The sequence below is a fragment of the Desmodus rotundus genome, chromosome 10, assembly GCF_022682495.2.
Source record: "Desmodus rotundus isolate HL8 chromosome 10, HLdesRot8A.1, whole genome shotgun sequence".
Lineage (NCBI taxonomy): Eukaryota > Metazoa > Chordata > Mammalia > Chiroptera > Phyllostomidae > Desmodus > Desmodus rotundus.
Window position 1 is genome coordinate 108,226,647 of NC_071396.1, and position 288,358 is coordinate 108,515,004.

At 40.3% G+C, this 288,358-nt stretch overlaps 2 protein-coding genes and 1 pseudogene across 4 annotated transcripts; 1 reads left to right on the forward strand and 2 right to left on the reverse strand.

Annotated features, from left to right (window-relative positions):
- Positions 1–22,729: 22,729 nt before the first annotated feature.
- On the reverse strand, positions 22,730–55,908 carry TMX3 (thioredoxin related transmembrane protein 3). 3 transcript variants are annotated; one of them, XM_024580380.4, is made up of 16 exons: positions 55,703–55,908; positions 54,818–54,872; positions 51,943–51,982; positions 50,608–50,731; positions 43,239–43,284; positions 41,905–41,985; positions 39,813–39,912; positions 39,097–39,174; positions 35,282–35,348; positions 34,233–34,331; positions 31,483–31,540; positions 31,242–31,295; positions 30,392–30,448; positions 26,318–26,447; positions 24,986–25,054; positions 22,730–23,579 (listed from the first exon to the last, which is right to left on the reverse strand). In XM_024580380.4, exons 1-16 carry the CDS (start codon positions 55,746–55,748, stop codon positions 23,319–23,321), a joined length of 1,365 nt encoding a protein of 454 aa, XP_024436148.2. In that variant the 5' UTR covers positions 55,749–55,908; the 3' UTR covers positions 22,730–23,318. The 3 variants fall into 3 exon arrangements, with proteins under 3 accessions (XP_024436148.2, XP_024436150.2, XP_071075657.1); XM_024580382.4 differs by lacking the exons at positions 50,608–50,731; positions 55,703–55,908; XM_071219556.1 differs by lacking the exons at positions 43,239–43,284; positions 55,703–55,908 and having other exon boundaries at positions 54,818–54,869.
- Positions 55,909–57,822: 1,914 nt separating this feature from the next.
- On the reverse strand, positions 57,823–58,479 carry LOC112322852 (nuclear pore glycoprotein p62-like; annotated as a pseudogene).
- A 36,538-nt stretch (positions 58,480–95,017) lies between these two features.
- Positions 95,018–238,469, forward strand: CCDC102B (coiled-coil domain containing 102B). Its single transcript, XM_045187626.3, has 8 exons — positions 95,018–95,152; positions 122,201–122,816; positions 125,688–125,908; positions 131,145–131,253; positions 146,489–146,605; positions 194,364–194,534; positions 213,493–213,596; positions 236,720–238,469. Exons 2-8 carry the CDS (start codon positions 122,217–122,219, stop codon positions 236,721–236,723), a joined length of 1,326 nt encoding a protein of 441 aa, XP_045043561.2. The 5' UTR covers positions 95,018–95,152; positions 122,201–122,216; the 3' UTR covers positions 236,724–238,469.
- Positions 238,470–288,358: the final 49,889 nt, after the last annotated feature.

Here is a 288,358-nt window from a genome sequence, read left to right on the forward strand (position 1 = left end):
AAAGGCACTTGATTACAAAAGACCCCGAGAGCTTTTAACTTTATTTCAATGTCACTTTAAAATATTAAAGATGGAGCATTAAATGTATCAAACAGAGAGAGGGGAAGAGTTAAATATTAAATATGCAGACAACCAGGAGCAGCACAGGAAGGAGAGTGAGGGTCGACAGTCGACAACTCGGGGTTGCCCGGGGGCATGTCATTCACACACTACGGTCTATTTCAAGACAGTATTCCCCCCAAATAGTGAGTTATTGCTGCAGTTCTGAAAAAACATCCTGCAAGAAGCAAAATATTTTCAATGAAAATGTGTTACAATTATAACACTAATATATTATAATATTAAACCTAGGGTGGAACAAATGCCATGGTGAGCCTTTAGTATCCAAGAATATCCCCCTGAATGGGACTAGGTGCATTGTATTGTGATTATAAACCGAGGAATTAAAACACACACCCACACACACACACACTTTGGAGAAACTTTGTTCCAATTTGTTATTGTATATTCTGCTACTTAATGAGAACAAAGTCTTCCTTTATTTGTGTTTTTGTGCCTTCAAATCTAAAAAACAGAGCGGGACTACTAGTTGGTTATGCCAGTTTAAGATTTCTTTTAAAAGCCTTCCTTAAGCATTGGTCAGTGGGAGGTAATGGTGCTCTATTCACTAGCTGCGCTCGACTCTAACTGAGGATAACCGCACATCCACTCCCTGCTGCAACATAAGTACGTCAGAACCCTATTTATAATCACAGAATATCCAGACATTACGAAACTAAAATGTGACTCATCTGCTCTCTCATGAGACAAAAGAAAACATATTGGCCAAAGTATTCAGAAGACACTACATCTCACAGTATTCTAACAAATTTAGAGGGAAGTATCACCCTTTTCTATTGAAATGAAATGCACTCTTTCTAAAAAATGTAGTTTGTAAAGTGTAAGCTTCCAAATTATATATGAACTGTTAGCATTACCCACCTCAGAATAAAACCATTGTCTGCTCCTGAAAGTAATCACCCATCGGCAACAATAACATATCCATAGTGTCAATGAATTAGACGTGAGATTATAAAGCAGTTTTACTCACAATTTAATGTAACAGATATGAGGAATCTTTAGTTTCTCTAATCTGCATCTAGCAATGACTAGTGTTTGAGGACTTGTGCTCAGCCCAAAGAATAAGAAATAGAAACACTGTCCCTTCCCCAGAGAAATGTACTGTCTAAGGTAGGAAACAAACAAAATGATCAAATCGTATCAGGATAGGCTGAGCAGAATCATGTTTTCAGCACTCATCTGTTAGAACTAAGAAGCAATTTCAACAAAGTTGCAGGATGCAAAGTCAGCATATAAAAATAGTTTCCACTTCTAGACACTAACAACACACTATGCAAAAAAAGAAATTAAGAAAGCAGTCTCATTTATAACACTGTAAAAAAATACTTCGGAATAAATTTAACCAAGGACATAAAAGATCTGTGTGCTGAAAACTAGTAAACACTGAGGCAAGAAAGTGAAAACAATGAAAATTAATGGAAAAAGATTGTGTTTTCATGGATTGGAAGAATTAATATTGTTAAAATGTCCATACCACCCAAAGCAATCTACAGATTCAATGCAATTCCATAAAAATCCAATGGCATTTTTCATAAAAATAGAAAAAACTGTCCTAAAATTCAGGCAGAACCACAGGAGACCATAAAAAGCCAAAGCAATCTTTTTCAAGAAGAACAAAGCTGGAAGCACCATAGGTTATGATTTCAAAACATATTATAAAGCTATAGCAAATCAAACAATATGGTAGTAGCATAAAAACAGAGCCATGGACCAATGAAACAGAATAGAGACCCCAGAAACAAATCTACACATTTATAGTCAACTCATACCATATTAGGATATGCTTATAACATAAGGTGATTTGGGGCAAATTGTTCAAGTCCTGTGAGTCAATTTTAGTGTTTGAAAAATGAGAATAATGATATCAGTGATCTTAATGATATCAAAATGAGATCATAATGATATCAACCTTTATGATCATCTGTGGCTTAAAGATAGTGTGTATAGTATCTAACCCCCTAGCCTGGTGTTTAAGTGTTTGTTTATAAAATGATACGTTCTGTGTATATTATTAGTAGTTAGGACACAGCTTTTCCTACTGTAAAAGATACCCTACAGGCATGTTACCCGAAACTGCACAAATCACATCATCTCACGTGACAACTTAGTAGCATGGCCACAAGGAAGTGCAAAAGAGCCTGGGAAAAGTAGTCTGCACTCTGAGCTCTCAGTAACCCGACCACACATTGGAGGTCATAGTAACAGAAAAAGTGGAGACCAGAATTTGGGAACAAAAGATGTCTCTGCTTTAAGGTGCTCCTTCCCACTTACTGTGGAAAACAAAGGAAGACAACAGGCTGGTACAGAGGTTGAGAGCTGAGCAGATGAATGGCTTCTAAAATTAAGTTTTCATGAAGATTCAATTCCTTCCTTCATTTGTTAATCAAATCTTAATGAATCTCAAATGTTCTATTAGGGACTTGGAAGGTCGGAGAAGAGTATAACAGAGTACAATGTAATGTTCCTTGGGGAGGAGTTTATAGTCCAGGAGGAAGACACAAGAAACAACAAACACATACTTTTTAGCAACAGGGGAACGAGCATCGATATATCACCCGGTGTGCGATCAGAGTTTGGCCTGTTTCAACACCAGGTCCCACGGTGCTCTGACAGGTGGATTTCAAATGAATGGAGGATGACGCCTGCCCCAGCCACCTGGAAGAGCCCAGTCCTGCAAACAGCTGCTGTTGCTGTATCAGGGCCGCCTCCTGAGACCTGCTACCGTTCCAAGGGTGACACGCACCATAGGTTCCCCCTGGTTCATCAGTAGAGGGGCAGGAGTTTCTATAACACAATTACTCCTTCCTATTACTAGAGATTTAAGACCAAAGAATAAAAAAATTAATGACTAAATTTCCAAATATTCTTTACCTCAGGCAAATTAAATTGAATTGTACAGTGTGTGTATGTGTGTGTATAATAGGATATATATATATATCCTATTAATTTAGCTTCTCAGACACTTTGTCAAATAGGGACGTGGGAAAAGATTATGATTTATCCAGGGATGAAATTAAGATCTGTATATTATTTATACTCCAATGACTCATTTAACTTGGAATGAACCCAAAATATTTATGATCACCCAAAATGAACAATAGCCTTTTAAAGTGAAACATAATTATACAGAGAGAAAAAGCTGTAAGTTAACAAATGTCTTACAGGGTAGTGCTCTACACACTGAATATATGTAGTAAATTAACTGGTGTCATGATTTGATATGGAATGTATCCAAATCTAAACTAATGTCCCCTAAACAGGGCCCCTCTCCTGAAGGCAGCCAACCGCCAGCCGCTGAAACAACTTTCTGCATTTCGGAGCTCGGTGTTTCTATTGCCAAAACGTTCAAGTACTGCTGCTGCAGGGCAGAACATCTGATTTACTGAGAAAAAGAAACATCCGGTCGGGGAAGCTTGAATGGTCAACACTTTGAAAACCACCTTCGCCATGCAGTTCCCTGCCCGGTTTCCAGGGAGCGGGCTCAGGACTCGGCGGCCACAAACCGCACAGGGGAAAGCAGCTCGTGTGCTGGGAAGAAGGAAAATACCAGACACCCTATGACATGAACGTGTACTGGCAGTTTACTGTAGACCTAAGAGGTTCCCCTGTAATGTGGGAGCCTTTCTAACGTGCGTTGGTTTCCAGAGCCCCCCCCTAAATGTATACTTTCATTGCCTGCTCTACTTTGTACCTACTGAAAATATTTGTGTATTGTGCTGTATCACAAATATAAATGCCCTGGTTTTAAAATGTACATATTAAACATTTATGAAAAAAAAAAAAACACCAGAAAAAATATGGAAGTCTTACGCACAAAAGAAATACTTAATATTCTAAATGCTAATTTACATTCCCAAGATTAAAAAATAATCTTAGTATCCTTCTTCTTTATATTATTGCCCTATTTACATGAATAAAGTGCTATTTCTGTGCATAAATCTTTATATCCTTTTATGAAATATCCAGTTGTCATGCATTCTTTTGTTATTTTAGACAAAATCTTAAAAGTGTACAGTGATTTACATAAAGAAAATTCTGCAACCCTCTTTGTTTCTCAACCCTGACATAGAACCATTCCACTTAGTGGTCATAGCTAATAACTGAGCAGTAAGTAGTCTCTTTAGAGAGATGAAAAGCCCCCAGCAGGGCGGGAGGCTAGTGCGGAAACATCTAGAGATGGGTGCGTAGAGTTGCCTTCTGATGACAAACCTACACAAGTGATTCTCGCATCATATAACCCTAGTCTACAAAACTCTCTTCTATTGCAACACTCGCGTAATTGTAAGATGCACTCGAAGGTTTTGTGGTGTGCCTCCTTAGTGATGATAAGTTGGCACAGGTTTAGTGGGAAGGGAAGGGAAGGGAAGGGAAAAAGGAACTCATGAACACGGACAACAGTGCAGTGATTGTAGAGAGAGGGTGTGGGTGAAGATGGAAGATGGTATAGGGAAGATAAATGCTAATGAAAAAAACTCAGTAAAATAAATTTAAAGGAAAAGAATTTATCTAAATGAATTCCCCTCATATGTTAGGGAATATATTGTAAAGGCAAAATTGGCCATCCAAGCATTTTAATCACCTATAATGTTTCACATATCTAATCACTTTCAAAGCTTCCTTTAACAGTCCTTCATGAAGAGTTGGGGACCATAAATAGTTTCTTCCTACACTCCAGGTGTTTGTTCAACCGCTATTATTGAGGAGTTATGGGGACCGTACAGTGCACATAAAAGTCCTTGCTCTCCTGCCACTACTGTCCCAGTGGGACACATAAAGGAACAATTGCATGGCATCATCCAAATCCATACCGTTTGCCCCCGATTACACAGACGGCTGGAAGGCAGCGTGTGGTCCTGAGCAAGATGCAGCCAACTCAAATCTCAGTTCTGTGTGAGGTCTGAGGCTCCGACCCCGATTCTCCACGTGTGAAATGGAGCCATTCCTACTTACTTCTGAGGTTTCTGGAGACGATTAAATAATGTGACAGGCATAAAGTTTTCCTACCCAAAGCGCCTCCTCGTTAAATGTGTGCTGAATAAAGGAATGGATCTTTAGGTCTCTGTGATTTATATAGGAAAATAAGTATATTGTTGCTCCCCCAAAAACTAAAGAAAACAAACACAAAAATATGAGCAGATAAAAAATGTTCTGACAAACACATCTTTAAAAATATCGTACTGTTATTTATTGAGCGCTTACTACGTACCTGGCATTGGGGTGAGGAATTTAATTTTATCACCTTGCATACCTCTCAAAACCAATCAACAAATAACCTAATTTTATAAATATCAAATTAAGGCTTAGAAAGGCAACGGGGCAATAAGTATGAGATCTGGTTGTGTATGCCTTTCTGTCCAGAATGCTGACTATGAAGTAGCAAGAGGTTTTTCAACATACATGCAAGAATCTTCACAAATACACCAGAATAAACTGCACCAAGGTTGCAACTCTGAATTATTAAATTTCTGCATTCCATATGCTCAGCTGACTTGTTGGTACTCAGAGAGAGCTCAGTAAGTATTTAATAACTAAAAGAGTAAAGTTCTGTATATAAATAAATGCCCAATTCAAAGTAGTCTTCCATAGTGTTAGGAAAGTCACTTGTGTATTTCAAGTATTAGAATACTGTTTATTTTTCAAACTTTCTCTCTATAGTTTGTGTAATATATATATATACACACATATATGCATACATAACATATATACATATGCATACACATACATATATATAGGAATATATACATTTATTTGCATTTGTAAAATCAGGGCATTCTCATCTTCTAACAGTGGATGTGATTTCTGAAGATGATCAAAACTCATTCTAGACCAAAGCTGGAAACCAAAGTGCATGATGGGGCTGACTACCACCGTCCTGTCCCTATGACGTCACACCACAGATGCTCACTCTAAGGGAAATCCAGGTAAAGGATTTAGAGCAAACACTCCTTCGCTGTTGTGAACATGGTCTCTTCCTGCACTCACCTGGATGGTGGATTTGATTGATGCAAAAACACGCCACAGAAAGGGTGCAGTTTCCCTCCATTTTTTTTTTCACTCCATTTGCAGGAAACGCATAATCAGCACATGTAGACCCACTAGCGGAATCCATCTCAACACACCACCTTCATCTGTCATTGTGAGTTAGAACACTTTGCATCTGCAGAGTGATTTATAGTCTTAACATATTCTGCCGTTAGCCAACTTCACAGGAAGGTATAGCGGTTATTTTCAGTTCCTTTTTTTCTCCTAAGCATTTCAAGGACAGTTCACTCACACACCGTCTCTGCCATAGTAGTCTAATCTTAGAAAGCAAGTAATTTTCTTTGTGGGTTTTTGTGGGGTTTTTGCAAATTGTACTCAATATATGTCGTATTTATATTGTTTTCAGCTTCATTTTAAGTTTTAAATACGTCATCCATGTTCAGAAAAGCCCCTCTGCGTGGAAGTCAACACACATCGCACCACCCCCATACCAGAAGCAAGGGAAAAAAAGATAGGCTAATATAGTCACATAATTCAAAAATAGACATTCTTCATGTCTCAGTGAATATCACAGGCAAAGCCCAAAGAAAGATGACAATTAGGAAAACTGTTTGGAAAATTTCTGAGACACTGTGGGATACAAGAGCCACACCGGTACAGTGATTTACGGCTTTAACCCAACACGGTTACACAATTATAAGTCAAATCCATACCTTTTGTCCCCCAACTAAACAGAGGACTCTGGAAGGCAAGAGGTTGGGCCAAGTAGACCGTGGCCTTTGGAGTTGGGCACGCCTCGCTCAAGTCTCAACACATGCGCAACAGGACGAGCCAATGAACTCCCAGGTTCAATTCCTTCCCTTGTAAAATGAAGTCGTTCCTATCTATTTGGTAGATTTTAATGCAATCTAAGTGATGCCACTAATATGTGTAATCTCAAAAAAACATTAAAAGAGTCAAACTCATAGAAGTGGAGAGTAGAAAAGTGGCTACCAGAAACTGGGGAGGGGGAGCATTGGGAAAATAGGGGGAGTTTGGTAAAAAGTAACACTTTTGCTTATAAAATGAAAACTAAGGTCTGAGGATATAACATGGTACCAATACTTAATAATGCCACTTTGTATAATTACAACTGGCTACGAGAGTAGAAGTATCATCATCAGGAAATGTGTGGGGTGATGGATGCGTTAATGAACTTGACAGAGGGTCCTGGCACAATGTTTACGTAGATCAAATCATCGGGTTGTACATGTGAAATACCTTACACTTCTGTTAATGAAACCGTAATAAAACTAGAACAACACAAGCAAACAAATAAACAGATTCAAGTATCAGAAGGAATAATGATGGCAGGGATTAAAAACTGCCCGAGAAATTACAGGGAGGGAGTTATTATTACTAGGAACAACAGCGAATAAACTCGGTAGCCAGGACCCCATATCATGGCTGATGATTGATAAGGGCATCCCGTTTCCTTTGGCTATATTTATGCGGCCAATTGACAGAGTTTATTCGTATTATATTCCTTCCTATGAGACAAAACTGGGGGCCCATGGTAAAATCCCCTTAGTGCTTTTTCTTGTGTCACTGGAAATAGAAAGCACGAAGCATCTCTCATTAGAGACGTACAAACCCAACACAGAATCAAGTTGATTCCTAAACCAAGGGGTTTTTAAACAGCAGTGGGCAGACTGTGTTCAGTCTCAGAGCCTACATGTGACTGTGTTTTCTGCACGTGCGTAAAGAAGATACCAACCATGTCTAAGAGCAATGGATGATCTAGCGGTGTTGTGCTTCACCAGGAAGGAAAAACGATTCCGGAGTGGTGTCAGAAGTCATGTCCTATTCAGAGATTACACCCAAGTTCCCTGCAATGACAGCCTAGCTGGAAATTCGTGGGTTGACACCCTAACCCCCAGCACCTCGGAATGTGACAGTGTTTGGATGCAGGGTCCTTGCTGAGGTAATTCCGTGAAGATGAGGCCACCAGGGTGGGCTCTGATCCAATGCGACTGCTGTCCTCGTAAGCAGAGGGAGATTTGGAGAAAGCTATGAACAGGAAGATGAGGTAGAGACACAGGAAAACCCGGCTGTCTCCAAGACAGGGAGAGAGGCCTGCACAGATCCCGCCCTCGTGGAGGAAGGAAGGAACCAACCCTGCCGACCTCCTGATTTCAGACTTCCAGCCTCCAGAACTGGAAGAAAGTAAATTCCTGTCGGTGGAGGAAGGAAGGAACCAACCCTGCTGACCTCCTGATTTCAGACTTCCACCCTGCAGAACTGGGAGAAAGTAAATTCCTGTCGGTGAAACCCCTCAGGCCGCGCTGCTTTCTCATGACAGCCTTTGCAGACTAACACAAGGCCTGAGCCATCTCTTAGTCCAAATGGCAATTTCTTACCAGCCGCGATGAATGTCTGGAGCCTTAGCTGGGAACCTATCCACATGAAAGACAGAGAGAGGTCTTCCCTAGAGGTTAAAGGGTATGGGGAGATCACGCAATTATAAAAGGTAGATGTAGATGCGGAAACACACAGAGAAACCATTTAATGACAAAACTGTGTTACGAACCTTCCTCTCTTCCTGTAGCTGTGTTTTTCCTGGAAACCTCAGGAGACTTTTGCTATCTCCCTATTAAAAAACAAAAAGTTAGTTGACTACATGCATCAAAAAAAAGACTGGAGCTCAAGTTCCTTCTCAACAGAAAGCTCAACATGTGGTTACTGAAATTAAATGGCATGAATATACACGAGTATTTACATCTGTAATTGCCCTCACAGACATTATTCATTCCAGAAGTTCTGAGATTGGAGTGAGTCGTCTGAAATATTTAATGGAATGGACCAGAACTGTGTGCCTTTGCCTTTCCCCAGTAGAACATGTATTAGGAAAAAGCGATTGTTCAATGATGTGTGCGACAGAAGCAGATCTATCTGTATTCTGCCCTTTGAAAGTAGTCCTTGTATATACATATTTTTATGTCGTATCGCTCAAGGGCTGATGATTACCTCTTTAAAGGAACTGCTAACCGTTTCAGGAAATTGTTGAATATCTGAAAATGATTTCAGAGTGTGGAAATATTTTATACCCTTTGCAAATAAAATGCATTCAGCTGGAAGGGGCTGACTTATATTACTGGCTCTATTTTGCATGCTTTTAATACTGTAAGATTTAGATGGTTTAATCTTTGGCTGCTTTGGTAAGGTACAGGTACCATTACATTGACACAGCTCAGTAAGTGTCCTTCCTTAATCTAGTGTGAGCTTTCAAGTCTGCCTCACCACATGGCATTTTCTGCCGATGGAAAAACAGTGAGAAAATTAACGGGTCTTTTCCAATAGGGTTTTTCCTGCTTCCGGCCACACCAAGAGTTAATGAGTATAAAAAGTCCATGCGGAATCGATCCAGAAAGAAAAAAGAAAAAGGAAACAGTAAAATCGCAAGCAATAATTTCTAGTAAACATGGGCTTGAAGCCAGTTTTAGAGTAATACCCTAATTAGTTCATTTTGCTGACAAGGGAAAACGAGAATAAGGGAAAACGGACAGACACGCACAGACATTAGTGTGGGCTCACGCTTCTGTCGGCTAGCACTGGTACCTCGGTGGGCCACGCCATGTTCCTGTGAGATACAGCCTGGGGTCTAGACCACACTCGTACACTCGCCTATCACTCACATTATTTAAAAGCACACAGTCCCGGGGGCTGTTTAGGAGATCCCTTTGTTGTAAAACATTGTCCCAATAAACAACAACAACACAGTTCTACTTCACAAAAGACACTGTTAGGAGATAAAAAGACAAACCGTAGACTGGGAGGAAATACTTGCAAAACACATATGTAATAAAGGACTGGTAGCCAAAATATACAAAGAATTTTTAAAACTCAACAATAAGAAAACAAGCAACCCAATTTAAAACTGGACAAGATCTGAACAGGCACCTTACCGAAGCAGACAGACAGATGGCAAATAAGCCTATGAAAAGATGCTCAATATCATATGTCATTAGGAAATGGTCCAAGGAGGCAACAGTGAGGTGTCACCGCACAGCTATCAGGATGGCTAAACTCCGAAGCACCGACACCAGCAAATGCAGGGGAGGCTGTGGAGCAGCAGAAAGTCTTGCTCACTGCGAGTGGGAGAGCAACATGGTGCAGCCGCTTTGGAAGACCCTTTGGCCATTCATTTTATTTTTGGTTCAGTTTGGGGGTTGGGGCTATGCCAGCAGCATGTATCAGACTGAGAAAACGTCTACCTTTTCCTATCATCTGGGAGACTTAATGACATGGAAATTAACTTTCATGGAAAGTTAAGTAGAAATTTCCCTTCAAGTTAACTAAGTCAATTTCCAAAATTTTATGTCAAACTAGAACATTTTTTAAATACCTCCTATGATTTTGGCTCTGTAAGCTTGACCTATTTTATTCTATTTTTGGTACTTTATATTTTCTCAGAAATTATCCATTTGATCTAAAAATATGAATTAGAAATATATTGGTATATCAAGATAAGATTCTCTAATCTTTTAAAAAAATAACCATATATTTGAATTAATATCTTTGCATTTCCAAGATCCTTAGAGGGGTCAAAAAGAACAGGGAAAGTTCTAACAATTGAACAAAAGGCTGAAATGAAAGGAAAAATATTAAACAAGAAAATGTTTATTCTCTAAACGTGCTTTTCCAAGGTGGGCCACCAGGAGGCGGGGTGGAGGCCAACCTGGTACTGTTTTGTCATCCGTGTGCTGTGCGTTAAATCCCCAGGACTTATTTATCTACTAGTTGAAGATAAACCCTTCAACACCATCTCCCCAATTCTCCCACCTCCCAGTCCCTAGTACCCACCATCTACTCTGTTTTTATAAGGTCAGATTATTCCTATTCCACGTGTAAGTGAGATCCAGAGTTGTCTTTCTTAACTGTTTTTTATGTTTCCTTTAGGTTCTCACAATGCCCTGAGCTGGCTGGGGAGCCGGGGCCAAATGAATAGTTGGACAGCCACCTCGGGTTTGCTCATGCTTAATGACTTCGAAGTCTTCAACAGAAGCTTCTCACCCGCAGGTCAGCACACTCTGGGTTAATCTCATTCCACGGACCCTGCCTACTCTTTCAAGGGGATCTGTGCAGAGCTCCCATTTTAGTTAAGAAATATTGCTCAGCGTGGCTTAGAGATAATAAACTTCACTGAAGAGACAAGGGGGTTGATTTGTCCCTGGAAACCTGCTCTTTCAGAGTTTTGCTATGTTTTATTGGAGTCACCGAGTTGGTACATTTTCCCTCCAGATAAAATCTTTCTCTAAATAACCACCCAATAATGTGCGGTTAGAGATGAGTGACAGTATGTAATGAGAACGTTTGTGTGCTCAACCATGGGATTTTTTTTTCCTAAGGAAGAAATAAAAAACTAAATAATTCATGTAACATCACTGACTCCCACACTATTGATTAGAATTGCCGTCGTCAATTCGCTCCCCCTCTGGCCACCTCAACAGGTTGTTCACTTACAGATTGTGGTGTTGCTGCCAGAATTCCGTTTTTAAAAATAAGTGTAAACAACGGGAGGAAATTTCTAGCACCCCAGAGAGTTCCTTTCCTCTTGAAAATAACCTAAGTTGCATGTCTGGTTTTAATTAATCACATGCCAAGAGCTGATCCTAAAATTTCAAGTAGGATCCAAGTGACTGGCAAATAATAAGGCTGAAATAATTGTACAGCTTAAGAAAAAAAGTTATTAGAATGAATTTCTTCATGATTTAAGACCAATGCCAGAGTAATCAAATATTGATCATTTTCATTAATAGACTAAAATTAAATATTTATTAATTGGACTATAAGAGTATGATCTATTTCATTATAACATCAGACCCTGAGATACATAGAAAAAATTTGAAATATGGGAAGCTATAAAAATTATTTACCATTTATTAACAACTAGGAGATGTTTAGTTAAATATTAAGGAATTACCTTGAACGGTTTTCTTTTCCTCTTCAGCCGGTTGAGAAAACCTATTTCAATGGCCAAGTTAATAATCAGCCACGCAGCCCATCAGTCCAACTCTGCGAAGGTCTCACGAGGAAAAAACCACTGTTACGTCCTGCAGCACAGAAGGTCCCTGTACCAAATACCTACAGTAGTGGGGGCCCCTTCTACTTTGCACAAAATGCTTAGTTTTGAGAAGCTGCTTCAGTCACACAAGGAACCAGGATATTAACAATTTATAATTCCAGATTTTTTGGAGCTGGGTCAATGGTTGGTCAGTGTAACCTTCTCACGATGTATTCTAAGACTGGTGACAAGTACTTTCTTACCTTCAACATCACCCCCTAAAGGCACGATTTCAGCAATCTGAACTGCAGGTGGGTAAGAGAGAAGGCTCCAGGACCCACCCAAACCAACCACCCCAAAGGCATTATTTGACTCCAGGTCATGCTCCCCAAGGTGGGCATGGGGGTAGGTGGGCTAGTTGTCCTGGTTTCTCACAGTCTTAACTACATTCCGCTGGAATCACCCATACAGAGCTCCCTGCTCAAGACTGAGAGGGACCCCAGTGTCTAAATCTTTTCTGTGTGTTCTCATTACCAGACACAACATTTGGTATAGAACGGATGATGAATGCCAAGTAGTTAATTCAACTACCCACTTTATTCATAATACGGTTTTCAAGTCATTGGAACTGTTTCTTTCTTTTCTGTGTACCGTCATAGGCACAGCCAGAAACAGACGCACACACACAGCCCACACATCTGCTCCCGGTCGCACACTGACTCACTCTGAATTTAACTACTGATGCTATTTTGTTCTCTCTTCGAGAACGGAGCACTTTCTGAACTGCTCGCAAATACCAGCCACCCACCTGGCTGGCTGGGCCCCACCACTCGGCATGCCTGCAGCACTCCGGATTTGCCAAGTGCTTTATACGTCTTATTCTCTTGGCCATCACACTTCTGATGAGTAACCGCACTGCAGCGGTACTTGATTACCTCCTGGTTGCGTCGATACGTCACTCAGGGGGAGAAATAAAGGACCAGGTGGGATGTCCTGGCACAGTATTAGTTTGACAGTTTTATTCAGAGTATTCGTATTTCAACCAAGTGGAAAGCTTTGGAGTAAATAGTACAATGTGAGTCAAATCACTGTTATTTTCTTCACAATTTACACGTATTATTATTCATGTGAAACTGCCAAGCCTGGTCCGGGGTGCTCAACTTTCTGAAGCCAACTTTCTGCTGGATCAGAACTGTCAGTAAATCACTGCTCTGCTGAGGGTTGTTCAGATTCTGTGACATCTTCTTTCTTCTTTTATATCACATCATGGACTCTGGGTCCCTTGAGAGAGTCATGTTTCATCTTCAGCGACAGAAAGAATAAAAACCTGGGTGTACAGAGCGCACCATGTTTTGGGGAGTTTTCGGTAAGTACACTTTCAGAAATGTAACAGTTATGACTCACGCTGCCTTTCGCATCTTTGAGCATCTTTTGCGTATCTGTACACCTAGATTATAAATCAACTGATCGCAGGTGTTCAGAAGCAGTAAATGACACAATATCACGCATGGTATTGACTGCTGTTTGTGTAATACAGTATAGTTCACCCTTCCTCTCCTCATAAACGCCTCCCTGTGAACACTCACTCACTTAGTACCAGCAGCACCGATTCATCACCTGCCTTAATTCTGCTCTACGATCCTGGATGTCTTTCCCTGCCTCCAATGCTCCTTTAAATCTGCACAGTCGTTTCAGAGCCAGTCCTCACTCCCAGAGCCCACCGGGCCACTGTCATGCCCAGGTGTCTGCAGTGGTGTGCGCTGGAACAGCAGTGAGAAGGCCTGGGCGTGGGCCTGCTGGGATTGTTCACTACTCCCGTGACACAGGACACATGCTTTATTCCACACGGCTAGACTCATTCGTAAAATGGGTTACATTTATTTCTCAAGCCTACGATTATCCTAAAACAATTCAAAAATGCAATCATTCAAAGTGTGACGTATTGTTTTTAAATTTCCACAAGCTACTATTACACTTGGGAGTCTCTTCGTATCTGTAGCAGTTAAGTATCACATTGTTTCTTGTTTGTCTCGCCTTCCAGCACAGACTACAAGCTTTGTGAGGCTTAATAATGTGTGCGGTGATTTTACCGCATTCTATACGGCCGGTGGAACAGCGCTGGTCATACACCTGATTCAGGACAATTAGTTTCTATACAGGTGGATTGGCTCTAGATAGATAACTAAATAGACTGACAAGTGAATGTAATTGATGGATCTCCTTTGACATTTCATTACCTCTTCCAAAGCGATGAAGTCGCGTGTGTTCCGGCTTTCTTTCTGGAACAAATCACTGGAGAAGCAGATAAACGGACAAAACAGGCATAGTTAGCGACGGGAATGCAACGTAGTTTCAGGATGAAGCCGTGGGAAAACTGTTGAAGAGAACACTGCATATCCCCAGTCAGCCAAGACAGAAAGCAGAGGAACCGGAGGATGGCCTGCCTAGGACGCCGCCGAGTGCCTGCCACACTGACCGCCACGGGGAGCCATGGGAAAGCTGTGAGTTTCGGTGACTGTCACATCTTAGCTTCGAGGTGACATCTTACGCAACCAAGTTAAACAAAGGTCCTTGTGTATAACGGCTGGCTTGTAAGAGTAGGGAACAGTGATGAGCGACTTCTGATTTTATCAAAAAGTGAGCTCCTCTAAAACATTCGTCTTAGTAGGAATGAACAGGAAAGATCTGACCTGAGTAGGTGATTAACTAGCACAATTAAGTAGATACCTAAGGTCTTGAATTTTCCTCATGTATCTGAAAAAGGTGCTATCAATTAATTAGGCTAATTGTTTTGTTGTTCAAAATTAGTGATACTCTGAGATATATATATGTGTGTATATAAAACGTACAGTGGCAGGAGTATACATTGACTTTTAGATGTATTGTATTCCAAATAACTTAGATGCAGAATATACATATGTATCAATATATATACAGATGACTATATATATACAACAGTAGTCAGACAATATTTAAATACTTTCCTGAAAAAATTACAATGAATGTCTGCGTATATATTTGTTATTTACCAAGTTAAATGAAAGGGATGAAACTTTCAATCTATACTCATGGCTTTTGAACATGATTTTTTAATTTATTATCAATAGCAGAAGGCTTTTTAAAATTTCCATGAAACGATTTTGTTCAAACTTTTCATGTGCCTCTTTAGTATTAAGCTTTACATTTCACACAAAGCCATCCTGCATCTAAGTTATTTGGAATACAATACATCTAAAAATCCATGTATACTCCTGCCACTGTACATTTTATCCGAAGGTACAATGTATATTTCTAGCATGTTTGATACTTTAAAAAATTTCATGGTGTCTATTCAAGATTGTCATAATGAAACAAGAATTTACTATGATTTTTTCTCCCCCAACATTTATTTTGTAACTTGTCAAACTGACATAAGAGTTGCAAGAATAGTACCATTAGTGGTCCCAAGTGAAGGGCACATGATTACTTGGAAGCACCAGTTGGAAACACTTATTCGTGTCTGCTTTACCTGTTTGACTCTCTAAGTACACAATGAGGTCTTTATGACGTGCTTTATAAAGCCAGAACATAGAAGTCTAACGGCAGAGCGGTCGATCAGGGATCAGGGCCCAAGCCATATCCCTTCTCCCTTCCTCACGGGCGTCACTGCCCTGAAGCCTGGGGACTTGGGTTCCTCTCGTTTCCTTATTTTTATTCTATAATCTGAAGTTACACAGTCCGGATTCTTAGGGAAGAAAGTACTTTGGATCACAGAGTCCAATGATCTAGAAATGAACTGTACCTGATTAGAAGACGGTGGAGCAGAAACGCCCTCCTACACAGCTGTGCTTTGGTTATTTCTGGGCTTTTTATCTTCCATTCCCTTGGTACACATTTTCTATTTGGGACCCATTACTGGTCACATGAAATCTTATCTTACCTCAGGTAGTGTAGAAAAAAGAAGCAAAGCAGGGGACACACTTTTGTATTTTAAATTTCGTTTTCTACACAAATGACTCATGAAGACAAAGCCAGAAGAGTGAACTTTGGCTGTTCACGCCTCCCTGCTGCCCAGTCCTCACCACCACCCCACACCGCAGGCATGTCCCCGACGGCAAAAGCTGACCTCGGTCCCCGGGCCACTGCTGGAATCGCTGGAGGAACGCTGGTCGAATGAAAACAGGTAAATCATCCCAGCTGGACACAACCTACTTTCTTGCTTTCAAAAATAAAAACCACTTTCTGAAGCTGGCCAGGGCCGAGGGGCCATGATGGGGCTACTGAAGCGTATCATGCCCTTGAATCGTATTCGATCTCTGAATGCTCACCAGGAAATCTCAGAAAATACAACTTCTCTCAAAGGCATTGAAACTTTTACTCCTAATAATCATTTAAACCACTGCTTCACAACTAGGAGCACACATCAGAACCAACCGGGGAGGGTTGTTTTTCTCCTTGTTCTGGCTTCAGGCAGCTCATCTGACACCAACCAGACTTTCTGTGGTCTGTGTGTGTTTTTGTGTGTTTTTAGAAATCGTGTGAAGCGATTGACGCTCGTGTAATTCCGACAAGCACCGCCGGTTACGAATCCGTGACTGTAAGTGCAGTAATTACTAACACAAAGGCTCACGAGTTTGGACTGACATTTGCAGAAGAGCTAATAATTTATCTTTCCACAGTATTTAAAGGATGGAGAATATCTGGTAACCTAAAATTTCCACAGTTTTTCATCTCTAACCGATCCTTATTTTAATGATTGTACAGATTGTATGATTTTAGATTCTACGTTAAAATCGGAAACTCTCCCATATTAAAACAAGATATTTCCAAAGCTCAGGGCTCTTTCATGTTACTATCTTTCTTGTTGCTTAGTCATTAAGCACTTAGATACTTTTAGAATGTGCATCTAAAATCTTCAAATAAAATAAAATATATGCTTTTGATTTTTTTAAAACTCAGAAACTTTCAAATCTTAACACACTAGTGATAAACACACCAGCATATAAATATATTCAACGATTCATTCATTTGTTCTACAAATATTTATCAAATGCATACTTCATGTGCAGGAGTTTTTAAGAACTGGGAATATGGCCTTGGAAGGGTGGGGAGTAGGATATGAAGAGGTAGGCAGGCAGTAAGCAATTAACATATAAAGGTATTAAAAAGTGCTTATAAAAAATCACCAAGAGGGTGAGGGAGGGCTGGAGGCTGGAGGTCTCATTGAGACAGGAGGGTCGATAAAGGTATGAACGGTAAGGTGACAATGGTGAGGTGACTTATGAGTGAGAGTCACGAGGACCCACAGCGTGACCCTGGCCCGAGGGGAGACGCCTCCTACACTCACTGCTGCTCCTAGCTGGTGTCACAACGGGACCTACCTGGAAGTTCCCACCCACTTCCCAGATGCCCTCCGGGGGTGACCACCACACGTGTTGAAGAGGAGGTTGTAACAGACAGGCCTTGGAGCACACAAGGCCTGCCGGGGGCACACAGCAAGGTCCTGAGGGGGCACCCAGGGCCTGGCCTGGGGCTCTGCATTCACTGAGGTCGAGGGTGGGGGGCTAGGGTTTCATGGGCTCCCTCTTTACTGGCAGATTTAGAACAAGACGGTGGGAATTCAATGCATGGAAGAGAAAAATCACAAGCGGACCACGTGATCCGTTACTGAATCAACCAAGATCCCTCAAACAGGTGAAGAAAGCAATGGAGACAGTGGTATTAGATTCGTGGGACAGAAAGTGAAAGAGTGAAAAACATCCTGTTTCTTCTGTACAAGTTCAGTGTCACTGAACTGCTTCATCCACCCGACTGGACTAAAGCTGGACAATAATGTGTTTTGGAACTTTTACTGTTGGAAAGAGAAGGGACTGTCGTTAACATGCGCACGGAGGATGCCCTAGACCTTACACTTGTGGCCTCACAGGATCCTGGTCTCCGAAGGAACCTCAGTACCAAAGGGCTGTCCTGCTTGTGTCCCCGAGTTTCCGGTGTGGGGCCTCTGAGCCTCGCGGGGCGGCCCACCTGGTCTGGAACCTCCTTTTGCTGCGTTTTCCTTACCTTGAAGCGCGCCCCATCATCCACCGACAGCACGGTCCTGGCGGCAGACGCACTGAGCAAATCGGGCCCCTCCACATATCTGAAGAAAGCTGACCTGTTCTGTGTCGTCCTGGGCTCTTACCCTCTGAGCCCCGAAGATCCCAAAGGTCTAACAGCAACAGCTTGATGTTGAAGAACATTCTAGGAGAAGGGAAACTAAGAAGAACAGAGAAGCAGAAGGCCTGCAACTGAGCATTTTCAGAAAAAACGGAGTGTCAGTGACGGGAGCCGAGGACCTGCCCGAGGACGGAGACCAGGACTGCCTCTCGCTGCTGTGCCCTCCGCAGCACACAGAAGACTTCCCGGACACAAGCCGGAAAATAAGTGGCGAGGAAATAATCGCCACTTTTCCATTCGTTGTTCAGAACGCCTCTCAGGAGACGGGCGAAGAGAACGGTTGAGGGCTTCTCACTGTTGTCAGAAAGACAGGCAAGAAAACCAAATGGTCTTCCTGTCTTCATTCAAAGTCCACTAATATTCCAAATCTGTGTCTAAATCACACTAACTAACTGTTTACACACACCAATAACCCCACTGGATACTTGTATCTGCTGGAGTGTATTCATTTTCGTTAAAAGCCCCAAATTCAAAAGGATTTTCAGAAATGTTTGTGAACCTAAATATTTGCAATTAAGTGTAATTTCAATGTTAAAGAAATAACTTCTTCATTTCCATCCAAAATGTAAGAACTTTAAATTATAGACAGGCTGAGCACATTATAACATATTAGGATTTTACCTTCTTCATGCTCTTGCTTTGGTATAATCAAATGGAGAAGAGAAATACATTAAATTGGGTAAACAAACACCACAGTGAATTCTGGAGCCGTTACTATGTACCAGTCATGTTCTAAACATGCCTTATGCGCAACTCGCTCTTCATCACCTGATGAAACGGGGTGTCCCCCCCCACCGATTACAAACACAGGAGCAGAGAGGATGAGTCACCCACCTCACGCAGGTGAGCCAGGAAACAAGGCCTGGGATCCAGGCGCAGGGACACAGCCGCTCACAGGGACGGGAACGGTCACACTCCCGTGGAACTCATACGCAGCTGAACACGCTCTGAACTCTTACCACAAGCGGCCCGTCCCAACCAGCTGCTCTGTACACGTCCGAAAGTTCTGTGGGATCGACTGTGGCCTTTATTCCCGCGCCAGAGCAATTCTCCTTAAGAGACATGCCCATGGTATAACATGTGAAATATAAATTTAAAAATTAACATTCGGGCAAAGTTTTTTTTTTTTTTTATAACAGACTCACCCCATTTGAAGCTAATTTTTAAAAAATCTTGAGGTGTTAGCATTGCATTCCACGATGGCACGGTGAAAGGGAGGGATGGCCGAGTTGAGTCCAAAATCACTACTCAGCAGTGATCAAGGAGTCAAAGCTCATTATTCTAACTTTAAATGCTGTAATCAGTATTTTTAAATAGTCAGGTTTTAAAAACAAAGAAGGTACCAAACCTATGAATCCCAGGTTCTTCACAGGGAAGGGGATTAGGTTAGAATGCTATGTTTCTCCCGTCTGTTCATACTCCAGAACCGTCTCTATAGTTACAACCAACTTATGACGTAATAAAAGAAAAAACATACACTTTGTGGAAGATAATCTTAGCTGTTCTCTTTGCAGAGAGAATTATTCCTGTGGCAAAAGAACCAAAGATAAACAGCAAAGATAAACGATCCCGTTTTCAATTAATTTATTTTAGAAAAACGAAGGTTCACAACTGGTGCCCTAAGGCAGGGTATCGAGAGTCAGCTAGTAATACAGCTTTCAGAAAACCTTAATACATTAGTCCAAAGTAGAAAATTGTTTGCCCGCTCTTGGACTCAGACTCATTCAGAAAAAAAAAAAATAGGTATTTATAAAAATAAAATGGCAACCTTAACCCCACCAATTAATTGACAGTCTTTAACATTTCGCACTGGTTCACTTGAACAATTTTGCGTAAGAACAGTTGAGTGATTTTTCCCTGTCCTACCTCCGTATCATAGTGAAGCAATGATGAAAATATTTAAATCACATTTGCACAATCAAAACAAACCCCCAAAACCCTGAAACAAAACACGACCCCCCAAAATCCGCTAAACAGAAACGATAGAGCTAATTGTTTGCTCATACGGACTCTTCCTTCAACCTGCAGGCATTTGGCTCCTCGTGTGGCCACTAAATCCGATGCCAGGAAGCAGATTTGTGAGGACAAAGAAAACTCCAGACCTAATCCACCTGGGGAGTTTCAGAAGGCAGCAATATTGGTGAAATATTAAAGTGCACAATAAAACAAACAAAAAAGGTGGCAAACTGCAACGGGTGCATAGGATGATTAAAAACATGCACTTTCTCCCTCTGAAATATCTGTGAATATTGTCTGAGCACCAGACTCAGCAACGGCAAGTGTGGAGGATTCTGAATTTGAGAGATTGGCAGGGGAACTTTATTGTGACTACAAGAAAAGGCAAAGGAGTCTGGCAGACTGAAGGGTACTCCCTCTCATAGTGTGATCATGATAAGATTCATCTCTGAATGAGGATGAAATCTGTTCTTCTACAAGATTCCTTCACACATCTACCTGTATTTTGAAGTGTTTTTCCAGAAATGAAAAAGCATTCCTACTAAGTTCTGATGGCACACTGAAGGGACAACATACCAGTGAGCAGAGATTTACGTGTGTTTGTGAAGAGTCTGACAGACGTGTAAAAAGCAAACTATAGACGCTAAAAAGAAGAAATGAAATTATTCACTTGCACACCATCCACACATTCTGCTTTTCCTGCAGACACACTATGAAAACACAGGAACATGGGGCAGCATCCAGGTGAGAAAAAGGTAGCAGAGACTAAGGCATTACAACCCTACACAGACAAGGAAATCTCAGAAGACAAAGGTCGCCAGACTTGTGTCTGCAGACACACACTGAGCTTTAGCCTCCTTACATTTCTTCCCACTGAGCTCTTTCCTTTGATGCTGTAGAAAAGACAGAACCTGCAGACGATGGACATCTGACAGTGACAGGCACAGAGCAAAAGCAAGGACCTGTTCTCTCACTTCCTGGGGTCACGGGCGGCAGCTGGGCTTTAACTTCCCTACCGGACTGCGACAACAGGAAGGCGTCTGTGCTCACCAAGGCATCTCACTGCTGCCCAACAGGCCTGACCCCTGGGAGCGTTCGCATGGACCCCCCAAAAGCATCCCTCCTTGCTCAGCGGAGGGGAATCTACTGCGGCGGAATTCACAGCATTTATCTCCAATTTCCATTCAAGAGCATTTCATTCTAGAACTTCCTGAAACGCCCTGTGACTGCAGCTGTGACTCCTTGTTAAAAACATAAGGGGTGCCAAACCGTAAGAATGAGTCATCGCTCCATACTCATTAAGTACACGGATCCAGTGAGGGGATGGCCAGCAACCCCTCAGGACCTAAGATGCAGTTTCAGTTCAGCTGTGCCCAGCATGGCGTCAGGAATGACCAGCAGCTGCCCGTGGGGAGCAAAGCCTGAGACAACTTCAGTGTCAGGACCACGAATTACTTATTTTTAAAGTGAATGAACATTTTTGTTTTTAGTTTTAAAGATTTTATTTGTTTGCTTTTACAGATGGGAAGGGAGGGAGAAAGAGAGGGAGAGAAACATCAGTGTGTGGTTGCCTCTTATGTGCCCCCTACTGGGGACCTGGCCCGCAACCCAGGAATGTGCCCTGACTGGGAATCGAACCAGCAACCCCTTGGTTCATAGGCCAGCACTCAGTCCACTGGGCCACACCAGCCAGGGCTGAATGAACATTTTTAAATGTTCACTAAAATTCCTCATATTGGATAACCCAACTACTCAATAATGACTAGTCACCTATATAAAAGCCACCCAATAAACATCCTGAACTTAGCTAAAACAAAGGCCCTGAAGATAAGCTCACTTACAATAGACATATCAAACTATTCCGTACAAAGTACCAATTTTTTGCCTGACTTGGGATCGAACCCCTATGCTATTCCTTGGACAGAGAAGATGACCGGCTGAAAGGGCTGACGGAGCTGGGAGGGTGGAGGGGCCTGGCTGACCCCTTCGGTCAGGGACCACAACTCTGCTGCAGGCTGCCTGTGTCACTCATCCCGCGTAAGAACACAGCCACGCCCACAGCCTCAGGGAACAGGCGCGTGCCAATACACTGCCCATGTGTCCGAGTGCGTGTGCACGCACACATGCACGCTAGACAAGTCACCACGAAGCTGCCATGCCAGAAACACAGGACACGGTGACATATATTACTTTTCACAAAGCAGCAGGGGCTATTATCAAAGGACATTTTTAGAAGAGACCGCATTATAGAAAACGGGAAATCAAGTAGGCTGCCCCAGCCAAAGCGGGGCAGGGGTACAAGGCCCCTCCCCTTCCTGAAGTGGCTGCGGAGACTCTGGCAAACAGAGTCCCAGGGCACGGTCTGAAATCCTGCTCCAAGTGGGTCTAGTTATGTTGCGAAGATTAAACATAAGACTATTTTTTGCCACTATATAGCCCAATATGAAACTTTTATAATGTAACTAAGTATAAAGTTAAAAAGTAACGTTTCCTCTCCTTTAAAAAATAAGAAAATAAAATGGCTATGCTCTATAAAACCAAATTTTAAAATTTCATCATCTTAATTTGAGCTGTGGAAAAAGGTATTAGTTCTCCTTAAAGTGCCTACATTGTAAAGACTTGATTTTGTCCATATAAATTTTATCTAAAATATAGAGGAGGATGGTGGTAGGAGGTGGAAGTCTTGCTTTTCTCTATCAAACACGTTTCTTCTACCCGACTGACTGACCTACACGTTCCGCCCAGGACCCTTCCTTCCGTCACCGAGAATTCAGACAGAGAAACGTGCACGCAGGCCTGATCTGGGATAACACCTACCAGGTGAACTTCGGTGGAGCGCTTTGCCTTCCAGACAGGCAATTCCTCTCTGCACCAAACACCTCCACATTTATGAAGAACTACTCTACTCCATGCAGCTGCGATTAGCAAAATGCAAACACCTCGTCATCCTCTGTAAAGACCATGATTAAATGTCTGAATTCAATAAATAGACTCTTTAATAATTTGAAATCCTAATGCAGTCTCAATCTGTCTTCTTTTCTAGCACATCCTTGGGCTCCTGCCCAGCAGGCCCCGGCGGGTGTCCGCTCCTTGGCCCCAGCTGCTCCCTGCTCTCCTCCGCCGCTTCCTGGCCTTCAACTTCGCTCCTGGACACTTCGTATCGTTCTTCTATATAGCCTCCGTCTGTGTCAGCTGTGTAGATGCCATAGCACATGATACTGATGACACCCAGAGGCAGGCCAAAGAGAAAGCAGCCCATGATCGGAGAGCTCTTGAATATAGACTGTGGAGAGAGGGGGACAATCAGTTCCCACAAACGCGTTCCCACGGGAACGGCATGAAGGGACTGCAAACCACTCCAGCTCTTGTCCCCCTGCTGCCGCCCCACCTGCCCAGTGTCCATGCTTCCGCAGTAACTGCCACGTCAAAGATACGGTGAGAGACAGGACTTTCGTATTGCGTGTGCCTACATGTGTGCACGTGTAGCCACCCACCAGCAGTAGACAAGGGCACCAAGTGCTTTACAGCCCTCACGAACGACCTTTCTTTTCCTCAGAGGAACCACACGGGTCTCTGCGTGATGACTCCCATGCGCGCCTGCAGCTAGAGTCGTGCCCTGGGCTGCAGGGGCCTGCTCACCTCACGGAGGAGGCTGTCATTTACCACAATGAAGGCACACACATGCTCTCTTCACATGCATGTTAGTACTTTTTCACGCATCAACTTAGTAATGTCCCTCAATGTACATACTATCTCCTCAACTCCCAGAAAAGGAAAAGCACTTCCCCTGTTTAGGTTTTCCAACTATGACACGTTCTATAGGCTGTGGCTCTAACTCTTGAGAACCACGGACACAAACGCAGAGGAGCGCACTCCCTGTGGAGTGAGAAGACAGGAGAAAGCCTCATAAAGCTCAGGTGTTTGAGGCAGAAACTTAAGCAAGAGAGAGAATGAGGCAGGCCGCCCTGTATGGCGTGAGCGCAGTGAGAAGCCCTGGGAAGCTCAGGCAGCAACTGAAGACCTGGGGGACCCGTTGTGGAGGGGTGTGCACAGTGGGCTGGAGACAGGGAAGAGGAGGGGGGCAGCCAGTGGAAGGCAGGGCAACAGCTGGTAAGGTGCTGAGGGCCCACCCGTGCTGGTGCCCACAGGAACGGAAAGGGGGTCACTTTTAAACCGAAGGGGGAAAGGAACAGTATCACGAGAACCAATTCCCATCAACAGGTTAGCTATGATTCTGATGATTGCTTTTGGGCAGAATGAATGAAATACCCACGGGGTAGTGCCTGAGAGGCAACAAGAAGTAAGTTTAGGGCTCAAACCCATTCAGGCAGGCCTCTGCTCTCACAGTAAGAAAGACGGCTGAGCATTCTCAGCAAGAAGGGTTCCGATCCAAGGCCTGAAAGGGGTAGATTCGTAAAGAGACTGAAAGACACTTGAAGTACGGCTGTGACGTTAACTGACCGTGAATTCCAGTTACTCACCAATCATAAGGAAATGAAGTATCAGGAAAATATTTCCACCTGATGAACATGATTTCTTACCGTAAATACAGACTTCTTGTTACCTTGCAAATTAAGATATTTTACCCAATCCTTTCAAATTGCAGATTTATCCTAGTTAGACATAAAGAACCTATATACCACTATATTGTCAGTTAGCAACAAAATCAGACAAACTGTCACAACTCACCACGATAGTAGATTTGGCATCAAACACCATTCTTTTCAATCTCTGCAAAATGCTATCACCTCCTTGGGCCTTCAATTTAACAGGAAAAGACAATTTCATTGTTAATTTAAGTACTATTATTTCATTTTTCTGTTACATAATCTAAACACTGCTGGCCCAGGGTGGAGGACAGATTGCTTAAGCACCTGAAGAGCCAGCCGGTGTTTTCCCCGGCCCACCTTCCTCCTGCTTCCCGTGTGAACGCACCCCCGCCACCCCCCCCCTCCTCCACCAGAGGAGCACGCCCTCCCTAGTCGCCACCCGCACCAGTCCGGGCCTGCCCGGTTTCTGAGCTGAATGACACACTGCTCGGCTCTGGATGGTGCAGACCTATTTGCTACTGTGCGTGGAATGTCTCCCTAAGGATGAAGCTGAAATAAAAACGCTGAAGGGCGGGCAGAGACAGAGAAACTCCTGATGACAATCAGTCAGACCCCTGGCACCCAGCCCCCGGAAGCCTGCCCCGTCTTTGAACCACTCGGCGCTGCGAGCCAGTGAGAGCTCTTTGCTGCTCGACAGCTCACGCTGGGTCGCGCTCCCTACAAAGAGAAGGGCCCTCAGTCACACGTACGCTATTTCCACACTTACAAACCCCCTACTGTGTGATCTCCAGAGCAGAAGTCCTTGTTGCTCGGGGAGCCAACTTTCATAGAAAGTCCGCGTACAGCGGAAGGAAGTGTCACAAAATAACTGAATTCCACGGAGGCACAGAGTCTCGTGTTTTCTTTCCTACTTCAGCCTGCTGGTGTGATGCTTCATGAGCCTCCCACATGTGTGGCAACAATATGAAAACGCCGCAGTGAGACTTACAGAACAAAAGAGGAAGGTAAAACTATCGTTCATTATTTCTGAGAAATGCTCTACAGGATTCAGAAGTCTCCACTGCGGCTCTGACTCTAGGTATGAAACCAGGTTTCTTCGGAAAACTGATCCGAATCCCATCATCCGACCGTACCCTGGCCCCCAGGATGCTCTGAGAGCCGGGAGAGGCCACTCCGGGACAGCTCTGCGGACCTGAGCACCCTGCACCCAACTCTGATGCCAGCAGCACCTCCCAATCCCTGCAACAGCCAGACACGCCCCCGATAACCCCTGAGCAGCCTCTGCCCCAGAAGAGCCATCCAGGTGTCAGAGAGTGTGACGCTGTCTGCGAGGTGAGCAAAGCGAGGTACAGAGAGGATGCCTGCGCCCCTCCCCAGGGGGTGGCGGACTCTCCCTTCCAGAACCACAAGCAAGAACTGCCTTCTCCTCGCCCGCCTCCTGTCATCCTCTGAAATGCAGTGAACAACTTACTTCCACTGTGCCATCCAAAATGCTGTGGATGAACTGGACCATGTCTTCAGTATTCTTAATCTGCCTATCTAGTAAAAAGTACTGTTGGTTTGAAGTATTCAGTACAACCACAGTTGGGACTTTCACTTCACTGAAAACAGAAAAACAAAGAAATCAAAATACACATTAAACACACAGATAATAAGCATTCTCATATTCACCGTATTTTTCGGACTACAAGACACACAGGACCGTTAGACACACCTAGGTTTTAGAGGAAAATAGGAAAAAAAAACCCCGCTCCGCTGCCTGCCCCACCCCCCGCGAGCCAGGTAAGCTACATTCGGACTATATGACACACCCCCATTTTCCTCCCAAATTTGGGGGGGAAGTACATCTTACAGTCCGAAAAAAATATGGTACATTTTATATAAGTAATTATAATTACAAAAAGAGGGAGCTATATTAATTAATAGCTTTGCTTCCTTTTGCCTGCATGAAATTCCAAATTTTGCATCAATTTTAAAAAATAGCTAAATGAAGATTACGTGAAGAACCTTCTAACACACACTATGAGACTGCTGAGTCTTCACATTACACGAAGGGATAAAAATTATGATGTGCACAGTGTCAGCCTCTGGGTCACATCCCTCCTGGCCACGGGTGTGCTTTCACCCCTGTGGCTTTTGGGCCTCCACAACCCGCCGCACAGCCCACCAGAGAAACGGCACTCAGGGGCTGGGACCTGGGTGGGGGAGCGAGGTCTCTGCATTCACATTGCTTGTGCTCACATCGGGGGCTTTCCTGTAATTTGGTGTTTAAGCTTAATGCTTTTCGTTCACACACAAATAAAAGGTGCGGGGACACCTATCTTGCTACAGAAGGAAATGAAAAAGGTCACGTTTCAGCATGCAGCACAGTGCCTTGCTCGCAACGCGTGTGTGTGCCATAAGCACGGCTCCACATTCCCCAAACTCCCAGGGCCCCGCAGGGCAGGGCAGGGCAGGAGCAGGTGCACAGCCGATCATATGGAAAGTGATACAGTAATTAGTAAGTAATAGTAGAATAAACTCTTGCGTACTCACTACTGTAAACCTACGTTCGCCCCCCGCCTTCAGCCACCATGAAAACTATAATATAACCAATACGTCATTTCACTGGAATAGTTTACTTTTTCCTTTCAAAGGCAGGTTCTGCACAATCATGAAAGGTGTAGGATTCCGTATGACACCTACGCGCGGTTCACAGTTATGCGTCTGTGTGAGTGTTACACAAAGGAGGAAACTCCACAGTGCAAACAGCTGACAGCCCCCATGACTACCCATAAGTGACCGAGTCCCCACGCCTCACCCTTTTCCCAGGGAGGGAAAGGCGCCCACCTGACCCCTGACGCTGGAACACAGCCCCGGGGCTTGCTCGAGGGGAAGGCAGCAGAAGGCACCAAGCGGATGTGCCTGCAGAGCCAGGATCACCTTCCTGTGCTGTGACTGTGCACGGACAATATCGCCAAGAAACTACCCTCCCAAGGTCAAGGGCATTAAGGCCGCAGTCCAGAACCTGAATGGCAGTTTGGAGCCACATCTAGCTGTGCCCAGCCAGTCAGCCAAGCCCAGACCAGGGAGAGAGAATGAGGGAACCCTACTGTACGCCGCTGGGTGTCCAGGGGCTCCATCGCCCAGCGTTACTAGGCAACGGTAACCGATTGGGTCAGTTACTTCCATTCAAATGGTAATGAAAGATGACTCTTCATTCTGTTTCCTCTTAATTATAAGCACAGGAACCATTTGCAAAATAATTTAATAGACCCAAAATTTGATAGTATACTAGTTTTGAGAAAAAAATTATGGTCAATGTTGCAATGTAATGATTTTCTATAATATGTGTTTGCCATAAGTTAAAAATATTTTAGGCATCAATACCTATAAAATTCCACTTATCTGTCATTATTAATGTTGCCGAGTTAATAGCTTTGGGAGCAGGAAAGAGCTGAAATTGAGAACTGAACCTCTAACTTACTTGTCGGCATACTTTGGCATATCATTTAACTCCTTTGAGTCTTCCTCTAAGAAATTTGAACTTCCGACCTACATAAAATGCAGATAGCAATCGCACTTACACCTTGCTGAGTTACTATGAAAGTCAGACAATACACACTGACTACTCAGTCCAGTGTGGGCCGCAGTTAAGTGCTCAGTAAGGACTTTCAATTAGTGTTGTGTAACCATCACTCTACACCTTCTCTCTCCTTGGAAAAAAAATCAAACCCAAAAATATGATTAAGAAAAAACCCAACCACCACAAACTAAATGGGTTTGGTGGTAGAAATTGTTGTTCTTTGACCGTAACTGTAGCTCAAAACTACTATCTCACAACTCGCGTTAGACACAATGTGAAGGACTGTCCTTCCACCGCTACATACTCGGAGTATTATTCTGGGTCAAGCAGTTGTTCCTGGACCCAAACTGCTTTGGGCTTTTGCAAACACTGTTTAACTGAATCCATATACTGGCTGCCGAGAAGGCCGTTATAACAAATGGTTGTACCAAAGTCCCACTGCGTGTGTGTGTGTGTGTGTGTGTGTGTGTAAAATACCCTATTCCAAATACATTTCTATCACAGGCATCACCCTTTATGAGATTATACAGCATGGCAATTTCTCTTAGGTTCTACAGGGTCAGCCATACTCCTATAGGCAAGTATTTTATAGGCAGAAACATGCAAATAATGTTTTTCTCCTCTGTATTGAGTATTAACAATTCATGGCCCATCTTTTCAAGTACCTTTAATAACTGTATAGTCTTTATTTTATTTTCCTTTGTCTTGATTTCTTCATTATATATTATCCTGTACTTTGCATCTCTGGTAAACCCTCTCAAACTGGAGTAAGAGGGATAATAAGTTGAATATAAATGAAAACAAAAGGTAACACTACTTTATGATTTTAGGCTTTTAACTGAAAACTACGAATGTCCCTTTGAGTTTGTAAGTTTGGTTTTTTATTTCCCCGCTGTGTTACCAGGAAATCAGGAAATCGAAAGACTCTAATTTAGCCCAAGGCACTGCATCGATGAACAAAGGCATTCACTACACCTGCAAAGCTGGAGACAGACACACTGCACCGAGCCCCTGACTTGACCCTGACTCTGTGCCTGTCTGCAGGCAGCTTGCCCCACCTTCCAGTCTGGGGCGACTGTGACCTTTCACCACGCTCCTAAGCAACCACTTTGCTACCACCTCTTGGGTTTGCTTTTGTGCTCTGCCAGAAATAACCCCTCAGCATCCAGCCCTCAGCTAACTTCTCCTTCTTTAGAACTTCTCTTAATTAGTGCCTCCCCCGGGGAGCACTTCCTGAGGCCTTCCACCTTAGTGCACAGTAGGGCGGGGGTGGGATTCGCTCTGGTTCCAGACCCCTCTAACACACAGACCTCTTTAGTAATAACCCTGCAGTCTCACCCAGTGTACTCTAAGCATCTGAAGACAGAGACTCTCCCTTACTAATTTTTTGTATCAGTAGAGCCAAACACAGTATATGACATGTGGTAAATACTCACTAAATGTCCACTGAATTGAGTAGGTTCTTATTTGGAATGTATTAATTCAGTATAGATATGGCAAATGATTCCTAATATAACCTTTATGAAGTGACAAATCAGAACTTTACATCCTGAATATAATTGATGAAATTTCCATATTTCCCCTGTAAAGTTATTTTAGTCTGTTAAATTCTTCTAGGATGGCAATTAATTCTTGAATATTAAAAATTTTCTACATAAACTTCTTCATTAAAACTGAACTTAAGGTAAGATGTGTATGAAACAAAAACTATGAAATTTATAAGTTTCTGAATATCCTCTTTTCAAAATAATGTAAATTATTAACTGACTTTGGACACACTTTTTTAGTATAGAACAATGGGAAAGTTGTACATACAGATTTAAACACTAAAGTGAAATATTTAATGGGAGAATGCCTACATCAGCATTCACCAAATGTCTGCTCTTTGCAGCTACCAGTCCTTCTGTCCATCTGTCAGAAACAGAAATTTAGAAAATCGATAGAATTGATAGTGAACTTATGTAATCAGTTGGTACTTACTCCATCAGCAAGGAGTTTATATAGTCATTCCCATCCATATGTCCAAACTGAAAATCTCTAACCGACGACAACCATAGGGAAAAAAAGAGAGAAAGAAAGCGATATTTAATACAAGAAATAACTGCACTTGGTAAGCATGTGAACACTAAACATTTAACATACAAATCACTTATAATAATGTAGGGAAGAGTATATATTCCTATAGGTTTTTGAGATACAAATACACGTAAGTAAAGTTAAACAAATTCTAAGATATGTATTTTAAAAGGCAGTGTGAGCTTCTCTAACTGAAACGCTTTTAAGGACAGTTACACTCTCTTAAAACAGGACTACTCAGAAGATGCTCGTTCTGCGTTACAGGAGAAACACAAGTATATATCTCTGATACCTCAGGAGAAGATTCAGTAAAAAGGGAATAGTAATTAAATAATGTAACGTTTGTCTTGACCGTCTCTTACGTCAGCAACAAACAATGTTTAAGCACACGGCAAAAATATCACTTATTCCTATGTCCCGTCATTCTCTGAGCTCCTGTCATGAGCCTCCCGGCTCCCTGACTTGTGACTGCTCACACCACCCGACCTCAAACGCAGGAGCGGCGCTCGTGCGTGTCTTCTGACGCAGGCCTCACCCCAAACCCCAGCAAGAAGCAGGCGTGATGCGCGTTTGTTGCTGGGACGTGTGAGCACACTTCAAGTCCAGACAATTCGTGCAGAAGTGCAGCATGCCGCGGCTCACTTCGGCTCCGGATTCATCTTGGAAAGCAGGAGGCACTACGACTGTTGGTTTACTGCATCACCAAACACAGTTAAACAAAAATAAAGGAACTGTCCAGAGCGCCAGCACCCACCTGTGAAACTGACCTCTGTAATCTCTAGCAACTTCTTGAATAATTGACTTCAATCTGTAGAAGAAACAACACAGGAATATTTCATTTTTTCACTGGAATCACATGTCATAATTACTCAATTCTAATATCTGTTGCCCTATCTAACGCTGCAGGAAAAGGCACCACACTAAGTTCATCTGAAGCCATGCAAAGTCTGAATTAGGTGACATTGGAAGCTTAAAACTTTTTCAAGGCACTGTACCTGGTATGTTCAACTGATGTATTTTTCTCATCAATAACTGCAATAGCCACAAGTTTTCCTGAAATTAAGAATGACGTATGTAAGTTCAATAACCCTCATTATACAAACTTGTCAATTATTACTATAGCTGTGAACGGAGAATTAGTAAACATTGCTTCTAGAAGTTAATTTCAACAATCTTACACGTCATGCTCAGGAAAGTAAATCAGTGAGTCAACTGTAAGTAGTAAGTTCCCTCCCAACTCCCATCCTCAAGATGTAAACAGTGAATATTTATGCATATATAAAACTGCATTTTTTCACACAACCCACAAAATAATTAAGTGCTTTGTCAGAAGCAAAAACCGTAAGAAATAAGCTGATAAAAGGCATTTACTATTAATTACTGCAGCTCCATGGTATGTAATGAGAGTGATTTTTACACTGCTATTCCCTTTGCTACCATGAGTCACTATTTGCCTGCAATCGCACACAAACTACAACTGACCGGAAGTTACTTAGCCCTGCACAGAACATAAGCCACATTCATCGCTGATGTCCTCTGGGAGGCCAGTGCGGCCCTCAGTGCGTGTTACGTTCTTGGCCTGGGAGAACAACGGTGAAGCTCTGTCGCCTGTTAGCTGTGTGACTTAACCTCAGTAAACCTCGGCTTCCATTGCAAACCAGCACCCAAAGCAAAGTTACTGGGAGAGCTGAGGAGAGTACGTGCCCAGAAACATGGGGACAGTTTCTGGCTCAGAGCAGGCACAGAAATGCAGGATTCGATCAAGCATCTCGCAAAGCCGTCCCCACACCTTAACGCTCCCTCCCCAGTCCCGTGCTGCTCAACGTGTGTTTCGATTCTACACAATCTGGACTCACTCTTTTACCCCTCAGCTGAACATGTCAGTTCACGACTATTTCCTCTCTTGAAGTATTATTTCAGTTACTATTCAGTGCTTGGTTTTTGTTGTGCTTCTTTAATTCTAGGTGCTTCAAGAGTTGCGCCTTGTTTCGTTTTTCTGTTTTTCCATCCCTGTCTACAACACGCAGAGCATCTTCCCCCAGGCCCACACAAGCAGTTCTCACAGGTGACTCTCACAACGCTGGGCACCAAGCCACGTCCCAGCACTGGGCTGGTTCCCCAGGACACAGTGACGAGCACGCAGACCCGGCTCTGCACTTGCGGCAAGCACCGCCTAGCAGGAAAGGTAAACCCACAATACGTGTGCGGTCATATCGGAACAGTTCTGAAGGAACGCAACACGTGTTACAAAGAGTATTACAAGGTAAATGAATGTAGTTTGAGGGGTCAGTAGAAAATTTTCCTAAGGAAGCAATATTTGGTCTCAGCTGGATGCAAGAACATAAATTAGCTATGCATTTCCATGCAGAGAAAACAGGAAGCAGGGAGGGGGGCTTTGGGGCAAGAGGCACAGGTCTTCGGGACACTGCAAAGTCAGTGTGGCCAGGGGCGGGAAAGGGTGGGGAATGACTGAGTGGGACTGAGATGCAGGCAGGGGTCAGGAGAGGCAGGCACCAGGACCTCTGGGAAAGACAGGAAGTGTCAGAGACACTGAGATTCGGGAGTCAGTGTGGTGCTTCCATGGGAAGGGGCCAGGCCGTGTGATAGCAGGGGCACAGCCGGACCAGACATCCGATCAGGGCGGTCACAGTGGACACACAAAGGGAACACTGGCCGCCACAGCACCTTCCTCCCAAATGGATCCACGAGAACAACCTGTCTGAGCAGAGCCACAGCTGCCTGGTCCATGACCTTGAGGCCACGCTGTCTCCTATGATGATTATACTGAAAGCAAATGACTGCATTCCTACACTTCCTCCCTTTTCCTGTACAGTATCCACACGGAGTTCCAGTTCTGAGCCAGTACACACCTCCCTCTGAAAGCATAAGCAGAGACAGAAATGCTGCCAGACACAGCACATCAACAGGCAGGCTCTAGAACCAGAGCCAATTTCCATCCTAAGGAAGAGTTACAAAACCAGGGCAGAACCCAACAGAGCATTTCTACCTGTGTTCTTAACCAGATCCAAGGGCAGGAAATCAGGAAGAGGAAACTCTATGCCCATTATTTCTCCTAAAAGACACTAAGCGTTTAGTTTTCCCATTCTCTTAATTGAAACTGTACTTCCATTCTATTCAGTATAAAGTTATGAACAGGAACAAATGTGACAATAATAAGCAGGACATATTTCTCATTTGTAATTTGTTATAAATTTACAAAAGACTTCTTAAAACTTAAATGGTTAGCTCCCCATAATCTTTGTAGTTTGCATCTATGAGAGCACACAGTTAGCTTCTCACAGCTTTCATTTTTCTATCCGCGCATATTGCTGTGCCTGTCACTTCCGATCACGCAGCTGTAAGAAACCTGGCCAGTCTGGACCCATGTTCCCTCACAAGGTAAAACAGGCTTTAAAGGTGGGCTAAGTTCCCTTCAGCTCCTGCTACAAAAACCGGCTTCCTGAGGAAACCTTCCTGGTTGGTGGGTTTTCCTTGTGACCCAGGCTCTCCTCTGTGGCTCTCGGCCCCGTCGGAAGCCCTCTCTAGCTCAGCTCTGACCCGCAGACAGAGGTGTGTGCTCTGGTGATACTAATGGGAATTCTCGTAAGTGAGCACTGGCATTCAGGCCCACAGAAGACATGAAAGTGTTACATAGAGCTTAAAATTCTTTTGCTACAGAATCAGGTTTAAGCGATCCATCACGGGGAAATGCTGTCGAGTGACGGAGAGTTGTGTGTGTCTGTACCAGTGTCTCCAAGTTCATACAGGAGGAAGCCATCCACAGTCAGATAATTCTGAAACCTCTCCCTGCTGATCCAAGACGACAGGTCACCATCTTCGTACTCTTAAAAACAAAAGAAAGTTGATAATTATAGTGTAAATATGTCTTCAAAATGTTTGTGCGTTCCACTCTAGTACTATGTATAAAATGCCAGGATCGTAACCTCAACTTCATCAGTTCCATTTACAGGGGTGTGTTTTAAACACACACAGAACATACAACAGGTCTAAGGCACAGAACGATGCTTCTGAGTTCGCTGCACTGCCCTGCCGAGTACCACTTCGGAATTGAGGGAGCAGGTACTGGATAACAAGGAATTATTGTTAATTTTGTTAGGTGCTATAACAGCATGCAGTTACTTAAACCAAGGAAGTCCACCATGATGAAGCACACAATAATGAAATGCAATCAGGTTTTGCTTTCAATACTTCAACAAAGAACAGAGCTCGTTGAAGCAAATGTGGTCAGAGCTTGGCCACGGTCTGACCTGGGTGTTGGGCAGGTATGCAGGGATTTACTACTCTAGGGTTCTGTTTACTATTAGGTATGTTTAATATAGTAGAAATATTTTCAAAACAGACTGAACACTGGCTTCAAGGAAGAAGAGCTGAAGAGCAGCTACTCCTGTCGAGGAGGGAGAGAGGAAGTCAGGGAAGAAAATGCCGGGTGTCGCCACTACAACCATGTTTTATGTCTTCACATTTTTGTGTGTCTGAAATGTCCTTCTTTAAAAATTAATTTTGGAATATTTTCAAGTAACACCTAGAAATTGCATAGGATTCCCCTCTCAAAAAGGCAAATGACCTGACCAAGAAACCCCCCCCCCAAAAACCCAAAACAAAAAACACTAACAGGAAAAACTAAAGCTGTAGGGTAAGAAAAATGGGCCATTCAACTAATGGGACCATAAGCAGCAGATACATTTACTAAACAGTTCGCCAACACCGGAGTCCTGGAACAGATCCAGCATTTTCATTGAAAAAGTTCCACCCAAGCTAAGCTTCGGAACTCACCGTCGTACACAAAGTGAGTCCCGTCTTTGAAAACAAGCACGGCGGGCATCTCCTTCAGCGTCACATACTGCAAAGATCAGACGTGTAAGCAGTCTTATCATTGAAGATTGCTCAACTGGTAGCTATGGTTTCAAAATTATTAAAGGATACCAGAAAAACAAAAGAACCTAACAATGACAAGATTGTTACGAACAGTTACAAAGAGAACACTGAATCCCCCCAAGTTCATCCAAGCACTGGGCGTGGTCTCTCTTCACACACCCTCACACCTCACACCCTCACACCGTGCCTGCTCAGCAAGTAAGGACTATGGAATAGGCTCAGAGTTGACATCAGACCGGGCTGTAGTGGGAAGTAAAGGATGAGAGCACTGTGAAGAGGCTGAAAGTCGGGGCTCAAGGTGTCCATCAGCACCGGTAGGTTCAAGTCCTCCCCTATCACTCCCAGACTGTGCAGGGAGGCCACTGCTTGGCCCAGGGAGCCAGCTTCCTCCTCGGAAGACCGAGGACATTGAGCCCCCACCTCTCCAGGGAGTCAGGAGGTGGATCAGCTAACATGCCTGAGAGCAGGCTGAAACTGTCAAGTGCTTTACAAACGGGAACTTAGAATGGTAATTAACAATAAGGGATTCATTCAGAAGGTAGCTGCTTCCTATACCTGTGTTGTAATTATTTCAAAACAGTAAAATTATAGAAGGGAAATCAATATTAGAGCAAGAGAGATATAATTCAAGTATTACGTGAGTGTGGTAATACTGAAAGTACCAACAACCACATAAAGGAATCGGTAGATAACTAAGAAAATAACAATAAAAATAAAAACCGCTGTCCTGCAAAGATTGAACAGGGGAGAGGGCCTTATCTCAGGTAACACTGAAGGATCTGGCCACATTACTACTGAAGGGCAGGTGGCACAGCATGACGAAAACAGCCGTTTTAGGGGCAGGGGTCAGGTACGACCCCAAGTTCAAGCACACCGATGTCCACCGGCTCTGAGTAATGCCCCCACCAGACCCTGAACCTCCCCTCCTCTTTCCCCGTGTTCCTGTAAACTCCAGTCTTCTGTGACGGCTAACTGCCTGCATGACCATCTTTAAATACCCCGAAGTCAGAAACTGTCCTAATTCGTCTTTGTAGCTCTTTATTACACCTGTTGAGGTTTCATAAATACTAGTCACAAAACCAAGGAAGCTTTGCGTGACCACACGTTAAAATTCAAAATATGGCAAGAACATAAAATCATGGGTTTGTCCTCAGTTGAGACTTCCTTATGGAAATAAAAATCCTCCTATTATTCTGACATGACTATTACTCTCTAGCAGTCTTTAGCAACCACACACTCAGAAAAGGAGATGCCGAATATTGGTATTTGCTGGAATAATTAATGAAAGCTAAAAAATAACTGGCTGAGAAGGCTAGTAATAAAAATAACACCTAAAAACCAAGAAGTCTGCCCTGAGCAAGCGCTGTCTGTGCCCAGCACCACCCCCCCAACTCGGGGTCCTGGGGCGTCGATCTGACATGAGTGTCGCTTCAGCACTACAGGGAGCGTGTCGGGGGTGCTGGGCCTGGGAGGCAGCCAGCCCTCTGGTTCACCCCAAGGGAAGCTGTGTGGAAAGCTTCAGAGATGTGGGGCCCATGTTAAGTTCCCCTTTCTAATACTAAAAGGTGGTTGTCCACTGCATTTAGCCGGCAAAAGTCTATTACAAGTTCTAGTTCTAGTCCGTTCTAGGACTTCATATCACATTAAGACATCCTAAGACATTCCAAAATAGTGGTTCACAACCTTTTGAGGCACCTGTTTTAGAATCTGATGGCAAGTATGGCTGACCCCCCACCGCATCTTCCTTCCCCATCAAAAGCAAGCGCACACGCACAGGGCGCCGCCTCTGAGACCAGACTGAGTAGACCTAGACCGAGTGCGTCTGAGCTAACCAGAAGTGGTCGGAGCTCCCCAAGGAGTTCAAAATCATTTCAGAGCACACAGTTAGAAGACAAGCCTCTATGTACATGTTAGAGGAAGCATCAAACCCATACTCTAGGCAACTCTGTAACCGTCCTAAAACAAAATATTTAAACATTAAAATTTGTTAAACAAAAGGTAATCAAATGTGTAGTGTGACACACCTTTGTGAAAAAACTGTTTAGATTTTCATAACTTACACTGATCACAACAAAAAGCCTCCTTGATTTACGTCACGCTTCCGTGCAGCTATGGCCAAACTGCTCAGGTCCCCTTCTCAGTAAAACCTGACTGAGGAGAAGTCGGTAAGTGAGGCTTCAAGTCCTCACCTGCACCCTCTCACATGACACCAGTGAGGCACCTTCCCACTCCTCTGAATGTGTCTCCTGAAACCACTGACCTCCTCATGGACAAACACGGTTACTCTCTGCTCATCCAGATCGCTAGGCGAGATTCTCGCCTACCGGCCCCTCCCACCCACTGGCGACTCCTTGTCCCTTTCCTCTGCTGCCTTTCGACCCTGCGCCCTCCTACTTCCTCACAACCTGGCATCAATGCGTAAGGACTTTCTTCACGGAGCCTTAACTCTAGACCCCTACACCCAACTGTGTATTTGGTGGTTGTACTTGGATGTTGAATATGCTGAATCAAATTAGAATAAACAATTCAAAACTGTTGATCACACCCCTCATTCCCCAACTTGTTCCTTCTGCAATTGCCTCAAGCTCATAAAAATACCACCATTTTTCAGGTTTTTGGTCTGAAACCCAGGTGTTCAAACCAAAACCTACGAGTCACCCTTGAGTTTTCCCTTTTCCTCCAGATCGTCGAGCTCAAATGCTCCTATTTCCAAAGCACAACCATTCTTCCACTTCCCCAATTCTCTTACACCCTCCAAGCCCAAACTCCCTCTATTACTTCAAGAGTTCAGCTGATCCCTGGATCTACTGTCACCCGTGTCCAATTCACTCTGCACACAGCACAGTCGTGTTCTTAAAATGAGCCTGAGGCCAAGTCCTGCAGCAGCTCCAGCCGATCCGTGCTTACCCATGACCTGGGGGCCTCCCCGGGCCTCCGGGCCTCCACCTGCCTGCTGTTTCCTCCCCCTTGCGTTAAAACCACAGCTGCCGACTGCTCTCTTCCTCCAACACGCCGTGTGAGCTCTCGTCCTGGGTACCCGCGCCCTCTGCTCCCTGCTTCTGGTTTACTCTGGCCACAGACCTGTGCACGGCTTCTCCATGTCACCAAAGTCCCAGTTCACGTTTTCTTCCCAGAGACAGTTCTCGGCCAATGAATCTGCATGTCCCAACAATGACACTGCCCCTCTATTTTTCACAGCACTTTTGATTTCCTGTTTACAGGTTTGTTTCCTAAGGACCGCCCCCCCACTCAGTCTGAGGACCTGATGGAGGACCTCTCGGCAACATTAAAGTGAAGCCCAGGCCTCCTGCCCAGAGAGTGGGGGCTCCGTCCAGAAGGGTCTGAAGACCGCACCCCCAGGCCGGGACTCGCACGGTGCAGGGCGCACGATTAGAGGATAGGAAGTACTTGGTTCTCTGTAGAGACACATAAGGAAACCCTTTCCTTAAAAACCTATTAAGGGTGTGATATCACCTCTCACTACTGCTATGATTTTAAAGAGAAAAAAGGCACTAATGTAATAATAATAATAATCATCCCAAAATGCTATCAATCTAGTGATATTAGCTTATTAACAAGAAGCAATCTGGTATCAGTAGAACAGAGTAAATATGTTCACTGTTTCTATACATATCACAGTTAATAAATCATATAGATAAAATCAAGTAATAATTTAAAAGTTAAAGTTATTAAAATCTAATTTTAAATATTACCTCAGGAACCACATCCTCTGAAGCAGAAAAGAAGTATGTATAGACAATTAATTCTGAAGCAGCATCTATGTATTTCTCCTGTGAAAATACAAACAAAAAGTGGTGGCTTTAAAATCGAAATTAACTCCTCATGGAACAGTGAGGGCAAGGTCACGGCATTCACTGTGCAGGATCGCTACAATCGGCTACCTGAAGTCCCCGTATGTGAAGACATGAAATGTAAGCCAATGAGATAAACTGTCTGTACAGCGCATGACACTGTAACCAAGTGCTTTCATACCCCTCCAAACACCGCGCACTAGTTCAGCTGGTATTTATCAATGTACTTGATGAGCACAGGAAGAGAGGCATGTGCACGCACACAGATACACACACACAGAACAATTTAAGACGATGGTTTTCTTGCCTTTAAAAAATTTATACTCAAAATACAGTTTGCAATCTCAAAGGTTCCAAGTGCTAAAACATTTAACCAGATCAGTAACAGAAGAAAGGCAGGCAACCGCTGCCCACTTTTCATTCACTTTTGTTTCATTCAGGAAGGCAAACACGACGGAGGACATATAAGAAAGTATTTGTTATTATACACATACTTAGATTGAACTAAAGTATTTCCATAATAGTACATAAGTTTGAGGTCTTGGTGAAGTTTTGCCTGTACAGAACATTATATTGTAATACATCTGTCTTTTTGGATTAAAAAAATCATTTGATACCTTCAAGGGTGACTCTCCACCTATATAAACAAAAAACACACGATGTCTCTTCTGTACATGTTCAAACATTTGCTGACTTGGAAGTGGCCGAATTAGAGCTCTGTTTGAAAAAACACAAACAAAAAATGAACTTGGATTTGAACTAAAGACAGACCACATCAATCTTATTAATGTGATAGCCTATTATGTCTCCAGTCACAAAGTTTAAACACTGTATTAACTGCATCTAAGTGTATCACCCAATCCACATAAATAAAACTACACCACATGGCCACTCCTACTCCCACACACAGTGCCCATGTGTAATCCACCAGCTTAATAATTAGGTTGAAGATACATCCCTTTAGAGAGTGCCAACTTGGCCAATATTTTGAGAGGCAAGAACATTTATTTAGCGCCCTCAGCAAAAACAAAACAATCCACATGAGAATTGTCTTTTTTCCCCAAAAGATCATTCACACAAACACACTATGAAATACTATCCCAGGGGTTTATTATACTATATTAAGAATATTTATACCTTATGCTATATAGCTTTAAAATACCTTATTGAGGTTAAAACCTAAAATTTTTTATAAGAATGTTATTCTTTTCAGGAAATATAAAATGGAAAATGGCAGTCAGAATAGTACATAAGAAACTCATAAAGAGAAAACAAAATGGTACAAAGACTTTATTATATAAGCATATTTCAAACCCAGAAAGACTGAGAAATAAATTACATCAAAGGTTATTACAAAACATACCACTTACAAAATATTATTAAAAAATTAAACAAAGAGGCAGTCTTCTTTTAAATGTGACCTATATCACCAGATTTTTGACTCGACTGAATTTGCAAAACGAAGGAAACCCATTTTGCACAGGCAACCGTATTTCGGAACATGCAATGCTCCAGCTAGGTTGCACCCCTCTGCTCCAGCTCCTGCTTTACGTCGGTGAGTAACTGGTAAGTGATGCAACTCCAGAACTGACTCTTGCAATTTCATTTGCGGTAGAGTCACCTCTGGTTGCATCAGGAGAAGCCCTTCGTAAGCTTAAACTAAAGCTCATTAAAAATGGCCAAAACATAGAGACTAATCCAAATCACGGGGGAACAGAGTATAACCTGCTAGCAATCCCCTCATAGAATATAAAGTTATCTCAAAATGTTTTATTTGCAAAGCAAACAGACACAACGGAATATGCCGTCAATGTAAAAATACAGAGGCTTTGTAAACTTTAATACACAAAGATCATTCCTAATTCTGTGCCCTACCCTCAAATAACTTAAGCCAGATAGTATCGTGCCACCCAACAAATCCACCCCAATGTTTCAATCTACCTTAAAGCCATTTCCATCCATCACTACAGCCTGTCAAGCTCATAAGGAAGTGCCTGCACTTGCAAAGTCAATATAGGTTAAGCTATCTTGATTTTTGTTCTCGGCAAAAAGTTGCACAAAATCTCTTTAATAATGATGAACACCAACTTTTTTATACCCCAGCAAGATGTAGATTAAATAGCAAAATCCCTGCATTCGAACCAACAGGAAATGCTTCTGGAAACACACGGGTTCCAACGGGCAGAATGTGCAACAGCAGCTCACAGCTGGCGAAGGGCAGTGGGCGAGAGACCGGGTCAGTGTTCAGCTCTGTCTAAAAAGCACTTTCCCGCAGCACAGGCCGGGGGTCCAAAGCCCAGCTCTATTCAGAACAATATCATTGAGGGGCTTCTCTTAAAACCCTAAAATTAGGCAACTATAAAAGTAAACTGATGTAAACCAGGTAGTACAAAAGTAAAATTATAACAACATAAAAATGGAGATTCACAAAGTTGTTAGAAGTAATCAAGTTTTGAAACGGTCCTGGAAATCGGGGACACAGTCTCCCCCGTAGCACAGCGACTTGGCTGTGAGGATGACTGCCTAAAATACACGGCACGCACCCCGCCCTCTCCAGGACCTCTTTACACAGGCCGCACAGCGCTGTATCTTCTCTCGTAAATACAGAAACGGGTTTTATCCAGGCTAAATCCTTTAATAATGACCTATAAAAATTTAATTTTCAAATATTAGTTTCATACAGTAAGGCCTCTCCCAGTAAAAACTTACCCAGATACTCTGTGAGCAAACTCAATAATATCATCTTTAGTTCGTGGTCCTCTATAATTATATGCCAAGTCCCCCTTTAATCTTAAAAAGAAAGAACAAAGAAAAAGCTTGGATTATTTCAACTGTTTCACTATTTAATGCTAATCACTACTGTTAGATGAAATTACAGATTCAGAGGAAGTAGTATAACCACACAATATAGAGCAGACAACTGGTATCAGGGGATCGGCAACTCAAAATATAAAGAAAAAGACTGTATTTTATTAAAATTGCATGACGTAATTTGCTCAGTATTTGGTAGTTGCACTGAATCTATGCCTTGTAAATAATGAGTAATCTACACATCCGTGGTTAAGAACCAGTCAAAGCATGATAATTCTCACTCTTCTCTTTTAAAAGGCAAGAAAAAGGTGAGAGAATTAAACTACTTGGTAATGGCAAAACAAATTTTAAGCACTACAACATCATAGTAACTTGATAGATGTGCCAGTGTTACAGAGTAAAATGCATTAAAACACCTCTTCTGGAAAATTAGAGAATTTTCTAAAAGCCTACCAATGAATATGTGTCCAACTGAGATTTTTTTTTTAAACTGTGAAAGCAAAACAGAACATCTATAATTACATAAAGAATGGAAAGGACGGTTTACTCAACATAAGAAAGTAAAGGAGGGTCAGGAAACATCTAAAAAGTGGGGGAAGGTAGGAGGTCAGCACAAAACCCAAGAAATAAAAAAATTACTTTATTATAAAAATACGTTTCAAAGAATTTACCTCCCCACATTGTCAAATAAGAATATGGATCAAACTCCTGAGAAAATTCAGTAGAATGATGATGATAAATAATAAGCCCTTTAGAATTATCACACCGTTTCTTCCAACTTACACACTTGATGTAGACTTAACACCTACAGATTAGAATCAACACCCATATATGGATTCTCTGTTTCTTTCCCCTCTGAAGAAACGCCTGTTACAATGATAGAAACGTTCACGTGCTGGGAGACAGGATGCCCACGAGCAGGAGAACACACAGACTCTGGAGCTCCTCCGGGTAAAGGGGGCCCGGGACTGAGGACTGACTGTGTGTAGACCTCGCCCTGCACACAGCCTGCCGCAGCCACAAACGTGCCGCCTTTGCTGTCGAGGGCACATTCACGCCAACACAGAAAAGCAGGAAGATGCAGTCCCTCTCCTTGGGTTGCACTGCCCCCGAAAGAGCTGCTGAGCCCACATCTTCAGTCCTCCAGGGAAGCTACTGGAACTTAATGCAATACAAAGTGAGTAGAGTGAACTAATGAAAATACACATATAAACATACAACACTCAACTTACAGCTTAATTGTTGGATAACCTCGAACTCCAAACTCTGAAGCAATGCCTTGATAAGAAAAAGAATAAATAATTCTAAATTTTTTTAATGAGGAACTAGGTAATGAACCTTTTTACTTAAAAATATATAGATTATTTATGCAAATTTATACAGATACACTGTTTTAAGTCTAAAAAGAATATAAACACACAAGAAGAAAAAAATGACATTCTCATACAAAATAATTACTTAACAAATCTAATTTATAGCCTGAACAAAATATTATAACAAAATAAGAAACAAGTGTCAAAAGAACTATTAAAATTTTGTCTCTAAGGTACTTATTTTAAAAAGTAATTTTGTTTTAAAAAATATATATGTGTAAACACAGGTATAAAGCCTCACTTCTCATTCGACTTCATTTCTCTCACAAATATTTCTTCACAAAAATAAAAAGGTGGGGGGCCCATCCTTCCTTTAATGTTTTCTGAGTCTTAAAAGAACTGCATTTTAATTTTGAAAACGTAAGTCACATCTGTAAAATTATTTAATTTCTATAATCAACATATGAACTAAAAGCAACTTCATTCACAGGTTTTAGAAGTTCTGCTTTTGTAATGACCTAGAATCAGTCCAATTGACAAAAAGATTATTCTGAAATCTTCATGTTAAAATGAGATAGTTGCTACAGTGGCATCTTTTTAAGGAAAAGAAGAAATAGTAACAAAAACAAGCAAACAAGAATCAGGACTTCAGGAATTACAGAAATCACAACAGCACATTAATGCTATCTTACTTTGCAGATCCACGGCAACTGCGACAGTCAGGAAAAAAATAAAATATTCTCACTTTCTAGACTGTATACAATGTATTTATACAATTATCCTAGCATACATAAAGTACACTGTATTTATTGACATGATCTCTCCATTTGTTATTTTTTTTTTTTAGTTCCACGATATTTTCTTAGCACAGCTGGGCGTAAGGAAACTGCTTCTCCACGTGGGTTCTGGTTTACCAGTCCCTTTAGTGATTTTAAGCTTTGATTTCAAATCAACCGCACCAATACACAACAATACCAACAAAGCAAATCTGTGGCAAAATAACATCCCAAATCTCTTTGCCTTCCTTTGTCAGCCCCAGAGCTTCTCTCTCCAACATGGAGAGGGGTCGGAAAGTGGGTTCTGTGAGAGGCAACGCAGACAGCAGGGGGACAAAGTGGGGAGCTCAGGTCCTGACGATCCAGGTCCTGCCTCTGAGCTGTCACATAAACCGAGACCCACTGTGGCCTGACGTGTTTGTACCCACCCCTCATTCAGGACGTTCTTCTGCCAAGTATGTTCTAACTGAAGGCTGCTGTTCCGGAGACTGCCTTCTCCCAAGTAACAACACAGAATGATTTGGGTGAAATTATGTGGGTCAAGTATGTTCTTAATGCTTCCCGTCCCAAACTCAGGAGGCAGGTAAATGCAAGCCCTCATTCCCTTCGACCAGAACACATGAAAAGCTGCCACGGTGAAGACTAATATAACTGACTGCACAGGAGGGCACGTCTCACTAGCAACTCCTTATATAATTTGGCATGAAATTCATTTATACACAAATCAGATTAAAAAATGAAATATGTAATCCATGAGAAAATCCAGTGGTGATATTTTGTAGCTTCATGTTGTGTCTCAGAATAGGCTTCAGAGAGGCACTTAACCCCATCACTTCATTTCCGTGACCTCAGGTGCACTTAACCCCATCACTTCATTTCTGTGACCTCAGGTGCACTTAACCCCATCACTTCATTCCCGTGACCTCAGGTGCCGATACCCAGAGGATGTTGATGGGTGACACCACCCACTCTGCAGTCCCCTGGCTCCTTGGGCATGATCCTTCATTCCTGATAGAATTTCAAGCGCACCGACTCCTAAAACTGCACACTTAGGTTTTACGGAGGAAAATGGGTGCATAATAAAAACAAGCGCACAAGCAAAGCACAAATTACAGGCATGTAAGGACCCAGGTTTGGGTTCTGGCTTCTCCATTTATCATCCATGCAGTTCTGCAGAATTTCTTACCTTCTCTGACCACTTCCCCTCTGAAGACAGCCCTCCCCTGGTAGGGCTGTGGGTGGGACTCAAAGGTGAGCCCCTGGAAAAAGAACCCCACAGACAAGCTGGCACACAGAGATCCTCGGACGCCAGTGCGTTTCCTGTCTCTTCTCGACCCTGATCGCACTGCTGGATAGTTATCTCCTGAAAATTCTATGTACCGATGGCATTCATAAGAATAAGCACGTGTAAAGTACCTTATAACTGGCTTTAACAGACATTCAACTACACATTAAAAAACAATTTTGTGGGGGAAGAAAAAATGTTAATGTTTTTCAAATAATAATACTAATAGGTAGATTTGGTAACCTTTTTAAGAGCGAGTATTGATTAGGCAGAAGGGCTGAGACTGTGACTCAAGTCTGAATTTACATTTTTTTGTTCTTTCTGTTTTCATTAGAGAATAGTTTGTGAAGAAACCTAAGATCAATTCCCTCATGACTTGAAGAACCCACTTGTAACATGCATAACTTCCCCTGAAGTTTTGTCATTTAAAATGGTCATAAACTGAGGTGACACATGAAGCCCCTATTCTGCTGTTTTCTCTCTGAAATGACAACAGCTTGAAGAGACAGAGCCTTGGAGGTGGGTCATGGAGATCTCGGATTCAGGCCCAATTCTGCCTGGAACTTTGCTGTTTGCAATTACTCACAGTCATTTCACTGCTGCTGACCCTCTGTTGCTTCACCGATACAATGGGAGGGAGGAGGAGGAGGAGCTGAACTCAATGTGAAGTCCTCTTCAGCTCAAATACGCTCCTTTTCTCAGTACTTGTGTCAGTCACTATGAGTCTGACACAAAAGGGAATACCTTAGCCGCGGTTCTCTGCTGGGGGTGGGGGCTTGTCCTCCAGGAGCGGCTCTGCGAGGTCTGGCAGACACACTGGGTTGCCACCACTTGGGGGAAGGAGCGGTGCTACAGGGGTCCAGTGGGTAGAGGCCAGGGATGCTGCTAAATGTCCTACAACGCACAGGAACTCCTTCTGCCCTCAAAGAAAAAATCATCCAGCCCAAAATATCCACAATGCCGAGTGTGAGCAACCCTGAGGTACAGTCACTGACCAAAGGGGCTTATAATCTGTGAACAAGGAATCGGCAAAAATGTTACTGGCCCGATGCCATTGCAAGTTTATACGTGGAAGGGAGGTAAAATATGACCTTTACCTATGTCACACTCAAGTTGAGGAATACACGGAACTTCAGTGGATTCGTAGTAAAAATCAATGTATCATTATAGCTAACATCATAGCTACTTTACATTCCGAACAAGGCACAATTTTAGCACTCCTTTTTGAAGGGATATGTACAAAGAGAGAAGCTAAAATACGTATGTGAATTTACACTGGGCTCTATACAACTTTTAAATGTTATCTGCTTATGGTATTATTAGTTAAAACCAGGCATCAAGAAATCTGGGGCACAACTGCAAAGGCACAGGGCAGAACGAATTGCAGCAGCTCCACCTTCTCTGGTTCAAGGTCTAGCAGAGACTTGCTGCACCGCGCCCGACTGCAGAAGCTCCCACGCTCTGCAGCGTCCCCCAACCCCGACACTGAGGGACTTATGCACTTGGTCATGGAATAATCATCCCACCCCAAGCCGAGGTCCTCTAAGGAACTATTCATCAAGATGACGCTTTGCTTTACTCTGTGATTCTCCAACTTCAGTGTGCAGCCGAGTCAGTCACCTGAAGTCCATGTACAGACAGAGTCTCAGCACCCAGCCTCAGAGATTTTCATCGGGTGGGGCTGGTGTGGGCCTTTGGAACCTGAATCTATGGGAGCACCCCAAGTAATCCAAATGCAGGCAGCATGCAGACTGCACCCTGAGAAACACTGATTCTGAGACCGCCCGAGAAGCAGCCCACAGGGATGGAGGGGATATCATTAAACAGCCACTCCTTTATACTTCACACTTAGACACAGAAGCATGCTGGCAGCTGGCCTGAAAAGAAAAATTCAATTTCTTTACCTCTTTGATTCCAAGTTTTACTAAACTGCCTGCACTGGAGCTGCCTTGAAGTATTTCAGGAGACTTAAAAAATTAGATGCCAAAAATCTATCTGTAATCTCTAAACAATCATTCTTGAATGCTTCAACTTTTTTTTAGGTACTAACAAGATAAATTTCTTTTTCTCCATAGCACATAAAACATCTCCTTGATGCTGTAATAAAATGAGAAATGCATCCATCACTGACATCAAACATTAAAAAATACCAGACAATTTACTTAGGTCTATTGGTTATTATCTGCCTGTCCCCACTAGAATGTAAGTTCTGTGAGCAGAGACTTTGTCTGTTTGGCTCACTAATGTCTCTCCAATGTCTAGACCATGACTGGGGTATGTCCCGGAATATGGTGAGCACTCATTACACAGAACACTTGCTCTACAACGTTCAACACAAGACCAACTTTTCAATACGCTCTGTTTGTGTGCCTCAAGTAGCCCCAGGATTTGTAAGCAAGCCTCGCCATGCAGGCTGGGGTGCCGGCTGGAAGGGGGTGGAGGTTTAGCAGACCACATCCGAGGAGTACAGGTCAGTAAGTGAACAATTCCAGGCACAGGGCAGTCCTCAGCACATACCAGTCCCCCGCCCTTCTCCTAAAGCTGGAGGTGTGCTTCAGGTAATGTGTTAAATTTGTTTCGTACAATGCAACCGCTATAGCAGTTACTGTCTCCCATCAATTCAGCATAATGTGTAACACAATGCTAAGTGTACAAAAAAATAAAATCTGTAACAATTATAACATCAGAGGCAAAATGTAAACCTCTTAATGGTTCATGAATATGAAATGAATAAATGTCCCACCAGAAAGTAAAGCTAAAAAACTGTATGTGAATTCTTAAGACCTATAAGAATATTGTTTTTTAGTCACAGCATTTAAAATACTTTTCTTCCCTAAGCTACTCAGAAAAAAGTCTTCGCTATTTTTCTCCATAGTGCCACTTAATAAATACTGAAAAAACTAATGAATTAGATAGTATACATTTTTTGACAGATGTACACTGTTAATTATCACTGTAGCATCACATGAGTAGTTCACCATTATGATTTTTACTGATTTGTAGGAAACATGTTTCTTACTGTCTTTATATTCCCATATGCCCCTGCACATTACTTTATTACTCCACTGAGTGATTCAGGAGATCACAAGACTGTGGCACGTTGAAGGGTTTACTGCACTTGTCGATTTGTTCCTCTTTCTCCCTCTGTTAGACCATAAGGGTTTGCTTTGGCCCTTGTTTGGTTCCTGTGGACGAGAGCAAGCCTTGACGAGCAGCAGCGACTAAACGCTGACTGAATGAGTGAATGACTACGTGAATAAATGTACGAATACGCAGGTGCAATCAACATAAGAGCAAAGACACGGTTAATTTACTTTCAGGAACAGCAGGTGAAAGGAGTAATTTCTTAAACTTTGCTTCAAGCTTATTTCAAGAAACACCAACTCAAGCATATTATTCCGTCTCTCTACCGTAATTCCTGCCACGGATCTCTTCTCCTCCCCAAGTTTCAACAACTCACTTGTGGAACTCAGTAATTCCAGCTCTAACACCTTGTCTGCACTCTGGTTCCTATTCCCAGACATCAATAAAGCAAAATATGTACCACAAATTCAAATGAGCTGCTAACGAGAAAAGCAGATGAAATTAAATTTAGTACTCTTCTCTCCATAACCAGTGGTGGTGTAGCTCAGTAGATATGCTAAGAATCTGACACCACTACTTCCAACTGTCCTACTTTCTGTCACAGAGCTATCTATCACATCTGTGACTTCACCCTTAGCTATGCCTCTGAGAGCTCCTGCTTCCTCCTCTCTCCACCGCCAGCCATCCAAGTCTGGGCTCCCGGCACCCTCCTCCCAGCTGCATCCAAAGTCAGCGCGATTCTTCTGTCTCTCGTCTCTCCTCTTTCCGTCTGGAACGCAGCAAGTCGTTGGCCCTCTAAAAAACGTGTAATGCCTCTTAACTGACAACCAATAAAATCCAAAACACTTTGTCCCACCTGAGGGGTCCTGAAAATCTGTCATTACCCCTTAGCACCTTATAATGCATTGGCCATTGTGGTAAGGGTTTTAAATGTGAAATATTAATACAATCCTCCAAATCGAGAGGACTGTCACTCTTCTATTTTTAGGCAAGAAAACTAAAATTAAAGAGACTGAGCACTTTCCTGAAGCCACAAAAACAGGACGTGGCAGAGTTGGGATTAAAACATAAGTCTGTCTTGTTCCAAAACTACATCCAGAGTAGAACGCCCATTTTCTAAAATGACTTCCACTTTCTTCATTAATTAAAGGAAAAGGAAACATACATTTACTGAATACTGCAAGGGCTTTACAAATGCTACATCACTGAAATCTCAAAGTAGTCCATGAAAGAGGCGCTGCAGTAAAAATCCACCGGTGTGGGCATGGAAGTCGGGTGTGCTGAGGAACGTCCCTGGGGCTGCGCAGCGAAAGCAGCAGGCTGGGCCAGGGCTGAACTCAGACTCCCTGAAGTCACGCTCTTTCCAAATTCCTATGATAACTTATCTTTCTCTCCACTTGATTTTACCTTTTTCGAAATCTTTAAGACAGGCATGGGTAACCTTTTTCTGTAAAGGGTCATAAACGTTTTCGGCTCTGTGGGGGGTGCAGTCTCTGTTACAACTACTCACTCTGCCACTGGGACCTGAAACCACCCAGACAGGCCAGCGGGGCTCGGCTCCAATGAAGCTCCACTTACAAGGCCAGGCAGTGGCCAGATTTGGTCCATGGGCTGCAGTCGGCCAACCTCTTCTTTAAGTCTATTCTCTGGCACCTTCTTACTAAGCTCACTTCCAACTCTCTGGTTTTGCTCTCATATTCCCTCTCATGTCAATTCCTTCCCGATCCTCGTCTGCACTTATCCTAACTGAACTCGCCCTTCACCTTCCCATATACTCCCCAACCACGCCACCTCAGACAACTCAAACGACAAACTCTCGTGCTTAATTCCCACACCACCACCAATGGCTCAGTGCTCACATTCCTACCTACAGTTGCCCCAGGTCCCTCATTATCTGCAGGGGGCTCAAAATAGAAACAACGGCTTATACATCTCTAGCAGGCTGGGGTTACCATGGTCTGCACATTACACACGCAATGGTTAATTCATTTAACTCATAAAGCAGTCTTAAATGAAGATACCTTTAATTTTATGTGACCAAAAATATGTATGTGTTTCTTCCTCCTACCTTGAATGCTGTTTTGCATAACTTAAACATTTTCATTAGGACAACAGTTAAGAAATGAACTGAGCAAATGCTTACTAGAGTAGGAAGTAGCATCCATCTTCCCAACTTTAACTGGCGAACCAATGCTTTTCATCTCAACACCAACTTCATTCCAAATCGGTTCCAGCTTTTTACAATGACCACACCATGGGGCATAAAACTTGTTAAAACAAAAACAAAAACAACCACTAAAATGCTGTGCTACCGTGAATACCAATCTTAATTTTTAAAGAATCTATTTGACAAAGTGATCTGATAATAATCTGTTTTAGAAAAAAAAATCTAAATATAACTTTCAAATTGGTTAACATAGTAACAAACACACACAAAAACCTAGATAGGTTAACTCCTAGCATACACCTCAATGTTGACACTACTTTATGGTATTTCAAGTGACTACTGATACATATTTAAAATAGATATACAACTTACAGTAAGAGCACCTTAGTTTCCAAGTGATGTGTCCATGTTATACATAAAATGAGACCACCGAATACAGTACACACACCATACACACACTCTATTTCTACCTATCTAGTTCTACTGCAAACATTCCAACGCAGCAGGCGCCTTTGCTACTTCGGCGTAACCACTGGGGACGGGAGCAGGCGAAAGGACAGGAGACCAGTAAGATGACTGGTTCGGCAGAGGGGCGAGACAGGCTGGTTAAACTAAAACCACTGGTCTTCCTTCTCTGCAATCACAGCTGCCGGGGGCGGCAAGTGGTGTGAGGTTAAACGGTAGGGCAAACAGCTTGCTGCACTTTCATGAAATAGGATTCATCTACTTGTTAACACTACACTGTAGACGTGTCCAAGCTCACACGAGACAGTTTCACAGTGGACCTCGTGCCCACAGCCTGGCCTCACCGAGTGTCAGCTCCGTGCCGCCGTTACTCCTTCTCTCAGGGGGCCACTCTACTTTGTGACTGAGGCATGGGAAAACACACCTGAACACCGTAAGGGTTAATATATTCCAAACTGGAAAGTGAGGAAAGGAAAGGGAAAACGTGACTTTGTTCCCTTTTAGATGAAATATGACGTTGAGTGCCAGATGACTGATTACGGACACCATCTCTTGGACAACATGAGGAAACTGAGAGTGAATTCTGTAGTAAAATCATACCACACCCCCCTGGGACAGAACCCGCAAGTTCACCTCATTGGAACTTCATCAAAATCAGGTTCCTTCCCAGGAACATTAAGGCCCTGGGGTTCATTTTAATATAAAACACAGACAATACTACCCAAGAAAACAGAACTGAGTAGTATACCTAAGTACTGAATGTAAGTACGTGGGTGGAGGAGGACAGAAAAATAACACTTAAGATGGTAAGGGAGGTTCGTTAGAACAAAAGAACGACATACTCACATCCACAAGCCAAATGTCATCTTTTCGGCTGTCTTTAAACCTAGAAAACAAAAAACAAGAAAACAAATCTTCGTATGTTTCCACTTTACCACTGAATAGTACAGATGGGGATAAGTAAGTATAGGAGCAGGGAGCAAATTCTCTCAATAAATGTTTAGGCACAAGTTTTACTCAGTGGCCTCTCTGTCTTTCCCATGAAACACCCTAGTAAGAGGAGAGCACTGATGAAGCAGCGAAGCGGCTCTTGATGGAAACAAAGACACACGCTTCAGCGCCTACCCCTCGGCTCCATTCACGCCTGGCGTTACCGTCGGCACAGAGGCTGCTATCCTCCGAAAGCTCCGCTTGTCTTTGGTTGCCCTTGGTTGGCATTTGGGAACTTGAATTTCAGCTGGTAAATGGTGACTCATTGGTCTCACAATGAGCAAACAATGTGGTTTGCTAAGAACAGCTGCCTTCCTTCTGGCCTTTTCTGACCCCCACCCAAAAACTAAAGAGAGGCAGGGATTACAGGCCTATTCAGCTACTGATGCTGTCCTATGACCACGTGGGGACCTTGACAGCACTCGACTACCAGGTTACAGGAAAGGCCACAGCTGTTGAGAGGGGCCCCGACCAACAGGATACCCCGGAGGCCCGCCAGCAGGCCTCCAGGACTCTGCTCCTGGATCCCACTGATCTAGGTTCTGCATTCGCACCGCACATCTCAGCGACCTCTCAGCTACTACTGGGCCCGTCGCAGAAGGACAATTCCACAGGCCAGCACAGATCCATAAGCACCCCAAGTTGCTGGAAGATACACACCCTTCAAGAGGCACTCGCTGGCCTGTTGCTGGGCCCTGGTGGCCCACGGCAGCAGCAGGCTCACAAGCAGAATTCCCATCATGCTGCCGAGCAGGACAGCTCTGGCACCCACAGTGCGGCAGGAATGGCAAGGTGCCCAGTGGGGGTCTCCCAGCTCTATGAAAGGCCTGGTGAGTGCCCATTTACCTCTGGGGAATAACACCAAGGAGCCGCCTCTGGCCCAATGGGGTCCCAGACATAGAGACCTCTGTACCCCGCCTAGGCTGGCTCAGGGATGGCTCCTCCTGCTTCACTTGAGTGCAATGGAATTGGGTGTAGCCTCCACCAACCTGAAAGAGACTGTCCTTCGCCAAGCACGGTGGAGGACCTTTGCACATGGCAGCTTGACGCCCTGCAGAAGGTGGTATGATTACCTGCCCCGCTGTCCTCCCACCTCCTCCTCGCTCCAGCCCCAGCAAATAAGCACCACTCTGTTTTCACTGACTTGTGGGACTGTGGCTAATGGCTTGGCCATTTGCCAGTGTGGCATGTAAACAGGACTCCCTGTAAAGATGAGACACCTACATGAAGACGGTTTCTGCCCCTGATAAGAGTTTTCGTACTGACATGGATTCTCACCACAAAGGACCCTATGCTAACCAAGGAGCACACAAGGCCTGTCAGCTCAACATGGAAACCAACTGTCCTTCACCCCAGAGCAAGCAGGGGCACAAGCGACAGCCTGCTGGGTGCACGCGAGGACGGAGAGGCAGGCACCATCCTGCACCGGGCTGACATGCATGGATCAGCCTGAAAATGCTGTCCTGCCTGTCAGAGCCTGAGGCTGGCAGGCCAGGGCCTTCGGAGCCGTGAGGACAGACGGCACCCCTCGTGATGTGGGGCCAGCCCTGTCAGAGTCAGGGTCCACAGAGCATCCGTCTGAGGAAGGCAAGAGTTTGGGGTGTCTATGCCTGCTCATCCCCTTCCTCCTGCCCAGGCAAAGCCATGGCTGTCAGACCGCTCTAAAGGAGGTCTACAGTGACGCTGAATGCAATGACCGCCCTGTTAACAACGGCTCCCCCCAGAATCAGTCTCTGTGAACAATCCACGAGTGCTTACCAACACCCACTGGCCTGGCTGCTGAAGTGCGCCACGGGGCCCTGAGGCCTTCTGCTGCTCCAGAAAAGCACTGTGCCCAACTGACCGGCTGCTATACCAGTGTCTTTGCGAGGGGGTCAAACACATTGAACGGAACATAACTGAGGCTTGACTCACCTACTGCTACAATGCCAACCAAGAGACAAAACCAAACAAACAAAAACAAAACGAAACCAAAAAAGGGCACCAGCTTCCTGAGTTCCATTCCCCCAGGTAGAGCAGCGCCAGGCAGGGGTCGGGGAGGGGGGGTGGGCAGCACAGACCGAGGGGTCCCTCTCACTGCTGAGGAACACTGACCCAAGGCTTCTGCCTCTGCCTCCCATGGCCCTGTGGGCAGAGGGAGGGGCAGGAGTGGAAAGGCATGGAGCCCACGCTGCTGCGGAAAGTGCCTCAGCCACGCCCTCCGGGAGGAGGCCTCTGCAGAGGTGCTGAGGAAATGCCTGAGGTGAGGCCCCCCAGATCCAGAAAGGCAAGCGGGCTGGGCGTGCAGTATCCAATTATGGCTGGTGAGGGGAGGGAGGCCTTGGACTTGCCTGAAAGATCACACATGGGTTTCGGTCTGGAGCAGGGCTCCTCACCTACCACAAGCAAAGCCTTGTGATTAACGCTGTGGTACAGCAAAGAACAAAACAACGAAACACACACGCGGTACGGTCCCAAACTCCAGCACTGCTTATGGGAGATTAAAGAAGAAAAAATGTAACAAATACAGGTCAAATGATAAAATAGAATATAAATTGAGTTTGCCACAGGTTTTTTTTTTTTTTAATCTTGTAACAGTGTAAGTCTTTTTGTACATACATAGCACTCGCAACTAGCCCTAGAACCAAATTAGTCCTGTATAAGCACTGGTCATTACTGTCTCTACTATGAAAAGGTTAAATTCATACAAACACTCAAAAGAAGATACCATTTAAAAAATATGTATACTCACGATTCATCTAAATCTTCTACAAATCCTTTACAGAAAGCCATACCAAGCAAAAAGACTGAAAGAAAAAGACAAAACATACAATAAATACTGATTTATCATGACTTGTACTATTGCTCAGTCACCTAGTGTTTTTGACTTTTTACAGCCTACCAAAAACTTCATCACTGAGCCCTCCCAGGGCACAAGTGATGCAAAGCATAAACAGTTCATTTGGTTAGTAAATATCTACTCTGCACGCAACCATACTATTACAGGCAAGACAGCGCTAGTGAATCAGAGGCTCGTTTTAAATACGCTTTCACTTTCATGCTCTTTTCCCTTTTGAGCATTTCATCTTTGGGGAATAGAGACAGGAATCGCGCTATGTTTCTCCAACACCAAGGATCTCCTGGGAAAAAACTCCAAATGCCATTCCAAATACTGTTAGTTTTCATCCCAAATTGATGCATAGAAAGAACGCCGGGCCCCATCGCTAATCCATATTCGGGAACAGTGTCTGGCATGTCTTGGGAACTGAGTAAAGGCAGCCCAGAAAGAACCAGGGGCACGGGGGCTGAGAACAGGCCCACGCGGTCCGGGGACCTGAGCCTGTCCTGCCCTGTCCCCGGCCACCGCTCTCTTCAACCTCTTCTTGGGAAAGGACAGGACTTGGAATCTAAAGACAAAGCACGGGGTGGCTTTGAGCTGGGAAGGTCTCATTCTTCACGCCTATCAGTGCAGCCAGTGCCCTGGAAAACTTCCTGCTACCGAGAATCAGAACCAAACGGAAGGCAGCCGCGCCTTTCGCGCGTGTGGCACTGGTCTCAGGCAGTCCGCCTCGGGGCAGCAGCCACGGTCAGGGGTATTTCCGCGGCCCCGCTCGCATCACCCCCGCCAGGCCTGTACCTAGGGCACACAGCCGCAGGGCCACCCCTCGCGTCCCAGCTGCCATGGTCCCAGCGGAGCGCTGCAGGCCGAGAGACACACTAGCCGCTGCCGCCTGCGCTCCCGGAAAAAGAACACGGTGCGGAAGGAGAGCTCGGCTCCGAGAACAGGGGCGGGGCAGGCCCGGCGGCCTCCGTGTGCTCCCAGGACCCCACCGGCCTCCGCCTCGGAGCATGCGCGGAAGTAGAGCGCGTGTGCAGAACGGGGCGCAAGCGCAGTGGCGCCCTCAAAGCGTTTGCGTTCCCGGGGCCCCGGGGAGCGTGGGAATGGAGTGTGAGGTCACTGTTAGGTGTGGACCGAGCAGAGTGTGTGGCTTGGAGGCGTTTCCGGGAAGTTCAGTTCCCGCTAAATTTGAAAAAAGGTGTAGATTCCCTCGACTCAGCTTGAGGCAGGACTCGGCCAGGGCACTCCCTTCGCTGCTTAATTGCAGTGGGCGATCAAATTCCTAAAGAGGTGGGTGTTTGCAGTGGTTAGAAAGGCTGGGAAAGGTTAAGTGTCTGCGTGACGCTCCATATACTGTTTCAACGGTGGTTTTGGAATCGTCTTTGAGCCATTTTGCAAAATGGGAGAGCTGTCTTATAGTAGAAAGCTGCATTAATGCTTTTTTTTTTTTTTTGCCAATTAAAGGAGTCCCCGTTTTTGTTTTTGTTTTTGTTTTTTTTGTCTTGAAAACTGAAAAAACGAAGTGGATCATTGGATATATTTTTTGATGACTTGTTCCTCTATGTTTTCTTGTAGAAATAAGTAACATACTTCTACAAAATATTAAAGTGGCTATTTTTATACACAACAAAAACGACTTATAAAAGCAATAAGATTTTATTTGATGGTTACAGCCGCAAACACTATGTCTAATTCAGATGAGATCAGTTATTGAATGTGTGTTGAGAACAGAAATGGATTGTTAGGTCAGCTGATTCACCTTAGGTTCAAAGTTCCAACAGGCAGAAATCTCATAAACATTGCTGTTCCCAGTGACTAGAAGGTTAAATTATAATCTGATTGAAAGTGAGCCCTAGGTTTCCTCCCTTTTATGCACATAGCGTGATATCCAAAGCAGACCTTCAGATTCAAATATATTTTAAGTGAGTATCTGGTTTATTCTACAAACAATATGCATAAATATTTAATGCTCTTCGAAGTTCTCAAATTAGGAAATACAGATGAGGATCCAGGGGCTCACGAGGTAATTTACTGAATAGCTATAAAGGATGAAATTACTATCGAAACAAAGCCTCAGACTCCAGAGCTGGTTTGTCTGTCGACCTTCCTTCTTTCCATTCTTTATTTTTTGAACATCACTTTTATTTCTGATTTAGGTGAAAGACGAAACACAACAGGTCAGATTGTTATTAAACTAAGAACATGGCTTTCTCTTGAAAAATTAACAAAATACAAAAAACAAATAACTATAAAATCACATGCTAAAAACAAGTAAAACACCAGGATAAACTCTACGTCAAAAATGAACGAATTGCCTGAACCTTGCCCTTTCAATAATAATGTAATTCAAGTCCCAAACCATCCTAACTCTTCTTCCCATCTCTGAATTTCTGTTGCACACTTTGTGTGATTCATGGCACACCTCGTTGTACTGTTTATATTGCTTTATACCGATAGGCGCTGATTATAGATCAAGCTAGACAGTGAATCCCCTGAGGAGAGAGACTTCACAGTATCTGCTACTATGTAACAGGCGCCTGCCACAGGCTAGTTGGCAATTACATTTTGGCCAGCATTTCTCTGATATGGTTGGAGTGAAAAGGATGATGTATACCGGTGGCAGGATTCGGAATTGAGGAGAGCAAGATACAAATTACAAAACAGAGTCAACATGTAATAGGCTGCTGCCCAGATAAAAGGGCTAATATAGCTCTGATTTGCTAATACTAAAAGCCAGACTGTAGTATTATTCTCAACAGCACAATATTTAAATGAAAGAAAAAACCCTAAGGACACACATACACACACACGCTTTTTGCAAGCAAAGTTTATATACCAATTGTTAACTATTCTATTTCATGTCATCAAAATTTGTAGAGGATAGATAACCCAAACAAGCATGCTGAAGGTGTGGTCATTCAATCAAAAGCAATCCCGACATTGCATTCTTGCTCCTTGTGAGGACAACCCTGGAAAACCTGTGCTACCCCTTCCACCTTCTTGTGCAGCATGCCCGTATTCTGGCTAATCCACTGTAGAGAGTCCATATGAGCCTTCCGAATTCTGCAGGTGAGCTTGAGCAGGTCAGCTGCGTCAGCAAGTCTTTCAGATATATTCAGGTGCTCAATAATGTCGTTGAGGTCCTGGGCCATTCGTTTCAGCTGAGCATCTGTGTTTTCTGCTATTTTTTAAGTCCTCTCACACTCCTCGTCTACATACTTCGGATGAACAGACCCACTCTGGTTCTCCACAGACTCCTCGAAAGGGGTCAAGAGATCTTCTAGTTCCTTCTGCTGCAACAGGACAAAATCCAATTCTTCTTCCAGCCTTCTCTGACCCAGTTTCATTTTCTCCACTTCTCCATGTGAAACAGTAATCTTCTCACCCTTATGGATCAGTGGATGGTCCCAGGCATTGGCCTGGATGTCCTGGTGAAGAAAGTACATCTTTTGATCTTCTAACTTGAGGTTCTACTTGTTATAAGACTGTCCAGCTGATGAGAGGTCATCATGGGAGTTACGATTGAATTGACAGTCAAAGTAAAAGGTGTAGAAGCAAACGGCCTTGAACAGCATTATAAATCCCAGGTGTTACCAGTGGTTTTCAACTGAAGATAAAGGCACTAGGGGTTATATTGGTGGTGGTGGTAGTGGTGGTGGTAGGTGCTGACGGTGTGGTAATTCACCTGCTCCAGGGAATTGTAATCTAAATCTCAAAGTTATACCTGCAAGACGTGCAGCTGAAGTTACTGGGTTGCAAAATGAGCACCTGGTAGCAGCAGTGGAGGTGGAAATATCTGATATCGATGTTCACAACATGGTGTTTGAACTAGCAGTCGTGGCAACAGTGGATAATGGCATCAAACGGTGGTGGCTACTGCCGCTTGCTGGTGATCTTTCTATAACACCACACTGCCTCTCATGATTTCTTTCTGCCCTAGAATTACTCCCTCTTCCCTGTCTTTTTCAGTCATCTTATTTTGGCTTACGGTACAAATGTTTGACCAGTCACTTTCCCTGGGAGCTATGCAAGGACTTTCCAGCTTAGTATTTTCCATATCCAACCGGACACCCCATCTTGCTGCTTTCGTCACCTAAATGTCTCTTGTGTCCCCATTATTTTTTCCATCTCCATTTCGCCGGGTCAGATTCTCATCTTTTTTTGTTTGGATCATTGAAATAATCTCCTAATTGGGCTCCAAGCCTCTAATGTCACCCTCCTCCAAGTCACCCTGTGCATCAATTGCTAGACTGATGTTTCAGAAATACCAATCAAAACAGATTACTTTAGGCATGAATACGGCTCCCTGGAATACGGAATAAAATCACAGATCTATATGATGGGCAGGTACTTTCTTCACCCAGTCTGTCCAACTTCTCCCCTGCAAGTCTGCACGTGAGGGGACAGTCCCCTGCTGAACCTGCCATGCAGTTTTCATCGCCTGTGCCTTTCCTAAAATAATCTCCATCCTAAATTAGATTGAGTGTAATTAGCGAAAATTCCATGTTGCCTTTTCTTTAAAAGGCTTTACTTTATTTACAGTGCTGCTTTAGGTTCACAGCAAAATTGAGAGGAAAGTACGAAGATATATCCCCCGCCCCCCGCAAAGAAGAAAACTAAGCATTTTTCATTCTCATTTCAGAATTCTCTGTCTTCGACAGCATGTAAAAGAAAATATTTGTTGTAGCATTTACATCACAGCTTCCATTAGCATGGGGAGGACAACAAAAACCACCCTTGATCTAGATATGTGCCTCCCAGTAGCAGAATCACTCAGCCACTCATGGGTATTAAGCTCTCGAGATGTGGCACTGTGATGGAGTAACTCAGTATCTACTTTTAGTGCCTGGTTTTAATAATCCTCAATTTAAATCTGATGCTTGATTCAGTTATTGGAAAACTTTTATGTATGGCTGGAAAATCTGGTTATGTTTTAATTTCAAAGATGAACACCCACCTTTGAGGAAAAATCTCTGGCATTCTCAACATATGTTTAAGAATGTGCAGAGTTCCTGAGACCAATAGTTTGTAAACAAATCGGACATGTATAGACCTCAACATTCAACGAGCAGGGAATGCATAGTCCAACTCACACAGGAAAGGTAAAAGCAAATCATATGCCTAGTATATCATAACATTAATCTCAATAGATTGAAAAAAGTGTGGTATTATCAATACATTATCTGACCACAACACAGTTAGGTTATCTGTAACAAAACATAAAACTATGCCCAGATTGGGAACTTCAAAAATGCACGTATTAGTAATATCTTTGTAAATAATAACCATTGAAACTAAAATATTCAGAGAACTAACTAAGGAAGAAAATGTCTCCTTGTTAACAAAAATATGACTTAGGCATTATTTAGAGAGAAAAAGGATGACTCTGATAAAGGTGATGAACATGAACTGTTGATGCAGAGGTGCTGGCAGGGCGCTACTTGATTTGAAGTAGTACCAGCTTTGAAACCAATTACCGTTAAGACTTCACACTGCGACGTAGAAATGATAGAACCTGAATGCAGGAGCTAGTAAAACTGCAAGACAAATGCAAACTGATGGCAGGTGGGTTGTGGGGGGGCTCCGCCCACAGAGCCCCACGTCCGCCATGGCTGCGATAAGTCTACCAAGACATGATCTGCTTGGGGAGGAGAGGTGGCTGATCTCTCAAAGGAGAAGGGCCAAGAGCCTTTTCCTCCATGGGCCTTTATTAGGTTCATTTTGCACAGGAACACAGGTAAAGCTCATCAGTCATTGTCAGGCAGTAAGGGTCAAACAATAGATAACATATAGAGAACTCAGAGGGCTTATTCTGAGTCAGGGTCAGTTAGTTAAAGGGCTATAAAACCTTGGGAAACAAACTCATTTCCGGCCTGGACCCTTATCACTTAAGCTGAGGGTATAAACAAAGCAGGTTTCACAGGATTTTATGCATTCTTTCTTAGGCCTGATTCCCCAGGGAATCTGCCCTTTCCAGCACAGGACTGTACCGCCCTCTATCATTTTTTCAGGCTTAAATCAGGCAGGGGAAGTAAGGCAGTCAAGAGATTAGGAGACTTCTTGCAGACAGAATGAGGACTCAGGCTATGCCAAAGCCGAGGGGCGAGGGTCCATCACCTACTTTTTCTATAGCCCCCCGAGTCCTTCCCTGTGGGCCTTTTTCATGACCATGCCTGTCTTAGATCGTCCCTCCCTTGAGGAATCTTGCCCGTCATCGGCTAACTGGTCAAGCTCAGGGCCAAGCAGGGTAAAGTGGGCAGAGATGGCACACCTGCCAGGGAGATAAGCCTTGTCTCCTTAATGGCTTATGGTCCCAAGGTCTCTGACTCAGCCTTAAACATGGTGGTTTACAGCTTCTGAAACCAGGCAGGGCGGTTCCCAACAGTAGATAAGCCAGTTTCCCCTTGCTACTTTCAACAATAGCAAAAGTGAACATTCAGAATCTCGTTCAGTTAAACTTCGTCCTCTCTGGCTGGCAAATGGGGCCCAAGCAAAGGAAACTGCATTACAACCCTAGATTGGTCAGCCAAACCTGCAAACCTGCAGCTGACGATTCAAGTGGGGCACAGCGAGGACAGAGGACAGGGGTCAGTGAGACATCGTTCAGTGACGACCCAGAGGCACTTGGCAGATTGTCTCCAGCATTTCCCGAGGACCCTTGTGAAAAGGGCTCCTGAGGATGTTAGACCCAGCGTCAGTGTCTCTGGTTTTGATTGTAAAAGGTGGTTGGTGTGTGCGTTCATCCCCGAAGCTCCTCAGGCTGCTCTCTGGGGGGATAGTTCAAGGACACGTCCTTGCTGATGGGATTGGGGTAAACCGGGCAGCATTCTTACCAGGGTGGGATAATGGCTCTGCCCCTCCCTTGTGATTTATTTTAACTGTCAGTATCTACGGGGGCTGCGTGAGTGCTGCGCTGCTGCCGAGGGTCCTAGACGGGCTGGGTGACAATGAACTAGCTCCCTGTGGAATGCCCCCACCCCTGCCCACCGTGGACACCACCTGTGATTCTGCTCTCAGGCCCTCAAAAGATGTAAAAGAGGCTGTTTCGGATCTTTTATCCCAGCTTCCTCCTATGAGACTTCAAGATGATACAGAGGTTAGGGTTTTAGAGAAGAAAGGAAATCGAAACCAGAAAAGGGTGAGAATTTGGGACCCAGTGGTGTGGAAGGCCCTAGATGGTTAATTTCAAATCGCACGTAAAGGGAGGAAATTGGCAGAGTGCCCACCGAAACCTTGGCAGGTTGTTACAGACAGCCAAGGAGACACGCTGTCTCTTCTGAAACTTCCCAACACACAAAAGTACCAAAGCAGGTGTGCTCGTCCTGTCCGAGATCAGAGGAGTCCCAGATAGAAAAAAGCGCTTTTGAGCCTACAGCATTGAGTTCCAAAATCCCTACTTTTAATACTAACGCAAGATATCAAATTTCTACTATTGGAGCTCAAAACAACAGAAATCTGTTATCTTCTGTCTTTAGAACTTCGCCGACCACAGGCATCACGCGGGAGAGCGAGGGTGTAGAAGACAGGGTCGGTCTCCTGAACAGGCCCCTGTGGGAGAACCAAGGCCCCCTGCTAGTGCAGGGGAGAGAAGACCTGCAGATTTCAGGTCCGCTCCCTGCGGCAGCACTGGAGTGGGACTGCCAAGTAGCACTTTGGGGGTGACAGCGTTAATTTGGGGGAGCCAGGAGATGCTACTGTAAAAGGAATAAAATTTGAAGTCTTCTTGAAAGTTGAAATAACATGATTTTAAAAAGTATCCTTTGGGGATGTCTTCTTTACCTGAATGCATAATTTGTATGGCTATAATGATTGGCTAAACACTGCTTCCTCCACTGAATAAAATGAGAAAAATACCTTGTAGATCTGCCCTAAATCCAGTACTAATTGGATAGGAATAATGGGAGCTGCTGCCGTTAGCAAAGCCTGTGGAAATAGTTACTATAAAATACTGTCGTAGGCCGATGGCAGCAAAAATTACGGCCCTAATTAAAGACATGCCAGATGCAGGCGCGGAGCGCTCCCATGCTCTCCAATCACCTGACGCTGCCAGGCAGGGGGGCTGACGGCCCGCGGAGGCTGACCTTGGGCTACAGGGGACTCCGTGAGCAGTAACCCTAATTCTTGCCCAGACCATTTGACCACAGGATCTCGACAAGCTGAAGGGGACTGGATTTCTGTAGCTGCCCTCGCTTTTGCCTTCTTTTCAATATTAGTTGCGCGGGAGAGTCCACAGCAATGTGAGTTCATGTGGAATGGTTTGCAAGATACATTGGCCTCAGGGGTATTTGAACTCCCCCCGCGTATTGTCACAATTCACTCAGGCAGTCTTGTGTAATACAGACATGCAGTATTCAGATGTGCCACAGCCAGGACATCAGGCTTGCTCCTGAGACCAGGAATCAGCCTAGAAGCCACTTTACTACGATCACGAATCATGTGACTGACTGAGGATGGGTAATGGTTGCTGAAAAAAATCCAGGACCTGGCACAGACTATAAAATTGGGGAGCATTACGTGGGCTGGAGTGTCTCAGCATGTGCTGCAGACCCCGAGGAATAAAATGTTCTTGCTCCCCGCCCCACAGACTGAATAAGAGCCCTATTGCCTAATAGGCTAATTTGGATTTTGGAGAACTCATGCCCTCGTGTGAGAATGTTATTCAGCCGACCCATCCAAATAACCTGTGAAAGGCTATATTTGAGTGGCTGCCTGAACATCAAGCCCACGTGGTACTGCAGAGGCTGAACCCAGGTCAGGGACTCAGTCGTGTCCTCTCAAATTCACACACTGAAGACCCATGTCCTCATGTGACAATATTGGGAGGTGGGGCCTCCAAGCAGCCTCATTCATTGACATCAGTGCACATGAAAAAATGATCATCTTCTATGGGTAGTATCATGCTCACAAGGTTGGGTAACACAAGGATACAGAAAAAGGATGAGTAAAATATAAACATTGTTGATAAGGGAAAACAACATAGAAGAATTTTCTTTACTATCAGAAACTACATAAGAAGTTTGTGATTACCACACCTACTAAATATTGCATTGAAAGTTCTGGCTTCTATAGTAAAAAAAAAATAAGAAAAGGAGAGTGTAAAGATGGGAAGAAAAGGGAAATATCATTAATTACAGATAAAACTATCTATATTGAAATTTTTTAAAAAAAAATTCATGCAAAACATTAGCACTAAAAAGTTTTACCAAAGTGGATAAGCATAGTAGGTATAAGATCATTATGGAAAAATTAATAGATCATTAAGGAAACATGTTTTAAAAGTTATATTATTAACAAAAATGTTGCCTTGTAATAAACTAAGAGTGTGTGACACCATATGGATTATCAACATTGTTTAAATAAACTAAAAAAGACATTACATAAACGGGGAGGTTAAACATGTTAGTGGATAGAAAAGTCAACACCACACAGGTATCTGTTACCCCCTAGCTTAGCTGTGAACTTAGTGACCTGTCACTGAAAACCTTCAGTTCTATTGAGGACTTTGACATGGTGACTTAAAAACTTGCATAGAAGACCCAACATCCAAGTTCATCCAAGACATCCATGCAGATGAAAATAAGGCACGAGAACTCATTCTGCCAGATATGAACTCCTGAAGCCACAGAAATGAGGGCGACAGAGTATCGGGAGAGGGATAGGCAAATGAGCATGGAACGGAGCAGACAGCTGAGATTCATGAATAAACCTGACATGTGACAGAGACGACATTGGAGTAAAGAATGTATCACAATGAGACAATATCCACAAAGACAACTGATCTGAATCCAAATCTGACTCCACTGACAAACATCAATTCTGGTGAGAAAAAAGACAAAGGAACAAGCAAGTGTTAAAATCTTTAGAAGACCATATAACAATATCTTTGATACTTTGGTGAAGAATTTCTTAAACATAAAAATTGCTGGTCAAAAGGAAAAATACTGATACATTTGTGGAAACACCACAAAGTGAAGTCAAAAGACAAGCACCAGAGCTGGAACTGTTATATGCAACATATATAGATTAAAAAAAGGATTAGTTAGTAAACAAATCAATAAGAAAGAGTAAGTAGAAAGCACATAACATAGCACTGAGCAAAGTATATGTTATGAATGGGCATTTTGCAGAAGAGGAAGTTTCTAACAAAAAGCAAAGATGCTGCACGACATTTAAATGTGTTAAATGCAAAATAAGACCTCATTGACACACCATTTCACTTTTATTTTGTATGAGATTGTGGAACACTGGGAATTCTCACACTGTTGATGTAAGACTTATATTTATAAATACAGTCCACCTAAATTTCTCTCAGATGTTTTAATACTAAATATGAAATATAAGATTTGATCTAAATAAATTCCTTGACTTTGTATTTTAGATGAGATTCAAGGCCTTCATTACAACAGGCCAAACCCTCTTACCCATGATAAGGATAAATATACAAAAATGTTAATGCTCTATTTTCTTTTGCATAAAAGTATCTATATTTACTTCTAAGTTTCCCTAGGGTTGACAGGGGCCTAACCCAATGGTAGGAATCAAATAATATTCCTGTTAATTAGGTTATTCACTTCTAGGGAGTTAGACCAGAAGAACAGAATGTAAAGAATCTTAGACTCTTGTCTGTGACCCTGATGAAACACTTTGAACCTTATTTTTAGTTATTATGCCAATTTTTTCATAATTTCAACAGAGGAGTGACTCATGTGATAATTCCGTCAGCTTATTGCAATCAGTAGCTTCACAAGGACAAGAAGCTGATTAGAACAGTTAGAGCTGTAAATACCTTTTCCCCTGAACTTTAAAGACTTTTGATCATCTTGTACTCATTTATATTCTTGACAGCGGGCAAATCTTTCCGATTTTAATGATAGCAGACTGATTATGGATATCACATATCTGATGGGATGTCACACGCATGAGGCCACTCCCGAGTCAGAAAGTCTTTTAAGTGATGTATTTAATATTTACTAGATTCTGTGTCAGTCATCGATGTGATAAATGGGTCAGCAATGCCAAAAGGATGAGTAATAAGATCTAGTAGGAATATAGTTTGATCTTTTGACCTTCTTTGGTGTATTTAGATTAATATTTATTTTTTTGTGTATCATGGACTCTGGCGTTCAGTAGATTTCATATAGTTTAATGCAGCACAATCATTATTCCATTTTTGATGCTCATATCGTCACAGTCAAATCATTATAATTAGGTACCTGTGTCCTTTAGATTTGATATCACTACACCTTGAATGAAACCTCGGCTTCTGATAAGGAATCTCTGTATTCTCTTATCCCTTCCTTTCAAGTCATCCTTCCAAAAAATCCTGGTTCCTTTTCAGAAAATTGATTTTAGAAGCTATTATTTGGACTTTCCATTTACATTATTAGTCAGCTCCTGTCTGAGATACCTCCAGGCCATCTCAGTGGGCAAAAAGGAAAACAATTAATTTTATTAAGGATTCTATATCTATGTGCATATATACTTGTTAGATATCTGCACATTAATGTTAATTCAGGCATATAGCATTTGTCAAATTCATTTGGAAAGAAGCTCTTCGAACAGGCATTTGTACCTAAGACTGAAATGCTGAAATCTCTGAACACCACTTCCCCTTTAATGAAAGTTAAGAAAATTACATGAGTCAGTGTAGTCCAAGCTGATCTTGAAATAAACAATTTTTTTCAGATAAAACTGTGATTATATCTCATATCAAAGTAGAATAGTTTGTAATTTTCCAGATTTAAGGTTTAGAACCTACTAAATATTTCCTATTGGTCTTTCAGATACATATAATTTTTCAGCCCTGACTTTCGTATTCTAAGATTGCTCTGAGGAACCTTCTGCATTTTGATATATATTCAGGTGTTCAGACGGTAGAGCTCAGAGAGTAGACGAGTCGTCTTGGAAGTATTTCTGCTTCAGGGAAGGAGTCTTAAACCCCTTTCATGTGGGCCAGAGTTTATTGGAGTGCAGGCTTTCATGTGAGTACCCTGTGTGTTTTAAGTATTTCTCGCACTTCTGGGGTAGACCCCATTGAAGGCTCATGAAACAGTAATCACATCTTGAGGTCTTATTCCCCTAAGTGGGTGTTTGGCCTTTCTAGAGGGCTTTTCACAGCGATGTCTCCTGGTTCTCTTTCTTTTGTGACTCTCACCTGACCTCGGGTACCATGATTTCATCCACTCAGGGCTGAAGTTTTCCAGTTGTCTCTTAAATGTTTTAGGATGTCATCACTCACCCAACTGTGGATAGTTTTATGGAGGAAGAAATTTTCCTCTTCCCTTCTAGGTTCCTCTGGCTGGTTAATAATTAAATCAACATGAGACACATTAGCAAGAGAAAATACCTGAATTTAATTGATAAATACCTATGAGAATCCCACATACATGAGACAGACAGAGGCAGGAATTTAAAATGGGGCGTCGGTGGCATTCTGAGCTCAGGGTGCAGTCAGGCACCTTGGGGCCTTGGAGGAAGGAAGGCCATTTGCAGGGCAGTAAGAAGAACAGATGTTCGTTAATTAGATGATTGTTCTGCCATATAGATAAGCCATAAAAAGTTATTTCTGGTAATAACTCTTGTTATAAGTAAAGCCCCCAGTTCAGATTCTTTCAGGGAGAGGCAAAAGTTTCTTGTGTGCCCACAGGGTTTCGATTGCCCTCAGCTCAAATAATCCACAAAGCAGCTGATCTTAGGAAGGCCTGTTCTGACCCCCTCGATAGAGGACTGTGATTTTGAGTCATTCCTGCCGTTCCAGTGATAAGTTACAGACCAGGGACTCTGGCAATTTGCCATGATTGCAACAAGGGCAGGACCTCCTTCCGGATCCTTGGACGAAGACAAAAGGAAGATCTAACCTTGGGAAGAAAGGAAGATGTCCAATTCATGAGAACTAAGTGGAGGTATGAGAGCTGGGGAAGAGGTTGCGTGGAGGCTAAATGAATTTAGTGTGTGATCCTTACGTGAATTCCAAGTCTTTCTGAACTAAAACAGCTCAGAAATGGGGTCAACCCTGCCGGGTCTGCTCGAGACAGCGAAGGGGAGAAAATGGGATGAGTCTGAAAGTAGGACACCAGGGACCAACCTCCCATGTGGTCCATCTGTGTCCTGGAAGACAAGCCCATAGTCTCAGAATTTAAAATGTGCTGTTTATTAAGAAACACGTGAAAAAATAAACAAAGGAGAGGGAGGAATACGCGTCGCACATCGGTTCCTTAATTCATCGCAATTACACACCTGGTTACATCCCGTGGAGAATGCTCTTTCCTATGCAGTTAACAGCAGACAAGGAAGAGAAGATCTCTGAAAGAGACACTGAAAATATAGACTACATTGGGGTGGTAAAGCTTTTCTAATCAAATAGTAAGGATTTGTCATTTTGTTGACTCTTGTTCAAACTACTGACTACCTGGGACTGAGTTTTTCTTTTTTCTTCTCTTAAAAATTTTTCATTATATTTCCCCATTACCATTTAGTCCCCTTAAACCCCTCTCCGTCACACCACACTGTTGATGTCCATGAGTCCCTTTTTCTTCAACCCCTCCACTCACCACCTTCCCTCAACCCCTTAGCTGTCACCCTGTTCTCTATCTATGTGTCTCTTTTTTGCTTATTAGTTCAAATTGTTCATTAGATTCCACATATGAGTGGAGCCATATGGTATTTGTCTTTCTCTGACTGGCTTATTTTATAAAGAACTTATACAACTCAACACCAAAAACACAACAAAACAACCCTATTAAAAATGGGCAAAGGACCTGAATAGACTCTTCTCCAAAGAGGACATACAGATGGCCCATAGACATAAGAAAAGATGCTCAGTGTCACTAATCATCAGAGAAATGCAGATTGAAACAATAACGAGATATCATCTCACATCTGTCAGAATGGCTATCACCAATAAATCAACAAACAACAAGTGCTGGTGGGGATGTGGAGAAAGGGGAGCCCTTTTGCACTGTTGGTGGGAATTCGGATTGGTGCAGCCACTGTGGAAAGCAGTATGGAGATACCTTAAAACATTAAAAATGGATCTTCCTTTTGACCTTGTGATGCCACTTCTGGGAATATATCTGAAGGAACCCAAAACTAATTCCAAAGAACATAAGCACTCTATATTCCTTGCAGCATTATTTACAATTGCCAAGAAACGGAAGCAGCCTAAGTGTCCATCAGTAGATGAGTGGACAAAACAACGATGGGACATTTACACAATGGAATACTACTCTGCTGTAAAAAAGAAGGAAAGTTTGCCCTTTGCAACAGTATGGATGGACCTGGAGAACACTACGCCAAGCGCAATAAGCCAGTCTGAGGTCGAGTTTTTCAAACTGGGCTTTGTCAAATATATTTTCTCACTCTTGAAGTAAAGTAAATTTGCATGTATTGAGCATACCACACCCAAGGCATTTCACATATGTTTCTATAAGACTCATTTACAACATCAACTGTTGTGAATTGATAACCTGTGTCGATGAGAAAACTGCGGTCTTCTACCTAACCTCCTCTGTAAGTTCAGTTTTTGAAAAGAGACTTGTCCCTTGAATGCTTGTGTTCACTCCTCCCATTTGGTGATGATAGTTTCCTAGGAGCTGAGATGGTTTCTGCCTGCCTGGAAGGACTTCCTGGTTGAATTCTGCTGGTTCTAAGAATAGTGACATCTGCTGGAATCATGTGTTTTAGCATCAAAAAGCTAGGTCCGAGCAGCTGAGGAATTTGACCCAAGTCCTTCCTGCCTTTCCCAGGAGAGCTTACCAATACACAGGCGAATGGAGAAATAACAAAGCCCATGCTTTATTTATAATAGAGGTTTATTATGGAGAGAGCCCAGCTCTTTGAGGCAAGATTTTGAAAGAGCCAAAAATATTCTAGGATATCTTTGCAAAGAATCTGGTACTACAAAGAAGCTTCAAAAGTCAGAGAGAACGCGTTTCACCGAGGTTGCTGTAGCGGTGAATGGAAACCTGTCCTCTGAGAACAGGAGAGAATGGTTAGCTGCCCCAGGTCCCAGGGCTCATTAAGAGGCCCGTCTGAAAAGACTAACCCTGGAGAAGTGCCTGTTAGTGCATTTGTTGCACAAAGCTGCCGCCTCAAAGGAGAGATTATCGAACACACCTGACTGACACGGATGCATGATTCTTTAAAGTCCAAGCTGCATTTTAAGTCAGCATGATGTGGGATGGCCCGCGGGTGACAGTCACAAGAGATTACCCTCATTGCCTGGCTTAGGGAGAAATATTGTGCATCACACGTGTTTAGGCCACCAGTGGAAGTCTGTGAATGTCACGGGTTTTAAGGATCACAGTTTTAAGTCTATGGTTTAAAGCAATGCCTCCTAATTCAGTGTCCTGGAAAGGCATCGCCCCCAGTCATTTCCTCCCAGACTTTTACAAAGGTCAACCTTTTCAGACATGTTTTTCAAGCTAGAGATCACAACTGATTAAGTGTGTGTCCTGAAAGAAACACATGATCGTTTTATTGCCGTTATTTAGACATTTTCTGTCTTGTTTTCACAGTGTGGTAGGCGCAGGAGCCACTCCTTCCTCCTCAACCTGCGGATGTTTTCTGGAACTGAGTTTGTATGGGTTTCACTTCCTTGGACGGTCTCTGGGGTTTGGTGTTCCAGGCCACACAGCCCTTTCCTGGCGGCACTCGGCCGTCGTCCCCCTGCCTCTCCCAGCCTCGCGTGCCAGTGTCCCTTCACGGGTGTGCGTGAGGGCTCCTTTGTGTAGGAACAGTTCGGAAGCCTGGTATTCTTGGCATGTATTTTTATGTTTATTTCTACAATAACAATATATTTTGATTATAACCACATATGTAAAAGGACATTTGCTTGGGTATATTACTTTATATCTCATATTCTTTTCTAAAATACTTAAAAACATACTGCTTTTCATTATCGTGTGTCCATTTTTGTTGTGATGTCTGACGTCCTTCTGATCCTGGTTTCCTTGCAGGTGATCCGATGTAACTCTAAGCTTTATGAGTGTATACTCTATATTATGGATTAATAATACAATATAATCTCTCTATATCTTACACAGAGATTGCAATAAGTCAACATTATAATACAGCTCTATGTTATATGGAGACATTATAACAGATGAACAATATAATATTATAATTTACCCATGTATTATGTATTCTATAGTGACATTATACTATTATAACCTATGCGTTTTATGATCTATACCTTTGATGTTCTAAAATTTCTCTGTATCATTTCCAGGTATACATGCTTTAATGGAGCCTGTTTGGCATGAAGGCAGATGCGCTGAGTAAATTCAAGAGCACACAGACCCCTGGTTCCGAAACCCACTCACACTTCTTACCAGGGGTCCTCCTGGTCAGGGTGCAAGCCGCCACCCCCGCTCCAGGCCCAACACGGAATGCGAGACGCAGTACAAACGCACCCTTTAGAAACACCTAATATTGTGAGATATGCATTGCTCACAAAGCTGTATCCAAACATTTTCATCTGCAAAATATTTCTTTTACCTATCTTTCTACTTATTTATGTATTTATTTAAGTATAGTTGGCATACAACATTATATTAGGTTCAGGCGTACAATATAGTGATTCAACATTTATATACCTTATGATGCGATACCACACTAAATCTAGTAAACATCTGTCACCGTGCAAAATTGTCACAATATTATTGACTATAGTTCATTTGACAATTTCTCCTAAAGATTTTACTCCATCCTTAGAACCTTATATTAGAGCGCCATCGTGTGGTACTCTGAGGTTATGCAGGCTGGTTTAGGAGCAACGTAAAACTTATTTAATCACTTTTTGCATGAGATCAATTTTTCAGTGACCAGGTACACTTTTCCTAACAGTTTTTTTTTATGCCAGATACTATGCCCTTTAATACAAAAACAGTATTTTATCACTGTCCAATAGAGTTAAATTGGAGAAGAATTTTTAAAACATGTGCCTTTGAAATAAGTATTTGGATTAATAGTTCTAAAGGATGTCTTAGGACAAACACTGATTAGAAGTGCAGAACTCCCAGTGAATGTCATTTGTGAGAAAGTTGGCAGTTTATGGTCATTTAAAGTTTGAATCCTAACCACATCCTATGAGTTCCCACATTTTGAATGAAGTGTGGACTTCTACTTGCTCATCAAAAGCAATGAACATTATCTTAGCTATCGGATCTAGGAATAGCATCTATAAAACGCAAAGATCGTTCCCCTCTTTGAGAGTGAAGAAACATGAGCGAGTGTAATACCTGTATGATTTAGATTGTGTTTTTCCAGAATTCTGATTGAAATCATCATTTCACGGCACCAGGCCTGTCACTTGTCATTGTGACCCAATGGAATGCATTAAGCCCGTCGTTCTTATGCAGTCTTTTCTTGATGCCATAATTACATGACATCAATGTAACATAGTTACATTATATCAATGTTACATAATTACATTACATTACATGCTATCATTACATACACACTCTATTTTCTTCATATATTTTAATGTGATGATTTACATCATATCTAGTTATTTACAGAGCACCAGAGACCTACTATGCTGTGGTCATTCTGATCCTCAGGATTAGTTTTCTTATGAAATAATAGGTTAGGTGGTCTGGCCTGACCTGTCTCGGAACCTCTGCCCTGAGCTCTGGGGGAGCCTAGATCCACCGCACTCATCGTGGTGGCCTGATGCAGACAGCACATCCGTGTGTGCGCGGCCAGTCCCCTGGGGTCAGTACCTGGAATTTCCCAAAGCCCAGGGCTCGCCTTTCCTCCATCCTCTTTCTCTAAGGCCTTGCATCCTTTGCCCCTAGTAAGGCCCTTGCATGTGTGGGCTCCGAGGAGCCGTGTCCTTCCAGCTCTCTGGACTCCTAGGATCTTTGCAGAGGCGGTCAGAAGGCTGAAATGGAAAACAAGGCCACTTTTGAGGCCTGTGGGAGCTTTACTCTTTTCAGGAAGCAATTCCCTATTGTTCTGCTGCTGCTGAAAGTGACTGAAACCTGTCCAGTTCTTAAGAATCTTTCTTTTAGCAGGCCAAAGAAATTGGGGAGGAATTAATTTCTTTGAACTCTTGACTTACAAGCACAAGAAATTTTCACTTTGAAATTTTATTCCTTGGGAACTTGAAGTCTTGGAACGTGAAAACTTTTAGTATTGGCATTACTCTTTTACTGGGAGTTTTATTCATGAGAAACTATACTCAACATAAGGAACCTTTCTATGTTGTTGGGGTTTAATTAATGGAGTATCTTTGGGTACTCAAGAGAGTACCTTCTTGTCGTCATTGAATCTGTTTGATGGGCTTCTGTCATGCTCTAATGAATTATTTAACTCGACATACTTTGGGTGGAAAATAGAGCACAGGTCACTTTCGGCCTTGGTGGCAGACTTGTCTTGGAGTTAATATTTTCTTCTTACTAATTTAAGATCTTTATGAGACAAACCCAGCACTTACAAAAACTGGAGTGTGGAGGTTTGACAACATTTCTAAAAGTATTTTAATATTGTTCTCATCAGAATTGGGGGTTTAGGCCCCCTCCTCTGGCATCTGGACCTTTCTGGTGACTTGCTTGTGAAGAATAGGATGCAGCGGAGTGAAGGGCCTGCTCTCCAGGAGGAGGTCAAGAGAATCATAGCGCTGGCCCTGGTTCTGTCGGGACCCCTGTCTGGGAGCCTTGAGCTTCTGTGTGGGAAGCCCCACCCCATCCAGGTCTCCAGGCTGGGGAGAAGCTCAGGCCCCCATGGAATGACGGTGTGTAGTGCCCCGGCTGGTGGCACCAGCTGAGGTGCCGTCCAATAGTGTTAGCCACTTAGCATCACTCACCAGGCGTGTGTAAAGATGCCTCCAGATGATTCTCCACCTATCCAGTTACCCTCTTCCCCCCATGTCAAGTTGCCTCTGTCAAGGTGGAGAGAAGGTGGAGCAGAGAGAAGACGTTTGCACTGTGCCATTCTGTGAGCATTAGAGATTGTTTTGAGAGACTAATTACACAGCAACTGTAACGAGAGCCTGGTTTCAGAAGTCTCTCCAAGGGAGCAGGAGGTGGCCCTGGGGATGATGCCTCCAGGTATGGCTGAAGCAGACATCCAGACTGACATTCATTTTCATTCCTCTAGAAGACTAGCCACGCCACAACCCCACGGGCCATGGAGTTGGCCCTGTAAGCCAGAGAGTGAAGAGCTGAGCCACACTGGGGAAGAGCCCTGCTTCCCCACTCTTGGTGTCGGGAGGAGAGACTTTCCTTCAGCGCTCCTGGCTTCTCTGCCTTCTCAGTCACTCCCCAGGGCGTGGCCATGGAGGTTCGTCCTTGTGGGAGATTTGAGAAGAAACGGGGTTTGCTTGGTTCAGCTCAGACCCTTTGCTCCCTCCTGGGGACCGAGCCTGACCACAGGGAACACGCGTCCAGGGCTCGGCTGACCACGTCATACCCTGCGGGGACCCAGCTCATGGTAGGAAAACATGGTGTTCTGGCTGCTTCTGTGACTAGGACTGCAGCTAATTGCACCTTCTACTGTGTGCTACCTCCTACAGCTTCCCTGGATGAAAAATGAAGATGATGTTTTGTGCTCTGCAGGCCGTATGCCTAACCTAATTTCTATTATGTTCAAAAATTGGGTAGGGGTGAAGGGGACCATTTGTTGGGCTTCCTTAAGATGTCAAAACAATTCCTCTGTATTTCTCTCCTGCACTCAGTCATGGTATTTAAAGCCATGTGTTACCTAACATGGGAGAGAGGTCTTTAATGCTTTTACTTATAGCAAATTAAAAATACATATAATGTATGGCATCGTGTCCTAATGCTCAAAACAGACTCCAGATGTCTGCATGCAACCCAGGCACGCAGCCTGTTCCTGCCCTATTCAGAGCTTCTTTCCAAAGGATCGAACTTTGCATAATTTCTGGATCCTTAGAGTTAACGTCGCTTTAACTATTTCTGAATACGATTCATCACCTAAGGTGGAGATAAAACATTTGGATATTGGGGGAAAAAAAAAAAAAACACTCTAAGTGTTTTCAGCTGCGAATCCTCTTCTCCTAAAAAGAAAGTTCAAAGGGCTGTTGGAAGATGTATTAACTTTTTCTCAAAGAGGAATCTTGAACAGTTTGGTACCCAGGGTGGTTTGCTGCTTTTCCAATCCAAAGCCCACTGAGGCCGTGCGCAGGAACGGCGAAGAGCCCAGGTACAGCGTTCCTGGGGGACGGGGGCAGCCCACCATCTTCTCCGATGTGAACAAAACTACTGTCTTGAAACTCTTATCTCCATAGGCAAGAATTTACTTCTGAAACTCTCTGGCTGAGTTTTTGGTTTTATACTGCAGCTCTCCAGACATGAGCTCTTAAATTAACTGCTTATTTTTTTTTCTTTTTGGTTGTACAGAATGGATATCATTAGTTGGTTACTATTATAAGTCAAAGGAAATTTTGCTTTAAGAAAAGAATGTGCCTTCTATTTGGGAAATTAAGTCATTTAGTGTGCTTAGAGCAAAAGGAATTGGAAGAATGTGGGGGAGGCTGTCATTATAATCAACCTTACATGAAACGCCAATGACCTTGCACTGTATTTGATAACTAATGGGGAAGCATTTGAGGTTTTTAAACAAGAAGACAACCTGTTAAGGCTACATTATAACTAGATTACTGAGGAGTAGTAGGTAAATGAGTTTGGGGGGGGCTAATATTTATATGGGAAAAAATAAAACTGGACTCCTATCACACATCTTAAAAAAAAATCTGGGTAGGTTACAGGCAGGCACAGAAAAAGCCAAAGTGAAAAATTGTTAGTAGGTAGATAACATCTCAGCGTGGCAGGGTAGGATTTCTCAAACAAGACATAGAAATATCCAGCCAAGAAAAACTACTGATAAATATATTACCATTAAAAACCTATCAGATTTTCAGTAATTAAAATTTTGTCAGCACCCGTATTGCCCGTTCAAGCTCCCATAAAAAACTGCTGTGGACTGGGTGGCTTAACCAAGAATTTCTTTCCATCGTTTTCGATGCTGGCAAGTCCAAGAGAAAGGCGCTGGCTGATTCGCTGTCCCAGTGAGCCCCTCTTCCTGGTGGCAGATGGCTGGTTTCTCATTGTGTCTGCTCGTGGTGGAAGGAAGAAAGGAAGCCAGTTCCCTGCTGTCTCTACTCTCAGGGGTCCTAGTGGCGTCAGAAGGGTCCCGCCTGGATAACACCTCCCGCAGACTCCATGTCCAAAGGTTATCCTGTAGGGTGCTGGAGATACAATTTAGTCCACAGCTCACCTTTTTTCTGTTTCACGCCTCTCTCTCGCCTCCTCTTCTGGGACTCTCCCCCAGGTAACCCAACCGCACCCACACCTTCGTCTCAGGCTTTGTTTCCAACAACCCCCACTGCGTGCAGAGCTGACCCTGGGGGGCTGACTCTCAGGCTGGGGCTGCAGGACGCACAGGCCGATAGGAAAGGGGACCAGGCCTACTCGTAAGTGAGGCTGGGAGACAAACAGGCACGTTCTGCTCCGGGGACTGACGGGAATTGCCCTGGCTGGTCCGTGCGAGCTTGGTGAAGTCCAAGAACAGAGGCTGCAGAGGTGGAAAGGGCCTGGGTTATGCTGGTCCTTGCAGGACGTGTGAAGCAGTTTTGTCTTTCTCTAAAGCAAATGGGGAAACACTGAAGGATTTTAGGCTGGGGAGCATTGTGGTCAAATTTGCATTGAGCATATTATTAGCCTGAGGAACAGACTAGAAAGGGCAGGTCGTAAGTAACAGGAGCGGATACTGGCAGATGGGTAGGTTTAGAGGCTCCACCTTGGTCCAGGTGAGAAGGGGTGGGGGCTCAGGCTAGGAGATTGAGAGCAGGGGTCATAGGACCCTTGCCTGGACTTTTAAAAAAGATAATTTTTGTATTTAATGGAAGGTTTGACCAGTTGACTATAGCGACACCACTGAATGCCTGTCGAGAAACTGATTATTTCACTAAAAGGCAAGAAATTGCTTATTACAAATCATGATCTCAATTTTCTTTTGCTTTTCAATCTCTACTAGTTGATATGGAAGGAGGAAAATGATACCCATATTTCTCTATTCCAAGTACTATCAGTCCACTCCTACTGCCTAAGAAACAGTGTCTCAGTAGCATACCTGTTTGTATCAGCTGGAGATCAGCTGATCTTGGCTGGGCTCTGCTTTGGTTTCTTTAAGAATATAATGCAGCTCCCCTCTGGGTTTGGGCTCAGTTATAACCCATGGTCATCGTTCTGGGGCCCAAGCTATGGGTACGGCAGCTAGCAAGGGAAAGCCCTTTCTACCCTAATGACAGAAACACAAGAAGAAATATGAGGTCTGTCCAGAAGGTATTCAGCCATGTAATATGGAAAATAGAGACATTTACTGAAGAAGATACAAGATACAAGGAACATTGTATGTAGGACAATGACGCCTTAGTCCCCTTCAAAGTAGGCACCTTGGGACCTCACACAGTTCTCCCAATCACCATTAGCTGCCCCATTATATTTTCCTGAATCTCCTTGATGGTCTGAAATCTCTTCCCCTTCAAAAGTGATTTTAGTTTTGGGAAAAACCAGAAGTCACAGGGCACCAAATCTGGGCTGTAGCAGGGCTGAGTCACCTGGGTGATTTGATGTTTCACCAAAAACTCTGCATGAGATGTGATGCATGAGTGGGTGTGTTGTCATGATGAAGCTGCCCATCACCAGTTGCCCATAGCTGCAGCCTTCTGAGTCATTCAAATAGTTCCCGTGGAGGAATGTTCCAGCTTAACGCAAAGTTTGATGCAGCTTCATTGCTCTACTCATTTTGAATGTGACGGCCACACAGTACACATGCCCACTCAATGGTGTCTACCACCCCCACTGACTGGTATGGTGAAGTCATCACTGTTCACCCATGCTCATTCCAGTCCACTCTCCTTGGCTGCCAGGTTACATCAATGTTGTGCAAACCATTCTCGTTATATTGACAATGGCTGTACTTTTTCCGGATAGACCTCGTACTTCATGCTTCTAAAGGCTAAAGCTTAGACATGACAAACTGACTTCTTTCCAAATCTCAAGGCGAGGTTGTGATGCATCCTACTACTACAGCAGAAGAGAGGATTGTGGCCGACAACTCATCTTGCCACAAAAACTAAGCTAGGTCGTACCTTGCCCAACAAAATCTGGAAGGTTTATAGCAATTTCTTTTACTCCAGTTCTCCCCTCTCTATTCAGTCAAAAGTGGTTCCTTTCTGTGTATGTTGTTCTTAAGGGGTGGTTGATAAAATTTTTACAAAGAATTTTGTAAGGTTTTTCTCAAATGCAAAGTTGTAATGACACTAGAAAGCCAAATATATTTCCATTTATAACATCCAGACTTTGTAGAAAGCAGAAAGGATTATCTGTGATTTTCAAAAGCTATTTGAAAAATTGAGAGCCAATCTCACAGTACTGAGTGTAGATGAAATAATACCAAATAAATAATATTTGATATTGTAAAATTAATATTGCTTTACCACAAAAGAAGGAACAGTTTTAGTCTGTAGATTAGAAGAGGTGGTTCTGTGGGGACCTAGGTTGGTATCAACGCTGTAGATTAAGAAAGTGTCTGAGTAGATAGGTGATAAATTGGGGCAATTAACAGAAAATCTGTTCAAATAATTAATGGCTGAGAACTGGTGTTTAGGCAACTAGGCCTGAAGATAGCCTTTTAGAATCCGATATTCTCCAGGGTGGTGTAGTCATAGCAATCCAGAGTTCCCAAGCCTGTGGCAGGGAGAGGAAGTCCTTCTAAGGGACCTGCGTCAGCATGAGAAACTGTAGAATGTGTGACAAAGTCAAGATAAGCAGCCATGAGGGACGAGTGATGCCCATGGCGGATACTATTCCTGAACACCTGACATCATCAGCATGTAATATGTCACAAGACAGCAATGACTAAAGATAGCTCAGAAGTTAAGTGCTCACATCTGCAGCACAGGATGAATGACAATCACACACCTCCCTGACTTTTGCTCCCCGGGACTTCAGTAATTCCTGTGAAAAAGGAAAGGACAACAAGGTTTAGAGAGATCTTGAATACATTTTTTTAATGCCTGTGTCACATGGGCAAGCTTAGGAAGCAGGATGATGGGACCGCTTGCCCTACAGAATGAGGAGAGGTGGGCCCAGGGCAGCAAGAGTTTTGGAATGATGCAGGCATGGGGCCAGGTGTTCATTTGGACATCTACCAACATAATCTCGATTTTCAACCTGGCAGTGACTGAGTTACCTTGATTTGGGGAAAAATAGAACTTTCTGCCATCCGTGGAAGTAGGGGTCAAAATTGAGGTCGAGTTTAAAAAAAGGGAAATTTACATTTCTGCACATATGAATTGTTACTATGAAATATAAATACAAAACATATTTGGAAATAGGAATTCTCAAGATGCTTAGTTCTTAAATGTCTGGTCAGAGTCTCTTAAGGTAAATAGGTCTCTCCTGTTCTGAAACACTTCAGAGTTATTGTTTTACCATGTGGTTGTTTGGATTTTTATTGTTTCAGTTCTGCACATTTCTAAGGTTAGAAATTAATGTAACAAGGTACACAATCAAATGTAATGAGGAGCAGAATCAAATTCTTCCCCCATGATCTCAGCCAAAGATCCAAGAGTTCTCAACCCCAAATCTGAAGGCCTTGGCCCAGCCATCAAAGTCCCCGCCCGCCAGAGCCTTCTCCGCAATCGAGTACCATTCAAAAGAATGAAGATTTATTCCCTCAAGTGGATTTATTTACTGAAGTCGTTTGTGTTTCTAGCACAAGGTGAAATGGAAAGTTGGAAATAAGCCTAAAAAGCGGGTCAGCGGCGGCAGCCAAACCAGATAATTAGGACAAAGCTATACTCAGCACCATATTCTTAGAACGTGTAGAGTACAAATTATCTGCAGCTGGGAATAACTTCTAATATTTAAGCACCGGGTAAAAATTTTACTTTTTGCCCCAAACTGTCTGGTTTGGCTCTCTCCACGGTCATTGTGGCCAACTTTCCATTTGCTTTGTATTTTACAGGCTTGGGCAAAATTTGGACAGCTAAGTAACTGGATGATTTGTTCTCAATTTTGTAAAATGAAGCTGAACTATTTAATAAGTTGTTTATTATTCATTAAGATACACTATCTCTTGATAAATGATTTAAATAACCAAAACACTGATTTTATGTTTATTTGGAAATTGAGATTTAGACGTAACTTGTCTAGTCCAAGGAAAGAAGGAACATTAATGCTGGAGCATAGCCATTTTTGCCTTGATCGTTCTAAACAAACTAATTGAAAGAATAGGTTGAACATTTACTTCACGAGAGCTCGTTAGTACACATTCCCAAAGACCTCTGTAGTTCAACAGAAATCTTTCTGGAAGTGTGACTATAAAGGAGATAAAAAGTATAGTAAGAGAGAGAGAGGAGGAGAATACCGGGACGACTCTGGAGACAGGAGTTAAAGCTGTCTGGTAAGGGGGAAATGGGCAAACAAAGGTTACCGAGTTTTCATTTCTGGGACGTGGACTATGAACGGTGGACTCTAAAAAGATTTACAAAGTGAAGAAAAGGATCGAATCAATATCAACATGGACTCAAAAATGTATCATCATCAGCTGTAAGAACTTCTTCCAAAGTAATATAATAGATTTTCATTCTTGGACATAACCTTTTTATAACTAAAAAAAAAAAAAAGCCAAGATAAAGGAACCGGATTGAGTTTCTCCCTGAAATTCTGAACCTGGTCATTGTTTTCAGTGTTAGCGGATGCCTTCAGCTGTGAATAATTTGCGCTCCAAAGTTATGAGAAGGAGGCAGAGTGCAGTGCGGGAAACGCTGGACTGGAGCCAGGGAGAAAGCGAAGGTTAATTTGATACGTCCTGCTGTATCCAAGAAGTTAGTTTACTTCACATGTGGGAAAGAGCAGATAAGGTTTACCCCAAATAAATGTTTTTAAAGTTGTCTATATCATAATTTTCCCATAGAGTTTTAATATAAAGGTATCACCCAGAATTTATAAAAATTTAAATGACTGAAAAACACTTACTGTCTAGCATCTTAGTAGAAACTTATCTTAATAGTCAGTTGATACTCAAGTATGACTGTTCTTCAGCATGTTGGCTTAAAATAATTTTATGTCGTAAAATTGAATGCAATTTTCACTAATAAAACTCTATTTTTCATGTATATAAAAATAAAGTATGTTTACTGGCTATTATTAAGGGTGGAGATTTCGAGAGCTGTAAAGATATTATTTTATTTTAAACATGGTTGTCTAAAAAGTAAGCATGTTGGATGTTGACTGGTATTAAATTATCTGAGGAAAAACACTAAGATGGCATGGCTGATTTTCATATTATCATGATCTTCATTTTCACTAAATATTCTGTCCTTCAAACACCCATTCCCTTTTTTGAACAATAATAATAGACCATAGTATTCTAGCCAAATACTGTATTTATCAATTCAGTCATGATTTTACTCATGAGTGAAATTTTGCTTGTGCTTAAGAGAAAAAATGTTTGCAGAAATATACACATTTTTAGTTTTAAAAAGGAAACATTAAAACACAACAAAATTCATTTATTTTTTTAAAAAAGATTTTATTTATTTATCTTTAAACAGAGGGGAAGGCGGGAGAAAGAGAGGGACAAAAACATCAGTAAGTGATTGCCTTTCACACACCCAACTGGGGACCTGGCCCACAACCCAGGCATGTGCCTTGATTGGGAATTAAACTGGTGACCCTTTGGTTCACAGGCTGGCACTCAACCCACTGAGCCACACCAGCCAGGGCAAAACACAACAAAATTTAAAATTATGCAGGTGGTTCACTAGCATCTGCCCATTGAAGGTATTATTTTTATTCATGCTTAACTTGTTCCTTTTTAAATTCTGGTTTGTTTGAAAAGGAAATTATATTTTAAGACCACTGTTTTGTTTGTTAGGGGTCCTCTTTGCTAACAGGGTTCCCATTATTCTTAGGCCCCTTTATTTAACAAAGCCAGGATATGAATCTTTTATGAACTATGTAGTTTTATACATACTTTCATATAATAATCAAATATTTATATAAAATATGGAATAAATTGTCCCTGATGCTTCTATTAACCATCAGGACTTCCATTTCTTCTAGCATCTTCCATCTGTGAGTCTCGTTGCCTGTACTACAGACCCTGGTTCTTGAAGACGCTGGCAATGGCGGCATTTGCACTTCACGTGGCTCATTCGCTTTAGCCGCAGCATACACTCCGCAGGCCCAGAATAACACGCCAGCAGGAGCACCGGGAACGCAACCACTGACGACAGTTTCACACTTCTTTAGTGTTTTTGTCAGATTAGGATTCAAGTAACTTAGAATCATTACTCACTGTGTAGCTATACCACTACCTGGATATGCATGCAAGTTCAATTGTTTTATTTTATTTTGGAGTTGTAGAGACTGATTGCTATTTTTTAAATTTAATTTTACATGGTCCCAAGGTTGAATCAACTAGGCTAGTTACACTCAAAGTAGTTTAACTTCTATTCTCTTCTCCCCAGCCCATCATTCTAAGGTTTGTCACTTAAAAAAGTCTTATACGTTATTCTAAACATTTTAATATGTATTGATTATATAATCAATACCACTCATAGTCATCACTTAAATGTTATAGTTTATCCATTTATTTTAATATATCATATATAAAATATTTTATATTTTATGTGTATTATATTTATTGAAATGTATGTCTATCTTCGTGGATTGCATGGGAGTATTAATTAAGCTACTGACCAGTAAGTTCAACAACTGAGGGAGCACTTTCTGGCGAGGCAGTGAGAGACATAGCTGAAGACATCTGCACCTGCGACCTGGAAGGAGATAGGCAACTCTATGATAGTTTGATGGCCTCTGGGATCTTGAAATAATCAATATTTGCCCTCCCCTTAAGCCTGTCCTAGCACATGCCTTTTAATTCCTGACCACAGGTAGTGGATACTGGGTCCAAATTCTTTGTTTTCCAGCAAACAAATGTTCTTGATTAATATATTGATATATGCCCTATACAAAAATGATACATAGACAGTATATACCATTTTTATATGAATCCATATAAAAATGAATTTGATTGCCAAGAGGACCCTTTTCTGCCTCTGACAATCCTGTATTTATAACTGAGAGGCTGCAGCCATCTGGTGTGAGAGGTACCCGACTTCAGTTTGGTAACTCACAGTGCGTGGCCAAATTAGAGACAAACAGGATATGGATGTCACGAGCCAGACTGGGGTTTTTTTCAGATAAATAAAAAATGAAAAAAGATCAAGTTATTGTGATTTGAGAAACTTTCACCTAAGTCACTTCATTAACTGCAATATGTCTGAGTACTTGTTTTTCTTTGCTTTTTATAGGTCTGTGAGATTTTCCATCGCTTCCCGAGTCAGTTTTGATAGCTTGTGCATTTCTAGGAATCCGTCCATTTCATCTAGGTTATCTAATTTTAGATGTACAGTTGTTCATAGTTTTCTTCTGTAATCTTTTAAAAATTCTGTAAGGTTTTCAGAATGTCCTGCCTTTCATTTGTATTCTATCAATACTATTCCTGCTTCTTACCCTCCCCCCTCCAATCTAACTCATTGCGTTTATCTTTTAAAGAAGAACTTTCAGTTTTGTTGTTGATGCTGGTATTGCTTTTATATTCTGTCTACTGTTTATCTCTCCTCCAACTTTTCTTGTTTCCTTTCTGCTAGCTTTAAGTTTAGCTTTCTTTTCTTTACATAGTCCGTTGAGGAATAGAGTTAGTTTATTGATTTGAGCTACAAAGATCTACTCTGTTTCAGTGGATGTTCCTCTGGTTAAGTATTTGTTTGATTGCTGCAAACCTCTGCCTATTTTCCAGGTTTCCAACAGGTGGGTTCTGAGAGTTTTAACACATTTTCACTGTTTCTGGGCTCCAGAGTTGCCCACTCCATTGTTTTTGCTGCTGCTGTTTAGATCAGAAACATTTCACATTCGCTTGGAATGGACGGTCCTGCTGATTTGCACTAACCCTTCCATCCCCTGTGATGTCATGACACGGCCTGAAGAGACCTGGACCAATGGCAGAACAGTGACAGGTGCTAACCACACCAGGGGAGGCCGAAGTGGCTAGTACGCTGATGGCCTTGCTAAGACACAGGCCTTACCAAGGATGAAGGAAAAACTCTGCCACATCAGTAAAAGTTGTCGGTGTGCAGGATAACACATTCAGAGTAGTGTCTCTTTCTTCCCCCACCGTGGTAAAGGAAGCACACTTTACCTGCGCATCACCCACAGTAATTACCTACCAACGTTATGAACAGCACAGGACAAGCTGTCTTCATTACGGATTGTTCGTGGGGATTGTGCTTACTTGTGTTTTTAGTCACTCTAAAATAGACAGCTACTACTTACATAAGAAACATTTTGAAACCAAAACGTATTTAAATAGCCAGGAAATTAATAAAGAAGAATGAGTGGGTAGACAGAAAAAATCTGGACATACAGTATGTTTTGCTGAAGTAAAGATTCTTATCTGTAAAATAATAGTTTTATTGTATTAGTTGTTTTCCAAAGTGCTCCTTGGAGTCTGGGAGTCAATGGATGACCTCCAAGGGCCGTTTGGAGGAAATGAGACGTGAGGAGGGTTTCCAAGTGGGCAGGTATCCAGTCCCCCACCCAAGCATTAGTGGGAGAAGTTCCACCATTGATATACGTGACTTCTGTTAATATTCTTAAAAGAAAGGACTCTATTACTTTAAAAACGTTTTGAAAGCCAGTGCAACAAATATTTTCCTAGGATAATTTTGACAATATGCTGTCAAAATATTAAAGTATAATTATTATTTTGTTATTTTTCAAATTGCCAAGAATGTTATCTGATCTTGGCCTGTGTAATGATTTAAAAATAAAGTCCAAAATACTTGGTTATGGCTACTTTAAAAGTTTTAATAATAACTTGTATTGCTGAGCCCTTGTAGATTACTTTAATTAAAGTAATAATATACATTAATTTCAATTTTTAAGATCTCAGAGATATTATAAATAGAGTAATAGTTATTGGGGTATTTTTGAGTGTTTATAGAAGTCAACAGATATAGAAGATTGTAGCTACAGAAGCTACCTTTATGAAAACTATTTTGTGTTAATTTCTATCATTTAACCAGAAAGGCAAATTTTCACTAGTTTTAATCAATAAGTATGCAACTTCTATTTGAAGAAAAAATTGTAGTTCTGTTCTTTACTAATCTACCAAACTATTATCATTGAGTTCTTTTGGAAAGATGTTTACTAATATTTATGGGCCTAATTTTAGCATGTTTTTAGTTTTGCCTTTCTAGCATTTAGATGAAATTGTGTGTGTGTGTGTGTGTGTGTGTGTATGTATATATATGCTCCTCAGCGAAGTTTCTATTTTTATTGATTTGAGACATTTAAAAATTAATTATAAAGATCAATATATTCATCTCTATGACATCTTTATGTAGAAATAACCAAATTAAAATCACCTTTCAGAAATAGACATTTAAAAATATGAACCTTGATTTCTTTTTTTGTCTCTTATCCCATATTTTTTCAAAGTCAATGGAAATTATGCCTAAGTAATGGATAGTACACAGAGGTGGGCAAAAGTAGGCTTACAGTTATAATACAAATAAATAATACAATAATTAATAAACAACAATACAAGAATAGACTCTTTTGCATACTCAACAACTATAAGTCCACTTTTGTCAACCCCTGTATAATAAAAATGTCAGTGTCTTCATTTACTTAGCAATGGTACTACTCATTTTATTTGTATTTAAGTTAAATGGATTTTAAATGCCTTTTGCTTTTACATCAGCATCTGATATTCTCAGTCACGCCCAGTCTGGACGAGACAGTATCCCTTTCCCACAATGCAGAGATGCCACTTGAACTCTCTAACTTCCGGCAGCTTAAAATAAAAGAGAATTAACTTCATCACTATCATGATTATTTCCTACTGTCTCCAGGAATTTTTTTATTATGGAACTGCATTGGTTTACCTCAAATTTACTCTGACTTTTAAATATTTATTAAGGGATTTGAAGTCTGGTTAATGCTGTGATAATAATACATGTTACTAAGCAATTTAAAAGCTAATAGAATATAGTACTTTAAGAATTTAGTTTTGATAATTATGACAGATTTCATATTTTTTATTAAAGACTGTTTCATCATTTATAGAGATCTGATCCTTATCACATGAGAAAAGTAGTAATTTTCTGTATGTGTATATTTTTATTTCCAAAATTTCTTGTCAGTGAAGTTAAGTACATGGTCTAACATGGGTGACTGGTTGGGGTTAAGAACAAACCCAGAACTCCTAGGACTTGATTCAGGTTTTCTTTAAAAGCATAGATTATGCTACAAAGCATTGCTGTTTGGGTAATTTTTATTTCATTTGGTTCATAGCTGGGGTTTGTTACCAAAATACCTCAACCCCTTACAATATAAGGAAGTAGCATCTTTTTCATTCACGGTGGTGTAGGCAGTTCTTTTTACAAGAATTCCAAAGGATAGATTAGCAAAAATAACAATTTTGTAAGTGGTGAAACTCGTGCTATGTGGAAAAATACATTTACAGTCTTAGCAAGTAGTATTTTACTATTGCTGCCAAGAATATTTATTAACATTAATTGGAACAGGATTTCATCGAGGGGGATCAGTTCTGTCTTGAATGAGATTATTCAGCAAGGCCATCCAGCAAGTTCAGTTTAAGGATTCAAAAGATGAGAGATGTTTTCCAAGTCCTGTGAGTAAATTTAATTTTTCTCTATGTGGACTGTTTTTTTCCTTGTTTGGTCAACAAGTTAAATTGTAATTTAATATAGTTCCTGAGCGGAAAAAGTACTTTTCATCAACGTAGTGAATGTTCCGTTGTGTGTGCATATTTTTTAATGCAAGGCTTGGCCTTGTCCATTTAGATACATAAAGGGGAAGCTTTTTTGTTTCTATGTCTATGGTAATCCTAGAGATGAAGTTACTAAGAAAAAATAATTATAACACCCTAAAACTGAATTAGAAATAGGTCCCCTGTGTTAGGATGGCTTTTGTAACATTTTCTTTTTTATTCCTTATGTATTTGATGCCTAATGATACAAATTACATACATGATTATTATGTTTGAAATGCATGAGTAGAATGGTAGTATGTGTGTGTGTGTGAGAGAGAGAGAAAGAGAGAGAGAGAGAGAGAGAGAGAGAGAGCACGCACAATATTAGGGAACTCCACATTCTAGTAAGATAAGCCTTAGAGATGACCTAGTCCAATTTCCTGACTGTATATACGGCGTATGGGGAAATCAGGCTCGGAATGATGCAGTCACTATTTCCAAGGCCACATCTGGATGACCAAGCTCATAATGGTTATTGGCAGAGCTAAGCCACGTCTTAGTTGCATCTTTCCTCTACTCCGTCACTTTAAACAGTGGATCTCAACTGATAGCAATTGTGCCTCTCAGGGGACATTTGGCAATGTCTGGAAACATTCCTGATGGACACAGCTTGGGTGTGCTACTGGTCACAAGTGGGTAGAGGCTGGGGAGGCTGTTGAGCATCCGACAACACACAGGACAGAGTTATTTGGTCCCCGTGTGAGCAGTGTTGAGTCTGAGAATCCTTCCGAAACATGGATTGCATCACACTCTTACTGACCAAGGACAGAACAGCTAACCACTTGCTCTGCTATGAGCTTGATTAAACTCCAATGGCTCAGTCCTTAATCCTAATTATGTAAAATATATCTGGTTACTTAAACAGGTAACGTTTGTCTCTGGGCCATTTTTTCCTAAGTAGGTCTTGCCAAGGGAAGTCCCTGAAACATGCAAAGTCTCGGAAAGATAAATTAATTATAATTTCACAAAATCTCACAAGAATATTATCATATACTTATTAAAGCATGAGTAATGTATCCAGTTGTTTCTCTCAGGGCCTAGGTACTGGGTGCAGAGCAGGAACAGCTACAAAGTGCCCACTTCGAGAAGCAGCAAAATAAAGTATATCATCCCACTGGGCCATGCCTACATTTGCTTAATATTCTTCTTTTGAATATAAAAATTTGCTCTCAAACTATTTTGTAGACATGGTAATTAGGTCAACATAGCTACTTTTTAAGATACTTACTACTCGTGATAACTTTGATTTATTTAGTTATTAGGGATTATTTTAAGCACTTCCTATGCATTTCACCCTAACCCTTACAATCTATCTATAGGTTATCACATCCCTTGTATAAACTAAGGAAGTGAGTTATCTGTGAGAGCTCACAGCTGATACTTGAGCCCCCCTCTGTCTGAAATGAAGATCTCTTCTAAGAGTGCTATATTGTAGACCAGATTTATCTTTCTCACATTTTTTTTCCTTAATTTGTCCCTCAATTGACATAATATAAAAAAACATCAGGTCAGTCTTGTGTTACAACTTAGACATTTTCTTAGAAAATATACATTGTGTTTGTAAAGGAGTTCGGGACTGTGAAATAACAATCCCTGTTTCTAAAAGTGAGAAGGAAGAGGAGTTTTTTCTAGTGCTGCAATGAGACCCGCATATTGATGTTCTGATTTATGTGACTGATGTGTGTGGGTAGGCATATGTTAGCTTAATAAAACATGGCAGCTTCCCAGCTGGACCCTCTTGATTAATGAAGGATGTATTTGTAAAATCACAGTGTGCTGTGTGATTTTGTGCACACACGTTTCTAATCTGTGATTTAAAATGACCTAGTGCCTTTGAATCAAAACCAAAATTGGCTTCCTTGCAAGAAATTTTCAGTTACTGAGATAGTTATGTGTTGCTTTAGGACAATTCTACAAATATTTTAAAGCCATTAGAATTGTTTCAATTACTATTTAACAGTGCAACTCATTCAAATAGTTATTACCGTATTTTTTGGACTATAAGATGCACATTTCCTGCCCCAAATTTGGGAGGAAAATGGGGGTGCGTCTTATAGTGTGAATGTAGCTTACCCGGCTCTCTGGGGGGAGGGGGAGCGGCGGTGGAGCGGGGGGTTTTTTCCTATTTTCCTCCTCTAAAACCTAGGTATGTCTTATGGTCTGGTGCGTCTCATAGTCCAAAAATACAGTAAGTCCACAGAAAATCTTTTTTATGTATCTTACTTTGTCAGTATTTCTATTTTTCTTTGCCACACTGAGAGGCACATACATGAGTATGTGATGTTGGTGCTATTAATTCTTTCAATTTAAAAAAGTAGAAAACATTAGGAGTAATTAAAAATCATCATACCCTTACTCAATGTTCTAAACACGTAAATTTCTAATTTATTTTCTTCTCTACCCCTTGTCCAGTTCTGAGATACTCTCATCATTTTTGTTTCTTTTAATGCTTTCATAGAACATCCATTTATACCTTATTCACTTATCCATTAATTTGTTTATTTGCAAAAGATTCAAAGGCAAATGCAGTATTATCTCCCTAAGAAATGCGCAGTTTGTTGGGGAAACAGACATGTAAACAGGTACACAAATTCAGCCTTAACCCTCTGCAGAAATGGGGCGCAGAGGCGGGGAGTAAAGGTTCTGCAGAGGTTTACAATTTCACGGTTCCTTCTGGACTCCCCGTTGGGTGATAAGGATCTGGAGTAAAATCAGTTCTGATTACTATTTATTCCGCATTGTTTCTGCAATTAGACCGTTACAAGCCTCTCTTGTGCTGCAGCTCCCAATTCAGTAAACCAGGCCACAGGTTAATCCTGGTGGCTTAACCAGGTCACGTCCTCTTTTCCTCACGCCACCACCAGAAGTTCCCACGGGGCCAGTCACGCCACTCTCAGGGTGGCGTCCGTCTGAACTGTGGCCACACAATTAGTAGGAGAGTTGTTCTCCGTCTCCAGCTTCCTGTCTCTGTCCAAGGAAGGAAGAAGGAGTGAAATGGAGTGGTTTCTAGATCAGGAAGACAGAGCTTTCCAAAACTGCTCATCGAGCTTCCTCCCACTCCCGTGTCACCAGCCAAATGGCACCGTGTAGTGACATGTATCTGTAATGGAAGTCTTGGCACCATAAGCTTTTTTTTTTTTTCTTAATTGACTATATTGTTGCTCCAAACAAAAATAAAAATTAATTCTGGGGAGGAGGAGAACTGACAATGGGTCAGCAAACTGTAGAATTCGCAGGGAAGGCTTAATTTGTAGAATGACATTGGAACCCACACACAAAACCAGCCCTGGTTGGTGTGCTGAGAGCCGGAAGATGTCAACTTGCCAGCAAATTATGAAAACGCCAAGGCTGAATTTCTCTTCCCTTTTCCTCCTGCTTCCATTAGTACTTGTTATGGAACATGCAGTGGCAGTTGGGAGAGAGAACTGAGCATATTATGGAGATATAATCAAGAGGAAGTGATCCTAGATTGGAAAGAGGCTAGACAAGGAGTCCGCGATGGCTTCCAGGATTTTTCTTTAGTAAACCACAGGGCTGGTTGGCATTATTGAGATAAACAACAGAGCAAATCCACAGACAGATGACGATTTCAGCTTTAAATATGTTGATGACATGCCTGTGGTATTTTCTAGCGTGCGGATGTGAATCAGTGTTGAAGACTCAAAAGTGGATTGGATCCAAGTGTCGGCAAAGGGAGTCCTCTGAAAAGACAGATGATCACTGAAGCCCCAAGAATGGGTGACATTATCTAGAGAGGTAGCGGATTTCCATAAGAACATACCTGATGTACATGGAGGGACTGGAGGGAAAAGAGACCATGCCAAGGATGGCGGTAGAGGCTTGAGCCTGATGGAGGGAGAGCAGGACAGCAATGTGCTAAGGGAGGAGAAGACGAGAAGACTCTTCATGTCAGTGGGCTTATGAACAGCATCGAAGGCCGAGTCCACCACAGGTGGAGTGAAGACCGAGAGTGGAGTCTATCAACTTTAAAAAACCGCCATGTGTGTTCTCAGAGATGGTCACTTGGTGCGTACAAGGGAGGATTTGGGTAAATGCAGCCCTGGGCTGCCAAGACCTCCCTCTGTCATTTGACTGTGAAGGGGAGGACAATGGTACCTACGAGGAAAACGACTGAATTGGAAGTGAACTTCAATGGCAGAAATGAAATTTACCGAAGAACTGCTGTGTTTAAAATATCAGGGGAAAATCCAGACAAAAGTGAGAGTTCAGAGAAAGAGGAGGAGAGTGCTGGTTGAGCATGTTCCCTGAGAAGACAGGTGGAGGGGGGAGTGAGGGTGTAGGCGGGAGTGGGGAGAAGGAAACCTTGGCAGGCTGGCTGGCTTTCCACAGAACGGTCACCCTCTTGGCCGCATCAGGCAGACAGGGGGCAAGGATGGCGTTAAGTAGAAAGAGCTGACAAGCGTGATTCTGCTGAGAATTGAGAAGGGAGGAAGACTAAAATATTTTGAAGACACTAAGTCCCTACTTTGCAGCTCTACTTTCATGCTCTGTATTTATAAGGAATAGAGTGATGGTGTGGCCTCAGCCCTCTCTTTTCCTTGGGGCGTTCTGTGCTGTTCATTTCTGTGGTCTTCCATCACTCCACCAGAACGCTTTCTGATGGCTGCGTCATGTCCCTGGAAAGTCACTCTTTCTTTTTCTGCCCCCCAGGGAAAGCGGCTCGAGAGCTCTCGCAGGGGACCCTGGGGACAGCCACTCACAATCCTGCCAACACGGCTGAAGTAATAGCTTCTGTCAGACAGCTTTTGTATCATGATTTGCATCCTCAAATATTTTATTACATTTTTTTCTCTTTGGGAGGGGCGCTCTAATAAAAATCAGATTAGACCAATGCTATTTCCTTTTGTTCTTGTAATCTTGGCAGATAAACACCTTCTTTTGTTATTTTATTGTATTTTTTCCTATTACAAGTTACAGCGATTGTTATTAAACACCAAACTTGTGGATGAAGGGGCGGTTGTTTCCTTCCTTCTTCATTCACAGAACTTCATTTTCAGTGGGTTGTGTGGCAGGCGTTGGATAACCATCCTCAGTTAGGGAACTCTGGAACAACTTCATTTTGGTTAGCTCTCTGTGATCCACAGAGAGTGTTGTGGTATTGGTTTTGATAAAACTTCACAACCAATGGGGATCTTTTTCAAGTTAGTGTGGAGTGGCCTTAATGCTGGAAATAATCCTGTTGGCCAGGCCCCCAGAGCCATTCAGATGAGGAAGGGATGCAGGAAATTCTGTTGTTTACACGTGTCTGTAACACTGAGCCGCTACAGCAGCCCGCAAGCCCAGAGGGTAAGATGCTTAATAACCTTGTGGTTTTCTATTTAATTTTTATATTTTCCTGCTGGGGCAGAGCGTGTGTTGTTCTCTGACCAAAAGGAAGGGCAGTTGCTTGTGAGATGCAGAACAAAACTACCGTAGGTCTGGGAAACAGAGGGACTGGGGGTTTCTTCTGAAAGTGGTCTTGATTTCTTCCCTGCCTCTTCCACTTTTCCACTGTTGATATTATTTATCCTGACAGCTTGTCATACATTTCCTGTCTTTAAAAAATAACTGTATACTAAACAAAACTCAGGTAAGAATCTCAACTCTAAATTTAGACAGTAATAGAACATGTTGATATTAAAATCTTGTTTTGTAGTTCTCAGTGGATATGAGCTAATGAGTTTGAAGTAATCTATATTCTTAGAGTAAAAAAACAAAATTGTTATATAAACCTTCATATTTTATGCTTCATGCACTTAAAGTTGTTTTCATTTTGCTAGTCTTCCTGATGAACTGAGGGGAGTATAACAGAAAAGTATTGTTAACTAACAGAAAAGTGTACTTCAAACTTAGGATTAATATTGATTTCTCTATATAAGTTACTTGGGTACTGTGGAGGAAACAGGGACATAGAATAAGAGAATGAAATCCTGTTTGTACAAAAGGAAATGAATGCTTAACTGTATAGAAAGTAACTACAGACCTGAATCTCTGGAAACCGTTGGGAGGTATTTGTCTATGTTTGCAAAGACAAATTATGAAATGATTGTTGAGTTGGTAAGTCTATTACATAGAAATATAAGGACTAGATTCTTAAAATATAATTAAAAACATATAAGTAACATATGGCATTGAAATGTACATGATATTTCTTGATATTCTCATTTATGTCAACACTTATTTTTCTATTTTTTTAAATCATGTGAATATACTTTTGCTAATATTTGTATTGGGAAGGGATATTATTTTGACATTTGATTAAATGTTTTCCTGTTAATCATTTTATTGTCAAATATCTTTACTTATACATTAAACATTCTCAAATTCTGACTTTTATCCATGTTTTACATAAGCATTTGATTAAAAAAATATTGAAAAGCTAGTGATACAATATGTGTATAAGTTTTGTGTGATTTTGAAATTTGATTTAAAATACCAATAGGTCTATTTGAATAATATCTAAAAATGCTTTATATGAATTTTTTATCAAAATGTTAAAAATAGTTTTCTTGTGAAATAACAGATCATTTAATGGTCTCTCTTTTGCATTCTTCCTTTGTTTTCATTGGATTCAGAAATTGCTGGATCCCTGGAACATCGCTTCTTGGTGCCTCACTATGGGTGCGGCCTGGAAATTTATGAGGGTTTCATCTCATTATTAGAGCCACAAGTATAAGGACAATCATTCCTTAAAACTGAAAATCATCTCAGGCCACTTCTAGTTGAAGATGTTTCTTATCTCCTATGCTGGTATTACAAGGTCAATTGGATTCTGCCAAAATGCCAGAAACCTTCCAAAATTCCCTTTTTTAGCAAGATTTTAGAGAAGCTTTGAAATAAAGTCTGGCTTTCTGTGCTGAGTCACGAGAAATAAGTGGAACCTGGATAGTTGCTGAGAAGGAAAAAGATTCTTTTACCTTGCAGAAGGAGTTGAAGCACAGGGTCTGTGGCATGAATTAATATAAAGCAGGGAAGGCTCGGGCAATTCACCTCATTGAAGCAGGAAAAAACGCAGCTTTGTGAGTAGCAGACCTTGTCCTCAACAGAGAGAGTGGGACAAAGTTGTGGAACATCCAAGCATCCATGCAGAGTAATTTTGCCCTTTTGCGTACATTGGGGCAATTTCTGAAGACATAGAATCGTTGTTCCCTTTTCTCCTTCTTCTCCTCCATCATCATCATCATCATCATCATCCTACCAACACAAATGTTTCCCCTATATGATTTACATATATATCTCCAATTTTTAAAGCTGTAGAGTAAAACGGGCTTCATTTTACATGTTACCTTCATTTTGCACACGAAGGAATCTGACATTCAGAAATGTCAGATGATTTGTGTGAAGCCGCAGATAGAGCAAGTGCTGGGACCAGGGTTCTGAGCTTGTCTGTCTGGCTCCAGAGCTATTTCCACTGTGCTCCTCTGGCATCCGAGGAATGTCAGTCTGGCGGAAGTTAAGCAGGATGGTTTGGGATGGGCGTTGGCATAAGAACGTGCAGGGAGGAGGCTGTGAAAACACAGGCCAGAGATCAACCCCTACATCTGCAAATCCATGGGAATCACAAGTCTCTCAGGTGGTCCATTCTCCTTTGGGAGAAGAAAAAAGGGACTGATACCGAAAATAAGCAGTTTTTACAATTAAATTGGGGGTCCCCTAATCAGCTCTCATGTTTTTTTTATTTTCTTGACTATTGTATTCAAAGAGATATCTTTTGATTTCTCAGGAGAAATATCATCACGGATTTTCATTGAAAACATTAGTTATTCACAAATGAAATACAGAGGTCACTGGATGCGATACTGGAAACACATTGGCTTTCCCTGTTTCTTCATTTGATGTGTGTGATATGAATGAATGCCTAGTGACCACACCTTCCTAAAATTGTGGAAAGACTCAATATTATCAAAGGAAAGTGCCATCCAAAATTTTATTTCAATAAGTGAAGAACATATAAACTTTATTTTTCTAATGGATAGTGTCTAGTGTAGTATATCCAGAGTAAAAAAGAACAGAACCTATTTACTAACACTTTTCCCTCATATATCCAAACCTTAAACATATTAATTTACTTTTTCTCTAAATAGAAAGAACCAACCTCTGGAATAATATTCAGTTTCCTTTTATCTCTTTTTCAATTAAACCACCTCATGTTATAATCATTGATTTGTGTGACCATTGAATACTTTCATATTTACATGCCATATAAAATGATGTCTTTGCTGTCTTTTTAGAAATGTGCCCTCTACTGTTGTGGAAGCGTAGTCATTTGACCAAGGTTTGCTGGAGTAATGCCTTTTTGCCAGGCACCCAAAAGCATGAAGATAGTTGAAGTGCAAAATGCACCGTTCGAAATTTGTCATAACTAAATCAGTAAGTGCATTTGTCATGTTAAATACTTTGATGACTGACCGCATGACATTTACATTCATTACACAGGTCTCGGTTGTGCCCAAGATCGTATCTCATGGAGGGCTTCTGTGTACCCAGTGCTTGTCCCTGGCATCCCGGCCAGTTGCAGGCGCCCAGGGGTGCCTGACTGTGAGTTAGAGACCTTGCCTGGGAAAAGGAAAAGTGGATGTTTCATGGGAGGAAGTCAGCCCATCAAAGAGAAGAAAGGTTGTGTTCAAGGCCATTCTACTGAAGTCATAGCTTTGCAGAGGATTATTAATATTAGTATATACTTAAATGTTATCTGAGTGATTTATATTTAATGATGTCTGCTAACAAGTGTGATTATGTGTAGCAGAGATAAGAAGATATTTGATGTCAGACTTCTGAGAGAAGTATTTTCTTTTTGGTGGCTGAAGTCAGAGACACCCTTAGTACTAAGTACAAAACAGATGACCATTGCAGAACCTGCAACTGGTATCTCATCAGAATGTCTGTTTTTAACTCATAAAATTAAAGCCTCAAAAAATAGAAGCGAGCCGATCAGTCACTGTCCACTGAGCGCGCGTCTAAGCTGCGGCCACCCTCGAGAAATGTCACGGAAGGTGGAGGGGAGATAATACTTCAGTGCAGAAAAGTCCGAGACAAATTGGGAGTAGTTTTCGTGTGGAAATGGTTTCGAGGGGTTTTCCTACAACCTTTCATTTCCGCCTTTAGTGACTTTAGGATTATGAAGGCGTGTGTCGAAATTGAATTTATGATGGCCGTGAGAGGCCAAATGGCTTTATTACTCAGCGTATATTCATGGATTCCTGTCTTCTCTTTGCTCACCTTCCGGGTGAGATGAAAATATAACTTATAAATGAAGAGGGAGAATTATACGTTCTTGGTGGAATAATGCTTGGTAGGAAAGGAGAGGAGAGCAGGGAAATGTGGACGTGCCAGGCAGTCCGTGGAGTTGGATGTTGTTCCAGAATGTTCTATCTGTAAGCTGTTCCTGACTGGGAGCAGGGTAATCACACAGATTTTCTAAGGGTTCAGGCACACTTATTTCCATCTTTAGTGCAGAACCTTCTTGTGGGCCTCGTCAATGGCGACACTGGGTCACAGACAGGCTCCTTAGGGTCCCTCTCATCACATTCTCTGATGCTGTGCAAGCTTCTCTGGCCATTTGTCCATGACCAAGCTTAACTTACAAAACATACGACTGGGTGGGTTGGAGACATTGGTCATGGCAACAACAGCGTGTTATAATGGATTCTAGAGATGTTGATGCTGTGCTGTCGAACGCACATGCCGTCTTCTAAACTTTATTATGACTACAATAAATTTGACCTAACAGTGCGGGTTGATGGGAAAAAGTTCAGCACTTACGGAGTTAAACAGGCATGTTATCTTACACACGGGCTCTTCCGCACAGAGAGCCAGGGCCTATGCCAGAGACAGCAACATTCTGCTTCCAAAGCTTGCCTTTGCCTATTCACTTGAGGTGGGTATCAGGGTCCACTCTGTGCTCCAAGTTGTGCTACTCAGTAGCGTGTTCATTTATATAAATGAACAAAAATGACACATTCCTGAAACCTGGATGTTTATCAGCAATGGTATCAAAAGTTTAAATAATGCAGAGGCCAACTCCCCTCCTAACTTCTCATAACACCCATGATTCTCTTGGGGAAAGGATACACATGGCTTTTTTCTCTCCAATCCCCATCCATTTTTATACTGTTTCAAAAACATTTGTGGCCAAGTGAGTGTAAATATTTGCCTGTTGTAGATAGAGATTCACTGTGTGTTTGTGTGGTGTATGTGAAGTAGGTATATGGAAGAATCTAGTTCTTCATCACAATTAAAATGGAAGTTAAACTGGCTGAAAACTTTTTCTAGGGTAATTTTAAAAGTCTCTCCTCATCCACTTATTAAGAGTCACCTTCTTTAGAGGAGTCTGACTTGTTTAGTTGATACTTGCCCTTTTGGAGAAAATAATGCGTTCTAAGTCACTGTTTCCTTGCAGGCTTATTCATTCAGCGCTAAATGTCTGCTGTGTCTCAGACACTGTTCTAGCAACGGAAATAGAGATGCAAACAAAACTAAAAGGCCCTGCTTTCAGCCAAGCAGCAATTCCAGCCAGGGAAGCAATAGAACCCAAAACGTCTACAGTATAATACCTTTTGTAATGATAAGTGCTTAGAGAAAGAAAGGCAGGCTAAGAAGGAATGGAGAATGCATGCCTTTGTGATATAATCAGAGAAGTCCCCTCTGTCAGTCTAAAGGAAGTAAGGACTCCAGCACACGGAATGTTAGGGGAGAAGGTGGTTGGCTGAGGGAATACTTATTAGCTGAGCATTTGCTAAGTTCTTGAGTGAAGACCATCCAAGGCATGGCCAGAGGCTGTCTCTCCAAGGCATGGCCAGAGGCTGGCAGCTGCCAAGAGCCAGCAAGGCAGAGGCAGGTCTGCTGTGAAGTTAATTCAGCTTCAGTTTCAAGATAATTTTTACTTAAAAGATTCCCCACACCCCGACTGTTTGAACCTCAGGTTCGGAAATCTTAGAACCTTGTAGGACACGGTCACTCCTTTCCCTTTTATCCTGAGTCTGACAGAAAGTGATGTAGCTGTTTTGATCCTCGAAGTGACATACTAAGTTCAGTTTTACAAGGATCACTCTGGCTATGTAATAAAGAATACACTGAAGTAGAAAAAGGCAGAAGCAGGAAGACCATGTAAAGTATAACAGTCCAGGCAAAAGATAAGGCGGTCTTAAAGTAGATACTGGAGATGAAGCTGGCGAGATTATAAATATAGATCACCTTTCCCTGCCAGAGCTGACAGCATTTCCCCACGACAGTGATGTGCAGCGTGAAAAAAGGGGACTGACTCAGGGATGACCTTCAGGCTTGACCCAAGCCACTAGAGAAATGACACAGCTGTTTATGACAGAGGGGAGACAGTGGGAGGGCCAGTTTAGATGGAGGGGCATTGTTCAAGAATTTGTTTTTGGACATGTGGAATTTGAGCTGCCAATTAAGAACTGAAGTGGAAATGTTAAATTGGCAGCTGGATACGTGTGTTCAGAGCTGAAGGAAGGTCTCAGACAGGAGAACTAGTCAGCAAACAGGTGCCTTTGAAAACAAAGGACTGGGTGTGCTCTGAAGTGTTACCTTGGGGAAGAGAGGAGGTGTTTAGGGTCAGGGCTGGAGGCAGACCCTTAGGATCAGCAGTGGTCAGCAAGGTGGGAGGACCATGAGCAAGGGGTCTCTCGGAAGCCAAGTGAATGCTTGGTCCTAGAGAGGTGGAATAGCCAATTACATAAAATGCTGCTGAGTGGCCGAGAAAGACACTGGCTTTAGCAAGGTAGAAGTCATGGAGCGTTTTTGTAGACTTGCATGCTGGCAGATGGGCTGAGGCCGGAGAGAATGGGATGGTGAGTGAAAATGACTCCATGATATTTATTATTAAAAAATGCCAGAGAAATGGGATGGTGCTGGGTAGGGATCAAGACGATTTTTTAAGGTTGAAGGAATTCCACACAATGTGCCCACTTGCCGATGGGAGTAGTCTAGGAGGCGGGTGTACGGTGACTCAGTAGGAGAGAGGACAGGCACATCCAGACTTCTGGCTGATGTCCATTTCATGTCGGTGTGACCACTGCCGCGTCACCTCTCCCATTCGGGTGGCCACATGGCAGAGAATGAACATGGCCTGCTCAGTTATATTCGAATGGCAGGCACGACTACTTGATATGTATTTCCACTATCAATAGAATGCATTTTTCAAGCATATATTTGTAAATAGTGTTGTTGGAAATCATCTTAATTAGAAGTATAGATAGGAAGCCTCTGGGGAGACAGAAATATTGCCCAAGAACACCGAAGATATTTTTAAAAATCAAAACATAGTTTTATATATCTGTAAAATGTCCATGAAGAAGAAAACTTAAATGTTCTATATGCTCTAGAATAGAGCTGTTCAATGGAAATATTCAAGCAACATTTACAATTTAAGTTACATTAAGAAGTTTAAAAATAGATGTGAAATTAATTTCAATAATATATTTTACTTCACTCAATTTATTAAAAATGTTATCATTCCAAAATGTCTTCAGTATGAAATTATTAATGAGCTACTTACGTTTCCCCTTCCTCGCTGTGCCTAATTTACATTTACAGTACATCTCCACTCCGGCTATTCTTGTTTCAAGAGCTCAACAGCTCCACCTGGCTAGTGGCTAGCGTTTCATGCAGGATAGGCTATAACACTCCAGAATATAAACAATTACAAAGTATCCTCATAGCAACCGCAGATCAGCATGAAGGCTTAGATTCGTCTCCTTGCAGTAAATGAAGGTATGTGTCTCCGTGACCTCCCAAGGAACACATTTACCCCAGGTTTTCCGGTTCTGACTCAGAGCTGCCTGGGGTCCACCACACCACTCTGATGTTATAATGATATATTTATGTTATATTGTCACTGAGCAGTCTGAAAAATGAGATGACCTGTGAAGTAACTGGTAGGTACCAATACACTCTCTCCTTGATGTAATTTAAGAAAACCTAATTGGTGTCAAACAGGCAATGATGAAACCCAGTTCCAGGAATCCGCACGTTCCCTAGCATTTAAAAAAATAATTTAGAGGAAAGATACAATGCTGGGAGAGCGTACAGAAAGAAAAAGTGAAAAAAAAAATAGAGTTTGGAAGAAGATTTAAAACTATGACATTATAGGGATGACTTGGGAAAGAGTTGAAAAGAAAATATTTATACAATCGGGAGGGGAAATAAAAACGAACCACGTTTTCAGAAATGCATGAGTTCAATCCGGTCTTCGCCACTGCAGTTTTCCTTCCATGTGTCTTCCATTTTCTATTTTTAGGGACTGGAAAGCCAGATCTTTTGAGAAATATAAACACTAGCTATTCACTTCCTGTTATTTTGACATTTGTAATCCAATTCCTTTCCTTGTTTCTGTGAAGGAAATACAACACTACGCCTGCAATAAAAACAAACAGATGAAAACTGATTCCAAATCAATTAGCAATTGTGCTAAGGTCTCTGCTTTTAGTTACATTGTTTTCCTCTGTAGTGTTATTTTCTCTTCCGCCAAAGGACCAACAGTTAAAAAGATTATTGGAGAAGTTGGGAGACTGTGTTTAAACAAATCACTGACACATCTTGTCTAAAGTGGAGTGTGGACAGGCAAACAGTGTCCCTGGCGTGTACAGTGACTGGTTGTCAGAGCAACATTTCACGTTTACATTCTTGAATGTCTCATGTCTTTTATTTCTTCATATTACAGAACCTTACAAATGAAAATTTCTCAGTGGAATTGAGGTTTTGGATCTCATTATCATATGACGTAGCTTACGTATTGCATGATCACCATATTTGTTTTTCTGGGGAAGGTATTTTTCTCCAAGTGATACACCTGAAAACTGAATGCTTGTTTTATTTTGCATTAAGATTTAAAAAATTAGAAAGAAATATGTGATTGATATTATTTTAATCTGAGAAGAGTCCACAGAAATAGAACAGGCCTATAAATCTAATGCCAGTGACTGAGATGAGAAGTCATCATTTTGTCCAAATACCAACATAGTATTTGTGAGCTGCTGTTCTGATCATTTGTGGTGATACGTATTTTTATATTACTATTTCTCCTTATGTTACATAATCTAAGAACGTTCATTTTTGAATAATTGCATTGTTCTTCTTTTGCTTTTCCTACGTTATTTTGTTTTTCTCAATATTAAAATGTCCCTTAACAAAGCAATTGATTTAATATCCTTATGGTATTTTAAATGAATATAGTACTATAAATGAGTATACTTTTAATTATACACAAAGTCAGGCTTACATATTTCTTTTCTATTTTTCCATTGATGTCATCAGAGGCACAATACACTTTCTGAGAGCTATGCTGTTCCTACTCAGAGGCTGGTAGCCTTGTGATTTCAAAATAAATTAATCACATCTTTCTGAAAAAACAAAATTATGAAACTTGGGTAGGTCCATATTCACTAATAATTGTATTTTCTCTGCAATTGCATTTTTGAGGACATATGAATTCAAGGACTAAGCCCGACCTGCAGTCACTTGGAGTGTTCAAGGACTTCAGTGAACCCCGGTGGCACTGTTGCCAGTGGTACTGTGCTTTGAACCTGTTGCCACAGCTGGGTGGAGGCAGCTGGTTTCCTGTTTAAAATATTTTGGGGAACTTTTAGAAAAGCTTAGTTCACTCTCAGCCCAGAGTTTCTTCATAAAGGGCGCAGAGTTGAACATATGTAAATATTTATATTTGGGAGATTAATCAGGAATACGTGATTAAACTCCAAAAGCTGGGTTAGTTTGTTTGTGTTGTGGTTTTTGCAGTTCTATCATTTCCAGTTCTTCAAACTTGTTCAGAATAGTTCATTTTCATTCTTTTACAACACAATTTTTGCTCCATTTGACAGCGGGAAGGCATCTAGATAATTTGCTCTGAGTGAATCTTTGGAGAAAAATAATTTAGTATACAGTGGAACTTCCGGGAGTCAGGTTTCACTTGTAATCAGGATGTAAGCTCCACGAGGACAGACATTTAAATCTGTTTACTCACGGATGCACCTTCAGCCCCCGCAACCGTGTTCCGATAAATATAAATGTACATCCAAGTCTCAAAAGTTAAGGAGCGTTTATCCGTATGGTACTTCAGCAACACGAAGAACTCAGCAGGCCTTGTTGTACATGCATGCGCATGGTTTTAATAAAATGATCCTCGAAACACATTGTTGGACATGCATTTGCTGGTTTGTGAGTCTTTCATTTTGCCTTTGTTTCACTGTGACTTGTTGCAATGACTTTAAAAATCTAAACTCGATGAAAATAGAAGACAAATGGAAATATATATAGTACTTTAGTGATTTTTAAATTGCATGGTTAATCAAACAATGAGGCCATTAGACTGAGGTGGCTCTCATGCTGGCAACTTATGTACCAACCCCAAATCCAAGCCTGTAAATGGCTCAAGGTCACAGAATCAGAAACCTAAGGACAGCTAGTCACAAACAACCACCTAGGCTTTTCCCCTCAGCCCATCAATAACCCTGTTGTATTGCTTCCGCTTTTTCTCTGTGAAAGTCTTTTTTGAGTTCCTTTGAGTGGGGTATACAACCACTTCTGGTTTGGCCCTGCTGGACTTAAATCAATTTTTGTTCAAATAAACTCTTAAAAATTTTACGTGCCTCAGTTTGTCTTTGAACACTAAATGTTTATTGCTACTTGCTTTTGATTATGTGTATTTTGGTTTCTGTAATAATTCTCCCGCCAGTTTTGGAGCTGGAGGAGGTAGGCAAGAGAGTGTTCCTCTTTGAATAGGATGCATTGTACACAGGGATGCTGGCTCAAAAAAATGCAAACGATTAACAAACAGAAACCTAATAGGACCAAACACTTGGAAAGAGATGGTGAGCAGTGTTTTTCAGATGGACTTGAGTCTTCTCTTAATCTCTGTATCAAAACGGAGGTCGTTATTTGTGAACCTCAGTGAGCTTCCCTAAGTGGACCATCGTTGGCACGAATGTAGTCAGCAGGTGGTGAAGCCCTGTTCAGGTGTAGCTGTGCATCACACAAACGACTTCTCTCTGGGGGAAATGCAAGTGCAGCAATAAAAAAACAAAGGCATTTCTTTTGCCATTGTACAGTGTCATTAGGAAAACATTTCCCCATCTTCTTTATTCTGCAAAACAAAGGCTCTGTTGATAGTGTGTCTTGGTTTGTGTGCCTTTTTAAAATTGAATTGATTGGGGTGACACCGGTTCACAAAGCCAAGCTTGCTTCCAGTGTGCAACTCAACGGAACGTCATCCGCACACTGCACGGGGTGCCCATTGCCCCAAGCAAAGTCTCTTTCCGTTGCCGTTTTCCCTCCCGTTGCCCACCTCCACCTACCCCTCACCCCCCTTTACCTCTGGCTAATACACCACACTGTTGTCAGAGTCTATGGGTTGTGTACATAGACATTTTTTTTTGCTTAATTCCTTCACCTTCTTTCATCCAGGCCCCCTAAACCCCTCCCCTCTGACTGCTGCCATTCTGTTCTTTGTGAGTCTGTTTCCATTTTGTTCATCAGTTTATTTTGTTCATTAGATTCCACATATAAGTAAAATCATATGGTACTTGTCTTTCTCTGACTGGCTTACTTCACTTAGCATAATATTCTCCAAGTCTATCCGTGCTGTCTTAAAGGGTAAGATTTCTATCTTTTTTGCAACCAAGTAGCATTCTATTGTGTAAATATACCTCAGCTTTTTTATCTACCCATCTACTGATGGGCATTTGGACTATTTCCAGATCTTGGCAATTGTAAATAATGCTGCAATGGATATAGGGGTGCCTGTGTTCTTTCAAATTAGTGTTTTGGGTTCCTTTGGATATATTCTCAGAAGTGGGATCACTGGGTCAAAAGGCAGTTTCATATTAAAAATGCAACTGTATTACTTTTGAATGCTTCCTGAATGAAAGATATTCTCTGGGTATTTATAAATTCAGTGAATTTTTTTTAGAGAGACACAATTTTGAATAATTTTCTTAATTAGGAAGACTAAATATAAAGCCATGTAGAGCTTCCTGGAAATGGTGGAGGAAGCCTTGTTATGTTAATAGAAAGTGAACTTTAAATAAGGGAGTGGTTTAAGTAGGCTGGAAGTTTTAAGAAAGAGGGAGTGTTGACAGGGATTTCCAAGGTGATTAAGTGGTTGAAAGGAAGGCTGAAGCATGATGAGATTGCAGGGATGACAGGTGAGGGTGACCTTGGGGTTTCACAAGTGTGAAGGACAGTGATGTCACTGTCACAGGTGGGGAGAGAAGCTGAGTTAGGGAGTGAATGGCTGGAGCTGGAGGAGATGAATATTAGACTGAGTTTGAGTTGAATGCATGGAGCATGTTGGCTGGTGTGGGAAGATGCCTCAGCCACCAGATGCGGGGCCTTTTAAGTTATCCGTATCGGAAGTAAATGGAAGAGTCTCCTGCTGGCACCGATGAGGCAACACTTCCTTGGGGTGTAAGGATACATGTACTTACAGTGTTACATTCTCATCATTACATGATTGGGGCTTAATCTGCACTTGTTCAACCCTCTACTACTGAAAACAAGGAGATTGTGGAAGCTGAAGTTCACTGCCGGATTTACAGAAAGGAAAATCAGCCTCTCGTGTTTTCATCAGGAAGTTTCAGTATTTTAATGGGAAATATATATTTTAATATTTTTTATTTAAACATATATTAAAAACCCACATGACATTAGTATGTCAAATGGCCTTTGTTCTACTTTAGGAAAAATGTTAAATTTAAAAAATGTATTTTGTGACAATAATTTAAATGTTAACCAAAGCATTTATTTGGGAAGAAATGTTTTTTAGGCCCTTTGAGGTTTATAATCATTTAGAAATCATGGTTCTTTGTGGTCACTGGATTATGGAAGTTATAAAGCAATAGAAAACAGCTTTCATGTGTGGTTCCGTTTAAATACTAGAAAAGTATTTTAAAGAACATAATGAATTTGAATAGCCTCTCTATATGTTAGCATTAAATATGTTTAGAATATAAGTTATGTCTTTCAGATGTTGAGTATTAATTGAGTAGGTTGATGTTTTGACTAAGTTAAGAGAAAAAAAGAAATTGACCCTAATGAATATTCAAGAGTTTTCTATTATTAAAATATGAAACATGCACGTGTCAGTTTAAGCTGGTACTTCTAATTTTTTCATGGAAGAAGTATTCCTTCTGAAAAATTAACACATAGGAATAGAGTATTATCACCCAAAAGAAGTTGAATTATTTTGATAACACAAGACTAAAATCTCAGTTAACATGAGAAGTGAGACATTCAGGTTTCCAAATAGAGGAAACTTGGAGAAGCTGAAAACAAAAAGGAAGGAAAGGACAGGAGGCTAGGGCAGATGTAATAAGGACTTTGAACTTAATCCTAAGAGTAATCGGAAAGCAATTGAAAGAGTTGCAGCCAAGACAGAATAACCGCATTAAAAACATGAAACTATATCCCTCTAGCTGTTGAGAAGTAAACGATATTGGGAGGGAGAACCCTTAGAAACCCACTTCAGTAATCTAAGGGTGAACCAGCCCTACTGGACCCAGGGGGCTGAGATGGAGGAAAGTGAGCACAGCTAAAAACTAAGGTGAGCAGGACGTGGTCCCTGTGTTGGTCGTAGGGGATGATGGAGGAGGATTAGCCAGGGAAGTCTAGATTTCTGCTAACACAAGCTGAAAGCATGGTGTTGACTTTTTTTTAATGGTGTTGACTTTAATAATAGGAAAAAATGCAGGAAAGCCCGACGTAATCTCCTATAAGATGAGAAATGTGAAGAGCCCTCCCGGAACTCCCTGCGGCAGCAAAACGCAGGCCTTCCGTCACCACATAAATGCACACACACAAATACAGTGTTCATTTCCAACAAGCCGGAGGAGTTCGAATTAATGAAGTCAGATTAATTCGTTATGGCCCAATGGACACACATAAACCTAATTGTGTGCATATGCATTTTGGAAGTTGTCAACTTTATTTTAATTGGATGGCAACTTTACTTCCCTCTAGATTCATTAATTGCGTGTCTTTTGTATTCTAGCCTCTGTGAGGACAAAAATAAATAAGATATAAGTTCTACCCCCAAGAAGCTCACAGACTGGTGGCAGAAACAAATATATTAAAACTATGATGTTGTGCCATAAATCCAGAAAAAAGTAATTATCCAGAGAACAGGGCCACAGATGAAGGAGGGACAGACAGACCAGGAAGCAGAGTGCAGATCAATCATTTCTCCTTATTATTCACCCGCCATCCCATTACACATGCACACACACACATTAATACATTGAACTCCATTTTGGTTTTAAATAGTTTCAGCACCAAAAATAAAATCCACTGAACTCTGAAAAAATAATGAGTTAGGATTCCAGAAGGTTGTAAAATATAGTTTCTGCGCTAACATCTTTTTCTAGGTACAAAATCTCTGTCTTTTTATCTAGACCGTGTATCCCATGTACTCTCAGCGTAGAGCTGATGGCAAGAATAGGGCAGATAATACAGTGACTTGCCTCAATTCATATGGTCTCTGAAGTGTATATCCTCTTTGGATTGGAGCCAAGGAAAAATCCGTCTGAGTTGTTTACTTCAATTCATCATTTCATTTTCCTATAGCTTCAGATAATTCAGAAGTTGGGTTATTTATATTCCCACAATGTGTTCTTTGTTTTAAGTGCTTTGCTTTCTAAATTTTATTAATCTCATTTTCCCTTAATTTCACTTGAGCAGATATTTCATTGCCCAATGGAGGGATAGAAAATAGAATAAATTGTTCAAAGAGCTAATTCTCAGAATAACATGTCCTACCTTCACTGAAGATTTGGTGCTAGTAATCAGAAATGTGTGAACATTTATTTTAAAACATGTATTTTAATTTTAGCCATAAGTTCATGATGTACAGAAAGGACGTTTTATGTAGTAAAAAGAAACAATAGCTATCATTCATTGAATATCTACATTATGCCTGAATTTTAATATATATAATAGCATTGTGTTCTCAAAGCAAACTCATGAGGTAGGTATTATCACTCCAGGCTTATTGTTAAAACCAAGTCTGGGAAAAGTTAACTTCTCCAAGGTCTCACACCTGGTCAGGAGGTAAATCAATCCACCCTCTTCCTATTCCCTTCTCACCTTCGGAGTAACAAAAGAAATCGCAGAAATTTTCTTGGAAGAGCCATGAGCTATTTTAAGATCAGTAATAATGACTAAAAAGCAGCATTAAACAGAGAAAAACCAGTTTGTCTGATATGAATGTATAACGAAATGGGGAGGGAAGTGTTTCTGTATTTCAGGTAACTTCTGGTATGATTAAGAAGTGATGGTTGCCTGCCCTGTTGTTTTACCTTTGAGAGAAAAGAAAAAAAAAACAAAAAACTGTGAGTTGTATTCAAGCCAGAACAGTCCCAAGGTAATCAGAGAACACTTATTCCTTTGCTGCTTAGGAAAAATAATCTGTTATTTTCAATTTCCTTTACTGCTAGATTCAATCGGCTGTTATAAAACATTACATGTGATTTTTAAATTTTTTATTTCAGTTTATTATCACTTTTATGAAATGCTTAATTGACATGACATATTTGTCTGAGAATTTTTTGATCTGTAATGGTACAAATAATCTTCAAGCATAAAAGAAATCTGAATACAGGATTGTTTTCTGGATTTTATGCAACAGAACTCAGTGGGAGACTTGGGACTCTGAGGTCAAATCTTTTATACTGCCAAATATTGCTTGAAGTTTAAAAGTAGATCTGGCTTTCATATACATAATGAGCAAGCAGAACTCAGCCTTTGAATTTAGCCTTCTTCCAAAATATTAGTTACTTTCTTTTGCACATTTTTTCATTTTCATTCTAGCATTTGAATAGCAAAATAAGTATCTTGATTCCGTTCTTAGGTGTCCCACTTCTTTTGAAAATGGAAAAATGTTGAAAGAAGGTGGGGGAAATGGTTGGATTTGGCGGTCTCCCCCACAGGTCCAACTATCTTTGGGTTGCTAACGCTCCTTAATTGGAAGCATGCTCAGTGCATTTTGTCGGTTATCTATTAAAATTAAACATATTTATAAATGCAAGGAAGACAACTGTTTATGTTTTCAAGGCAAACCAGGCAATTGGCTGCTTTTCGTAAGGCCTGTTAAGGGCTTTTACGTACCACTTGTTTGCCGAGACTCATGACTTCATTCCCACTGAGAGGGGGAGAGTTGACAATGGAATTCTGACAACTAATTCATCAACTAATTGCTTTCATGAGCATTAATTTTATAAGACCAGGACAAATCGGAAGAGTGGAGTCTGAGTAGTTGGGTAACTAAAGTAGGAATCAGCCACAGTGTATCATGGTCCATTCCCCTGAATCAAAGAGGCATGATCAGAGGGGAGAAAGGAAACTACATTTTAAATTATGTATTATAGGTGCAGTTTTTATCAAAAATGTGACTGGAACTAAGCACGGTGCATTTACTGGGCATTTTTGTACTTTACGCCCAATTGAAATCTCCATAGTAGACCAACTGGTTCACCACAACTGTATGGAAAACACAGATACTTATCTTTGCAAGGAACACACCTCCTTTCAATCAGAACTGACTGACCCATAGTGTGTGCAGAACCGTGAACTATCAAGCCCATGCTGTGTAACTACAGCCCATGTTACCATATTTCTCTCCCCCTTGAGTGGCTGGAAGTGCTTACTCACATATCAATACTCTGTCCCCGGCCACCAAGCACAGGGCCATCTCCCCCTCCTCTGCTGCCTGCACTCTGTATTTCCGTGACAGCACATGTGAATGGAATGTGACAGCATTCTCTTTGTCACACCTGCTGTCCTGCCCAATGTGAAAGCCTCTCGGCAGCCAGACGCTGTGTTTGAAAGACAGCACCGGGCGGCTGACTGCTCTCTGATTGTCTAGGTGACGGGGTCCCACAGTCACCGCTTTCTGCAAAGGGAGCAAACGGCGGTTAATTATGGCTAGTGCTTGCTCTTCTGTATGGAAATCTTTTCCCAATGCAAGGTCATGAGAGGTTTTCCTATAGTTAATCTCTAGAAGCTCTATTGTTTTGTCTTACACTTTTAGGTTGGTGCTCTATTCAGAGTGACTTTTTAGGTGATGTGATGTCACAGTTAGTTCCATGTGGATGTATGGCTGAGACAGCACCTTTGCTGAAAAAAGGAAAATATTTCCCCATACTGACCCATCACAAATCAGGTAGCACAAAGGTGTATAAGTCTGTGTTAGGACTCTATTCTCTTCCATTGGTCTATTGTCTCTCCTTATGCCAATAGTTCATTGTCTTAATTATTATAGCTTTATTGTTTTATAGCCAGTTGTATAATTCCTCTAACATTGTTCTTCTTGAATATTTTGTTGTCTGTTTTTGAATCGCGGCATTTCCAAATGAAGGCTAAAATCAATCTGTCAATTTCCACAAAATAAACCTTCTGAGGTTTTGACTAGAATTACATTGAATCTACAGGTTAAGTTGCGGAAATGTGTCATCTTTACAATTTTGAGGTTTCCAATATATACACATCATATATCCCTACATTTATTTAGTTTTTGTTTCAGTAACATTGTACCTTATGCAACATAAGTTTACCCATCTTCCATGATGTCCCTAATTATTTTGATGGATTTGATGCTATTATAAAATGATACTGGTTTTCAAAATTTGATATTTGTTAAGTATTTGTTTCTAGAAGACAGAAATACACCTGATTGTATATATTGGCTTTAATCAAATAAACTTACTAACTTCACTGTTAGTTCTAATAATTTGTTGAATGATTTGAAAGTTTTACTTACAAATCACATTATAGGGAAACGAGTGTTTTACTTCCTCATTTCTATTTCTATTTAATTTTCTTTCCACTGGCTAAGACCCCTTCTTTCGAATAATACTGAGCACTAGAAGTATTTCTGATTTGGGGGGAAAGCATTCAACAATTCACCATCCAGGATTATTGCTTTAGGCTTTCTTGATGATAATTGTAATCATATCACATATTTTTCTTCTATTTTTGGTTACATAAGGTTTTTTTAATCATAAACTGGTACTGAATTTTATCAATTCATTTTATTTATCTATTGAAACTTTTCTTCATTTTGTTAATAGGTTTATTGAGTGAATTGTGATGATTGACAATCAAACACTAGATAAATTTTATATACCTGGAATATATTCCACATTTTTCATGATACGTTCATCTTTTTAATCACTAGGTATTTCCTGCTGGTATTTCTATTCCAGTTTTTGTATCCAGTTTAGTTGAAGATATTTGTCATAAAGTTCTTGTGAGACCTTGGCTTTGAGATTGTTTGGAACTTGTAAAATGAGTTCAGGGTGTACTTAATCATTTTCTTTTATCTGGAAAAGTTTATGAAAAATTTGTATCATTTTCTAGTATGAAACTATTTTCTTTATATATCCTTTTCAAATAATCTTTGGTGGGTCTTAATGACTCTTTTGTCTTAAATATCTCTCACTCATTCATTTATTCACTCACTGAACAACCAATATTTACTTAATATTTATTACTTGATCGATGAAACTGAAGAACTTAAAGATTTTAAAGCTCTTTTATCTGTTAAAAATAAGCACTACTGAACTTAAATAAGGTGATGCTGGAAGAGGAAGCTTTCCTCATGCTGTTGCATCTGCATTCACAAACAGAAAAGAAAAAATCTAAATAATTCGTGAGCAGTTTTCATTTTTCCAAAGGCAAAACACTATCTTGCACTTGAATTGTAAAAGAGAGTTTTCAAACAATTACTTAGGATATCAAAAGGTGAAAATGAGCATGCTCATTTGTACTTTGTGCTTATCACTGGAGAGGAGGATCATATGCATTGACTGAAATGTGTGGGAGAGTACAGCAACTTCAGGTCTTTTGTAGCTATAGGCAGACACGTAGCTGTAGCTCGAGATGCATTTAAGGAAAGTGAATGTGTGCACTGTTCTCATTTCCAGTTTTAACTCGTCACAGTTAAAGGCATTGTTGGCCTGCCACTTTCTACTTCCTACGTCTGTCACTTTGCAAAGGGCCAAACTGTACTCACAGAAACCCAGGATATTTCTCCCCGGTTGGCTTTGGATCTTGCAAATAACAACACAGACTAAAAATGGATTTTTCTGACAATTCACATTTTTGTGAAGACTGCAGTCTTTTAACTATTTAAAAGTAATCTATAAGGAAACTTTTCTCTGTTGTCAAACTAAGAGCAAACATTTGAGGAATAATGAATAAACTGAAGCTGTCCCGTCTATAGATGCTAAAGTTGTATGTGGATCTCAATTAGTTTAAGTGCAGTGGGCAAACACCAGTAGAACAGGGGGTTTGTTCATTGGTGGCCATCGCCTCCCCCCCCCGCAATTGCACATCTCGTTCGCCTGGTGTGTGGTGGCTTTCTTGCTTTTTCAGTGGGTTACATGATGTTCTTCCAGGAAACTGTTCTTCCATGGGTAGCTATCCCTTTGAGTAACACTCAAAAAGACCAGCCCATTTTGGCCATGTGAATATATCTAATTTAAATGAGAACTATAATATTTCTAATGTTTATTCACTTGAATACAGTATATCTTTAGTACTATGGACCCTTCAAACCTTAACACTATCTGAAGAAACACCATAAAATTTACCGACTCTTCACCCTGTGATTGGCATTTAGATTGAGATTTACTCTTTCCTAGCCCCTCATTTTATATCACTTAACTCTCCCATTCATCCTGACTTCGGTTGGTAAATTTCAACATTTCATTTCTTAAACACTTACTCTTGTGTAAGGTTACACTACATTGAGGTGGATGACAGTGCTAACTGATCACTCGAACAGGTGATACTAATAGTGATGGCCTGCCTTCCTGTTCTGCTGCAGAAAAAATGACACCACAATGTAGTGGCTTAAAGTGGCACTTCTTGTCTCCCCGTTTCTGAAGGTTGGGGACCAGGTGTGGCTCAGCTGGGTCCTCTGGCTCCAGGCCTCTCAAAGAGCTGCCACTGAAGTGCTACCCAGGCCTGCAGTGGTCTTTAGGCTCCACTGGGGGTACATTCACTTCCAAGGTCCCTCAACCATTTGGGGAGCTTCAGTCACGGCTCCTGGTTCCATCAGAGTGACCAAGTGCAGGGGCAGCAGAGAGGGCCAGCAAGATGCAAGCTCCATTCTTTCCTCATCTAATTTTAGTCATTTTTGCAATATAATAGCTTTGAGGATGATACCAAAAAAAAAAAGGAATCCATCATTGAGAAGGTCAGATTTGACCATAAAAATGCCTGATATTTGATGCATAATATTTCAATTTCCCCTGCTTCTAGGCACCCATGTGGTATGAAGCATTTACTAGTCAAGAGCTTAATCATTTGTAAAAGATTGCCAAGGTTTAGGTGACAAAGGATAGGTCGAAGTATGAGAGAATTACTATTTTTAAATATACACCTTATTTTGCATTTTCTTTTGATTTCCCAGGTGTCTTTAGCTTCAGAATTTTTTGGAAAAAAAGACTCTCTACTATCTGATATATAGATTCATTATTATTTATTACAAAGTTACATTGTAAAGATTGACATTTTAATTGTAGGGTACAGAGATTTCAAAATAATAGGAAAGAAGGTTCAGTTTACTCAATATTAGAGTGAAAATCTCATTTGTCTTTGGGGTAGTTGAATTCCCTGTCAAATGTTTTGTGTTACGGAAACTGCAAATGTGTTTTGTTAAATTCTTTACCCTTAAGGTTTAGACTCGAGTAATTTAAAGGAAATTCCATCCATATGTTTATAATTTAATATGTTAGGCTGGTTTTTCCTTTTCTTTTTCATATTTGATGTCTAAGAGCTCTCTTGAGCTGCTTCTTTTGGGGATCTTTTGGCAAGATTAGACTAAGTCTCAAACCAAAAATTCCAGATTGGAATTCAACATACATCAGTGATTTATAGAGTCTGAACAATACTAATATGTTTTCTCACTTTGAATCTAAATGCCACAAATACAGAGTTGGAGATTACTCAGTGGCATTGAAGGGCATTAAAAATAATTCTGGTTAGTGTTAACTCAGAGTCAATAAATTTTCTTATTCTTAAATTGTACTTTATTTTAGAAAATTGTTAGTAGTATTCTTAGTAATTCTGTAACATTTCTTTGTCTTAATAGTTACTATTTCTGAGAGTCACTGTTCAGTGAACTAATTCAACCATGCATCTTCATTGAGTCCATGAGATCTTTCAAAGAATCTCTAAATGTCTGGTCCTTTATTTTCTAGGCCCGGCTCCTTTCTCTCATAGCGTAAATGATGCCTAGTAAATGCACAATCTTAATGTATGTTAGCGATGATTCATTTATGGTCTGCAATGAAATAAACATTTTTTGAGAAGTTGATATCTATGCACTTTTATTTTTTGAAGTTGAAAAAGGCTTTGTAAGCATGTGACAGGAACCTTGGAAACAATAATGACACATAGAAATTCATATCCAAACTGCATTGAAAGTACCTTTCATTTCCCCTGAAGTCGCTGTTTGCCCCTGTATGCTTGTAGTGGAAACGGATCAGACAGCGAAGGGATTAGACATGGAGGAATTATTTTGTCCAGCTACTGCCAGCCGCCCTGTATACACACGAACATTTAGCTAGTTCTAGCTGCTCAATAATAATATTAAAATCACATATAACCAGGCTACAAAACTATGTGGACTGTGTATGTATATGTCTATGTATACATGATATGCATACACATATGTGTGTGTCATATATATATTTTGAGGTGGCTTGGGAAGGCACTTTAAGGGGACTGAGACCCAATTCCTTACCTCTTTTGAACACACAAGCTAATGTCATGTTCACGGAGGAATACTGGGCTCCAGAAGAGTGCCCTGTTCTGAGAGCAGAAACGTGAGAACAAGGCACGGTGTGTAGACACCACTACCAGCTTCTTCGCCCAGTCTTCCTGGGCTCTAGGTTTCTCTTTTACAAGGAGCAGAAGAAAGTAGTATCGGCCGCTAAATGCTATAGCCTTCTGGGTGGTTAGCTTTTAGGGATTGAAATGAAATTCTTTCCCCCGGCCCCCACTCTCCCTACGTTAAAGGACAATGAGACCACACGCTTTGTTGTGGGCCTTGGGTCAGGATGCTGGCATTTCTCCTGAACGTTTGTGAAAGGAACAATTTGGTAGAGTGGCAATAGCTCTGAACTTTGAGATGAAAGACCTGAACTCTGCCCCGTTTCTGACCCTTAACAGATTTTCTGACATTTGTCCAGGCACCATACGTACCTTGTAGAATTTCTATAAGCATGCAAAATGTACATTAAAAGAAGTATCTTTAAACTGGATATATTATGCAAATGTAAAGAGTTATTACATCTGGAGGTTGATGCTTGAAACTCTACTGTTAGTATTTTATCCTAGTTTAAGCCTTCAATGCCTCAAAATTTTAAAAGTCAGAGTAGGGGAACACATTGCAATCCAGGGATGTGAGAGAAGAGCTTACAAGCTCCTAAGGCCGGAATGAGCATGACCTCTTCAGGGAAGAGGAAGGAGGTGGGTGTGATTCCTGCAAGAAGGAAAGGTAAAGAAGGGAAGGGCTGGCAGGGGTCCAGGTCAGGGAGAGAGGCTGGTGCCCCACCACGTGACACTGGGCTTGTTTATCCTAACTGCGGTAGGGAAGCATTGATACATTTTAATTAGAGAGTAAGGTAACTATATTCAAAAAGGTGCTCTGGCTTGTATCCCATTGGTCAAGAAGTGGATGTCAGCCTTTCAGTCACAGCTACACTGAGAGCAGCCCTGGTTATGACAGGCAGTGACAGGTGCAAGAGTCTGCAGGGATCTCAGAAGTGGTGGGAAGGACTCATGTCCCAGCCTTTCTGGATGTGCTCCATAGCATTTGATGAGCCAGTAGTCTTGTGATTTGGGCCTTGCAAAGACTTTTTCATTGATCTGATTTGTAATTCGAAAGGGTGGATTTTCCTCTCTACCATCAATATGGTCATAGCTCTCTACCCTGACAATTAAATTCCAGATCATTCATAAGGAATAAAGCTTAATGAACAATATTACACATGCCTTTGTATGAATATGGCTTTGCTTTAGTAAGAAGGTGAGAGAAGGAAGCCAAGTCGTTGGTAATTGCGTGCATAGGCGTAGCTCACAAAAATCTGCATACACGGTGTCATGGCCACCCTTAGCTTTGTGATGTGGGCTACATTTTAGCCAACTTGGATTATTAATGTAAAGAATGAAATATTGGTGAATGAAACAAACTTTCAGAATAAGGGTTTTTTGTTAAGAAATTTTATAACTACTTTTCAAAAGTAAATATGACAATCATTTGGGCTGAGTTCGGCAAACTTCATCATTAAGCCTGTGAAAACTTTCCCATCAGCCAACCAAGCACAGCCATGTGCAACCCATCACATGGGGTGAGAAAAGGCTCCTCAATCATTCTGACACAGAAGGACTTTCTCTTGCTCAATACAAAGTGCAACCAGATCTGTAAAGAATTTCTATCTTAGCCTCACGCATTCTTCAAGAGCAAGTATGAGTGGGGTCCTTGGCTTAGGAATTTTGCTGAGGAAATGCATAGGAAAATTGGGAGAGTGTGTGGTTTTGTTCACGGAAATCCTGAAATGAAAGTAAATATTGGAAAATGTTGGTGAATATCTGTAATATTGGAAATGTTGGTTGAAGAATATCTATAATTCTAACAAATGAATAGCTTTTACACGTAAAAAACATGAAAAGCAGAACCCTTCTGTCTCTGGTTTGTAGTGGAACTGAGATAGGGATTCCATTACAAGGTAGTCTGCTCTCATCAACAATAACGACAATTTTGAGGAGTTGGCTCTGTGCTCTCCTGGATTTTCTTTTAACTCCTTTTCAAATATCATCTATGGGCAAAGTTACATTGTCCTCTATATTATTTAATCTCGATGAGATTATACAAAATGATATTTACATAGCCATGTAAATTCCAGACTCAGGGTCACCTGTCTGACTTTGGAGGGTGGTAGGACCTTTATGTGATCAGTTTTTTTGGTGTTCTTTCCAAAAAATGTCCACTCTTGACTGTTAGCCACCTGGAAATAGTAGCAAGATTATTTTATATAAAAACAAGATTTGACTGGGCTGTATAGTTCTACCACAGTGAATACTAATTTTACTTTTGGCTTAAGGTCTCAATGAATGTTTTAGCTTATTTATTTGGCATTATTAAGTTGGAATAAGATTGCATAAGAAAATTGGGATAGTTTATGGTTTTGTTCACTGAAACCTTGAAATAAACATAAATATTAAGAAATCCTGAGGAATTCACCATGTGTCAGGATTCCAAATATTGCTAGGTATTAAGTAGCAGAGTTTGTATATATTTATATATGTAAATAAATATATATGTTTAGAAAAATATACTTAAGCTGTGAACTCAGGCCTTAGATTAAAATATCTTTATGCCTTAATATTTGTTCACTGGTAAGACATTTGAGGAATATTTTTAAACAGAATTTTCTTAAACCTAATTGGCATCTCAAGAATATACAAGAGTCATTAAACTATGTTATAGCCTTCAAGAAATTCTTGATCATCTGAACCAAAATTTGTATTTGGCAGGTAAAGCACTATAAAAGCTTCAAGATGACCAGCCTGCCAGAAAAGGGAAATTTTATTTTTCCAAGGCTCGTTACAAATTATACATTGGCACTTCATAAAATGGATTGTGCATTGTGGATTTTGGACCTTTATTCTTCTATTCATGTTCCAAAGAAGTATGAGTGACCACTTTCTACCTCTGAATTATAAGGTAGTTGTTTTTTTCCCCCTCATAAAAGCACAGAAAACAATGCTATTGTCTGAGAATGGTATCAACAACATCAGGATATGATTTGGAGATATTATTCGGAAATAGTTTATTTTAAAAGCAATAGAGATAATTTCTGTCATTGAGCATTGTCTAAGAAAAATGCTGTTTTTCTCAAATCATGTTTTACTGAAAACCTAGACTAAAGAAAAGACATCACACTGATGTGAGACAGGGATACACAGCTTCAACAATCTGAGGTCATAGCAAGAGGCAGAAGAAACAGGAAGCAATGGAGAGTCAGCTAAAGAGAGGTGGGGCTTCCTGTCTGAATTCTACGCCAGTTCTTCAACATAAAGATACTTTCTATCCCTTCAGGTAACGCACTTTATCTTTTAGTAATGACTCTTGGCAAACACAGATAGATTTGCTTCTAAATGTTTGCCATTATGCTTGTCTTCCACCACAGTGCTTTGGGGAAATGAAGTATCTGCACTATAAATAATTGGCAACATGGACAAACTTATTTTGTATTATTTAGTTGCCCTCCTTGTGCAAGCATTTCCTGCTTCTCTAGGATGCTAAAACCTCACATCTCGAGAAACGCAGACTATAAATATTCATGTAGTTGACCGCAGTGTACGGATTTGTAAATGTAACACTTAAGCCTGGGCGGCACTGGAGCCGTATGGAGTGATGTGACGGAGCCACGCACGGCCATTGTTTTACTTCGTTGCTGCCATTGGTTCACCTGTCACTGCCACAACTGCATTTTCCACATCTACTATTTAGTATTTCCTTGCAAAGAAGTCTTAAAAATACATTTTTTTTTTGCTTTAGAGCCCTACTAGCTGCGTATATCTTTAAACCAATCCTTCGTGCATGCTTGACAGGCCACGTTTTAAAATATAACATATTTAATTTCCTGAATATTGAAAACCGATCCCTCCTTTCTCTTTTTATCAGAGTGTATGGTGTCATATCTGCAGCACCCACTTTTCCTTCGTACTGTGACCTGAGTCAGTATTCATCTATTTTCTTCTTGCTTGTGGCTTTTATCAACATCATCGTGTCTGTGCCTAATGCCTTTTTCCCCCAGAGAAACATAGCTACCTATGCTTCTTTGGAAAAAAATTCTAAAAAGCACTTCACTTAGAATTCATTTCCTATAGGTTAATGGAAAGCAATAAATATAAATGATAAAACAAAAATCCCTTTGGACCCTAGTTTATTCTTCCCTGATAGTGCAACTTTTGCCAAAAATGTTTGTATTTCTGGTCCACTTCACTCTTCAGATAATGCCCAAGACATTGCTTCAGAGAGACTTCTGGAAGTGTGTAGGTATGTGTTGGATCCCAACAGACTACTTCTTTCAAAGACAGTAGAAGTGCATGCTTGTTAGTTGGATGTGTTGCTTTTGGTTATTAGTGAGGTGCCAGGAGGGCAGAAGCCACGTCTGTTTTCTTCACCATCACGGCGGAGGCCGAAGGTGGATTTTTCCCTGAGATGTCGGCCCCTAAGAGATGGAGGAGAGTCAAGCGTCAGTCCCACTAGCTGCTGCCTGAAGGAAGACAGGACAGGGTGAAGTGGGAGTGTGTAGAGAAGGGGCATTGCTCCTGTGAGGCAACCAGGTCACACCAAGAGTACTGTGGGGGCGTGGTTTGGACCAGGAACAGGCACGACAGGTGGCCCAGGCATGGAACATGGAACAAGCAGAATGACAGAGGAGGCTGGAGGGGTGGACATGCCTCAGACCCAGCAGTCCCTTTAAGCTGCCATCAAGAGACTGGATCTACTCAAAGCACTATGTCAGCTCAGCCATAAAAAAGAAGGAAATCCTACACTTCGCAACAGCTAGATGGACCTAGAGAGTATATGCTAAGTATAGTCAGTCAGTCAGAGAAAGACAGATACCATACGATTCCACTTATACATGGAGTCTAAAGAACAAGATAAATTAACACACGCAATAGAAACAGACTCATAGACAAGGAGAACAGACTGAGGGTTGACAGAGGGGAGAGGGGTTGAAGGGGGGTGAAAAGGTGAAGGGATTCAGAAATACAGATTGGTAGTTACAGAATAGTCACAGAGACATAAATTACAGCACAGGAAATGTAGTCAATAGCAGTCTAATAACTATAGTTGGGGACAGGTGGGTACTTGAAATATCGCAGGGACCTCTGTAAAGCACACGACCGTCTAACCACTATGCTGAATACCTGAAACTAATACAGAATAATACTGAATGCAAACTGTAATTGAGAAAAGGGGACAATGTCAGGATAGGTCGACTATTTGCACTGTGATTTATCGGGAAATATATGAGCATAAAAATATCCAGAATGGAACTCTGCCAAATATACTTCTGAAAGAATCTAAAAGATTATCTCATTAGAGTGAAAATATTTTGAAGCTGTAGATTTTTTGATATGGTGAGGCAGTGGCTCTGGATTCGAATTTCCCTAATCCCCAAACTTGTAATTGTGTGACTTGGGCTGGTTACATTAGGACCTTAAGACCTAGCTTCTCATTTCATAGATTGTACTGAATATTTCACTGAATAATAACCACATGACATAAAATTGAGATGGTGCCTTTATAAATGACATTCAGAACTTTTTTGCAAATTTTATCTACCACTATCATTTTAAAGCACACCATTTCTCTTTCAAAAGAGAGAAAGAAATGGAAAAATTAATTAATACAATATTCCAAGGTGATATTAGTGACTTATATAGATAGCATTGAGGAAAACTGTCACCTTGCCTAAGAGACAGACTGGGCCAGCCAATCAGCAGGCATTTCCCCACAACGGTCACAGGAACTGAGACAGGTATGTGATATACCTGTCTCCTCTTCCAAATGAGGATATGAGTCAAAGGCAGGTTATGAAATTTGTCCAGGGTCATCTGTTTAGGAAGCAACAGAATCAGAATTTGAATGGATAGAGTCTGGAGCCCAATTTCTTCATTAAGCTCCACTATTTAGTGAGAAATAATGTGGCTAGTGATGTTATCTATATATTGTATGCTCATCAAATTTTATTTATTTGGTTATGCATTCAAATATCCTTGGCAGTAATCATAGTAGCCTGATGGTATGAACATTTTTAATTATTCCTTTCTTGAGGAGTAATTGACAAAAATACTGCACATACTTAATGTACACAATTGGATGAGTTTGGACATAGGCATGCACCCATGAAACCCGCACTGTGACCTTGGTAATAAACATACCGAGCACCTCCTAGACTTTCCTAGCTTCCTGCTCTCACTTTTTGTGGTGAGAACAATGCAAAAAGCAGAATAAGAGACCCAAAAGTCGATAGCATTAAAATATTTTTTCAATCATCAAAGGCTTTGTACTATAATTGCTGACAAATACTTTGCCAGTCATGTGAAATAAACCATAAAGCATATGCCCAAATGTATAGAGAAAACAAATGATTCAATAAACACACAAGGATTAAATATTCCCACTTACGCTTGATAAAAAAACACTTCAGAACAGGAAATACTAAATTCAAGGACTGGATGATTAAACCCAACTCAGTTTTGTTTACTCAGATGTGAAAAACTACATCGTTAATTGGTAGGCAAGGTCTCAATGTACCAGAATCTAATTATAGAGTCTTCAAAACACCAGTGAAACAAAAGTTAATGAGAGATTTTTAAAGATATTACAATTTTAAGGTACTGATTTATTTATAAAAATGGCAAAGATAAATTTAATTTTAATATGCTGAAATAAGTTTTCCATCTTCATTTTGGAATTTCGACTAAAAGGGGTAATTCATTACATAGTGAATAATGAATATATATGAATATATATTAGACATAATATTTGGTGTGCTTTTAATTAAAAGTTCCTTTTATTCCCTTCTATTTTAATACTGATCTTGGTTTACTAATTGTCAAAGAAAGCTGGTCAATTATGTACTCATTGCCCTCGGAATTATAGCAAATGAAAGGAACAATTGCTCCACATCAGCATTAATCAGAATATGCTTGGATGTACACCAATCCTAACCAAATAATTGCAACCTCGAATCCACACTATCACAGTAAGGAAGGAATCGGTTTGGTACCTCTACAGAACACTTGTTAAAATGTGGTTTTTTTCCCCCCACAACTGAAAGTGATATGCATTTAATATTATATAGTCATTTTTTAGTGAATAGAGACCTATTTTGTAAGTTGCTGAAACAATGAAATTCATTAAGTTGATTAAATGAATGGTTCATAGTTGGTAATCTAAATGATATAAAAGCAAATGAAAACATAAGAAAAATTTATTTCATGTATATAAAATATTATTTACACCAGAAAATCTTATTTGATAATAAAATTGGGTAAGCTTATACAAGCACAGAGACTTATTAATTTGTAGATTAACCTACATATTGTAAGCATTTAAACATTCCAATTGCTTTATCCTTGACATAACAATATTGCTATCTTGAAAAAGTAATGGATGTGCATATTGGTAAGAAGTGTTTGCATTTCAAATTAATTTGTCTTTTGCTGTTTTACATGGAAAGCTGTTTTCTGTTTCTCAATAAAGCTTAGAGGGGGCTCGGACTCTGTCTAGTGGTATCTCTGCTGTGAAGAGTTTTCGATTCTGGAGGATTAGCTGGGCTCTGAGGGTACTTGCCCACACCCCAGGGAGCTAACACAAGATTGATGGAATAAGTAAACATATGTATTTTTATTATCTGTGCTTATCTCATTCTCTGGACTATAAAAACTTTAAGGATGAAGACAATGTGTTATTCAAAATATGTTATTTTTAGAACTTCACATACTGTATTAACCACAGCGGGAGTTAATTCATGTATTAGACATCCTCATGCCTGCAAGTAACAGAGAACTCCGTGATGAGAGCTGACAAAATCTAGGTCAACTTTCTCGCTGAGCAAGGAACCCGGAGGGATGCGTTCTAGGTTTCACGCAGAGCTCACCCGTTAAACTCTTCATCCTTCTGCTCCAGTTTTCAAAGTCTCAGCGTGGCTGTTAAACTCCCTCTTCCAGAGTCAGGTCTGTGCTCAGGCAGGAGGAGAGCAGAGGGAGCGTTCTGATGTTTCCAAAGTTTTGCAGACAGGAGATTTCCCCAGGAGGCTTCCCCTCACTTCTGATCTGATCAGGTGGTCTGGTTCCTTGAGACCAGTGAGTGGCGGATGAAATGACGTCATCGTGGGACATTTAGACCAATCATGTTTCAGCCTCTGGGACTGGGACCCAGGCTTATCCTCCCAGAGATCAAAAGATGGTGCACGTCACCTGAACAAATTGGACTTTTAGTTGTTAGCAGGGGACAAAGGGACCATCTAGAAGCAAATGGACAATATGTGCTGCAATAAATGTTACATGAGTAAAATTAAATTTATTTAAATGAATTATTCATGCCATATGCTGCCCACAATTGCATCATCATATTTTCATTTTTGTTTGTATTTATTTGTATTCGTATTTTTATTTGCATTTGTTCAGTATGAGCAATTTCTGTTTCTTTGAGAATAAATACAAATGCATAAATTCCTCTACATTTTTAGTTCTGCTGGAAAAGAAAATCCTCAATATTGAAAAGATGCAGTGTTTTCTTCCAAGTTTGTAAATAAGTCTTGCTTTTGTGACTGCAAGAGAAATTCAAAGTTAATTTTCCTTTTTGTCTTTCCTTAGGCCTGAGAAGATAACTATGAATTTCGATTCCATTTATCGGTTAATCGAGGAAACACAAATCTTCCGGATGCAGCCCTCGTCCGCGAAAACCCCGCAGGACGGGGTGGCCCCGGCTTCGGCCCCCCGGGGCCCCTGCGATTCCTGCTGGCCGCTGAACGGGCTCCAGTCTCTGGCTGCCCCCCGCTCCTGGGCCCACTCGCGCCACGCGGACGAGTGGGACATCCGCGAGGAGCTCCGCCTGCGGGAATTGGAGGAGGCCAAGGCCAGGGCGGCGCAGATGGAGAAGACCATGCGCTGGTGGTCGGACTGCACCGCCGACTGGAGGGAGAAGTGGAGTAAGGTGCGCGCGGAGAGGAACAGTGCCCGGGAGGAGGGCCGGCAGCTGCGGGTGCGGCTAGAGATGGCCCTGAAAGAGCTGAGCGCCCTGAAGAAGAGACCGAGCGCGCCGCCCCTGAACGGGGCCTCGGAGGCTGGCGTCTCCCAGGACCAGGAGCGTCCTAGTTTCACCGCAGCGTCCTGCGAGCAAAGGGACCAGTGTCGAGCTGGCCGGTGCACGTCCAGCAGAGAGTGTTCGGTGCCAGGAGCGTGTCCTAGAAAGGACCACACCGGCAGTATGGTAAGTGGAAAACACAGAGGGGTCCAGCGATGAGGGGCCTGCTAGAATGCCTTACGTAGGGGGACCGCCTGTGTTGGCCGTAACTAAGTCCCGCAGACTGGGTGGCTACAGCCACAGAAAGTTCTAGCGGCCACACGCCTGAGATCAGAAGTCTGCCATCAGGGCTGGTTTCCTGTGAGGCCTCTGCCTTTGGCGTATCGGTGGCTGTCTCCTCCCCGTGTCTTTACAGAGTCTGCTCTCCGTACAGGCCTGGGTCCAAGATTTCTCTTCCTGTAAGAGGACCATCCTCAGGCCCACCCCGATCACCTCGCTTGAACTTAATCACCTTGTAAAAGACCCTGTCCCCAAACAGTCCCATTTTGAGAACTAGGGCTTAGGACTTGAGCATATAAATTTTGAGGGGACACAATTAGGCCTATATTAGTGGTCTTACAAATTTTTCTTTAGCAAAAATGTATCCAGCATTGTTTTTAACGTGAAAAAAAATATTTGGAGAGATTTATCTCCACCTATCCTTGCTACATTAATAATATAAATTATCCATACAGTAGTTTGGACTTTTCCCAAGGTTTGGAACTCTGGCCTCACAATTAATTCCTCTGAAATAGGTCCTACAAATGCCCATAGGGAATTCTTCTCACTACTCATCTTGGAATTTCTTGGTATACTTACACTCTTGAAGTTCCTAAAAATTCTGCATGAAATAAACATTTTAAAAACCTTTATTTAATCTTTCAGTTCATTTACAAACCACTCTTCCCCCTGGTAATTACTATTAACGACCCATGGACCATACTTTAGCAAACTAAGAATCTGTGTTATCTCTTTCATAGTTATCAGTTTATATTATTTTGATATAAATTAATATAAAATTTTATATTATTTTGATGTGATGTCATCTCTGAAAGCATAAAACTGCTCTTCTGTGATTCCATCTAACATTTTAAGCCTTTCCATGATGTACATAAGTTATGAACGATAGAATATAAATTTCATTGTAAATAAAAAATTGGAAAAGATTGCAAATCTTAATTAAGCTTATTAATTCCTCCAGGTCTGTTTTACTTTTTTAAAAAATTAACAGTACTAAGCTGTTAGTCTTGCTGTGTACATCTTTGGGAAAATGTTATGTATTCTCAAAGTTCCACGGTATTAGTGTATGTATTTGAATGCAACCATGGAATCAGGAAATACAGCCCACATGCATTTATATCCCACATAAATGATTTATTACCACAGCTAATAGACGCCACATTTGAGAATGTGAAGGATTCTCTTCACATATATTTTGCTGAGAAATTCTCCATATCTTGGGACTTCATTTGGAGTATCTTTGTATCATTAGCATCAAAAATATCGTACATAGTGGATATGTATTAAAAGTTTGTTTATTTAGGGAAAAGATAGTTAAAATTCCTTGTGATGGTAGTGAAGTAAGCATTGGTTGTTGAAGAAATTTCAATTGGTTGTTTTTAGTTTGATCAGTTTTTCTGCCAACTCTAAAGCTATTCATGTATGAATGGATTGCCTTACCATGTTTTTTTCCAAGGAGAACAACACATGTCTTATTTTATTGTTTTTCAAAATAACATACATAATACCCATTAAATTTTGAGAGAATAAAGAGATGAGTCATACTAGCAACCTAAAATTCATGGACTATTTTTAAAATAAATACTAAAAATGAAGTATCATTAAGATTTTATTTGAAGCAAGATAAGCTACTAACTAGAGGGCTTATAGGGATAACCTATTTTTCAAAGAGGCAGGACAGTTGCAAATACTTAAATGTATGTATGTAACAGCAGAAACAAAATTAAAAGGTCAAGAAGTTTAGACTCTTAGTGAGTAATTATAATTATGAGATTTGCATTAGATGAGGAGAAACTACATAAAAAGAATGAATACTGCTATTATTAACATACTTAACATAAAACACATACAAGGGATGATACATATGTGTATATATATGAAAATGTATATTGTATTAACAGTACTTGTTTTTACTGGCATTTCCAAATTTTCTACTGTGTGCCTTTCTGTTTGTATAATTCCAAAATACATAATATATTCATATCTTTGTGTGTGTATATATCTACGCACACTATATAAAAATTTATAAATAAAACTATTTGAAAGAAAAAAAGACTTTGATTTAAACTTGGATATTAATTGAGATTTTATGTGAACTGGGCTGTATCTCATCTTAAACCCACAAGTCAGGGCAAAGGTGAATTGTAGACAAATGCACAGAGCGCGCGTTTGGCGAAGGTCTGGAATTGTGATGTCAGAGTTTGAGGCGGCGCGCCGTTCTGATCAATGCTGCCCATGTGTATTAAAGTGTCCCATTAAACTCTGTCTAAACAGGATTTAACTACTGATCTAAAAAAGTGGTTTGATAAACAAACCTATTAAAACATTCCGAGTTCCTTGAAAACTGTTTCTACTCTGTTCTGCAGAGATGTTTAAAGATAATCAGCTGGCTTCAGTTCGAAACTATCAAGTGCATTGTGACAAAATAAACTTTAAAGAGAAATTCATAAACTCATTAAATAACTCTTTACAGCTGCTCAAGTTTTTGCAGGGTTATTTTTAGCTGTGATTAGAAAAAGAAAACCTAAACTAAAAGTTAAAGCAGACTTTTTGAGAAATGTATTTGACTATAATAAGGTAGAAAAAACACTTGAAGAAGGCTTGTTACAGTTTGGCCATTAACACTATTAGACAAAGATAAAAAAATGAAAATATGAATTTGATATTGAGTTGTATCATTTCTTTCTTTCCAAAAATATGGAAATATTCTCCATGATTTTTCTACTGAGAAACCTAAAAATGCAGCAGTAATAATTGCTATATGTGTTTTCCTTTCAGGAAGAAGCTTTGGTTCTGGACCCGTTAAGACCAATCCAGGACATGAAACTCAGTCTGGGCCGTTGTGACTCATTCAAGAGCAGCGGCTCCGAAAATGGGGCCACGGGACCTGGACTGAGGCGCCCGGGAGGACGTCTGCCCTTGGAGAGTGAGGTGCCTGAGATTTCAGCTTTGCAGGTGCAGTGGGAGGAGTTCCAAAAAATCTTAAGGAAAGAAAGAGAGTAAGTACGGTGAATGTTTACTACAATCTCCCTTAACCAAGTCTGATTCTCGAACTTCTTACCATTGTTAATTCCGACACACTGGCCATTTTATGCATGGCTACTTATTATGTTCTAGTAGTTTACCAGTGAGCTTGACATGCTCTATTCATTTTAAAACATTTGAAGAGTAACTTATAATTTATTAGTTTTTATTATAGCCTTGTTCTCATATCTCTGGTAGACTCACCTCACTTATATTTGAGTTATTAATGGATGTGGTTGCAACAGCAGTGTGATATCTATACACTGAGTCAATAAAGTGAAAATGTATTAATATCACCAACAGACCAATCACAATTTTGTGAGGTATCGATCACAGGAAACGATGCCTCACTCGTTGACCATTTCGGTATAGGGGAAAGAGCAGTCCAGTAGGGAGCCAATGACCTGGGGACCCACCTCGGTTCTGGGATATTCTAGCTCTTTCACCCTCGGTTAGCCAATAGCATGCGACTTTGTCCTCTGTAAAACTGTGTGGATAGTGCTGCGTACGTTCCGGTTTTCTCCTGTTTAGTAACAGAACTTCCCAAACAGTGGTTATTGGAAAACACCAATGACCATGTGTCTGTTGGCGAATCTCGAGCATGGTTTTCCTATGTGCGGCAACAGATGAGACAGCTCGAGGGCTGGGGGCTGAAATCATCTGAAGCCTCCCTCCCTGAAATGCTGACCTTAATTCTCATCTCGGGCCCCAGCACTAACACCTGCGGGTGGTCTGTCCTACCTGTATGGCTTCTTGGCTTCCTCACGGTGTAGGGCTCAGTGAACACCTTAAAGGCAGAGAGAACTATTTGGTGCTGTAATGACTTTGCCTCAAAAGTCAGTCAGCATCACTTCTGTCATACTTACTGGTGGAGGCAGTCCCAAAGGCTGACAAGTTCAAGGACAAGGGGCACCCTCAATGGCAGAAGGGTCAGAGTCAGGTTGTACCAAGAGCACGTAGGATGGGGCCATTGTGACCACCATCTTTGAGAAACGCAATCGCCATTGTCTTCCTCACAGAATGCTCGTGCGGGTCCAACACAAATGATGTCTGGGAAACTGCTCTCTGAATCGCTCCGTATGCTTTTTTTGTTCCTATCTGAGGGAATATTTATGGAATATTTGATGCACGTTAAAATGTGGTCTCCACATTTGAAAACATTTTTTTCTATCTCTTTAGCTCTAACACTCCTTCTTAATAAGCAGAGTAAAAAAAAAACTGGGAGTAATAGAGTAATTAATATCTATATGTCTATGTATATACATATCTATAAATGCAATTATATATTATATAATGGTTTCAGTTTGGATTGAAATAGTGATAAGTATGCATACAAACCTTTCACAAATATTGTATTTTATTTGCCATTCTTTTTCTGTCAGCTAGAAGTTTCTTATTAGTCCTTCGATATTTATTTATACCATTAACTTCATTTTTAGATTCTTGGTTTCTACATCACTATACTAATAGATTGTGATAATACAAGCATCTTTGTATAGAATACATATTTATTAGTCTATCATCAACCATAAATTTGTAATAGAGGCAATCAACATTCATAGAAAAGGGAATAAAATTGAAGAAAATTTTAGGCCTGTACCCATGTTAACAATTTTATCTGGACCTGAAGGTCTCAGTCAAGTTCTAAACTCTGTGTCTGATTTCTTGAAGGATTTAACCCTTCAGTGGCTCTGGACTTCTCTCAAACCCACACGCGTTACTTCACTGCCGTAATGAAATCGGAGCCCCATGAAACTGCATTTCCTAGACGTAAACTCCCTGAGGTGCAGTTTTGATGATGCACATGTGTATCTTTACTCTCTCACTCATCCACGTGTACACACACATATGTATTTGACTTCCTCAGAATAAATTGGCAACCACCACAGAAGTAAGTTTTCCAGTTCTCCGCAAGTCCAATATACCAACCCTAGACAGGGCAAAGAACAAGGGGCAAGGAGGCCTGGGATTCCACTTTGTCTTCTCACTCTCCCCTTCAAAGGGCCATCCCATGGGTGCTGTGTCTGTGAAGCATCACGAGCATGTAATCCACAGGAGGCGATTGCCAAGCCTTTTTTTCCCCATCACGAGAATGTTTCCCAAGGATATAGCATATCCTGTTGCTATAAATCTGTCTAATCTGTTAAATTCCTCCTCCCGGAATCTCAGCAAGTGGGAGGCTGGAGTTGAGAAGATGTGAACATGGTTTTTCCCGTGTTCCCAGCTGGTGGGAAAATTCTCCCGATGGGAACACGGGAATCAGCCGAGAGGACAGAGAATCATTTCTACCGGTTGTCATGACAAGGAACGCCTCATTGAACATGCTAAATTTTATCACATTATTTATACTCGCAACGCTGTTCAGTTTTCTGTGTATTTATCCAGCATCTTGAGAATTTGCCAAAGCCTGTGCTTTTGGTGTTGAGTTAGGAGAATCATTGCCGTGACCAATTCCAGGAGCTTTTCCTCTGATGTTTTCTACCAGGAATTTTATAGCTTCAGGTCTTTTGTCCAAGTCTTTAATTCATTTGAGTGGATGTTTGTGTACTTTTGCCATTTTTTACTCTCTAGTATCTGTGTCGCGTGTAGGCAGTTGTCCACCTAATGAGACAGAGTCCATTTTTCTTCATGGACCAAAAAAAAAATGCTAGCAGGTTTCTCCCTCGGTCTCCCTTCCAACTAGGGTGTAGGCATTTGACCTGGGAGCAGGTATTTGGAGGTAGTCACCTTATCTGAGAGGTAAAAGCTAATGCTCCAAGGAAGTGAGCACCCCGAATCCATCCTGGTGAGGATCTTACTTCCCAAGGAAGTCGTCAGTGGCCTCTGGTCTGCACTGACAGCGACCTCTGTCTCCAGTTGTTGGCACCGAGGTCATGCTGTGCAACCTGTACCCTCATGGGGGCCTCAGTGGGTGCTGAAGGGCAATCTCAGTGGCTTTGTGTTATTTCTGGCTTCCTGGGTCCCTAACTCCTTCTCTGACTCTCCTGGAGAGTCTTTGAATTATTAATACCCCTTTTCTGCTTAAATGAGTGAATATGAATATATTTGGCTCGTCAGCCACTTCATTGATACAAGGAGAGTGTACCTGCGACAGGCAGGGAAGGCTCCCGGCAGTGGGGTCTTCACAGGACCAGTCAGGGCACAAGAGTGAGCTGTGCCCCTGAACGTGTCACCTCCCAGCCCTGGTCTCCGGTCCTCCCGGGTGTCTCCGAGTTTAACAACGTTCTTTAAATGCCTCTTTTCTAAGGAAATGAACGGTACATGGCTTTGCTATTTGCTGAAAGGTGTGAAAATGAAAGAAGTCGAAAGATGTAACTATAAATACTTGGGAATGCAATCAGAAACTGGCAAATATGGCGATGTTTTAAAGTATGAGTATATTTATACAATTTTTTATCACTTGTTGTTTAATACTTAGTTTAAATTTTAGACTAATAGAAAAGTGAATATCTAAATGTCAGTACAAGTTAATTATTTTTTGTCTTGTTAAAACATTTTACTAGCTAGGCCTTTATGGAAATACTGATTAGATATTTTACAATAAATTTTCATACCATTTATAAATGATTAATATTTATTCCTGGGAATTTTCTGGAACTTTCATTCCTGAGAAATATTTTATCTAATCTTCCTATCTTAATGTCTGGATTTTATACTCAATTATTATGGGATCACGGTAGCTTACATAGAATCAGAAGATTGCACAGGAATATAATCATGCTTTCCACAAAAATTTTGGCTCACCCTTTATCTTATTTTCTGAAAACATTATATATTTTAGCAATCTGATTTAAAAAATTTATATTATCATATTAAAATACTATATTTTTACTAAGCTTTATGTTAATTCAGTTTTTTAAAAGAATTTCTGCATAAAATATGCAATATTTTAGGGTAACATTATGTTTTTTCTTTGCCTTCTTGTAGTTCAAATAGTATGATGATATTTTAAATTTAACTGTCTAAATAACCAATTATGAAAATCTTTCCAAAATACAGAATACATTGATTAGGCTAGAAAATTAAGGATTTAAAGAGTGCCCTCTGCTGCATGGATGTGTGTATAGCACCCTTCATGTTCGCTTGCATAAGTAGAGTCACGGAATTGTTTTGATGAGGCCATACTAACAATATTCAGGTATCACATTGTCATTAACTTTTATGGATTACCTACCCTCTCACTTCTCTGTCTAAATTTTACCTTTTAACATAATAAAAATGTAAAATTTTCTTTCAGTCAACTAACAATTAGTTATTTTATTCAGGATATATACTCAGGAATAAGTATATTATATTTAAGTACTACTAATTTCCCTTAAATAAGGAATGAGAATAGTTATTCACTTTATATACTTTGACAACATTAAATTATTTTTATTTTATGAACAGAATACATATGCTAAATCTAGATACAATCTAGACATAGTTGTATCTTTAGAATGTGACTATATTTGTATGTAACTAAGATTAAATGTTTGATTAATATATAGTTTGAAATGTTTTTTTGAACTGATAACATTCTCCATGGAATAGGTACCCCAGTAACTGCGATGTGTTTCTTGGAGATTGGCGTTTATTCTGCAGTAGAAATGAGTCATTTCGATGCTGACATGGGCTCTTGGCTAACATTATAATTTGATTTACTGAAGTGTAATGTTAAAATCTGGCATTGATTCTTTGACATGTATGTTTTTGAACTTGTGAATTTAAAAATCTAGGCTTTTCTCCAATGTTCAAGTCCAATTTTTTACTATTCTATTTATAAATAAAAATTCTCAAGATTATTTTAGTATGAAAATTTATTCATGTAGGTCTCAATAGAGAAATGTAATCAATAGCTTTTAATAAAAATTGTTAATGTTTTCTATATACATTTCCCTTTTTTAATTCCTGAGAAAAAAACACTTTCATGTTCTACTCGTATAACTCCAATAAATTAAAGTACAGGAGAAAGCAGACAGAAAGTGAATTATTTCAATACTGGCAAAGCTAAATGAAATATGTTTAACTGACTGTAAAGCTAATTCACAGAATAACAAATTAAACCAAGTTGAATTCAATATTTACAATTTTTAATAAACTAAAAAAGGTTTTCTGTCATTACAATGATCATGTATAAATATAAAAGATGAAGAGCACATCTAACTTTGAATGCATTCCTAAAATCATTTTTAAATTGTAAGCCTGTATCACTTTTAATTCTTTGTTTAGAATGCGTTCATCTCTGGAAAAAGAAATAGAACGCCTGGAGTCGGCTGTGTCTCTGTGGAAATGGAAGTACGAAGAGCTGAAAGAATCGACGCTCAAAAATAGGAAGGAGGTGAGGGGACTTAGGACCCAAAGCAGGAGAGGAGACGGAGGGTCCCCTCTGGTCCATGTGTAGCCCAGGGGGCGGGAGGCTCCACAGACGAGAGAGAAGGAGTTAAAAGTGGAATTTCTCTACAAGAGGAATACTGGAACTCACGCGTCACTAGGGACTCCGTCAAGCTCAGGCTGTAAGAAATCTAATTGTGAATAACACGTATTTTAAATGGTCAACCACCTGACAGTCAGCTATTCACGCCAGGCCCAGGCAAGGGGACTGCTGAAGGTGTCATTGTATGGCAACATCTCTATTAAATAATTTACTCTTAATCTTTTATAAAGCAGTCTGAAAATATCAATATATCTCAAGAGTACTTTTGGTTTTTTCATTTTGGCATTATCGTTATTCAAGATCAGCCACTGGCTTTTATATTTTTCCTTTGTGTTTTCAGCAACAAAAGTCTGTCATGAACCCTTGGCATTTCAATAATTTTCAGTATTCATTATCAAACAATATTAATAGTACATGTTCTGTACAGTAAGGCATTGTGCTAGGCATCTCTGTGGGATGGAACAATGAGCCAAGTAAAGAAAAGATACTGAGCCAAAATCTGGACAAGCTAAATGCTCTCGAATGAATCAATGTCCATGGATGCATGTTCACGTATGTTTATGTAGATATGTACACACACATGCACACACGCAAACCACCAGTAAACCCAGGGCTGTCTAAAGAGCTGAGTGGCGGCAGACTCAGTCACATCACGTGCCTTAATCTAGAGCACTCTCCATTAGTTGTTCAAAAAGCAGTATTCCTCTTTGTGTGTAAAATCCCACACGAATCCACTGTAATCCCACGTCGCTTCAGGTTTGTTTGGAGCAGGTGATAACGTTTAGAGTCATTAACCTGAGTTTGGTGAATTCACATGATGGAAAGTTTGGGACCCTTAGCTGCCTTACTCCCGGACCGGACGCGGGCACCCAGAAGGCCAGGGCGCAGGGTGATGATCGTGGTAATGACCGTGCACCAACCGGGTCAGAAATCGTCCGCTTGTGAACCCCCAGGGCCCCTGAGACCTGAAGGAAGGGAGACCTTTTCCCAACACTTTTAACAGATATCCCCTGAGCGGAAATATTTGATAGTGAAAGTAATTGCAGCGAGAACCACAGAAAGTTCGTTTGCGAACATCTCTCCAGGAGGGGTAAATCAAACACTCAAAACACACGAGCTGGATTCAGTGTATTTCCCCTCAACGGATTTATGTGCCGTTGTCAGAGTGGCTTTGTTTCCAGCTGAAACCTCGGAGGCACACACATGTGCATTCGCGTGCGGACTCACGGCATTTACAGTCACAGGCAGACACGGGAACAGGACGTCTGTGGGGTGGGCCTTAATGGTATGCTAATTTTCTACGGGAAACCGAGCTTGCACACAAAAAACCGTGACATTCTCCGCGTGTACTCGCATGTGTGTTTGCCTTGTACTATAGTGGGCTCTAAATTTAATTGAGAAAGCTAGTATTTGAGAAATTTAATTTTAAAAAGGGGTCTTTAATTGAAAAAGAAACATGCATTTACTGTGTGTGGCCACTAGTAGGCAGTGCAGACTTGATAATGTTGGTCTCCTAACTGCTGCTTTTTATCCAATTAACATTTATATAGCAACTTGCCTTTGCAAAAACATCACGTTTTTGATTTGGCTTACAAAGTGATACATATATTTTTAAATGTTTAATTTTTTTCCATCAAAGATGCTATTTTGGACATCAGGTGGGAATATGTGTATTTTGAATTGCTTAACAAAGCTTCATAGATGAGAAAAAAATAAAATAAAACCAATGTAGTATTTTACAGAATAAGTTGGGCTTATATATTGATGCCCAAACAGAAATACATATTAATACATGGACTCAGTATTTCTGTGGTTCTGTGGAAATTTTGTTCAACTATTTAAACTTTTGAGTGTATGTTTAGTTAGATAAACTATGAATTTGAGCAATGAATAAAAGTGACAATGAATGAAAAATGTTTTTGTTTTAGATGATGGACAGTTAATTTAAACCGAGGTAGAGAAAAACATTGTTTGAATTATTTATATGAGTATTATTTTAAATCATCCTTTTCCACTTCCTAAAAAGGAATTTGTGATATTCTTAGAACCTCCTTTAAAGGTGTGTTATGCACATATACTTAAATTGTTTTTATAAAATATTACAAAATTAAAAACATTTAAAAACTGAATAAATAAGAATATTTAGTCACATGTAATTATTTATATATACTTGTTTTATAATGGATGATAACAGAACAAGATTTTCATGGTACATTAGAAATGCCATTTTAGAGTAATTAAAAGTGTAAAATGTTCAAAGTTCCTGTGCAGTTGACTGACAATCAACAATTACATCCAGATCCTTTATCAGACTTCATATGAATTCTTTTTACTTCATTTCTCAAAATATCTGAAAATGACCTCTGCTTTCACTGTAGCTTTTCAACTACTGTACAAAAAATTTGAATACAGTGTAATTCTTTTAGGATGCTGAAACTGTTACACGCAGAAGCATGCCTGGCTAGGAACTGCTGATGGAAAGATTAGTAATTTTTAGAGCTGGAAACAGATGTGCTCCATAGACCAAGATTTTAAAAAATGTATTTGAAAGTCTGGTGTGCTTTAGAGGGGAATGCTTCTTAAATCACTGATATTTAGAGAAGAGTAAATGTAAGAATTTAATTTTAAAATCTAATAAGCATTTAAAATGCAACCTAGATAATGAGTAGTAGAGATCATTAAATTCAAAATGATATTCCCATTCTGAATTTAATACTTGTGTTGTTTTTCCTTTGCAAGTCTGCAAATATTGATTAGGGATTACATTATGAGTTCCCAGTGTGCCGAAATGATCATTTTAGTGAAAAATCATGATCTAGAAAACCATGTGTTCACATAAGTGATGATGATTACAAATAATTCTTGTACCTTGCTTTAACAATAAATGACTCTGGTTCTTTCCATAATGAAAGACATATCCTTCCCCATATGTGGAAAAGAATACTGCTAACACTTAAAAATTGATGTCAAGCTGAAAAGTGAAATGGAACTTTTTGATCTTCTTTGAAAAATTTGTGCTTTTACCTGGAATCTTTTTAAGGATTTTATTAAGAAATCTTATTTTTGTGATAATCACAATATTTCCAGTAGTTTACAATGTACAGTGTTCTGTTATAAAATTTTATATTAAGTACTTCAGAGACGCAGGTTTCATGGGGCCTCACCATGTACTACTAATAGCTGACATTGAAGCCTCATCTTAAAAACACCTCGAAGCAACTTTCTGATTTGGAACAAATAAGGAGGTCAGACTTCTGAGCAACGTGTAGCTAAAATTCTACACAAATACCTTCACTTTGGAAAAGATTATGTCATATGGGAGCTATTCTGCATAGGCAAGAGACTGTTCTTGATCATACGTGATGTCTCCCTTCCTCCTCCTCCTCCTTTTCACTAGTGAGGGGTGGGGTGTAGAGTCACTTCTCAGTGCTCCCTTCCCCAGACCCTTCACCTTGACCAGCCAACCATCCAACTACCTACTGTGAAAGCTCCAGGGAGGCCCTGGGGTCCTATTCCGGCAGAGCTCATTCTACCTCTCAGTGTACCCTGCCCCCAACTCCCTGCCGCTCTCCCTGTGTGCACGAACCTCCAGCTGCACTGGCCATCATTCATTCCATCAACTCAGCCAACCTTTCCCCACTCAATCCCAATCTGCCAGCCTCAGAAACAGACACTGAGCACTGATATGGCACCATTCCCCCAGGTGGCCAGCCAGCTACCTGGTGGCAGGTGGATTACAACGACTGCTTCCATCATGGAAGAGGCAGCCTACTGGGAAAGACACTGGCTCTAAATACGGGTTTGCCTCCCCTGCCATCAATGGACAGGTAGAGCACTTCATCCACCATCATGGGGTGCTACGGTGGCATCACTTCTGTCAGGCAGGCGCTCACTTCTCAGCAAAGAAATGTGGCAACAGGCCTTGTTCATGGAACCCACTGGTTACTAATGTCCCCACTGCTCTGCACCACTGATGGGTAGAAGGGAAAAGGCCTTTTGAAGACCAGTAACAGCACCAGCTCGGTGGCGCTACCTTGAGTAGGGATGGTTTGCAGGGATGGGGCAAATTTCTCCAGAGGTGTGTAAATGCTAGAATCAGCCCTGATATAATGATGCCCTTCTTCCATAGCCAGGACCCATGGGTAAATAATCTTGTAATGCAGTTCTACTGAGTTAGCAGAATCCATTAGATTCATCTGAGAAAAGTTTTTAAAAATGCGTGTGTCCAGCTCTCTTTTTGGAGATTTTGATTTAGTCGATTTGGAGTGCTTCTTCCAGAACTGTGTTTTCAGAGGTTCATGACTCCGATGCGCTTTGAGATCAGCTTTTCTGAAGGATCAGATCACAGATCCTGGGGTGGGGGGAGAGGGTCCAGGGGGAGCCCCTGTGCAGTGTCATTATTAGTTTTATGTGTCCACGTGGGTGGGCCACACACCACGTGCCCAGATATTCAGTCAAACACTACTCCGTGTCTGTTTGTGAGGGTGATTTCGGATGAGATTAATATTCAAATAAGTAGACAGAGTAAAGCAAATTGCCCTTCCTAGTGTGGGGGGTCTCATCGTACCAGTGGAAGGCCTGAATAGAACAAAAGCCCGACCCTTGCACAAGAAAGAGGGGGTTCCTCCTGCCTCGCTGTCTTCCAGCAGGGACACCATATCTTACCTGCCTTTGGACTTGAACTAGACTGTCAGTTCTTCCTGGGCCTTGAGCCTGTTGTGCTCAGACTAGAACTATCCCAGCAGCTTTTCTGGTTCTCAGGCTGTTTAACTTGGATTGGCATTCACATCACTGGCTCTCCCAAGTTTCCAGTTTCTGGGCTGCAGATCTTGGGAATGGTCAGCCTCCGTAATCACAAGAGTCAGTTCCTTAGGGTGAATATCTGCCTGTCTGTCTGTCTATCCATCCATCTATCCAAGATTTGATCCAGATCTGGTCTCTGCAAGTCCTGGCTTTTTTATACTCAATACTTTTTCTTCTTTTGCCCATGTATTATTGGCATTGAAATAGCTATGTGTACTCTTAGTTAGTAACATCCATTATTACAGGAAATGCACACTTTATTTCCCTGGCTGGTGTGGCTCAGTTGGTTGGAGCATTGTCCTGTAAACTGAAAGGTTGCAGGTTTGATCCCCAGTTGGCATGCATACAAAAAGGCAACCAACTGATGTTTCTTTCTCTTTTCCCCACTCCATAAAAACAATGAAAAATGTCCTCGGGAAAGGATAAAATACATATATATATATTTTTTCATATTGATTAGGAGATTGACTTAAAATAATTTTGTTATTCATTGTAGAAAAAAGATGGTGCTAAGAGAAAGGTACTTGATAATTGGTGGTTTCGTTTGTAAAGTGACCCTGTCTGGTCCGGGAGGAGAAGGAACACAGTTCGTCTTGGACAGAGGTTTGTCCACAGAGAAGCTGAAAAGTTTAAGGTCCAGGCCCCTTCTTCGGGTGGGCTGCCTCCTGGATCTCGGCAGCCAACCTGGCAAGATGTCAATGTGACCGTATCTTTTGGTGTCATTTGCAAAAGTAAGATATCTGAGACACACTTGTTTAAATCTCTCTTTCCTTTCTGAGTCCCTCTCCAGCACCCTGGCCCTCACAGAGTAGCTGTGGAAATATTCTGGGTCTTCCAAGTATACACAGAGTGCAACATATTTTTGGATTTGTTTATATGTATACCTAGCAGAGTTCTTTCCTCTCAGAAATATATTGCATAATGCACCATACTTTTAAATAAAATCACACATAAGATAATTTTTTAGAAAATTTATATTTGTGGGTTACAAAAGTCAAATGGTGAAAATCCAGATAGCAGATAAGCCTGTGTGTTATGCTGTGGGCTTACATGTTGCAATTTCATTCAAAAAATAGATAAATGATGATGGAAGAAAGACTAAACTCTCTATAAAAATAACATTACAACATTACTGTCATACTACAGGTTGATATACAGTCCAAAATCTGGGGAAAAATTCTAAGTTTTAGTTATTTAGAAGTTATTGCTATTAATTTACATTATATTTTAGGATTTTGTGATATTTTATTATATTTGAAAGTGTTCTAAAATTTGTGAATTTTTCTTTCCTCATTTTAAATAAATATCTACTTTCATTGTTAATTTGCTTTCTCATCAAATAGAAAATTCAGGCTCCATTAAACCTGAATTGACTCACATTCCTCTGCCTTCCCTTCGCTCCACCTCTGAAATTCCACAAGGCGGCGCTGTTCTGCATGATACTGACCCGCCTGCATCCAAGTAGTTATTTCATCCCTCACTTATTTCAAGACACTGTTTACTTTTTATTTCCTTGGCTGAAAGTGATGATTGTGAGGGCAGAGACCCCTTGAGGGCTCCTCCAATGCCCCAGGGTCTGACTTAGTGAGAAGGGGCCAGGAGATACTTGGGCACGGACTTAACGAAGGTAGATAATGAATGACACAGGACCAGGGAAGGGAAGTTGCTGGAGGATGAGATGCCACTTTGGCCTCCTTTCCATTGTTCTGTTCCCCCACCCTTCCCGCCACCATCTCGATGGCTTTTGCTGATTCTAAGATACTGCATTATTAACACAAAAAGGCACAAAGTCCCAAAGAAGAAAAGTGGTTTTGTCAGCTGTTTGGATGCAGGAAAGATTCACGCAGCTTGGTCTCCAATCTCCAAAGATTTCGAGAGCGCCATATGTTAGGGGAAAGCAGGATGCAGTCACAGATTCCAGGTCACCAAGTCCTCGAAAAACTCTGTAGATGGCGTGTCTCCAAGAATAACTTGTTTACGTGAAAAGAAATACATCATATGCCTTTAATGAAACTTAAATCTTAAGTTTAACTACCGTTACAATATTAACATCGAAAGAGAGAGTTTGGGAACTGGGAAATTCTCACATTTACTTTGAATCACAATCTTAACACTGTTAAGTTACAAAATACAGAGACGAGTGAGTGAGTTTTTTGATTTTCCCTAAAATGAGAGGGATAACCAGTGAGACAAATTAAAAGGTAAAAAAACAAAAAAGCTCATTTGTGCTTTAGACTGTTTAAGAATGCTCCTAACAGAAACTCTTTGAGATTTAAAGTTAAATTAGAAGGCATCCTTGCTGTAATTCTTCTGATTAGAATAATCTTTGCTCTTCACATATATTTAACATCAACTAGGATTCATTTCACATACTGTACAATTAACCCATGTAAAGAGTACAGTTTGGGGGTTTTGGTATACTCATGGTGCAGCACCCATCACCAGCGTGAGCCTTCAGACATTTCATCAGTCCACAGAGAAGCCCTGTGTCCACCAGCAGTCACGTCTCAGGTCTCTCCATCCCCACCACTTGAAGTACTCACTAATCTAATTTAGGGCCATAGACTTGCCCATCCTGGATTTTATATAAATGGAGTCTTATGAGTGGCTTCTTTCAGTTTATGTAGGGTTTTGAATAGAGTTTGTATGATTTGCCATTCTACCAGCTCTCCCCATTGCTGCTCAATAAAGACCATAAAACATGCTGATATTTTGTGAAAACCTCACTTAGAAAAAAATAATAAGTGCAATTTTCTTTTTGCCATAAGAAAAATATTAACATTTAGCTGTTTTATGTATGTCTGAAGCAAGAGATAAACATTTTCAAATATTATTTTCCTTAAATGAATACTTTGGTTTTGATGGAAGCTCAAGCCACTATCTCATGTTATACAGAGAAGGACTAAGTCAGATAACAAAGGAAAACATTGTAATCTCTAGGCATTTGCAGAAATGTAAGATCTTCTTTCTTGTTACCAATGTGGGCACTAATTTTGAACTTGGCGAAGTTTAATAACACACTTTAACTCTAATCAAATATATTCCAATGTGATTTTTCCTGGTTTTATACTATAGTAATTACGTACAGCTTCAGGCGATATTTAATGAAAGATTAAACTATGCTAATCTTTTAAAAACTCTGTTTATCTAAAAGTAAAAATCTAAAACACATTTTTTCCTTAGAACTTTGATGTTCTTTAGTTTCACTGGTTTTGTGAGCAAAAGGACTTCAGGCTCTGTGTGTGTGTGTGTATTGTGAACTTAGAGAATAATGTTCTGTGAGGTTTAAAGGGCTTAGCAGTAATTAAAACAGTATCACATTAAAAAATATCTTGGAGATGCTTCTATTCATGGATAAGAAGACTCAACATTGTTAAGACATCAGTTCTTCCAAACCTGATCTATAGATTCAATGCAATGCATATCAAAATCCCAATAAGTTATTTTGCAGATATTGACAAACTGAGTCTCAAGTTTATGTGGAGAGAAAAAAAAGACCAGACTAGCCCACACAATGTTGAAGGAGAAGAACAAGTTAGAGGACTGATGGTACCTAACTTTCAAATCACTATAAAGCCACAGTAATGAGGCCAGTGAGCGGTTGGGGAAAGAGCAGACAACTGCATGAATGGAACAGGACAGAGATCCCAGGAGTAGACTCGCGTGGATACCAGGACGTGATCTCGAACGAAGGAGCAAAGGCCACGCAATGGAGCGAGGGCAGCCTTTTCAACAAATGGCGTGGAACGATTGGACACCACATGCCAAAAGATGAATTCGGACCCAGGCCTGACATCCTTCACACAAATTAACTCAGTGGGGAGCAGGGACCTAAGTATAAAGCACAAACACTGTACAGCTCCTAGAAGGTAACACTGCAGAACTCCTAGAGCACCTTGGGTGTGGTGACGCCTTTTTGATGCAACACCAAGGACACAATCTGTGAGCGAAGTAACTGACACGCTGCACTTCGCTGAAATCAAAGCCTTCTGCTCTGCTCAGGCCGCATCAGCAAAATGACAGGACCAGCCACGGACTGGGAGAAAACATGTGCAGACTGTTTCCCGACAGAGAACTGTTAGCCGAAAATCTGAACACTGCTTAACGCTCAACAATACGAACACAAGCAACCAGTGTTTTAAAATGGAACAAAGATCTGAATAGACGCCTCACCGAAGAAGACAGGTGGATGGCAAATGGACCTTCTGAAAAGATGCTCCATGTTCTATTTCATCCGGAGAATGCAGATGAAAGCAACGATGAGATACCTCCGCAAACCTATTAGAATGGCGGGAACCCAGAACACTGCCTGCACCAGATGCTGGAGAGGCTGTGGAGCCGCGGGAACTCTCCCTCAGGGCTGGTGGGAGTGCAGCAGGGCGCGGCCACTTTGGAAGGCAGCGTGGTGAACATAGTTAACAATCCCGAGTTGTGTACCTTGTGTACGGGAAGGTCACTGTGAGGACAGAGCTTTTATGTTCCCAGCACAACAACCACAAAAGCGGGGCGGTGATCACGTAGGTGAAGGAGGCATTGACTCACCTTACTGTGGTAAACATTGCCCAGTATGTACGTGTATCAAATCATAACACCGAACACCTCGAACTTACATAGTCATGTCAATTACATCTCAATAAGCTGGAAAACAATACAAAAAAAAAAAAACCCCTTAAGGCTTATTTTATAACTAATGAAAAAAAACATTGCTTTTGAACAATTTGACTTTGGTGTGTGTTGATAGGACATTTGCAATTTGGGTTTGTTAAATTTCTTGAATTTGTGTGTTTATAGGAGACCGTTCTGTGTGGTGTGGGCCCAGCTCCCACTCAGAAAGGCCAGTGGGGAGCGAGGTCCAGCAGATAGGTCCCACATCCATGGATAGGTTCTCCCGTGGGGAATCAGGCCCTCCTACCTAGGCTGCTTTGAGACTTGCTTTTTGCTAAAACTCCCTCACCCTGAATTGAGGCAGCAAAAGTTTACTGCATATCTTTAAAGTAACTTCCTAAAATCTAGGCTAAGCCTTCCAACTGGCCTTTCAGTGGTTGTAACCAGTTCAACCACTTTTCCCTTTACATTTGCAAATATCCTTCCTCTTTTATGTAATTGGCAACACCCTCTCCTTTGTTTTCTGTAACTGCCTAAAGCGAACCTGTGCCTAGTAAAAGAGGACCATCCTCAATGTAATGTGCCCAGAAAAGCAATAAAAGCCTGTCAAGGCAAAGGTCGAGGTGCTCTCCTCTTGAGACAGTGGCTGTGCCGTCCATTTTTCTCCACAGGACTCGGTAGTCCGTGTGTGTTTGTCCATTGCAGCCACAACACACGGATCCCGCCGAGGGGGGATCCACATCAGTGTTTATATTTTTTATTTAATTTTGAAAAAATTTCGGTCATTATTTTTTCAAATATTTGTCCTTACCCTTTTACCAGGACTCCAATTGCAAGACATTAGCCCACTTGAAGTTGTTCCGCTTTTGCTAATTAACACCCACTGTAGTCTCCACCAGGTGACTAAGAAGCAAAATATTTTTTGTTATGATTTAGTAACTGAAGTTGTACATGGTTAACTCAAAAGTTAAGGGGGGCGGCAATATTTCCAGATTAAAAATGGAACAAAGGAAAGTGATTGATCTCCCTGTTTGTCATTCATTGTACAGACTTTTCCTATTGGTCCACATTTGTGCTCACATCTCTCTTTAACCTGTTATATAGGGTGATAAACACCCACATAAAGAACTGAACCCCACTGTTTTTTATGAAATGTTTTATTTTATCTGCCTGCTAGTGAAGTTTTTGATGAAATATGAATTCAGTTTCTCAGAGGAATGTTCTCTACAAGTCATAGTTAATTCTCTGTTGGCCATTGTGATACCCTTGTGGATAACTGTGTTAAGAATACTATTCTTTGGGTCTCTAATTGCTTTCCTTTGGCCTTGGATGGACTCTGTGGACAGAAATCAGCTGTCGGGTAAATGTTTAACCTTAGATTATTGAAGCAAGTGCTGCTCCTGCACTCACATGCAGTTGGGGGTGTGGGTTGCATTACACAGGGATGGTATTCAAAACGGCCTTTCGAATAATGTTCAATGGACACAATAGGGATATGTTATTTTTCATATATTTTACTTATAATTTTATGACTTGATGAACTCCCATGCATATTTGCCTACCTTCCCACAACCATATAGAAGATAACATGTCAGCCTTCTATCGCTGTTTTACATCCTTTCTCTATCAATTTACAATAAATCAGATCACTTCTCTCCACAGTGTTAATCAAACTAGTGATATTTAGTATCATTATGAATTCATGAATTGAAACCTATTGGATGTGCTTTAACCTACTGCAGTTATCAGTCTGGTATTCGAAAGTTACCATAGAGAGAAGAATCTTCTTTATATTGGCTCCTGAGAATGTTTGACACAATCCTAGTGATCTTTTATAGTTTCCTTATTCTATGCTGTGACAAGACATACCAGAATTATCCTCTTTTTAGACCCAAAATAAACCACTTCTTCAGGATCTGGAGCTCATATGAGGGGAAACACCTCATTGCTGGAGGGAGAGTCATTATTTCTAAGCTGTTTTAGTAGAAAGAACTGGAAAAGTTATAAATATGTTGAATCTCCTTTTTCACCCTCCTTTGTCATAGTTTCTGATATCATTTTCATCTTTTATCTTATTACTTTTGGATTTGTTGCATCTTTTTTCTTTTTACCTATCATTTCCTAAGGTATTATCTTTGCTTTTATTTATTCTTCTGTTCCTTCTAATTTGTGCTGAAATGAATTTTCTTCTGTGTCTAATTCTTTCCTGAGTTCTATAATACTTCTAGGTTTTTATTCTTGGTTGCGCTGTCCTTTCACATTATTTATAATTTAATCACTTTTGTTGGGTCACATTGAAAACTGTGATTTTCTCTTTCTCTGGTGGGCATGTATCTTTAGAATGTTTTCACCTGTAGTACATTTTCATTGTTGGTGAGAATTTATTCTGCACCTTATACTTTCATCCTTATAATAACATGAGGTTTGATTCCTCTATCATCCTTTCCAGTATCCACCGGGCACCATACATACTTGTTACAGTATCAATGACTATATTCTGGGTGCTGTACTTGACATCCCCATGACTACTCTGTAACAACCAGTCTGCATTTCTCAATCCCTTCCCCATTTTTCACCTGGCCCCTCTACCTCCTGTTCTCTGTATGAGTCTATTTCTGTTTGTGCATCCAGAAGTTTTTGATTTTGTTATTCTCTTGCCTTCCCTGCTTTCATGGAGAGATTTGCAGACATTGGAATATTACCAGCACCCCACCATGCCATGTCCCCATAATCTCCAGAGATAACAGCGACAGTTATCTGGTTTTCAACTCCAGATTCCCAGCTTCCATGTATGGTTTTCAAAGGCTGATCTGCCTAAGGAAGAGTTTTGCAAGCAAGTTCTCTCTTCCCACGTTACCTGCCACCCACTTCTCAAGTGAAAGGCATACTTCTCTCCCTCCCTCCCTCAGTGCTATTTTAGAACATTTGCTAGACTGGGGGAAACTTAGGAGCACCACACAAAGAGATATTTTGAAATATTGGCGTTGAGAAACCAGCTAATCAATGAGTCACAAGACCTTTGGCATTTCGGGTGGTTTCTACTTTTTTGCAGAAATATACTGGAATGGGACCTCATGGATTAGTCAGTTTATAGATAATAAAAATTAATTTTGATATAAGGTCAGAATCGAGCTTTGCCATATAGTTAGAAAGGTATTTAAAAACAACAGAAATGAAGGCTCTACCATAATACATCTTCCATTTTTATCAATGTGTGATCAATTTTTTCAGCACTTACATTTGCAAATGAATAAATAAAACTAAGGATAGTTCTTAGTTCATTCTATCAATAAGTAATTTTACCCATGGATACACAAACTAATTGAAAAAAATTGTATCTATCTATCTCATTAAGACATGCATTTCCAGCAAATGATTAGTTTATATTTAGTAATTAGTTTTCACAAGGTGTGCCCTCCTGTATCATGTTTAAACAAGCATGTACCTGTCAAAGGTAAGATACTTCGATCCAAAGGAGACCTTTTTAGTATTTAAAGCCTTACAATCACAATATATACATACATATTTTAATTGCATATTAAACAGTAAGAACATTTTCTAGTATGAAAGTATGATACAGTATGAAGATCTGGAGGAGGCAGAATAGAAGTCAAAACTCAAGAAATAGTTAACAATATAAATTTTTGAATAGATAATGGTACATTTGACATTTCTATGTTTTTTAATATTGCATATAATAAAGTGTAATACAACCATTTCACTTAAAGTGCTCATACTTAAAATTCACCAGAAATTTTATTTTTGATTCTAAATATACTGTCATAAGAGGAACTTAAAAAATGTAAAGAATATATCGGCATGAGAGCCAAAGAGCTTAAAGATCATTAAGATCAGTTACTTAGTGTTCTTTTAGTGTGCTTATTATTTTTTAAAGGCTACACTCGAATTTGCATTAAGTTTAGTTAAGCATTCTTTAGCACCTACTAGCATTCTTTAAGGTTGGGGGAAGGAATTAGATAAAGTTTACTTTAAGAATTTTGGCTAAAATTCTTGGAGGCGTGGAAATAAAGCATGTCAGAGAAAGAGCAGAGTAAGAATAAATCCAATATGTTTGACCTGATTAAACATAAGGACGGAGCTGGTATTTACTGAGATGGCAAAGACCGGCAGAGAAGTTCTTATTTTACTTTCCAATGTGGTAACATTTGGATGCCTGTAGAGATGATACGTAGGGAGTTGGAACATGGTCCAGAGTTCAGGGGAGAACCGCAGCATGGAACCAGACGTTTGGAGAGTGCCCGCATTTTGATTAGCATGCGAAAGCATGTGTACACATGAGCTGTCCAAAGGGGAATGCACGGAGAGTATTCATTCATTAAGTACTTGCTTAATATTTCTACTAACAATAATGTTGTGAGTAATATGATTTTTAAATTCTAAATAGGTGGTGTAATGTTAGCTGTTAGAATCTCATTCAGTGTATGATTGTGTACAAATTATGTAACACAAATTCTGAAAACATTTACCGACATATTTCAGGGGTACACGTAAGTTTAAACACAATAGCGTATGTGTATGTACCTACTTATTTACATATTTATCAGATTTCATGGCTGTGCTGAAAACTCCTGATTTAATGACAGCTATGGGGGACAAATAACAATGTGCATTTATAGAATTTTTCTCACCTTTCTATTTATCTTTATAGACGTGGTGTTTTAGAGCAGTTTTACATTCCTATAACACTGAATGGAAGCTGCGGCCCCCAGCCATGCACGACCCCTGTAACCCAGGTCTTCCTCTACAGGGGCACTTCTGTCACAACTGTTGAACTACAGCAACATCACCATCGCCCAAAGTCCTGGTTCACCTTGAGGTCCCTCCTTGCACATTCTGCTGGTTCAGACACACGTACAGTAACGTGGACTTCCTCTATCACATCACACGGGGCAGTTTCACTGACCACAACTCCTCTGTGCTCCGCCTGGTCCTCTCCTCTTCCCCAGTCCCTGAAAACCACTGATCTTTTCATTGCCTCCACAGTTTTGCCTTTTCCAGAACGTCCTATTGTTAGAATCTTACAGTACATACGTAACCTTTTCAGATTGGCTTCTTTCACTTAATGGTAAGCATTAAAATGTCCTCTCTGATTTTCCATGGCTTTATAGCTCATTTCTTCTTAGTGCTGAATACTATTCCACTGCCTGGAGTGACCACCATGTGTTCATCCTGTTTTTCTGCAGTAGTTGCCCATGGGAATGTATCGGCATCTTTTACAGATGTTCTGCCTATATTTGACCAGCTCCAGCATTACGTAGATGTATTTCTTCATTGCCCGCACTGGTCTCTGTTACAATCTTTATACTCTCTCTACTGCAGAAAAAATAGACATAAGCAGGATTACACAGAGGCGTGTGGGCCTAATAGTCAAGACTCAAAGGATTCATTGCATTAATTTACAATCTAATTGGTTAATATCAAGAGTTTGTGAAGGTAACTGAGTTTTGCCCAATTTTCACTTGATAAATTTGGATCATGGGGATTTGCTGATTTGTTTTCTAACAACTTAGGAATTTCCAACTACAAGTAAAAAAATAAATGGTTTAGGCACAACAATTATGTAAATAACCACAAAACCTGCCAGAATCCACCTAAAAAAAAAAAAGACTAAAACTAAAAGCAAAATAAAGACTAGCAAGGATTACCCTGGAAACAGTCTTTGTAGCACCATGTGATTATAGTTTTAACTTTTATTTATTTATTTTTTTAGTTTAACGCTCTTCATGGTCAACATAAAACTGAAATGGGAGAATTATCAGAGGATGTGAAGGAAAAATCAAAACCTCAAGAGAGCCAGGACAGAGCAATCTGTGAGTTACGAGCGGAGGTAAGAAACTGGATAAAGGGTGTAATACTGAACATGTCTGAACATCACTAAATGATATGCTGTCCTAAGGAGCATAACCGAGGCATCTGAGGTTATGAGGAAGAATGCTGTGCAGAATCAAGGAAAAGAATGATTTAAAATGCTGTGGAAGGATGCTGGCTCTTCCTTAGATCTGAATTTTCTGAACATTTTTAAAGACAAAATATTTGACTAAAAAACCACCGAGTAGCCAATACAAGTCTTACTGTGAGTAAACACTGTTATTAGAAGTTCAATCAGCTGCCAGATCTGACAGGTCCAATGACATAACGATGTAATGCACATAGTTTCTGGTGAAATCACCACGGTCGTTGGCAGCCAGCGGCAGGCAGGGGCTCCTTGCTTTTGTTATGGTTCATTCATGTCTTAGGTATAACACATAAAACAGTAGAAAACCCCACGTTCCATTCCTACCACCATCAAATTAATTTTCACAGATTGTAAACTCTTGATTCTCTGCCATGTTGATAAAGAAGGAATTATCATCCTTAGAGTTACGAGGGGAGATTGAATTATTTGCACCTCTTAGAAAATTGCGTTAGTGCATTAAAAGTGGAACATCATAAATAATTTATCTGGCACCCGGTAATTCCGGAAGACATCTGGGGTACAAATGTGTAGGGCATTTCAGGAAATAGAATGAAGCTAGCGAATGTGCGGGCTGGCAGGAGAGTGATGGGTCGTAGACGGTCTCTTCCTTACACCCGTCTGGGAAGCCTGGACTCACAGCGCAGTGCGTTTTCTATCAGGTGAACACAGCTCAGTGGGCAACGCCTAGATTGTGGAGCCAAAGAGGTTCCATGGCTGCTGATGACTTTATGCAGGTCAACTCCCTCAGCCTCTCCGAGTCTCAGTGTATGGATTGAAATGTCAGAAAGAAGAACATTCATAGTTATTGCCCAGGATTTTTTAAAACATTACATATTGCGAGGAACAGTTGGCTGAGGCAGGGTGCTTTACTGGTGGGAATCAGGAAGGCAGTTCCTGAGAACGGGCTCTCTCTGTCCTGGTGGCCCCAGAGTGCATCGCCGCCTGTCCTGGCCACCTCTTCTAGGGCCATGTAAAGGTCCTGGGGGGAGGGCAGGCACAGGGAGAGATGCAAGATGAGGAAGATGGAACTACTGCTGCAAACGACCCTTCCCAGCTGCTACATCAAAGAGAAAGCGATGATGGCTTCTGCATCATTTGTTGTCTAAATAGAATGAAACCATCTTGATAGGGACCTCTTTTCCTTGGCTCTGAGATCTGGGGAGCATCTTTGATTAAGCATCACATAACACGGGGCATAAGAACTTACCGAGCCGCCAGGGACAGGAACCGAGGGAGGCGTGTGTGCCTGTTTATTAGAATTCCCCTTGAAAGCCGAGGGCCTTGTCTTCCATCATCATTTTCAGGACACACTGGGAGCCACAGCAATATAGGATCTCTGATGTACAACGTATTAACTTTGATTTAATAAAAAGTTCTGAGGCTCATCGATCAGTTATATGGCCTTGCGTAAGCTACCTCATATCTATAGAGCTCAGCGGTGTTCCTTATATTAGGATGCAGACATTCTCCCCACCTCACGGCAATCTCCCATGAGGTATTTAAGTACTATGAGTGAGAGTTTTCTATTTTAAAATTCTTAATGAAGCGCTGGAAGTTGAAAGCAAAGGTAGGCACGAATTGATTATGTCTTTACTAGGTGCACCTAAACGGTATACTCAATTGAATGAAATTGCAGAAAGAAGGCTTTGTTCAAAAGGAAAGAAATCTTGGGACAGATTCTCATAGAAACAATGAACTTGTGTGTGTTGTATGTGTGAGTACATATGTGTGCATTTACATTTTAAATTAGGATAGAAGCTACCACCACCTTTCCTTGAAAGCACAACAGATAGAAAAACGATTTTGTTGGCATTATTTTTGATTTCTTACTTTAACTATGTTTAGGTATTAAAATCATAACATTTTCTGACAGTTTTTTACCCTCTTTACCCACCTTGCCCACCGTCCACCCTGGCCCCTGGCTATGAGCTCTCTTCTTTAAATTCCACCCACAAAGCAAAGCGACAGCATATTTGTCTTCTCTGTTCAGCTTATTTCCCTTAGCACACTTCCTTCAAAGCCAGGTTGTCACACACGGCAAGATTTTATTATTTTTTATGGCTGCATAATATTCCATTGTATATGAAACTATACATTATAATTTCTTCATCCATTCATTCATCCATGAAAATGTAGGTGGTTTGTATGTCTTGGCTATTTTAAGTAGTGCTGCCATGATTACGGGGGTGTGTATATCTGTTCCAGTTTGTGTTTTTGTTTTCTGCAGATAAATACCCAGGAAAGGAACTGCTAGATCATATGGTAGTTCTCTATTTAACTTAGAGAAGACCTTCCACACTGTTTTCCATGGTGGCTGCGCCAAGTTCCATTCCCACCAACAGTGCACAAGGGTCCCCTTCCCTCCACATCCTTACTGTTTGCTGTCTTTTTGATGATAGGCATTCTAACAAGTATGAGGTGATATCTTACTGTTTGCATTCCATGACGAGTAGTGACATTGAGCATCTTTTCATGTAGCTGTTGGCCACCTGTATGTCCTCTTTGGAAAATGTCTATCCTGATCTTCTGCCCATTTTAAAATCAGACTATTTATTTCACTATTGAATTCTATATGTTCTTTATGTATTTTGAATATCAACCCCTTATGAGATATATGGCATGCGACTATTTCCCCCATTCAGCAGGTTGCCTTTTTATTTTGTTGGTGGTTTCCTTTGCTGTGCAGTGTCTTTTTGATTTGATTCAGTCCTACTTGTTTATTTTTGCTTTCACTTTTAGTTTCAGATTCAAAAATTCATTGCTAACACCTATGTCAAAGAGCTTACTGCCTATGTTTTTTTTTTTTTTAAGTGTTCTATGGTTTTAGGTTTTACATGCAAATCTTTAATCTATTGTGAGTTAATTTTTGGGTGTGGTGATGAGAGTGGTCATGTTTTCCCCGCACTGTTTAGTGAAGAGACTGTCTTTTCCCCATTGTGTATTTTGGGCTCCTTTGTCATAAATTAATTGGCCATATAGCTGTGGGTTTATTTCTGGGCTCTCTGTTCTGTTGCACTGATCTATGTGTCTGTTTTCATGCCAATGCCATACTGTTTTGGTTACTACAGCCTGTAGTATAGTTTGAAATTAGGGAACAGGATACCTCCAACTTTGTTCTTCTTAAGATTACTTTGGCCCTTTTGGGGTTTTATGTGGTTACATGCAAATTTTAGGAACATTTGTTCTATTCTATGAAAAACAGCATTAGAATTTTGAAAGGGATTTTATCAAATCTGTAGATTGTTTTGGGTAGTATGGACATTTTAATAATATTAATCCTTCCGATTCATGAGCATGGAATATGTGTGTCTTTTCCTACTTCTTTAATGTCTTGTAGTTTTCAGTATCTCCCGAATATCTCTTCAGAGGTTTTCGCCTCCTTGGTTAAATTTATTCTTAGGTATTTTATCCTTTTTGATGCCATTGTACCTGGGATTGTTTTCTTCATTTCTCTTTCTGGTAGTTCATTATTGGTGCACAGAATAGATAGAAAAAACACAATAGATTTGTATGTGTTGATTTTGTATCCTGTCACATTACTGAATTCATTCAGTTCTAACAGTTTTGGGTGGAGTCTTAAAGGTATTCTGTACATCATATATGCACCATAGTTTAATTAAAAGTATAGCCTATTTTTTAAAATCTTTTAATTTTTATTTTTAAATAATCAACATTGCAGTAAGTATGCATATGAACATAAATATTTGGACATTTAAAAATTGCTTAGGGTAAATTCCTAGATATGGTATGACTTGGTCAAGAAAATTTTTATTTTTAAAATCTTTTATACACATTGCCAAATGGTCCATTAGAAAAATTGGATCAATTTACAGTTTTACTTGCCTATGATATATAAACATACTCATTTTATTATTCAGTAGGCAACGGTGGATAATATTTTTAATATCTGCCCTGCTGATAGGTTAAAAATGCCATTTTAAATACATTTTCTTATGTAAACTTATACATTTTCTCATTTGCCCATTTTTATTGATATCATATTTTTTATATTAGCTACTATTCACTGAAAACTTGTATATGTAGTGCTGGGCCATTGAAATATTAGATCTCATGTAGTATTTGGACACTCCTATATCTATGTATCTTATCCACATTTAAAGGAAACTTAGACTAAGAAATCACCTTGCTCAAGGTTACAATGTAACCTCAAATGTTATTGAAATAATTTTTCTACCTGTGTTCCTATTTAGTTTCAGTTTCCCAGAGAGGCACACTCAGGCTCAGGTTGTATAGCAAGCTGGGCAATTTACCAAAGGCCATTCCACTAATGAGTTTTAAATCCAGAGACCGAACGCTGCCCCAGCCAGCATGTGACATCGCAGACCTGCCCTGTCATCCTGGTGCAGGTCTCCTGAAGCCAGGACTGCAGAAGCATGGATTTTCAGATAACAGCGTCTGACTTGAAGAAGAAGTCGTATCTGAATATCAGACGTCACCATCCTTTAGCCATCGATGGTTAAACCATGTAGCATGGACCATTTTTTAAAACTGTTACTGACACCCACCAATTTGGTAACAGTATCATTTTCTTTTGATCAGTGTGTTCTGTGTATTTATTGATCTGAACCATCTCTTCCAGAAGTAGTTTGATGAGGATTTCCATTTTGGAAATCAGATTGGTCAAAGAAATGTAAAGTTCAGCCCCGACAAAGAGGCCCCAGAGTGTTTAAATAATTGACTTCTGGTTAATGTGTAATGAGGTGAATTCTCTGAGCACACAGTCACTTTTTGATAAATGAATATGTCTCAATATATGCATCTATGCATATACATAATGGAGACATTTGATCTTTCTCCATAGTTAAGATTCAGGACCCTTGAACTGGAAGTGAGAAGTTTATTTAGAATGGACATCAGGAAATCATTCTAAAACTGGCATTCTCTCTTTCTCCAGTCTGGGAGCTGTGTGAGAGCAGACCCATAATCAGGAAACACTCCTGTGACCTTTGTTAGGCCAACATTTTTGGAATAAACATTTTCCGAGAGAAACCATTTTATCTTGCATTATCAAAAAATATGTATCACAAACATTTTATTCTCAAATTTTTGAAATTTTGATTTTTTATTTTGTTCCTTCTGATGTGTGGCTTGGTCTTGTCCCTGGAAACCCACCCGCACACTTGTATTCTTTTCCTGCTTCACTTCGACAATGTGGAGTAGACATACTTTTCCCAACTCAACCCAGTAAGTGTGACTTAAAACTCTCAACGTTGTATGTAAAACCAACACAAAAAGGTGCTCCAAGCTGAAGAGAAGAGGCGTGCCCCCAAGGTAACTGGGGACCTAGAAGGGACCTGTCGATGAGTTTCCCAGGTTTCCTTTCGGCCACCTATATCCCGGAGTTGGAGCTGAAGAAGCCAGTGACCTGTAAACTCCAAGAAGCCCAGAGCAAAACAAGAGCAAAACAACCCAACCAAAGTCTGTTTGCTCTACTGAAGGATCAGGGATGGTCAGCTTAGCAACATAGAAAACATTTAGACAATAACTGCTCCAAGTCAGCCTGATATCACAGAAAAAATGAAAATGGCCCCTTCCCTCAGACCCCCGTTCACTAAGCTGAGTGGAGGACTAGACTTCCTCCCTTGCCAGACTACAAAGGACATGTCCCATCTCGCTGCTGAGTGGTGGCCAAGAAGGCGGAGTAGGAGCCAGGACATTTATCTCTGCTGGGAGTAAAAGACCTCCGACCCCGGTGGGGTCAGCAGAGGTCAATCAGTAGAGAGCCAGTCCTTCCTGCCACCTCCACTCTGTCCCAGCGAGGCAGGTCTAGTGCGTGGTAGGAACTCCCATCTTTCCCCAGCAGTCACAAGAAGCACCTCAGTCGGGTGTCCATGGGTGTCTAGAGGGGAAGCCAGACTCCTGCATGTCCAGGTGTGTGACTTCCTCTTCACCTGCCAGAGCAGGGTCAGAGGGACCCATTGAAAGCATGATGTTTAGACAAGATCCAGAGTCTCATATCACACAACACCCCTGATATCCAGGATGCAACTATTACTCATCACATCAAGAACCCAAATATCTGCAAAGTGGATGAAAGAGGACAGGCCGCAGATGCCAACGACCGAAACGAGAGTGATGTCTTGGTTACCTGGCGAGGATTTGAAATCGGCCATCCTAAAAATGCTTTAAGGAATCATCGTGAATATGCTTGAAAGAAATTTTAAAAAGTAGAAATTTTCAGTGGAGAAATACAAAATATAAGGAAGCAACAAATGGAAGAGTTAGAACAGAAAAACACATCGATTCAATTAAAAAAAAAAAAAAAAATGGAAGGGCCAGACGACAGAATCCCTGACCAGGACAGAAGAACAGAAGTTATTCAGTCTGAATGACAGAATAAAACAGTGCCTTTCCCAATGGGACTCAAGGCCGGGCCTGTGGTATGATAACCAGAGAGCAAACATTCGTGCTCCTGGAGGCCAGACCACGTGCAAGGTGAAAGGGCATAGGCAGAATCGTACTCAACGGAAAACAGTGGGTGAACATTTTCCAAATTTAGGACTAGGGCCAAATCTACACTCGGGAAGCTTAGTGAACCCTTGCAATGTAAAGTCAGAACATTTACATGAAGACCCATCCTTCAAACTTAAGGAAAATTAAGAGAACAATCTTGACAGCACCCAGGAGGACTTGACACCTGACATGGGGAAGCCACAACAGTCGGAAGGATAGCGATTCTCTCGTCAGAGGAGGGAGGCTGGTAAGAAGTGGCACCCGAGTGTCCGAATTGTAGAAGAACTGTCAACTCAAAATGCTCTGTCCTTCAGGGCATTCTCAGAGGAAGGGAAGCTAAGGTGATTTGTCTCCAGCAAGCAAACACAGGAAAAGATGGTCAGCGTGTTAGCCAATGGGGAAATACAAACTTAAACGCACTGGGGCAGAGCCATGCACCTAACAGAAAGGCTAAATAGACAACAGTGACAATGGCCACACATGTGCGTGTGGATGCAGAGCTCCTGGACCAGTCACCTACTGCTGGGGGTGACCAGAAGTAATAGAATCACGTTGGAAAGACTTTGGCATCTTTCCGAACAGCAGCAGCAAACACCGTGGACTGGAAAATGCCAATCCTAACAGACTACGCAGTCCATGATTCCATTTCTGTAACGCTATGGATGTGACGACATTTTAGAAATGGAGAACAGGTTAGTGGTTAGTGGTTAGGGATTCTGGAATGATGGGAGGGGTGTGGCTGGGTGTGGCTGTGGCTGTGGAATGGCCACCTGACGGCTTCTTGTCACAATGGGCACAGGCTGCATTTTGACATCTAGTTACGGTATGTTCCCACTGGGGAAGGCAGGGTAGAGGGTACATGGGGTTTACCTGAAGTATGTCTTGCAACTGCTTAAGACTCAACAGTTATCTCAAAATAAAAATTCAATTGAAAAAGTCTAACTCTTTTTCAATATCTATGATAATTTCCACCTTTTCCACATACTCCTCTGAAAATATGCATCCCTCATTTTATTGCTATTTTTGGGATCCAGGAGACCCGGGTCCAAGTTTTTATCCTGCACCATCTTGCTCGCTCTCCTGTGAGCACTTACATAGGAGGTTTTCTGAGTCTGTTTGATTATCTGCAAAACGGTGTTTAAGTAACAGCTTATCTAAATGATTAATTCTTTTGTGTCTACGCAGTTCTAAAAATTGTGCACTACTTGTGTGGGCACTCGATTAGTACATGTTTCTCCCTCGCCATTCAAATTCCATTAACACGCTCTATATTGGACTGACCAGCCAGAGACCTAGAGGTCAGTCTCAAGGATCGTAATTCTGTTATATCCCATAAAGCCTTCAGAATACTTCTCCATGCTCATGTTCTCTCTGTAGTGGTAAGGTTATCTGAGTTTGAAGCTACTGTCTTATAGCAAGAGCACCCACCACAGGTGCTGGCACCGAGTAGGTTTCTAGCAAATGTTTGATGGGGGCATGTATCTTTCCTTGCCCAGCGGCCATGCTAATATTATCTATATTGTTCCAGCTTTCGTATATTTGCTGCCAAAATGAGCACGAGGGAATGCATCTTTCAAGGTGAATGATCTCACTCCAAATTAGACCGTAAGATCTTCCAAAGGAAGTAGATTACCCTTTCCCATTCCTGGTTCACCTAGAATCTTGCACACATCTTCGCAGGCATGCACGGGGAGGCAAAACTGTGGAGTTTACAAACAAAGGCGGGAAAGTCTTAAGCTGGAAAGAGCAGGAAGATACACTCTGTCCCTCCTTTCACCGATTGCCTTCCTGATGTCAGCGAATGGCCCACCATGGGCTCCTCTGGCTCCAGCTCAGCGTTCCCTTCTGGACACTCATTACCTCCAGCAATTTTCTACGTAGTACAGGGAAATGCTCTTAAAGTGACTTGGTTTTCTCCCTAGTCCTAACTGCAAACAACATGATACAAATTGAAGGGTCAGATATGTTTGTTTGTTTCTCCCTTTCAGACTAACTACATTTTTCAGTGTTAAAATGCTGCTTCATAAATGAGAAGAAAATGGCGTAGGTAGGTAAAATGTTAAATTTAACTAGTATCTATGTAAGCAGCCCTCTTTATTTGACTTATGCAAGATAAAACAGAAACTTTTTTACATACTTTTTTCACACCCCCAAATTGTATTATTGATTGGAATTTAAAGAGGGAACATGTCTTCACAAACTGAACTCTCTCAGCAAAGCAAGACAACAAAATTAAATGTCCATGTGTTCATTCATTCATTATCTTAGTCAATCATTGTTCGGCAAATGTTTATCCACGCTCCCGTGCGCTTGCCACTGGGATGAAGCAGCGGTGATTCAATAGGGTGATACACGGGGATGGCTGCCGCAGAAAACACCCAACCCAGACAGTCACACACGGTAGACGCTTTGATAGGTTAGGTCAGGAGCTATGCAAGTACACGGAACAGCGGAAGATCAGCCAGGCAGGTGAAGAACGAAGGTGTGTGAGAACTGAGTGTGAAGGGCAGCGGCCGGTGAGACAGTGGAGCCTGAAGCATTAGCAGGAATAAATGTAAATAAAAGGGTAGTCTTTTAAAATTTCTCTGTAAAATTTCAGCTCTGTAAAAATTTCAGAGCATCCTGTTAAATAGGGGGATATGTGTAAAAAGTTGTTTAAAAAGAAAGGGATATTGACAGTGAAGCAAAAAAAAAATTCCCCCTTTCCCCGCTGTGCATCTGCAGACACCAGGAATGATGCTGGTTTGCAGGAATGCTGTGATGGGTAGAAGGGCCACATATACTGACAGGGAGCAATTTGTCTCAGATTTTTTAGGGTAGGATGAGGGAAAATACAGAGGGCAGGAAAAGAGTTTTGTTCTGTGTTAAAAAGAAAAATATTTTCAAGGTTTTTTCTTAAATTATATATGCAATCTTTAATTCTGCAAGTATTTGCATAGTACTTTCTGTGTTAGGATCTAGTAATTTGATGGTGTGTGATGTATAGATAGAAATGGACCTGACCTCAGAGAATTGCCTTTAGTGAGGGACGTAGGATTCACCAAAAACCACACATTTAAGTGCATGCTTACGAATGCATGGGAGCTACCGAGCAGATGTGTATGGTGCTGGGGGAGTTAACCGAGCTGGAGATTTTAGATGAAGAGATTCCTGAGATTTTATTTTCTGACATAGTTAAATAGTGTCATCTTTGACGAGAAGGGTATTGTATAATTAGAAATCCAGTGTCATCATAATTTAATGTTCTGAGGTCAACACAATCGTTGTTGATCGGAAGTGATTAAAACTTCATGTATCTCATACCTCTCAGTGACTTTACATGTTCTAGGAAAGAGAGTTAGATTGCTGAGATTACTGTGAATGTATCAGAAAGGTTATATAATTTTAAGTATTGATGGTTGCAAGCAGGTTAATTTAGAAGTGTGTTAGTGATTCTGCCTTGCTATAAGACAGAATGAATTTAAGCATTCTGGAACATTCTGAGGCATATGGACAAAACTCAAGAAACAGAATCGATTAAAAGATATTCAATATGACTAAACCACGAGAGAAAAATAATATTCTGGGGAAAGTGAAAATCGAACTCTCACACATGGATATGCATTCTGGTCATTTGGACAAATACAGGTCTAAATAGTCCAATTACCCAAGACTAAAAGTGCCGCTCGTCCTGCATTCACAGAAAATGGATCAATATAAAGCTAGTAATGAATAAAAGCCCGTGATTCTTTATTGCGGATGATCCAGTGCCTTCAGTAACTGATTTTTTTTTCCAAAATAGTTTGTAATTTTGGGATGGAATAAAGTATTTAAAACTTCTTCACTGGGTTATCCCATTAGTAGACCTGGTGGCCAGGTCTTCAAATAAAGTTTCTCACTAAGTTAGATTGACGATTTAATTGTGTTCCCAGATCTCTTCCTTTAACCATAACTTTCTCACTTTTACTGGACAGAGAACAGTCTACTGAAGATTGTGTTACGAGTGGGAAGAGAAGGGACGGCATTCATTAAAACTGTTGAATGTTAGTATGTCTTGGCATCAGCCACCTCTCTTCAGAAATCCCCAATCATTTTGGGGGTGACCATTTTGGGCATCTGGTGTTTCCTTGAAGTCCTCGGGGTACCCGCGGCCTCCGCGGTGGTCCCCTCCAGGTCTTGTCCTCTTCAGGGCACACATGTACATCTGGGTCTTCTGGCTTTGGCCCCTAAGTCCTGTCCAGTTCCTTCCAGATCCTGGTTACTGCTTTCCATGGGGCAACCAGGGAACTTAGTACATTCATGTTAATGTGTTATGTACATTTTCACATCGTCTGATCGACCATTACTCCCAATGCTTCAAATTCAAAACTGCTTTACACAAACTGTTGCACTAGAGTAGCATTTAACAAGGATGAAAATTTCCAATCAAGAGAAATATTTTGTATTACACTAGAGGCATTTGATTTAGAACTTTTCTTTTATCATCCTCAAGATATTCCCCTGAGAAAACATGTTTTCATATGAACAGAGACCTGGAAACATGAGCCATCACCCTCCTACTCTTACACTAAAATCCCAGGTTAATAGGAACATGACAAAAAAGGTAAAGAAGAAACCTGTAAGTTTAGATGGCAGAGAGATCTCAGCCTCAGTCTGCAACAGTGCGGGGCCCTTAGTAGGCGTCCCATGAAGGACAGTTGATTGAATGGAAGAGGGGAAAGATAAGTACATATCAAATAGAAAAGAGCCTTCTATTTCAACCTTCTATCCGGTTGAAAGAAAAATAAAATCAAAATGGGAACAGCACATAACTGTCTATATATTCATTTGGAATATGATTTGGATATGCTCTATATTTGACTATAATTTGATAATTTCTAAATATCATAGTTTCATATGCACCCTCTAAAACAGATGGTGAGTATGGTGTTTTAAGAAACTACAATATCCAGAAGCTAGTGCTGGTCACTTAAATTATAAGATAAGCCAAATCTTCTCATAATAACTCTTCTAGGAGTTGTTAATTAAATATATTTAGTGTCCTCTGAACTTCACATTGAATTCAGGTATTTCTTTAACAGAGTAAGATGTTTCTCTTGAATATTATTAGAAATTATTTTGTATTTTAAATACTTAAGCAGTGGAAATGCTGTTAATTACACAATTTCTGTAAAGTTGTAAAGTACAAAAAAGTATACTTTTATAAAGTATGCAACTTTTCTCATACCTGTGTTTAGTTTGGGTAGTCACAGGTGGCCATAGGAACAATTATTTTTTTAACAGTGATGGGCCATATTCATTTTTATTTTCACTACTGATCTATCTGTTCAAGTTCAAAACAGTTGTTCTGAAATTCTGAGTCTTGCAGCCTGAGGTTATTTTTCTGTGTATTTAGCAAGGATTCGAGAACCTTGGACTAGAGAATTCTTTTAAGTTCACACGTGAGTCTCTGACATTAGGGTTTCTCTAATTGTAACAGTCATCGCTTTCCTAAAGAAAGAAATAAGATGGGTGATAAATTAAGACCAATGTTCTTCCAAATTATTTTATCAACCAATGAGAGTGTGTCTTACAAAAAGTGGAGGATGTCATTTGGAGGTAACCAAGGATAGAAGGAAAAATAGGCCAAAGAGAAATGAAAAAGAAAAGTCACTTAATGTATATATCCTTGCCTTAACTGCTAGCAAGTAGGGTGGGCACATGTCTATTAAAATACACGTCTCTGTTTCCTTTCAGACTGAGGATCTCTGGGTATTGACAGCTAATGGTTATGAATGCTTCCAGGAACTTTGTAGGTTCCGTGTGACTTGTAAGCCCTTAATATATTTGATTTCATTTAATCAGCACATGAACCCTATAAGGGAAACATTGCGCTCTCTCTCTCTCTCTCTCTCTCTCTCTCTCTCTCTCTCTATATATATATATATATATATATATATATATATATATACACACACACACACATACACACATATTTTTTGCAGATGAGTAAGCAGTGTTAGAATTAGAACTCACACCCTGACTACTACGGATGTGGCCTTACACCATCAAAAGTCAACTATTTCAAATAATTGATTGTCTCTTCTTTTGAACTTAATTTTTCCTTATTATTGGAAACATAACTCTCTATGCCAGAGTACTAAGCAAAAATATAAAAATCAAGCAAAACTTGCTACATAGTGTGGCTAAATAATGATACAAGACATGGTTATAGGAGCATTTCATTTTTTCAATATATTAACCATGACTATTTTAAACCATGAATGCTATTCCAACAATTTAAAAATCATCAAATGCCCTTAAAAAGGCAGTGAGTGTTTGCATTACAGGAGCTGGTGTTGGATTTCTACAGTCTAGGAAATTTAAAACTGAGCCTTATGGGGAAGAATGTTAACACACAAGATAATTATTTTCACTTAGACACTGTCAATTCATGCCGCAGAGGCAGAGAAATAAAAATGGGAAGCCATATGCATCGGAGCATCCAATGTCTTTTCTTGCCATCACTTAGCGACATGTTTCTAAGCCAGTCTATGATCTGGGTCTATTCTCCTTAATAATCTCCTCGCAGAAGCACACCCTTTTCCTGAAGCTAGCCATTAACCTTTTGTGAGGTTATCCCACAATCCTGAGTGCTGTTTGGTATTTTTCTCCATGCCTCTGGGTCTTCAGAATTTCCATACTTGTTCTACTTTCTCTCTTCTTCTGAGTCAAAGGTTGGCCTCCAATAAGGTTTATCTTTGCCTCCATCCTATACATTAATTCTAGTTTAGTAGAGGCGATGGTCTTTGGACATGCCTCCTTAGTTTTGGGCACCCTGAGAGAGAGGAAGGGAGAGAGGTCCTTCCTTCTCTCTTCTGTTTGATTTTGGGGAGCTGGGAACTGGGAGTTGGAGAACCAAGGTCAACACGAGTATATTAGGAAACTCCAAGGAAATTTGCCTGGTTCCGGATGAGAGCCATTTGAAATTTTCCTCGTAAGCGATTTTAAAGTCTAGTCATAAATAATTATTGGAAACTAAATTTCAAATAATACTCCAGTCTGTACTTTGACCTTTATCAAATCTCTTGGGAAATTCTTTCCTCTACCATAAATGTCTAAGAATTTTTCAGTAAAAAGGTCAGGTGAATTGAAGATTTTCACGTAATCGATTCGTAGGCATTGACATTTGTTTTTGAATTTGGACAAATGTTCATGCTGGACTTTGACTCCCCGAGATATTTGCGTAATCGATCCTTCCCCCTGCCTCACACTCGAGAGATGATAGCCTTCCTCTTCCAGAACAGAAAACCCACACCTCCAAAGCACACAGCCTCTGTTGCTATCAAAACGCAGAACAATGCACCTGTCAAGTATCTCGAAATTTTAACCTTGCCAACCAACTAAAAACACTGAAACATCTCAGAATCATAGCGTATTTATAGTACACAGTAGAAAAGCATGTTTTACCTAGATGTTTAAACTGTCTCTGCCAGAGGATAAATAAAACTCTGGAAGCACTGGGAGGTACAGAGAGATCCCAGGAAGAATGGTGAGAAGAACCAATCTGACTTTTGTCCAGTGGTTCCTGGACACGTTGGGACCAGCCCCACGCCTCGGCCATTGGTCTAGTGTGTATGCCACAAGTTGGGGACAGCGTTCCCCTCTGTGGAGTGGGAGTGTCCAACCTGCTGTGCACAGGCTGCATGCAGCCCAGGATGGCTATGAATGTGGTCCAACACAACATTGTAAATTCACTTAAAACATTATGAGAATTTTTTGTGATTATGTGTCACAATTTACTTAATGTGTGGCCCAAGACAACTCTTCTTCTTCCAGTGTGGCCCAGAGATGCCGAAAGGCTGAACATCCCTCCCAGAGTGTCTTGTCAAGTTGGGAAAGACAGATGTCCTCTAACAAGCCATTCTCACTGTATCAGCCTAGCTGTTGACTTGGTACCAGCATGTGGGGGACTGGTACATCCCTCGGATGTGCCCGTTGCTTAGCTTCTTTGCCGTTCAATATGTCTGAGTGTGTAGGTGATGTTTTGCAGGAATGCATGTTGGTAAACCACCTTCTCTGTAGACCTTGAGATGATGGTGCTGGCAGAGACAAGAAAAGAGGAGACAAACGTAGGTACTTTTTAATTCTAGTGAAAACTGCAAGTGCCTTCTACCAAAAGGGTCAGAGACTCTTTAAACCCTGTGGGGACAACTGCCAGCCTGATCTGAAAGCATTTCCGATCGGACAGCTGGCTGACCCCAGCCTGTCAGTCCTTTTCTTTGTGGTTTTCAAGTCATTTAGTAGCGTCCAGCCATGTGCAACATCCATATAATCACCATCACCTCCACATTATTTAAGTGGCACATGACTGCATAAAGCATTTCCTGTCCAACTCTGTGCTCCCCCTGCCCTGCATCCTGCTCCCCCACCAGTGAGGCTCAGAGACCCTGCCCTGCGGTTGGTTACCAGGGCCATCCTACCGGAGCTGTGCCAGTACCCGAATCACCTCCAGAAGGTCTGTTTTTTTAGGGCCACAGCTCTCTTACTATGAGTCTCTCAAGAAAATACATTTCTTTTCATCCCCTCTCCCTTTCAATGCCTTTGCCTGAGTTAATCATATTGATCAGCTTCTTTTTAAAAATATAATTATGTCCTTAAATTATGTCTTGGCATCCATGCCTAAGCTAATTTTACATTTTGATATATGGATTTATTTATTTATCTAATTTTCTACTCAGATGCAGAGAATGTCACTATGCGATGTGCCTTAGATCCTGGCGAATGGTCGCTATGTGTCTCTGCAAAGACCATCTCTTCTTTGTATTCACTCATGAGAAATACTTTATAATAGTATAATATACTATAGGATACATTGCAACCAAGCTACTTAAAAGTAACAATGTAAAAATAAGTAATTTCTGATCATTGCCCTTAACAGAGGGCAATAATTGCTTCATATTTTCATCTTATTACATAGTTCACAAAGCATTTTGAATAATTGATCACAATCGCTTCTTACAACACCACAGATTGGGTAAGTCTGGTGTTTTCATCCTAATTTTGTTAAGAAGACTAAGTCACAGAAAGACAGTCGTGTCCAGAGTCAGCCTGTGAGCGAGGGACTGAATTGAGGCTGGATTCTGCTAGTTCTTCTGCTAAGAGCGGCTTGTTTCGCTGTACAGCTTTATGCCGTGACTTACTTTGCACTTGTGCTGACATCTGCACAAACATATGGGATAAATGGACACTTCTTATTCTGAGATTCTGTCACCATAATGTTGCTAATCTGAGTAGCACGTTGCTGTGCCAAGCGCTTCCCCACCAACTTAATTAATCTTACTTCTCACGAACCCTGTCAGATTCAATAATGAATGGTCCACATTGGGGAGACGAAGTTACGTGCCTGGGCTTACTCCGGGAATAAACGGGGAAGTCAGAGTTAGAATTCAGGGCCCAGGATTAGAACGGAGAGCTAGATGGCAGACGCGAGCACACTTCTTCGGTGAGGGGCCCAGCGGTGAGTACTCCCGGATTTGCTGGCGGTCCATCTGTCCCCACTGCCCCACTGTCCACGGCAGTGTGAGTGCGGCCGTGAGTGACAGGTTAACAGATGAGCACAGCTGTGTTCCGGTATGACTTCATCTGGGGCCCCGAAATTTGCATCTTATATAATATTAACATGTCCAAAAAGTATTCTTCTTTTGATTTTTTTCCCAATTATTAAAAAATGACACCATGGACCAGATTTGTCTGTCTGGCTGTGGTTTCCCAACCTCTAGTACCTGAAAATCAAATTGGCCACCTACTCATGTGAGTTTGACTATGTTTCATAGTACTCAAATTACGGGATTTATATTTTATTGTATTCGTTTGTCTTTAATCACAGAGATGAGCACACTGCCTGAAAATGGAGAGGTACAGTAAATAAATGAATGAATGAGCAAATGTATGCATGAACTATACCATCCAAATACTATCCAATCAGAATTGCCCAAGAAATGATCCCGTGCCTCCTCCACTGGTAGGTGCTCATCAGTGGAGTGGAGACTGCTGGCAGAGTATCATCAGCTTTTCACTTGACAGGTTTATTTGACGAACATTGTTCATAGGAGCCCAGAGGAAAGATATACTTATCTAGGATATGACCTGCTCTTAGGACATTGGTGGTGTTCTTCACTTTTCAGACAAATAGAGTTTTCCTCTGAAAAATGGTGGAAATGGACATATCCACGAACCAAATGCCACTTGCCGCTTCTTTGTGTTTTCTGTGTTTAGCTAGAGAAATTGCAGGTGGAAAATACATTGGAATGGGGCCAGAGGGAAATACTTGAAACAGAAAAACAAGGATCAGAGAGAGAGAAGGTAGAAGGTTAAAGGTGCAGGTGAGAGAAATGGAAGAGCTCCTTCAGAGGAAGGCTAGATTAAATGCCAACTCTCAAGCTCCTGATTTCCGGACATCACAAATTGAACTGCAGGAGGAAAACAAGGGACAGCGTTCCTCAGAGACAGGTTCCTCATTGTGTGTCCCCCGCCCCCAATGTGCAGATGGAAGCTGCCTTCACTTTTACACACCTCCAATCTGAATATCTCCTCTGTGCTATCCAACAGCTTGCTCTTTTTCTTATTGGGATATAAAGCCACGCCGTTCATGCATGTCAACGCTGTGACAAGTTGTGTATGGTAATGTCAGAATATGACCCATCTGACAGTTTCAAGCTTCTCCGTAAGAAACGAAAAAGGGAAGTAGGAATGGACCTTTGAGAATTCGATTTCCTGTTAGAGCTTTGTCACAATGGTTCCTAAGCCGTTGATCTTATTTTACATAAGTATATTTCTGCATGAGTTTGAGTAAATGCTTACAATAAGCATTTCTTCGTAGGTATGGTTAAGGACTGAATCTGAGTTACCATTTAAATGTAGCTGAAATTCACTCTTCTCTGCTTCCGTTTTAGTGAGCCTCAGAAAAGTTATATTTGAGTCAATTAAACGTGTCATGGTGCAAATAGCCTCTATAGGTTATGACATCCATGTTAAAACTAGAATTGAATCCAAAACTTGACTTCAGGAAATTTAGGTTGTTTTTGAACTGTTTTATCCTAGAGCCAATACACATAGTTACAGCTGCAGAGGGGATATTTTTGAGAAGCAGTGTTTGCATCTTTAAAATATTCTTTAGCAGAAGTTGTGATCTATGTGTGCTGGTGCCAGTACGCTGCAAAACACACACGTCCTGCTGCCACTGCTTCCCTTGAAGTATCTGTAGCATCTTAACGTACAAGTCTATTTTTTCAGTCGGTGCCTTCAACGGTGAGTTACAAGTGAGTCAGATAAGTTCATATTTTTGAGTTATTTATGTAGTTCATACTCATATGAGCTCTAAAACTAAATGGCCAGAAAAAATAAAACCATATCACTTTTCTTTATTCTTTGTAAGTCTAGGGATTTGTTGCAAATGCAAGATGAAATTGTGTTGGTGTTTCCTGAGTTGATAATGTGCACGTCTAAAGTTAAACATTATAGTAAGTGATCATAATTTTCTATTATGTGGATTCTTAAACTATCCATAGTGGTGTATTTGGTTCTAGCATATATATATATATAAACTGATACATATATAGATAATTTTTGGCAGATTTCTACTTATGAAAGCACAGAATTATTTCAGTTATGGAACACAAGTTGACCACTAAAATATGTTTCCCTTTGATTCACTCTAATAGAACAAGCATTTATTTATACTATACTCTGTGTTAGCCACTGTTCTAGAATCCTTACCCCTGCCTAGCATGTGATTAAGAGTCTGTACAGGAAGATACACCTGTAAATTATTATCAGAAATGCACTGTGATGATAGCTAGGAATAAAGTGAATGGGAACACCGATGAAGTAATTCATTCTATCTCATTTTGATACCTCTCCAGTTCTATCAAAATGTTAGAACAATGAAGTATTTCCTTTAGGAACTATGAGGGCTGACTGGGGTCTGTCTGCAGGTGGCACACGTGCCAGCTGGCCTGTCCCATCCACAGGGTCACTGCATTCAGACCATGACTCTTTGGGACCAGTGTAGTTCTTCAGCCTAGAACTAGACTGAACTTGGAGACTGGAAGATTCTGGAAGGCCTGACAAAACCAATGCATATGTGTGCTCATCAAATAGAAGACTGTCCCTTAAGTGCATGTCTTTCTGCTGGCAGAGAGGTGGTATTAGTGATTTTTACCCTCTTCGTTAAGAACTCAGACTCACTCCTTGAACTAAAATAATTATGTGTCATGGAATAGCTGCAGGGCCAAAATCCTCACACCACAGAGATCCCCACAGAAGATCCAGATATTAGAGAGTCAGATGTCCCCAGCTGCCAAACAAATCAAAGCTGCATACAGAACATGCCGAAGTCCAGAGAATGGTGGAGGTGTGATAATACAAAGCTACACTGTAGCTTTAACATTATTTCAACAAAAACTCATCTATATGTACCTAAGTTAGGTGTACAAGTGTCATGTAGGAGAAACTTGTACACACAGCAGCGCCATTTCTCTGTATGCATGTAAGTGCTCTCACGAGGAAGAAAGTAGAAGCAGGTGCTGGCGTGTACAAACACCACTGAGACATGGAAGGTATCTCACTTGATATTTGCATCTAACCACATTTAACAAAAGTTTGTGGCAGACGCAAATCCACCTAGAAATCTCTGAATCACAGAAATCTCCATATGAACACACTTTGTTAATTTCTTGAATTTTGAGAATCTCATTGTTCAATAGAATTTATAGAAATCCTTACGTATACAGGAGAGGAGGACTTCCACATATTGTTGCATTTTGGGGGGCTTTAGTGTCATAAGAGTACATCTCTAAAGAAAACGCCTTTCGATTTTAAATAGCACAATGAATTGAAAGACTTTTTCTACTTCTCCAAGTGAAAAGTTCTTGGAAAATGTGGTCAGTGTTTTGTTGGGCAAAAACCTGTGAACTAGTCAGTGTGTCCCTCACAAAATGATTTAGAAGCTTGTTTTCCCAAATCATTCTGGCAACTGAGTCCCTTCATTCAGGTCACATAGCAGGTCATGTTCAGAAAGTCACTACAGCAAATGGCAACTGATGTGTCTCAGAAGATGACACATTAATCTGCAAGTGGAAAGGCCATCAAGTCAATTCCTAATGAATTTGCTTTGCTTTCCCATCAGCAAATGACATTTTATTTAATTCCTAACTTGTACTGTATGAGGAATGCTTCTTTCATACTTCTTATTAAGTTTGTCTTATTCAATTTTGGTTTTTTAACAGGTAACTCATTTAACAAAAATCAATTTTGGTCCATTTTTAGCTTTAATAGTTGTAAAGGAAGTATAAATGAAGAAATTTTCAAAATGACATCAAAGAATTTTCAGTTTTTCTTTGGTGTAGGAAGCATGAGTTTTCAAATATTGCAACCCATCTCACTCCTTATTTCACATGTGTTTGTAACATAATTTACAAAGAATAAAAGAAGAATATTAAGATGTAATTTTATAAGCGGTGTGAGTAATTATATCTATTGTAGGCATAAGAAAATTTATTTACAGTCAGGTAACATCTACTCTTTCATTTGTCTATTGATTTATGTAACAAATATTTACTGACTACTTGGACAGTTAGAGTTTGGTTGTAGGTATCAGAAAATAGATAAATAACAGATAGGTATGTAATACGAGGCATCAGATGATTTGAAAGGACTGGGAGAGCAGACTGTACATGGGCTGTACAGGAAGGACTCCTGGCAGACTGCATGGAACGGGCAGGTACCAGGAAGATAAGGGGTTCAGATGTCCCTGCCCCACCCACTACCTCTATGACCACCCTACCTTAGCTACAAGCCAGCGACAAGGAAGTCACCCACAGGACAGGGCCTGCTCTCTCTACAACTCCTTGTTGCCTCTCTTCCCACCAAAATCAACTCCAAATCCAGGCCTTCCTTGAGTGCATCTCATTTCCAGCATCTAAATCTTATCTGGCACTTCAGAGATGAAGGCAAGTAAAGAGGTTTTTCCTTCCACGAGGGAGAACTAGGCGGAGTCTGGGACAAATGTTAACAGCCAACCTCCTGCACGTTTCAGACACACACAGTGTAGATGGGGATACTGGGGTGGCAAGACCTGCAGTGGGACAGCTGTCCTCATGAAGCCTGCAAACCAAATCATTGGCAAAGGGTCTGTGACGGCAACTTGGCTCAAGGGTGAAGATTAGTGGATTCAAGTCATTGCTTTCTCCTGGGGACTGAAAATTCAGATCGAAGTCAGAAAGACGAAAAGAAATAGCGACCTGCAAACAGGTTATCTAAGAGCCTTCCATAGCAAGTAAGGGCAAGGGCTCACTGACTGCTCGTGAAGTTTGTGTCTCTTTCAGGAAAGCACGTTTCTTGAAAACCACACATTTCTTTTCTTTGCGATTACGTTAAGTGTCTCAGGGTAGGGACAGCAGTGGCTTTTGGGCACAGATACTTGGAACAAAAGCTGTGGATCTGAGACTCCACAATCTGTGTCTACCACCTCACCAGTCCCTGGGTTGGTGAAAGAGTTTTCAGGAAGGGTTTGATGATGCTGGGGAGGCCAGGGAGGGGACATGCCCAGCAGAAGTTCACGTGCTGTTGAACTGAGGGAAGCGCAGAAAAGGAGTCATGGGGTCTCCTGAATTAACCTGCTAACTGTTCCCCTGAAGGACCTGGCCTTTGTGTCTGGCTGGTGTAGTGAGGGGAATTGCCGCGTTCTGACCTTTCCCAGTTGCTTCAGCCTTCGACCCCGTTGTTCCTCTCTGTGCAGATGCATTTGCACTGAAATTAGAGCACCTTTCTGGGTGGTTGTAGAGACTCTACCCATCAATTTAGACTATTATGGGCACACGCTGATCATCTGGCTTAGTATCTTTAATTATCAAGCCTGTGTCAAATCATTATTCTGGAAGTTCTCTGTTAGCATCCTCTGCAAAATACCATATTTTGCCGTGTATAATGTGTACCCATGTTTTTGTTCTACCTGTTGTATGTAATTATTATATGCATGGTATGTGATCATTACACCCATGTATAATGCATGTCCTTACTTTTCCCTCAAAAATTTGGGCAAAAACGTGTGCATTATACACAGCAAATATGGTACTTGTTGATTACTTATTTACCTAAGAGTGACTACCTTTTTTTCTGTGTCTTTATCTCTTTTTATTCCAAACATTCTGCACTATAGTCAGCATTTGCCTCACCATAGAAACAGTTCTTTTTATTGGGAGACAGCCTGAAAATAAATGTCCCCCTCAAGTAGAACATGGACAGGGTGGACGACACCATTTGTGTAGGAATATGTCCCATCATTTTATTTGCCATATGCACACTATGGAAATACATATATACACAAATGTTACATTTCCCCCCTTTTACACACACAGACATGTAGAGCTACATATGCATAAGATATGTGTAACAACATGGCAGGCCAAATCTTGATAAATCCAAGATGATAAAGATAATTAGGAAGTTCCCATCTTTTTATTAGAGTAATGATCTGGTCACCTGAGGTCAGAAGATGTAAAATCTATACATAAACTTCTGTTTGATTGTGACAAAACTCAAAGTTAAATACTTTTGGTGATTCACATACATCGTGGCTTATTAAGCCCCTTGGGTGGTCGTCATCTGGGGGCCCCTAACACTTATGTACCTGGCTTCTACTTCAGGTGCATTGATTTTTCTCTAGGGTCACCTGCACCCCAAAGCTCAGGCCACATCCCATGCGTAGGGTTGGTACCACCTCTCCATCCAGGCTGCTTAAGTGCTCCATGTGTAGCTAAGGAAAACATTCAGGTTTTCTGGACATACACACTAGTAAGGGCAAGGAACCACACTGGAGACAGTTAAGTGTAAAGAGGCTTAGACTTTTCAGAGACATATTTTCTCATCTGTTAACATGGAACCTGAGAAAATATAGATTTAGAGCCATCAAGGGCATCTTCCCACCACATGGTAGGACGAGAGGGAGCTGAAGCCCGCGGAGGGACCCAGACCAGGAGACGTCACGGGGCTCTGGGCTAGACACAGCCTGCAGAGGACAGCCTGGGATTTCCTGTTCTTCGTGTTTAGGAGTTTTCTTCTTCATTTAAGAAAATCTGAGTAGAGTCTCCAGTGAATTCCAATAAATCAAAAGAGTTGAGATATTAATAGCAAATGTATTCTTTACAAAAAAGCAGCTTTTAAAGGAAAATATAGTTTAAGTAAATGAAAAAATAAACTTAGTCTCAAGAAACAAACGGAATTGATCTCTCAGTCTATTAAGCATTATTAGGGTAGGCAAGTGGCGTTTAGCTTTTACCTACCGAGTGCGAATTTTCCATAAAATAGAAAAGGGAAAGGCACGACCCACCTACACAGGTGTGGTTGATAGTGCATGTGGGTTATGCGTAGATTTTTTTTTTCAAATCTGAGTTGGAGAAAACTAGTCCCTAATGTATTTTATAGCTTTATTTGCAGAGATGTATTGCATGATATATATTACTTATAAATGTAATAATATTAAATAATTTCTTCAAGCGTAAGTTCCCGACGCCTAGTATGTTTAAAGTGGTACTGAAATGAGTTCATTCAGCTCCTGTATAAACATTTGGAAGGGATACGTACAGGAGAAGAGGGAGTGAAGATTTTCTTACATTAACCACATTCTTCTGACCCGAAATTCAGGCTTCTCTAGGGCAACACCTGAGAGAGATAAATGTAGCTTTCTTATCTATTTTTACCGGTGCTGAGTTGAAAAACATTGGCTTTCTCACAAACTCTACCAGGCCTATTTCAGTAATTAATTATAAAAAATTGGAAACCCAGAAGCAGCATTTCAGTGTCTAGAAAAAACATTCACTCTGTTGCAGTAGTGATTATACAGGGATTTATGGAGAATCCCTGTACATGTTCCATCCCTACATCTTACTGCATTCTGATCCAAAGAAAGGAAAATGGAAAGTCTCTGTTCAATTAAACATAAAATAAAATAAAAACAAAATAAACCCCCCAAGCCACACACCACACACTATTTTTGGTCCCCCATTCTGTCCTGTTTTAATAAGAACCTAGGGAATTTGACTCCCAAGATAATTTTGCCAGGTCTCTAACTTCTGTCTGTGAGCACAGTAAATGCACATTTTATATCTGTAATAAAATACCACACACACGAGGCCAAGTGTGGACGATGCTGAAATAATACACAGTAGTCAGCTACCCTTAACTGAGCACTCAGCACGTCCAGGGCCTGTGGCAGGTGTGACGCAGTCTTGCCCGACCGTGTAAGGTCCGTGGATAGTAGAATATTTCCTTCGTTCCCACTTTACAGCTGAAAACCCTGGGCTCCTGTGAGGTTAAGTAGCGCGCCCCAAAGAAAAAGAAGCAGGTTGGCAGTGAACAGTGAAGACAGGCACCTCCCTGTGAACCAGAATTCAAGGGCTGGACCTGACCTTGGTAACAGAACTGCATTAAGCCGGCTGTCTTGATGGCCCCGGAGAATGAATGCTGGCGCACACGTAGCGCCAGCAGCTCGCAGAGCGCGCATCCTGGGACCGGATTTGCCTGCGTTTGCAGGGAGGTGCTCAGGATAATGAATATCTGGGTCCGAGGGGGATGCTTCTAATTGACTAACCATGACAAGGGACCTCGGGCTGCAGCAGCACAGCTTGCCGTTCGTCCCAGTGCCACCTTCACAGAGTGTTCCCTGTGTCCCCTGTTTACCTCTGTAGGTGCGGCGTTACCAAGGAACTCTCCCAGGAGTGAAATTGCTGAGCGGTGTGTTTTACTAAAATGAGCCTTCCCTTCTGGTGCAGTCTCTGACTCCGCCCCTCTCTCCCTGTCCCTCTAACACTGAGCTGAGCTATTTCTCCCGAATCACTCCTCACCATTCCCTTATTCAACTAGATGTGGTTGGAGCTGTCAATCAAAGTGCAGCATCCAGGTACTGGCTGGGCCCACAATTTTTTAAGATGGAAAGAAAATTTCCATGTGAGGGGAAGCAGGTGGATCAACTGACTACCTATCTCCCATTCCGTTGTCCCCTTACTTTGAGTCCCCTGCCATCCACAGGCTGCCCATGCTGGTCCTCAATCTCGGGCTTGGGTCAAGCACTGGAGAAATACATTATTCTCTGACATCCTACTATGCCCATGAGTATGGTGTTGCAGTGAGCGGCCAGAGGCACCCAGAGGGCTCATTAAAGCAGAGATGGCTGGTCCTGACCCCAGATGCATGGACTGCATAGGTCTGGTGGGGCCTGACAACTGGCATTTCCAACCAGTCCCAGGTGATGTCCATGCTGCTGGTCTGAGGCCACACACTAGGAGCCACTACCATGTACTAAGGCGGGCAAAAAGGGAAGCACGGAAAAATCAGGAATAACAAATGGTCATTTTGACAGTTCTCCTGGGGAGAAGCATCCCGTTCAGTCCTTCCATGTTATCCGTGTACAGCCTCTCTGAGAGAACCAGATAACGCCCACCGGTCCTCAACCCTAGCTTCAGATGAAAATCACTGGGAGAGATTATCAAGAAATACTCATACCGCTGCCTGGAGAGTCCGATGAAATCAGCTGGGCCTGCTGTTTTAATGCCGCCCTGACCCCACCCCATGCCCAGGGTGGATTACCGCCACCAGCCCAGAAGGAGTGGTCCAGAAGTGGAAGCCCCACTTTACAAGCACCCAGCAACCACCCTCTCGTTTGTAAGTCCTAGGTGCCCTTTCATGGCCTTCTCTTGCCGTGGCCCTAAGATCCAAGTTTCTCCAGCTGAGGTGCATGCCACCTTCATTCTGCACTGAGAAAGTGTCTTCCCTAAATGGTGACTTCAAAAGGAGACCCTGCCCCCTGCTCAGGGCTTAGCTAATCTGAGAGCATGTAACCATTTTGACATTCATTATGTCAAAATTCCAACCCACAAATCCCCAAAGTAGAACTTAGGAAAAGGATATCATGCCTACACCAAAAAGACAGTTCATGAGCCAGGAGCACTCAAACCAGCGAAAGGAGGCTCAGGTATACATTGTTACGAAGCAGCTTATAGAGTGAGGAGACAGTGACTGCTCATTGTTCACAGTGATGGTCGAATTGTAATATTCCTGAAGGATAGAGAATTAGGTAGTGGTTCCCTCCTATCACTTTGGGGGGACAGTGCCAGCTCTGCATTTGATTTCCAGAGGCACAAGCAAGATGTGAGCCAGGTCAAATTAGCCTTGCCAAATAAGCTACATTAAGCTTTGTTTGTATGACTAAATTGGTTTTGTCTGCTCGGGGAATTTCTGAGGCTAGTCTCTATTTGCTTTTGATTCTGATGATTACTATGCCTCAGCCGTCAGAATGCCCATAAGCAGGGGCATTGGGAAGGGACTTGCAGATGGGAAGCGCGAAGGGACTTGCAGATGGGAAGCGCAGGACGCCAGTCTCCTCCTCTCTCCGAACCTCTCCTGAGGTGAGTTTCAGTTTCCTCTGGGTGTTTCTCCCTCATTTGGGTTACGTTTTGGTCCTTGTCACACCCTCCAGTGGACAAGGGAGCACCAGGTTATGTTCTCATATGATGATGTACTGGACCCCAAAGCCCCTCCCTTTGGTAACGTTGGTACCATGTCCCTGTTCTTACTTTACGAGCCCCTACTATATGGCAGTGCGTTGCCAGGGACAGCATCGATTACTGCAGCTTAAATTTATAGTGTTTATGTTGGTTACTGGTTCAGATAAGCAGCATGGATTTTTTCCATGATCATCTTTTTATTTTTTCAATTCCAGTTCACATTCAATATTATTTTGTGTTAGTTTCAGGTGTACAGCATGGCGGTCAGACAATCAAATGCTTCACAAAGTTCTCCCCCGATATTTCCAGGACCCACCTGGCCCCATACATGGTTATTATTCCGTTGTTGACTACATTTTCCACGCTGTACTTTACATCCCCACGACTGTTCTGTCACTACGAACTTGTACTTCTCAGTCCCTCACCTCCTTCATCCGGTGACCCAACCCCTCGCTCCTCTGGCAATCAGTCTGTTCTCTGTATCTATGAGACTGTTTCTGTTTTGTTTGATTCTTAAAAAGTGGGAGGAAGGAAAAAACTGAGCTATATGTGTCTGGAAGATATTGCCCTGGTCCATACACATACCTGTCAATTTGCATGCCCTACCTTGAAGCACACAGGTGAATGATTAAATCAGGGAGCCCATTTGAGGGGACAGGTATCAGCTCCACTAGTTCGCTTGTTTGGGGTAGTGTATCACCTCTACAAAAAGTACAAAGCTTTATTTTAAAAGATGGGATTGATAAAACACCAACTTCTTATTAACATTTTGCTTTTAATAAACAAATCCTTCAAGATAGAAATATTCTGGTTGATATTACATTAATAAATTAATTTTAGAGTTTTCTTTGATGGGAATAATATGTTGCCAAATATTGTTAAAATTAGATGAAAAATCAGGATGAAAAGAAAGAAAGCCGAGGTGGATATATTATATTTTCTGCTAACATTTGTTGAGAAAGGCAGTATAGGAAAATTTCATGATCTTTTCAAAGTTGGGCATTATAACAATGGCTGTATAACAATATAGATTATTTAAAACATATAAAGGCTAGAAAAGTTTCAAAATCTAACCTGGAAAGATGACTACGAGAAAGTATAAATATATTTTTAGAATTCTAAACTTTTTAAACAAATATGACTCCATATTTAAATTTTTTGTGCTTCTGCTTTTTAAAATGTCTTTTACTTCTTTAGACCAGCCATGCTGACTGAGACTTTGAGATCAAATACCTATAAGTATTTATAAAACATGCATTGGGGCAAAATAGATTTTAAACTTTCTATTCTTTCTTTGACTTGCTCGTGGTATCTAATGATGTAAATTTAGAGAAACAGTATAATTTTAAAGGCGACAGGAGCTAAAGCAAATACAATGCTCTATTTAGAGCAAGTACAATAGATATCATTGTTCAACTGAGTTGAAGATAGTAGAAGCCTGAGTGTATTTCACAGACATCAAAAGTCATGAGCCTGGCAGGCAGTGTGAAAATGGTTCCATAATGGCTTCCTGTCATTCAGTCTCATCATGCGAGGACTACCTGGGCACCTGCGAGAACAGGCCACGGCATGGTATTGGTGAGAGCTTCCGGGGCGGAAGCCAGGCTGCGGTGAAATAGGAACCGACTGAAGTGGGAGGGGAGGAAAAGGGAGAACCTAGGAGAGATTACCTTAAAACCTTAAGATATTTGATTGTGGGAGTTAAAAACAGAGAAATAAAATAAAAGATATATTGGGCAGAGGGGTGACTTTATTATTAGAGACATGAGCCCTTTAGTTTTTTGTCCAGGAGCGCTTCTGTCATTGCCTTTTTTTTTTGACATTTTATTTACTTTTTAATTGTACTTTTCCCACTACCATTTAGCCCCCCTATGCCCCTTCCACTCCCACCCACGCGCTTCCCAATCACCACACTGGAGACACAAACCTTTTTAACGCTGACGAGCACATGGGTAGGGTTGGAAAGAACGGGGCAGAAAAGAGCTAGTGGCCCAAATGTTCCGAGCACGGATGGACGTGTTGGCTGTGACAGGGCAATGTCACCTCCCTGTTGCACTGGGTTGGGTGGAAGACCACATGTGTGAGGATGCAGGGATCTTTGTCTGCCAAGAGGAAGATGCATACTTTCCTGGGCACGTGGATTTTGGATGGAGGGCAACAGTGGGGAACTGGAGGGCAAGGAAGTAGGTGGGGGCTGTGCCTTGGTGTCTGCGCAGGTCAGCCAGAGGAGCGGGACTGTGTGCTCCATGAATTGGTTAGGATTTTAAAGAGACAGATTTTAAATCGCCAGTACCAAATGTTAGTAATTACAAAGACACATATTTTTTCACACGGATAAATCACATGAAAGGACATTAAAGATGCAATGTCAATTTTTTTGGATTGGAGTAGTTTTATACAGTTGAGCAGAAAATGTGGTCCTACAGAGGCCTTTCCTCTCTGCAATTCCACACAGCTGGGTGTCAAAGCTAGGAAACCATTCCATCCGTCAGTGTTTCAGTTTTGACCAAATGGCTGGAAAGGCTATGGAAAGTTTTCTACCAGAAAAGGAACAGTTTTCTCCTTCTGCTGAGTTTTCCAGTAGGCTGCCTTTGCACTGGTTGTCCTGAGGTTAGAAAGTGGCTTTTAAGGAAGACCCTGCCGGTGGACTCTGACGCTTCAGTTTGCCCTCTGCCGGGCAGGGCGCCAGCACACCCGAGCCTGCTAAGCCTTAAAAACGGTGCAACATTTAAGTCGGAATGGCCACTGAAATTCTTCCTTCCATCCTGCTGAAAAATTTCTGGAAGTTAACGGGTCTATTTCATTGACTTAATTTGATTTGAAATTTTCAAATATCAACCATCTCCAGGGTCTCTTAGTATTTGAGAGAACGAGTTTCTGATAATCGATGAAATTTTCTTGGGTCTTATCTTTTTTAGACACCATAGAGGCGGAGTATATGGAACATAATTTGGCTACTGAAAAGGAACAAATTGTTTGTGTGTGCGTGTGTGTGTGATAGATCTAGAATCAACAAATTCATCCTATAATCACTATTTTATGGTAAAATTTATTACTATAATGACAACACAGCCCTACCGGTATAGAGAATAACTATTGCCTTCTATACCAGCATTAGTTTTCTGTGTGTTTTTCACTTTGTTTTTCTTTCATTTTTCCTCTAAAATCAGAAGGTTCATAGGAATGAATTTTGATAATTACAGGCCTTGCTGGAAAGGTCTATAAGTAAACATAGGGCAAGACAATCTCTAAGGGACCCAGACACTTTGGTGAATAATTTTACGGTATATAAGTATGCAGGGTGGATAACTGCATTTTTATAGGTTATTTTTTATCACAGGTATTCTCGGGATACTAGTTATGGCATATTTCCCTGACTCCTCTAGTAGTAAAATATATGATAAGTTGATGCATCATTAATAGCAGACATCACAAGGAAAAGAATCCATGAATCCATGAATGGCAGTGTTGTGGGGCAGTGATGGGCAGTGGTGACCGGCCGTCATGTCTGTTGCATGAGGTCGTGCAGGTGGATTCTGCAGAGGTCGCGTGAAGCAGGGCTGAACTGAGGACATGCTGTGTTCCTTGTGTCGTGGGCTCTGGTCTTCTGCTCTGTGTCTGTGGGGGAGTCACTGTTTCAATCTATATGGAGGTGTCACGTGAGCTTCCTGCTGTCCCTGGCAAATTGTGTAAGCAAAGGGTCCAAATCTTAGCACTGACAGAGGGATTTCCTCTGAAAATCTCCAGGAATCAGCATTTTGGATATCCCACAAATGGCTTTTTGATGAAATTGAGGCTATTGTATTATTAAAGCCGAGTTAAGGTGCAACGTCAAGACATCGGCAGAAAACCCGAGATCCCCATGACAATTTTGTACACAGAGACACGCGCAGACATTTATGTTAAATGAACACGTGGTTTATTTGAAAAGTTCCCTTCATTTCCACTGCTAGAGAACCCCTCAATTATTCCGATTTTACTTTATACGTTGATGAGTTAGTTATCTACACTTCAGTAGTTCAGACACCTTAAAATTAAAAGCAGGTTTTAAATTTGTTGTTGAGAGTATCAGTTTGCTAAGTCATAATACAAATTCTTGGTTAGAGATTTGTCTTGTGCTCATTTTAATACGATACCACTTTTGTGTATTTGGATAGTCAAAGAATCACTTTTATTGAAGTTTGGTTCCCTGTGTGGCACATGCTAGTAAGTTGAATTTTTTTCACCTTCATGAAAGCCAAACTAGATGAATTGGGAAATCTACCTCCCCTCTCTTCCAAAAAAAATCATAAAATTATCATTATTGACAGAAATTTAACATGACTTTCAGCTGCTTATATATGTGAAAAATGAGAACAATTGGAGGAAGACAACAGAGAAATTTAATTGTTGAAAGTAATAAGAATTTATATTACCTAATTAAATATATCAGAGGGTAATTTGTATTCAGGCAGCATTCCTTGTGTTCATAATCATACAATTTAATTTAAAATTTTAAAATAATTATGTTATTTTGTATTATATAATTACATGAAGTGTTACATTCATTTTAGATTTCAAAATTAATTAATGCAAATGTGAACTTGGAGTCATCTAAGTTTATTTCATTTTAATAAGCTCCTGTATTTTTATGGAGACATGAAAGTGGACTATTTGTACTGTAGAGTATTTTGACTATGATGCTTTGTACAATGTGTATAAAGTAAAAAATATCTGGCTATTGGACAGCCTATGAAATGGAACAGTTTCCTAGAGTGACAGCTCTGAGGACGGTGAGGTTAAAGAAGTGACGGTGCAGTAATTAAACCCCTCATTCCCACACTTTGATGATTGTTTTGGAGGGAGTTCTGTGATTGTATAAATAAACTAATAGCCTGATGACATTGTGGTCAGACTTGATCTTTTAAAGGGAAATATCATCTGTAAATCACTCTTGTATTACCTCGAGATGTTTTGTTTTGTGTAGTAAGGACTTTACACTTTGCTATTGACTTTGCCAACTATTGCATTCTTTAGCTAAGCAGGCAAAACATGTCACTAAATTTTATATAAATACATTTTGACCTGGCAATTCCACTGCTAGGATCATACCCTAAGAATCCTGAAACACCAATTCAAAAGAACCTATGCACCCCAATGTTCATAGCAGCACAATTTACAATAGCCAAGTGCTGGAAGAAAGCTAAGTGCCCATCAGTAAATGAGTGGATCAAAAAACTGGTACATTTACAGAATGGAATTCTATGCAGTAGACAGAAAGAAGGAGATCCTACCCTTCACAGCAGCATGGATGGAACTGGAGAGCATTATGCTAAGTGAAATAAACCAGGCGGTGAGGGACAAATACCATATGATCTCACCTTTAACCAGAACATAATCAACAAAACAAACAAGCAAGCAAAATATAGCCAGAGACATTGAAATAAAGAACCAACTGACAGTACCCAGAGCGGAGGTGGGAGGGGATAACAGGGCAAAAAGTGGAAAGGGTCATCAAGGAAGATGTATAAAGGACATGGACAAAGACAAAGTGGGGTAGGATCCAGGGTGGAAGGTGGGGATGGCTGGGGTGGGGGGGAGGAGTGGGGAGGTAATGGAGACAACTGTACTTGAACAACAATAAAAAAAGAGGGGACAAAATACATTCATATCACTTAGGACAGGCTAAACTGCTATTAACATATTGGACCCAAAACGTGTAATGGTTCCACACCTTGGAATTTATGCTGAGCTCACACAGACATCATACAGACATCTAACTTGGTCCCTGAGACCTTCCCTTCTATCATTTCGTGATTTCCGGGGCATGCATTCTCAAACGGGCCATGTCAGCCAAAGGGGTGACATAGTTTTATAGGGTATGGGGGTGAGAACAACTTTAGATATTACAGCAGTGTGGTGGTCTGAGGAAAGGCCACAGTGTGTAAACAGATATACAGTATACCTACGGGATGGAAATTTTGTGGGGAACGGGAATTAGGAAAAAATAAAAATATCTAAAAAGGCTCCTTAGTGAAGGTATTAACAGGGGAGAGGGCTTGATTAAGCACTATCCTGGGACCTTGCTCTTGTTTCTTTGCTTCTGACAGAAAACGTATGTGTAGGAGGGCTTTACGACCGAGCAGGGGAGTGTCCTGAAATGTTCTCATCCCTAACCATTTATCTACATGGAGTCACTTGACTGCTGCTAACTGCAGGGGGCGTAGGGAAATGCCGTCTAGCCAGGTGTCTGGGAATAAGACAAAGACACTCTGTTGAACAGCTAGAGATCTTTAAATTCCAGCACAGACATGTGTACCTGTCACAGAGTGCATGTGCAGGAAATCTCCCCTGAGCTGTTTGCTGAGCTGATGGACTGGACGAATGACCTTCTAAGATAACTCAGATACCAGTGTGGGATCTTTTCAGTGGATGTTTGGCCAATTCTGGAAACTTGAGCCTATTTGACTTCTATGAGATTCTTTCTTCGTGTGGGTACTACATAATCTTCCAGTATTTCTGTGAGTCTAGTCTAGGCTTTTGCTGTGTCTCTGCATTCTATATGATATTTTGACATTTAAATATGAACTTATATAAAAAAGCTTTATTACTAATCTAGAAACATCTCAAATTTTTAAAAATTGCTTTTTGAACAATTATTTGTGTAGACATATAATTTATTTTGAATTGAAAAGCAATACTTTATAACACTCAAATAACAAAAATTTCTATAGCCAGTATAGTTTTGGACTGTTGATTTGGAGAAGATTATCGATAAAGATGCCTGAACTACCTTAAAATGCAATCCATACATATAATTAATTTCAGTGTATTTGTTGGATTAGTATTTTTTATTGAGCTTGTTGGGGTGATATTAGTTTGTAAAACCATACAGGTTTTTTTGTTTGTTTGTTTGTTTTTAACCATACAGGTTTTAAATGTACAACTCGGTAATGTATCATTGGCCCACTGCACTGGTCGTCCATTGCCCCAGGCTGAGTCTGTTTCTGGCCCCATTTCCCCCCCTCTTCGCCCACCTCCACCTACTCCAGCCTACCCTCCACCCCACTTTCCATCTGGCTTTCACCATACTGTCGTCTGTGTATCATATATGTTTTTCTCTTAATCCCTTCACCTTCGTAACACAATCTTCTGAAAAAAGTTCTAGAGACTGATGCTATTCTTTAAAAAAAAAAAATGCTTAGTTCAGGATTAGATTGGATGAAGTAGGGCTTGGAGAGGAAAGAATTAGTTCTGTTATAAGAAACAACAACCCTTTGTAGACCTGCCCTCATCATGAATCACGCAGGTCATCAAACCACTGTCCCTTTCCTCCTCCGAGAATGGAGGGCCTTCCGTAGGGGGGCCTTCGTAACCCTTCCAGTTCCCAACGAACAATGCAGAAAGGTTCCTCTCTTTCTGAATCTCCTTTCTGCTCTTGGATGACAACACAGGAAGTTCAATATCCACCAGGCACCTTGAAAACAGGCACCGAGTCTTATCTGGTGAACTGGGTATCCATTTTCAATGTTTTCAGTTGAAAATATAGTGAAGTCAACCCAATGCACTTGATAGAAAGATTCATGGAAGGAAAAATATTGTATCTCCCCTGTGTAATGTGTCTTGATTTTAACTACACTGGACGTTAAGCATTTGTATTTTTCTTCTCTCTCAGTGGTGTGTGGCCTACTTAAGGAGAGGATAAAGTCATTAATCATGCCTCTTACTGTAAAACAGACCCCTAAACTTGCTCATTCTGAAAAAGGTTCCTTACTATTTGTTCAAATAACTGGACAGTCATAGTGGAGTGAGCTCTACAGGCATGAAATGACTCTGTAGACATGAAATTTAAAAGCCAGAAAGCAATTTCAATTTCCATTGCAGATGTCTTGATTTTCTGGGAACAATTTTTTTTTGAAAGTCAGTAGTATTTCAACGTTAAGAGTCTGTACTTACTGACTTACAAACTTTCTGATATAATAAAAATGCATATTATTACATTGATTTTTAACTGACTATCCTAACTGTTGTATCACTGGGCCTGCATTATCCATATCTTCGTGCAAACAATCTCGTTGTCACATCTGAAACTTTTATTGATGCCTAGTTTGGCACTTTTTTCTGGCTCTACACTATTGCTACTCTGCCAATGTGTGCCAAACACTTTCCTATTTACTAATAGCTATTATAAAGTACAGTTTGGGGAGGAAATGTATTTTGTTTTTTTGTAACTTCATTTAACAATTTGGGGCCCTGGCTGGTGTGGCTCAGTGGATTGAGTGCCATCCTGCGAACCAAAGGGTTGTTGGTTCAATTCCCAGTCAGGGCAAATGCCTGGGTTATGGCCAGGTTCTCAATAGGGGGTGCGTTAGAGGCAACCACACATTGATGTTTCTCTCCCTCTTTCCTTCCCTTCCCTTCTCTCTGAAAATAAACAAGCAAATTTTTTAAAGTAAAAAAACAATACAAAAATTTGAACACAAGAGATAGAGGTTTTGAAATGTACACAGTAATGAAAGTTGCCATTCATTTGACAGAGTACTGAGTACCTGCCATTGAATTAGTGCGTTACATAGATCCATTCATCTGGTACTGATCATATTAACAACCACGAGGTCAGTATTGGCATCACATCTCACGAACATAAGATGTGAGGACTAGCAAGGTTAGGAAAACTCTCCAGGGTCACAAAGCTTATCATGAACAAAGCAAAATTTTGAAAGTAATCTTTATTTATCCACCCACATTTGGGATAGAGAACCACTAACTTCTTTTTGTGTGTGTGGTGATTGCAGAGGTCAGGGGAGGAGGGTGTAAGGGGGATAAATGGTAAAGGAAAAAATCACAATAAAAAAACAAAACAAAACAAACAAATGAATACTCCAATAACTTCTTATGGCCAATTTAATTTCCCAATTAACTAATGCTCATAGAAAAGTTAGCCATGTAGTTTATTTGACCTGACTTTGTTTTGCTGGCTGGCAGAGTATTTTATAGTTTGTTGATTTCCTGTAGATAATGGATTGAAATGGTTTTAATAGTGCTGGTTACTGAAGCATGTTCTGTCAATGGGACCTGAGGTATCCCTCGTAAATGGCATGGGAAAGCTCCTGTCGAACAGTAGTAAAGCAATTTGTCCTTATTTATTCCCAAGGAGCATAGCCACCCTTTGTTCCTGTGATGGGGTCCTTTAAGGATAGGGCTTTTACACATCGACATTGTCATCGTGGCCTGTTATCGCTGATAGCACTGCGTTTTGGGATCCAGTTTATTACAACAATTGACCTTGCACACTTCGGACATGGGGGAAAAGCATTTTGAAAGACGAACTTCTCTAAAATAATCGATTTTCGTTCAGCTTCTCAAACATACATTGTGTGTATTTGTTTTCCTATTTTGTTCTTTTCCAATACGTTTCTTTGAATTTTTGGTTTAGTGCCTTAGTTGTGTTTAAATATCCTTTGCTGCTCAGCACTCCGTAGATTTTCTGTAGCTTTATTATGTTTCATATTCCAAAATAATAGCAAAAGAAAAATCAGGATATATTGGAGTGGAACTGAAGCTCACCCAGAGCTCTCCTGCAGACAAAACCACTCTTAGTCTTGTTCTGTATGCTTTTAGGCCTTTTCTGTGCTTTTGCATATAAATTATCTCTCACGTACACATGCACATTCTCAAAGACCTATGGAGTATAGCCTCTGCTTTCTGCTTGGCTACACGTACCCATATTCATGTCCGTGCATCTGTATCATTATACTTGGTTTATCCACACACATGTATATATTGGGTTGGCCAAAGAGTTCATTTAGTTTGTTCCATACAACGGCTCTAGTAGTGCTCAGTTTTTAACTTCATTTGAACCAATTTTGTCAGATTGTACTGAGACAGCTGTCGTAACAGCATGCATTTAAAAAAAAAAAACATCAAAATTGGTGAATTTTTGTGCAGCCATTTCAATATTGAAGATGGAAGAAAATACACAACCTTTTGGGTATATTATGCTTTATTTTTTCAAGAAAGGTGAAAATACAACTGAAATGCAAAAAAAAAAAATTTGTGCAGTATATGGAGAAGGCACTGTGACTGATAGAATGTGTCAAAAGTGGTTTGCAAAGTTTCTTGGTACTATTGACATTTTGGCCAAATAATTGTTTGCTGTGGGGCTGTCCCGTGCATTGGAAGATGTTTAGCAGCACCTCTGGCCTCTCCCCACTAGAAGCCAATAGCAGGAGATAGCCAACATATTCAAAATATCCACAGCAATAAAGGTATTGGTGAAAATGAAAAATGTATCTTTTATTTTATGGGAAAAACCACATGGACTTTTTGGCCAACCCAATATATAAACATAAATTGATCTTATGTCTTTATTTTTAATATCACTTGAAATAACTTTCTGTCATCCTAATCTATAAATTACAGAACATGTATAGCCAAGTACTTTAGGAGAATTCTCCATCTTCACATAATTGATTAAAACCAGGTATTTCTGATTATATGAAACATGGCAACATTGCATTTTGGGTGTGCTGGTTCCCAAGCTCTGAGAGTAAAATCGTTGTCTAACTACTGGAAAATAAAGATTTCCATTTCACATCGAACTGCCCGATCACATGCCATTTCCATGAAAATGGTGATATTCCGTGGCTGGAATCACGCTTCAGTGGTGTGTTCCTGTATATTATTACAATAATAATTCCCAGCGGATGTGTCATGGACCTGCAAAGGTCTTACAAGTACGAGATGCAGGATTTTTATGGGAATGGCGAATTGGGTTTGTAACGCACGGGTGGGGACAAACGTCACAGTGTCATGTAACTGTGGTGTGAAAACGCCCTGACGTTAACTCAGAACACTTACAGTGAGCATGGGTGTGACATGTTCATGTAGAGAAAAGCATTTGTTTCTCCATGAACTTGGGGTGATCTCTTCCTGCGTCACCCCAGAGAAGGAGGAGTGTGGGTGGCCTCCGGTTCCTAGAACAGCTGTCTCATCTAGTTAGTTTCCTACCCAGTCACAGAGAGAATAATCGAAGTGAAAAAGGGTTCAAGTGATAGCCTTTGACTGGTTGAAGTTTACATTTGCAGTCTCCCCAGTAACTTACTTACAGGGCCCAGAGCAGAATGGCGGCACACACAGTATAGTGGCCTTAGGGAGCTTCCAGCTAACCTTTCACCTTAAAAAGAGGGGAATGGAGGGAAGGAGATGGTCATGTGTTTTTATTTTGCAGAGGATTTAGTATTCCATCTTTGTTCTGTTATGTAATGCTCATCTAAAATTTAAGAAATTAAGTGACGTATTTGCTGCAGTGGCTTCCTCTCTTAAGTAATAAATTCCATTTTCAACATGTCTTCAAGTCTATGTTCTCTGTGTTCATGGCTTGAAGTGAAAATTCTAAAAATGAATTTCATTTGAGGAGGTGTCCACTAAAATACACATCACTACGTGTTTGCCATGAGCTAATATTTATTGTTGATGAATAAACTGAGAGGAAGCTTTTCCCCCAGAGTAAATTTATTTAGTTTGAAATAAATGTAATACAATGTTAGCTGATTAATCTAAATTTTAGATGGTATGAAACTGACCTTGTGTGATTATTGACTGGGGAATGATTACAGAATATGTTTCAAGGAATGAAAAAATTGTGGAGAAGGGCGCCAGAATAATGAAATAAATTCCAATGATCCTGAGTTTTCTAGCAGTTCCAAGAAAAACGTCCCTGTAAAGGAAGGAAATTGCCTTCTAGTTTAACAGAACGGCATTCATCGACTTCTTACTCTTGCATCTGTAAGTGCGTTTGTGCCTTTGGCAAAAACATGCAGTTTCCACACTGGAAGGAACATTTTCTTTCCGTGACGTCGGACTGTGTGAGACACGGTGTGGAACACTCGGGCTTCCGTGGGCTGAAATACCCACAATACGTTTCACTGTTTAAAACGATGGCTCAGGAAGCACAGGTGTTTAACAGGAAGGTAGCTATGATGACAGGTCGACTTTTTCCAGGGGAGTGTGTGTGAAGTAATTTTTCAGTGTGGGGTATAGACCACACACGTGTAGAAATGACACACTTAAAGGTGAACCGTAAGGTGTGTCAGTCTCACAGCAGTTAAATATTTTCACGTTTATTGTGGCTTAAATATTTCCTACCAAAAAACAAATTAGTGGGAAGATAGCATTGTTTTAAGAAATTGTGGACAGATTTCCATTAAAATTATAAACTAAGTATGTCGATTCAAACCTCAGTACACAAGCGATACACATTGAGTCTATTGACAGCATGAGTGAATGGATAAAGTATGTTTTAAGAGACTGTACGTGTAAGATATGCCGTATTACCAGCGGATAAAGCATTTTTAATCACTTCCCTCTCCTTGGCCAGCCCATTGTGCACCCTTCTCCCTCTCCTGCCCCCACCCCTGACTCCTCCACTCTGCATTCTGTTTCATTACTTGGCACTCTTTATTAGTAATTCTTGAAAATCCATATTCCATCTTACCCCGAATGTATTCTTTCACAATTCACTAACAAGTATCTATGTGTCATAGACATCCTCCACTTTTCAGTTTTTATGACTCTCTGCGTTTCTGAATCATTTGCAATTACCAATGCCCATTGAAATCCTGACATCCGTGGGCAGCTCTTGTCCTTTCAGAGCTAAAGTCTGGGAATAGTCACACTTACGGCCGTGTCAGCCTCTGCACTTTCCCACCTTGCTCTCGACCCTGTCTACGTGCAGGGGGCTGCCTCCCCTTCTCCAGGCTGGAGTAGGTGGCTGGAAGGGGAAGTGACCATTGGTTCTAGACACTGGTGTGGTTGTTCAGGCTGTGGGCATGACTGGTCCTTATATGCTCGGGTGCCGCTCCCTCTTCCCGTAGCCTCTAACCTTTCCCTGCCCCACCCCCGAGTTCTTCTCCAGCCCTTCCATAGAGGGCTCTTCTCTTGGTTTCGCCTCCCCTATCCAACTGGTCCTTCAGGGTGGGGTGAGAGGTTTTTTTTTAATTGGTGAAGCTCAGTTCCTCTCTGCAGGGCCCCCCATGACTCACCCCACTATCTTGCTGGTTCCACAGGTTCTAGAGTCCAGGTTATTTCCAGGGATGCCTTCTCTCCCTGCTTTGGGGCAACAGGCTGCTTTTACTTTTGCTCATGTGAGTGAGGCACCAGTCTGTCCCCCTACATCCAGGTGACACGCGTGATGGGTGTTCTAACAAGCCCCCTTGATTGGGTTCCATGCGCAGCAGGTAGCTCCCCTATTTCCCAGAAAGATGAGAACTCACAAAGGCTCAAGTCACAGGCCTTTCCAGGGCCTCCTCGTCAAGGCGTGACTGCCCCATCACACACCGCCTGGTGGGGACACACCTCATGGTGTTCGCCTCCTTCTTTTGTATCCACCATTCCTCCCATATAATTTTAAGGCAACATTACACTGCAAGGACTAACTACAATTTATTCGATAAGGGCCACGTTGTATAGATTATTTTCGATATTTATTATTGTTATTAGAAGTAATGCAGAATGAATATTTTTGAACACAAATATACTTTCATATATAGCTTGGTATTTTCCTGGAATAATTGTCTTATTAAGAAATATAAGATAGATTTTAAGAACTGTGGAGACGTTTTGGTAAATTGTCCTCTCTCCCAAAATGTCCTAAGAATTTACATTTTCCCTCGGCAATGTATGCTAGTGTCATTTTTACCACCTCTGTATCAATATTGTTATTAGTTTTGGATTGTTGTATTTCCCCTTCTGTGAGCTTTCTTTCTTTCTATATCTTTATCTCAACCTGCAGGTTATTTCTTGTTATTTTTTTGGTCAACATTTACTATGGCTTTATTTCTCTTCGCCTTTCTGAGCACTTCCTTATTCTCTCCTTTATTAGGCCTTCGGCTCTTTCTCTTACGTAAGTGAAGATAGGAATTGTTAGGATACTGGGTCTCTAAACTCAACACACAAGTCTATTCATTTCATTTAAATTATTTGTGTTTGTATTATGAGCAAAAGCAATAGCCTTATCAGGAGAGTTTGCTGTGTGCAGAACCACTTCCACATACAAAGCTGCATGGAGGACTTGGAAAGGTCTGTTCTAGCAAATGAAATTAAGCAATTGCAGCAGAAAAGCATTTTCTCCACACATCTGTAGCTTTGTGCAAGTACAGGGCACAGAGTGTGGGTAGAAGGAAGGTTGGAAACTTTGGTTATAAGGCATTATTTAGCTAAGTGTGCATGGCTTCAAGGAAAACTGTGTAGGAGTAATGCATTCCCCACCGAGAATGAGTCAGCGTTCTGTTCCCCACAGGGGCCTGTGAAATAGGAAAGAACTTGTGAGTCCATCTACAATTTTGGTGACTAACCATTAAGGGTTTAACTTAATATTTATTTGTTCTCTAGAGACACAGAATGCCGTATACACGCTGAATTATATTTGTAACTTATACTTGCTGTTTAGCTGTAGGGTTAACAGCAGCATTTGCAATTCTTTAGAAACCTTGAAGTATCACAGAGTCGGGGTATGTGTCTCTAAGAGAGCAAATGTATTACTGCCTACTGCTGTAGCACTTCATTATTCGCAGTTTTAATTGGTGATTTATGCCTGCTAGGAAATGAGTCTAAAGAAAAATTATTTTTATTTAGCCTATGCCATAAGGATTAATTTGTATCTGTGTCTGTGATACATAGGAGATACACTCAGTATGCACATATATAAACACATATACAAAGAGGGTGCAAAAATAAATGTAATATCACTGATTAATGTCTGTAATTTTTCTCTGCAGTGATTCTAGGTACTTTTGAGTATCGATCTAGAGGTATTATCTTTGTCAGTTAGGAATTCTTGATATTGTCTTTTTCTTCTTACTTTCCCCTTGACTTGATTTTCTTACTAAAGAGAAAGAACCAGCCATCACTGTGCATCAGCATCTAACTGACCCATACGATTCTGGAACAGTTTTCTGTGGGAGCAAGATGTTCCAGTCCTCTAAGTTTGGTAAAACCTACCTCAAATGTTCTCTGAGCCTTGTTTGTGCAACGTTTTAATGATCATTCACTCTAATTTTCTAATTTTTCTCTGTTTAGTTTCTGACAAAGTATATTTGTCTAAAAATTTCTCCCTTTCTTTTATCTCTTACTGTCTGTTGGCATACTACATGCTGTTCGCCAGTCATCTATAAATATCTATCTCTTTATCCATTCCTGATAATACTAAATTTTTCCTCCTGTCATTTTTCAAATCAATCTTGTTGGTGTTTTACCCTCTTTTATATGTAATTTTTAAAGGAACATTTGTTCTCTTTATTTCTTTTTGTTTATTCTTTTCTTGTTTTTAGTTTTGTGCTTCTGGTCTTTTAAAATCTGTTTCACTGTCCATGCTTCATGATATGTAATTAACTTCATTTATTTTCAATCTTCATCTTAGTTTCTAAATATATCTAATACTCTAAATTAGTGGTCTAGTTGAATCTTGCACAGTGTATATATAGAACTTTTATTTGTAATTTTCATTGTGATTCTCTAACATTCATTTTCAAGAATTTTTAAACTGTTTTCAAACATTGATTTCTAATTTTGTTGCTTTGTTACTGCACAATGTCATCTACGATTCACTGAAATTCCTTGAGATAAATTTGTTGGAATTTGAGACTTCCTTTGTGAGCAAGTGTATCAACAATCTCATAAATATTCAATTACCTATAATTATGTAGAGTACTTAAAAAAGCATGTGTACCTTTGTATTAGTTCTGTTGTGGGGTCTATATGGCTACACTCCGGCATGTGTATTTTATAGTAGATTGAACTACACTTTGTGTGTAAATGTGTGTGCATGAGTGTGCATGCATATACGTGCGTGTGTGGTACATATATACATACACATATATATGTTATCTTCCTTTTGGTGTTTGTTTGGCAGAGATTGGCAGGTGCCCCTATAACCCATTTCCTCTTCCTCCTGGGAACGTAGGTAGAATGCTTTCCCGGTCACCTGTCACTTACAGACGACCAAATACCTAAGTTGTGGCCAAAGGCATGTGGGTGAAAGTGATGGGCACACTTTAGGGCTGGCCATTGTGGGCCTGGAAAATGTTAGTCGAGTGTACAGATCAAGCAGGCAGGTAGGTGCACAAGTCTAGGTCTCTGTATCTGCCTTCTTACCCTTTACCGTAGTTAGTTTGTCCACAGTTCTTTGCTGTATTCTCCATCACCTACCTCTGACCTGTTGCTTAGTTAGTTTCCTCCTCAGTGATAGCTAAAATTCTACTTAACTCATCCATTGACTTCTTAATTTCTAGAACTTTATTTGGCTTTTCAAGAAGTTCTACTTGGGTCTTTTTCAAATCTACTCCTTCTGTTCTTACACTTTATTTTATTATAATGTGTATTCCTAAAGGAATAAAATAAAATATATATTTAACAATATTATTTCCTTTAATCTTTTAATGATATTGTTTTTTTGTTTGTTTTTGTTTTTTTATGAATTAATTCCTTCCTCATTAATGAGGAGATAATATTTTTTAATTAATTTATTTATTTTTATTCAGTTACAATTGTCTACATTTTCTCCCCATCCCTCCACCCCACCCCAGCCAGTCCCGCCTCCCTCCCCCACCTCTACCCTCCCCCTTGATTTTGTCCTTGTGTCCTTTATAGTAGCTCCTATAGACCCCTCTCCCCACTATCCCCTCCCCACTCCCCTCTGGCTATTGTTACAATGCTCTTAATTTCAATGTCTCTGGTTATATTTTGTTTGCTTTTTCCTTTTTATAGCATTTTCAGATGGCTATAGCTCAAATTCTTGAGATGCTAATTTTCCTATTGTGCTATTTTACTCCTCTTCACAGTGAGTCATTATGTCTTATGGTTTGAAACATCATTGTTGAGCTAGTTTTTCTCTGAGATTGATTTTTCTGTGGGCCCATGTACCCAACCTCTTGAGTCATTTCGAGTTTGTTTGTTCCATGTATTCCAGAGGTTTCACCTGGTGATTATTTCAGTGCTTCTATATCAGTGATTGCCCAATTCCTTGAGTTTTGATTTCTTTTTTTTTTTTTTTACGGTAGCAATTTCTTTATGCTCTGTCTTGGGCAGAAATAAGATTGCTTGTTTTACCTGGGCTTAATACCAAATCTCCAGAACTAACATGAACATTAAAATAAAACTCCTAATTGTCAGGGCTTATTTCTCTGCTTTATTCCTTACTTTCTTAGGTTGTAATGACGTTTTCTGTGTGTTTGTAGCAAAATAAAAAAGGGTATTGGTTAAGTTTCCTATATCATTGGAGTTAGTAGTAGGATAAATCTTGTTACATTTAAAGGTCTATTACACATCAAATGTAGATTCCAAGTAAATAGTTGGGTATACGAGTCTAGACCTCAGTATTCAACTGTATATACAATCCTCATTAAACAGAGAGCATTGCTGACGGTCCAAGTTCAGACAGGGCAGGTGAGCAATATCTTTGGCTGTCTAGAAGCCATTAGCAACCTGGCAACAACAGTTTTTCTGGAGCCACTTGAATAAGTAATAAAGAGAGTTTGAAAAGTAATTGCTCATGGAGTAGTGGATAAAACAACTAAAGAAAATTCCTTTAGAAAGTTTTACTGTGAAGGGGAATAGAGATATGGGTTATATCTTGAATTGGGCATAGAATCAAAAGAGGTTTCTGTTTGAGGGTTTGGTTGTTTTTTCCATTGCAAGGTTCTTGGGTAAATTGCATGAGGAGTGACTTCCTAAGTCTTCTCAAAGCTGTCATGTTTGTCTTATGTCACCTTCGAGTGTGCCACCGTCACCCTTGAGCCTGCGCTCACTAAGCTGGGCTTCGGTTACGTGTTCTGCTGCCTGCATGTAAATCTTCATCGCCGAGGGCAGCGGTTGTTGGGTTTACAGTGTTGGGCTTACACTTGCTGTCAGCATCGCGCAGTGTGATCAGAATGTGCTTTCTCCAGTCCCTTTAGCCGGCAGGCTTGTCTAACAGTGGAGACAGAGTGCGCACTGTTCCCCTATTGATACGGTACCTGCTCTTTGGAAATCATGAAAAAAGTAGTACATAGAGTACAATTCTATTTACTCAATAAAGAACTTAAACACACGTGTTCATTGTTTAGTATGCAAGTTCCCTTTGGAGTTCTTCCAGTTTTGGGATGTGTGCCGGCATTAATGGGAGCATAGTGAGGATAGTTTATTCTTGTGGCAATAACAATAATTAGTTATGTATAAAACAAATATACATGATTCATTATATACATATATACTAATATGGACATATACTCGTATGTACATAGTTTACTATGCAATACAGCCCTTTGAGATAGTTGCTATTATTTATTATATTTAATATCATAGAAAAATTTTACTATGATGGATACCAGGATGTCTTCTGGGGTGGAATGATGAAATGTGTATTGCGAGACTAGAGCCGCCTTTATTGTGATCTCACATAGCCTGTCTAGGTAACCTTAAGAAGTATTCTGTGAGCCACCTAGCACTACTGATATACGTCTAAATCAGCACTTAGTCCCGGGGAGCAGCATTAAACACATGTGCTCACACACAAGGACTCACTGCCCTTGCGCAAACTCGTCCCAGACACTACTAGTGCACTGTGCATGCACACGCCCATTCACTGTAGTCATCTCCACGGCACCCCAGGCTCTTCCTCACTTCTGGTCCGGGCACGTGTTTGTACTTATTCCTGGAGATACTTCCTCTCAATCCTTCCTCCCCACGTAGTAATTTGTACTGAGCTCTCAAATTTCAGATCCAATGTTTCTTTCTCTTGGAAATATTGCCATGCTGTTAGCTGTTTTGAATGTTTCTTCTGGAGCATACATAGAACATATTCCTTCTGAATGCATACCTCGTGTTTTTGGTGTTATTTTTCTCTGCAAACAAGCCTATAGGTTGGTTTTATATGTGTATCTTCGGTGCTTATAACAGTATCAAGTACATAGCTCATTGTCTACTAATATTTGTTGAATAGAAGGAAGGAAGGGAGGAAGGGAAGAGGAAGAGGGGAAGGGGGAAAATGGAAAGAGGAAAGGGAGAGAAGGAAGAAGAAGACATGGAGCAATGGTACCTTGAAATGGTTGCATAAATAGGTACAAATAAACAGATTCTGTAAAGTATAATTTTAAAATAATACTGTGAATCATTGTTTACATCTGAGTAATCAAGAAAGCATCTCAAAAAAATCATATTTAAACTAGTTCCTGAATTAAATTAGAAAAAATTGAACTTACAGAAATAACACAGAATACTTTATAAAATTCCCTGTATGCCATTTTGTTTTCCTTCGATTATGCACTTAAACTTACTTGATTCATTTCTACCAGCCTTTCATTATGTCACTTTCAGTTACAAGAAAATGATTTGGTTCTGTCAGCTTGCCAGAATCAAAATCATTTAAGCCTCAGTACTTGACGCATCAGCTACAAAATTAATTCTAGGTGGAAAGCAATCCCCTTCCTTATAAGAGCACAAACTAACACATGAGATCATAAGCCATACACAAAAATTTAAAGCCTGCTTCCAATCCTTCACACTATTAGACAGTCAATCTATTGGAGAAACTAATGTTATCCCATCAAAAATATCTGTATACACACATAGTATGTGATTATTAATAGTATATCAAGATACACTACTAATATTCATATATGCTTATAAAGGCTTGTGAATTATATTCACTGTCTGTCCATATTGTTTTAGATCTTTAGCCCTACAGAGGGTTACACATGGACAAATAATATGAAGTACTATATGTTTCTATGTGTTTAATTTTCATTGAGATCTTCCTTTGCTAAAATGAAACACAAATATTTCATATCTTTGTTTATCTACCATTAAAATGTGTTCAAATAAGCTTGCTCTGGAAGTCCATGTGGACTCTTCACCTAATTCCCTTTTCAGAGGCAGATTATTAACTCTTTAAAGGAACATCGTGGGGATGTCTTCCAACAGGACATCTATAAGCAGGTTATAGGAACAACTTAGGTTTCAGAGAGCAGCATCCCACCTGCGCATGGGATGCTGACATGCGCCCTGGCTGCCTGCATCCTTTGCTGTAACATGTCTTCAAATAGGCAGCTAGAGGGAGGGGGCCATCCCAGGAAGAGCAAACACTGAGTGTGCAGCAGCAGGGCTGTGGCTCTGAGAAGCAGGGAAGTCCCTCCCTCCAGAGAGAAACTTGGGGGTGGTGGTGAATTAATGAATTGTTTCTCTCTTGTTTTTTTGAATGACAGTTTCCATTCAGTGTCATGTTTCATTACTTTCAGGTGTAACCAGAGCGGAGCGGTTGGACTGTTGTATGGTTGACAAAGTGGTCCCCTGATATTTTCAGTGCCCACTCGGCACCACACATAATTATAATATGACGGACTAACTTCCCCTGTGCTGTAAGCATCCCCATGACTATGTTATGACCACCAGTCCATACTTTTCAATCCCTCCACCTTTTTCGCCCAGGCCCCTGACCCCACTCCCCTCTAGCAACCAGCAGTCTCTTCTCTGTATCTACGAGTCCCACACAGTTTCCCACAGTGGCTGCACCGATTTGCATCCCCACCAATAGCCCACAAGGGTTCCCCTTTCTCTACCCCCTCGCCAAGACTTGTTATTTCTGGTCTTTTCAATAAAGACCAGATATGAGGGGATAGCTCGTTGTGGCTCTGGTTTGCATTTTTCAGGAAATGAAAGAAATATCCATGGATTTTCCTAAAGGATCATGTACTGTTATGAGAATCGAGAGGTTATTTTTTCATAGTTTCAATAAAGAAGTTTTCTACCAGGACAGTAAATTTGCACAGAAAATATTAACTAAAAATGAGAGGCAACGTTAATAAGCTGAGGCCAATGAATGTAACCCGCTAACTTGTATCTTGTGTGGTGTCAATTGTAACAGGATGGGTTGAAGAGCTGATCCCAGCAGGACAAAGTCACTGTTCCTTCACAGGCCGGGCCTCTGGCCACAGGCCTCTGGGCCACGCGTATGTGGTATCAGGAGAATGCCCACAATAGCGTCGCTGGGGTGGGATGAAACCTTTTCCTTAGAAAACTTACTATTATTGTTTTTAACATCACTGTGAGAAATATCAATCAGTTGCCTCCTGTGTATGACCTGACTGGGGATCAAACTGGCAACCCCGGTACGTGCCCTGGCCAGGAATTGAACCTGCAACCTTCTGATGTACAGGACAACACTCCAGCCCACGGAGCCACCCAGCCAGGGCTTTTTTCTTAGAAAAATTATTAAAAGCAGATAGTCTGTTAACTTTGAATACCTTTGCTGATTTAATAGATAAATGCTTCTTGCATTTATTTTTGTTATATTTTATTCCATACTTATTGATATATGATTTCTTCCTTTGGAAAGAGTATGTAAAATCTAAATTTGCATAACACAGGAAATGGATTGCTTACTCAAGAACATTTAGAGTTAGTTGCATTGTTTTAGCCTCTTCAGCCACCCACAAATATGTCTTCCATTTGTGGTTATATGCCTATCATGATGTTTAATTGCAGAAATGCAGAGTTCCAGAGGAAAAGATTCAGCACCTGAATTCTTCCTAAAAAGCTTTTCTCCTTTGTTAAAAGAAGGTGCTATTCTTCTGACTTTATCGGGGTCAGTCACAAACAATGGAACCCCTGTTTTCTTTTGAAAGGAACTGTTGGACCTTCAACATGCCTACCACAGACTCAGCAGACAATACCAGGCGAAAATAGCAGAGCTGACTCGTGCAAACCACCGTGCAGATCAGAACGCAGCTGAAGGGAAGAAACTGAAATTTCAAGTGGAAGAACTAACAGAGAGACTCAGCCAGAAAGAAGATAAGGTACCCCCTAAATCAACATGTGCTAGATAGCTTCAAAACCGCTTGTTTTAGCACATATTAAGCATTTTCTTCTTTGCTAACATAGGGCTTTGATTGGGATAAATGTCTACGTTTTAAACATGCAAATCCATTGAAAACGCAACTGTAAGGAAAGGAGATATTACCTAGACAATGTGCTCATCTTTTTGGTGCTAGCTGTGTATTTTGTACCCATGCTCTAGAGCTTCTCTCAAAAGGTTAGAAACAGCCAAAGGAAAACAAATGCAGGGCTGAGTTAGGAACTGGTCCCAGTTCATCGCGCACACACCAAATTGTCGGTCTGCAAACTGGCAGCACGCAAACCAAAGCACGTTGCGGCCCAGGGACGTCTTGTTCGTGAGCAGCTGGTAGAGCGCGGAGGCAGTGACTGTCTGTTCTTCCCAGTGATTGGTTACAACGTGGGGCTCTCCCGCGGTTCCCTCATAGTGACCGGGGAAACGGTTCGAGTTCCGCCTGCAGTTTCCACAGGCATAAGCAAGACACGACCGAGATTTAAGTTGGTCTTACAAAATCAGCTAAATTAGGCTGTTTCTGTAGGACGACACTGGCCCTGTCTGCTCAGGGAAACGCTAAGGTTGGTCTTCTTTAGTTTTGAATTTCACAATTCAAATATGCTTCATCATGGGGGGGGGTGTGTGTGCATGCGTGTGTTTATGTATGGGCACACTATCGCTGAAGCTTGGGGGTTAAACGCTCAGCCTGTATATCAGAGAAGTATTCTATTTCGTATTTCTCATGATTATACATGACAGTATACGTCATACATATTTTCTGCAGAGCTCTCTGGCGTCTAAGAGAACAGAGTCATCTTGTGCTGTTATGTAAAGTTGACCCACCGAGGGTCTATGGGATATTTAAGAGGCCTCGGTGTGATGTCCTCTAAGCACACGTACCACAGATAGGTGATTTCAGCCACGATTACAAACAGGGAGAGATTTTGTGGAACAGAACACGGTCCTGACTGCCCGTGTGGTTGTGAGTCCCCACGTGTTAGCTGTTCCTTCAGCTGGTATTCTAGTCCCTGCCCCTGCTCCTGGGGGCAAACAAGCAAGCACACGAACAACTCCAGTAGTTCCCTGCTTAGAAAATCTCCTTCACAATGATGCCAAATGGCTGGAAATTAAAAAAAAAAAAAAAAACCGAGTTACGTTTTCAAGGGGCAATTAAATAACAACACATTCCACGTTTGCAGGGTTAATTTCTAACCAAAAGTGTTCCAGCCAAACAAATTAGATTTTCTTCCCTAATAATGTTACATGAAAACAGAATAATTTGCCCAGCGAGGCCCATACATTGTTCTCTGCCCCTACGAGCGCTGGCTTTGGGTGGGCATTTTCTCCTGGATGTGGCTCCTATATGAAGACATGCATGTCCTTCTTCACTGCGTGCATGGTTAGTGGGCTGGACTGAAGACCAGTGGGTCAGGAGAGGAGTCTGGGAAGAAGGCTCCAGAGAATGCTTCTAGGTTTTTGATATTATTGTGTCCATTATTCCTGTGAATGCTTTTAAAATGCAAGGATTTGTTGGACATGGTAACAAAGAAACATCTGTGTTAGTCAATACAGGCTTTAAAAATTGCTTGGGATTGACCCAGTGGCAAGAAAATGATAAAATTTTGTAGGGTTCAAGGGTTAATGAAGCATTAGTTCCCAAGCAGCTGAGTCAGCAGTCTGAACATGTAATTTTTTTTTAAATGGCTGGGATCTTAAAGACAATCTATTTGCACCTCTCTCCAGCCAAATTATTCTTCCCAAATCATCACGCCTGGCTCAGCCATGTGACCAATGCCTTATGAGCAGAAGCTGTGTGTACCCCTTACTATCCAGGGCTTCGAGGGCCGATCCAGGGCTCTGCCATGTCTATTTCCTGAGTGTTGACTGGTAGGGACATTAAAACAACAAAAAGATTTTAAATTACATGAGACCGGCTCCAGTGCCAGAAGTAGAGATTGAAAAAACTTACTGGGGGCTAGAATGACGGCCACCAATTTTATGGTCTTGAAATTTTTGCTCTATTACATTCAGTAGTTTCCTGTAGTACCTTGGAAGACAGACAACGTACCAAATGAGCATGCGGTTTGTAGGTGAGTAGGTATGCACCTGGCATTTCCTGTTTGCTGGGGGTGCATTTGACCAGAATCTAAAAGAGAGACGAGCTCACACAAGTATTACTGACCTTTCGAGGTGATATGTAGGGTGATATAGACATTTAAGTAGTTCTGTGAGTTCCAGGGTCTGATTTTCATTTTCAAATGGTAAAATATAAAACTAGGAATGCTTCTGAACACAAAGGTCAATTAAAGTTGAGGTTTCTGGCAAGGACCTTGTCACTGGTGTGGCCACCAAGCCTGTGTTTAAAACTCTGCACCTGTCACGGTCTTTCCCCAGAAATTCTGCCAGATGGGCCAGAGGCGCCAGGGATGAGAACATGATATTGAGCCCTTCCCAGAACATCTCGTAAGTTCAAGCGAACTGCAAGCAGCTTGGTGACAGGGGAATGTCCCCCAAAGAATTGCAGATATGACAGTTGACCTGTGGAATTGACTGGAATCAAACGGAAAGTTTGTGAAAGAGATACTGGCCAATTTGGGCAAAAGTTATGCTGGGATAAAAATGACTGATTTCTCCAGATTTGAAAGAATCTTCCATTCCGCCAAACTTCCTTGGGCAGGTATTTGTGGCCAACAGGATGAGCTGATAGCACAGTATGTGCGTGAGCGTGTGAGTTTTACTATTTGCAGCCCTTCTGTGTAGGAGGAACATAGTCCCAAGCGTGAACGGTGGGCATGGTCCTGTGACTAATTTGGCAAATGAAATGTGTGCTGCTTTCCAGCGGAATCTTTTAGAACATAGATCCCTAGGGAGAAGTATATGGATAGATTTCATATTTGAAGCCTAGAAATAGAGGCGTAGAAATATATATTCAACACACAAACTATTTTGACGTTCTTCCCCTTTATACCCCGTCAGTTCATCACCGGGGGTGATGGACCTGAAGCGCTGTTAGCCATGTGGGTCTCGTAATCTGGACTATCTGGTTGGCACAGCCGCATCTGGCATCCGTAGTTTCCTCTGATAAAAGTCGTCACTGTTTTGGGTGGCTGGGAATGAAATATCCTTCATGGAAATAGGTTTTGCATTAGATAGTGTCAGCATTTCCACAATTGGACTTACTGTTGTGAAGCAAAGAAAATTCTGCCGAGCTTTTTAACTTCATAGTAGCAAATTCTTCACGTTGTTATTAGTTGAAATTAATGTTTAATCACAAGTTGCAAACACAAGGTTTCTAACTCCCTCAAGTCAACAGATTTTTGGATACGTTAAAACGAGATATTTATCCTCTGTACTGTAGAAAGAATAGATATTTTGGGTCCATAAGAAAACCCAGGTCTGATTAAAGAAGCAAATTAAAAATTTTCTTTTTTGGATGAGTTGCTTTTCTTTTATTTGATGTATATTTGTTAGTAGTTAAACATTCTTTTCTCATCATTTCATTCAAGTCTTTCTGGGAATGTATATTACATTATATAATGTAATTTAATAGGAACCGAATTACCATAATGTAGGACCCATTACATAAATATCCACATTAACATACCAAAGTAACTGACCACTTCACTAAATATGATGGACAAAACAGTCTGATGAATAATACGATAAGGCAATAAGCAAAGCTTCTCGGGCAGAACAGATGCAAACTGAACTCATAAGTTTGTCTCTAGTATGTAAGAAACAAGGAGCATAATAGAAACCATTACTAAGATACGTGGGTGCTCTGCACCCAAGAACTAGTATCAGGAAGGCTACAAGACAAAATGAAGGAGGGCTTACCAAAGAATCTTTTAAACTTTGTAAAGCAATATTACATCCCATGAGAAGGAAAACCAAAGGGAAAAAAGTAAACATCGTATTACCGAGTACACTGACTTCAAACACCTAGGCACTGTGCACACAGCTGTAGGCATTGTTTGCAAAGAGTAGACCTTACTTTGCCAGTTACCACGCCCAGTTTTCATGGGGCTATGTAGTTTCACAGTTGGCATTTCAAGGGCTGGGGTAATATTGGTTTCCTTGGATATGTTTATTTACTCGATTAATGTTTCCTTATTGAAAGTCATTTGGATTTTCTTTCCCCAACATAACTCTACCATGAGTACTGTTATGTATAGACCAATTTTCCCATTGGAAAAAAAAGTTTTGTAAATGGAACTCTTTGATTAAAAGATACGAATATAATATGGATCTTCATATATATGGTATCACTAACTTTCTATGCTTCTCAATGACAGGTCGAATTGTGGAAATGTTGATGCTATCAAATGCAAAACCTAACTGCGTCTTAACTGGTGCAAAAGGGCATTAGACATCAAATTATTTATTAATAAAATCACACAATTTGCTGAGTTGCTCATTGGATTTACTTTTAATTTCAGATTTTTCCTTTTGCTGAATTATTCTCCCTTGGTGTAATTCAATGCTTACTCTTGACTTCTCTCTGTTATTTAGTAATAGCTTCCATAAATGAGAGGACTTTCAAAGTAGTGAGTATTTTCTGGTAAGAGATATGTAAGTCAGGGGTTAAGCAGTACCTAGCCTGGAGAGGCCTGTAATTCACACACCGGGCTATAGCAGATGACAGTTTGCATATAGTAAATGCAAAAGAAAAATCTATGGCAAGGAGAAGAGTCACCCACCTTTAAGATGATGTTCATGATTTAAGTAATTCATGGATTTCTTCCTCAAACTAACACATATTGAGCTAGGTACTGAGTGCCACTCCAGATAAAAGATTAGAGAGATAGAAAAAACATATTCCCTGTATAGGGGTTAAAGACTAACACAATTATTATTATTATTTTTTATCTTACTGCACAATAGAAACAAACACTTTGGAAGACTTTAAAAATACTCATATTCAAGTCTCACCTCCAGAATCTCGAGTCAACTGTTATGTGGGTGGGGCCACGCATGAGTGTTTTTTAAAAGCTTCTCGAATGATTCTAATGTCCAGTCAAATATCAGAACCCCTGGTCTAATGACAAAAACCTGCCACCACCAAGTCTCAAATTCATAACTTTGGTCCCCAGGGAAGCCATGTGCTCATGCTAAGGGATTGTACTGGCAGGGCATACACACAATGGCTAGCTGTGGGAAAGAGGCTTTTACTCCATTGTAGCTGGTGTCTGTTAGACTTGAAACATAAAACAAATAATAGAATAAGTTGTCTACATTGGATAGAAATTCAAGAGATGAAAAACCATGTAAGCAGGTGGAAATAATGCAATACTATTGAGCATTATAAGTTCACACTAAACAGTTAGTGCTTTGCTAAATGCAAGGTCAGTGTGGCTCTACACTCAGCAATGATCACCTTGTTCTTAAAGTTTATCCAATTCTGGCCTCACGGTTTAGTGCCTTCTGGTGTCAAAAAGGTGAATCTGTTCAAAAGTCTGATATCATCAGCAAGGAGGAATGGGAGAGACACTTTGTTTAAACCCACAGGACATTAATTATCCACATGAACAGCCGATTTTTAAACAAATCTTTATTTGGAAGGACACAGAAATCCTTCGTTAGACCAAAATACATTTTGGTAAAATCTCATTAATTTACACCCTGCTAATTTGGAGGTGGTGAGGACAGCAACAGACTGAAATTCAGATTTATTTGTGAAAAAGGCGTGGTGATGTTTCAGGTAAGAGGAAAAAGGAACAACGCCCAGCTGCAGGTTCACGTGGGAAACACAGGCATCAGACCACAGACCCAGGATCTGAATGGGACTGTGAACACCAGGCCAGTTCATTCAACATTTATTACTTCCTAACCTCTATGTTCGATATTAAAATATACTTGGGTTCTTTCCAAGAAGAGGCTTTGGGTGTAGCAGGGGATGTTCAAACATAAATATATGTAGTTAAATGTAACTGAAGGTCAGATGGTGGTCCACAGGGTTCCCAGATAAAATTGATTATGGGTTTTTTTTTCCTTCCACCACTTAAGGGTATTTGCAGCCCTGTGTTTGTTTTTGTTTTTGTTTTTTTAAATTTTTATTGTTATTCAATTACAGTTGTATGCCTTTTCTCCCCATCCCTCCACCCCACCCCAGGTGAACCCACCTCCCTCCCCCACCTCCACCCTCCCCCTTGGTTTTGTCCATGTGTCCTTTATATTAGTTCCTGTAATCCCCTCTTCCCACTGTCCCCACCCCACCCCCCCACCCTGGCTATTGTTAGATTGTTCTTAACTTCAATGTCTCTGGTTATATTTTGTTTGTTTTTTTCTTCTATTGATTATGTTTGTTTTAACGCTTTAATGCCTGGCACCCAGCGGGTGGGCCGGGAGCGGCTCTAACAGTGGCGGCATTCAGACTCTCTCAAATGAAGACACCCCAGGGACAACGAGTAGCACGAGTCCAGAGACCCAGTTTTTATATATTTCTAATCTAAATCACCGTAGTAATTTCACCCACTGCCCACGGGTGACTTGAAGGTTACCCTGTCCTGCAGTCCTTCGACACGATCTTGCTCCCTTCACTTTACCAGCCACCACCCCGCCCCCTGCGTCCCCCCAACCCCTGTCCAGCATGACTGCTTGCTTGGGACTTGGCACACGGGATGGTTTCGGTTTGTTACCATCTTCTCAGCTGAGACCTGTATGACTTGTGTGCGTAGAAAACGTAGCCAGAGACTGAGGCTGAGGAAAACCAAGAAGGTTTAAGCCACAACCATTTGTTAGCTTTTCCTCTCCTAGCTTTCAGCTTTGCTTTCTTTGTAAAAGTGGAAATCATCTTTGGATTTCTTTCGGTTAGCAAAAATGGGTATGAATGTAGGTCTTCTGTGTGAGAATTGCCTGGGGAAGCACAACCATCACAGTACTGAAGCTGATCCTTCCCAAAGACCCAAAGACGGATGATGCAACAGGAAGTCTGGGTTATGTTCCAGCTAAAGGTGAGATCACATGGTCAAAAGAAAAAAGCAAACAAAATAGAACCAGAGACACTGAAGTTACGAACAATCTAACAATGGCCAGAGGGGAGGGGGGAGGGGACAGTGGGGAGAAGGGTTTTCAGGAACTACTATAAAGGACACATGGACAAAACTAAGGGGGAGGGTGGAAGCAGGGGAGGGAGGTGGGATTGGCTGGGGTGGGGGGGTGGGGGGAAATGCAGACAACTGTAATTGAGCAACACTAAAGTAATTTAATAAAAGGAAGTCTTGGAAAGAGGCAGATACTCTGCTTATGCTGATTGCAATTATGAAAGGTTTCATAGGACTGCTCCACTTGTGGATAGTGGGGTGAACCTGTGTGTGTGTGTGTGTGTGTGTGTGGATACACACATACATGTAGAGTTAAATATATTATATGTAATGTTTAAAGTGAACCAACTTCCTTTGATCGCATATTCCATTGCCACTACCACAAAATTTTACTCCCTCCTTTTACACCAAACAGCATCGAAAGATTTGTATTTCTTATCTTCACAACCTTCGTGCTCTCTCTAACCACACCAGCGATATTCTGGCCACGGCCTCTGCCCCGAAAGAAAACTTGTCCAAGTCACAAATGTTCTCCATACTTTTAAAGCCAGTGGTCTATGCTCAGTCTTCGCCTTTCTCAACAAATCATAATAATTTGACCCAATTAGTTCTGTTCTTAGTCATTCACCCACCGGGCTTCTAGGAAAATCAGCATTTCTTGGGTTTCACCTTCTTCTGCCCTGTCCATCTCCATCCGGCTGATTTCTCTCCCCGTCTCCAATGCTACCTGTGCGAGCCCCCAGGGTTGCCCCTCCACTTACTGTGCTGAGCTATGCACATCCCAAAGGTGGTATCTCCAACCTTGGGTCTTTAGAAGCCATCTCTCTGCTGACAACTCTCAAAGTCATATCTTTAAACCTGCTCCTCTACTTATTCCATTGCTCAGGCAGAAGAGTTGAGTCGTTTTTGACTTCTCTCTTCATCTCCAACTCCATATAAAATCAATCCTCACATTCTTCAAGTCTATATTCCTAATGTATCACATACATGACCACTTAATTCCAACCCTCAAGGTGTCATCCTTTGTCTGTTCCACACCAATGCAGGATGTTAATAACAGGAGAGACCTGGGTGGGGATGAGAGGGGACACATAGGGGACATGAGAGCTCTTTACTTTCCCCTCCATGTTTGTGTAAACCTAAACTGCTCTGGAAAACAGTCTGTCAGAAGTCCCGTACATTTCTATGTGCTACAAGTCCATTAAATTTGCAGTCAATTAAAAATCCCTGTTATAGCATTTAATTTCATTATCTATAGTACCAAACTGCATTTACTTTTACATAGTCAGTATACAAAATTAAATACTTTGTAGCATAGTGTCTATTAGAAAAATATGGTCTTCTGTTAAAAAAAACACGTCAACTTAAATGAAGAATACTCCAAAGGGGAACTATAACTGCATTCCTACATTCAAGCATACGGTTAGAAGGGCTGTCTGATGAGAGAACGATGGATGGCTGATCATGAATGCAGGTTTTCACAACATCCCCTCAATGCCAGAGAGTGAACAAGTAGTTCTAAACAATACAGTGTTTCTTTGATGTGTACAGTTTCTTTTTTAAAATCAGAATTTCCTTTGTTTTCTATAAATGTCCATGGTTATCTTAATATAAAATATTTTAGGATGTTCATAGTTAAGTGAGTTTGAACTTACCCAAATTTAGGAAACATCGGAACTCCCGGGAGTCCCATGACCTTTACCCTGTCAGGCACACGTAGAAATCTTGGGCTGGCCTCTCTGCGTGGGAAGTACTCACTGGGTGGCCTGGGGTGAAGGGGAAAAGGCAGGGACTGCCCTGTCGAACTGCCAGTAGGATGAGTTTTTCCAGTTCCTTCCCTCTTTACTCATGTACGTGTGTTTAAGGCTGTCTTGTTCGCTTTCATGTATTCACTATCTAATAGTTCTTGATCAGGAGGCTGACTGTGGTAGAACGAGTACCATACTAGAGGAAGAACTCTCTGGAACTACTTACAGCTAGTCTTAAATGAATTGGACGGCAGCACGGCAAGCTGGAATCTCTCCTGTAGCATATGCTGCGTAGCAATCTGCAAGAGAGGCCCTCATTCCCTACCAGGCTGGATGACGTCATTTCCACTTCAGCGTCACTTACATGCAAGGAGGGATGGGTCAGATATGTGATGATATCTTTGTACTGTTTCTAGAAACCTCCAGGCAAATGCAAAGTGAGCTGATCACGTTAGGAGCTCATCCAGCATGCAATGCACTCTATTGCGGAAACATTTGTTAAACCAGCATATCTCAACTCAATATCCAGAGAACCTTTCTGGAGGTGTGTGAAGTCAAAATTACTTTCAGAATTTTTTTAAGATTTTTTTTTTTTGCCATTTCACTGCAGTGACTTTGTATTACCATATAAAACATGGTAGAGAAAATGTCCAGTTGCTTCCAGTGATTCAGAGCGTAGGCAACAATAACGTTCAAAGAGGATGCAAAGAAACATTGTTAAATTTTGGAATCTGAATCTTGCTCTGCTGAAAGAATGCTTACTATCGTCTCGTTAGTGTTTATACGTACAGCGTAAGGACTGGACTTCTGATTTCCGCTTTAAGGAATGTACTTTAAGTATTGGTTTTCTGTCTTCATTGCACGATCACTAATGAGTCTCCTCTGGCCTTCCTAGTGCCCGGGCCGGAACTGATGTGTTGGAGTTAGATTAAACTAAAGTGTGCCAGCTTTGGTCGACTTTCTCTTTCGTGGGGGAAATATTTTCTTTCTATTTCGATACTGCATAAATTCTGTAAATCATGACATTTCCGTTTACTATTCTTCCCTGTTATTTACAGTAACTTAACTTGATGTTAGGGAGAAACCTAGGTTGATCATAAATTTATTTTTACAGTATTTTAAACACATCCTAGTGTACTGGTTAACCCTTTTTTTCTCTTATATTAAGCAATTCAGCTACTGCTATAAGTGCTGATTATTTCTGATAATAGTAATCAAAATTATTCAGAGGGAATTAATCCAAGTTTCTTGGTGGAAAGATATCTGGAAAGATAATGGCTAATGGGGCCAGCTCACAAAATAACTAGGAAAATTATAGTAGACAGATGCAGGAATTTGGAACTCAGACGCTTAAGTATAATTCAGCAAATAATGAGGGACCTATTTTTAGAAACATTGTACATTGTACTTTCTGTTTCTCTGAATGACCATAAGAATGTGGCCAATAACCATGTAACAAGTTATGTTGGCCAAAGTTCATGCCCTAGTTAGTAGTGTGTGTGTATCTTCTCTTCAAACGGAAAAGTACATATTTTATTATAAGGTTTTTTAGTTGAACCTTATTCAGTAAAAGACGTATTTAGTTGGTTTTGTCTTATATTCTGTCTCAGGAAAGAAATCTGTAGAAATGCTTATAGGTGCCTATGAACCAAAGACCTTCATCCGTGAAGGAGAAGGTGCAGCATAAGTAAAGTCCCTGCGTATCCTTTGTCATTGTGGGAAATTGTAATCCAGAGAGATACTTGTATTGCAGAGGAAAACAGTTCTTTTGTTATCATAAATTATCCCTCTTATCATTATTGTCCATTTTAGAGACTTAGGGTTTCTCTTCTAAATTAAAAAAAAAAGAATATTAGATTACAATGTTCTTCTTTTCCTCTGTGGGAAATTAAGCATAGTTTTTCGATTTATAAGTCAGTGAAAAGTTATCACTATTTTCCCTTCACATAATTGGTATTTCTTACTGTATTACTTCTTGTATTCTGCTTATGTATAAAACACTCTCTTCTGTTTCTTGTGTACTGATTCTTCACATGAATTTTATTTTGAAAGAAAATTATTCATTAAAAAAATTCCTCTTTCTAAGTTGGGATATCTGTTGTTTTAATAACAGGTTAAGCTTTAGCTATAATAAGTTAACCAGGAGTATTTACTGGTTTTTAAATATTCCATTCTTTCCTAATTTTCTTTTACCTCTCTTAGGATGCCAGTCCCGTGGCTCCTAATAAAATTGCCATTTCCCGTGTTTTGCGGAGGCAGGGTTCTGACACCCTAGGCTGTGGCTTCGGTAGATGGCCAGTGGTGTGCCAGGCACTATCCTGACACCTGGGCCGCACTGCTCGAGTACAGAGCCCTGAGTAAGAGTTTCCAAACCATGTGACAATCAGTAAATTAGAGTAGTTTTTTACTGAATTATTTTGTTCATAATGTTTAAATTCCTTTAAGAGAATTTTTTATTTTTAATCTCATTTCAACATGCTGGGTTTTCCCTCTGCAATTCCTTTCCTTTGTCTTTGTTTAAAATAATGCAACGTAACTGGATTTTTATCCCTATTCAACAGGAACTGAAGATTAAGCCTGGTGGTTCATGATATGTGATCACAGATAGAAATTTGGGACACGAATGGCAGTTGCCTTTCTTTGATTGAGTTTCACGGTGCCGGAATTCATTCCAATGTCCAAAGGCAAAGAGGCACACGGCCCAGTGCCCTCCCAAAGCTTCCTTTTGAAAGCAGACATCTGCTGTATGTTAATTGAGTAAAATGAAATAGAAAAGGAAGGCTTGCTTGTTCCCTGGGTACCTTATTATTTCTCTAGTTGTTCAGAGAGGAGAGTGGGAAACATGTATATTATATGATGATCAAATACAAGTGCTGTCATCGTGGAAATTAATATCACTTGACGATGCTTTGTCTTCCTTTGATGGTAGACAACAATTGTTATTCTCTGCACAAACCCTTTAGCGTATTACTCAGGGTAATGCAGCTTGAAGTCGGTCTTAAGATCCACATCAAAACCCTTGTGAGACACTGTTTACAAATTAAATGCCCTGAACTTCTTGTCACACATCTTGATGAGAATATTCTGCTCTATAGAAAGAGATGCCCTGTGGTTGTCTTTACTTTGGATGAAATTAACACCAATTAAGTGTTCCTTATCAAGATGCCACACCAGGAACAGTTGTAACATTGCTGCCCCATGTGATCCAATGGAATCTTTGAGTATTCTCTCAGCTACAAATTTGCCACATAATATCCATAACATCATAGCATGGATTCTGCAGTTGCTATGGCACCCTGAACAAATTCTCAGCATTAGGCCCTAAGGGCACAAATTAAGAGTTGCCAGCATTGTAGGATGTCAAGTGTTTCACTTCTCCTGGTCATGAAGCGGGTTTGTTATTGAAAAGAAAAACAGCTCTTGAGCTGGAATAAACTGTTTAATAGAATGCATTGTTATCAGTCATTTAAGATTTTCTAGGTTCATACATTTTAAAGTAATGCCAATATTTTTTAGACTTATTAAGGCATTGTTGTCCATTTAGCCACCAATTCTTTAAAAATATTTAAAAGTTCACTATAGAGATAAAGCAATGAAATATTCTAGATTCAAGTGATGCAATTGTTTAAGGTAACATTCAAAGAACTTTGGAATCACTGGATATATTCACTTGACTTAATTCTAGGGTACCTACCACAGAATCAATTTGTATTTGACTTACTATATACATGAAAGCAACTGCAATGTCTGCCACATTTACTTTTATCATTAACATCTTTATGCAGATCTAATTCACATATTATACAATTCACCCATTTAAAGTGTTCAAGTTAATTCTGTGGTTTTCAGTAAAATAATAGAATTGTGCAATAATAACTAAAATCTAATTTTAAAGCATTTTCACAGTCCCCAAAAGAAACTACATGTCTTTTAGCAGTCATTCCCCATTCTCCCTTTACCCTTGGCACCTACCAAGTACTACTTCCTGTCTCTATGGAGCTACCTATTCTGGACATTTCATAGAAATGGAGTCATAGAATATCAGGCCTTCTGTGACTGGCTTCTTTTAGTTAGTATCAGGTTTTCAAGGGTTATCCATGTTGTAGCATGGAACACTTCCTTCTTTTTATAGCCAAGTAATATACCATTGAATAGATATACCACCGTTTTTCTTCATTCTTCAGCTTTTTGGTGTTTGGGTTGGTATATGTTGGTATTTTGACTATTGCAAATAATGCTGAATAAATTTTTGTATAGATGTATGTTTTTAAAGGCCGTCAAACTATTTTCTAAAGTGGTTGCAACTTTTTACCATCTCACAAGCAATGTTTGAAGCTTCCAGTTTCTCCACATTCTCACCGAGACTTGTTGGTGTCCACCTTGTTGTGACATCATCATCGGGAGGGTGAAGTGGTCACACGTTGTGGTTTTAATTTGAATTTCTCCAATGACTTATGGTGTTGATCACATTTTCATGTACTCATTGGCCATTTCTATATTTTCTTGGTAAAAATATATATTCATATCCTTTGCCCATTTTCCATTGGGATATTTGTTTTATTTTTTTAATTTCTGTTGTCTTTTGTATATTCTACATACAAATCCCTCCTTAGATACATGATTTGCAAATCTTTTTTCTCATTACATACATTGACTTTTCAGCTTTTTGACAGCTGTATTTGGAGCATAACACTTAAATTAGACTTCATCTAAATTATTAATTTTTGTCAGTTTGTTGTTTTGGTATTGTGTATAAAAAATATTGCCTAATTCAACGCCATGAGGATTTACTCCTGTGTTTTCATCTAAGAGTTTTATAGTTTTGGCTCTTACATTTAGGTCTGTGACCCATTTTGAGTTGATTTTTAATAAATGAGGTGTGAGGTAGGCATTCAACCTCAATCTTTTGCTTTTGGATATCTAGTTGTCCCAAGATTTTTTGTTGAAAAGATTATCCTTTTCTCATTGGAATATACTGGCACCCATGTCAAAATTCTGTTGCCCATAACTGTAAGTTTCTTTCTGGACTCTGGACACAATTTTATTCCATTGACATAACTATTTATTCTTCTGCCAGTAAAGCATTGCCTTCAATACCATAGATTTATAGTAAGCATTAAAATTAGGATGTGTCAGGTGTCCAAATGTATTTTTTCTAAATTCTTTTATTCTTGTTTTTCATACTTTTTTTTTCTTTTGGTTAAGAATGTTGAGCTCTACCACACATTTACCCACATGTGTTCCCAAAGAGAAATTAACACTAACACCAAAGCACAGCCCCTGGGAAAGTTATTCTGGTTTTAGGTTACTAAGGCGACAGTAAAAACTTTGGGAAAACAATTGGTTCATGTCGTTGGGAATGTAATTTCCATCAGTCCATTCACTGAAAGGAATAGAACCTAAAGCAAACTGTCTTTGTTTCCAAAAAATATGTAGTTTCCCCAAAATGGGAATCTCTCAAATCTGAACCTGTGTCATTCCATAAAGAATTACCCAATTTACCAATTCACTTATAAGCCAATGTTTTACCTTTTGTATGAAAGAATGCAATGCATGAGTTATTCAGCTGAGATAGACTCATATTATTTTCATTAACCCTATATCTACAACAATTGAATTGCTACCTTAGCCCATGGAAAAGTCACAGTTTATAGACCTCAAAGGTCAATGAATTATCAGCAATACAGGTATTCAGGGCTAGCTTCTTTAACATTTCTTAAACATTTTAACAACTGTCCAGGAGGCAATGATGCTACTTACTTTAAATGGAAAATACTCAATAGAAATTTAACAGCCAATTTCACAAAAGTTTAAAATTCAATGACATATTTGAGGCCTGTATGGGAACTAATAAATAAGTCTAGTAAATCACACTTACCACGACAGGTTACAAGGCCACAGACTATTTTATATGTTGTTAAAATAAAATCACATTTTAATTTTTAATACCTTAGTAATAATTACTTGGAATCATTGAATTTAACTCATCAAGTATTTCTATGTAGGTAGTAAATAAGATGTCATAATTAAAGACATAATTATTACAACATTGCAAAATACATATAATCCATAACATAAACTATATACTTAGCAAATTTCTCAAAACGCTACTATTTTCCATCTCCAAGAAGTTTAAGTAAAATGTTCCAGTTGACTGTGCTGATTTTTTTTCAGGTGAAGAGCACATTATGGTGTAATCCTTAATAAGTTTAGAATATTTCAGTTCCAATTATACATATCCGTACAAAAGTTAGTCCTAATTATTTGAAGTGGGCAAGTTGTCATGCCCACTCATCTCTTACAAGGGCTCTGCATCGCACGGGTCGGGCTTAGGGAGTTTGGGAACGGGAAGCGCACCTGAATTTGTGCCATCGTTCCTCATTAGCTTAATTACATTGCAAGCTGGACAGATTATAAAGACACCCGACTGTGGATGCCCTGAAGCGGAATTGGAGCAGATTGGCCAGAAAGACCTGCCAGAATACCCAGTGTTCAACATGTCACTTCAGTTTCTGTGACAGAAATCGGTTTTGGTCAGTTGCTAATGGAAAGATACATCAAAACCGATTATCAATGGTTTCCAGCTAGATTTATGATACAAATCATATGCTGCTGTTTGCAACAACTACCATGATTTTCTAGTCTTTTCTTTGTTTCATTTTGTTTTCTTTATTTTTTTGATGATAGAAAAATAGTTTTCAGGTATGGTAGCTTCTTTTTAGCTGAAGTCATTGCCTCCATGCCACCAAGTCTTAAGACTATGGCTGGGACCTTGTTATATTGTCAGCTTGATCAGATTATAAAATATAGTTTCAATATATTTTTCTAGAATCATAAATTCCTGGCGGTCCACTCAGACTCTAGCCAGACTGACTGGGGCCTTACCAGAGTAGTAATAGGAACAAAGCAATAATTCTGCACTCACCGTAAATATTGAACTGGATTTATCTGGCATATAAATGTTGTAGGATTTTACTGATATAGAACTTTAAAAATTATGCCCTACTTTCTTGGCAAAAATTTTTAACACAGTGGAAGGACATCTGTTGCTTTAGCCTATCCAGCATCCATTTTTTCTTTTTGTTAAAAACATGCAAAGGCTATTCCAAGCACATGAAATCCACAGATGAATAAAATGTTTATCCCTTAAGGGTGGAACTTGCATTCCAGTGGAGAAAGACTAGGACAGTTCATATATAAATCACACGACTGTTCGAAAATACATCAGTGGTCTTGCTTTGGGTGCAGGTCGCAGTATTAAATATGGTGTTTGCCCTCAGATGTGAGTAAGTATGTAAAAGATGTGAAAGAAAATGAGTCATTTAGATATCTGGTGAGAGCTACAGCCAGAAAACGACTACCATAATTTAGCTGGACCAGCTGATAAAGGTGAGTGGCAGGTAGGAGGGAGCACCCAGGGAAAACGCTATCCTCCAGGCCAGGGTCACTGCACTGGCTTCTACCCACCACACGCTCCAAGGGCCAGCAGCATCAGCACCACCCAGGAGCCTGATGACATGGAACACTCTTGAGCTCCACCTGAGACCCACTGCATCCTCATCTGTACCTTGGGCAGTTTTTGCAGCACTTAAAATCTGCTTACAATTAGTTTCAAAGTACATTTATCTTTTATTGTAAAGTTTGTAAAATCTTGGCACAGATTTAGAAAATATCAGTGTCTAAAAAGTTCGGCCAGTATTTTGGTATCATTTTTAAAAATAATTTTACAGAAGAAATGTTATATGGTACTCACAATGTTGTAAGGAATTTTTTTAAACTTAAATGACATCAAGTAGTGTTATGAAAGCTAAATAAACATTTTAATGTCTGCAGAATGTTCTATCAGAGTGATGCACTGGAATTAAATGTAATGCTTTTAGTAACCATTAAGGTCAAATTGACTTTTTCATGATCATACTAAAAAAATTATGCAAGAGCTTGTATGTGTTTCTGATACTATTTTTTCAGACATTTCAATACACAAGGAATGAAAAAACATGAATGTTAAGACTTCTGGTATACAGCTCCAAAATACATTGCCAAATTTATATTCTCTGATTATTCCACTTTTGAGTATAATAAAGTAACCTTTACTTATTTACGTGTATACTCTATTCAAACTCTAATGTTTTTCATGCAGTTAGAACAAAGTGTTCCTTAAATATGTACAGTACCTGTCCATGAGTAAGCTTTTCAAGGAGTTATCATCATATACCCCATATTTGTGTCCATATATTGAAATCCAAAATGATAGCATAGAAGCCAAAAATTTATAAATTTAAGAAAAATGTTAAAATACCCTTATTCATAAATATCATGTAGGAACTATCCTTGGCTGACACTGTAATGTCAAATAAGAGTGGTTTTTTCCAAGTAGATATTTAGGAAAGAAGATAAAATGCAAAATAATAGGAGTTCCATAATATTGATCAAATATTATTAGCCTATTACTTTATTGTTCTAATTTTTATCCTGATCATATATAAGAAAATTAAAATATTTTAAAAATGTATCTTTAATGAGGCATAAATGTTGCATATTCTGACTCTTCCCCAAATAATAAAAATATGCAAGACTATCCAACAAGCAAAAATTAGGCATACTGAAATTTTAGAAGAACTTTTATGTAATGTATAGGACATGATTATACTCTAATAAATCCTTTTGTAATATTAATCTAGTAAAATAGCATTCTATTGATTTGAATAATTTCAGGTAATACAATGATTAAAGTGAAACATAAGCCTAATACATTAACTAATATATGTTACATGAACAAATGCAAAAAATAGAACTAGAAAAATGCATAAGCTCTGTAACCATGTTCTGATTTAACACTTCCCAACATAAAGTGGAAACTAAGAAAAGTGAGGTCTACAGAGATCTGCACAGGTTTGATTTAAGGTAGGAAAGTAAACTTGGGCTCTGTAAGTAAAACAGTACATTTAAATATAAACCTACTAGGGGTATATGAACTTGGGAACTGTGGCTGTCAACAAAATAGGAGTGTTAGTAAAATGTCCATATATTTGAAATTCAGAAATAAATTAATATTTGGGTGTTAATTTTGACATACTTTAACAAAGTATTTATTCTATGCCACAAACAATTGATGACAGGGCTTATAGAAAAGTATTACTTCATGTGTGTATGAAGAAAAATGGTTTTTTTCCTTCCTGAAAAATAATAGCACCAACTTAACTTTATTCATTCTTCCTAATGCTTAAAGTGATATAAGTTGGAAAACACTGCCCTAGAGATCAGGGGATTGAAATCAGGTTTCATCTGTAGCAAGAGTTCGACTTTTTGCATATTAAGAGAGATTTTATTACCCTTAAAGTTGTGTTAGATACTAAAATGAGTTTTATTTTACTGTAGTGCCATAGGACAGCAAGCTACTTGGAGGGGCAAGAGTTTTGTCTTGAGGCTTGAAATTTACAAATTTATGTAAAGTTCCATAAGATTCTGAAATATTCGATTGGATGAATCTAGTAGCTAGAAATAATTGTGAGGAAGAGAGGACCGGAAACTATCTAATCCTAATCCATTCAATCCCCATGCTGGCTAAGAAGAAAATACTTTGGGAACTTAGTTAGAACACTTTTTAAATATTAGCATTAATGGTTAAATTGGAGGAACACAATAAAGATATTTTTTTTTCCTAAGAAGGGCAGTTCGAAGCCAAGACCTCAGCACGTTCAGAGTGGGCCATGGTCCAGGCCTAAAGTTCATTTCCAGGAACATGAAATTGTGTATGAACCCAGAGCTGAGGGAGCACCTTGCAGACGGACACATGCCATTCCAACCCATGAGGCTTGTGACATCCCAAAATCTTGGGAGTAATGGGCTCAGGGTCCAGGACTGTGACTCAGGCAGAGGGGCAGGGTTGAAATGGGGGAAGAGGCCTAGATAGAGATGTTGTCGAACATTCCAGAGTCCACGTAGATGTTCGTTTTATTAGTGAATATAGGCATTAATTCTATTATGAAAAAATAAATAAATATTCCCATATATTCATGCACATATATAAAAGAAACTTGTGCATGATAAGAATGTGCCATGCAAATAATAGACCTTGTTTATAAAAGGATTTTCTCAATCATTTTAAGTCAAGCATTTTCTCCTTTGTTTTCAGCTCAATGATGTCCTGAATCAGATCCGTGAGCTCCAGCGGTTGCTGGATGACCAGAAAGAAGCAAACGAAAACTTGGAAACTGAACTCAGGCACTTACAAAACCGGTAATTATTTCACACACGCACGTTGTTCAATTCAAGATTGGGCCATTAGACAAGAAAATCTTGGTATTGTTTTTCATATTTTGCTTAAGTAGCAGTATTATTATTTTCATTAACCAGAAACATTAATGAAGAAAGCCTCTAACTCTTACTATTTTTTGCCTTGAAGATGTTGTATGGTAAAGAAATGTGAGTATTTAAAAGCAACTTTGGTTCTAAAAGGCGATTTTCTTTTTTTAAAAAAACATTTTATTGTTTATGCTACTACAGTCATCCCAACTTTCCCCCTTTGCCCCCCTCCACCCAGCCTGCCCTCCACTTCCATAGTCAATCCCCACACCATTGTCCATGGCCATGGGTCCTTCATATGTGTTTTGGACTAATCCCTTCACTGTCTTTCAATCAGCCCCTGCCTCCCTCTCCCCTCTTACAGCTGTCCATCTGTTCCACAATTCAGTGCCTCTGGTTCTCTTTTGCTCATTAGTTTATTTTGTTCATCAATTCCTCTTATAAGCAAGATCATGTGGTATATACCTAAAAAACCCCAAACCCCAATTCTAAAGAATTTATGCACCCCCATGTTCATAGTAGTGCTATTCACAATAGCCAAGGTTTGGAAACAGCCTAAGTGCCCATCAGTGAATGAGTGGATAAAAAAAAGAAACTGTGGCACACTTACACAATAGGGTACTGTGCAGCAAAAAGAGAGAAGGAGCCCCTGCCTGGTGCGACAACATGGCTGGAACTGGAGACTATAATGCTAAGTGAAATAATAAAAGGTGCAGAATTTCTGAAAGGCAGAAGGAGCTTCCAGAACACATTTCACATAAAGCAGAAAGAATGATAATATATGCAAGAAAAAATAAGTTGTCAACCATACAGTTTGTTGGGTAGTTGATAAAAGCAGCAGCATATTAAGTAAAAGTAATGGTTTATTAATTGATAGACATGATAAGATGTCTTTTTTATGTATGTGGTAGGGGTGACATGTTGTGTGGAAAATGTTTTTACCCAAGAGAGGTGACAATAAATGTGGTATAATTCTTGCTCCCAATGAAACGTGGGCAGAGGTGTCAATGTGATTTGTACTATAAGGACAAGGCGAGATTGGCACTCTAATTTATACAAGTATTCTCAGAAACTAATTGATTGCCTGTGATTGAAGCTAAGAAAAGGCAATGAGTGCCTCTAGGAAACGAAAAGGGCTTTTGCTTTTTCCTGGGTGGACATTTGGCAGTAAAACCACGGAAGAGCCCACAGCACTGGAAAGTATTATCTCGGTATAAATCAGGCTGAAATAAAGCAGCAATTTCCTTCTGAGTTGAATGAACAAAGCCAAGTATAAAGCTGTACTTAGAGGGATATTTTCTTAAAACCTCTTGATATAGTATAGAATAGTTCCCCATATTTCAGTTTTTAAGATAAAGACATTGACATTAAAAAGATGCTACATAAACTTACACAGTTATTTCCAAGCGAAGCCAACTTGTAAAATTTAATTTGTTAAAAATATGCCTGCTTTTCCTCACCTCCCATTAGTTAGTGGGAAAATGAAAACTTACTAATTGATGAGTGAATAAAGCTTGCTTTTATACAGTAAATTAGCTTGTGTCTTTCTACAAGGCTCCATCATTCACTGAGCCTTTCTGACTGCCCCTGTGTCTTTTTCTAACTTGGAGGAAGGTCTGACTAGCTGAAATCCAAGAACAGGAGTCAGGGAGGCACAGAGGCTAGCTGCTGGCCTTCCCCTGGCCCCTGAGTATGCACTGCTGAGAATGTTTGCTAGTCTGTACAGTAATGGCTAGTCCATGTTCTGATGAAGAAATATGAACTCACTTCTTTTGGCTTGACATTCCTCTTGCTGAACTGGTTCCATCTTGACCATTTCCAATGTAGATCTACTATCTCCCATCCCATCCCTTACAAACCACCTGACTGAGGGATACACCGAGCTGGAACCTTCTGTGTGGACCCTCAGAGGGGCTCTCATCTCAGCCATGAATGAGAACTCAGTGCAGCTCTGAGAAGTTCAATGTACCCCTCTGCCTGACCACGTTTCTCTGCTTTTCTGCATCCATGCCGCACGTTGATGTGGAACAACGAGAGCTATCTTTCTCCCAAGATCCCAAATAGAGGTAGAAAACAAGAGTATTTCTCTGCCCTCTCCTCAACACCTGACTTACCTTCTGTAGCAGTTCCTCCCACACAACCCATCTCCAGACCAAAGCACATAAAGGGGAAATGAAAAACTCTTCTGGAAAGTTTATTCTTCCCACAATCCCAGAGCCAAAAAGAAGTGGCTGTTCATTTTCTCAGTGTCATGTCCTACATGCACCATGTCTACTCTAGAGCTGAACAATTGTGATAAGCAGACGGGGAAGTTCCTCTATTATCTCAATACAGACTCTTGTTGTCGATACCACCTACAAGGCTACCATTTATCCTTAGTGCTTCCATATATTGATTTGTTTTATCTCATAAGACTTATGTGCTGGGGCCTATTGTTTTCCTAACCCTCATGAGGGAATCGAGGCACAGTGGGTTAAGCAGACAGGATTGTAGAAGAGAGCACTAGGAGAGGGCTAAGCCTCACTCAGGAATGGGATTTGCTTAGTGGACCTTTGGTTTGTACAGATAATGGTTTAAGACTATTCTTGGCTTCAATGATTCCCCTACTGAATGTTGGAAACAAAAAACATTGTTTTTAGTTATATCTTGCTGTTTAGCAAATTATGCTAAATATTAGTGGCAAAAAGACCAATGATTCTTGCTATTCAAGATTCTAAGTGTTGACTGTGCTTGAAAAGTTGGTTCTTCTGCTGTGTGTGATATTGGAATTGGCTTGGTTGCTCTTGAGCTTGCATTCAGCTCAGAGTTTGGTGTGGGGTGTGGGAGATGGTCTCACTCAGATGTCCGTGTCCTGGGGCTTTTTCTCCATGTGGGTAGTTTCTGATCACTGAATAGTGCAGCCTGTGCTTCCAGAATGGTAGCTGGTTCCCAAGAGGGTAAAGTGGATTTTCACTTTAGCCTCTGGATCCCTGCTTGCCCTCTTAGGCATCCTTCCTTCAAAATAATTGGTCACACACCAGAGCCAGACAAAGACACTACAAGCAAGAGAATTATAGGCCAACATCCCTGATGAACATCAACATAGAAATCCTCAATGAAACATCAGCAAACTGAATTCAGCAATACACGATAAAGATCACGAACTATGATCAAGTGTGCCTTAGTCCTGAGATGCAAGCCTGGTTCAGTATCTGAAAATCAACTAACATAACATACCACATAAACAAAATGTAGGACAAAAAAATCATATGATCATATCAACAGATAAGAAAAAATGTTTGCCAAAATCCAACATCCATTATGATAAAAAAAAAAACTCTCATCAAAATGGGAGAGAGGATACACTCCTCAACATAGTAAAGGCTTGTATATGACTGTTTGCATATGACAAACCCACAGCTAACACACTCGGTAGTGAAAAGCTGAAAACATATTTTTAAGATCAGGAATAAAACAAGGATATCAACTTTTATCACATAATCAACATAGTATTGGAAGTCCTAGCCAAAGAAATCAGATAAGAAAAAGAAGTAAAAGGCATCCAAATAGGAAAGAAATGAGTAAAACTATCATTATTTGCAGATGACATGATACCATAGAGAATCTTAAAGATTCCACCAAAAACCATTAGAACTGATAAATGAATTCAGTAAAGTAGTGGCATGCAAAATTAGTATTTAGATATCAGTTGCATTTTAGACACCAATTTCAAACTATCAGAAAGTGAAATTAAGAAAACAGTCCCATTTATAGTTACATGAAAAAGAATAAATTACCTAGGAATGGATTTAACCAAGGAGGTAAAAGACCTGTACTCTGAAAACTATTAAGACATTGAAGAAAGAAACTGAGAACATTCAAATATATGGAAGGACATATCACACTCATGGGTAGGAGAAGTTAACATCATCAAAATGTCCATATTACAAAAAGCAATCTGCAGATTCAATGCAATCCCTATCAAGATACCAATAGCATTTTTTACAGAAATAGAATAAATAAACTTAGTATGTATATGGAACTACAAAAGATCCTGAATAGCCAAGTGATATTGAGAAAAAAAAAAAGTTGGAATTATCACACTACCCAATATTGAATTACACTATTGATACAAGGCAATCGTGATCAAAACAGCCTGGTACTGGCATAAAAACAGACACATAAATCAACGGAACAGAATGGAGAGCCCACAAACAAACCCTCACCCATGTGGTCCATTAACCTGTGACAACGGAGGCAAGAGCACACAAGGGGGTAAAGACAGTCTGTTCAATAAATGGTGTTGGGAAAACTGGACAGATACATGGCAAAAAATGAAAAGGCCGCTTTGTTACCCATATACAAGAATAAACTCAAAGCGGATTAAAGACTAAAATATAAAACCTGAAACCATACAATTCCTAGAAGAAAACATGGGCAGTAAACTCTTTGAGCTCACTCTTAATAGTATTTTTGGATATGTCCCCACAGGCAAGGGAAACAAAAAGAAAAGAAATTAGATGATACTAAAGATCAAACTAAAGTTTTTGCACAGTGAAGGAATCCAACAACACAAAAAGACAACCTACTGAATGGAAGAAGATATTCACCAATGATGCACCTGGTAAGGGGTTAATATTCAAAATACATAAGGAAATCATCCAACTTAACACCAAAAAACAAACAATATGATTTAAAAATGGACAGAGGACCCGATCAGATATTTCTCCGAAGAGGACCTACAGATGGCCAACAGACACATGGAACGATGCTCAACATCACTAGCTATCAGAGAACTTAAGCAGAGTTTGCATTGAACAACCTACAAAAATGATTTGTGGTAGGGAAATTTAATATTTTATTGCTGTGCCACAGATGCATGTAAAATGTGAAATAATATGCACAGAAAATAGTTTGCCACAGGTGATTGTCATGTTTTTAATAATGCCTGTCTTACAACTTGACTCTTACAGAGATTAATAAAAATACATGCAGAAAGGAGCTGTTAGACAGGTGACTTTAAATCAGGCTGTTGAAAATATGGTCTTGGGTCCATAGCCCGGGAGGAGCTGTTACACAGACGTTAAAGATGAGTGTAGAGCTAATAAATGCATTGTGCATATTTCCCTGCAAAACGCAAAGGCCTTCGGTGCCCTGGCCTGCCCCAGCTTATTTTTAGGAACAAGAATGTGATTGGTATGGGAAACAAAATAATCTCTCCAAAGCATCCTTGCCTTGGTTGGAGTGGAGCCCCTCCCACTGCGTGTGAACTTGGGGCACATTATACCAGACGGAGCAGAAAGCTGGAGAATGGTTATTTCTGATTTCAATACATTTTTATCTGTTAACATGATTCATTTCTAAATCATTGCCTATTTTAATTTACTTCTACAATGTTCTCTGTGCCCATTTTTCTCTTTATACTTTTTCTATTTCTCAGTAAATCAATTCCAAATGAACAATGATATGTGATAAACTAATTGGGACTGAATTCTTATTTTGGTACAGCTCATCATCTTGGAATTTCCATTTTCCAACATTCCTAAATTCCTTGTCTTTATCTTTTATGCTTAATTACTTAGTATATCACAATTTAATAAAATGACATTATTCACAGTAAAAATTTTAGTCCTTTTATTTTTAACTCAAGCTTTTTCTTTTTCTGCTGTAAGAATAATCATCTTTATGTTCCATGGATACAAAGTATTAACCTCTTTGAAAATAATAGGTAACTATTTACTTTTACTCTGTTTTTTCTCTTGTTTCTCCCCGATTACAATTCTCTTCTTTGTTGGTCCCCAGGTTCATTTGCTATTCTCATTCTCTAGCTTTACCCAGGACTGGTAGATGCCCTCGGGTGACTCTCTGCTTTCTCTGAGGCTGTCATCGCTTGCTTTATTTCTGGGCCACGTTTTCTAGTGGCATTATGGGAGACTTTTCTTCTTTTCAGAAGCCTTGGCTCCCGACCACCTCAGAATTCGCCTGTGTTTTGGGAAATCTGGCCTTCAAGCCTTGAATTTGTCACTCCAGTCCCTTGTGGTCCCTGGAAGGCCATCTCATTTCCTCCCAGCCCCACCTGGCAGTGACTTTGTGCTCATGCCAAGCCGAGGCAGAACCACTATCTCCTCCAGGAAAAATGCCTGGAGGTCATCAGCTCACACCCACAAGGTTCTCTCATCTCCGCCGTTTCAGCCCATCCAGTTCTGTTGCACCTGAACATTTCAGATGCCTTCAAAAATACGATTTTGCAATTTGGCCATTTAGTTTCTAGTTGTCGTTGGCAGTAGCCTTGGCCTGGGGTGATCCATTTTCTCTTATTTGGAGCAGAGTTACCAGGAATTAAATTTGAACTCATATGATGTCACCTTTTATTTTTGTTGTTACAAAATAGAGTTCTCGTATTCTGGTTTCATCCTCATAGGACTACTGTCTACCAATCTGAGTAGTACTGTGGAACACCGTCCTATATATCATTTTCTGGATCCCCTCAGTAGCCATGCATTTGAAGATACTGGTCCTTTGGCTGCGGAAAACCAGATGGTTGTGGAATACTCAGCAGTGTCTGTTCTAACAGTGTGCTGTGTTGGAGACACTGGAAAATTGTCACATTGGTGAGTTGCCAGGAGACAGTTCTCTGCCTTCAGCCCCTGTCTACTCAAGTTCTCTCTCTCCCCACCGTGGAGATCCCAAGACAGGCAAACGACCAATGCCTTTAAATTCACCAGGTCCTGGGGATCAGAAGGGCATTTTTGGAATAAAAGCCACAGGGAAGCACACGCAGTTTCCACAAAGGCCTTCATAGGGGCTGAGCTAGGACCTGCAACCAGGAACCAAAGTGCCCCCAAGGCAGGCAGGTCTGCATCTTTGCCCACAGCATCTGCCCCGTTCATCACCGTGTGACCCCCCCCAGTTTGCACTCCTACAGCTCTGGTAGAAATCCAAACTCGAGAAGCGCCCCTGGAGCTGCCCACGTGTGCCCACAAAGAAAGTGGTAAGAATTATTACCGAGACAGGGTCCGGGTCCGAGAGGAGGACAGCAGATGCAGGGCAGGGCGAGGGGCAGGAAGCAGTGGGGAAGGGGACAGGGGGCCATGCTCAGCGTGCCCTCTCCCATTTTTCCAGATCCACGCATGGGTCTCTTTTATATGGAATACAAATGGGTGTTGCTTTGAGTCAATGAGAGCTTTGTCTTTTAGAAAACGGCATAAAATAGTAACAAAAAATGTCACAAATAAATTAGTGAGCTTTCTCATCCTTGCCCATGCGTGCTGGCTGCTGTCTGTTCTCTGGCCTCCTGCAGGCCCCTGCTTCCACGCTTCCTCCTCCACCCTGGGTCTGGGGGCTCCATTCGGATTTCGTTTCTACTACGAGTCATTGCAGTTATTTTGTGAAATCTTGGAGTACAATTACATTTCAAATATCCCCCAGATGAAGACTTGCTCATTTTTCTATTTGCCTCTGTTCTTGCTGCCCTTGTAGAAACACACAAGTAAAAATATAGAAGCTGAAGATTAAAATGCATAGTTTTATTAAGTAAATTTTATTTTACCATGACTTCATTGATAACTGTTAAAGCTTTAGATGTAAATCAATGATGAACATAATCGGTCAACCCATACCACGATTTCCAAATTCTTGAATTCCTAAATTTGTGTCACTGTTCAGAGGACAGAAGTCTATTTGTGTGTCCGTGTGTCTTGGGGGGCAGTTCCCTGAGTATTTTTTTATTTCCTCTGTCCAGTTAATAGTCATAGTATCATGTACATTTAAACTTCTAACAAGGATCACAGTCAAATTCATATTTATTAATTTATACAGTGGGGATTAGACCCAGATTAGTATTTTTTAGACCATATATATCTTAAAGTTGTTTTGGGTGAAAAGGAAACATCCTAATATAAGTGTGTAGTTAACTTTAATGTAATTGTAAAGAGCTCATTTGGTTTGTATGTTTAAGTGTTTAAATTTCACCTGAGGAAAATTTTAGATGCAGTGTTATTTGTTATTTGTTTTTCTTTTCTGTGTTTTCTTTCCTCCTGGTTATCATCAATTATTCCTTCAGCAATGCCAATATATGTTTGCCCTGTCTTTTTTTCCTGCATTATTATCTCTCCAAACATCTTAAACATTTAGGGGTTTTTTGCCCTCTGAATTATGAGAGAGCTTTTCAAGTTTGCTACATTTTCATGGCTCCTAGCAACTTTACTCAGGACAACTTCAAAATCTCTTTTACATGTTTTGATTTACCTTTCTCTTATCTCTAATATTAGTCATTATCTAATCATAGTCTCTGCTTCTAATGCTCCACGTTTCCATCTCAAAGGTCATTTCATATCGCAACTTGAGGGGAATGCCTAAGAGAGTTAAATGTACACACAATTTCAGAATCTGTTTTCTTGGAATGTTTATTCTGACTTCCTTTCCCTTCCTCATATTTTTCTTCAATCAAATGTCCTTGCTGTTCATTTTCTTCTGTTAACTGTTTTGTTGATTTAAATTTTCCTATATGAAGAGACATATATTCAGGTCAAACTACCTACATTTTAATAAACTCATTTTTTAAAACTTTTTGCAGAATTCATAACTTGTGGTCCCAGTGGAATAGAGAAAACATGACGAGCTCAAAATTGTAACCGAAATGGCAGTTACCTTGACGATTTAGATGGTGACTCACAGGGACGAGGGATAAGAATAAAATTTGTTCCAGCTGTTGACTTTCAAGCAACGAGAACTGTAGCAATTTGGCAGTTAGTCATATTTGAAATGCTCTGACACCTTCCTATTAAAATACCTATCACACATCGAAAACTCTTAAAACGTTTCCGCAGCACTGGGAAACAGTACGCTGAAACTCTGGGGTGGAGAGAGCCTGGCGCTTCTGTCAGGAAGCATCAGGACCTGCCCGCCCGACCGCAGCACGGCCTGGGGCTTTGGTTTCCCTCTCTCTACTTCTGCCCCACCTCCATCCCTGCTTGGTCTGCTTTCTGCCCTGCTTTAATTTCTCTCCGCCCTCTACTTCAGAAGAGTGTGCATTTTGTAAGCAGCTCTTCAATGGCCAAAGGGGTGGTTTTCACTTTCCCCTTTCACTCTCTATCATTTTTCTGCCAAATTTTCCCCTCTTGTTCCAACAGGAACTCTTGGCGGGGAAAAAAAAAGAATATGAGCTATTTCAGGAGATACGGCATAAATAGTCGACTTCCATCCATTCATGTTAAAGGTTTTCTGCTTGGCCCTGATTGTGGTACGCTTCATACCACAGTTTCTATACTGTCTACTATAATCCAGGTTTGGTACTTCAAGTATCGTCTAACCAAAAATGTATGAAGTTATGCAAAGATGGTTCACTGCTAACACGTTTCTTCAGTGTTTTATGGTCTAGACTTGTGATGTAGTCACTCTAGGTCATTGAAATGTTACTTGGGATTTAATATAATACATTGGCAATACTGAATGATTGATAATAAACCAGGGAAGCAAATTATCTTAAGAATAAGTACAGAAAATGTGTTTAATAATGCACAATATTCTCTCATTCCTAAGATTTTCCTTGTGGCTTCTACAGCGAGTTAGATCAGCAGTTTTGTATGACTAAAGAATATTAAGCATTCTCTCAAAAGGACCTGACCCACTCTCTATTCTACTCAGTTTCCAGCTTTGGAAATTAAATTTTCAAACAGTGCTGGGTAACAGAAATACAATGTGATCCAGGTATAAGCCATGTAAAAAAAGAAAAAAGAAGTTGATAAAATTAACTGTAGTAATATGGTACATTTAGCCCAACTTCTCCAACATATTACCATTATCAATATGCAATAAATATAAAAATGTGATAAACAAGTAAGTGGAAAGGTATTCTATGCTCATGAATTGCAAAAAAAATAATACCATTAAAATGTTCACATGACCCAAAGCAAGCTACTGATTCAATGCAACTCCTGTCAAAATTCCAATGGCATTTTTCACAGAAATAGAAAGAAAAACATAAAATCCTTATGAAATCACTAAAGGCTAATAGCCAACAGATCTGGAGGCTATGCACTCCCTGATTTCAAACTATTTATTACAAAGCTATCGTAATCAAAACATTATCGTATTGGCATAAAAAGACATATGGATTAATGGAACGGAGTAGAGGGCCCTGAAATAAACCTACACATACATGGTCAACCAATTTACTACAAAGGAGCCAAGAATATGTAATAACGAAAAGACAATCTCTTCAATAAGTCATGTTGGGAAAACTGTACATGATAAAGAATGAAAAGAGATGACTAAAATGAGCTCAAAATGGCTGAAAGATTTGAATGTAATTCCTAAAACCATAAGACGAGAACACAGGTGCAAGCGTCTAGGCATTGGTCTTGATGCTGATTTTTTAAACTTGACTTCTAAAGCAAAGGCACAGTGGGAAAAATAAACAGGTCGGACTACATCAAACTAAAAAGTTTCTGCACAGCAAAGGATACCATCAACAAAAGACAAGCCAACCTACTGAACGGGAGAAACTGCTTGCAAATCATGTATCTGATAAGGGGTTAACATTGAAGATTTTATATAAAGTAAACTTACAACCTCAATAGCCAAAAACACCCAAACAACCCAATTTAAAAATGGGCAGAAGATCTGAACAGACAATTTTCCAAGGAGACATACCAATGGCCAACAGACATATGAAAAGATGCTGAACACCACTAACCATCAGGGAAATGCAAACGAAACCCAAAATAATAGATCACCTCACACAAGTTAGAATGTTTATTATCAAGAGGACAAGACATAACAAATGTTGGCGAGGATGCAGAGAAAGGGGAACCCACACTGTTGGCGAGAATGTAACTTGGTGCAGCCACCGTGGAAAACAGTGTGGGGAAGCCTCAGAACTTGAAAGCAGGGCTACCGCGTGACCAGCAATTGCACTTCTGGGAGTTTATCCAAAGGAAACAAAAACACTACTTTGAGAAGCTGTCTGCCACCCTGGTTCACTGCAGCACTGTTGGCAACAGACAAGACAGGGAAAACCAGAGTGTCCACTGATGGAATGGACAGAGAAGGTGCGATGTGATATATATGCACATGTCCACACAAAATAAAATCGCCCCATTTGTAAGGACATAGATGAACTTTAAGGACACTTTGCTATGTGAAATGTCACAGAAAACAAATACCTTGTGACTTCACTCACCTGTGGAATCTAAAAAATACAAGCAGCCGCTCATGGATTCAGAGACCAGATCTCTGGTTGCCAGAGGAGGGGTGGTTGGGGAAGGGTGGGCAAAATGCGTGAAAACAGCCCCTGGTTAAAAAGTAAAGAAGTCCCAGGGATGTGATGTGTGGCACGGAGACGGAGGCCAGAGCTAATAATACTGCATTGCATGTTTGAAAGTGGCTAAGAAAAAATCTTAAGTGTCCTCATCACAAGAAAAATAATTTTTTGTAACTATGTATGGTGACAAATGGTAATGAGATTTTTACCGTGGTCATCACTTTGCAGTATATACAAATATTGAATCATTATGCTGCACACCTACAACTAATATAATGTATGTGTCAATTATACCTGATTAGGAATGAAATATTCTTGTGAAGTTTGTGTTCATTTTGCACGTAAAGTGGCACAGCCCTGTCGGGAGCAGACATCACTGTTGCTCAGCAGCCACTGGCAGCTCACGGCCGCCATGCTGGCAAGTGCAGAGCAAGCTGCGAGGCAGGGAGGACTTACATTCCTTCCTTCTGCAAATAGCAATGAACATTAGAGGAAAAGCAAGATTTCCTTCAATGCTAACTCCGTATTTCCCATATATGCTTATCTATTTAAATATATTATAGTAAAAAACAAAACAGGGAAGGAAAATTTGAAGCCAATGTCTATTCTAGAAAAACTGAATTAACTAAGTGGTTCTCTGTCATATTTTATTCTAGGAATTTGTAATAGGAAAATATCACACATTTTAAAATCATATATATGATTTTAGTCTGTCCAGAAGGTGTTTAGCCATGCAATATGAAATGTAGAGATACTTACTGAAGAACATAGAAGATACAAGAAACACTGTACACAGGACAATGATGCCTCAGTCCCCTTCAAAGTAGGCGCCTTGGGACCTCACACAGTTCTTCCAATCTCTATCAGCTGCCCCATTGTATTTTCCTGAATCTCATCAACAGTCTGAAATCTCTTCCCTTTCTTTTTCTTTTTTCACCATTTTTAAAAAATTTTATTGTTGCTCAAATACAGATGTCTGCATTTTCCCCCCACCATTCCCCGTTGTCCCAGACACCTCCACCTACCTCTCCTGATTCCACTCCCTCTTGGTTTTGCCCATGTGTCCTTTATAATGAAAACGCTTCCCTGCTTTCCACCCATTATTCCCTCCCACCTCCCCTCTGGTTACTGTCAGATTGTTCTTAGAAGTCTCTTTGCTTTCAAAGGTGATTTTAGTTTTTGGAAAAGCCAGAAGCCACAGGGCACCAAATCTGGGCTGTAGGGGGAATGAGTCACTGGGGTGATTTGATGTTTCACCAAAATACTCCGCATGAGATGTGATGCATAAGCAAGCACATTGTTTTGATGAATCTGCCAATCACCAGTTGCCCATGGCTGTGGCTTTCTGAGTCATCTGAGTAGTTCCCAAAGAGGAATGTTCAAGCTTAATGCAAAATTTGATGCAGATTCATTGCTCTACTCGCTCATTTTGAATGAGACGGCCACACAGTATATGTGCTCACTCAGTGGTGTTTACCACCCCACTGACTAGTACAGTGAAGTTGTCATTGTTCACATATGCATGTTCCAGTCCACTTCTCCTTGGCTGCCAAGTTACATCAATGTCATGCAAACCTACTAACAATGGCTGGGATTTTTGCAGACAGACTTCATGTGTATATGTGTGTGTATGTATCTGTATATAAATTATGGCCCTTTGAAATAATTTTATTTTTTCTTCTTTTATATATGGAAGGTTCTATTGAAGGATCTCAGTTTAATTTCAATTTCAATTCTAGCTTTTGCTACATTATTTGATCTTAGACAAATCACTTTAAAAATTGTAATACTACTGATTGTATGGTTGTTATGGAGATTGGAATAATATATCTGTAAAACCTGGCATAATCCCTGGCATTTATTTTATAATTAACATAATAAAAAGTTCCTCTTACATTGCAAAACTTTTAATAAATTAATAATACACACTATCAAGATGAAACTTGACAGATAGCTTAGTGACATAAGGGCGTCTGCAAAAATATAGCAAAGGAAGTAATAGAAATTACTTACCATCGACTAAGTATTGAGCCAGTGAAGTAATGGCTTCACACATATTAACTTTTATTATCTTCACAATAAATCTTGGGAAACTTATTGCTGCTTAGAAATAATTTATCAGAGGCATTATTTGTGCTTCCTTCTTTTTATGCTTTATTTTTGTGAAATGGAAGTCTCTGGGTCAGTAATTATTGGACATATGGGGATATATCTTTTGATATCATGTTATAGGTTTGTCCCTTTCCCTGTTGACAATGCACTTCACCAACACTAAATGTATATTGCTAAGATATAAAGTGAAAACATATTTTCCCTGTTGAACTGTTCTACGACTCAACTGACCTCTGCCTGACTTAAGAACCAGAGGAGTGGGAGACAGAGGCCCACATTCTGACAACCCGATCGTTTGTGTTTGGGGTGACATTGGTGGATAGGATTGTATAACTTTCAGGTGTGCACTTCTATAACGCATCATTGAATATTGCCCGGTATGCTCACCACCCAAAGCCTGGTCTTCTGTTGCCATATATATTCCTTTACTGTTGTTATTTGGCTTTCTCTGGACCACTTAGCAATGATCCATTTTTACCTCGAGATGCAAATTAAAAATATCCACCATTGTTGTCCCACACTTTGTCCTTACTGCTTCCCTCTGAAATTTTAATGTGTAAATTAATTATCTGGTTACTCCTATTTATATTGAAAAATATCAGTCATAACAGCATTCTAACTGTTTTATTGTTACCAGTGACTTTCTGGAATGTCTCTTCTCTGAATAAAAGAGTACACTGTGTGGAAAAGGAAGTTACGCATGTCAGTAGCTTTCACAGTGCATGTTTACAGATCTTAAATGCAGAATTACTGTTTGAGTTTGAGTTACTCCAGTTTAGCTGTATTTCTCCTTTTATCATTTTCTTGTACACCCTTCAAATTTTATAACATTTGTACCTTATAACCCAATTTGGTAAGTTAAACTGTGCATCATCAATTTTAGAAATACCTTAATATTTCTGATTTGCAAGAAAATACATAACCTTTTGTGGATTGATATTATTGGTACAAATCTCTTAACATCTGCATAATTCAGTGGATTCTTAAAGTCATTAGAGACATTGGTGGAATAGTACATTCTGAAAATTCATATCTATCAAAGCACATTACTATCAATCTTTATTTTCTAATTTTTAATCAAAGCTATACACATACATATTTCATAGAATCAACTATTCCTAAAAGGTTTGTTGAGATAAACAGCATTTCCTATCATTGGCATATTATTTGCTTCTTTTGGTTTTTTCAGCCAAGCTTTGACAAGGTGTCCACCCCCACTGTTTGCTTTATCGGTTGATCTCCCACTAGAATACATGATTTAATTCCCTGTTACTTCACCAGACATACACATGGCATTTTCCTCCCTGAACACCACACCTCCTCTCAATGCGGTTTCACTGACAATTGGGTTTTCAATGTCTGGAGTTTATACTAATATGACTATATGTGTGAGTCAGCCTTGAGCTTGTACTCAGCTATGACTATTTTCCTTTCCTGCGCATCTGTAGTTTCTGATCCTGCTTTTTCCTATGTCCTGTTTCTCTTGCAGTGAGACCAGAATTCTCTGTCTGGCTCTACTCACATTTTTCTGCACAGCATTTTGAAAAATCCTTCCCTGTGAGAAACCCAGGTGAGCGTGGGTCTCTCAGTTCATGCGCTTTCCTTCTCTTCAAACTCATAGTCTAGTCTGATGCTTTCAAATGTGTTTTTATACATTTTTATGCATTTCCCCCCTTTTGATCATCATTAACAGTGGTTGGTAAGTCCTATACCAAGCAATCTTGTCTTGTTGAGAAACTATTAAGTTTTTGACATTCTATTTCAGCCACTCCCTAATGAATCAGGAAATTCCATTAAATCTCCTTTTAGCTTGACACCTCCTTTCCTGCTCCTCTTCTGGTCTAGATGACTGATATCCCTGCCCCCACGGGATCCTTACTTTCCACTGCTATGGTCAGTTTGGGGACACAGCCTACATTAAAGAGGTGTTGTAGAAACACAATTTATATTATGTCACTCTCCAGGTGAAAACTTTTTAATAGCTTCCCATTAAACTTAGAATAAATATTTGAACTGCTTACAATGACCTATAAAACTTGCAATGATGTAAGCCTACTAAATGGTTTTCTATGTTCTTCTCTGTTCCTTCTTTATGCTTCAGCAGCACTGATTTTTTTTTTAATTTCCTGAAACTGCAATGCTCTACCCATAGCTCTCTTTCAGCACCATCTGTCTTTTATGGCCACAACATTATGTTCATCGTTCTTCCCTGACTTCTTTCTCTTGTTTCAGGTGACAGCTTAAATGTTATTTCCTTCATGGGCATTCCCCGATGGCATAGAACTTGAGGCTCAATCTCACAGTACCTGACCCTTTCCTTCATGGCACATACTGAATTACAACCTCCTACGCACTAGACAAACGCATATACAGGTACACGCTTCTAACATCCATGTGTCTTCCCACGTGTAAACATAACGAGGACACAGCTCATGTCTTTGTTTTATTTACCGTTCTGTGCCCTGTGCTTCTACACGGTATGTGGTAATGCAGTAGGTGTTGAACAAATAGTCATTGAATGTATGAAGAAATAAAGGAGTTTTAAAAACCAACCGTTGGAAGCTTGAGAGAGAATCAAAATTTTCAACGAATCTTAGCAAACTAGAACTGGAGGAAACCATGAAGATGAAAAACCTAATCATATCATTGTACTAATCCTTCTGATAACATTACCTGCACTTTTAATCATTCCTGTGTGAGGAAATCCACTACATCATAAATAATTCTATTCTATTTCAGACACTTCTTTGTATCCCTCTTCTACGGGGTTGTTTAAATTATAATATTAGAGCAATAGTTCTCACTTTCCCAAAATAATTCTGAAAACAATGATACATACATTTTCTTTCCTCTCGTGATTTCTTCTGGAATGAAATGACTCAAAGATAAAATTAGAAATGAAAATTATTCTTACATTTAATTGAACATTAGAGAATGACATTTCATTTGGAAATGCTTTTTCATGACTGGAATTCTTTAAGCTATACAGGGTGGGGCAAAAGTAGGTTTACAGTTGTGAGTATGTGAAACACAGAGTTTATTCTTGGATAATTATCTATTGATTATTGTACTATTTTCCATATGAACAATTGTAAACCTCTTTTGCCCCACCCTGAATATTGGATTGATTTCTTCATTCCTGTGCACAGGGACTCATATTTAAGGCACTACAAATAAGAAAATTTGATTTTCAGCGCAGTGAAAATAACATACATTAAAAACAGATTTATATACAGTCTTCTATTTTAGTTAACATTAAGGACAATAATAAATATCAATAGTCTTAATTTTCCTTTTATTATCTTATTATCAAAAAGGAAATTAAAATCTTCAGTTGTTTATATATGCAGTAGAAGAAATACAATAATTATTTTGAATGAGAAGATTCATGTGTAACATGGAAAATCCAGTTACCCACGTTAGCTCTGACTGTGGGGGGGGGGTTAGAAATATATCTGTATTTTATCTCATATATTGTAATATGAGCAAATAAGAAAATATATTAAGAGCATTTTAAAATGTTTAATTGAAGTGTTCTAATACTGCCCACTGTAATCATAAATACTTTGAAAGAACGGGTATACATTTTTTCAGATAAATAAAAGGAAACACCACTCACAGACACTTGCTTGCTCTTCTGTGCATAAAGCAATTTGCACAATTGTGTGTCATTGTTGTGGCTCTTTGGTCCCTATTTCTGGATCATTTTGAGCAGCAGCCTTCTCTGGCGTGTAGCAGTTTGCTCGCACAGTGACCCTCTTTCTCGCAGGCGTTCTTTGGGACTATATCAGACACCTCTAAAATTGCATTAAGTTCTATGGGTCACTCATACCATGAAATGAGTTATTATTTCAGCACAATAAGTTACATTTTCCAAATTGCAGCCTATAGAGCATCATTAATCTAGGAAAATGGAAGTGTTTGGTGGTATAATTGCATATCTGATCCTTTTAAGGTTCTGGCTGCATAAAAATATAAACCAAATGTGATATAATGGTATTTTAGACATTATACTGAAATCTAATAGGATAAATCATTTTTACATCCATATATAAAATGGTTGCTGACATAAGAATATGTAAGCAATCTTTGTCAAGATTCTACTGTAAGATTATGCATTGATTATCCTTTCTCTGCTCTAAACATAGCTATTAGAAATAAGATCTACTTTTTTTTCTACTGATGGACTCATTTTAGTTTGAGCCCCTTTCCTGAGCTAAAATAAAACTATATGCCTAGATTGAAAGAAGCAAACTAGGGACTGTCATTACACAGATATGCCAACCTATGATGTCACTTAGGTTACAGCTCAAATTTGAGAGCCGTTGTTCTTATCTTATAAATCTAAGACATATTTTTAAAAAGTCATTTAGAAACACAGAAAGGTTTCACATACAAATAAAACTCCATTGGCCAGAGGAAGCAACACGGAAACACAAAAGAACAGTGTAGATGCAGCCAGATATTTGCCTGACTCTGGATTTGCAAGTGGGCTAGAGGACTGGGAGTGTGACCAGGGTGACAAGGAAAATCACCCCCCCCCCAAAGCAGAGGGGAGGGAGGGAGGGCACACATTCAGGACAGCTACAGAATCCCCAAAATTTCTCGTCAAATCACAAGCCTGTTATCAAAATTGATCAAGAAGAAAGAATAGACACCCCCAAGTAAACTCCAAAAAAGTTAATAACAGAATATAACTATAATTATGGTTGACATTTATAAAGTGTAAGGATTATAGAAAACTTTAACCCATTAAATTATAAGTTTAGATATTTGAAATTTTCCAGAAAATAATTTGCAGTACTCCATAAAAAATAAAAAAAGAAACCTGATAGAGTAATTATTATTAAATACCTTACTCGTGAATCAAATTCCTTATTCTTCCTTGGAACAGACAATCTCGCAAATGGGATCTAGAAGTGGACATTCCTCACGATCATACGGTGTGTATTCTCAAAATCAAGAAAGCTTCTCTATCAGAAAAGTGTATTAATGTATTCTACTACTGCAATTGAGGAAAAGTCATAGGATTGTTACATGAAAATAATAGAAAAATTAAAAAATATAATCCTCACTTATGATTCTAACTAGGAATATAGAACTGCATTTACCAATTTGGAGTTTCCAATCAAAACTTATCAAATACCACATCAAATATCAAATACCGTATCAAATATCAAATACTTTCTTGGCTTTTTTACATACAAATGCCATGTACCTATACCCAGCCCTGCCTTCCACACTCAGGATCATATAAAAGACTTTCCTCTTTCAAACAAAGTTTTTCTGTTTTGCTCTCATATTAAATGAAGATATCATATTAAAAGATAAAAAAGAAATATTTATCTTTCTGTAGATTTTCTAACTTTCCCTTTGTACAGGAGTTTTCAATGCTGCCTACCAAATATAGTTAAGTTGAAGAATTATAAAATCCTGACTTAGCTAAACTGATTAAAATCCCAATTTTTTCTTTAACTTGCCTTCTTGCAAATCTCTTGGGTTGAATGTGCTTTAATTACTCATTACTATCCAATTCCTCAACTACCACTTGCACTAACTGAATAACCATTCCTCCAGCGCACCCCATGTCCTGAGCAGTATCGTAAGCAGAGTCGTATTTTAACACAGCATTGTATGTTAAGCATATGTGTGTAACGCAATCCATCTGTTCTTAACTAGTATGCATAAAGTTTTCAGTTCTCATTATAAAAACACTATTTGCTCATTCCAGAAAAACTGGGGAAATAGGAAAACACGTAAAATAAAACACAGAAGTTATCTAAAAGTCAGAAATACTCGCTGACAGCATTTCGCTCAGTTTTACGGTTTTGTGAACGTGTGTGTAAGTGCGTGGGTCATTGTATGTGCGTACAATGTGTGTTTGTATTTCGATGGTCGTAATAGCTGAGAAATGAGTAATGTTTACTCTGTTATGCACTTCGATTTTTTCTAAATAGATATTCACTCATCTAATCCTAAATCAACCCTATATTTACCTTCCCCGTTGCACAAAGGGAGGAGCTGAGGAAAGGAGAGGTTTAGTAATCAGTTCATTACGTAGCAATACTTGGTATGTGGGGTTCACATTCAGGCAGGCTGACTCCAGAGTCCGCACTCATAATGTCTGTTCTGTACAACCTGTGTCTGGACACAGGGACATTCTCACAGTTTCATACATATGCAAAACAGACACCTATAAATTTTTTAAGATAGAGAGAGGGGAAAGGTGGGAGAAAGAGAGGGAGAGAAACATCAATGTGTGGTTGCCTCTCGCACACTCACTACTGGGGACCTGGCCTGCAACCCAGACATGTGCCCTGACTGGGAATCAAACCTGAGACCCTTTGGTTCACAGGCCAGCATTTAATACACTAAGCCACACCGGCCAAGACAGATACCTATATGATAAATACATGATTATGTCTATTTTTATAACCACAAGCATGATGTCTAGGCAGATTTGAGTCTGCTTTTTCACTCAAATTATATATTGGATATTTTGCTATTTAAAATATTTTTAAAATAGCATTTTAATGACTTCATAATATTCTCAGGTATGAATATACTACTATTTGAAGCCATTCCTCTATCGTTAAACATTTTTGTGCTTTCAAATATTTAAATGTTATAAATATTATTGCAATAAACATCTCTGCCTATAAGTTTCTCTTCTTATTTCTCATTGTTAATGTAAGAGACACTCAAACATAGCAGCTCTGAAATGGAGGGTGAAGAAGCTAATAATCTGTGGCATGGGTTGTCAATAGACTCTCACAAGAAAGCTATCTTACTTTCCACCGCTAGGAGGGCGTCAACCTTAGTTCTCCACGAGGCATTCATAAAGTAAGCAGATTTATACTCAGCACTGTGGCAGCTGCTGTGCTCTGCCTGGGGGCAGATTAGCAGACAGACGCAGGAAATCAGGAATGTCGAGATCTCGTATAAACAATACTGGGATGGCTGGGGCTACTTGATGGATTATATTTTTTTGCAATAATATGTAGATTGTCATGGCTGAGAACTATATTTGCACCAGGACATCCCAAGAGCTCTTAAATATTCCAAAGGGCTTCTAAAACTCCCATCCAAGGATCTTTGTTCGGAAATGGTGAAATTTCCATTCATACGAATAATTTGGTAAAAGCAGACTGCTCACTCAGCTAACCCTAGTCTCACCGCCAATTTTGTTTTCCTCCATGAATCACTTAGCTTCATGGAAGTTCCAGCCTAAAGGGCATAGATAGTAGTCAACCTCTCTTACCTTCAACAGAGTTTATTTCTTCCCTTTCATCCTCTTACTCTGGGCTTGGGCTCTTACTCACATATTCTCCCACTTTTCAGCCTTTTCGGTGCTATGGGCAGTCCGTGTACTTGCAGGCTACGACAACGGTCATCGAGGGGAGGCTGCCCAGGACAAGCAGGGCTGGACGCTCACCTCATTTTTGTGGCTGACAACATTCTGATTTCCTTCAGTCACTGTTTCTGGGCCAACTGGATAGGAGGAGTGATATACTTACGTAATCCTGAATTAACTTTTCTTATGGGAAATTATGCAAGTTCAGGAGACCTACACACTTTTACTGAAATAATTATGTTCAAATCCCCTGAACATGGTTACATAATTCAAGAGAAGCAAAACATTCATTGCAGGACTAGTAAAATGTTCACCACAAAATTTTTTTGGAAAAGTGATTTTTTTTAATTTAATATGCATCTTTTTCTGTAAAGGGAAATAGGGTGTTTATGTTCCAAATTATGAAGCAAGAAAATATTCCTGATACTTACATCCTATGCTGGAAAGCATGAATATGTTTTACCTATTTCCTTAACCATATAACTGCAGTTAGACATTCTGACAGCTTTTTATTACAGGTTAGAAATCTGCTCAACGTGCTTTAATGGCTTCAGAAGACAAGTACCCATCTTTAAGGAAATTAGTTTGTGTCATGACCGAAACTACAGAAATTGTTTTCTGGGAGGCAAAGCATGGGAGAGAGAGAGAGGGGAAGAGAGAGAGAGAGAGAGAGAGAGAGAGAGAGAGAAAGAGAGAGAGAGAGAGAGAGAGAACACTGCAGGAGTCTTCTGGATCAAACCAGAGGAAGCACACTTGTGGATATCCCGTTAGAACACAGGGTCTCACTGTTAATGCTTATAACCTGCATTCCACAATCAGAATCAGTTGTGTTACTACCTAGCCCTTTTCCAGTTAGATTTTCTTTGTCTAAAATATACAGCCTTAACATCAGAAATACTGAAACATTTTTACATTTCTTGTATCAAAAGGTACTGTTTACTTAGAGTGTTTTTTTAAAAATCTACAGCCAATATGAATAGATTTATCTTTAATCTAAAAATTAGTAAAGAAAAAGGTGACAATTGGTAAAACATTAGTATTATTTAAATATATTATTTTTCTTTTTCCTTGATTTTTGTTTCTATCCTGGTGGAGGGGGGTATCCGCAAGCAGGAATGATATTCCATCTCATTTTCCTTCTGCTTTCATTCCTAAAAACATGGTCAGTCCCATTTCTACTACTGCAGACTGAGTGGCTTATAAACAACAACAAAATATTTACTTGTCACAGTTCTGGAGGCTGGACACTTGAGATCAGGATGCCAGCATGCTCAGGTGAGGCCCTCTTTCAATGGCAGACTTCTCTTTGCATCCTTCCACGGTGGAAGGGCCTAGGGACACCTGTTGGGTCTCTTATAAGGGCACTAATCCCAAATATGGGAGTTCCACCCTTGGGACCTAATCACCTGCCAAGGGCCCTGCCTTCTAACACTATCACATTGGGCACAGGATTCTCCTCTGAGCTTTTAGAGACACGAGGAGACTACAACAAAGTCCTCCCTAAATCTCTGCCGACCTCATTCTGCTATCTCATTTTGTAGCACCAGTGTGAAACTGAGAGATACCTACAAGTCTGCGCAATGTCATTTAAGGTTTAAGTTTTAAATAGAACCATTGTTGAGGTTCAAAATAGAGACGCCCAGTGTGTACGCAAAGCCCTTCCCCGTCCTGACACCGCTTCCCATGCATGTAGCATTCTTCCAGTAGTACACCAGGCCCTCACCCATGTTCCCTTAGTTTTACTCCTGTGTTTATGATAAAAAACAAACAAACAAACAACAAAAAAAACCCAAAAAACTTCCACTGGTCTCTTTGTACATACCGGTAAGATTCTATTTTGTTCTGACATGTGATTTTAGAGAGAGCCAAAATCCAAAGTTAGATTGTTCTACAAACCATATAATTATGAATTCATAGATTCAGCAATGTAACCTCGGGTTATTTGTAAGATTCCCAGTGGGGAAATATCTACATGGGGATAGTAGCTGTTCCCGTGAGCACATACATGCTAAACACGGCAGGTGTGTCCAACCCGCAGCCCATGGGCCGCATGCCCAGGATGGCTAGGAACATGGCCCAACCCAAAATCGTAAATTTACTTAAAACATTATGAGATCATTTTGTTTTCATTAGGGTTTGTGCATTTACTATGTGTCCCAACAACTCTTCTTCTTCCAGTGTGGCCCAGAGATGCCAAAAGTTTGGACACCCCTGTAGCTACAGCAAAATTCAATTTCTCTTTGACTCATGAAGACCAGGAAGGGAAGAAATGACACGTCCATCTACATTATTACTAATATGTTGGCTACTCAAGTGCATTAGTGATCATTTTCCTTTCTCTTGTTTTAGGTGAGGACTGAGGCTAGGACACCGCCAGTGGGAAGCTTGACAGTGGAGGAGAAAAGCTTAAATAGCATTCCATTCGTGATTGTCACCCTTGCTGCTGTTGCCGGCCCTACGGAATTGCTACCTGACCAACCTCACATTTGTAAATCACGGATGTCAAATAATGTTACTTTTCTATGCAGAGATTCTCCTCTTTCCAGATAATCTAAGCATTTATGTGAAGTTATGATTAATTGCATTCTGAGTTTTTATCTGTGTTTAATGATTTATATTACTGCCTCAATAATTAACTTTATTGTTATTTTTGCATCTCATTTTCTCTCCTATTTCTATCTCATTTAATTATTTTAATCACCTTATTCTGCTTGGGAAAGCAGATATTCTGTCCAATTCCTGTGGCATGTCACACTTATAAAATAGTTACATGATGTTAACCTGTTCTTACATTGTTTTAAAAGCAGAATGGGGTTGACTCTGTGCCTGGTTGTGTGTGTGTATGTGCGTGTGTGTGAGCGCATTTACAGTTATGCAATGGACAGTCCTGGTTTCCAGGTCTCTGTGTTCCCACTGGATCACGTGAGGCTGGGCTGGGTGGAGCCAGAGATGTTTCTGGAAGTTGTCTCCACCTACATACATCAAATACAAACAGAAAGCTCACTGTATGCTTTTGATATTCTACTGGAAAGACTCACAAACATTTTATTTATGTGGCAAGGCTTAGGAACAGAGCTTCTTAGTAAGAACTAGCCTGGGCACTGAGTTCGCCCTCTGTATACTCTTCACACCTGCTGTAGGTGTGATATACCTATGCAGTAAGGTAACATGATCACGGAACATATGCTTTGCATTGAATTTTTTTAAATAGCCACCTTTATTTAACTCCTTCTGTGAGCTGCCTATGATACTCAGTGGGACTCACGGGATGAGGTTACGGCTCATATTATGGAGACAAACAAAAGTCCACACCTGTTCTGGAAGCTGTCCGGTCACAGACGGGCAGAACCCTGTGGGCCCGCTGTCCAGCCCGTGTCTCCTAGATCCTGCACACGCTCTCCACCCACTCCGCTGCACTGCAGCTCCGGGTCCTCGCACACAGGTGCTGCTGCAGTCGAAGGAGAATAGTGGGAGGTCTGATGCCCCGTTTTATTTTCACGAGAGGTGCTCCTGGGATACTGTAACCACTGAATTAAGGAGATCTACTTTTGATTTCAAATATTTTGAAATAATTGCAAATGTCTTGTCATAGAACGTACCCTCAATTAGAAGCAGACTTGGGTTTTTCCTTAAGACTTTGTTTTATGGTTTGCTATTACACCTAAAAAATTTACAATTAATATTTAAACCCACAAAATTCATTACAAACAACTATATGCCAGCCAACTCACTGGACAATCTGGAAAAATGGATAAATTCCTAGAAACATACAATCTTCCGAGACTAAATCAGGAAGAATCAGAGAAACTGAAAGAGACAGATTGCACCTAGTGAGATTGAAGGAGTCATCAAAAAACTCCCAACGAACACATGTACTGGACCAAATTGTTTCACCGTTGAATTTTACCAAACATTCAAAGAACTAGTACTTATCCTTCTAAATATATTCCAGAAATTCAGGAGGAGGGAAAACTCCTAAGTCAACAAAATTCAGACAGTCTGTCAACACTGAAATTGCATAATGATTTTCTGGCTTTGAATTTTAACTATTACAATATAGAGAGCACACACTTCATTTCTGTGATTGATAATTTTAATAAATGGCACTTTATTATGCTATAACTGTTAGTCTTTGGTGTTTTGTATTAACGTACCAAATTTTATTTTTCAAATCTCATATCCCTTATCGTTTTATATATGATTGGTTTAAAAGCATACAGTTTTAACAAAGGAAGTTACATCAAATAAAGGGAGTTTTTTAAAAATATAACAGCAAAAAATATGAAATGATATATTCAGTTTTCATTTAGCTGATACAAATCCTCTCTGCCCTATGGCAAAGAGTGACCTGCTATTTTCAACACCAACATGAAATCACTGTTCATGTTATCAACAGCTTCACATACATTAAAAAGAAAACCCTGGACTGTAAATTAACAAATCAAATACATTTAAAAATTAAAAAACAAAGATTATTTTCCTTGTCTCATTACTGTATCACATTTTGTCTATTAAACTGAGGATACAAAATCTGGATAGATTTGGAAGCCCAACATACCTGGTTTATTTTTTACAAGTTGTGTGATTTTGAACAGTTGATCTTAACCTTCACTTCCCTAACAATAACATGGATATCATATCCACTATATCGGGCTGTTTTGACAGTAAAATACTTTTAAAATATACAAAATTCCACATAATTGCTAGGACACTGAAGAAACACAACAAATTTTTGTTTACTATGGATTACTGAGGGCAACTACCACTCACATCTCAGCCAAACGCTGGTAGAAATAATTGAAACATTTTATGGAGTTATGATAGATAGTGATTTTTAAGGTTTAGACATTTAGAATATGCCTATATGAGTACATTTTAAAGCATTCAGGATTTCTTACTGAACTTAATCCTGTATTTATAAAACAGTGTTTGTCTTTTTAAAATTGACCATCTATAATGATCTGGCCAAATCATTGACACATATGTGCAAGTTTAACTTTTAATTCTACATATGGAGGAACTTATACAGGGAGGTAATTAAAATAAAATAGAAGTCTTACATGACTTATATGACCGAAATATATGTAAGGCTTCTATATCTGTAAAAGAATCATTATAGGTGATATACGACAGCAAGGAATTAAAATCTAATTTGCGTGACATCCTGTCCCCAGCTACTATATGACCTATTACAGCTTCCCACTGCAGAAAACCTAAAAGCGTGTACAAAACAAAATCGGTTCAGTTTGCCAGGTGCATTCTTGCTGAATCAGCCTTGGTATTATGCCAGTTTTTACTGTTTCTCACTGAGGGACTATATCCCTGAGTAACATGTTTTAATGTTTAAAGGGAAATAACGGCCTTAATCCAAACTGGAAAGCTGAGAGATTCTGCCACAGAGAAAAATGGGAACTTTAAATAAACACACACCTTCAAAGTTATAGGGTCATTTTTAACCCAATGACATTATTCTGGACTTCCTATATGCTGACAACACAAAAATAAATAAAATGCATTTTTTGCAGAGGAAGTGCTCAGGAAAAACCACCAATTGAAGGTGATGGCTGGTTAGTGGTTCAGGGACAGGAGACAATTGCTAGGTAAGCAGGGCGCCAGAGAGAGAGGACGTACATCGGTCTGCAGGAGAGACGAGGGACCGCACAGATTCATGGACGGCCCTCAGACTGAGAAGTCACAGCGGGCACATTCTTTGACTATTTGACCAGCAAGCGTCCTCATCTACAAAATGAGGTTAATAACAGTTTCTAGCATTGCCGCTAATTAAGTAAAAGCAAAGACTGTAAAAATTATCTTGAATTTTAGATGCTATACCAGATGTTCTTCCATCTCATGCAATGCCATAGTTTTGAGTAAACAGATTTAGTGGGTTAAAGTGTTAGTAGGAAACTTGGTGCCCCATGTTTTACCCATCGACATATTTATTCCCTAGATAACTATTCTTAAGAAGAAGCAAGTATATTGGAGTAAGTCTGACCTGCGTTTGAGTCCTGAAACTCCCCCTTTACTTGGGTGACTTGGAGAAATAACCTAAAACTTTTTAAGCTTCAGATTCGTCATCCTAAACACGGAGGATAGTTTGGCCTATTGTCTCTTTTTAGTATATGTTAGCTCTTATTGTGAATATTTGAAGGAGTGTATTATCAGAGTGCATAATTAGCAGACACGCATGGGTCCTGTCCCTATGCTGACCGGGAGCACTGGCACCTGGCTCTCACGTGCACGACTTAGAGAGTGACGTCAGCTGGTCAGAAAGACATGGAAACACGCCGACTGGAATCACTGCACTCTAGACACTTCTTAGAAGTCTCCCAGGAGTTTGGTTGATCGTAGAGGAGAGACACAGATGTGTAAGTTTCGGTCACGGAGCAGCAGCTCGGCCATAGGATGGAAGGAGGAGAGACACCACAAGAAATAGATGATTGCGTGTCAAATGTATGGAATGGATGTTACAGGAATTCCAAGACAGGACAGTCTGGTGGAAGGGCCGGATTCAGAATGGGTGTGGAGAGGTGGTAAGCTTGGGCTGCGGACTTCAGCATCAAAAAGTTGCGGTTAAATAAAAGGATGGGACCCTTAGCAAGGATGTGAGGAGAGAATGCACAACGCATGACAAGGGGACAGAAGATAGTTTCAGTGGGGTGTTGGGGAAACAGTAGGGCGTGCTTTGGGATGGACAGAAAATTGAAGGCAGGTGGTGGAGGTCATAGGTCACCCTGCTTCTAAGTTTGGGCTGGGCATCCCTCCAGAGGTTTCTGGGAGGGGAGGAGGGTCGCTGCCTCCAAAAACAGGCAGGCTGGAATAGGTCCAGTCTGATCCACGCTAGTCCTCAAAGATCAGAGAGTTCATCATCAGTTCCGGAGCTGCACCTGACCCCTTTCAGATTTGGGGTTCTTCTGTGCAAGTTTCCAAGGTGTCCTTTTAGGTCACACCAGAAGCTACTTCCTGTTTGTTCACACTGAAAGCTGTCCAGCTGTAAAAATACATCCCCTATTATCTCTCTTACAAAGTGAAAAGATTTTACCGATCTGAAATTGGATTTCAAAAAGAATGTGTAAATTAAAAAATTTTTGAAATAAAATATATCGCAAATCAGTGTTTAGAAATCGTTCTTCATCTATTTTTCATGGCTTGAGAAAACTGTACTAATTTCAAGTGTAAAACATTTATTAAGCCATTTTTACATTTTGTTACCCCTGTCAAAAGATAAGTATTACCAGATTTGTGTTCCATGCTCTGGCCCATGGAGAGTAAAAACAGAACTTGATGAAGCTGTGGCCCTCAGCCTTTTTTTTTTTTTTTTTAATTGGATGGGATGGAGAAAAGAAAGATGGCTACAAGGTCTGTCCCAAAGAAACCATTCATAAGTCACTTTACTAACCTGATTCTAAAGAGACAGGGAGACTCCGAGACGCATGACGACAGGGACCACGTCCCCTTGTGTAACCCTCTTCTAGCAATAAGTGTGATGCCTGGCCCAGAGGAAGCAGCAGTGCATGGAGGATGTGGCACAACTAGAGAAGTTGGTTTCAAACTGATCTCTGAAGGGACAGTGTCTCTAGAGAGTTCGGAGACATCCATCAGAAGGATCAGGTTACGTTCCCTTCTTCACAGGAAACAAAAACAAAAACAAAAACAAAACAGAAGAAGAACCATGTTGAACAGGACCCAAGAAGTTCTCCCCTGACTGTATTGTCACATATGTTTATAAAAGAGAAAGGTCATACTTAGAAAGATGAAATGATCACCTAAATTCATGAGATAATTTCTAATTCTGGCTCAGGAGGGTACCCATTGCAGAGGAAGCTCTCCCAACTATTACCTTAAAAACATCTTTCTGTAGAGCTAGGGGACTGGAGTCAGGTTTCTATCAAAGTCCATCCATTAATCGTGCTGCCTCCCCAAAGTGAGCTGCCTCCCCTGTCTAGAATCCAAATACGATGCTATCGTTGGGCCATAAATGCTCTGGGTTTAGGACTTCAAAATTAAGTATCAAATTTATGAAGCCAATAAAGGTTGTTTTCACCTTGCGATGTTCCAATTAGCATGTTTCCTTGCTAGGAACACTGAGAACACACACACTCACACACACTTACTCACACTCACACACACACAGTATTTTACCGCTGTCAGCTGAATCGTTCAGACAGACTCACCAGGCCTAGGCCAACGTGACTCTGTGAACCGATATTCCACGCAGCGTCTGAGGCTTGTGTTTGTTCGGTTACCTCAAGCCTTTTGGCACCAGGGGACAAAAACATGTATTAAGTTCTTTCATTTTTAAACAATACTAAAGTAGGAGTTTGTTATCCTAAAATAATATGTACTATTGCATAGTCATGGCACCTTTTTGTTAAAAGTGTCCACGCATAATTTTCCCACTTCCTTTGAGTGGGCTGTCCTCATGGATTGCTTTTTCTGCGGTTAAATATGCGTCCGATAGAGACTCAAAGGGTCCTGTTATCACCACACAATTACCTTCGGTTAACAACCTGGCTGTATTTTCTGTTCACACAGGACGGCTTTGTAATAGTCTTTGCATTAAAGCATTCTATTCAAAGTGACAAAGGAAACATTAAAATTGGAATACAACTTCCTTTATCTCCTCTTATCTAAATGGGGACGGCATCTTCCACATGGCATTAACTCACCTGGAGGAGCGGAAGTTAAAACACTGTTATTTCTACAGAATGACCTTTCTGCTGTAGTGTTTACTTGGCTCAGAAGCGTACCATGGCATGGACTTGTTTGAAATACACGGGGCTAGAAATGAATAGAAAATCCTGGTTTTGAGCATACAAACTTGTACAATCTCCCTCTTTTCTTTACTTTTATTACTTAATATTTGAATCAAATTGTTGCCAGGGCTTTTTCTATACTTTTTCACAATGTCTAAAATACATATTATCTATTCTCCCAAATGGAGCAAATGATAAAAAAAAGGAAATGGATAAAACTAAATTTTTAATATATATATATATACATATAAATCTTTAAAAACATTTGTGAACTGTCGAATTTTATTAGTCATTCATTCTCACTTAAAAATTAAAATAAACAAATTGATGGTGCTAAGAAAATAAATAATAGATAAATCTAACTCAATATCTCATAATAATGTGCATATATTAAAATGCATATGATATGCAACAAAATATTTCCAAGAAATATAAATTAACAATTCATTAAATAGGTAAACAATGAAACTAAAGTAAAGCTGTGCTTTGATATTCTGCTCAATATTTTATAATCAATGTGGGATTATGCAACCTTGGATGCAAGTGCCAGTCCGCTCAAAAAACATTTATTGGACATTTATTAGGAAGCATCTGGATTATGAATAACTCATAATATAGCTCATTTTTTCATTCATTCATTCATTCATTCATTCATTCTCCTACAGCTATTTATAGCAGGACTACAATAAGTCAAGAACTTTTCTAGACACAAGGGAATAAACAGTGTGCAAAGAGTGACACTTTTGGGAACTTACAGTCTAGTGGAGGAATACTGTATATATGAACTTAAACTTTCAGTAAAATTTGATAGAAATCCACACAGAAGACGGTGGCATGGAACTGTATGTTTTTGGTTGCATAAAGGTTGTTTGAATATACGTCCTACCTCTCCCATTACTAAGCTCTCTCTCCATGCCCAGGTCTGTACAAACTGCTCAGTTACAGAGAATATTCCTTCCCAGAGATTTAATTATACAAAATCACTATCATGTGGTAAGAATCACCATATATGTGGACATAAGCTGAATCAAGGAATGAAGTAAAATATTAAGGAATTTTACTTTATCCTTTGTATTTAAATAACCTCTATCTTATATAAATATAGTTAAAATAAATCAAAAGCCAGTAATAGGAGGCCATAAATAATTCACATAAGGGTACAACTTGGCAGAAGACATAATCAAAGATTTTAGCATTTTTCCCCCCTGAGGATTTTATTTCCTTTGTTACAATATTAATGGCATCTCCTCTTTTTAAAGATGTTTTCTTATAATAGATACTTTATCTTTTCAAGTTCATTGCTGTGTCACATGTCTGATGATATTTAAACTCATGTAAAATCAAGTCACATTGCTCAAAGTTTAATTATAGTTTAAACAATATTATTATCACATTTAACATAACTCATGATTTTTGACAAACAAAACATGTTTAAGGTTATGGAACCTGTTTTCTTTTATATACAGAGATGAACTTTATGAATGTGCCTTATACTCTTTTGGAAGAATAAAGAAATACTGTAAATATTTCAATTACTTGCGCTCATTAATTACTATGTTGCAGAAATCCCCCAGTAGAGCATGTTTCCCACAGTTCCTCGTAGCTTTCAGATTTTGCATCTGACCAACCCCTAACTCCAACCTGAGTTTGCAATGCCCATTAAGTAAACATATGTGCTTCTGATTTTAAATACATATAATGCTCCTAAATCAACAGTTTTTCACATGCTTTTGTTATACCTTTAATAATGACAATTTATTCTCACATCCTATGCTTGATGAGATTTGATTATAAAAAGTTATTCAGTCTCAAGACTTCAATCCCAGGAGTACAAGAGAAAGATTATGGAAGGAAAAAGAGATGAGCCATCTTGTGTGGCTGGAAGACTTCCCTGTTATCATTAATTTAGCTGGCTTCATTAAAAAAAAAAGCAATATCTTTTTATATTTGCTACCTCCATCCATAAATTCTGACTCAAAGAATTTCAACAAACTTTACCATGACAAAATTGATCAATATATCAAATTTACTTTATTAACCCATATGTTAGGTCAGTTAAACAACTAAGACAGATTTTTTCCCTCCATTTTAGCTTTCTGTTGCACCCTAGAAGGCTGGGAACACATGATATGTGGTCTAGGCTGTACCAGGTTTAAGACTGGAAAAGTCTGGCATTGTAAAGGTTCAATGAAAGCAAGAGAAGTTAGAGTCAGGATGCCCTTGCAAGACTTGTTCCAAGACTCTAGGTGAAAGATGGTAATATCTTTTTATTAAAACATTTTCTTAGAGATTTTATTTATTTATTTCAAGAGAGAGGGGAATGGAAGAAGAAAGAGAGGGAGAGAAAGATGGTAATGTTTAGAAATCAGATACAGAAACTGTTTATGTTTTAAATGCCTTGAACTCAATTACCATTGAACTTGGTAAAGATGAACTTGGAGGGAGTGATGAGAACAAGGAGGAAGAAGCCTGCAACAGGAATAATTCATTCATTTCACCATCACACTGTGTGTGTGTGTGTGTGTGTGACAGTGTGTAAAGGGATACAGGAAGCAGAGCACGTTTGATGTGGAGAATGGACAACGGCGTGACTTTCCATCAGCAATGTCAGTTGTGCAATCTAGGAACATGGCCCGCAAGCAGCTGGAAGTCAAGGGCCGAGAGCAGAGAGGGGAGTATGTGGTGAGCTATGTATTCCCTGCAGGCACAGCACAGGTGCCTTCTCAGGATGGAGGAGGGATATTACGTTTCTAATCTTTTTGAAATCCATACTATAAAGTGATGGATTTTGTCACTGTAAATGGTACATGACTTGAAGCTGCAAAGCTTAAGCTGAAGATCACTACTGTTTCCTGATTCCAGGATATTTTTCAATGAGAAAGAAATCAGAGCTTTCTAGTGCTTTCTCCAAGTTTGAAAAGTCATAATAGCAGGTGTGAGATGTGCCAGGTATTACTGCCGTGGCCACAGAGGGACCACAGTGCCTGGTGACACTGGAACCTCGCCTGGTCACTGGGTGCCCACGCTGGTTTGGCAGCCAGTAAATAATCTGGGTTTGTTTTGTTTTTTGCTCAGTTTCATTTCCAGTATCTAGCAAATAAGTTTGTTCTTATATGGATTTGTATAAAAATGAAAATAACACACTGCTCTGATCTTGTTTACATAGCACCTACTGTGTATCAGAAACCAGTTCAGAATATTCCTCTACATTCTGTGTGTGTGTGTGTGTGTGTGTGTGTATAAAGCGATTGAGGAATCACTGGGGTGAGAACATTCTGGATAATTGTTTAAATGCTCAGAATTCATTACTTAACACAGAAGCTCTTTGCCTTGATTCCACAGAGATGATTATCTCTACCAATGCCTTTTCCGACTGCAGTTCCTCAAATTCATCTACGGTACTTAGGCCTGGGTCTGCGGCTACATATGGGTCACTGTGTGAAGGCACAAAACATCTCATTGTCTATGACAAGTACAGTATCTCCCATCATACAACACCGCTCAGTGGCAAGATGGGAATCCAAGGCTCTGCTGGCCCCGAGTTCACAGCTCAGCTGTGGATACAGTGTGCCCAACCGTGTCTCCATAGTCGTTCCCATATAAAAACTCCACAGGCCACGGGTCCTTGGGGGACATCGTGACAGGGAACAGTATCCCCAGTCTTAAAAATCTCATGATCTAGTCTGATCAGGAAAATGTAGCACTTTTTAGCAAGTTTTAAAAAGTGCTACAAAGTGAGAAGAGATGGCAAACAGACTGATGTACTCAGAAAAGGATCAATAAAGAAAGTATAATTGACTGGAGCTAAACAAGAGCAAGCCTTGGGTGCGTGGATTGGAGCAACGAAGCTAGCCCGCGTATGCCTATTTTTATTACGAAACCGCGGCACCATCCTCACGTGGGGTTGGGATGGCACCTAGTAACTGATTTAAAAGGAGGCCTAGTGATCTGCACAAATCTTAGTTAAGGAGCAGCTATTATAGATAGAAGGGGACAATGAAGGTTGCATAATGAAACTAAAAAACTTCTCCTTCATTTGATATGCATAAGTTTCACTTGGTATTTTCTAATTTAAGAGGATCGATTAAATATAATGAATATTTCTGTCAAAAAATCTTGTCATAAAAGAGTCACTGTATGTGGCCCGATGGTTTTATTGCAATAAATATGTAGAAGCTTGTCTGTTTATGAATAAATTATCTGCTCCAGTAGGAAATCTGGCGTGATTGAGAAGTAGAAGGACTGAGTTGACTTGTTTTTGATGAGATGGGATGTAAGTTCATACAATGAATGACCTTGTTGGATCTAGAATGTTCTGCCTGTTTTTTTCTGAAAAATTGAATACTTATTTTACAAGGATGCTTACCTTTGGAATGAAAAGTATTAGAAACATAGTTATTACTGAAACTTTATGCTGAATTTTTTTCTTATAAAATTCATTAGATATTACGATTTTATTTAATTCTTTTCACCTGCCTGAAAAGCTGATATTTTTATTTCTATTTCTAAATAAGATCCTGGTGTGGTTTTTGTCTCTCGACTGGACCTTAACTGATACATAGAGTCAAAAACTGTTATCTCTAACTGTTGATCCTCATTATTTTTTATAACATACAGCAGGGCCCTTGAAACGAATCTCCACAGTGTCGAGTTACAATATCTACATCATTTATGGGCCTATTTCAAAATAAAGACTATATTTTAGTGTGAGCATTATGTTAGTTCTACTTACGACTATTGTTGTTAAGCAAAATAAAGTCTAGAGTCACCATTAAGGTACTTGCTTGAAACTTTTTTTTAGCAAAATATGGACCATCTAAAATGTGTTCGTATAGGTTCTGCATAAGATAGGACACATATACCATCCTTTAACATGCTGAAATAGACCCTCTACTCAGTCGCTTTCTCTGCAGCGGCTGCACATTTTGGCACAGAGCCCTTACCGTGAGGAAGGACCACTTCAGTCTACAGACCACGGTTTGAATAGCACAGAGAATCTAAGACGAGCTATTCATTGAGCACTTCAGAATCTCTTGTCTCCTTCTCCTGAAGGCTCCCTTTCCAGGACTCTTGTGAAGCCTCTGATGACATCATGTGGTGCTTGTGGAACTTTGGCTTTAATAGTTTTCATTATTCTTTAATCTTCAAAATATTTTCCATAAAGAGGACAATTTTTTTCTCTAAAAGCATTCCCTACTTGTCCGCTGCTGCTTAATCCCTTCCCTGGTTGTCATAAGGGCCTGGTTTTATGTCCCCCGCTCCTGAATGCAGCATGTGGCATTCAGCACTCTCTGTCAGACGGCATCCACGGGCCAGGGGTCGTCACCCTGCAGAATCTGCTGCTCTGTCCCCGCTCTGCTCTGCCCCACTTCGAATGAGCACTGCTGGGCTTGATTCGACCCTCGGCCGTCACCGCGAATGAGGTTGCCCTGTCCCATGCACTCTGCCCTCCCATTGTAGTGGGCGGGCTTTTTTGGTAATTAGATTGTTGTTTACTCCTGAACGAGGAACTGAGCCGTCATTGCCGACCTTCAGAAGCGTTGGTATGAATTCACACAGTACCTGCTATCTGTCCCTTTTGTGGGGTCAGCCGAGGTCACTTCTGAAATTTAACCGCTTTCTCTCATCTCACCGAATGGTATGCAAGAACATCTAATAATAATCATCAAGCAAGACAGTTGCTTTTACTCCATTTGTGTACCTGTCTGATAAATGCTAAAATGCTGGAAGCCTGTAAGCAATGCCAGCCTCCTTAATGACCCAGCAGAAACAGTTTCCCTGTGTGAGGAGACACGAGGGGTGGCAGGGGGCGAGGGGGGCTTCCCTCTGGACCTCTCTCTACACTAATCCAGAGGACACTGGAGCCTTAAGAAAAGGTCCAGGCTCTGCTCCGCTCCCCTTCCGTGTTTATTCAGCTCACATTAAGAGTAGAGGGGTGTCTACATAATCCATGACACACACTGACAGAACTTATAAATTCAAGTTGAGAAGGTATGGTATTTATTTTTATCTTTCATGAACTTATTTTTTAGTCAACGAAACAGTTTTCTTGGTGTACAAACTGCACCTATGAACCAAAAAAGTACACATTTTAGTCCGAGAAAACCGCTTGCTTCGGCTCCGCTGGTACAGAGAGTTTCTTCGAAATTCTTTCCGTGCTTTGACTTTCAATCCAGTTATTCCACCCTTCTGTTCTCGGGAACGTACAGTCCTTTGTGGCAGCCATCGGCCACGACTTTGTGTTCAGAGATCCATCCAACCCCACAGCAGCTTCCTTTCTCCGCCCTTTCCTTCGGCCGTGACATCCTGGGTCCAGGGAGACAGCCCGGTCCGTCCTCTGAAGTGGATTTTTCCTGTCACACCCAGTCTTGCTCCTCAAGATGTTCTCTGTGACTCACCCTATAGCAAAGCAGTTCATTTCATTTTTCCTGTAACTACCACATTCTAATTCTCCTAGAGATGGCCCTGTTCAGTCTAGCCATGATGGTCCTTGAATATCTTCCGCCTTCATTTATGAATCACAGTTTAATAAAGACAGATAAATCTATAAAGTTAGAAAATGCACATCTACGACAGTGTTCATGTCCCATTAGGAAAGGCTATTCATTGCGTGCTACTTAGGTTCCTTGCAGGTCTATTCAGTTTAGGTTTTATGCAAGATGCCTAAATAGAGGTAGTCTGAACAGTGCACGACCACAGCCAGAGTCTATGCATGTGAATTTAGAAGACGAAGTGTTAATTTATTTTTATCTGCTTTATTATAAAGAGAATAAGTGACAAGCAGAAAAGCTGGGCAAGGGAGGAAGTGTTAGAATTCTGTGAATCAGCCTTTTTAATAACTAGTGTTTGAAGGCAGCTGCTTGTCAATTTATATTCTTGAAAATTCACATCATTTAAACATTGCTTAGAATTTCACAGGTGCATAAATCCCTCTCAAGTATAATCAATTAAAAGTGCATGAATGCCATTTAATTTATCCACATCCATGCAGTCTCACTGGAAGAGGAAGCCAGAAGGAAACTGCTCAGTAAAGACGTGTGTTCATCACCATTTTAATGGGATCATTTAAAATATCGCATTTTAATTAAATTATACCACTGTTCAATATTTTAAGGTTTGGGGTTTAACTTGTTACATACTATTAAATTTCCCTTCATGAAGTGGAAGTACAATATTAAATAACAGAAAATCAGTATTTTCCTATATTTATCTATTTTAGTTCATTATGCTTTGGGAGCTGGGTATAGTTTTTGTTTTCTTTTCCATTTATCTTGCTTGGTGATCTTCAGCTCCCTGGAACTATGGATGACGTCTGACATTAGCTTGGGGAAATTTTCCGTCATAATTGTTTAGTATATTTCTTCTTTTTCTTCCCCCTCTGGTAGACTACATTACATATTTTGTAGTTATCCCTTAGTCCTTGGATATGCTCTCATGTTTTCCTCCTCAGTCTCCATTCTCTTTGTTTTCTGGTTTCCGGGGGTTCATTTGATGCCATCTCTCGCTGAGAGATTCCTTCCTCAGTGGCGTCCAGTCTACAAATCAACTCATCAAAGTCATCGTTCTCTTCTACTACAGATTTCTTTTTAAAATCTCGAGCATCTCGGTTTTCTCTTTGCATTCTCATCTCTCTGCCCACCTCACCCCCTGTTCTTACACACTCTCTACTTTATCCATTAGAGCCCACGCTGTATTAATCATGGTTATTTTAAATTCCTGGTCTAATAATTCCAACATCCTGACCATGCCTGTTTCTGAGGCTTGTTCTCTCTCTTCCAATTGTGTTTGGCCTTTTGCTATTGCTGGTTATTTTTTTTTTTCTTGATAGCCAGATAAGATGTATTGGTAGAATACTGGTAAAAGGAACAGCTTGCTGTATCTAGGCCTTTAGACAATGCGGTGAAGGGAGCCGGGGGACCCTGAGATTCATTCCTGGTCTTTAGTGAGCCTGAGCCTCTGCTCTGTGAGCCTCCTAAGTGTTCCTCGGGTTGTTTTCTCTCCCCTGAGGTGGGAGGTGGTGGTCCAGTGAGCTGAGTAGGACACAGTCCTTCCCAAGGTCACTTAGGCTCTGCTTACTAGTTTCTACCAAGGCCAGAGCTGGTGGTTCCTTTGTTCCTTCCACTGCTGAAAGTTCAACGGGGTTTCCTCCGGGAATGTTTGTTGTGGGAATCTAGTCAAGCTCCTGGAGGAAAGTCTCACAAATCTGTGGGAAGGAACCCTCCTGTGCCTGGGGTTTGCAGGAGCTTGTGACCCTCAGAGGGGTGTGCACACAGCCCCCACCCCGGGCACACCGACTCCGGTTCAGGTTTTCCTGCCTGGGCACCGGTGCCATGAAGTTTCCACGCTGAGCTTTGACTCTTTCTTCCATCTTGGGGGCGACGGTTTGACCTGAGGCCTCCTTTCTCTTGCCGATCGAGAAGAGTTGTTGGATTCTCTGTCTGTGCAGATTTCCCTTCTTAGGATGCAGGGCTGGCTTTCAGACCCTCCCACAAATGGAACTAGAAATCAGTCTACCATTCGATTTTTCATTTTCCATCTTTAATCTTTAATGAAGCCTTGTTTATTGAATTTTTTATCATGGAAACTCGGCTTGTCTTTATTATGGGTGGCAAAGTACAGAAGTAAAAACTGAGATAGGACTGCTAAGAAAGTAAAAATGGATGTGAGAGGCAAGAGCTGTCTCTGAACCACCCCACACGCATCCAGTTTTATGTTAATCTTTATCAAGCCCCCATCCCCATATTATTTTTTTTCATTTTGGCTTATTTTAAATTAAAATACAATAATCACAACTAGCATGTGAGATTGTTCTAATTTTGCCAAATCCCATAGAACGAGCTCACATTTTTATCATTACTGAAGAATTTCAGTTCTGCGCCGGAATAATGAAGTCCCGCCATCCTCCTGAGCATGGGGAACGCCCTCTCTCTCCGAAAATCTCTGTGACTCACCCCATTCTCCACCAGCAGGACGAAGCCCGAGATGCCTCTCCGGGTCCCCTCCTCTCTCTGGATGCTTTAACAAGACGGTGTGGTCTATTCAGGGAAATAACAAGGTCTGCACGGTCCAGTTCCTAAAGGTGGCCCTTTCTTCTGAAAAGTCGTGTATTCTGCAGAATCCGTTTGTGCAGCGGGGGACGCCTGTCCGGCAGCCCTCACGTGCGTTCTCCTGGCTTTGCCTTCGTGCACCGTCCTGGAACAGAGCAGTGTGCATTGCTGCACTCAGTTTTCACAGAGCAAAATGGGAAAAATGAGCAGGGGTTCACGGTGTCCCCTGTATTCTCAGCGTGGAAGTCCAGGGAATCCATCGTGTGTCTTTTCTTGTGTGGCTAAGACACACGCGGGGCTGTGCAGCGCCCAGCAGGCAGAGCCCACCTGCGAAAGCGCAGGAAAACCGAGGGCTTAGGTAGCTCTGCCGCATACTGCGGCGTGAGCCCCGAGACGGTACTATACATGCCCATGTGAAGTGCATTTAAGAACGCGCACCCCCATAAAGGGAGTTGTCAGGCTTCATCAAGCATTTTTTTATTACTCTTCCCCATAGCTGATTCAAAATTGTGAATGCTTTCATGTGGATACGTGTTTATACATATGCATAGCTACATTATATATAACGTATTTTTAATATGTATTTATCTTAATGGTATATTATGTCAGCCTTTATTTGCAGGTGGCTTAGTGTTCCTGTCAGGGAAACTCTTCTGGTAAAATTAAACATAAGTAAACACCTCGTTTAGAAAATAGGTGAGTTGGTGAATGTTTAGAGGTAGATACACACATGTATATGTAAACATATGAAGTGTATAATATAGTCATATGAGAATACGAATATTGTACTAGATAGGTAACTATAACTATAGACAAAATATGCATAAACAGATAAAACAGATGGACAATATACCCAAGGAGCATAGTTCAAGTGCATGAGGAGTATGTGTATGTGGGGATAGGGGTCACCAACAAGGCCTCGGTGCAGGGCTTTGGTTCCAGCTGATGCTCCAGAAAAAAGCTGGTTACTAAGGATGAATATAGTTACTAAATTCTATCTTGGAGCCTCAGTTTCCCATTTTGCAAAGTGAAGGAGATTGGCTTTCTCTGGTGACTTCTAAATAGTCTTCTTTTTGATATATCTATGACTTTTTAGAAATAGCATACATACAGAGGCAAAAACAAGGAAACGTGTGATTTCTTAATCAGATTTGGATCTAATGATGTCTTAGTTGGGATAGCCAACTAAATTGCGAATGTCAGCATAAACTAAGATTTTAATCAAGAACCTGCTATAACTGCTTATAAAGTGAGTCTTCACTATACATCTTGAACTCCGACTAAGTCAATTTACATTTGCCACACGGTGTACTAGATGACAGCGTGCCTTCAGTGCCCACCTCCCCCTCTTCTAAAGACGTGTCAACTCTTAAATTCTGTTATTGTAATTGAACACAAAAGAAAAGCACTTTTGTGATTTTCTTATTCCTGCAGATATGTTGGATTGACATATAAAATCTCTGAAATTTAACTTAATCATACCTGCTTTTCAGAGGATCAGCTTTATACTTCTTTACATCTTGCACATAATAGGTCCTTGGAAAAGATGAGCCAATAAAAACAAGAATGCTTTTCACTCAGTGACATCAACATAATATGGAATGTGGATTGTCTGAAAATTATGTGATCAAAAGTGAATATTTGGATAAGAAGTAGCCCTTTCCAGACATGTGAATAATGCTTTTCTAATTCACAGAGAGAATACTATCATTGTCCCAACTCTATGTCCTCACTTCCTATAATTATAAGCAATTTTTAAAAGATTTTATTTATTTTTAGAGAGATGGGAAGGGAAGGAGAAAGAGAGGGAGAGAAACATCAATGTATTGTTACCTACCTCTCACATACCCCCAACTGGGGACCTGGCCCACAACTCAGGCATGTGCCCTGACTGGGAATTGAACCAGTAACTCTTTGGTTCATAGGACCATGCTCAATCCACTGAGCTACACCAGCCAGGGCTATGATAAGCAATATTTTTAGAGCAATTAAACAAAGGCCTGGGTGTCTTCAGCGTCATCACTGAGGTGCCCTGAGCCTGATCAGCTGACCACAAAGAAAGAAGAGGCACCCACAACTTCAGAGAGCCTTTGGCACAGATGGTCAGCTGAGGTGTAGAAGTGACACGTCACAGCTGGGATCACGGCATGATCGTTTCCAGTACAGTCAGGCACTTTTGGGTATTCTAGCTGAAAGGGACCTCAGAGACCATTTGTTCCTCATCATTTAAGGTGTATCAACAAGAAACAAAGACCCACAGAAATTAAAGGCCCTATGCAAATGTTAAGCATCTTGTAGTATTGCTACTTGTCTTAAATTGGCCTCGAGTGGCCTTTCTCTCTTAATTATCAACCTTACGAGTCATCTCACTTCTCATCAAAAACACAACCCAACTGGAAACTGTGTATAAGAGACCTTTTCCCACCACACCTCTATTCTATAGCATAGCTCAACTCCGATAGAGGTATAACACCCTGGATGTAGGAAATGGCTCGCTCTTCAAGACGTAGAAACGGAACGTTACAGAATGTGCCATACACTGGTGATCACATTAAGAGATGGCTTGCTAAAATCGTGTTTGAAAAAAATGCAGAAAAGCAAACAGTAGGATGTCAAATCATTCATAAATTCCATGCATTAAAAAAAAAAGCTCTGTGACGTCGAGAGTGAAAGCCGCCCTGCCGTCTCAGGCCCGTCTCGGGACGGAATCCCACTGCCACGTCACCAGAGGAAAGAGGTCCTAACCATTCTGTGTCTCCCGTGGGTGGTGTTGTTCTATTTCAATAATGTGATTATGGAAATAAGGAACTCAGAAAAGAGCGAAAGTCAAAAATGTGACAACAAAATTCAGCATTTGGGGGATGCTTGTATGCATCAGTCTTAGAAACGACCCTATGAAATTAAACTCGGTGAAAACTTCATTCTCTCCAGTTTCAATGCTGTGTTCTTGCACCTGTGAGTATGAACGGATGTGTATGTGTGCATGTGTGTGTCAAGGGGTAAATAGATGGAGTTAAGGAATAAGATAGATCCTACTTTTTACTTATCAGCTGGTATTTTTCTTATTTTTTGATGTATACCTTTATGTAAATGAACCTAGAAGTCATGTTCAATTTTCTATTAAGGTTTTCTACCTTAGTTTGATGTTTCCACTTCAGTGTTGAAATTTTACTTCCTGAGTGACCATGCAGCTCTAACAATCCCCCATCTTTTTACAAGACAAAGAAGAAGCATTAGAAAAGGCTACATCATTTCTGATGAGTACTGATTTTATTCTTGTATTCTGTTAATGTATCATTGATAATGCGAACTTTTCTCTGGAGAGTTATGAGAACCAGGTCACCATTCATGGCTTTAAACAAGCTTTCAAAGTTGTGCAAATGAGGGAAAAACTTAATGCAAATCAAAAATAAATTAATTTGTATCGTCAATTTTTCTGTTCATCCATAGGCAAGGTGTGAGAATTCTCTGAAAGTTGTTAAATTATATTTCTGCTTTGTTTTAGTGCACCTGAAAAGTACAAAATGATAAATCTCATCCAATAGAAAGAATACTAACTTTTCAACCTTGCTTGAGATCCTTCATTTTTTTTGAGAAAATTGTTCTGTCAAACCTAGGTATATTTTGCCAAAATTCACAAAGGCGAAAGCAGGGATGGTGTCTGAATTTGACTTTTACCCGGAGGGGAATGAAAAGCTACTGTGGCAGGGTTTTGAGCAGAGCAGTGACGGGACAATCTATTTTAGAAGGACTGGTCCATCTGAGAACAGAGAGAAGACAAATGGAGAAACAGAGGTCCTTGCCAGGAGGCTATTGTCACAAGGCAGGGCAGAGAGTGTGTGGTGGCATTCAGAACAGGAAGTGGCATAATGCTAATTTATATTATGCATACTTATACATATGTAATATATTCTTATATATGTTATATACACTAACATAATGGGATTATAACTAAGCAGAAATTGTGGATTATAGATAGCATCCCTAATTGTTTTTTTAGACATTTAAGGGTTTTATTATTGAGCCTGATCACATTATATTTATATATGTTGACCTTCCGATAAAATTAATTACAGAATTCCAAGAGCATACATTATTCTGAAATACCCTATGGCTTTAAATTAAGAAAAATATTTTTCACTGCTATAAAATGAACCAATCATTCATCACCCAATAGAATTGAAGTGCTTAATATAATTTTAGCTTGTTATGAAATTATAGAACTGTTTTATTTTAATACTTTGGTCTGTCTAGGAGAACAGTATTTCTTGACATTTTTCTGCCCATTGCAAAAATTTAACATATCCAAAACTATTATGCAATAGGGAAAAAGTTACCATACGCTATTCCAAAAATGCTAAATTCTTCCTTTGAAAAAGGTGTGACTAATCTATTTTAAATATTGGAAAGTAAAATGTCAGGCAAATTAGGGTACATACTGCTTTAGTCCATTTCTATAAAATTCTATGAATTAAAAGCTAATCTATGGTAAGGGAAGCACAGGAGTGAGTGGGTGCCTTGGGATGGAGGAAGGGGCATGAGGATACTTTTTGGGGTGCTGATATGTTCATTAAATTGAAAGCTATGATGATTTGATAAGCATATACATATGATGCAACATATCAAGTTGTACCGTTACATATGTGCATGGCATTATGTCAATTATACCTTAACAAAGATGCTAAAGAATTAGTATACTTGTATTCACATAATTTCTCTCGAGCAAAGGAATCGGGACACATCCACTTCACTGAAAGCCAGCACACTTCAAGGTCCAGAGACTTCTAAAACGGCCCTCATTGTCCTGTTCAGGGCCATTGGTACTTGTTTGTGCCTTTTGTGTTCGTTTTACGAAACCTTTTTGAGGATATCAGCATGAAAATTCATACACATTCATGGAGACAAATGCTTCTGAAGGGAAACATTTTCAAGGGTAATGAACTTTGGCCATTAGGGAGTAATGTGTTATATTTCTTACAACAAACACAGTTCTGAAGAATATAAAGGACCCATGGACAAAGCCAAAGGGGGGAAGGATGGCCGGTGGGAGGTTAGGGTGGGTAAGGGGGGAAGTGGTGGTGGGGAAATAGAGACAACTGTACTTGAACAACAATAAAAAATGCAAAAAATAAAATAAAAAGTAAAGCATTAAAAATTGCATTCAAACCTCTTTAAAATGCTGAGACACGTCAAAACAAAAACACAAATTCGACCATTGAGAAACAATCTGTTTAAACATAAGCTGAACAGCACTCTGTGTGTGTGTCCTCACAGACGTAGGTGGATGATAAAGAAGAAAGCATGTGCACAGAGGTACTGAAAACTGGGAAGTCCTTTTACCCTATCAGCACCTCCACTACTTCTCTACTGATGATCTCCCGCTTGGCCCCCTCTTGTCCTGCCGTGACTTAAGATCCTTGTTGTGGGCGAAATGTATTCACACGATGTGTGTGAGTGTTGTGCTAAATTTACACACTGTCACATGTCCAATATAGTTTAATAAAAAATACAGAATTGTTCCTAAATCTAAAACTCACTTAAGTATAATGCAAAACAAGTTGGCATGCAGATGCATGTTGGGCCGCTGTGTCTGTACACAGATATTCTTTTAGCAAAACTGACTCAAATTACCCGAGTTTGTGATATTGAATTCAGGGTTTCAGAGGACGTATCACACACCAGAAATAACACACCAGTGGAAAGTTTTTGACACTTGCCTCATAATTTCTATTTAAACAAGCATCCCTTTGCTTGCTAGTAACATTTGTATAATAGAATTTCACTTTGAGGGTCTAATAAGCTCTTCTTAACAAATTACCTCAAGGCATTAATTTATTTATCTAAGCTCTTATCTATTATCAAGGCACTAACTGATGTTGTTACCCCCTTTAAATTGTGAAAATGCCAATGTAGCTACATTTAAGTTCTGTAGTTTTGTTTCACTTGCAATGCATTTGCAGTTTTGGAACTTTTCCACTTCAATCTTGCAAAATATTCCTGCTCGTTTTATCTGAGATACAAATTAACCCAACAATTCCAGCCCACGCACACGATGGAATGACCAGGCTACAGATGGACACCATCATTTCCTGAATGTCACCTGTAGTTAAGATCACCTGCTGTGAAGCACAGGAGACAAAGGCCACGTCCAGGATGTTTAAAAATGACTTGCAGGCATGCCTGACTTTGGAGACAAACCCTTGCTACCCATGTTAGCCAACCCCGCCTCATTTTTATGGAAATCTCACCAAAGGTCAGGAGATACTTCAGTCTACTTTGTGGGCCACAAATGAATTTATAGGTATATATTTTGAAAAGCAAGAAGTACGAAGTCAGAAAGTCAGGAGGTCCATCTGCCGGGGGGGGGGGGGGGGGGGGGTGCGGGGTGTGGTTTCTGAATACATCGCCTTTCATTTCTGTTCTGGCCCATGGAACACAAGGAGCAGATAGGCCTCCACTCTCCTTCACAGGTTTTAATTTGGGACAACCCCACCCTTCAGCACAAGTCCTGTTAGGAGGGAGGGGCAGAAATGCACTCTCCTCCCTGTGGGAGACCTTATCACAGCCTTCTCTTCTCAAAATAAGGAGCCTCTGTCTCTTATCTCAAGAAGGTTGTCAGTCAGTGGTTGGGTGGGGTGGGGAGGTGTTGTGGCATGGGGGTGTGGAATGAAAAAGAAAAAAAAGGAAAAATTAAGGGACAGAGACCGTGATGTTTGCCAGGTAGGAAGGGGTGGGGAGGTAGACAAGGGTATAGAGGGGCTTAATGGCGATGATGGACAGAGACTTGTCTTGGAGTGAACACACGATGCCCGGAAGCCATCTTGCTGGAGAGACTTCTAGAGAAAACCAGATAAAGACAGATGCTCAAACCGCCCTGCTTCCAGCTGTGGGTCTTCCCAGCATCAGCTCTCCAATACAAGCACGTGAAGATGGAGGAGCCTTTAGAAGAGGCCATGCCTTCGTTTCCACGGCTACCAATAAGGCCCCAGACACCATGAATTAGAGACAATCCACCCACCTGCGTCCACTTTGAATTTCTAACTAATGGGATGTGACCAAAATAAAGGGTTGTTTCCTGGCACTGATTTGGGAGTAATTTGATTTGTAGCCACTGCAACGTGGTAGACTAGCTGGAGCCAGAATCCCACGTTTTAGTGACAGGGAATCAGTCCATCAGGACGTGTCACCTGATGTTACTGGGCTAATCATTCCACAGTATAGACACGTCCAAATCATCATGCTGCACACCTTCAACGTGCACAATGTTACACGTCAATTATGCCTCATTAAAGCTGGAACAGTGTTTGTAGATAAGCAAAACCATCCTTTCTGGGGGGAGGAAAGGTTGTCACATGACCAAACTCGTTATCAACTACACAGCCCCTTGTGGGGTTGCTAGGCACTCCTAGCGTCCCAAAGGAGATTTCTACATGCTTTATAGATACATAATGTCACTTGTCATCTTAGGAGATCTTGTGGTTCCTTATTTAAACACAGGGCTTACTTGCTAACGTATTACTTTCTGAACTTTTGTGCCCACATTTGTTTAATTGCTCATTAGAATTAATACTAAAAATGGAAAGTTTTTATTGCCTATGCCAGTACTTCCTTGCAGTAAGGAAAAAATAATCCAGATTTATTTGGAAATCATTTTGACACGTTTTTTCCTCTATTGAGAAGTAGGAAAATGATATGGCAATACATATAAAATGCTCACAACATGTACTAATTTATTTTTAAGAAGCACCGATTTTGTTAATATTGAGTAAAAATATTTCAGCTGTAAACAACAGATGCCTGGATTTCTACGTGCAGACACAAACCGCAGGCAGCAACATTCATCCAGGTTGAAGTCTGAACATTACTGATAAAAAATATGAAATATACTTTGCATTACACAACATTCTTTCCTAAACTGACTTAAAGGAATTACCTCTTCAACTCATTTGAAAGTGACGGTCACGAACTATCTAAACTTCACTTTGCTAATCATCTTCATTGCTAGACATTTCAGGAAAGATAGCAACAGATGCCCAAATGGAACAATTTGAGTTTTATCTGCTTCTTCTCCATACTTGCTTTTATAATGTGCTCCCCAGACTCCCCAACCCACAAAGAGCGGCCGAAAGAAGGAAATCTAAGAGGAAAAGGTCTTAGAACGCTGATGAAGCAGATAACTAGCTTCCCTGAAATTAAGGCTTTGACGATTCCTAACACAAAATATATTACACATAAAAAACTTGAACTAACCTATGCATAGGAATAATTTTGTCTATGTGGTAACATGTTGTTCACTAAGAATTTTACATCAGAATTCTGTTTTACATTATTTGCTCCCATAATTCCATGGAAACACCAAGATTGTCATTCTTTTAAGATTGTTATTCTCTGCTTCAATATTTTGAAGCTAATAAATATAATTATTTCTCTTTCCTCCAAAATAGACTTTAAAACCTACTGCCTCTCAAATAATCCCAATCATTTTTCAAATTTGTGCATGTTGAATCTTGAGAAAGAAATTGAGTTACAGCATTTGAAGAGAATAAAACCATTCACAGAATGTCTCAGCCAGGTCTGGACACTGAGTTTAATTTTTGTTCCTATGCTTTTGCCAAATGTACTTTTCCACAGCATCCTTTTTGCATTGTGCACACAGCCCATTTGTAAAAGTTTCACTGGACACATGTAACGACTGCGCCATTATTCAGTCCTACAGAGGAAAATGGCAGACACAGGGCAGAGCTGGTCCAGCCTGAGACCGCGCCCTGGGGCCAAGGCACCATGCTGCCCTTGCTTCTTCATGGCTGCTACATTGGATTATCTCAGGATGTGGTTGAGGGGCACAGAAGTGCCTTTCTGAGGACAGCTCCTGAGCCTTCTTACTACACTGGCTAACAGCTGGGCGCCCAGAGTTCTGACAAGCTTCCTAATGATTTCTCCCTAAATACCTATTCCAGGTGTCATAGGCATCGAGGGCACCTCTCAAAAGGACCATTTGAAAAGCTTTAACCAAGCGGCCTATACATTCTAATTAGACACACTGTATCTGGAATATGTGTATATTTGGGGAGGGGCTTCCTTTTGGGATTTGCAGACTGCAATTGCCTTCCAAATGAACCCAATTACCACACTACTGCTCTAGTAAAACTCCGTATCATCAAAGACTATTCGCTCGTGACACCGCGGAAGCCAGCAAAGCATAACACACACCAACAAATAAATAGGCTAATGCATGAAAAGCAAGCAAGCAAGTGAGCGAAGGCCGCTTTTCCAGGAGTGCCAGCCAGCGGAATGTGAACCATTTAGTCAGAGACCGAGGTTTAGCTCTCAGTTCCTGGCGCGCTGCTTGGAGAAGCAACAATCTGACTCCGGGCTCCTCACGAGAAAAGGAACGTAAAAAAGAACCAAACCCACGTGTGTGTTATAGACACTAACTGGGCACTTCCACGTTAAATGGCACCACACTGATCACTGGTATAATAAGCTATACACCCTTTGTTCCACACTGGATGGATGGTCACCAGAAGGCCCTAAGATCTTGAGCTCCCAGAGGTACCTGGACTGAAGCCCATTCCCCAAATTGGGAGGCTACCTCCCCATTCTTGGCCAGTTAGGGCTGAATTCAAGAGGTCATTTCTGGTTTCAGACGAGGAGTGCCACGAATAAGTGGATTTAAGTCTTGCCAAAACGGAGCATCTGCCCTACCACCCTACAGGAGTCACACTTGACTGTGATGAGCTCAAAGGCTATACCCTGACAGGCTCCAAGGCCACAAACACCACCAAGGGGGGGACCAAGTATCCCCCGTGACTCCCTGGAAAAAGGCAGCTGTTCATGGATATGCACCGTCAAGTCTATCAGGTAAAAGGAAACTACCTACAGGCGTTTGCTAGGCCTACTGTGGTCCCAGCTGTGCCTTCTAAACATTCAGCAAAATTAGCTTATTATGTGTACAATCTCCCACTACAGGCCATGAAACCTAGATCTAACTTCCCTGCTTCATACTATGTCTTCTGTACCAACTTACTGCATTGTTTATAGTTAGTAACAAAATGAGGAAATATCACTACACTTTCACATTTACTCATGCTTCCATGGTGCCTCTAGGAAACTAGGACTGTGGACCCTTTTCTTCGGTTATCTATTGGCCAAAGGAGATCCGGGCATACAGGCCTAGCCTGGGTGCACCCACAGGACTTCTTGCTGCGGCTCCTGGTACTTCTACATGGTCCTCGGATCAGCTGCAGCTATATAGCACATGAGAGCTCCTTAGAATTACAACGCACCCCCCAACCCACGGAGACAAAGTCTACAATCTGACAAAATTACCATGTGATTCCCATGCTGAGGAAGAGCTGCTCTAGGCCCTACTCCAGTGTCCTATCAGGTCTTTCTTCCTGATCTCTGTGATGGGGGAGGTGCCTGTGGTCCTCCCAGCCTACCTTTAAATAGACACTAGCAGCTCATCCAGAAAAGCACTCCGTGGTTTCAGCTACTGAGGGTCAACATCACTGTGTGTGTCTGTGTTTATCAAGCCACTAAAAACGCAGACCACCAGAATTATTATTATTATTTTTTAAAGATCCCATTTATTTATCTTTAGAGAGAAGGGAAGGGAGGGAGAAAGAGAGGGAGAGACACATTGATGTGTGGTTGCCTCTCACATGGCCCCACTGGGGACTGGGCCCGCAACCCAGGCGTGTGTCCTGACTGGGAATCAAACTGGTGATCCTTTGGTTCGCAGCCCATGCTCAGTCCACCGAGCCACACCTGCCAGGGCAAAATTATTTTTAAATAAAGATGACTATCCCAAGATTGAAATTGAAAGAAAACAAATGATCTCCTGAAGATACATTATTGATGGTTGATGTGTCCAAAATTTCTAGTCTTCGGGTTTCATGACTAAATTCTATCTTATCCCCTAACTGAACATTTCTAAAGCAATCAGGAGAGTACTGATTCATATATATATATATAGTTATATATATATATAGTTATAGTTATATATATAGATGTATATATATACATGTTATATATATACATCTATATATAGAGAGAGAGATACATGCTTGTATACAATTAAAACAGACACTATGCTAAAAGATTATAGAGGTTTAACAGTGAGTGGTACTATCCAGGATGATTATCACTTATACCATTTGCATTTCTGAACTTACATTTTGTAATAAAAACCATTGCAACTAAATAAAATAATAAAAGTACTTATCTTTTGAAACATACATTTGATTCTTGATTTATTTTTATTTTCCATATAATGAAATATCTAAAATCCAACACATCTCACGTAGCATTTTATTTGGTTAAAGGTCAAAATATAAAATTCATAAAGAGATAAATGCTGATTTTATTCATCTAAAATAGAATAAGGATATCTTCAGCATTTAAAAATTTTTAAATGAAAAATATGTTAATGTACATCATTTTTATAATCAACTTAATTATTGAAATTTTATCCAAGTCTTTGCAAAAAATTTTTGCAATATACCTCGATGCAATAATCACTTCAATAGACCAAGGTAAAAAGGGTAATAAGAAAAAAATGAATTTTTAATGTATACTATAAAAAAATCTCAAACTGCAACTTATTTGAAATTGAATAGCTAATTAATATGTGTTAAAATTTAAAAGTAAACAAGGAATTGATGAAAATTTGTGAGTCTTCTAAACATTACATATCCCTTACATTTTGATAAAATAATATAAGAAAATAGCCAAGAAAATCAAAGACTTCAGTTTGCCATTCCAATGTATCAACAATCTAAATGACAGTCTACACTCTGAACTCAGAAATAAATTATGAAACAAATGCTATTTGGATAGTTAATAAGTATCTAATATCATTGAGAAATAAATTCTGTGATGGCATAAATATGAAAGGTCAGGGTCAATCTAACAGCGTAGAATGAGCTGACACTGACTTTCAGGCCTCTGGGTTTTATACTTCTTCACAAACTCCATGGTGGGCTGGGAGTGTCTGCTTACCAGTGGGAGAGGCACAAATGGGGAGGGTGGTGGAAGCTCCTTGCTCATAACTGCTGTTGAGGGCTGGCTACCACGGGGAAGATGGGGAACAAATATTCAAATAGTTGAAGAAGAGAAGACAGATTATTAAAAACTCCCAGCTACCAAAAGACAGGCTGTTCTATCTTGAGCTCCGTGAAGGGGTTTAACACCAGATGGAGTGTCAAAATGCATAACCCAAGAATGAAGGGAAAGACTCCACAAAGGCAAGGCAGGCAGACTATGAGAGCTGGTGACATTAAACCACAGATTCATGCAGGGGGTGGATCACAAGTCAAACTGCCCTAAAATAAGCCTCCAGGGAGATACTTGTAACAAAGACCATCTGACACTTATTACATAAACACAGACACATCCATCCATCCAAACCCACACACAAACAACTTTCTCTTTCTTCTTAAGTTGAAGATCTTGTATAAGAGATTTATGTAGTAAGAGAGAACATGTCATGAATCTCAAAGAGAAAAATGAAAAAAAAAATGTGAAGGAGCACCATCTGGTACTTAATAGAGATGCACATTCTCGCTGCATGTTTCTGCATCTGGACGAGCCCCGCAGCGGAGGGCCAGCTGCTGTGCCAAGGACAATGCCGAGCACGTGGCTTTGTTTTGCCCTGGTGGCACCTCCAGGCCTGTGGGCTTTAAGGGGGTTCTGGTTATTTTTGAATGATTTTGTGTTCTTTAGAGATTCTAACAAATGATCGTGCAAAAAAAAAAAAAAAAAAGGGTACATGCTACTTGGCATTTCTTTCCCCTCAACTGTGACCCAAACAGTAAATCAATGTGAACCAGCGTTTCTGCAGAGCTCATTCAGTTCTGGCCATGACACGCACCAAGAGCTATGCATCGACTTGCCTTACTCTGGGCTGCATGCTGTTTAGTCTAGCAGCAGCTTCTCGGAACTCAGAACACCCTGCAAGAGTCTATTTGATGATGTAAACTTCTTCATGGTATCCATTCAGAGTTTACCAGATTGCTTATTGAGACAGAATGGATTTTTTTTTCCAAAATCTGCTTTACAAAGCAGGTAAGTGTGTGTGTGCATGTGTGCACACAGTTGTAACAAAGATCGAAGTGACCTCCATTAATATGTGACTAGGAACGCTTCAGCCCTCTATACTCCAAGTATTCTGAGAAAAAGAGAATTTTTAGGGCATAGGGAATGCACTCCTTCAAACATTTTAAGAGCTGTAATGTTAATGGCTAGTAAAGGTACGCTCTGTAGCTCCAAAACTCAGAACAAGAACAAAGAGAGGAATGCATCAGAAAGCCTCCTCAGTACCAAACATTCTCACAGCCCGGCTTACACTGTGGTGAGCTCAGAATCCCTGTACGTGTCAAGCTGGGACGGAGAGAGCAAAGGCAATCTCCTGTCCGTGACCACTGCCCAGTGGACGCTGACGGCCTAGGATTCATCCACCGCCATCCCGTGGGGCCTTTTTACTGACAAGGGATGATCTCCCCATATATGTTGTAATGGTTTTCTAGAGGTGCCACACCAGTTCTGGGTTCGTTTCATGCGGCACATCCTGAGAAGAAAACGCCCAGCACCAAAACGAGGATGGCTTCAAACAACAGAGTTGTACTGTCTCCCAATTCTGAAGGCCTGGGGAAGGGTCCTTCTGGCCTCCCCCTGGTTTCTGGTGGGCACTGGCCGTCTTCAGGGTTCTCGGGCCCATTTGGACCTGGCTCGTGTCCCCACTTGGTCAGCTGCCCTGAGTCTGTCCCTTCTCTTCTCATAAGGGTACCAATCACAGTGGGTTAAGAGTATCCATGGCGGGCTTTAGAAAATTATTGAAGGGTCCATACAAAACAATAAAGTAAATATGGATACCATTTCAACTCCTTTCTGCTACTGGGACTCTTCAGGTACAAGCTTTATACATTTATTATCTAATTAGCATTAGTTGTCATGATGGAAAGAATAGGGAAGCATGGGAAAAATAAGGAACTCCATTCACGTTTGGGGGATGTTTGCTTGTTTGTTGTTTATTTGTTTCAGTTAGTCGCTACTTACCCACCCCAGACCTGGTGCCAGCACTTCCACTGTGTCCGGGATGCTGGAAGCAGATGGCACAGTGGCCCCAACCCCCAGGGCACTGTCTCAGACAAGGTGAGCCTCTGCTCTCCACCGAAGTGTCTCACACTGGGCTCGGCACACTCTTTCTCTCCCCCGGTACAGGTCACTTTGAGGAATAGCTGTTATATTTGGCAGTCTAAGTGATACGCTGAGATGTCTCCCTCTGGGTTTTTAACCTCTTAGTTTTTGTACTAATGAAAGACAGTTTTTTTAAGGGAAAATAAAAATGCTATTTTCATCTTTAGAAAAATCTTCATTAAATATTAGGAAGCATGCTCAGTTATCCCTGACCATGGCTGTTCCTTATGCTTGTGAACGAACCTGGAAAGTCCAGGGCGCCCTAAGAACACCCCTCAAAATGTCTTCTGAGTTCTTTCATCTGTGGCCCTAGCCCAGAGAGGCCTAATTGGCTCCTTTAGTCATTAACTTTTTGTTGTTGTTGTTGTCCATACCAATGATATGATTATGTACCTTCAAAATACATTAATGATTTAAATTTAGATTCTTTAATTCCCTTAAAGCTTCCTCCTCACAAGTACCACCTAAATGAATGCCGACTACAATATACAGGCTAGAGGAACAACCCAAAATGCTTAAGTAGAAAAGCTGCGTTCACCCCCATCTCCCACAATGAGAGAGCCTCAGAAACACAGATGGGCTCGTAGTAAAAAGGTTGCCGGACGCTGTGCAGAAGCAGAGTCCCGGGGACTCTCCTCCTGGGAGCTGGAAGACTCTCTGGCCTTCTTTCCAGTATGAATGTGTCCGCACCACTGACCCTGTGCTTGCCCTTGGTGTGCATCCAGCAGAGGTGTGTGTACACAGACCAAGGAGCCCATGCGAGGACCCTCACAGCCCAGTTATTTCCAGAAACCCAGACTGGGGACAAAGCAAACAGTGTCGGGCATAGAACACGTAGACAAATTGTGATACACTCATTGACTGGCGGGCTGTATAGCAAAATCAATGGAAGAATTATAGCTACATCCAGCGCTGGATCGGTCTCATAGAAACACTGAACAGAAGAAACACCCAGAGGAATACGTACAGTTTTTTCATGTTTACACAAAGCTCAAAGCAGGCAAAACGAATGGCTAGCGATATGTACTTCGGTGATAAAAATATAAGCAAAAGCAAGCAGGTCATCTCTAAAGATTTAGGGAAGTGATTATCCCTCAGTCGCTGTATTCAGGAAGGACCGGCTGTCATTTGGAGTGGGAACGATATTTAACGCTTCACTTGGGTCATGTGACAATAGTGTTCTCTATACTGATTTGTTAAGCTGCACCTTTTTACCTTGTTTTCATCTACAATATTTATGCATTTTCCCAATTAAAAATTTAATAGTAACAAAAGATTACCTTAGACTAAAACTTCTAATACATGCAGAAGCAAAAGAAAGATAACAGTGTTGACAGAAATTTATAGGATTATATTTTGATTACAAAAAACTCATAGATACAGAAAGCAGATTAATGGTGGCAAGAGGTGGGCAGTGAGGGGAGGGAGAAATGGGTGAACTTTATTTTTTAGTTTAAATAAAAGGAATAAAAATTAAAATCCAGGCCCTGACCTAGCAAGGCAGCCCAGTAACCGCAAGCTGTGCATTCAGGGGCAACATCGCCTGTTTAGTAGGTTAGTGTTGGCAAGTTGGTATATGTACCCCGCCCCTACAAACTTGATAGATAGATAGATAGTTACATAGATAGATAGATACATAAAACAACACAGTAATACTGAGATACAATTATCAGCTACATTCAATTAAAAAGAAAACAAGAAACATAAATGAATACTTTTCTTTCTCCAACTCTGGCTGACCTTGAAAATGGATTTGAAAAGTCAATATTATAGATACAGAGCTGATAGAAAACATCATCATTATTATTATATATATATATGAGATTAATGTGCCAGACTGGAATCGTGGGCTATGAAAGAATTTTCTTTTTATAATATAAGCATCCCTTGTTATAGCTTGAACCCCAAGTCAAAGAAGCTTAAATTTAGACAAATTTTGACCAATATTTATAAAAGCTTGTTGATTTAATATTACATTCCTGGGGGCTATGCTGGAATTCCTCACGCCTTTTAATATTTGTTTTCAAATGTGTTTTATAACAATAACTTTAGCAGACAATGTTAATTATAGATCACATAATTTATGAATAAAGAATACCATAGCAAGCATTTCCAACTGGATCCATGCTTTATAGACTGGAGTTACGGTGGAGGTGTTCCCAGTTCACTCCCATTTTGATTTCCCAGTTTACTAATGGGATTGAGTACATTTTTATATATTTATCGGGCATTTTATTATTTTTTAAAATGTAAATTCAAGTCTCTTGCCTATTTTACTAATGTGTCATATCACTTCCTCATTGGTGGGTGGGTTTTTAAAAATAGACTACTAATTGCTAACACGCTCCTACTCTGCCGCTGGACTTTGCCTCTCTAAGTTCCGACAGAGGGAGGCTCTAGCTCTGCTCTTGTAAACGTTGCTCTCTTCTGTTCTGGTGGTGCAGCTTTCATTCTCTTCAGATTACCTTCCTAATCCAAGGGCGTGAAAGTACTTGCTTACATTATCTTTTAAGAACTTCATTGTTTCTCGTTCAAATGTAGGCCTGGGATTCCATTGGAATTTAAACTCGTATGTGGTATAAAGTAAAGGTCAAGAGTTATCTTCCCAGGAAAATAAGCAACTGAAACGTTACAACTTACTGAGAAGAAGATGTCTTCATCACTGCTCTTCGATGCCACCTGAGCCACAAACGTATGACCACACACACACCCCTACCTGTTTCTGGGACCTGAGTTCTTTGGGTTCATTTGTTCTTTCTCACACACCTGCCGTTCATCATGAAATATGAGATTTGCGTTAGGCTTATAGATACTCTTTAGAAATCGCCTTCTACTCCAAGGTAGCTCTAAATTCTACTAGGAATGACTATTGGATTTGGTCAAATGCCTTTTCTACACATATTAAGGTGTTAATGATTTTCCTTCTTTAACCTCTTAATATTGGAAATTGCTTCAATTACTATTAGAATGGTAAGCCAACCTTCTCTGCTTAGAACAAACCCAACTTGTTATGATGTATTCTTTTTACATACTATTGAAATTGACTAGTTTCTAAAATATTAACTTTCATACTTTGCTATTATTTCAAACCTACAGATAGCTTAGTAAAAGGAACTCTCTTATATTCATTAACAAAATTCATAAATTATTTCTATCTTGATCATTATTCTCTCTATACATACATAATACAAACATATAATATATACATATGAAATGTTTTTGGCATCAAATGTGGAATAATTTGGAAGCATCATGCCTCTTTATTCATATAAATTACTGTGCGTTGACAAGATTAAAAAGTGACTATGGAAGATAGTATTGAAACAATTTATGGAATTTACACCTGGACTTTGAATTCCATAGTAACTGTATCAATGTTGCATTTCCTGACATTGATAATGCACTACGGTCATGGCCAAGAACATTCTTTTCCTTGGGAGACACACCTTCTCTGCCATGACCCTGGTCATGGTTCCTGGCTCAAGGCCAACCTCCCCCCATGTCTGACACGTCTCTATCGTTTCCTGTGCTTCAGCTCTTCTTCGTGAGTGTTGCTGTTTTGCAGATTATAGTAGAGTTACTTATAAAGTATCCCCCAAATTTAAAGATGATTATATGCAAGATATGCATTTTGACAGAAATACATCAAAAATGGTATTGTGTCCTTCTTAGCACAGAGAAGCTAGAGGGACAAATGGCAGTTTGTCACGATATTTGGTTGTGGTAAAGTTGACCATTTGTCAAGCTTTTGTCTGTAAGGTGTTTTCTGTTTAAAATTACTCTTTTAAAATTTTAAAGAGTAATTTTAATTAATATTTTAAATTTTTTATCCCCAAAGTTCCCCCCTTGTCCATCCAGGCTGAAGAGAGTTTCACTCACAGGGATTCCAGGCATAGTTTTATAAATGAAGGACGCTGTGTTCCTGGTGGTTCTGACAACCCATTGTTAAGGCTCAGAATGAAGAAACAGCCCCAAAATTCAAGAATTGGGGAATTAATACTGAAATCTAGACTACAGATTAAATTGAACTTTGGTGAAACACTTTGTAAAAGACTTGATAATATAATGCACCGTGTAACAATTAAAATGATAAAGCTTCTCTTTTTATCATTTTCAAAATAGATTCTTTTCTATAACCATCGGCATATCATAGAAAGTTTTGGTTATTTTCTTCAGCGAAAAAGGCTTTTCTTTTTATTCTTTTTCTCTCAGTTGTTTCACTCAGCTTTACCATTAAGTGGAAATTTCTGGAGTTTTATAGGTGAGCTAAAACTATTTTTAATTCCCAAAAGAGACAATGGAAGATAATTATACCTTACTTGGAAAATGCCTAATCTAGGCAAGTTATTTTTCTTGTGGTGTATTTCTATTCCTGGGTTGAAATACATGTTGAGATGCCTGAGGATGAGGTTGGGGATAATGTGAGTTTTGGGGACACACCCTGGGAGTCAGAAATGCCACATCACGTCATTTCTCTATTGAGAGGTAGGGTATCAGGGAAAAAAGGATATTGTTATGGGGACTGACAATGAACACACATATTCAAGTTTAAACTACTCCTGGCAATTAGTTACTAGGAAATAAAGATCTTTTCCGTATATATCAGGTAAAAATTTCATCTGCACTTGTCATCAGACCCAGCCATTTAAAATGAGAAGCTAATTTGGAAATTAATACTTTACACAACTTCGAGTAGCTTTGTGCATTGCTCGTGGTTAGAGGTGCTTTGCACAGGCTTCACCCCAGGATCAAGCAGCCAGAATGAACAAGCAGCATCTCCAGCCCCTTGGGAGAGAGCGGCACCAGCTGCAGGAGAGCAATGTGCCCAGGGCACCTGCCGCAGTTCAGAAGCTAACAAAATGCAGTGGGGCAGCCGCCAGCATGGTGGGAAGATGTATGTCGCACTCCAAATGGGCTGTGCTCATTGGCACCAAAGATGAACTGGGAACACTCGCGTCAAAGGCACATCCAGAACACTGTTACTGTGTCCCTCAGGGAAACAAATGGGAAAGAGTAGGGGGAAAGGACCACCCTGGGCTAATGGGCATCTTGAACAAACAATGGCCAACAGAGGGGAAAGCATCAATTAGGAAGGAAGTTATTTCCCCTCTGAAATACTTAGAAACAACACTCAGAAAGCACCTCACGCCAGTACAAAAAAATGAAATAAAATCTGTACTTTGCATGTACCGATAGAACTGGACCTGTAGGTAAGGGCCACACGTCTGAACTTGCCATCCAGTTCGGCCTGGAGATGGTGATGCTGCATCAGCAGGTAGGGCGGCAAGGGACAGGGCAAGGGACCCACGCATCCTGTTTATTGCTTAGCAACCCCATATATGGTACTTTCTGTGCTGCAAGAGCTACTGTAACTGCTTTGCAACTATGAACTCGTGCAATCTACAGAGCAAACCGATGAGCTAACTACTATCATCTTGCCTATTTTGCAAATGAGGAAACTGAGGCACAGAGGTATAATGTGCTCCCCAAGATGACACAGTTGGTAAGTCACTGAGGCGGGATTGGAAATCAAGTACCCTAACTTCTGCCACGGGACTGCCTCAGAGTCACTTGGGAAAATATGCCAGGGTATTGCTTTGCTTGCTCTTTGAAGAATAAAAGAAGAAGAAGGAAAACCTCATGGGGAAAAGTTTTAACTAATTTTTCTGGCTTTGTTATCAGAAAACACACACACCCACACACAGCTAGCATATTAATTCCCGAAGTTCACACAGCTGGCACATAACAAAGCTGGGATTTGTAGCTAGTGAGTTAGGATGCTTCTCGTCAAGTAGACTTCACCATTTGGCTGCTCTGTCTTAAAAAAAACAACTACTCCACATGGGACAATGTTTTCTTAAAATATGGAAAGGATTTCTGAAGGAAAAATGGTTAAATACTCATTAAAATAACTCTAAACAGAGGCATGGCTGCCCATAAACATCAAAAATTATAAATGCATCATTTGAAAATAATAGATGTACAGGAACTACTATAAAGGACACATGGACAAAACCAAGGGGGAGGGTGGAGGTGGGGGAGGGAGGTGGGTTCACCTGGGGTGGGGTGGAGGGATGGGGAGAAAAGACATACAACTGTAATTGAATAACAATAAAAAAATGAATAAAAATAAAAGATGTATTTCTGTCGACCAGAGGAAAAAAAAAAGAAAATAATAGATGTAAGTTTAGTACTATAATATTAGCACACTGAATCTAGCTGTACATTGAAATAATATAGCTTGAACACAGAGGACTTATTCAAAAGACCCATGGATAGTTCCATTTGAAAATATCAGACCACATTGAAAATCAAGGAAAAAACTTTTAATCATCTCAACAGATGCTCCTGTCTCCACAAAACTGCTAAAATTCATAGGACTAGGGCAGAGCTCTTATGGCCAGATAAAGATGTCTACATGTCAAAGAGTTTTCAACAAAACATACATATTTTCTACCAAACAATATATAAACCTATACAATTTCAGGCAGAAACACAGAAAGGATTTTTATAGATGAAAACACAGAAATGGCCCACTTACATGTTAACACAAATACTCAACCTCACCAGCTACCAAGGGAAATACAAACTAACACCCTGTGTAAACACTGTTTCTCAACAACCAGCTTGGCAAATATTTTAAATCAAACCATATAAAATCGTGGTAGAGACACAGAACCACAGAAACACTCACCCAGCGCAGCCGGACATGGGACATGGAACAGGAGCGCTTTGGAAAACGCGTTCGCTGCCCTCCGGAGAGTTGAAGCAGCGCTTAGCTGAGCGGGTCCCAAACCAGTGCACGTGGAGGCAGCTGGGCATCTTTCAAAGCTCGGAGGCCTGGCTCCTCCCTTCGCCGGCCTGCCTAATTGTAGGCGGTGACAGCTGGGCGTGGGGAGTTTCAGCAGCTCCCCAGGTGGTTCGGAAGTGCAGTGATGTGGGGAACCTCTGCCTCTCCCCGTAATAATGTAGGACCGATGCCACAGAGCGCGGAACTTCGAGAAAGTCTGGCATGTGTGTGTCCCGGGACAATTACAAGAAAGTCATGACGAGGGGCAAAATACTGCAGACAGTCAGAATATACACCAGGCTACAATGCGTAAATCACAGTGGAATGTTCCACGAAACAAAAAAAAAAATCAGTGAAAGAAAACCTCCTGTGTTAATAGCATCGACACTCAGAAGTGTAACTGTGAGGGCCGGAAATATGTCTGAGAAGATACGTGTATCATGTTTCCCAGCGACCTGGGGTCTCGAACACACAACAACTGAGTTTTACTCGGGGATGCTTAGCTGGATAATGGAGAAGAGACAAGACGCAGGGAGTGGTGGGTGTAGTTTTTGAGGTGGTGGTTGATGTGTGAAGCAGGGGCAAAAGGGGTCAGGGGGAAGTCCTGGACGCGGTACCGCACGTTCTATGGCTTGATGTGGCAGAAGGTACACAGCTGTTTATTTTATTGCCACTCTTTACCGCTACTTCATGTACTATACACTTTTGAACAGTCATAGTTCATAATAGTTTTTAAATAATTATTGTAGCGACTTGAAACAGAAGAGTGGATAATAGATTGTGCCTGTAATCACCACCGCTCAGGAATGAGAGGAGACTGAATGAGTGGGGGGTCAAGGGTAGCTGCAAATGAAGGACAGGACACTATTGCGACAGTCTTGATGAGGGAATGTGTAGTTCCAGCAAGGTCAGTGACAGCCCAAGAGACATGGACCCGTTGGGGAGGTGCAGACGATTCTGAAAATGGAGCAGACGGGTGTGGGCAGGGTCAGAAGGAAAAGAGGCAAGTTCAAGGCAGCACACAGGCTTCTATGTTGAACTATATGATGGACGCCAATGCCCTTGACCAGGCTAGAGACCGTGCAAGTGAAGGAAAAGATCTTCACCTGGAAGTGCCAAGGTCGTGCTCCCTGCTGTGGTCCCTTTCACTGGGACTGGGCTCTTCTGCTTGTGTGAGGGTGTGAACAAGATACACGCAAAGGCTGCCTCTCGGGAGAAAGCACTGAGTCAGGAGCACACTTGAGGTCATCGGTATTTAGACATTAAACTTATTTGTGGCTAAAGGAGAAATTACATAGGACAGTGTAAAGTGAGAAGACAAATTCTGAGGAGGCTAATACAGAAGGCCTGGGCAGAGGAAGACCACTGAGAAGGCCTGTTAGAGAATCAGAAGGAAGCCAGCCCAGTGACCTGTGTCAGTGGGGAAGAAACACTAAGGTGGCCTGTGTCACCAGAAGTCACTTCATTTATTAAACATTAGGGGGGGTTAACAAAATTAAGATCGAGGTGACCCTAAGACTGAATCAAGTCACTGGGAGAAAAAAGAAGCATTTTATTATGATTCTTTTACATAAAGAATGCTGTCATGGACAATTTAAAATGAAAATCTATAAAGTCACTTTATCAGTGTGTGAAAACTGAGCATCACCTATTTATTTACTAGTCAAGAATTTTAAGGGAATGAGAAAACATATTATTTGCATAGATCTTTATAAATCCTCTAAGTTCAGGTAGTGTCAACAGACATGTTGAACTTTACAACATTTCCATGGTACACTTAAAATTAATTATAGAATTTTATAGAAAGCCCTACAGTGTCAACGTATCGAGTCTGCCACTGATATTGTGAATGGTACGTAGGACAGGTATAGTAGGTTTCCTTGCAAACAATAACCCCCAAATATTGGGAAGTGAGAAGACAGTAGCCTGAGGAATAAGAGTGAATCGGTGACCATTACAAACCGAACCATCCACTCCAGTGATAATACTATTCTGTGGCAGATATTCCTTCTTTAAAAAGTAAATAACTTGTGTAACATGAAGATAATCCAATTTTATAGATAGGGCTAATGAAGCTCATGTGACTTAAATAACTTTTTGAAGGTCATTGACCTCTAAATGTCCATTCAGAACATTTCATGATGGTCTAACTGTAGGTTCATCACAAATTCAAACAAAATAATGTTGTTCTGGAAGCATGACGGGCCCAGATGTTTTTAAAATACAAAATTCCACTGCTTTCATAATCTTAATCTATTGCCCTCAACTCAGTATTCCTTTTTGTATACGGACTGATTTCTTAGAAAAATAATTTGTGCAGCTCACCCAAAAGCTGTCTGCCATATTATTCACACAATGAGAATGAATTCTCTTGTGTAATATTTTGTATTATTCATTCATGATATTAGAGCTCACTCCTGTACAAACGATGAATCATGGATTTCAATTTTGAAACAATATTAATCATTAATGGCATCTAAGTCTGTCTTCTTTGTGGGCATGCACACATTCTACAAGATGAAAACATTACCAAGGCAAAAATAAGCTAAGAAATCTAATATTTCAGGAACATAAAATGTGTTCTTTATTATTTAGAAATTATATCAGGTTTCAATTTAGTTTGTAAATAACAGAGCCGTACCTCCCGATCTAGCTGGAATCTTCTTCCGTAATCTTTCCCCCCCGTTACCCCTCCACTCTTCTGTGCTCTAGAAACATTGGACTCATCAGGAGTCTTCCTGTGTCAACATAGTTTCAGGCCTATGTTTCTTTGATAGCAGTTACACTACTGCAAACCACCAAAATCCACATTCCTCTTCCTCGTCCACCTCAGTATCATTGTTTCTACCAGACAAATTGTTACGTTTACTCTTCTGTGTCCAACTGAAATATATAGCCTGCCTTGAAACACCTTTTTCAGACTTCCACGACCCACTATTCTGCTGGAATCCAACTCTTTGCTCCCTCCTTTTAAATGAACACGAGAAGACATTCAAATTCAGCCATTCATGGAAAGAATGACTACATTAAAAAGAAAGGACCTATGTATCACCTGGGGCGAGGGCAACTGAGACTTTCAATTGCTAGACCCACTCTAGGAAGCTGTCAGCAATGTCTGCTCAACGTGCACTAATGTATAGCCTATGCCCCAGCAACTGTATTCCTGCTTAGATACTACAGAAATATCTACATCCAAAAGATACACATGAACGAGAAGATTACAAAGCAAGAGCTAAGAACAGAACAATTAGCAATTCCTGTCTAGGTAGAGTGGATAAATACATTTTTGTAGTCATACAATAGAGTAACAATGAAAGTGAAACAAAAAACCCACTCCAAGCAACAACATGATATAGCAAGATCCCTTCCATTGAAGATGACAGATATGAGAAAGGACATGTGTGAATAATATATACAAAATTCAAAAACCAGCAAAAGCCATCTCTGGAGTTAGAAACCAGGACAACGGGCCCCTTCACAGAGGAGTAGGGGATGGTCTGGGGCACTGAAGACTCTCCAGTCCTTGACCCAGCTGGTGTTCTGTGGTTCAAATTCTTTGAGTTATAGAGCCCTTGTGTCTGCCCTTGCGTCTATATATACATCATCCTTCCAAGAAAAGATTATTAAAATGTGAAGCTAAAAAGGGCTTGGCGTTCTGTATCTCAGAGGAATATATAGTAGGGTTGTCTCCAGAGTTCATACAGAGAGTGCTTTGTTAATTCTTACAAGTCAACTAACTAGAAAAGACACTTAAATTAATGGTATAACTAAGTCAAATAGTACAGAGGGGGACAAGCTGTACCTTCTGTATGGAGGCCTCTATGTTTTCAAAAATATTTTTCACTTCAGCGTTGTAGGAGCTGTTTTGAAACATCAGACGGTACAGCCGTTACGGAGGGGAAAACATGGAGGCAATACTCTTGGGCATATCTCACTGAGTTTCTATGCACTTAGTGATGATGAAGTGAGCTTTTGTTAAATGGAATTTGATTTTTTAGAATGCTAATTTTTATACTAAGAATGGAGTTGACCTGTCGATATTTCATCTATGTGTTTACTTTCCTTAGAGAGGCAAAGTCCCTGACTTCGGTATGTGTATTATTCATATGTATCTTCTGTGAGTTTGCGAAGAGGGTATATTACTGTGAACTCATAAAACCACCATAAACAGAATGAAAACATTTATGGACCTAAGTGTTAACAACACCACCGTGTAGGATTGCATCAAGTTGGACCCACTTACAGCATTTTACATGATCAGGAACTAAAGATTAGGAAAGAAGAACTGCCCATATTTTATTTCCTTTGAATAATGAAGTTACCAATTTTAATACAATTTTAGTATGAAAAATATTAGAAACAAATTGTCATGAAGCTTCCGACCAACTCTAGGATTTGTTAAATGCAGTGTGTAGGTAGATGGGTGGATGGATGGATGGATGGATGGATGGATGGATAGATAAATAGATCGATAGATAGATAGATAGATAACATTTAGAGAATTATTTCTACTCTGATAGCCTGTCTTGTCATTTGAAATGCAGGGTTTGCCCTGAGGTGGAGATTTCCCTCAATTTTATGTACTTAAAAATTCCTCCATGAGAAATGGTGTAAGTTTTACATGATTAGGTAACTGAAACGTTGAAAATCTAGTCTCAGTTACAGATGTCTTTTGTTGGCATGTTTTATTTTCTTCTTTTAGTTTTTTTAAAATTAAATTTATTGGGGTGACCTTGGTTAATAAAATTATATCAGTGCCAAGTGTACAATTCTATTATACATCGTCTGTATATTACACTGCGTGCCTACTCCCCAATTTGTTTTCTAATTGAAACCAAAAACACACTATGCATATTAACAATGCCTTTCTCTTGATGCTGACATTTATATTTATCCTCGGGAATTTTAGATTTTTAATAAGCAACTTCAAAAATTTATTTTTCTGAACTTCTTTCTAACGATGTGTATGTCATCCTGAACACTGACCACTGAACAATAGTGTACATGCAGTATAGAGTGGCATCATGTAACTCGTGCAGACTGGTTGCAAGAAAGTCGATGGACTAGGTTGTGTTAGCCACTTAACACCGGAATATCACTTTGCTGTTAAGTGTCTACTCTTGCTGAGTCTCACCAGGTGCAGATGAGAAAGAGAAGCCCAGTTACCTGTTTACTCACAAGAGAACAATGACATTAAGTTCTATTGCTGCATAAGAAATTACCACAAACTTGACATCTTCAAAGAAAAATGTATTATCTCACAGTCCTGGAGGTCAGAAAGGGTTTCACTAGGCTTAGAACCTTTCTTTCCAGAAGCTTTAGAGGGAATCCTTTTCTTTGCCATTTCCAACTTCTAGAGGCTTCTACAGGCTGTTCACCTTTATCTTCCAAGACAGTAATGTACCATCGGCATGGTCCTGCTTCTCTCCTCACTTCTCTGAGCACAGCTGAGAAAGACTCTGCTTTTCAAGGATTCATTTGATTCTATTTGGCCTACCCAATAATCCAGAATAATCTCTATATAACAGTCTTTAACATTAATCTCACCTGCACAGTCGCTTTGGCTGGTCAGGTGAGAGAGTCCCTAGTTAGAGACTAGTGTGTAGGCATCTTTGGGGTGGGGGTCATTATTGTGCTGTCCACAGCAGGAAAGCGCTTTAATGTCTTATTCTACAAGACTGGTCCGAGTATTTTTGAAGATGAAACAATTCATTATGCAAACACTCTCATATATTCATTTGAAGACAATATCTAGGGACTCGAACTGTAAGGGACCAAAGATGATGACCAGTCCTCTCTCAACTCAGTGTGCCATGAGCAGGAAACATCCCTTGTGTTACGGTTTGGTGGGAAGGTGAGGACCGGAGGGTTTCCATTGTTAGTACACACTCCCTGGTTGTGACTGGTGCTGTGTGCCATTCATCATGTAAACTCCTTCCCCAGATAGGATATTTCATATCAGACAGACTCGTGACTCATGATGGAAGGGTTTTCCACTTTCTGTTACGAGCTGTAACTCCTCCTCTCTCCCTCTCTCCCCCCCACAGGCATCCAGGCTGCAGCATGTAATCTACACACTACAGTCAGGCTTGCTGGTGTCCAGGGACCAGGTTCCCAGCAGGGCCCCTGGCCAGCATGCCAACATCAGCGCCTTCAGGTATTTCCTGAAGCTTGAGGTGAATGTGGTTCTGCAACACTATGTCGCTTGCTTAGTGGTTTCCCCCCATTTTATGAGCATGATTTCCCAGCTTCCTGCTGATTTTGTGAGCATCTTGATATGTTCAACATAAATTCCATCCTCTACGATAGCCAAAATAAGGATTGAAAATTTACAACCAGGAATGCAGGGCTGAATGTATTTATTCTTACCCTGTCCAAGGAAGTAAATAAGTTGGCAGGAAAATATAAGACATAAATCCACTAACATATTTTAGCCAATCTTGCATATATATGATGCAAATAACCAAAAGTGTAGTAGAGATATTTTCATAATGAGTATTGAAAAATAGCTGGGATTTCACACTACAATATACAGATGATGTATTATGGAATTGTACACTTGAAAGCTATGTAATTTTATTAACCAATATCACCCCGATAAATTCAGTAAAACTTAAAATAAAGAAAAAAGAAAAATAGCTGTGATTTAGAGGTCATGTATGCATGATTTTTTAAAAGGCAAAATCACAAGCTTAGATATTACAACACTTTCCTTCATGGTGCCTTTAATTAAAAGAAAGTATGTGTGCTGGCTTTTTTTAAATCTGTTAATGAAAGCAAGTCCATTTGAAAGTCAGATTGCTACAGTTTAGGCAGCCAGAGAATGGACTCACTGGTAAGACTGATTTTCCAAGCACAGTGTCTTGGAAAAGACATTCTCTTGGTGAGGGATGACATTTAAACACAGCGTTTTCAAATATCGTTCTGGAAGGAATCATAGAATGGTGCTTTTTCGTTCACTTGCTGTGAACAAGGCTTTGACCTTTGCCCTATCTTGTGCCTCTTACATGCTCCCACACAGCTGGCTGTCCCAGCCGACGGGGCACCAGCTCCAAGCCAAGGACTTCCATCCCCTGTTGCACCAGGGCTCTTAGTCTAAAAAATATTTTTTAGAGCAAAAATGGTGCAGGGGGATGAGGTGGGAGAATGACATGTTTGAAACTATAATATATGGCACGTTTGGAAAATAAAACTTCATTTGTGTGTTTACATTGTCAGTGCAGATGAGAATCCTGTCTAAGAGCCGTCAACACTGGTCACGTCAGAGCAGTGGGGGCTTCTTCCCCACGCCTTGAGGGTGCAGCTGAAAGGCTGCATGCAAGCAACAGAATGGCAGGCAGTCTGCGAGTCAAAATCTGGTACTGCTGCTTAGGTGTTCCAACAGACCAACATGCCGAAAGGATCCAGATGTGCGAGTGTAGAGAGGAGTCAAATTAGGAAGAGTTACAGGAAGAGAATGAGTGTTTTACATAGGGGTGGACGGCAGCTCCAGCAAGGAAAGAGCAAAGGTGACAGGGACAAGCAGAAGTAGGCTGGGTTAAAAACATAGAGGAGTTAGCTCTGGCCAGGCAGCTCATTTGGTTAGAGCATTGTCCTCATATGCCAAGGTCATGGGTTCAATCCCTGGTCAGGGTATATACAAGAATCAACCAATGAATGCTTAAGTAAATGAAACAACAAATCCAAGTCTCTCTCTTTTCCTTCCTCCTCTTTCTCTCCCTTTCTCTCTCTAAAAATCAATAAACTAAAAAATCAAACTTAAAAAAAATATAAGGGAGTTAGTATTTACAAATGGAATCGAATAGACAATAATCTGGAATGTGCAAATATTAGAATTCAATGTTAAAAGAAGCATTCTATTTTAAAATAGAAGGGAGGGGAGCAACTGACCATTGTGTGGGCAATAGTACTGATATCAGTTGGCTTGTTGTCAATAAGTTTCCCCATTAATGTTTGGTCATTAACCCATTTAAATGTGGGTCATTTTCTGTATTACAGGATAATGACTCTCAACCTGTCACCAGCCACTTAATTGAGAGCAAATTTCATTAGACCAAACATCCAACCAGATAGCTGCTATTGTCTGTATCGAAATACACAATGAGGAGAGTAACCTGAATAGAAAACAAAAACAAAAATCCGACTTTCCTATTTTATCAGTTTAATGACACGAGAGGGTCATTAACGATACTCTTATTTCTGAGAAGTCTCAGAAAACTCAGAATGCCACAAAGTTCTCCTTAGAGAACCAACCAAAGCAGATTGATTTGCTGTGTGGTCCCCATGCCTAAAGGAGACAATTACTTGTGTCTTTCTCTTGTTAGGAACAAGACTTCAGTATGCTTGCATACACTAAGGAATTCAAATATTTGCGGATGACTAGTATTTCAGCAGGGCTATCCTTCGTTGCCTCTCTCTTCTAAGAGTATTACTCAGTGGGTGTTTAGGACTGAAGCTTCCACCATTGAATTCCATTCCAATATTGGTAGGTGATCATGGTCGTGGAGGTCATGAATGAAAGCTGTTCTTACCTGCATATCAGGTGAGATGTGGATGGACATCTGATTGGATGTAATACCTTCTTCAACTTATGGACTGAGCTGACCCGGTAGATCTGTGCTCCTTAAACCCAGACTTCCTTTCCACTTCTGCCCAACACCCCATGATGGTGGCAGTTGACACTAGTCACCTCTTCTCAGACAAGATTAAGACAATGCACCCTCTGTTGGAGTTGGCTTAAACAGTGAAGCAAAGGTGTATTTTCCAAAGGTTTAGGGTCACTTTTGCTGAGTATTCATCTCAGTGGAAGAGTGGATACTCTGGCGTTCAGAAAACATGTAACCCAGTATTCCAATATTGGTGATGAATCTAACGACCAGGACTCATCGAGGAGAAACGATGATTCACATGCAAATTTATGCCCTTTATCACTTGAGATTTCCATGTTATTATGCCATTACCTCTAGAGAAATGTACCTTTCAGCTATATTATTTAAATTTAGTTTTGGGGTTATCAAAGGTCCTTTTCTTATTGTTTCTTGATTAAACTGGAATGCAGGTTTTTAAAAATTTGTGTCACCATTTCTTACTAAATACTGATGAGCAAAAATGTGCTTATATACTTTTGCTTTTAACCATTGTTCTGATTTCTTTTTTTTAAAAAACTCCATATGTCTGAAATGAAAGGACTGTAGAAATTTGATGCTACTTGTTGTTGCTGATTTTCTCTCCTACCACCCAACACATTCCATATGAAGTCTATGTTTGGGTAAGATGAATATAAATGATCTTCCTTTGGTTTGACTGTGTCACTCTGGAAGAAAAGAACCCTCCACTTTCAATAGATATGCAAAAGGGCATATCATTAGGTAAGATACCTGATATAATGAGACAATATACTGCTGATAAGTAGGCAATTTCCTTGTCAAAAAAACCTCTACTTTTGTAAAATATCCAGAACTTCATTTCATAATTAAATAACATGTTGATGCTCACATTAAGAAGAAAGAAGAGGCAATTTCATAGCAAGGAAAACTGGCGGCATGTTTGAGCTCTAATTAAGAAAGGAAGCAGGTGAGCTGGAGAGATAGCTAAGCCAGGTGGGAGGGTGAGTGGCACCCAGCCCACATCACACATTTCCATACCAAAAAAAATGTGGCAACTGTCGTCTGTCTCATTCCAGTTAACTGAATATCAAATAAAGATTTCAGCTCTATAGTGGGAGGCAGAAGGATGCAAAGAAGGCCTGCTTACCTTTTTCAAAACACCGTTACATTTGTCAGAATGTGGGCCTGACATGGAAGTCACTGATTCCTTCAAATTAAAAAAAAAAAAAGATTCACCAAGTCAGTGCATGTCAGAAATGCCAAACCCAGCCACCATTCCAAGGCTGCAGTCTCAGGCAGGGCAGGTTTGCCAAGGAGACAGATGCTATCCTTGGAAGTCTGTTCTCCTTCAGCTGAGTAGCGTCGGCGCCTTCTTTATCACCAAATGCTGACGAATAAAGACAATGCTATCTGTAGTTTGCAGGAATATTTAAATCAAGGAGATATGGACGAGAAAACTGTGCAAGTTTATGCACACATGTGCTCAAAGCCTGCACATACAGAAGAAAAACATGAGGCCCCTTCAATTTTCCTGTGTTTCACAAAGGCGAGCTCATTTGATTGACTGTGTCGATAAAACGCATTGTGGTATCTTCACTTCCTGTCCTTAGAGAGCAGGCTTCTGGGGAGCTTACTGAGTGACCTATAGATGGAAAGATTGATTTTTGTTTCTTTAAATCATTTCCAGGACTGTGTATCTCAAAACGCATTATAAGTCCTGGGTAACGTCAGTGTGTATGCGTTAAATGGAGACACCTATGATGTTGATTTTCCCATATTCCCTCCGCTGATAGATTTTGAGGGATTTCTCATTATCCTCTCATCAAGAGGCTAATGGGAGAGACAGAAAAATATTTAGTTCCCCCAGATACTTCTACATGTATATGTACAATGTCTGTGTTGATGGAGGAAAGCACTAGAATTCTGCTTGGTCTCACCCAGAAATCCAGAGCACCGACCACAGCATAGACAGAATAGTGTGTGTGTGTGTGTGTGTGTGTGTGTATACACGCACACTTGTGTGTACGACTTTCCATGATAACATTGAAAATAAAAAATTAAATGAAAATGTCAATATAAGCAACTTGTTGGAAAACAGAAATAAATTATCAAGTGAAAAAGCCAATAAATTAAAAGAGTTGTTTCTAGGAAGTCAGAAGTAGAAGTGAAGGCTACAGCCGGAAGCAGCTTTGAAATATGGAAACATGAATTAAAGTACATTTTAAAATTCAGTTAAAGTTAGGAATAAAAATAAATGGCCACCAAATGAAGATAGGTAAAGAAATGACTATATATGCTTAAAATGCACAACCAACAAAAATGAATGAAGTGGGTGTAGATTGTTCTAAAATGTAAAGACCTTCCAGGTATGTTATGAAGTCAAAAAGTGGCAATAGATGCTACTATGCATATTCTAGTCCCCGAGGGCAAGAGCAGTGAACGAAAGAGTCTGAATTCTCCAAAAAATTCCCTACACATCAGTGGGGGTGGCATGAAACACGCACACCTAACACGCAATGTTTCAAACGGGAATCAGTTCTAGGGAGAAAAACACATCACTTGGAGGGGTAAAGGGTGTGTGAGGCTGTGAGCAAAGCTGCTGGCATTTCCTTCTTTCTACATGTTAACTGTGCTTAGGGTGTCTTAGCTCAGGCTGCCCTGCCAACGTACTATAGTCTGTGTGAGTATTTTAAACATCGGATTTTTATGTTCTCCCAGTTTGGGGTCCTGAAAGGAGAGGGGTGCCATTCCAAATGGAAGCCACAGTTTGTCTATGACCCAATCTCAATCTCCAAAGAGCCATAATATCATTTATGTTATCTCTACTGAATAAAAATAAGTCACTAAGTATAGTCTGCACTTAGAGATGGAGAAATTAAGCTCCAGGTCTCAAGGGGAGAAGTATCTTAGAATCTGTTAATAAAAACCATGAACAAGAGTAATTTATTTTGAACTTTTTTTTTCTTTTTTCTTTTTTTTATTATTATTATTTTTTTATTGTTATTCAATTACAGTTGTATGCCTTTTCTCCCCATCCCTCCACCCCACCCCAGGTGAACCCACCTCCCTCCCCCCTCTCCACCCTCCCCCTTGGTTTTGTCCATGTGTCCTTTATAGTAGTTCCTGTAATCCCCTCTACCCACTATCCCCGTCCCCAACCCCCACCCCCGCCCTGGCTATTGTTAGATTGTTCTTAACTTCAATGTCTCTGGTTATATTTTGTTTGCTTTTTTCTTCTATTGCTTATGTTCCAGTTAAAGGTGAGATCATATGGTACTTGTCCCTCACTTCCTGGCTTATTTCACTTAGCATAATGCTCTCCAGTTTCATCCATGTTGTTGCAAAGGGTATAAGCTCCTTCTTTCTATTTTGAACTTTTTAAAAAAGATATTATTTACTTAATTTTAGAAAGAGGGGAAGGGCGGGAGAAAGAAGGAAACACGGATGTGAGAGAGAAACGTCCATCAGTTGCCCCTCGCCCGCACCCTGACTGGGCACTGAACCCCTCATCCAGGCTTACGCCCGGACCAGGAGTCAAACCAGTGTTCTCTCGCTCTGCAGGACTGTGCCGAACCAGCTGAGCCCCACAGGTCAGGGCTGAGCTCACTTCTTATTTAGATTACCAGAAATAGTGCAGAATCAGTGTACAGGGTGTTTAGTTTTCATAGATGTTAAAATTCACAAAAAATTATCTGTGATACATAAATGGAGGATGGTATAGTAGAAAGCACACTGCCTTTACAAATAAGAACACCTGAAATTGCACCTCAGCTCTTCCACTTAGCAAACGTAACTATGGGCAACTTATTTAGTTGTTTTTTTCTAATCCTCAGCAAGGATTGAAAACATACTTTCATTGCTGAGACAGGGAGAGAGAGAGGGACAGAGAGAGAGAAGGAAAAGAATTTCTTTCAAATACATGGATTATAAGTACCTGAAGAACACTGGCCAGGACTTGGGGGGTATCATTTTTATCCAGAGTTTCGAGCTGGCTGGTCCCCTTTTCATTCCCCGACTTTGTGCACCTCTTCAGACAAAGAAAGGAGATGATTAGTGCTGTGTTCGGGGTTTTGTTGCCTTGGAAGCTGAACTTTGATATCTTGAAGTAAATGTCCATACCAGCACCTGCAATTGACTGGTACCAGTTAAAATATTCATGAAATGCAAACTAAAGCTTTTCTAAAGTTTTTTAGGACTCTATTTGGCAACTTTGTAAAATGTTTTTATTAAAGACTATCAACTATGATTTGTGTTGAATTACAGAAAACATGAAGTCCAGTCTTTCAGGGACTGGTACTATGTAATTTACTCTGAAAATCAGCTCTACTCACTTAAAATTGTATTACTATGAAATATGTTGAAATTCTAACGAGTCTAATAGATTTTTTAAAATTTAATGGTTTTAGGGTACTAATTTTCTATTTTTCTAAATTAAAATAGATGTATATATTTAAATTTCTAACTAAATGTAGTTATTCCTTCTTTTCCAAGACATTTTTTGGGCACCTACTACATGTTCAGTCACTCCCCAAACAATGGAAAGGAAATGTACATGCTCTGGAACAACTGACAGCCTAGAAGGAAAGACAAGTGTACAAAAGGTAGGTGCAAGTGCTTTGTCTGCAGGACACACACACAAATCAGTGCAGCAGAGGAAGTGAAAGGGAGTCAAGAGCCAGCTCTGGAGACAATAGAGTTTGTGGTTATAAAATGTTTAACATGTATACTTTGGCATCACAGAGTAAACAAGGCTTCATTTTAGAATTCGTCTACATTCAGTGCACTTGACCACAGCACATTCTGAACACACAGATGCTGAGTGAATGAATGAAATCCACCACCACAAACAAAAAAAGAGGTTGAGCTCAGAGGTCACTGTGCCTGACTCAATTTGCATTTCCTGGACAACCCTGGGAGGTGATTGAGTTCCCTGCTGATGGGAGAATGCTTCCCAGACAGTACACAGCCCAATATAGTGGGCTCTTCCACGGCGATCTTAGAACCTGAACTCAAAGATCCGAGCACTGTGGGGGGGGGCGGAATATCCCTTGAAAAGTACCCCTAAGTCTGAGCCATTTGAGAAAAAGATGGGGAGTCGGTCACACAATAACTCTGGAGAATTTAAATCCATTCAGCTACAAAACTCTCCTATGAGTTTAATGGGATTGTCTTTGGGGATCTGCCACCTCCATGAAATGACAGTGGTGAGGGGCATGCATAGGGAACAGGAAATGACACCCAGTCAGCCTAAATTAACTGGAGGCATGGGCTGATTTCTAATTGTACAGACAGTAAATAAAAACCTTCTCAGCAGGAGGACATTTTCCAAAGGGCAGATATACAATAACATGTAACTGGAAGCATTTGCCTGAAACATAATTCTCATTCAAATAGTATTTCTTCCTTTCTTTATTTTTTTATCTTTTTAAAGATTTTATTTATTTTTAGAGAGAGGGGAAGGGAAGGAGAAAGAGAAGGAGAGAAACATCAATGTGTGGTTGCCTCTCACATGCTCCCCTTACTGGGGACCTGGCCCGCAACCCAGGCATGTGCCTAGACTGGGAATCGAACCAACAACACTTTGGTTCACAGATGCTCAATCCATTGAGCCACACAAGCCAGGGCCAAATAGTATTTCATTCTTTAAACACAAAGTGTGCCTACCTACTTAACAGGCTTACCTGAGAGCTTTTTGGGTGTAGTCTAGAGTCTGGTATTTGGCCTGTTATTCATATATTCCCTTCATCTTTTCGAGTAGAAAAATGACAAAGACCTCAGTTTGAAGCTAAGTACCAAAGGCACCTGTGAGGATTGCACAGAAGCAGGAAATGAAGAGGAAGAGTCGCACAGAGTCAGCCCATGGGACATCTATGGGCCTGTGCGTGTGGTTCTTGATGATGAGAGCTGGCCAATGTATTTAAGAGCCACCTGCAGTAACTAAAGGCGGAGCACAGACAAATACTAATCCTCGGGGAATTCACAAGGCATTGTCATACTTAGTTATAGATAAAAATGTGATTTTCATCTTCCAAGTGTGAAATACAGTTCATGTGAAAGTTTTTTTCTTACATCTTAATTTTAACCTATTATCCCTTTTTATTTTATTTTATTTATTTTAAAGTGGCAAAAATGAAATGTGTTATTTGAGAGATACATAACTGGATTTAAACATTTTGTGCCTCAGGTAAAAGCAACCATTTAGTTTTCCGTTTGCCTCTCTCAAAATGTTGGCGGGATACAAATCTGTCCCTGTAAATATTTACTCTGCCACACACATTCTAACATTGAATAGCAGTTATGGGCAAACAGAAAAATCCTCCCAATTTTTCAACCAAGACAGTGAAATAAACTTAGACCATCCTAAAAATCAATGCTGGCAATACCACATGTGGGTAACAGAGATCTTTTGGGAAGTCCAGGCACAAGTTTTGGGCAGCACAGACGATCAATGACCCTACCACTGGCTTATGCTGAAATCACCACCCCTTTTTTCTCCTTTCTCATTCAACATGTCGTTTTCCCTTGCTGCCTACTCTTGTGCTTATAGTCATTTTAAATCTCTGGGTTAGCTGCCATTTTTGCCACTGGGT

What these genes read in the sequence shown, in the direction of transcription:
- TMX3 (XM_024580380.4), bottom strand. Translation starts at nt 55,748, where the DNA reads ATGGCAGCTGGGACGCGAGGGGTGGCCCTGCGGCTGTGTGCCCTAG. An exon ending in GTAGAAGATTTAGATGAATC is followed by an intron (nt 51,983 to 54,817) that starts GTGAGTATACAT and finishes TTTGTTTTCTAG; the next exon opens with GTTTAAAGACAGCCGAAAAG. An exon ending in GGATGCTACTTCCTACTCTA is followed by an intron (nt 43,285 to 50,607) that starts GTAAGCATTTGC and finishes TTTCTTATCAAG; the next exon opens with GCATTGCTTCAGAGTTTGGA.
- CCDC102B (XM_045187626.3), top strand. Translation starts at nt 122,217, where the DNA reads ATGAATTTCGATTCCATTTATCGGTTAATCGAGGAAACACAAATCTTC. An exon ending in ATCTTAAGGAAAGAAAGAGA is followed by an intron (nt 125,909 to 131,144) that starts GTAAGTACGGTG and finishes TTCTTTGTTTAG; the next exon opens with AATGCGTTCATCTCTGGAAA. An exon ending in CGCTCAAAAATAGGAAGGAG is followed by an intron (nt 131,254 to 146,488) that starts GTGAGGGGACTT and finishes TTATTTTTTTAG; the next exon opens with TTTAACGCTCTTCATGGTCA.